Source organism: Harmonia axyridis, chromosome 5, assembly GCF_914767665.1.
Source record: "Harmonia axyridis chromosome 5, icHarAxyr1.1, whole genome shotgun sequence".
Taxonomy (NCBI): domain Eukaryota; kingdom Metazoa; phylum Arthropoda; class Insecta; order Coleoptera; family Coccinellidae; genus Harmonia; species Harmonia axyridis.
In genome coordinates, this window is record NC_059505.1 from 2,128,566 (window position 1) to 2,416,923 (window position 288,358).

General features: G+C 35.6%; 23 protein-coding genes, 1 long non-coding RNA gene and 1 other non-coding gene across 38 annotated transcripts; 14 read left to right on the forward strand and 11 right to left on the reverse strand.

The window, feature by feature from the left end:
• The first annotated feature begins 9,522 nt into the window (after positions 1-9,522).
• Positions 9,523-10,191, forward strand: LOC123679695. Its single transcript, XM_045617109.1, has one exon. The coding sequence runs from the start codon at positions 9,630-9,632 to the stop codon at positions 10,128-10,130; it is 501 nt and encodes a 166-aa protein (XP_045473065.1). The 5' UTR covers positions 9,523-9,629; the 3' UTR covers positions 10,131-10,191.
• An 814-nt stretch (positions 10,192-11,005) lies between these two features.
• LOC123679694 (protein RER1) lies at positions 11,006-14,832 on the reverse strand. 2 transcript variants are annotated; one of them, XM_045617107.1, is made up of 6 exons: positions 14,671-14,832; positions 14,500-14,592; positions 14,110-14,214; positions 13,305-13,401; positions 12,941-13,161; positions 11,006-11,549 (listed from the first exon to the last, which is right to left on the reverse strand). In XM_045617107.1, the coding sequence occupies exons 2-6, from the start codon at positions 14,572-14,574 to the stop codon at positions 11,457-11,459; spliced, it is 591 nt and encodes a 196-aa protein (XP_045473063.1). In that variant the 5' UTR covers positions 14,575-14,592; positions 14,671-14,832; the 3' UTR covers positions 11,006-11,456. The 2 variants fall into 2 exon arrangements, with proteins under 2 accessions (XP_045473063.1, XP_045473064.1); XM_045617108.1 differs by lacking the exon at positions 14,110-14,214 and adding an exon at positions 14,243-14,347.
• Positions 14,833-15,074: 242 nt separating this feature from the next.
• LOC123679693 (splicing factor 3B subunit 1) lies at positions 15,075-30,416 on the forward strand. Of its 3 annotated transcripts, XM_045617103.1 has the most exons (12): positions 15,075-15,240; positions 15,295-15,557; positions 15,612-15,738; positions 16,827-16,906; positions 17,924-18,118; positions 18,452-18,750; positions 20,027-20,313; positions 20,791-21,087; positions 22,245-22,643; positions 24,711-24,950; positions 26,008-27,605; positions 29,919-30,416. In XM_045617103.1, exons 1-12 carry the CDS (start codon positions 15,213-15,215, stop codon positions 30,075-30,077), a joined length of 3,972 nt encoding a protein of 1,323 aa, XP_045473059.1. In that variant the 5' UTR covers positions 15,075-15,212; the 3' UTR covers positions 30,078-30,416. The 3 variants fall into 3 exon arrangements, with proteins under 3 accessions (XP_045473059.1, XP_045473062.1, XP_045473060.1); XM_045617106.1 differs by lacking the exon at positions 15,075-15,240 and having other exon boundaries at positions 15,535-15,557; positions 15,612-16,395; XM_045617104.1 differs by lacking the exons at positions 15,075-15,240; positions 15,295-15,557 and having other exon boundaries at positions 15,611-15,738; positions 16,199-16,906.
• Positions 30,417-32,984: 2,568 nt separating this feature from the next.
• Positions 32,985-34,546, reverse strand: LOC123679696 (protein BCCIP homolog). The gene is made up of 3 exons (XM_045617110.1): positions 34,097-34,546; positions 33,520-33,793; positions 32,985-33,462 (listed from the first exon to the last, which is right to left on the reverse strand). The coding sequence occupies exons 1-3, from the start codon at positions 34,436-34,438 to the stop codon at positions 33,272-33,274; spliced, it is 807 nt and encodes a 268-aa protein (XP_045473066.1). The 5' UTR covers positions 34,439-34,546; the 3' UTR covers positions 32,985-33,271.
• A 195-nt stretch (positions 34,547-34,741) lies between these two features.
• On the forward strand, positions 34,742-35,414 carry LOC123679697 (50S ribosomal protein L27). Its single transcript, XM_045617111.1, has 3 exons — positions 34,742-34,900; positions 34,950-35,113; positions 35,171-35,414. Exons 1-3 carry the CDS (start codon positions 34,843-34,845, stop codon positions 35,372-35,374), a joined length of 426 nt encoding a protein of 141 aa, XP_045473067.1. The 5' UTR covers positions 34,742-34,842; the 3' UTR covers positions 35,375-35,414.
• Positions 35,415-36,989: 1,575 nt separating this feature from the next.
• On the reverse strand, positions 36,990-39,957 carry LOC123679698 (nucleolar protein 56). Its single transcript, XM_045617112.1, has 5 exons — positions 39,838-39,957; positions 39,067-39,433; positions 38,604-38,802; positions 38,086-38,543; positions 36,990-37,999 (listed from the first exon to the last, which is right to left on the reverse strand). The coding sequence occupies exons 1-5, from the start codon at positions 39,838-39,840 to the stop codon at positions 37,275-37,277; spliced, it is 1,752 nt and encodes a 583-aa protein (XP_045473068.1). The 5' UTR covers positions 39,841-39,957; the 3' UTR covers positions 36,990-37,274.
• Positions 39,958-41,721: 1,764 nt separating this feature from the next.
• On the reverse strand, positions 41,722-42,945 carry LOC123679700. The gene is made up of 2 exons (XM_045617113.1): positions 42,399-42,945; positions 41,722-42,332 (listed from the first exon to the last, which is right to left on the reverse strand). Exons 1-2 carry the CDS (start codon positions 42,682-42,684, stop codon positions 42,079-42,081), a joined length of 540 nt encoding a protein of 179 aa, XP_045473069.1. The 5' UTR covers positions 42,685-42,945; the 3' UTR covers positions 41,722-42,078.
• Positions 42,946-46,470: 3,525 nt separating this feature from the next.
• LOC123679701 (phospholipase A1 VesT1.02-like) lies at positions 46,471-52,733 on the forward strand. Its single transcript, XM_045617114.1, has 6 exons — positions 46,471-46,909; positions 48,524-48,853; positions 50,230-50,415; positions 50,476-50,712; positions 52,337-52,505; positions 52,565-52,733. The coding sequence occupies exons 1-6, from the start codon at positions 46,849-46,851 to the stop codon at positions 52,728-52,730; spliced, it is 1,149 nt and encodes a 382-aa protein (XP_045473070.1). The 5' UTR covers positions 46,471-46,848; the 3' UTR covers positions 52,731-52,733.
• A 2,787-nt stretch (positions 52,734-55,520) lies between these two features.
• On the forward strand, positions 55,521-65,092 carry LOC123679702 (phospholipase A1-like). Its single transcript, XM_045617115.1, has 6 exons — positions 55,521-55,938; positions 60,995-61,282; positions 62,515-62,736; positions 62,797-62,982; positions 64,745-64,910; positions 64,990-65,092. Exons 1-6 carry the CDS (start codon positions 55,908-55,910, stop codon positions 65,075-65,077), a joined length of 981 nt encoding a protein of 326 aa, XP_045473071.1. The 5' UTR covers positions 55,521-55,907; the 3' UTR covers positions 65,078-65,092.
• A 4,547-nt stretch (positions 65,093-69,639) lies between these two features.
• Positions 69,640-78,354, forward strand: LOC123679707 (lipase member H-A-like). The gene is made up of 6 exons (XM_045617123.1): positions 69,640-69,963; positions 71,728-71,857; positions 72,305-72,504; positions 74,685-74,864; positions 76,064-76,312; positions 77,760-78,354. The coding sequence occupies exons 1-6, from the start codon at positions 69,924-69,926 to the stop codon at positions 78,179-78,181; spliced, it is 1,221 nt and encodes a 406-aa protein (XP_045473079.1). The 5' UTR covers positions 69,640-69,923; the 3' UTR covers positions 78,182-78,354.
• A 1,870-nt stretch (positions 78,355-80,224) lies between these two features.
• Positions 80,225-90,639, reverse strand: LOC123679706 (UDP-glycosyltransferase UGT5-like). Its single transcript, XM_045617122.1, has 5 exons — positions 90,201-90,639; positions 86,993-87,787; positions 84,936-85,155; positions 84,627-84,883; positions 80,225-80,850 (listed from the first exon to the last, which is right to left on the reverse strand). Exons 1-5 carry the CDS (start codon positions 90,436-90,438, stop codon positions 80,672-80,674), a joined length of 1,689 nt encoding a protein of 562 aa, XP_045473078.1. The 5' UTR covers positions 90,439-90,639; the 3' UTR covers positions 80,225-80,671.
• LOC123679709 (lipoprotein lipase-like) lies at positions 82,043-96,649 on the forward strand. The gene is made up of 4 exons (XM_045617126.1): positions 82,043-82,572; positions 82,627-83,018; positions 93,329-93,513; positions 96,354-96,649. Exons 1-4 carry the CDS (start codon positions 82,403-82,405, stop codon positions 96,576-96,578), a joined length of 972 nt encoding a protein of 323 aa, XP_045473082.1. The 5' UTR covers positions 82,043-82,402; the 3' UTR covers positions 96,579-96,649.
• A 1,272-nt stretch (positions 96,650-97,921) lies between these two features.
• On the forward strand, positions 97,922-109,331 carry LOC123680192. The gene is made up of 8 exons (XM_045617975.1): positions 97,922-98,108; positions 98,166-98,325; positions 99,349-99,746; positions 101,277-101,464; positions 103,766-104,078; positions 105,139-105,531; positions 106,733-107,002; positions 108,819-109,331. The coding sequence occupies exons 1-8, from the start codon at positions 98,036-98,038 to the stop codon at positions 109,061-109,063; spliced, it is 2,040 nt and encodes a 679-aa protein (XP_045473931.1). The 5' UTR covers positions 97,922-98,035; the 3' UTR covers positions 109,064-109,331.
• LOC123679708 (pancreatic lipase-related protein 2-like) lies at positions 109,243-114,524 on the forward strand. Its single transcript, XM_045617125.1, has 4 exons — positions 109,243-109,367; positions 110,917-111,270; positions 112,860-113,234; positions 114,302-114,524. Exons 1-4 carry the CDS (start codon positions 109,289-109,291, stop codon positions 114,514-114,516), a joined length of 1,023 nt encoding a protein of 340 aa, XP_045473081.1. The 5' UTR covers positions 109,243-109,288; the 3' UTR covers positions 114,517-114,524.
• A 226-nt stretch (positions 114,525-114,750) lies between these two features.
• LOC123679710 (serine/threonine-protein phosphatase 6 regulatory ankyrin repeat subunit A) lies at positions 114,751-160,855 on the reverse strand. Its single transcript, XM_045617127.1, has 17 exons — positions 160,349-160,855; positions 158,253-158,506; positions 146,746-146,847; positions 139,276-139,377; positions 133,983-134,099; positions 130,833-130,988; positions 130,422-130,769; positions 129,096-129,194; positions 128,944-129,037; positions 128,649-128,857; positions 127,172-128,596; positions 126,956-127,121; positions 126,225-126,802; positions 125,441-126,131; positions 117,764-117,990; positions 115,794-115,929; positions 114,751-115,246 (listed from the first exon to the last, which is right to left on the reverse strand). The coding sequence occupies exons 1-17, from the start codon at positions 160,425-160,427 to the stop codon at positions 114,885-114,887; spliced, it is 5,145 nt and encodes a 1,714-aa protein (XP_045473083.1). The 5' UTR covers positions 160,428-160,855; the 3' UTR covers positions 114,751-114,884.
• Positions 153,022-153,690, reverse strand: LOC123679711. Its single transcript, XR_006747422.1, has 2 exons — positions 153,310-153,690; positions 153,022-153,243 (listed from the first exon to the last, which is right to left on the reverse strand). It is a non-coding gene; the product is annotated as an uncharacterized LOC123679711 (long non-coding RNA).
• An 8,682-nt stretch (positions 160,856-169,537) lies between the features above and the next one.
• Positions 169,538-190,548, forward strand: LOC123679704 (luciferin 4-monooxygenase-like). 2 transcript variants are annotated; one of them, XM_045617120.1, is made up of 8 exons: positions 169,538-170,170; positions 170,449-170,573; positions 172,844-173,370; positions 174,735-174,894; positions 175,342-175,638; positions 177,221-177,512; positions 178,393-178,614; positions 190,477-190,548. In XM_045617120.1, the coding sequence occupies exons 1-8, from the start codon at positions 169,606-169,608 to the stop codon at positions 190,488-190,490; spliced, it is 2,202 nt and encodes a 733-aa protein (XP_045473076.1). In that variant the 5' UTR covers positions 169,538-169,605; the 3' UTR covers positions 190,491-190,548. The 2 variants fall into 2 exon arrangements, with proteins under 2 accessions (XP_045473076.1, XP_045473075.1); XM_045617119.1 differs by lacking the exon at positions 190,477-190,548 and having other exon boundaries at positions 178,393-178,736.
• Positions 178,740-190,548, forward strand: LOC123679705 (luciferin 4-monooxygenase-like). The gene is made up of 8 exons (XM_045617121.1): positions 178,740-178,855; positions 181,178-181,747; positions 181,898-182,022; positions 184,998-185,524; positions 185,592-185,751; positions 187,906-188,202; positions 188,259-188,550; positions 190,255-190,548. Exons 2-8 carry the CDS (start codon positions 181,183-181,185, stop codon positions 190,488-190,490), a joined length of 2,202 nt encoding a protein of 733 aa, XP_045473077.1. The 5' UTR covers positions 178,740-178,855; positions 181,178-181,182; the 3' UTR covers positions 190,491-190,548.
• Positions 190,549-190,656: 108 nt separating this feature from the next.
• LOC123679703 (serine/threonine-protein phosphatase 6 regulatory ankyrin repeat subunit A-like) lies at positions 190,657-215,748 on the reverse strand. 3 transcript variants are annotated; one of them, XM_045617117.1, is made up of 16 exons: positions 215,480-215,748; positions 213,934-214,035; positions 205,894-205,995; positions 205,718-205,834; positions 199,760-199,915; positions 198,450-198,797; positions 198,021-198,119; positions 197,716-197,809; positions 197,453-197,661; positions 195,967-197,391; positions 195,740-195,905; positions 195,034-195,611; positions 194,270-194,963; positions 193,114-193,343; positions 191,193-191,328; positions 190,657-191,134 (listed from the first exon to the last, which is right to left on the reverse strand). In XM_045617117.1, exons 2-16 carry the CDS (start codon positions 214,024-214,026, stop codon positions 190,782-190,784), a joined length of 4,800 nt encoding a protein of 1,599 aa, XP_045473073.1. In that variant the 5' UTR covers positions 214,027-214,035; positions 215,480-215,748; the 3' UTR covers positions 190,657-190,781. The 3 variants fall into 3 exon arrangements, 2 of the variants coding, with proteins under 2 accessions (XP_045473073.1, XP_045473074.1); XM_045617118.1 differs by lacking the exon at positions 193,114-193,343 and adding an exon at positions 193,371-193,591; XR_006747421.1 differs by lacking the exon at positions 193,114-193,343 and having other exon boundaries at positions 191,123-191,134; positions 215,480-215,609.
• On the reverse strand, positions 200,030-200,109 carry Trnal-uag. Its single transcript has one exon. It is a non-coding gene; the product is annotated as a tRNA-Leu (tRNA).
• Positions 215,749-228,455: 12,707 nt separating the features above from the next.
• Positions 228,456-239,005, forward strand: LOC123679713 (medium-chain acyl-CoA ligase ACSF2, mitochondrial). 2 transcript variants are annotated; one of them, XM_045617133.1, is made up of 10 exons: positions 228,553-228,569; positions 228,820-229,000; positions 231,105-231,396; positions 231,453-231,673; positions 233,522-233,639; positions 233,695-233,939; positions 235,386-235,551; positions 237,082-237,338; positions 238,478-238,619; positions 238,674-239,005. In XM_045617133.1, the coding sequence occupies exons 2-10, from the start codon at positions 228,963-228,965 to the stop codon at positions 238,890-238,892; spliced, it is 1,698 nt and encodes a 565-aa protein (XP_045473089.1). In that variant the 5' UTR covers positions 228,553-228,569; positions 228,820-228,962; the 3' UTR covers positions 238,893-239,005. The 2 variants fall into 2 exon arrangements, with proteins under 2 accessions (XP_045473088.1, XP_045473089.1); XM_045617132.1 differs by having other exon boundaries at positions 228,456-229,000.
• Positions 239,006-241,921: 2,916 nt separating this feature from the next.
• LOC123679712 (phosphoglucomutase-2) lies at positions 241,922-261,471 on the reverse strand. Of its 4 annotated transcripts, none has more exons than XM_045617129.1 (9): positions 261,328-261,471; positions 249,282-249,605; positions 247,785-247,953; positions 246,729-247,081; positions 246,491-246,619; positions 244,509-244,720; positions 244,066-244,364; positions 242,354-242,580; positions 241,922-242,270 (listed from the first exon to the last, which is right to left on the reverse strand). In XM_045617129.1, the coding sequence occupies exons 2-9, from the start codon at positions 249,593-249,595 to the stop codon at positions 242,168-242,170; spliced, it is 1,806 nt and encodes a 601-aa protein (XP_045473085.1). In that variant the 5' UTR covers positions 249,596-249,605; positions 261,328-261,471; the 3' UTR covers positions 241,922-242,167. The 4 variants fall into 4 exon arrangements, with proteins under 4 accessions (XP_045473085.1, XP_045473086.1, XP_045473084.1 ...); XM_045617130.1 differs by lacking the exon at positions 261,328-261,471 and adding an exon at positions 253,803-253,942; XM_045617128.1 differs by lacking the exon at positions 261,328-261,471 and adding an exon at positions 253,606-253,738.
• On the forward strand, positions 251,112-267,145 carry LOC123679715 (START domain-containing protein 10-like). Of its 4 annotated transcripts, none has more exons than XM_045617134.1 (7): positions 251,112-251,153; positions 261,335-261,451; positions 263,472-263,664; positions 263,836-263,968; positions 264,790-265,060; positions 266,686-266,767; positions 266,866-267,145. In XM_045617134.1, the coding sequence occupies exons 1-6, from the start codon at positions 251,127-251,129 to the stop codon at positions 266,749-266,751; spliced, it is 807 nt and encodes a 268-aa protein (XP_045473090.1). In that variant the 5' UTR covers positions 251,112-251,126; the 3' UTR covers positions 266,752-266,767; positions 266,866-267,145. The 4 variants fall into 4 exon arrangements, with proteins under 4 accessions (XP_045473090.1, XP_045473092.1, XP_045473094.1 ...); XM_045617138.1 differs by lacking the exon at positions 251,112-251,153 and adding an exon at positions 253,908-254,044; XM_045617136.1 differs by lacking the exon at positions 266,686-266,767.
• Positions 267,146-273,241: 6,096 nt separating this feature from the next.
• On the reverse strand, positions 273,242-277,497 carry LOC123679716. Its single transcript, XM_045617139.1, has 2 exons — positions 276,917-277,497; positions 273,242-274,146 (listed from the first exon to the last, which is right to left on the reverse strand). Exons 1-2 carry the CDS (start codon positions 277,031-277,033, stop codon positions 273,322-273,324), a joined length of 942 nt encoding a protein of 313 aa, XP_045473095.1. The 5' UTR covers positions 277,034-277,497; the 3' UTR covers positions 273,242-273,321.
• A 3,472-nt stretch (positions 277,498-280,969) lies between these two features.
• On the forward strand, positions 280,970-286,029 carry LOC123679717. The gene is made up of 4 exons (XM_045617140.1): positions 280,970-281,934; positions 282,248-282,400; positions 283,583-283,766; positions 285,517-286,029. The coding sequence occupies exons 1-4, from the start codon at positions 281,368-281,370 to the stop codon at positions 285,822-285,824; spliced, it is 1,212 nt and encodes a 403-aa protein (XP_045473096.1). The 5' UTR covers positions 280,970-281,367; the 3' UTR covers positions 285,825-286,029.
• The last annotated feature ends 2,329 nt before the right edge of the window (positions 286,030-288,358 follow it).

Sequence of the window (288,358 nt, forward strand, 5' to 3'; positions counted from 1 at the left end):
CCTCAAAATACAAAATATTGACAGCGCCAATAAATACAACGGAAATCGACACTACAGAAAAAATTGATAACAAGGTAGATTTGAAAACTAACGGAATACGAAAAATATCAATAATAACGACAAGACCGATCAACCACTGCAAGTCAGATAGAATAGACTCTTAGGCCCCACGTTGGGCGCCAATTTGTGACGTGTCGACCTTGAGTAAGCCGGTCACAAGGCTAAATTCGGCTCGCGACTACACTCAGTGAAGATGGGAGTGAGTTCTTCAAAATTAGATGGAAGGTTATAATGGGCGCCAGGTAGAGATATGCCTGTCTTAAGAATAAATTGCGTACTCCTCTACCAGAGTAGCAGTAAAACAAATCACTCAAGTCAAACGTTTAATAAAATTAAAATTTATGCAGTGGTTGATAATAAAAAAAAATAATGAAAAAGAAATCTCTTAGTTACCAAAAGCTAGAAGAGCTTCCCAAAAACTTAACCTAACACTAAATAAATGCCAGAAGGGCTTCCTATAAATTATAACAACAAATGCCAGAAGGGCTTCCTACAACCTATAATGCCTAAACTAATCCTGTAAACAGAATCCTTATATCAGCCTACACTCGGCTTAGGCTTAACCTCAAACTTCAGTACCGAAACTGAAAAATAAACAGAGTTCGACAAACTCCAACTATACAAGATAATAAACCAGACAAATAACCAAATCAAACAAAAAGATTAACTTCAACCACAGATCCTGAAGGAATATACAAATACAGTGGTTGTAATAACTGGCTGGTATAAAATAGCCGGTTGAATAAAGTAATAATAAATTCCAGTCACAAATCCTGAAGGGATAGACAAGTATTATAGTTGTTAAAATAAATGGCCAGTTAGTGAAGTGCACCTCACCGCAAACTGTTTACAATTTCAACAGTATATAATAAGCAACAAACAACCTTTATTCAATATATTTAAATATAACTGTCAATGGACAGAAAATTAATAATATAACCGTTAACTCCTATTCCAATGACTGATTTACCATCAGTACACTAAATCGTTACTTCTAAAACTAAATCTCAATACAATACCCAGTGCAAGCACCGGTTACCTGATACAAAGTCAATATTGAAGGTTGACAGCAAATCTAACGGTGAGATCTCTATACGTAGAATGCCATCTACTCGAGCTACACCATATGCCAGAAATATACCATTCACTTGAACTGTACCATACATCAGAATGTACCATGTAACAGAACTGCACCAGAAATTTATCACCATCTACCAGAAAATAAGTACCATAAACTCCAACCGTACTATATACCAGACTCCAGAACTCTTGAACGTAATCAGTCACTAGGACTCTTCAAATCCAACCAGACTCTTACCAGACACTAGGATTCTCCAAAATACCCAGGCACTAGGATTCCAAACAATTATCCAGGCACTAGGATTCTTAGACTCAACCCAGGCACTAGGACCCTAATAAAAGACAATAAGATATTGTTCACAAAATGAAACGGAATTTATACCTCTCAGTTGTTGTTCGAGGGAAAAGGATCTTCTTGATATTCTTCGTGTAAGTTCAACAGGTGTTCGAACTTATCGGCGGGAAGCGAATCCTAATAAAATAGAAATCTCAGATAATGACACAAGATATAGGAATTATATCATACCTCTCAGATCTTCAGAGTAAAATTCAATACCAGAGATGGGCCTTGTGGAAGAAAATGTTATAATCACGTATAAAACGTATTTCCCAGAAATATTCACAATACCATAAACCAAACAGGGAATTATCCAAACTGAAGAAATAATCGCCTATAATAAGGATGATTCTAGATCATATATTCTTCAATCAGGCAAATTTTCTTTCCAAAAAAACTCTCTCTCAAAAAACTATCTCAAATCGCCGATAACCTCCATTTTGACAATCCATAACCACAGAATCTACCAGTTGTCAAACGAAACTTCCCACACAGAAGAAAACAAACAAGAAATCCAGAAACTATAAAATATTTCCCAACGGTAATGATATTCGACCTCATTTATCCGGAAATAAGTGTTCCATAATAAATTGAAATTTAACTTAATACGGAATATTCCGAGTTGAATTCACAATCAACTTCCAGAGGGCGCAGTAACAACCGAAATCTCAAATGGTGTAAAATATAACCGTTACACTGTTCCCAAAATTATCCAATCCGAAACCTTCGAGCAATTTGAACGCTTTGGCGAACATTTTAATTTAAAAGTTTGGGGGGACGGGTCTGAAACTTCGTTTCACTACAGAATGGGATGAAACAATTGTGAATATTCCGTGTATCTTTTTTTTGTTTTCATGCCTTTCATTCGAGAGAATATGAGGAAGCTGTGGCTTCCCTTTGGAGGATATTAGAATGTGGTCCGTTTCAGGACTGGATTTTTCAAGCCAGTTTCGTACATGGGAAGGATGGAAAAAAACTCATAAGCTTCCGGCCGGAATGCGTAGAGTTATTCATAAACGCTGTTGTATCGGCAAATACCCACTTTTTTTTGGGTTCGAAGATAGACATTTTTGATTTTGATGAGAAATTTCATTCTGATATCAAAAAAAATTTATATTATAAGACAAATCAATGGATGTTCATTTCTTTGGAAAGAGGAAGTTGCCATTCACGATGGAAAACGATATCAGCCAAATGGCTGTCATAGCTAGATTGCAACACCATATTCTTTCCATAAAATTTTCCTTGATCAATTTGCACATTTGAGGCTGTATGTCCTCGATAACTTCTCGAATTCCATCTTTAAGGTCTTGAATCGATTGTTAAGGATTGGAATATACCTCATATTTCACGTGGCACCAAAACAAAATTTCGGGAGCCTATCGTAATCACTTCTAGGGATTCATCAAGCCAAGTAGCTCTACATTCTAACGAACTACTCGACTTGAAAATCAAGCTCGTGGAAAATTACATATTTGAGTTTGACTTGACTTGATTTTAGATATTTATTGCTTGATTTGATTTCAAGCTACTTGATAATACTTGAGCTTGATATTCACGCGTCGCACGGCATATTTTTCTGCAATCTCGTGCGCGCTTAGACAAAATAAGGGGATTCTTTGAGCGCCGAGAGACTGAAGCATTCGCAAGTGTGACTTTATAGCAGTTTTCTCACAGTTCTATGAAATCTATTGGTAGATTTTGGTAGTTTCAGAAATATCTTTCCAAACTTGGCCAAAATGACCAAGGATTTTCATCAACGCCAGCATCTTCAGCTCCTATTGAAAGACAATTTCCCAGAGATGCTCTTACAGTTACAAAAACCCACAATAGGTTATAAAATCTATAAGATGCCTCGTGTGTCTTAGATCCTGTATGGAAAATTATGAAATCAAACAAATCCTGGAGGTCTCTCAATAATAAGAAACTTCATTTTCATTTTGTTATGATTTATAATGATTCAATTCATGTTTCTATCTCAAAAAAGTTGATATTTTCGGTTCTTCCAGTTTCATTATTGCCGACCGAATTATTTTTGTTTTATCATTCACTTCTGAGTAAATTCCTTTGATTTTTCTTCGTGATCAAATCGTAAGTAACTGTTGCATTTCGTTTAATATTGAAAGTTAATCAAGTCAGAACTTATTTCACTTCAGGGAAAAAATAACGTTCTCTGTCCAAACTTAAGGAATTGTTCACTATATGATGTATAAATTTATAGTGGCTCTTTGCTAGTCCAGCAAAGTTACCCATTACACGCTGAAATTGAAAGCTCACGTTAGAATTCTGAAGACAAGGTGCGCCGGGAGCGATCATGACTTGGGTAGGTGACCACCTAAGAGTGATCTCAGGATGAAACAAAGCAACTCCCTGGAAAATTTGCTCGGGTTAAGTACTTCTCGCCAAACATTGTATTTGGAATATTCAGAATAGACCCGAATAATTCATACGTGTTTATTACTTTTTATGTGCTATAATCAAATATATAAAACAATTGTGGTTTGAGAATTTACCAATATTTTCAATTTATTTTGACCAGCCAGTATATTTGATTGATATTTGGAACGCACAATTCACTCCATTAGGTCCTTCGATAGATTTTCAAACTAATTGCAAAAATCAGATCCGTATCAAAAAAATATGGGGGTTCAATAGTGGAAATTCGGTAACTTCTCTGAAAGATCGTACATTGAGATCCAATTGGAAAATTTTACAAATATTCAATTAGCGGAACAAATAAATTTCTCTTAACGTCCGAAATTTTACTACTCTGTACGTCAATTTTTTGCCAAAAGTGGTCCAAAAATCGCTCCTTTAATACACCCTGTATAGTTATCACAGAAAAACGTACCCTCCTTCTGATATTCCACCAACAACTGGGCTTCAATTCGAGCTGAAATACGATTTCATGACATAGGAATACTGTCTGCTGTGGAACTGTTCCCCGAGTTGAATTAACCTCATTTATCAGTTGCCCACAGGGAGAAGCCCATCCTCCCTTGTCTTCCAGCCGATTGTCCAGCAGTTAACTCGCTGATTAACCCATTCAATACACATAAAACTCAGGAAATCTGATAAGAAAAATCACTGACCCAATTCCATTAGAAGATACGGACAAGCGAACTGATCTTTCATTTCAATGGTGAGACACTGGAATCTCTTCTAATAATGAACAATGATGAGAGTTTGATTGAATTTTGCTACCTGAAATTTGATTATGAATTGTTGGATTGTTTTTGCGAGCTTGTTCCATGGAAACAGCGGAATATCATTCTGGCCAAATGTTTCTAATTATCGAATTTGGTTAAGATTCAATTTTGTAAGTCTGGCTGACCGTCTACTGCTTAGAACATTACTAAGAGAACGGAAATCGCCTTGTTACTGATGCATTTGTTTTGATGTCCACATTCGTCACTCCTGGTCTGACGGGACACTATAGCAGTAGCGTAACATAATTCGATTAATTTCGAAATGATCAATTCATGCTCAAAAATACATAGTTTACAATGTGATTTATTAATGAAAATTATTTCGTATTTCAAAAGGGTCAATGTTTTGTTCAGTTCAATGATTTAGCTATTGTAAAGTTATGAAAAAAGTATTCCTTATAAAGCATTCAACAATCAAATCAGGATTCTCCACGTCTATGGCTCGCACACTCAATCGGCTAGCTCGATTGTGCAAGCGCGGTCCCAGGGGGGATCGAGGGGGAGAATATTATACTTTGCGCATCCCAGAATACTGATGCCATAACCTTGTCAGCTGACTATTGGGTTTTTTCTTGCTTTGGATTCGGTTCATCGTGTGCAGTCCACTCAGCTGACTGTCGATTGGGCTTCGGAATAAAATGATGGAGCCATGTTTCATCCATCGTCACATATCGACGCAAAAATTCAGGTTTATTGCACTTAAACAGCTTCAAACACTGCTCAGAATCATTAACACGTTGTTGCTTTTGATCGATTGTGAGCTTGCGCGGCTCCCATTTTGCACACAGCTTTCCCATGTACAAATATTCGTGAATGATATAATGTACACGTTCAGATGATATCTTCACAATGTCTGCTATCTCAATCAACTTCACTTCACGGTCATTCAAATTATTTTGTGAACTTTTTTAATTTTTCGTCGGTGACAGCCTCTTTTGGGCGTCCACTGTGTTCACCGTCTTCGGTGCTCATTTCACCACGTTTAAACTCAGCATACCAATTAATGATGATTGATTTTCCTGGTGCAGACCCCGGATATTTTTCATCAAGTCAAGATTTTGCTTCAACTATATTTTTTCGGTTTCAAAAAGCAATTTTTAATCAGCACCCGAAATTCATTTTTTCTATCTTTTTCTCAAATAACAAAAGTAGCTACACTCACAACGCAATATTTCACAAACTAATGGTCGGACTGCTGTCAAATTTTGACACATATCGTTTGAAGGTTGGTACTAACTAAAAATCATATGGATTCAATACTAGCACCGCCATCTGTGCATCAGACCGGGGACTTCTCAATTGGCCTAATATAATCTGATGTAAATTTACAAAGCAATGCTAATTTCAAACCCATTCTGAGATACCTACTGCCTAGATAAGAGTATAGCGGAAAAATGACAATCCCTCAAATATTCATCAAGTCTTCCCTAAGTCGAGTGTTTCCCGTCGTTCCCGAATTGGAACAATCATGGTAATCCCCATGAAAAATATTACCCATTCTTCCCAGTGGGATCCAGCTACCCTCATTCTCGTTTTTCGTCATCAGATATTCCTTTGAAGATTTCGTCAATGCTATCCCAGATTAAGGATCCGAGAAAACGTCTTTTTATGTGGGAAATTACAGCCATTCCATTTTTAGTGCCTTCCAAAGGCAATGGACAGTAATTCGAGGGTAAGGTGAGCCTTTTCGACCCCCTCGTAAAACTGAGTATTCGCTATATACTAACGGTCTTTTTTATGGTGATTACAGGGCATTAAAGACAAAGTTTCATATTTTAATGCCGGACATGTTCTCGGCTGACGACTGATTCGAAGGAAAAGCGGTGAAAAATCGAGAAAAAGAATAAATTCCAGTAATAACCGAGTCCCTCGTTTATGATCGAGGGTCTTATTCTTTTGTAAATCTGAGTGGAACTGGATAAAAGTGAATTATATCCAACGTAATCGAGTTGATGTTGTTATAGTTTGGACCTTTCGGTTTACTACTTGCAATAAGTAACAGTTGGATTAGTTTGGGAAAGATATTAGGTTAGGAAAAAGTGATTTTGTATTTTGCGACATTAAACCATATTTTGCTTGAAGATTTAGGTCTTAAGGCTTCTAAAATTATGTTAACACAAGAACTCAAGCCGATCGATTATGCAATGTTTTATTCACTGATTGGGTCCTTGAAAGGCATCAAAATGATTCAGATTTTCATCTTCAGTGATGAGGTCCATTTGCACCTCACAAGTCAGAGGCTGCCTAAGCAAAAATGTTGCAATTGGGGCTTGGAAAATCCAAAAATGATTGTTGAAAAGCCTCCGCGTCCTCAATATATCACTGTTTTGGGCTGGGGGTGTGATTGGACCTTACTTATTTGAAAATGAGACTTTTTTTCAACAAATGGCTTTATGAAGAAACTTTATCTAATATATAAACCAAATCGAATATTCATTTATGGTTCATACAGCTGATTAAAGTCCACTAAAAAGAAAAGTGATTCCTGCACGTGCAAAATATATGCAGAGTGATTCTGCGCTTGGTATTATCGTAATGAAGCCATTTTTCGGCACCAGTCACAATGTAATAATGAAATCCCTTCTGTCTTTGCCTTGCAAGCAGCTGTTCCCTAACAAACAAACGCCGTTAACCTCTCTTAGCTTCAACTCGTAAGGTACCCAATTTCCTTGTTTCTGAATCATTTCCATGACTTTCAGGCGTTTTGAATTGGCTTGTTGCGTCACTCCCAATAAACCTGCCAATTCTTGTTGCGTTTGACACGAGTCTTCAGCAAGTAATGACTCCAATTCTGCATCTTCGATAACCTTGTCTTTTCCACCGCCATTCTGGTCGTCGACGTCACAATCACGAGCATTCGATGAGCCTCAGCCTCAGATTTTCCCATATTAAAGCAGAAAAATAAAACCTCCCGTAAATGACGAGAATTTGGCTCGTTAGCTGACTTGTTTAATCGAGAATAACTTCATGATGCAGACACAAATCTTATTGTAGGACATCTACCATTTATTTATTTCGACTACCACTTACCGCTACAGTCATCTACTGCAAAACGTCGGAAACAAAGTTGTACGCCTAATACATAATGAGGTCATTTTCTGCATTAAATGATTTCTAGAAAATAAGCAATTTAATATGAATTTCGAATTTGAATGAACTATTTTAGAAATTAGGAACAGCTTTGCTTCCTTGAACGATAAATCTTTACTACCTAGTTCAGAATATGCTCACTGCTCAGGTGCGAAATTTCCATATTGTTCTTTTTTTTTAAATCTCAGAAAACAAGAAGAGCAAAAAAACTTAAACACCTAAATAATGACTCATCTGAAACGGATACAGAAGTTTGGAGAACGCAATGTACAGTGTACTCATTCATATTATCCTACACTGAAAATTTCATCAAAATTGAATGACACATACCAAAGACTGAAAGTCAAATCATCTGCCTTGACTAGTGTAAACTTCCCCCAAAATCTGACGGTCTCCTCCAGAATCACCCTGTATTAATTTCCATCGAGAAAATATTCCAGTTGATATCATCACCCAAAAATGTCAGATATATTTTGAAGCTTCCTATAACAATTTTTCAAATTATAATGTACCTAACTGACAAAAAGCAGGATCGAAACTACCGATGCGTTCAACAAAGATTAAAAACAAATAAAAAAAAAGTTGTTGCGATGCAAATGGAAGCGTTCATTGAAAAGCGATAAAAAAGCGCCTAGATTGGAGAGCAAAATGGTTTCGAAGCGTTCAACCTATCTCTCTCCCTTAAAAAACCTCACAAAGTAGTTGAAATTCAACGGAAAATAACATTCGATGGATGCATTAAAATATCGACACCTGCGTCGGAGAAGAGCCATTACGCCCTCTCACACCCTCCAAAATGGGGTAAATGCTTGCATTAATAGCAAAGTAATCCACCTCATTGTATTCCACTCAAAATACTTATTGGTCTCTGCAGCAATCTTCCTCAGGGCAAAGTTTTCGTCAAGAATTCGTGGGCTGTACCAGAAACATCTGTATATAAACGACATTTGCTCAGTCTTAGTACTCTGAATTAATTACTCTCCATAGATTGAAGAAGCAGATAGTTTGTGAGCCAAAATTTGTTAAATGTCAGTAACTGGGAGGTCAATTTAATATTTTTTTTTATGATTGTCACGATTCAGATCTCTGAAAATACTGATACGTCCACTGATTAGATCAATTGTCACTACTTCTCTTTTCTTCCGTATAGGTGGCTTCTATCAAAGAAGCCTGGTCCCTTCAAAAATCGCCAGTTTCACCTCATAATCTTTCAAGAGTCAGAAAGCTCACTAGACATTTTAGACACTATCAAATCCTTCCTGTGCATAATTCCAGTATATTTTTAAATCCATGCCTATGGCATAGATTTCAGATTAAAATCAACTTCAGTAAAAATCTTCGTAAAAAATTAATTTAAAGGGAATTTACATGCAAAGTGTAGTTGTACCATTTTATATAGTTCGCGAAATGATTCTCAAACCAGATGACGCCACCGTCGAATTATACTCGCGAAATTAGATTATTATTATGCAGGCTCGGTATGAGGAATTTTGTTTCCTAATCCAACTAGAAGTGTTAAACACGTAGATTGCAGGTGGCAATACAGAACCATCCTTCTTCCATAATCAAAATCGAGTATTCATATCTACCTATAATAATATAATGATATTTTCTTTTGTAGAGCTCGTTCTCCAAATTGATCAATCATCATTTCATCAATCGTAAACAAATCGGTTGAGGAAATCTACCAAAAAGCAGAATGATCACAACTCTGTGATCAAGAGATCTCTGTGACACTTGCTGAAAATAATAAGGTTAACAAAATGTCAATATTGTCTCTTTGAATCAGAGACGAGACAATTATATAATTATTTTACTTTTGGTTTTCCAAAGTTTCCATATATTTCGGAAAAATGGTGAAAGCTTCTTCAACAGGAGGCGTAAAGCCAATGACCATTCAAGGTCGCCTTGTCAGGGAACGTGAAAGATTAGTTGGAATGACTGATGAAGAGAGAGCATTTCGAGCCAAATTCCTTAAAGCCCAAATCTTATCACCTAATGAACCTCGGGTAGTGCCCGAGTTATACGCAGAATACAATAACCCTATAAGGAGATTCTACAAATATCCATTAAATCAAGTGCAAAAATACCTAGAACCCAAAGTAGGTCCTAGTGTAGCATTACATCTTCGGTATTTCGCTGGCAAAGCACTTTTGGGACTAGGCATAATATATTATACAGCCTACTATTTCAAATATAACGGCCACGATTGGACAAAAAAAGGAGGATGGAAAGTAACAACTTCAAGGGAAGCTGTTTTACCTGGGGATCCAAGATATCCTATGGTGTCTGATAAAACGAAACCTTCAGATTATGCCACTAAAGGATTCGAAAAAGTAACATTGAATCTATGAATGAAATAATGTTATCGATGTAAACATTGTAACGAATTATAAATAGTAGTATAATTTAGAATATTTAATTCATTCAGTTATTCCCTAATATTTGAATATATTAAACTTGCTCACTAACTATATAGAATGGAATTTATTTCTCTTTTTGATAATTATTATAATCTCAATTTTCTAGGACACTAGGAGTAGAAAATTTTAAATGTAAACTTTTAGAGAAATATTAATCATTTGAAATTGAAACATATTTGACGCATTAGGCTATTAATCTAGTATAAAAATAACCTAGAGTAGAATATCAGATTTATTTTTTCAACACTCCGTGGCAAAACAATTATTATTTATTTCATTACTAACATTTTTTGATGGAATCCTTAGAGACAAGCATGTTTGTTTTTCATATTTAAATACTTAATCCGTTTATTGAATGGACCTATTTCATGTTTATATTTGAAGATGAAAAATGCAGATAAAATTGCTTTCTTTAAATGGAAATATTTGGTAGTGGAGGGAAAATGCTCTTCCACTCTTGATTGAACCATTGCTTTGTGCCTAAATTTTTCGACTCCAATAATTTTGCTATTTTTAATTGAAAATTAAGAATTGCAAATATACATCTAAAATTGCTTTTATTGAGAAGTGAAATGATTTGGTAGTGTTTATCATGTTCCTCAACTTGGGATATAAATTTTCAAACTTCAGTGTGCCATTCCGTTACTTCTCTGTCAGTGGAAAAATTATCAACACTATGATGGGAAATAGTAACAAACGATTCACTTACAATCCATCTGGTAGGTCTACATTGGACGTCATCTTGAATTTCAGATATTTCATTAACAAAAAATCAAAAATTCATTTGATCAACAAAAAAAAGCATATAAGGAACAACGATTTATTTGGAAATAAAAAACATACAAGTGGTAAATTAGAAAAAAACAAATAATTACCTATCTGATGATGTTATAAGGAAATAATTTTTTTTAGACTTGAATTAGATATTTTCTACATATAAACATATACACAAGATTTGCAGCTAATTGAAAATGTATGATGCAAAAATTTATGACAAAATATTTGAGTTTTCTGGCTGGCTCGTTGTTGCCACTCTATTTTGTTTACAGGTTAAAACTATGAACATTAACGGTATGACATAACTCAAATATCTGGTATATTCATCTTTATCTACACCCTTCAAAAAGTACATTTTCATAACATCAACATTATAGAGAAGAAAAGTTAGATACATTATTCAAGGCATGTCATAAGTAGATGTTTCATAAGTTATTTCATTTAAAAAAATTGTCAAATACTTTAGAGCACTGCTTGCTCTCACTTCGAAATAATGACTTTGCCTTGGTCTTCATGGCCTTGATACTTTGGTTTCCCATGAGTGAATGGTAAGTATCTATACTTGATCATATGCTGTAGAAAGAAAAATAAATATTAATGATGATCATAGTCATATTCGAAGGATTTCATCTCATTTGTTTATATTATTGTAACGGGTGTCCCAAATTTGTTGTCAAGTGAGGGGATCTCAGAATCCTTTTGGGCTAGAAAATACTCAAAGGAACATTTTTGCGCTCGATTTTTGAGATAATTAATTTGGTAAAAATCGCAACCTCATAAATTTCTGTTTTCAAGCTATAGGGTGTTTTTTTTCAAGGTATATAACTTTAAGTTGGTATTACTGTTCAAGATGGCGACCGATTTAACAGCTATCAAGTGATTTATTCTCAGTTTGGTTTGGAAATTCATCATGAATAGACTCACGCCTCAACAACGCTTGCAAATAGTGCAATTTTATTTCGAAAATAATGGTTCTGTGCGGAATACGTATCGCGCACTACGTCCATTTTATCTTGTTTAGCGATGAAGCGCACTTCTGGTTGAATGGCTACGTCAACAAACAAAACTGCCGCATTTGGAGTGAAGCTAATCCTCAAGTGTATGTCGAAACACCGTTACATCCAGAAAAACTGACTGTTTGGTGCGCTTTATGGGCTGGTGGAATCATTGGTCCGTACTTCTTCAAAAACGATGATGGCCAGAACGTTACAGTCGATGGTGATCGATATAGAGCCATGATTACTAACTTTTTCATTCCTGAAGAATTGAACAACCATGATGCCCAGGAGCTGTGGTTCAAACAAGACGGCGCAACATGTCACACAACTCGTGCCACAATCCATTTATTGAAAGACACATTTGGTGACCGCCTAATTTCACGTCTTGGACCTTTGAATTGGCCTCCAAGATCTTGTGATTTAACACCGCTAGACTACTTTCTGTGGGGCTATGTAAAGTCATTGGACTATGCGGATAAGCCGCAAACCTTTGACCATTTGGAAGACAACATTCGCAGTGTTATTGCCGATATACGGCCACAAATGTTGGAGAAAGTCATCGAAAATTGGACGTCCAGATTGGACTACATCCGAGCCAGCCGTGGCGGTCATATGCCAGAAATCATATTTGAAATGTAATGCCACAAGATTATCTTGCGGATAAATGAAATTCATGTCAATCGAATAATCCATTGTTGTTTTATTGCAATTTAAAGTTCTATAGCTCTAAAAATAACACCTTTATAAGAGAAAATTGGAAAATGGCGTGAAATAAAAAGTATTCATAACTTCTTTATTACTGGTGCTAAAAACATGAAACAAAACCTTTAGTGTACCTGATACAAAATTAAGTTTTCGGTACGAAATTTTTAAATGCATTTCAAAAAGTCAAAACAATGAAAATTGCAGCAAGTTTGGAAAATACCTACACAATAAATTTAGAGCTAAATTTGTTGAATTACTAACCTTTATTTGCCTCTTCATAGTTATACAAAACAGGGTAATGAAGTACATTACTAATATCGGCCAAAATACTGGAATGTTGAAACATTCAAAGAAGGTACAAATAAATCCTATGACCGTACTTCTTGTTACAGAGTACCAGAACTTAAACTCCGGCAACCTTCTTATGAACGGTCTGAATTCCTCATTTGCTCTAGTTGGTAATTCTGGACCATTATCTTCAGCTGAAATCGCCAAAGATCAGAAACAGTGATTACATTAAAATTATGTGGAAATTAGGCAAATTTTTACAAGTACTTCGTAACTTCAAAAATATTTTTATAGCAACTACAATTACTCTCCAATAAAAAAATAGATAAAGCCTCACCATCAAAATCCATGGCTGGATCGATTTTTGGTGTTAGAAATGCTATGAACAAATTCAAATGATAGATTCCAAGGGCATATGTGACAATATACCATCCCTAAAATCATAAATTATTTATTACATCACAATCAATTCTTTATTTGATGAATAGAAAAGATATTTATAGATAAAATATTATGCTTGTTTGTTGTGTTTATGCATAATTATCAGAGTAAATTTAAGCATGAAAATTTTATATAATGAAAAACACTACAAATATTATTGATTGAATATCAATGTTATGTAATAGATCCTATGCGTCATGTGACTAGAAGAAATGTACAACTGAAGCAATACAAATTATTAACTTCCGATTCATTGAATTTTAAAGTGTTAGAAATTCAGACATGCAAAAATTTCCAATCGTTTTTCTACATTTACAAAACCAAATACTCACTTAATTTAGTTCAAAAAACACTGGGAGTGGTGGAAAGGATGTTGTCATTTAGACTACATAATTCAATTATTATGAACGCAAAGATGAGTCCCAACACTACCTCAATTGAATGTTCTTTGCAAAACTAATTATTGAATAGTAAAACGAGTTCCTATTCGTTTGACAAAAAACATTCAAAATCAATAATTGTAGTTAACATCGACTGGGAACATAATTCACAATGTTCAATTCGTTCTTTAACTATTTCAAAAATGATAGTACAGTCAAAAAAATGAAACAGCTTGCAGTGAATGAAACATGTTGAATGAATGTTCCTCTTTAAAACGACAATGGAAGCAGCCCTTCCCTGATTTTAATAAAAAGATATACCTGAGCGAAAACAACTCTAGCCAAGAATCCGAGAATAAGAAAAAATGCGGCCAACCATCGGCCCTTTTGCCAGGGAACTGTCCTGTCCACCACTCCTTGGTACCACTACAACACATAAAGACATTAAGTGTACCTGTTTCCTGAGTATTTGTAGACCAAACAGAATCAAGAGAAGTAAGGTACCTCCCCATCTTAATCGAGTATGGGGTGTCCAAGAGTCCAAGGTTGATTGATATATCTGAGTTGATGAAATAAAATCTAATAAGAATTATTTGAGACGGACAGAGTCCTAATAATCCAATGTTATAAAAATTACTGCAATTTCCTCATAATTACTTCAGAATTCATTGGTAACCAGATACTAAAATTCGGGTTATATTATTTTTTTACCTGGGATAATCTAGTCCATGCTTGAGACACAGCTCCTTTATTTTTAGTTCCAGAGTTTGATAAATCTTCATCCATTGCTGACTCAATAACAACCTGAAACTCCAGAGTAATATTTATGGAACTCCAAAATAAAAATACACCTAATTATATTTTATTTATTTAAGTTTTCACCTTTGGTGTACAAGTTCCTAAAACTATACAAAATATTATTATAAAATGAATTTCCCAATTGATTTAACCCTCAGTCATTTTGGACACGTATTTCCATACTTCAATTCATTACAACTAACTAGTTAATCAAATTATCAACTAAGACCAAATACGAGAGGAAAGACGAAGAGTAATGTCACTCTGTAGATGAATTGATAGTTGTTTAATGTTCTGTGGTTTTTAATTTGGAACTATGAATCATTGGAAATGCAAAATACTTAACAAATGATTAGTGGAAAAAGTATGCAATTTTAAATTCAGGGAAATTCTTATCTCAAATTAAAATTTACTAATCTTTATCGTGTTTGAAGGAGATGAAACAGAAAAATTACCAAAACACATGTATTCTGTAATAAAACCATAGAATTGAATTGTCAGTTGTCAGATTTGTTCGCATGAAAAATAAAAAGCAAAGTGAAGTGAAGCATTTAGATAAAATATCAATCATAAATATTGTTTGACAATATATTTTCCATTATAAATCACGCATTAGATCACAAAAAATGGATAATATACCTAGGACACACGAAGGTAACTAAACCAATTTTAAAATATTGGAAACATCTCTCATATACAATTTTACAGATATTGAAGCCCAGATTCGGGAAATTCAATCCAAAAAGAAAGAAATCCCTGTAGAAGATCCGGATAAAGGTGCAAAATTAGGAGAGAGTGGATACTTCGATAGTGAAATTTATGATAATGGAATGGGCAAGGGAAAATATGAAGGATATGTCACATCAATAGCGGCTAATGATGAGGTCGATGATGATGAGGAGGATGTTGGGTTTTCACAAAAAAGAACGGGTTTGGGGGCTCCAGCAGCACTTCTCAATGATGTTGCTAGGGTAAATAAAATAATAATTATTATAATTCAAGAAATAACCTTACATCTTTTTTAGAGTGAAAAAGATTATGATCCATTTGCTGATCGTCGAAGACCTACAATTGCAGATAGGGAAGATGAATATAGGCAAAAAAGAAGAAAAATGATCATCTCCCCAGAACGTGTAGATCCATTTGCTGATGGTGAGTAACATTTCTCTCTTTATTGTTATTATGCACAATTGAAATGTATTCTGATTTGGAGGTTGAAAACCCTTTATGTAAGAAGATAATAATGTTTGTTTTTCAAGCTGTCAATGAATTCTGGAATAAAGATCAATTCTATGAAAATTTAAACTATTTTGAAAATAGTGTAATACTCATATTCTCGATAAAACATTCAATATAGATTGGTACCTCAATATATGTATTTGTTCACGATTTTTGAAGGTTGTTCCCTTGAAAAATAAACAAATATTATATTAAAATGGTTGAATTTCAATCTTCAAAGTAAATATTTTATTGGGGGTATAAAATGATTATGAAAGAAATCACTAGAGCGAATGTTGGATGAGTGAGGCTTTGAGAAAAGTAGAATAAAATAAAAGAGTATAAAATCAAACTAATGATAGTCATTTTCTTCTGGATGGATAAATTCCTACAGGTCATCTTATTCAAGAGGTTTGTTGACTACTTAAAGACAACGGATCGACTCGTAAAAAGTATGAAGGTGATAAATTCTGCTCAGTGCGAAAGTGTGTGTGAGTTGTATAGAAAATTATTAATTACCCCAGGCTATTTCTAGGTTCGATTCTCCAGTTGTTTTTTGAAGGAACTGCCAATGTGGTTGGATCAAATCATGTACGTATTATGATTTGTTCGTCTTATTCAGTCGAGCCATCATAAAGTTCAATTGAAAACCATCTTGAATTTTATTAGCGAAAAGTTAACATGTATGGAACGTTCCATATTTCAAACATTTCGCAACATCCTTTCAAAGTCTGTTGAATAATCATTGAATAGAAAAAAAATTGTATCTCTTTTTTAAATAGCTTACATTTCCATGGAAAAATCAATAATTATACGTGAAAATGATGTTTACATTAGGAAAGTAAATTTTTTCCCATGGACCTGTTTTGTGACAAATGCTCATGAATAAGACATTCAGATCAACCTAATAAAAATCCAAGGACACACTGTACCTCTTCACCCATCTGGTGAAGAATTAATTTTTAAAATACAAGTGCTTCCTTTTACTAATATGCGTTTTTCAACGCATCTTATGTTTACAGGAGGAAAAACGCCAGATCTGAATGCACGTGGATACTCTCAGATTATGAAAGAGCAGATTCTCAAAGGAGAAGAAAACGAAGTAAGTATTTAGAACAATCTCTTGAACTTTGCTTAATAAACATACTTTCTCTATTTCAGTATCGTAATGAGTCCATAACAGTACTAAAAACAGTGCGGTAATGAACTCATTACAGCATTGTTTTCAGTTATACTTTTTGTTTTGTGGTTGTCTACACTGACTTCCGATTCTATCAAATATCAACACATGTCAATTGTCAATATAATATAATTTGGATTTAGTGGAATTATTTGCAACATTATTCGCATTTCTCTTAATTCTGGTTATGTTAAATCGATTTCGTCAGACATAATTCACGAATTTAATGCTTAGTTATAAATTATTTCAAAATTCCGAAGTACGATTTAAATTTCGTAATCTGTCAATTTTTGTAACAGTCACACCAACTTCCAAGATACAATACAAAAGTCACTAGAATGCATGATCTGAATTTTTCACTGGATTTCAATAATATTTCACAAAACATGACTGAAATAGAGAAAATATTGTCTAATACTCGTTGCAGAAGGCAATTCCAACACTCATGCGTTCCAAAACTCGCTCGTTTTCGAATTTCGCATTCGTGTTGGAATAGGAGCCCATTCTGCAACTTGTTTTAGAATATACTATTCTCTATTTCAGTATCGTAATGAGTTCAATACAGTACTACAAACAGTGCTGTAATGAACTCATTACAGCATTGTTTTCAGTTATACTTTTTGTTTTGTGAAACGTAGGTATGATACAAATTTCTTAATCTGTCAATTTTTGTAACAGTCACACCAACTGCCAAGATACAATACAAAAGTCACTAGAATGTATAATCTGAATTTTTCATTGGATTTCGATAATATTTCACAAAACATGACTGAAATAGAGAAAATATCGTCTAATACTCGTTGCAGAAGGCAATTTCAACACTCATATGTTCAAAAACTCGCTCGTTTTCGAATTTCGCATTCGTGTTGGAATAGGAACCCATTCTGCAATTTGTTTCAGAATATACTATTACAACATCTCTTTAATTTCTTTCTTCAGATACGGAAAAAAATTCTAGACAAAGCGAAGGATGGTTCACTTAAGGTTATTAACGGAGAATCAAAAGGACCTAAGAAGAGGGGGCGTTGGGATCAAACCATTGATGAAGTTTTTGTTCCGAGTAAGAAGAAAATACTGTCTGTTTCTACACCAAGCGGCGCAGAAGCTGCAACACCCGTATGGGGAGACGCAGATGTAAGTAGACTCAAATTCTCAAAAAAAATCTAATGAAACATACTGCTGGCTTCCAATTAAAATTAAATGTTTTCATTTGGTTGGGTTATGTGATACTGATGAGTTCTACAAAGAGCAAAACTGGTTTATCGCTAGTTAGCCTGTTGGTTAACTCTTAAACTAAATTTCTGTTAGTCTTATTATTATTTGTGTTCAAATATTTTCAGTTTTGCTTTATTTTCATCTTTTTTAATCATAAAGAAGTTGTATAAAGTTTTCAGTTTTATTTTAAAGCCTACCATTACTAAGTAGTCTACAAAGGGGTTTGAAATATATAAAAAAATATTTTCGCAGAAAACCCCAGCGGATCATCGTTGGGATGAAACTCCAGGCCACAAGGGCAGCGAAACACCAGGGGCGACTCCGGGTCAATCGACAAGACAGTGGGACGCAACACCTGGAGCTGCCACACCGGGTCGTGAAACTCCTGGACACGATAAGAGCGTCTCGAGAAGAAATCGTTGGGACGAAACCCCCAAGACTGAGAGAGAAACTCCTGGCCATTCGAGCGGTTGGGCTGAGACCCCCAGAACGGACAGAACTGGCGCTGACTTGATTCAAGACACTCCAACTCCGGGAGCATCTAAAAGAAGGTAAGAAGCTAGTTACAGGCCAATTGAAAAGTCCCCGGCAAAATTCGATTTTTTTATTCAACATAGATGCCTTCGAGGGCGATACAGCGATTATAGTGATCTTCCAACTTTTCGATATCATTTTTTTAGTACGATTTATCTTTCGCTTCAAAATAGGCCTCAGTTTTGGCGATTGGCGCTGAATTTCTTTCCAGCGAGCATACTTTTGAGGTTTGAGAACAGGAAAAAGTCGCTGGGGACCAGATCTGGCAAATACGGTGGATGCAGAAACAATTTGAAGCCCAATTTATGCAATTTTGCCATTGTTTTGATTGATTTGTGACACGGCGCATTGTCTTGCTGAAACAGTACCTTTTTTTTCTTCAAATGCGTCGTTTTTTTAAGGATTTCATCATTTGAACGATCCAATAATCCTATATAATATTTGCTGCTGATGGGCTGGCCCTATTGGAGGTAATCAATGAATATTATACCTTGCGAATCCCAGAATACTGATGCCATAACCTTGCCAGCTCAGTGTTGTGTTTTTCCTCACTTTGGATTCGGTTCATTGTATGCAGTCCACTCAGCACTGTCAATGGGACTCCAGAGTGAAATGATGCAGCCATGTTCCATCCATTGTCACATATCGACGCAAAAATTCAGGTTTATTGCACTTAAACAGCTACAAACATTGCTCAGAATCATTAACACGTTGTTGCTTTTGATCGATTGTGAGCTCGCGCGGCACCCATTTTGCACACAGCTTTCTCATGTACAAATATTCGTGATTGATGTGATGTACACGTTCAGATGATATCTTCACAATGTCTGCTATCTCGATCAACTTCACTTTACGGTCGTACAAAATTTTTTTTTTAACTTTTTTGATTTCTTCGTCGGTGACAGCCTCTTTTGGGCGTCCACTGCGTTCGCCGTCTTTGGTGCTCATTTCACCACTTTCAAACTTAGAATACCAATCAATGATGGTTGATTTTCCTGGTGCAGACCCCAGAAACTCTTCTTCAAGCCAAGATTTTGCTTCAACTGTATTTTTTCCTTCAAAGGCCTTATTTTATCACCACACCAAATTCTTTTTTTTCCATCTTTTTTCAAATAGCAATAGTAGCTTCACTCACAACGCAATATCTCACAAACTAATGGTCGGACTGCTGTCAAATTTTGACACGTATCGTTTGAAGGTTAGGATGAGGGTTATAAGTAGGACTTGTCGAAATAATTCCTCTTTACAATTTGAAATAGTTCTAAACATTAAATCAGAATGTAATTATTACAGATCACGATGGGATGAAACACCCTCTGCGGCAACGCCTTCTCAAACGATGACTCCTGGGGCCATGACACCCCAAACTCCTCACGGAACCCCAGGACATGCCACACCTCTGATGACACCGGGAGGTTCTACACCTGTTGGCGTTAAAGCCATGGCCATGGCCACACCGACTCCAGGCCATTTGGCATCCATGACGCCAGAGCAGCTTCAAGCCTACCGATGGGAAAGAGAGATCGATGAGAGAAACAGACCTTACACAGACGATGAATTAGATTCTATGTTTCCACCAGGTTAGTGCCGAAATGAGAGCAATAATTCAATAATTATAATTCCAATTAAAGATTACAACAGTAGTTTTGTTAGATTTTCAAACTAGATTTTTGCAATAACAAATCTTTATTTTTATAATCTGCAATCTGCACCGAGAAGAATCCAAAATTGTTTTTCTGAACTTAACTTCAATTTCAATTTGGAATTAGCATCAAATTATCCGCCCAAAGTTTCAAAAGAAATGAATTTTAATCGTGAAAGAAAAATATTTTCAAAGTTAAAAAATTAGCACGATATTAAATAAACAAGTGTTATCTTTTAATGGCGAAGTGGGGATAGTCACACTGTGGTTTTGTAGTCGCTATTGGATATAAGTCAATTTTATTCCATTGTATGCGAGGAATTTATTTGCGACAATGAATGACACAAACAATCTCCTCTTTAATGTGTACCACAGTTATAAATATAACGGAAAACAATTTTCTTTTTTTTTTCAGGTTATAAAATCTTGCCTCCACCTGCTGGTTATATTCCGATAAGAACACCAGCTCGTAAACTTACCGCAACTCCCACACCCTTGATTGGAGGTACCCCAACCGGCTTCTTCATTCAGCAAGAGGACAGGAGTGCCAAATATCTAGATAATCAGCCGAAAGGACAAAATTTACCCTTCATGAAACCGGAAGACGCACAATACTTCGACAAGTTGTTGGTGGACGTTGACGAAGATGCTCTCAGTCCTGAAGAACAAAAAGAGAGGAAAATCATGAAGTTGCTGCTCAAAATTAAGAATGGTGAGTAGCTTTTTACTGCAATAAACTGTCTTATCATGGTGTTTTCCAATGAGAGGTTTTTTTTTATTTATTCATTCATTCCCGTCTACCAAAAAACAAAATCTGCTGATATCGGGGACTAAGTTCACATTATAGTTTTTAAACAACAATAATTCAATTTCAGCAAAAAAAAGTCCTTTATTGTCTACCCAATTACTAGACAATATGTTGTTATAATAATAATTTTTGTCAATTACAAATTTTTCAACAAAATTATAAAGATTAACAAAAATTAATGAGAAATAGAAACTTAGTTACCCAATACAATTTTGAAATATTTTTTTTATGAATCATAAAGATTAACAAAAATAATGATTGTCCGACACAATTTTGAAATAACGTTTTTTACTAAATCATAAAGTTGAAAAAAAATAATGAGAAAAATAACACAAACAATTCTTAATACACAATACACTATTGAAGTTCAAAAAATAACAAGTATATTTTAAGAGAAATGGGTGGATGTTTATTTCTTTGTAGAGATGAAAGTATTCCATTAACTATGGAAAACGACATCAACCAAATGACCGTCATGGATACGGTTGCAGCACCATATCCTTTTAATGACATTTTCCATGACCAATTTGCACATTTGCGACTGTGTGTCCTTGATAACTTCACGAATTTCATCTTTAAGGTATTGAATCGTTTGCATAGACCTTACTTCTTCGTGGCCCCAAAGAAAAAAGTCTGAAGATGTTGAATCACAAAATCTCCATGGCCAATTTTGATCACCTCTTCGAGAAATAATACAGCCAGAAAACTTTTCTTGCAAAATGGCGATTGTTTCGTTTCCACCAGTTTCACTATTTCCGACCGAGAAAATGCTTCACAAAGACCCAAAAGTGATTTAGCTTTGCGAACTGTGACTACAAAATTTTCACCCTTTTTGTAGTAAATTTTAACCCTTTCAGTGCATTATTGAAGCGTGTATCGTTCCATTTTTAGTAATGGCATAGTTCTTACTTGTCAAATGTCAAAATATGACAGTTTCCAAAATGACAGCTGTCTAGATAGCTGGTTATTCAGAATGAAACCTCCTATTGGAAAATCGTTCATTTAATTCTACACCGTATCGAAAATGTTGATTATAATGTGCATTCGCGTTTTTTTTTTAGGAACTCCACCGATGAGAAAAGCGGCCCTGAGGCAGATCACCGATAAGGCTCGCGAATTCGGGGCCGGGCCACTTTTCAACCAGATCTTGCCCCTTTTGATGAGTCCCACTCTCGAAGATCAAGAACGTCATCTTTTAGTCAAGGTCATAGACAGAATTTTGTACAAACTCGACGATCTGGTGAGACCGTACGTCCACAAGATTCTCGTCGTCATCGAACCCTTGCTCATTGATGAAGACTACTATGCCAGAGTGGAGGGTAGGGAGATTATCTCGAATCTCGCCAAAGCTGCGGGTCTAGCAACTATGATTTCCACGATGAGACCGGATATCGATAATATAGATGAATACGTGAGAAACACCACCGCCAGGGCGTTTGCCGTTGTGGCTTCAGCGCTCGGTAAGTTTAATTTGATATTATAAATCATTAAGGTCAGATGAGTCTACTTGACGAAGGCAATCTGATATAAATATCAAAATTATGACGATATTGGGCCAAAATCTTCTCATCTGATCTAAATCTTTGTTAAGAATAGTTATTTTTCTATTCCGGTATCGTAATGAGTTCATTACAGTACTAAAAACAGTGCTGTAATGAACTCATTACAGCATTGTTTTCAGTTATATTTTTCTTATTGTGGTTGTCAACACTGACTCCCGATCCTGTCAAATTTCAACACACGTCAATTGTCAATATAACATAATTTGGACATAGCTAAGTGATTGCAACATTATTCGCAATTTCTCTTAGTTCTGATGGTGTTAAATCGATTTCGTCAGACATAATTCATGAATTTAATGCGTAATCATAATTTATTTCAAAATTCGAAACGTAGGTATGATTCAAATTCTGTAATCTGTCAATTTTCGTAACAGTCACACCAACTTCCAAGATGCAATACAAAAGTCACTAGGATGTATAATTTGAATTTTTAATTGGATTTTGACAATATTTTACAATGCTTGACTGAAATAGAGAAAATATCGTCTAATACTCGTTGCAGAAGGCAATTCCAACACTCTTCCATTCGAAAACTCGCTCCTTCGTCGCTTGTTTTCGAATTTCGCATTCGTGTTGGAATAGGAGCCCATTCTGCAACTTGTTTTAGAATATACTATTCTCTCTTTCAGTATCGTAATGAGTTCATTACAGTACCAAAAATAGTGCTGTAATGAACTCATTACAGCATTCTTTTCAGTTATATTTTTCTTATTGTGGTTGTCAATACTGACTCCCGATCCTGTCAAATTTCAGCACACGTCAATTGTCAATATAATATAATTTGGATTTAATGGAATGATTTGCAACATTATTCGCAGTTTCTCTTAGTTCTGATGGTGTTAAATCGATTTCGTCAGACATAATTCATGAATTTAATGCGTAATCATAAATTATTTCAATATTCGAAACGTAGGTATGATTCAAATTCTGTCATCTGTCAATTTTTGTAACAGTAATACCAACTGCCAAGATACAATACAAAAGTCACTAGGATATATAATCTAAATTTTTCATTGAATTTCGACAATATTTCACAAAACTTGACTGAAATAGAGAAAATATCGTCTAATACCCGTTGCAGAAGGCAATTGCAACACTCATGCGATTGTAAACTCACTCTTATATTTCTCATTGTCAAATTTCGCGTTTTTGTTCGAATAGGATCCCATTCTGCAACTTGTTTTAGAACATTATACGAACTACAAAGTGGAGCGTTTTTGAATGAACAAGTGTTAGAATACGCCTAATGTACAAGTATTATACATTATTTTCTCTTATTCCTGTGGTTATTCCGTTCATTCTTCCACATCTTGTAGAACAAAATCGTGCGAGAATATATCAGAAACGCACAGTTTTCATGGTTATATTTTATTATTCTATGTTGGTACCTCGAACTTTCCGCCACGGCTTTATCTGTCAATTCATCAATTTGCCTTAAAGAAATCAGTTATGCCAACCAACATTTTTCAATGCAAAAATCACTAAACGATATTTATGGAAATATTTCATTAATTTCGATAAATATGCAATGAATTACAGAAAATAATGTATAATACTCGTACAGAAGGCTCATTCTACCACTCGTTCATTCAAAAACTCGCCACTTCGTGGCTCGTTTTTGAATTTTGAACTCGTGGAAGAATATCAATGCCTTCTGCACTTGTATTATAAATAACTATTCTCAAATTCGCTGTATTTTTATTGAAATTGATGTAAAACGTTCATAAATATCGTTTAGTAATTTTTGCATTTAAACGCTGGTTGGCAGAACTGTTTTTTATATCACAAATTTGACAGATAATAAATGAATCTGTGACAGGAGAATTCCAAATACCAACATATAACAATGAAACCTATACGAAACTGAAATATCAAATAGTGAAGGTTTTGGCACAATGATGTCTCAATTTTGATATTTATATTCGATTTAAAAGATGTTTTACTGATGTTCTTTGTTTTTTTCAGGAATCCCCTCGCTTTTGCCCTTCTTGAAAGCCGTGTGCAGGTCCAAAAAATCATGGCAAGCTAGACATACCGGTATTAAAATCGTTCAGCAGATAGCCATCTTGATGGGTTGTGCCATTCTACCTCACTTGAAGTCGTTAGTAGAAATCATCGAGCACGGTCTAGTAGACGAACAACAGAAAGTTAGGACCATCACTGCTTTAGGTATAGCTGCCCTGGCTGAAGCTGCAACACCCTACGGTAAATATTGATCATATCAAATTTTAACGGGTGTTTTTTTTCGAGGTATATAACTTTAAGTTGGCATTACTGTTCAAGATGGCGACCGATTTAACAGCTGTTAAGTGATTTATTTTCAGTTTGGTTTAGCAATTCATCATGAATAGACTCACGCCTGAACAACGCTTGCATATAGTGCAATTTTATTTCGAAAATAATGGTTCTGTGCGGAATACGTATCGCGCACTACGTCCATTTTATTTTGTTTAGCGATGAAGCGCACTTCTTGTTGAATGGCTACGTCAACGAACAAAACTGCCGCATTTGGAGTGAAGCTAATCCTCAAGTGTACGTCGAAACATCGTTACATCCAGAAAAACTGACTGTTTGGTGCGCTTTATGGGCTGGTGGAATCATTGGTCCGTACTTCTTCAAAAACGATGAAGGCCAGAACGTTACAGTCACCGGTATAGAGCCATGATTACTAACTTTTTCATTCCTGAATTGAACAACCATGATGTCCAGGAGCTGTGGTTCGAACAAGACGGCGCAACATGTCACACAGCTCGTGCCACAATCGATTTATTGAAAGATACGTTTGGTGACCGCCTAATTTCACGTTTTGGACCCGCGAATTGGCCTCCAAGATCTTGTGATTTAACACCGCTAGACTACTTTCTGTGGGGCTATGTAAAGTAATTGGTCTATGAGGATAAGCCACAAACCCTTGACCATTTGGAAGACAACATTCGCCGTGTTGTTGCCGATATACGGCCACAAAAAATGTTGGAAAAAGTCATCGAAAATTGGACGTCCAGATTGGACTACATCCGAGCCAGCCGTGGCGGTCATATGCCAAAAATCATATTTGAAATGTAATGCCACAAGATTATCTTGCGGATAAATAAACTTCATGTCGATCGAATAATTCATCGTTGTTTTATTGCAATTTAAAGTTCTATAGCTCTAAAAAAAAAACACCCTTTATTATCATTTTTGGTTCTCTGAACCAGCGAAAGCTGACTTCACGTCTGGCATTTTCTGCAATTTACAAATACTCTATCCCAATTATTTGCAGGTATCGAAAGTTTCGACTCCGTACTGAAACCTCTGTGGAGAGGTATAAGAACGCACAGAGGAAAAGGTCTAGCCGCTTTCCTCAAAGCCATTGGATATCTGATACCCCTCATGGACGCCGAATACGCCAATTACTACACCAGAGAAGTGATGCTGATTTTGATCCGAGAGTTCCAGTCTCCAGACGAAGAAATGAAGAAGATCGTCCTGAAGGTGGTGAAGCAATGTTGTTCGACGGACGGTGTGGAATCTCAGTACATCAAAGACGAGATCCTACCGCAGTTCTTCAAACACTTCTGGAATCACAGGATGGCCTTGGACAGAAGAAACTACAGGCAATTGGTGGATACGACCGTGGAGATCGCCAATAAAGTAGGAGCTTCGGAAATTATCAACCGAATCGTTGATGATCTCAAAGACGAAAACGAACAATACAGAAAGATGGTAATGGAGAGCATCGAAAAGATAATGGGCAATTTGGGTGCGGCAGACATCGATTCGCGATTGGAAGAACAGCTCATCGACGGCATTCTGTACGCGTTCCAAGAACAGACCACCGAAGACGTTGTAATGTTGAACGGTTTCGGAACGATTGTGAACCAGTTGGGAAAGAGGGTCAAGCCTTACCTGCCTCAAATATGCGGTACGATCCTTTGGAGGTTGAACAACAAATCCGCGAAGGTACGTCAGCAAGCCGCCGATCTCATTTCGCGCATCGCCATCGTTATGAAAACGTGTCAAGAAGAGAAACTGATGGGTCACTTGGGCGTGGTACTTTACGAATGTCTGGGAGAAGAATACCCCGAAGTCCTAGGTTCCATATTGGGGGCGTTGAAGGCCATCGTTAACGTGATTGGTATGACGAAGATGACTCCGCCCATTAAGGATCTGCTGCCACGCCTCACGCCCATCCTGAAGAATCGTCACGAGAAAGTGCAGGAGAACTGCATCGATTTGGTTGGAAGGATCGCCGATAGGGGTCCCGAATACGTGTCCGCCAGAGAGTGGATGAGGATCTGTTTCGAACTTTTGGAATTGCTGAAGGCCCACAAGAAGGCCATTCGTCGAGCCACCGTGAACACCTTCGGCTACATAGCCAAGGCTATAGGTCCCCACGACGTGTTGGCGACCCTTCTGAACAACTTGAAGGTTCAAGAGAGACAGAACAGGGTTTGTACGACGGTGGCCATCGCTATAGTGGCGGAAACTTGTTCCCCCTTCACCGTGCTGCCAGCCCTGATGAACGAGTATCGAGTGCCCGAGCTGAACGTACAGAACGGTGTCCTGAAATCGCTCTCTTTCCTCTTCGAGTACATCGGAGAGATGGGCAAAGATTACATTTACGCCGTGGCCCCCCTTCTCGAGGACGCGTTGATGGACAGGGATCTGGTTCACAGGCAGACGGCCTGCGCCGCCATCAAACACATGGCTTTGGGAGTTTACGGTTTCGGATGCGAGGATGCCCTGATCCATCTGCTGAACTACGTCTGGCCCAATATTTTCGAAACTTCGCCCCATCTTGTGCAGGCGTTTATGGACGCTATAGAAGGGATGAGAGTCGCCCTGGGGCCGATTAAAATTCTACAGTACTCGTTACAGGTAAGAATATTTCGCATGATTGACAAATTTTTCAAATCCTCTCAAATAATTTAGTGGTGTTTATTTGATCACAAAAAAAGTGGATATTTTCAATTTGTATAAATGTGAAATTTGAAGGGACCCCCAAAATGCAACATGGCGTTAGTGACGTCACTTGGATATGTGAAAATTCAAGTGTTGTAATACTAAAGCATTTGATTTTGTCCGTTGGTTTATGGTGGATTTATGCACCTTACCTAAGGACTAAGAACTAAACCTAGGAATTCAGTGGCGTTTATGCACTCTCTTGTTAGTTCTTAGTTAAGGCATGCGCACATGCTCGAACTACTTTCTATTTGTTCTATACTTTGATGTTTGATATTGATATTTAGTGTGAAAAAAATACATTTAATTTTTTCAAATGCACCTAATACTTTTCATCGATAAACACAAATAAAGAACATAAAATGATAGAAATTAGTACTTGTTAATATTGAAATTCTATGCAGCGCACTTCTATATTTTACCTGACCCCTCAGTTCTTAGTTAATAGTTGGCCTGCTAGTGTTAGTTCTTAGGAAACGTGCATAAACGCCCTACTTGATTTGTTAGTGTTCAATTTTTAGTTCTTAGGTTTAGTCTTAGTTCTTAAGACTGGTGCATAAATCCACCATTAGTGTCATTTAGTGACAGAACTGTCATTCGGAGCGTTTAATTGAAGGTTAGCCTTTTAACAATGTTAGTCGTTTATCTACTGCTGAACATGTGAAAATTTTGAAAACTTAACAGGCCAATTGAAAAGTCCTTGGTCTACCATAGTGAAACACATTTTCATGGCAAAATTCGATTTTATATTCAACATAGTTGCCTTCGAGGGCGATACAGCGATTATAGCTATTTTCTAACTTTTCGATACCATTTTTGTGGTACAATTTGTCTTTCGCTTCAAAATAGGCCTCAGTTTCAGCGATTATTTCTTCATTGGCGCTGAATTTCTTCTTAGCGAGCATTCTTTTGAGGTCTGAGAACAGGAAAAAGTAGCTGGGGGCCAGATCTGGCGAATACGGTGGATGCAGAAGCAATTTGAAGCCCAATTCATGCAATTTTGCCATTGATTTTATTGATTTGTGACACGGCGCATTGTCTTGATGAATCAGTGCCTTTTTTCTTCAAATGGAGCCATTTTTTAACGATTTCATCCTTTAAACAATCCAATAACGCTATATATTAATCGCTGTTGGTGATCTGGCCCTTTTGGAGGTAACCAATGAATATTATACCTTGCGCATCCCAGAATACTAATGCCATAACCTTGCCAGCTGACTTTTTTTTTTCTTGCTTTCGATTCGTTTAATCGTGTGCAGTCAACTCAGCTGACTGTCAATTGGACTCCGGAGCGAAATAATAGAGTCATGTTTGATACATTGTCAAATATCGACGCAAAAATTCAGGTTTATTGCACTTAAACAGCTTCAAACACATCTAAGAATCATTACCACGTTGTTGTTTTTGATCGATTGTGAACTCGCGCGGCATCCATTTTGCACACAGCTTTCTCATGTACAAATAATCATGAATGATATGATGTAGACGTTCAGATGATATCTTCACAATGTCTGCTATCTCAATCAACTTCACTTTACGGTCATTCAAAATTATTTTGTAAACTTTTTTGATTTTTTCGTCGGTGACAGCCTCTTTTGGGCGTCCACTGTGTTCGCAGTTTTCGGTGCTCATTTCACCACGTTTAAACTCAGCATACCAATGAATGATGGTGCCTGGTGCAGACTCTGGAAACTCTTCATCAAGCCAAGATTTGGCTTCAACTGTATTTTTTCCCTTCAAAAACAAATTTTATCAGCACACTTCTTTTTTTTTCCATCTTTTTTCAAATAACAAAAGTAGCTACACTCACAACGCAATATCTCAGAAACTAATGGTTGGACTTTTGACACGTATCCTTTGAAGGTTGGTACTAACTAAAAATCATATGAATTTAATACTAGCACCGCTATCTGTGCATCAGACCGGGGACTTTTCAATTGGCTTAATACTACAAAAATAATGATTCTGTAGTGGTTCAGTTGACACAAGAAGTAAACCCAGCTGACCGTGGAATTTCAATCAGAATTCATGAATTCTGATGGTGATTGATATTTTTAGATAGACTTTTCAGTGTTTTTTTTTTCTTGTGTTCGTACTCTGTTGTTTTTATCCATTTAGTAATTCTTGACTGTGATATATCACAATTCCATGTTTAGGACAAGGTTTTCATCTTAAATATGAAACCGATAACATTTATTCCTTTTAAAATCTTTTTTTTTTTTTTTTCAGGGTCTGTTTCATCCTGCCAGAAAAGTAAGAGATGTTTATTGGAAAATATACAACTCGCTTTATATTGGGGGGCAAGATTCATTAGTAGCTGGATATCCAAGAATAACAAATGATCCTAAAAACCAGTACATCCGATATGAACTAGATTATGTTCTTTAAAATGATGATTGCTTTTTTATTCTTTTGTATCAAACTCTGTATTGACATTGAAGTTATCGTATTTTCAGTTCGTATGTAACTTTTCAGAAAAGATTCACCTCTTTATTCATTTAGCGTGATCAGTTTTTCATATTTCAACTTGAACTTGTGGTAATTTCTTCAATATGCTCAGATGTTGCTTGATGAAAGAATATGTGTTCTTGTACAGAATATTTGACATCTGTAGTTGTAACTAAGTAGGCAAAGCTGAAATTTAGGGGAGGAAGATTAGTAACTATGTTCCTCCTCAACACTTGTTTGTAAAATAGAAATCTATGTAATAAAGAAAATTATAAAGAATGCATTTTTCTTATTTTACCTCCAGTAAATGTCTTCAGCACTCAAGAAATGCGAAGTTAGAGCTTTTATTTCCAACCTTTTAAAATTATGAATAAAAACAATAATTAACTTCTGCTATTGTCATTTCTACGACATTTGTTATCGGAAACCAACACTCAGATTGGTGATACTGATTCAAGTTAAAAAAGATATATAGATTAGTTTATTAGTTAACATATCCAGGATTGGAGATTCTTTGAAGTATCAGATTTTGAATCTGATCGAAAACTCGTTTCGTAAAGTATTACCAAATATACCATACTGCTCTCGGGCGGGTACGCTTAAATTTAGCGCATCCACCAGATTTTTTTCTAAAATTCGCCTACATAGCGACATCTAGATAGAATAGCTCGCACCAAAATATGATATTAACCTATTCGTTACAGGATTCTACTGCTGGTTGGCTCCGACTAGAATTAGTTCAATTAATTGTGTATAGATGGCCTCTTGGCTAATTCTTTCAAACTTGAATTTTTTGAATTGTAAAGAGAAACTAACAAATTCATGTACCATCACTTTTTTATTTGGTCTGAGTGCATACACCTATTCAAACTGATAATTTATTTTTCTAGACCATAGGTATTGATGTTCAACGTTAAAAATATTCTTCAATCAAACCCCTTTGAAAAACTCAATTCTAGAGGCTTCTAGAGAGAAACTGGTGGAAAATAAGAATTCAGCATGAAAACTTAATCATAACGTCAAATTTTGAAGTGTGTTTGAAGTAAAAATCGACTAATCGAATTCAAACATTTTATAGTAATTTCAATTTAATTTCAGTTTGTTTCGAGGTCGAAGATTCCGAATTTAGCATAGATTCTTACTAGGAAACTTTCTCTGCACATTTAAAGCACAGTTTTTACACAACTGGAAAGTCTCAGTTGTGGGCATGTTTTACCATTTTACAAGACTCCGATATTGGCCACCAGAGGGCAGACTAATCACTTTCAAATTTTTTCCACAAAAAAGGGAATAACTCAATTTTGGGAGCTTCTAGATAAGAATTAATTGCAGAAACGGATTCAGAATCAAAAATTCATTATGAAATCAAATTTTGAAGTCGATCTGAAACAAAAACTTTTTTTGGCGAAAAAATAACCAAGGTTATAGTCTTAGTTTTTCCGAAAAAATCGACCGATCGAATTCGAACATTTTTTGATTGTTTTAGAGGGATTCGAGGTCGTAGATTCCGAATTTGGCATCTATTTTCACCAGAAAAATTTTTCTACGCCTCAAAAGACCAATTTACACACAACTGTAATGTCTTAGTTTCGGGGCATGTATACCCATTTTGCAAGCCTCAGATTTTGTCCACCAGAGGGCGGGTCAAACCCCCTCGAATTCCTCTAACAAAAATCGATGTAACTCAATTTTGGGGGCTTCTAAGGAGGAACTAATTGTGAATAGGAATTGTGATGGAATTCAAACATTTTATAATAGTTTTCAGGGGTTTCGAAAATTTTTTCTACAAAATTTGAAATATCTCTTGTTTGGTTCATGTAAATAAGAAACGCACTGCAGGTAAATATTCAACATGAAAATTTGTTGATATCTAATTTTGACAACGATACGATCCTTTTTTTTTCGTAAATTCTCACAAAATACAAGATATAACAGCTCCAAGAACTTTCAGGAATCATCTAATACCAGACATGTTTTCAGAATTGAAAATGATTTGTAGTGTCAAATTTTAAAGCCGATCTGTTGAGAAACTTTTTCCTCAAAGCATTCCCAAATATACTATACGCTTTTTGGGCTCATCCGCCAAATTTTTTTCAAGATTCTAGACAGTGACATCTAGCAAAAGTAGCTCTAACCGAGAGTTAATAGTTACAGGATTCTACCCTTCTAGGCTCCGGCAAGTATTAGTTTAGTAATTTGTGTATAGATGGATTACAGGCAAATTCTCCACAAAATTGATTTTTTGTAATTTTAAACAAAAAGTGACATACTTTATGTGCCATTAGTTCTGAATGCATACGCCTATTCAAACATATAATTTATTTCTTCTGTTCCGTAAAGATTAAGGTTCATCAGTTAAAATATTCTCCAATCAAGTCCTCTTTAAAATTTTCCCACAAAACTCGAAATTAAGACCTTTTAGAAACAAACTGATTACAGGGTTTCATTCAACGTGATAAAATACTTCTTCTGTCGAATTTTCATACCAAAAAATGTTTTTCTCGAAATGTATCCAAAGTTTGAGCAGGTTTACATGACAAACGCTCAGCGCGCGTTTACAAGTCATGCATTTTATTCGCAGCATATTGATTGAAAAAAAATTTCACCTGTCCCTTAAATTTCCAAGAATGTAATTAAAGAATACGAAATGAAAAATGTTTAATTTTTATTTGTACATGAAATGGTTGCTGTACCGCTCTGATTTTTCTAGTTTGAGAATCTGATTTATAAATATCATCCTTCAAAGATTCTAAAAGTACTACTTATCTACTACTACTATCTGGAGGAATTAGCCTTCGTAGGTAATGGGTAATTATTAGGTAAAACAATTGAAAAACACATCTTTAGTATTTTTTAACATCCTTTATAGTTGATTGCGATAAAAATAAATTTATTTACAAAATATTTTATAAAGACTTCCAACAGAAATACACTTCCTACACCTATGAAAAAAATTTTCTCACTTCAAAGCAAGTTATTAGGGATTTAATATTAGTTGTTGGTCCAATTCATACGTCCAACTATGAACTGGTTTCAGTGGTCGAAAAATTTTTCACGAGTGTTGATTGAAATTTGTTCTTTTACTTTCATAGTGAGTATAATAATGCACAACACCATGAAGAATATTGACAAAATTATGTTTGAACAAATGTAGTTATCTGAGTTATTATATCAGATAACTTATCGGCCGAAATTAATAAAACTTTTTGGAAAGATGAAATATTTTCTTCATCTCCCGAATTATCTTTTGCAACTTGAAATTCAAAATTACACTCTGCATTCGCTGAAAATAACATCTCCTCTTCGTTAACGAAAGATGATTCACCTGAAAAAATCAAATAATTAATTTAAAATCTAATATTTGAGAATCCAAAGCACTAACCTTTTTTATCTTTATAGATTTTGCATATTAAAATGAATTTCTGAAAATTGTATGTAGGATCCTTTTTCTTCCTTCTATTGATCTCGTCTTGTAAAGAGGAAAGCATAGGTGCAGCAATGGTAGAAGGAATATTTACAAATCTTATGTTAATCAACAGTCCCAGCTTTTCATTTTTATTAAGAACGTTATTAAAAGTATTAAATGTTGCTTCACTTGCATGCGTCTTTGCTTTCTTCTTCAAATAGTCAATAATTTGTACGACACATGGAGTTTCCTAAAAATTAATATTTATTATGAAAAGTTGCATTAGAATAGATTATAACTGAAAATACATTGATTCGATTATATAAAATAGGTCTGTTTGATGCTACTACTCTAACTTGCTCATACATTGAGTGTAATATGCTTTCTGTTCTATAATTTTCATTATTATACTCGTTCTACACTCTGTTCATTGTAAAATCATGTGGCAATGACAAATTCAAAATTATTTATCGCCATCCATTAATCTACACTACTACAAATTCTATTTGGATACATTGACCAGACCTTATATTTGTTTATCTATACTACTTACTCGATGAGAGGACAAATTTAATACAGTTGTTAATCCATATACATCATTTGCGTCATCAGGATCTTCTTCCTCATCTTCGTCTTCAGGAGCCTGCTTAAGAACAGATCCGATACCTTGTTGATTGATTAACATATCTGTTATTTGTGAGAGATCAATAGGTGCTTTAGCAAATGCCTGTAAAAGGAGCTGTTTTATCCCATGATAATCGAACTCTTCAAGGTTTCGTCCCTCAAACATAGCATTGAATTCTTCATTCACGACTTCCATTGATTCATCTTCTTCAGAAGAACTATGGTCACTCTCGACGGGTTCCTCGATTTTGGCTTTCTTATTTTTCCCCATTATTCAGTACTATTTAACAATCAAAATTATATCAGAATATACAAATTCTAGGTGAATGTAAAATTGAAGTCAAATATGTTTTGGTTATGTCTGGTTGTTTAAGGTTATATCAAAGAATATCATCAACATAGAAATATATCCTATTGTTTTTCTGCATAGCTTTTTATCGGAATCAATGAATTTACTTTTTCGAATTCTCGATTTTGATATTCTACAATTACAAATTATCATGAATGTGTTACAATGCATATAATACTTGTATCTTGCTTTGTATATTTCATCTGAATTCGACAAGATTAGAAAATATTTTATTGAAATGTCTCTTGAAAACCTTAACCTTAAATTCATGATATGTTCCTCTGAAAAATCTTCTAAAATACAACTATTTTTAAATATTTCTAAACATGAATGTTTTAAGTCAGGTATCTAAGTTTTTGACTACTTCAGGAACACCACTTCAAGGTATTCAATTAATTCCATTAGTACACTCTAATTCAATCCAATTATTTAGTTGCTATTAGGAATGCATCCAAAAAAACTGGTGGTAGTACAAAAAATTCTAGTCCAAAAGTAAGACCGAAACATAGAGGATGGAAGAGGCAAGATGGTCATGAGGTGCAAGCAGGAACAATATTGGTACTTCAGAGAACTTTGCGATTTCATCCAGGTTTGAATGTGGGTGAAGATTTTCAATAATACCTTTTTTGATACTTAATTTCAAACTATCTCTAGGTTGGCTTTGGTAGAAATGGCACTCTCTTTGCTATCACACCGGGTAAAGTGATGGTAACATGTGAGAAAGTCAACTTGAATTGGGATCACACTTGGGTTCAGCGTTGCCATGGTACGAGAAAAGGAATTGATTTTTATAAGAAATACTTTAATGTGATACCAAAAGAACAACACAATAATTTCAAACTGATCGATCAGATATGAATGAATATATGTAAATAGTTAATAAAGATGTGAAGTTCAATAAGGTTTTTGAATTCTGATGATTAAATCCTATTTTAAAAATTCTGTGTTTACATTACACTGATAAGTTCACTTGCAGGGATGGCTATGATAAGTTTAAGCTAGCTATAAAAAAAACTGTGTCACTTATGTGATACAATTTCAATTTTTTTTAAAATTAGAATCTCTATATTGAATAATGGCTATAAATCACATTTCTTGAAGTTGACTCCAAAAATAAATGAGTTTTTCAGAAAATCTCGATTTTCAGTTTTTTCGAGATATCTCAGGAATCAATGGAGATATTTCGGATCTGTTCACATCAACACACTCATCCCTAAATAACGCAATTTTTTTTGTAATTTAAGTACCCTGCATTTTTAACAGTTTTCGATATCCCTGTAATGTCCCTCTAAATAGTTCTTACCCTGTATGCATAATATTTTTTTTATTTATTGCTGACCCCCTAATATAAAAGGAAATATGTGTGATAGTCATCTGCAAAGTATTATTATTTGAGCTTGTTTTAATGTCTGGCACAACTGAGGGTCTAAAAATGTTTATTTTCCAGCTTCAAATTTAGGTCTTTAATATTTTCTAGCGTACTTTCATTATAGTGTGAAAATTTGGAGTATTTACAAGATATTTAACATAAATATCTGAATTTAAAGTTTTCATCATGTTTACTCTGAATACAAACCCATAAGGTGAGATTTTTTCTCGAAAAGTGCCCACTTCTTTCTTCCAGAACTCTTTTTTGATGGATCACTGGCAGTTAAAAAAAATATAAAAAGAAATTTTGGTCTAGTACTACACTTTTTGGTATTTCCATAACTGTTACCGATTTCGAGAAAAAATGCTATAGTAATTCTCAGAAAAATCCAAATTGTTTTAAAGATCCAGTTAGTGAGTTGTTATGAATAAAATACTTATAAGTGAAGAAAAATAAGTACAATATCCAATAGAGTAATGATATCATACGATATTAACTATTTATCTGGCTAATGTATCAGCAATAGGAAACTGCCATCAACATAACCATTGTCAGACAGAAGGTCTCCACGCTATTACGTAGGAATCATAATCAAAAGCAACCCAAGGAGAATGCGTGTCATCAAGGGAGAATAGCGATATATTATATCGCTGTGTAGTAGTGTATATCGCTATTCTCCCTTGATGACACGCATTCTCTTTGGGTTGCTTTCGATTATGATTCCTACGTGGTGGCGTGGAGACCTTCTGTCTGACAATAGTTATGTTGATGGCAGTTTCCTATTGCTGATACATTAGCAAGATAAATAGTTAATATCGTATGATATCATTACTCTATTGGAAATTGTACTAAATATTGTACTCAATTTCTTTTCATCAATTATTTCCAAGTATCAGCCGTTTTATTTGTTATTTTACTTTTAAGTTTTGATATTTATTTAATATGTATTTTATTTTGAGTAATTTGATTCAAACTGGGTCATTAAACTTTTTTTTTCTCACATTACAGATATAAGTAAACCTCGTCATCAAAAAATTTTTTTTTTGATTCATATCATCTTCTATCCAACGTGGGGAAAAGGGTAAAAAAAATTAAAAACATGAGTCAAAATTGAATTTGTATTGGTTGTTTTTGCATATAATATGTACAATTCATCTTTTCTGTATGCTGTCTATTCTTTGAAAAAATTTAAGTAAACACCAAATATCGGAAGTAACTATTATTAATTTATATAAAGGTACATAATACATTTTTCACCTCTTCATTCATATTTATAATTTATCCATTAGAGTGTCAGACTTAAAAACATTAAGTTTTCACCCAAATGAATTATAATAAGCCAAATATTCCTAACATTATAAAATATTCAGAGTTTTATCAAAACCATTTTTACATTTCTTCAGCTTCAGATTTCTTGCTCTTCTTCTTCTTTTTCTTAGTTGACCCCTCTTGTTCAACAGCAGGTTCAGCTTCCACAATGCTATTCTCCTCAACATCTCCATTTTCCTTCTTATTCTTCTTCTTTTTTTTCTTGGGCGTTTCTTCTACAACACTCTCGTTTACATCTTCATTATCTCCGTTAGTTTCAGTTTCACTAGACTTCTTCTTCTTTTTCTTGGGCGTTTCTTCTGCAACACTCTCATTCACATCCTCGGCTTCAAGAGCTTCACTTTTCCTCTTCTTCTTTTTCTTGGGCGGTTCTTCGACAACACTCTCATTTACATTTTCATTATTTTCATTTTCGAGAGCCTCACGCTTCCTCTTCTTTTTCTTCTTCTTAGAACCATCATCGGCATGATTAGTTTCTTCTTGATCGCCATTAAGTTGACTTTCATTCTTCATAGATTTATTCAGTACGACTTCGTTCATAGCTTCTTCCATAACTTCTATATTCTTTTTGGGAATGTCACCGGTTTCATAAAACTTAAGCCTGTCCTCCACCTGTTGTCTCAGCTTTTCGCCGAAAACTAAACTTGGATCATCTGAGAAGCAATCTATTCTTGAAGCTATCGCGCATTTGTTCGCCAAGTAACGCGATATCCGGCCTTTGTTTGTGGTTCCAGCTCGACCAATGTAAGTAGAATGGAACAAGAGCCCGTATTTTGGAGTATGACCTGTGAAAATATTTCAAGCATTATAATAATTTGAAAACATAACGGAATTTAATGAATATTATTTTGACGAATATTAAAATACTCACTTTTGGTTTTAAGAGCTCTGAACAAAGCTTTTTCTGCACCCAAAATTTGAACTGTTGAAGCTGGACACTTAGCTAATTTTGTCAATGATCCTGCATGTGCTATAAGTCTTGCACCTACTTGATCACCGATTAAAGCTTGTAAATTAGGAGCTACATCAGTCATTCGGGCACTTAGATATTCGGCAAGCTGTTTCCTATACTCGTTTGATGAAATAACTCTGTCAGCTAACATTTCAATTTCGATCAAGTCAACTGGGCTGACATCCATACCCATACTCGACTTTGAAGCATCCAAAATAGCTTGAGCTTTTCCGGAATCCATAGTGATTTTTTCCAATTCTTCAAGAGAGTCCTCAGTCAATTCTTTACGATTTTTAATGAGTTTAGTCAATTTTGCGAACATATAATTTTCAGGAACAATTTTGACGAGTTCTGGGAAATTATATGAGAACCATTCTCTGAAATAACAATATTCAAGTTAAAAATTATACTTCTAAAAATATGAATTTTCGGCTTACCTGAGTCTCATAGTTATGGTGTTAATATTCTTGTCCATTTGATCCAAGATAGCAATTGACTGGATAACATTATTGTCCACCCTATGAACATTGAACTTTATTTTTCCTCTTGAATAAGCATGACCCAAACCTAATTGGGCAATACCTGAACTTTTGAGAGTGAATCCTTTAATCAAATTATGAAAATGGAAACGAATACCTGCAAAGAAAAAAACATGATAAAATTTATGAAATATTAGTATATAATACAAAATATTATTATAAAGCTAGAGACTAAGGTGATATTTTTAATCCCGAAGGATGAAGTTTGCAGCCTAAGTGTAGTTATGCTTTTATTCAAAATATCATATCAAATGTATATAAGACCTGTTAAAAATAATGCCTTCAATAACAACTAATCAATTTGTCATAAACTTGTTAGATTTGAATTACCATTATAAAACTATTTCTATAGAATAATTACCTCTAAGTATTTCTGGTACTGCTCCTATATGCTCGAATGCAATTTCTAAAGCTTCAGAGATCGCAGCTCCAAGCTTGGGGTCAGAAACTCCTAATAAAACTTTTTTCCTTTTAGCAGGCAAAGTTATATCTAGAAAATGTTTCAAATCCTCAGTAACAATTCCTTCGGAAATGGCATTACTATTTTCCAAAGCAGTAACTGCTGTTTTGAATGGAGAAAAACTCTCTAGATGAACGATGCTATTGAATCGGCCCAAATCGTGGACAGCTGATTCCAACTGGGGTAACAACGCACCAATCTCCTCAAATTCTTTCACTTTGAATACAGCATACCCTGCTGCGTGTTCAGCTAACACGTACAGTTTAGACTGAAAAATAACATATTTAATTATTTATTTGTTGCACAAAAATATACAATTATAACATATATATATATATATATGGAAGTTATGAACATTTTAGGTTCAACTGCTTATTTTAAGCACCTAAGTGTACAAAAATTAGTTACCTAAATTAATGAAGAAATAACCCCGGTATAAGTCGAATATGAGGTTATGTGTGTTTGTTCCATGTATTAATCATAATTATATTGAAAGTAATTTGTAAGTGGAAATAGTAGAATCAATCTAAATAAACTAAACTAAATTTCTAAACACAACAAAATACAAGAGTTCATACATAAACTCAAATGTGCTTCATAACAATGATTCGAACTTATTGTAATTTGTAGAGATATTAAGTACTCATATCAATAAAAGCCAATTATACATACCATTTTTGTAACTTTAGTTCACTTTTATGCACATGTGATTATTTTGTACACACCTCACAACTCAACAACACTTCTAGTTCGACAACTAAAACTAACCTCTACGCTTGCTAGGCACATGTTGAATATTCGATTGAAGTCATAGAATAAAAATGAATATTTGTTCTTTTTCTTTCTGACTAGATCTTGTCACACTTTAAATGAAATATCATAGACCTATAATAATATATATAATATATATATATTATAGGTCAATGTGAAATATAAATGAATTGTATATATACAAAATATAAAAAAATATTTGAAAGATGTTTCAACAAAAACGTAACCCTGTTGCTGAAATTAGTTCAAAACATAGAAATATAATATTATATTTATAGACCAAATATCACATTCGATATTAGGTCTATGATTATATTATATTTCTATGGTTCAAAAGTATACAAAAACCACAGATTAATTTTAGCTAATTTTAATTAAAAATCTGCGATTATAAGACGAAAGTGAAAGGGATTCAAATTTTTATTTTATATTACCTTGATTGATAATTTAAATCAATACTTCATTAACATGAACATAGGAGCAATTCCCAAAACAAAAAATGTATTGAAAACTTCCTAAAATGCGAAGAAAGAAGGGTATGGAAATGAACAACAATATGGGGAATATAACCTCCCGTATTAATGATCCTTCATGTAGTAACTTATGTAAAAATGGGTTTTCAAGGACTATGGAAAATACTTTAGTCATTGTTGATATCGGAAGAAGGTTGAAGGATTTCGAAAATGCTGAACCCAGAGTTAATTTACTAAACCAAGAAAACCTTAACAAGGAATCAGATTCCAGTTCTAATCTATGATTCAAATTCAATATTATGTACCCCTAGGCTTATGATATCATAGGATACAATTCGACTGACTGAGGACGAATTCCTGATCAAATTTAATTCTGTCCACATAATATCCTCGAACAGTTAAACCTAGAAATTTTCAGGGTAGGTTTGGATCTTCAATGCTACGCTTGTTAATGGCAATATCCGAATAAGGATGCCATAAATATATTTGATATTTTATTTTCCTGATGAATTCAAAACTAAGAGTCTAATGGTGGGTTTCATGAAACTTCATAAATATATTTGATTTGAAATTTTATTTTCCTGATAAATTCAAAACTAAGAGTCTAATGGCGGCTTTCATGAAACTTTTATCGTGGCAATTTGCTTGATTAAATCATTTCTGTGTTCAATTTGAGTTTATTTATGACTCTTTCATAGATTTCAAAATGCAATCAATGATTTGGTCCGTCTAAGTTTTAAGAAACTTGTCGTTAATGTTTCAGTTTCTTTATGGTATAATTGTGCTGAAATAATAATTAATAGTATATTGAGCAACAAGTGGAGAAAGTCCAACTTTTTTGGCGAGTGTGGAAGGAGCCTGAAAGGCGAGTGCCATAAACACACAAGCGAGAAAAGGACTTTCTCCACATGTTGCACACTATACTTTTCCTAAACTGCACAAATTTCAATAATTCAAGTGATGAACTTGATTCAAATCAAATTGGCCTTCGTTGACAGTATGTGCTAATTTATTGTGTTTCCAAAGAAACAACTCAAAAGCTCAATTTCATTGGTCTACCAAGAGAGGTGTCGGCAAAGTGCCGTGAGAAATAATATTTCCCACAGTATGAGCAATACATAGTTTTGAAAATGAGTAAGTTATGAAGAATACGCTACTTTTCATAGCAGTTGTAGGGAAATGTGATTCATCACACAGACTTTTGAATTCACAAGTTTTGATTTATTTATTTATTTATTTAATATAATTATAAAATCATTAAATGATTAACATTCAAGTCGCAAGTCCTAAAAAAATTTTAATTTCATTTTGCACAAAAATGGGTGATTTAAATTAAAAAAATACACAATCAATTGATAAATTATTTATTTGTTAAAATGTCTTCTAAACACAATTATTATTTTTATATAATAAAAGGTTAAAAATTGTCAGCAGATAACATGGGGATGATAAATTGATGTTTCCACAAACTATGGTGATGATTCCTTTCAGATTGAAAACAAGTATCCATCCAAGTTTTCCTCATATGTAATAATTCGAAAATTATTAATCCTTTCCTTTGTTATGTCTGACCATTACCAACTTTTTCATGTTCCTTGTCCATTGTAAATGTTGGCTATCATTGCAATTTCAATTTTGATTGCCACATTTCAGAATAATTGGACTTATCTCATTCCAAACCACTGGGATAAATTTCGGAGCCACCAGATAGCAGAAGTAAGCCTTCTAAAGCTATCAGTTCATCATCTGTTAGTACAGTAGAAAGATAATTTCTATATTCCGATAGCCCTATTTCTTCTTGATATTTTCCACTTGACGAAGGCTCAGATGTTGATTTGGATGCTGATACAGTTGGGGTTCGTGGAAGTTTCTGGGATGGAACTGCTGATCTCTTTAATATTCTACGATGGTCAGAAGTAACACCTGTAAAAATTTAATAGACACATCAGTTGACAATGGAAAAATCTCGAATGATTGAAAATGACTTACCTCTTGGGAAATAGTCCCTATCAGTAAAATGCAAGGAGCATACTTTCATATATTTCGAAACGGGCTTCAGTATTCTTAATTTGACAATCCAAGCCTTTCTGCGGTCCATCAGTTCCGAACGTTGCTGTGTATGAATAAGTACTTTCCTTTCATTTGCACGGGGAAATATAAAAAAACTTAAATCCGGGTTTTTCTTTGACCAAGATGTGCATTGTGGTACACAGCAATAATCATTTCTTTTTTTCATAGACAAAAAAGGAGTATTACAAATAGTTTTAGCACTCATTTTTAATAAACAACAAAAACTTGACTTTCCCGAATCTTTAACAACTTAATCAAATCGTCAAAATAATTCAATAAAGCCACGTGCTTTCAAAATTACTAGCTGACTATGGTTCGTAAAATTGTCGCTAGGTTGCGTATTTTCAGCGCGCAGAAATCTGTCTCATGTCGTCTTGTCTGTAGCATTGATCCGTCTACAATCAGGTAACATGATAACAAGACTCTACCATAGATCATATCATAGATAAAATTTGATAAGAGCCATAGAGAAATGAATTTCTTGATATTAGCCCTATGGCCTCCAGCTGTTTTAACCAGTGTTACCATTGCTACCAATATCAATTTAACATTATTTGCAATATGGTTTCGCTGGGGCTGCCATCTAGCGTTAATATTTAACGAAATGGTTTGCCTGCAATACATGTAGGTGGATTGTGAGTTACAGGATTTTGGATCTAGAAGATCAATAGCGAAGGCGCAATATTCGAAAAGATAATGAATTATTGGAATTCTTATCCTAAACAGACATTAGAAAAAAAACTATAAGACATATAATTCCAACAGTTTATTACAATAAAAACAAAATATTTTTAGGATTTTTCCTTTTGAAGAGTTGAAAGAATGCAATATGGCTCAGAGCCTAATGTCTAAGTGTGTAACTTATGATAACTCATATTTGAAGAAATCCCTATCTTTCAAACCGGCTTGACATATATTGCCTCAATCAGTGAATCGAAAAAATCCGATATTTTAAAATCCGAAAAAAAACTGTCAGGCCCTAAAAATCCGCAAATTGTCCACTGTTTCAGAGGCAGTAAAAAATGAAATATTCCTATTTTCTTGTTTACAGCATAAAAAAAAGATATAGAAATCATGTAGCTTTTAAATCCAAGAAAGAGCATACCAGTATTTCTAGACATCTTATTCTGGATTTGAATGTAACCAGTGTATAGTGGGTATTTTTAAACATATTAATGTGTTGCAAACGACCTCAAATATTTTTTCGTCTCTAAAAAAAAACGTTACATTTGACATATAAGACTGGAAGCGCGACCTGGTGGCTACATTACCAATCTACTAAATTGGTACTGTATCCTGTACTGTAGTTGTTCTAGGGCTACTTATTATGATATTTTAATTTTATTTCACATTCGTGAAGTATATTTTTAAAAATTTTTATTCTCTACATGAAACAGCGTCATTCAGTTAAATTACTGTTCACGAATTTATGAAAATTTTGGTTACATAATATCTTTTTTAGTTGAAGTTTCTAGTGTAAGGTTCACTGGTGATTTAGAATTATAATTTCGATATGATCAAGAAGAGGAATCTTCGTATTTCAAGGTACTGAGATGTAGGTAATTAACAAATTACTAGTACTAGGAAAACTAGTTTACAATTGATGAGTATCTAATTACTCTTCAAAGAAAGTTAAAAATGGAGATATACATTTTCATAAATTTCCTCCACAGGCCACTGTCACTAAGCATCGACTTTAAAGAGCGCTTAGCGCAAAAGCTCAAATTATTTTTGATTCTACTGGCTGGTCTGAAAGTAACACGTTACCATACTGTTTTTTTTGAGTTAAAATGAGAATGCCCAATTTGTAAATCATACTCATAATCTCCATGAAATTCTGATTTCGAAATACCCTACTTGTCATATTTATCTGTGGTACTTTTGACGTAAGCCAATTTTTTTCGACAAATTTAATGGATACAAAGGTTTGAACTGAAGATTATATCTTGAAAACCGTTCGAGATAATTGTATGATTATTGTCTATTCAATTCCTGAAAAGGTTTCAAGTCTTCTCCGGTTATACCGGAAACAGACTATTAATTCCTTATTTCAAATGACACACCCAGTATATTATTCCATCATTAAATAGCTTTTATGATGACAATTTCGGCAATACCCCATACCTTTGGTAGAAACTCAATGGTTCATGAGTTAATGGGATTTTCATGATAAAAATGGTGGCGATGTGGACTCGCATTTTTTTTTAATATTTAGGCAGAAAGAGCTTTTTTCGTGAAAATTTTTTTCTTTTTCGATTCTTTAGGGTGTTTTTTTCGAGGTATATAACTTTAAGTAGGCATTACTGTTCAACATGGCAACCGATTTAACAGCTGTCAAGTGATTTATTCTCAGTTTGGTTTGGCAATTCATCATGAATAGACTCACGCCTGAACAACGCTTGCAAATAGTGCAATTTTATTTCGAAAATAATGGTTCTGTGCGGAATACGTATCGCGCACTACGTCCATTTTATTTTGTTTAGCGATGTAGCGCACTTCTGGTTGAATGGCTACGTCAACAAACAAAACTGCCGCATTTGGAGTGAAGCTAATCTTCAAGTGTATGTCGAAACACCGTTACATCCAGAAAAATTGCCACAAGATTATCTTGCGGATAAATAAAATACATGTCAATTGAATAATCCATCGTTGTTTCATTGCAATTTAAAGTTCTATAGCTCTAAAAAAAACACCCTTTACAAATACGCAGTATTATAAGACTGTTCGCGATTTGGGCCAAAAATGTACAGGGTGTTTATAAGATGATCATGAACTTGGAAAACTCAAATTCATCAAAACTCAAGGTTTTCAAATTTGAACCTATATTTTTCATTATTTCAGTCGATACTACGTACAAAAATAGTGGGGGTTACTCAAGCAAACCCTATACCTGAAGAGAATATTGTAAAAGTTTTCGAGAAAGAGCTTTAAATGAGGAAAAACCGCATTTTCCAACTGTTTGGAGTAGTCTGTGACTTCCGGAAAACACATAAAGAAATTAAAATTCAATATTTCCCTAACTGAATCCGACATTTCAAGAATTGTAATGAATTATTCGTAATTGAAAATTGTATTGGTTTATGGATTTTCCAAAAATCCTGACGAAAATTTAATTATATTTCATGAAATGTAAAATTAAGTTACCCAAATATCGAATTTTAGTTTCTTTCTGTGTTTTCCGGAAGTCACAGACTACTCCACACAGTGAGAAATTGCGGTTTTTCCTCATTTAAAGTTCTTCCTCGATAACTCTTGAAGTATTCATTTTAGGTATGAGGTTTGCTTAAGTAACCACCCTATTTTTGTAAGTAGAATCCACTGAAATGATAAAAAATATATGTTCGAATTCGAAAATTCAAAAAAAATTTGATGAATTTGAGTTGTCCAAGTTCATGATCTTCTGATAAACACCCTGTACATTTTTGGTCCAAACCGTAAACAGTCTTATAATACTACGTATTTCCAGAATCGAGAAAAGAAAAAAAAATCCGAAAAAAGCTATTACTTCCGAAATATTCAAAAAAATGTGAGTCCTCATCGCCACTATTTTTTTCATAAGAATCTCATTAACTCATGAACCATTGAGTTTCACCAAAGAATGGCATATTGCCGAAATTGTCATCAAAAAAGCTATCTGATGATGCAATAATATACTGAGTGTGCCATTTAAAATAAGGAAGTAGCAGTCTGTTTCCGGTATAACCGGATGTTGTAGAGATCTGAAAATATTTTAGGGAGGAAGATCCTTATCTCAAACCCCAATATTCAAACTTTCAGCTCAAAATTATGATTAGTTTGCCATAAACGTTTAATAGGCCAACCTGGTGAATCACCCTGTATATCCTAAAGATACTGCGACAAAAAAACAAAAATTTCAGCGCTTAACCGTAACAGAGCGTAGCTTCAATGGTTGAACATCCTGCATATCCATACCGATATGTCACGTATTTACTCTACATCAGAGATACATAAAAAAAATGCACAGTGCCGCCAACAGTTAAGTGTAAGCGTGACCGAATTTTCGTTTTGAGACACCGATTTCCTCAACATATATTGCTCCCAATTACGAATTCAAAACAACTATGTAAATATCAGTACGTTCCTCTTTAATATGCCGATCACTTTCTTCTGTTAACAGTAAATACTGTACCAGCTTCAGTATTAACGATGAAACAAGAAGAAATTATCAGTGTTTGCCAATAATAAGAAGCTACATGCCGCACTACTCACGACCGCATCATAATATCCTTCTTCGCCAAATAAAGTTTCTATAATTTTCCCAATTTGCAAATGTGTTCGCTGATTTAGTGATCAGTTTCTCTTAACTTTCTTCTAGTCAACAGAATTTTATGATATTCTTCCATAAGTTATGAAGAGGTTGTCGTTGTTCGATATGAATATTGGGTTGACTTTATCCTTATTATTTGTGGGTGAGTTTTTTATTTTGTTATTTCGTGAACGTATTTAGGCACCATACTTTTGTCAGTATGGATCATTTGGAAATATTTTAGTTGTTAATGGGCATATCCTTATTATAAAACTGGAAGTGTTTTTATATTTATCTTATACTAAGTAGGTAATTAAATGTTCAATATTTGATGCGAAGACTCTTGCATGTATTACATTACAAACTATACAAACCGGTAAAATTGGGGAGAAAAACAAAATCTCCACGAAGTTTGTAGGTCATATTTTCTTGAGTTTGATCTATTTTAGCATTTTTTTTTAATTGCAGTGATTTTTAATTGTAATGATTCATAGAGGAGACAACTGTTCAGTTACTTAATTTATTTGTTATGCAGGGTGATTCACTGTGATGACCTATTAGGAGTTTATGGAAAACTAATCACAATTTTGTGCTGTAAATTTGCATGTTGTAGTTTGAGACAATCATCTTTTTTTATATAATAGAATATTTTCAGATCTCTACAACTTCCGATTATACCGGAAACATACTACAACTTCCTTATTTCAAATGGCACACTCACTATATTATTGCATCATTAGATAGTTCATGAGTTAATGGGATTTTTATGAAAACAATGGTGGTGACGAGGATTCACATTTTTCTGAATATTTCTGCAGAAAAAGTTTTTTTCGAAAAAACATTTTTCATTTTCGACTATGCAAATGCGTAGTATTAAAAACTGTTCGCGGTTTGGCCGAAAAATGTACAGTGTGTTTATCAGAAGATCATGGACCTGGACAACTGAAATTCGTCAAAACTCAAGATTTTAAAACAAGAACTTATATTTTCATAAAATCAGTCGATTATAAGTAAAAAAAGAGTGGGGGTTACTTGAGCAAATCCTATGAATACTTCAAGAGTTTTTTCGAAAAAAAAAATTCCTCCAGAAATATTCAAAAAATGTGAGCCCGCGTCGCCACCATTTTTTTCATAAGAATTCCATTAACTCATGGACCGAGGGATTTTTACCCAAGGTATGACATATCTCTGAAATTGTCATTAAAAGAGCTATCTAATGATGCCATTTGAAATAAGGAAATAGTAGTCTATTTGCGGTATAACCGGAAGTTGTAAAGATCTGGAAATATTTTAGACAGAAAGATCATTTTCTCAAACCCCAATATGGAAATTTTCAGCACAAAATAATGATTAGTTTTCCATAAAAGTCTGTATACAGGGGTGAACAAAAATAATGAAAAGTAAGCTTTTATTCGGAACACACTGTAGACTTGTAGATTGAATCGATGACAGGCTATAATGTCTACGAACATATTTTCTGAACATTTCCTCCTTTTAGTAATGACGATATCTTAATTTTGAAAGAAATAACAGCACATTCAAAGGTTTCAAAGGTATACCAAAAAAAATTGTTGATTGTATTAAAGAATGGCAATTAATAACTTGATTTACCGTTAATTTTTCATTCACAAAGGGACCATATAGACTGCTGAAAATGATCTAAATTTAATTTCCAGACTTTAACTTTTTGTTAAGAAATTTTGACACGCAAATTTGATACTAACGAAAAATAATCAGATGATTTTTCAGAAACTGACATTGTTTACATATTTTCCAGGATTTCCTTTTCTTGGTATATCTCTGATAAACTCCCAGTACACCTTACCAAATGAACCTATTAAAGATGCACTGTACTTGCACAACACGTCGATATCCAATCTAACCCTCAGAGATTGCAGTTTTCGACCTTCCAATAACCCAAACGTTTGCCCAGATCAAGACATCCGTTTTATCCTTTACACACCAGGAGGCAAAAGACAAATCTTCGACTATCAACAACACGATTGGTTGAGGCAAAGTGATTGGGATCCAGACAAAGAAAATATATTACTGTTTCATGGCTATGCTGGAGGAGATGAAACTTTGCCCATGGTGGTACTCAAAGATGGTAAGACCAATAGTACAGGATAGTTTTTCCAAAAATTCATATGTTGATTGAAGCAACTATACCTATATAGTTACATTCGTTTAACGGCGTTTTGACAACGATGTTGGGATCATCACGAACTAAAAGTCAACGGCAATAAATATTAGTTCTTGATTATGACAACATCGTTGTTAGAACGGCGTTAAATGTGTATAAAGATTCTGTAGTGTAGTGTAGTGAAGTTGCTTCAAACTCGGCGGGAGGAAAGTTGTACACCTATGTACTTGACTTGTACTTCAAATCTTAATTGAAATAATTTGGAAGCTTTAGATTACCACAGCGTGTTAATTTTTTATGAATTATTATTTCATCAGGCTTTTTGTTCTCTGATTATCCATTCGATATACACTGCGCAAAAGAATTAACGCACATTATGAAAATCTCAAATTTATTCTACAACTGAAGGTGTTCTCAATGATAATTTTTTTTATCAGAATTATGCATGCATCATATGTTATCCACTTTCAACGTTTTTCTTCAATACAGATGTTTTTTCCCAGCAGGAATAAAAAAAGGTGAGATTATCAGATTTTGAATGTATTGGCTCCATTCTGAAATCAGATGTTCTCGATCAATTCTAGTGATCAATAGTTTTTCTTCCGTTTGATTTTCTACACTCGATCGCTATGCAATGCGAAACACGCAATTTGATCCAATACGAATGTGCCCAAGCGGTAGTTTTGCGAGAAGAAGGATGGACATACACAAGAATTGCAGAAAGGTTTGGAGTTTCCCATACAAGTGTGTCCAGAATGTTGCAGCGATTCAGGGAGACAGGTATGAATGTCCGAAGACCAGGACAGGGTAGACCACGGGTAACAACTGCCATTCAAGAACGTTACTTGAGAGTTTCTTCGTTGAGACAAAGTTTTGCAACCGCTCGCCTCCTTCAAAATCAGCTTGAGCAAACTCATGGGGTGCAAATTAGCACTCAGACAATAAGAAATCGCCTCAGAGACTATGATTTAAAGCCTCGTGTCGCGGCAAGAGGCTCAGCTCTTAGCCTAGCCCATCGAAGGGCGCGTTTAGATTTTGCGAGAGAGCATATCCATTGGGGAGAGGCTGATTGGGAAAGAGTGCACTGAGCATATCTTTCATGTGGACGTCTGTATACAAGGGAACGTCGATCACAATGGTAGAGGCAGAATCTAGACTCATCTGTGAAGAGAACTCTTTCCCAATCAGCCTCTTCCCAATGGATATGCTCTCTCGCAAAATCCAAACGCGCCCTTCGATGGGATGGGGTAAGAGCTTCAGTTGTAGAATAAATTTGAGATTTTCATAATGTGCGTTAATTCTTTTGCGCAGTGTAGTTGTTCAAAGAAAAAAAATTTTAGCCTACATCAGAAATGGTTCCTACAACGTCTGGTTTGTGGATTGGGGAGTTCTATGTCAACCACCATGCTACAGAGCTGCAGTTCACAACACCAAAGCTGTAGCTATGTGTACTGGTCATCTGCTAACTCAATTGAGGAAAGATGGTTTGGACACTGATAGAGTTACTTGTGTTGGACATTCTTTAGGTAAGTTTTCGCTCAGTATTTCTGACAAAGACATTGGTTAAGGCGATCTTATTTTTTTAGGTGCTCATATTTGCGGTCAAATTTCAAAATTCGTAGTATTCAGAATGCATAGAATTGTTGGTTTGGATCCTGCAAGACCTTTGATAACTAACAATATCAAACTGAACAGCGGAAGTGCAGGTGCTGTACATGTCTTACATACAAATGCTGGACATTATGGTGAAGGAGGTAGATCAGGCCATGTTGACTTCTGTATAAATGGTGGAAAGGTACAACCTTTCTGCGAAAATGTTGGATGTAAGTTTACCCTCTCAGAGTAATAAACATAGATAAAGGGGGCTCATGTCATTTTCAGTAAGCAAATTTTGTCCCCAACATGAACTATTAAATTTGGCATGAAGCGCTCGGAAGTGAAAACAAACAGTGATACGATATTTCGATCAATTTGCTAGTTTCTCTACAAAGAACTCAATTCTTATGTCTCATAGTGAATCAACTCAAAATACACTGCGCTAAAAAATTAACGCACATTATGGAAATCTCAAATTTATTCTACAACTGAAATTGTTCTCAATGATAATTATTTTTATCAGAATTATGCATGCATATGTTATCCACTTTCAACGTTTTTCTTCAATACAGATGTTTTTTCCCAGCAGGAATAAAAAAAGATGAGATTATCAGATTTTGAATGTATTGGCTCCATTCTGAAATCAGTTGTTCTCGATCAATTTTAGTGATCAATAGTTTTTATTCTGTTTAATTTTCTACACTCGCTCGCTATGCAACGCGAAACACGCAATTTGACCCAAGAGGAATGTGCCCAAGCGGTAGTTTTGCGAGAAGAAGGGTGGACATACACAAGAATTGTAGAAAGTTTCCCAACCAGCCTCTTCCCAATGTATATGCTCTCACGCAAAATCCAAACGCGCCCTTCGATGGGCTGGGGTAAGAGCTGGGCCTCTTGCCGCGACACGAGGCCTTAAATCATATTCTCTGAGGCGATTTCTTATTGTCTGAGTGCAAATTTGCACCCCATGAGTTTGCTCAAGCTGATTTTGAAGGAGGCGAGCGGTTGCAAACCGTTGTCTCAACAAAGAAACTCTCAAGTAACGTTCTTGAATGGCAGTTGTTACCCGTGGTCTACCCTGTCCTGGTCTTCGGACATTCAAACCTGTCTCCCTGAATCGCTGCAACATTCTGGACACACTTGTATGGGAAACTCCAAACCTTTCTGCAATGAAACGAAAGAAAAACAATTGATCACTAGAATTGATCGAGAACAACTGATTTCAGAATGGAGCCAATACAATCAAAACCTGATAATCTCTTCTTTTTTTATTCCTGCTGGGAAAAAACATCTGTATTGAAGAAAAACGTTGAAAGTGGATAACATATACATGCATAATTCTGATAAGAATAATTATCATTGAGAACACCTTCAGTTGTAGAATAAATTTGAGATTTCCATGAGGTGCGTTAATTTTTTGGCGCAGTGTATATTGAATATATCAGAAATTCAGAAAACAAACTCCAAGCGCACCAAACGACGTAAAACAACGATGACACTAGAAGAGCATAAGTAGCCAAACCTTGGATTTCAGCAGGTAGATGCAGAAAATTATAAATATTCTGCATACTATAAATTCGACAATAAGGAAATATATCGGATTCCAAATATACAAATTTGAATATTTAATTGAGAATCACTCAAATAAATATATTTCATTCAATATAATATACATTCATAACGATTTAGTGAAATTGTGTATTTGAAAATATATCACAATCCGACAACGTAATCTAACCATGTTGGGGACATGTAAAAATTGCCTAAACTCCCTCTATCTTTGTTTATTACTCAATGGTTTATACCCAAATGCCCTCCATGAAAGTTATCCATTATTTTCCTAATTTACAGTCGACGATCAGCTTTGCAGTCATGTTTGGGCTGTTTGCTACATGGCTGAGAGCATTTTTCCCAACTTGGCGAAAAAGGCAGAGCCATGTTCTAGAAGGTGTCCCTCAGGGCCCCGTCCTGGGCACCGCATTGGTATACCGATTTTTATGGGACAGCAAACACCCTTATCGTGAGTTTCAGCTATTATCGGAATCATAGAATGTTGTATTAATGCAGATACTTTTTTAGTGCTTCTGGATCGTACTGTATAAGAGATAAATCACCTCCATATTGTCCTACCGAAGTTGGCGGCTTTGGAGATCCTAGGTGCTGTTTGAAGGCACCAGATTACAAACCACCATCTACAACACCTATGAATGATGTCGATACTATAAAAAATAAAATAATTTATTGAAAATTGTGTTTATTTATTAAGATGGATATCTACTTTGCTCGAAGGAATTTGCAATTTGATAAGGTTTGAATTATCGACAAAAAACCAAGAATATTATGTCAGTTGATTCTTGATTAATTATCTTTTTTGCGTTAGAATGAAATGACATTAGGACAATGTTGAAGTCATTAATCATAATTGATGTTAGTTATCTTATGGCTTCAAACTGTGTAATTGTTTTGGTTGCGAAATAACTTGAAGAATTGCACAGATGATTCTATATGGTTCTGTACTTGACACACAAATCGATTTTCTAATAATTTTGTTATTCAATATTAAAGGTGCTAATTGCAAAACTTCACTCGGGATAAGTACTTCAAGGATTTTTGTTCATTACAGGTCATTGCATTTCAATCATCTATGCATACCCTTTAACATAAAGGTCACATGAGAAGACACAGTTTTAAGATTGATGGGGTCAGAATATTATAGTTTATATATTAAATATTATAGTTTATAGTTTGAAATAAATTAGTTCTCAATGATAAGATTTTCATAAGAAATTAAATGATAACTTTTCGATATCATTTTTGTAGTACGATTCGTCTTTCGCTTCAAAATAGGCCTCAGTTTCGGCGATTACTTCTTCATTGCCTCTAAATTTCTTTCTAGCCAGCATTCTTTTGAGGTCTGAGAACAGGAAAAAGTCGCTGGGGGCCAGATCTGGCGAATACGGTGGATGCAGAAGTAATTCGAAGCCAATTCATGCAATTTTGCCATTGTTTTCATTGATTTGTGACACGGCGCATTGTCTTGATGAAACAGCACCTGTTTTTCTTCAAATGAAGCCGTTTTTCAACGATTTCATCCTTTAAACGATCCAATAACGCTATATAATAATCGCTTTTGATGGTCTAGCCGATTTGAAGGTAATCAATAAATATTATACCTTGCGCATCCTAGAATACTAATGCCATAACCTTGCCAGCTGACTGTTGTGTTTTTCCTCGCTATGGATTAGGTTCATCGTGTGCAGTCCACTCAGCTGACTTTCGATTGGACTCCGGAGTGAAATGATGGTGCCATGTTTCATTCATTGTCACATATCGACGCAAAAATTCAGGTTTTTTGCACTTAAATAGCTTCAAACACTGCTCAGAACCCTTAACACGTTATTGCTTTTCATCGATTGTGAGCTCACGCGGCACCCATTTTGCACACAAGTTTCTCATGTACAAATATTCGTGAATGATATGAAGTACACGTTCAGATGATATCTTCGCAATATCTGCTATCTCGATCAACTTCACTTTACATTCATTCAAAATTCTTTTGTGAACTTTTTTGATTTTTTCATCGGTCACAGACTCTTTTGGGCGTCCACTAGGTTCGCCGTATTCGGTGCTCATTTCACCACGTTTAAACTTAGCATACCAATCGATTATGGTTGATTTTCCTGGTGAAGACCTCAAAAACTCTTCATCAAGCCAAGATTTTGCTTCAACTATATTTTTTCCCTTCAAAAAGCAATATTTCAAACAGCACACAAAATACTTTTTTCCATCTTTTTTCAAATAACAAAAGTAGCTACACTCACAACGCAATATCTCACAAACTAATGGTCGGACTGCTGTCAAATTTCGACGTATTGTTTGAAGGTTGGTACTGACTAAAAAACATATGGATTTAATACTAGCACCGCCATCTGTGCATCAGACCGGGGACTTCTCAATTTTTCAATTGGGCTAATGTGGATTTTGATTTTTAGGATTGCCAATTAGACTCTAATTTAGTATTACTAATTGAGTCCGCTATAGTTGCACTAAATTGTATCTAGTTAATCGTCTAACTATTCATGGGAATCTGAAAATCCACATGCTAAGAAACACATTCTCATCATGAACTTATGGTTAACATTTGGTGTGAAGTAATATGTGAATGTTCAATAAGTCTTTTCAAACTGCCAATCAATTTGAATGGCCCTTTTTTTTAATGCTAAATTGGAGTACAAATTGGAAATCCTCATGCAAAAAAATCTTAAAGGTGCCAATTTTCTAATCGAAATTGTAAAAACAAAAAAATTATAACAAAATTAAATGCATTTACAAACTTTACCCAGTTTCTAAAACTAGGAAAATTAATTTGTATGAGGCATATTGGATGAATCATCATATTTCATGAACTAAAAGCTATTTTCAAGAAATAAGACCATCATTTTCTAAAGTGTGATTCAATGTCAAAAGAATAAAGATTCTCCCAATTGATTGCATAGAATATTAATTCCATTAGATAGGTATGTTTATATATTTGAATTCATGAAACTTCTCACCCTAATTTTACTCTTTGTATTGAGCAACAATAATAACTTTCCTACCAATTAGTTTCATTCAATTCACTAATGCTTTCGAGAATAATTCCAAATGGACATTAGGTAGGTAGTTAAAATCCCTTTTTCATTTCGTTTTGAATTCTGCCCTCTTCGGAAATAGTTATTAGGAATGATTCATTTTTTCTTGAACTGTCACAAATGTTGTACCTAAATCAAAATGAAGAAACCCAAACTTTGTTAATGCTTTCAGACAATCCATTGAGATATTGTAATTTTCGAAGAAAGGTTTCCATTGATGAAATACAGGGTGCGTATTAAGAAAAAGTTTTACCTGTATTTGTTTCTGTCATTGAGAGAAAATACATATGCAAAGATCTGGAACAATGCATCTCTTCGAATTTTACTGAAACTTATCAATAATTCAAAAGGAGGTAGGTTCTATTTAATAATTTTATTCATCATTGAGTCTTTGCTCTGTCACTGTTTGTTCTTATGTAAGCAATGCGATTTGTAAAATTGCACAATTCGGACGAGACTTCAATGGACAACAATTATTTCGATTTCGTCCTTTGAATACTTATTCAAAAGTTGCCTAAAAATCGCTTTCTATCGATATGAACAGTATTATTGCATGAACTTCAATCATTTCCAATACTAGTTCAAATGAATTCGTACGCATCAATCTTCTGGCCTTGCATAGGTGTATTTTTCTAGTAGAATCTTAGTCTTCATCTTCTTTTTAATCGACGTTTAAAAATGTGTGATCCGTTATGATAGCGCTTCATCGAACAGGTTCACGGTTTTTCAAATTAGATCTTGACGTTATGGTTTCGATATTGCAGAGACGGCGATGATTTTTAGTGACCATTATGTGTGTACGCGTCTTCTATATTCTTATTGGTGAGTTTGTTACCGTACCCTATTATTTCTATGAGTAACATAGACATGCATGATCACATAGATCTGAATTCCTACAATTTTCTAGTTTTTGTGAATTGTTTGAGTTACTTGAATCACTTGCGAATACACTAGAGAACATGTTTAATTTACCGGTGTTTTCAATTTAAAATTTTTTAGGATATTTTTCGAATCGAATGTCGAAAGTTTCAATGAATAAAGATCTATTTTAGAATTAAAATGCCAATGAATATTATTATTTCCGAGATGTAAGACAGTTAGTGTTCTTGGTTTTAAATTCTTCATTTCATTCAAAATTGTGGAGAGGCTCCTATCTATGAAATTACTTGATTTGTTTAGTATGTTATGGTATAAAAACTTGAAAGTTGAGCTTTCCATATTTTCACGTGAAATGGTTTGAACTACGGAAATACTTCAATACCAATTTTTATTTCGAAATGAGGAAGTTCAAGGAAATAGACCAATGTCCGTAAATATTGATATTAAATAAGAAAAAACACCCAGTATAAACGTGAATTTTTTTGAAACTTTACTACATTTTTTAAAGAATTCATCTTCAGATTTGTCTGGGTTAAAAGTTCACGTATTTGAATTCATATTTTTTCTTAATTGAGAGTTTTTGTCAAATGTACATCATAACCTTTTATATCATAAAGCTCAAGCCGCTATGAATTATTGGACAAAGTATGTTTGAACTTCTTTCAATAAACTAGAAAACATTCAAAATTAAAGGAAAAAAATTCAGACGATATTGAAATTCTTCGTCGATTTCAAATATCACCACAGATGAATATATTCTTGTTTCAGGTAGTTTCACCTTTCTAGATTCACAAATTTACCTAGATGGCAATCTTCAAAATGAATTTGTATTGTGTATTATTTCAAATGACACACCCAGTATATTACCGCATCATTAGTTATAGCTCTTTTGATGACAATTTCAGGTCGTATCTTGTGTAAAAACCCAACGATTTATGAGGTAATGGGTTTTTTCGTCGATTTCAAATATTGAATATTAAGGGACAAAATGACAATAGATGAATATATTCAGGTTTGAGGTAGTTTCACTTTTCTAGATTTACAAATTTACCTAGATGGCATTCTTAAAAATAAATTTGTATTGTGTATTATTTCAAATGACACACCCAGTATATTACTGCATCATTAGTTAGCTCTTTTGATAACAATTTCAGGTCATACCTTGGGTTAAAATTCAACGGTTCATGAGTTAATGGTATTCTTATGCAAAAAATGGGAATCGAATTTTAGATTCTTTCTGTGTTTTCCGGAAGTCACAGACTAGTTAGGAATTGCGGTTTTTTCTCATTTAAAGTTCTTCCTCGATTACTCCTGAAGTATTTATTTTAGGTATAGGGTTTTCTTGAGTAACCCCACTACTTTCAAATAATGAAAAATATTGGTTCTAATTTGAAAGTCTTGAGTTTTAATGAATTTGAGTTGTCCAAGTTCATGATCTTCTTATAAACACCCTGATGTACATTTTTAGTTCAAACTTCGAACAGGTTTGAAATACTACGTAGTTGCAGAATCGAAAGTAAAAAATGTTTTTTCGAAAAAAACTTTTTCTGCAGAAATAATCAATAAACGGTGGGTCCTGGTCACCACCACTTTTTTTATAAGAATAAAATTAACTCATGAACAGTTGAGTTTCTACCAAGGTATGGCATATTGCTGAAATTGTCATAAAAAAGCTATTTAATGATGCAATGATACTCTGGGTGTGCCATTTGAAATAAAGAAGTAGTAGTCTGTACTTTGTTTCCGGTGTAACCGGAAGTTGTAGAGATCTGAAAATATTTTAGGGAGCAAGATCATTGACCCAATCCCCAATATGCAAATTTTCAGCTCAAGATTATGATTAGTTTCCCAAAAACGTCTAATAGGCCATTCCGGTGATTCATTAATTCATAATGAATATCAAGAATTGTCCAACATTTCCTCTCTTACTGCTTTAAAGCCTTCTAAAATTCATGAATTGGATTATTGAATCGATAGAGCATCCGATTTTTGTTGGCATTGAAATGTTATGTTTTTTTTCGATATTCTGCTTGAATTTTCTATGCAGGTTACGCTATCATCATGAAATTTTGCACAAGGGTCAAAATTGTCATTTTACATTCAAAAATGAATTTTCATCTCTATGTAATCTGCAGTTTTATAATTAACAGGGAAACAACTTTTCAAATGGAACCTCTAGTCAGATTTTGCCTATTAACTTACTCAAGTGATACATTCGATATCCGAATATACCCTAAAAATTTCAAGTTTGAAAGTTATCGTGTATACGGCCAGATGGACGGACAGATTCGAACTTGAGTACAGATTTGTCATCAGCATAGAGTAATAAACATAGATAGAGGGAGTATACGCAATTTTACATGTCCCTAACATGGTTAGCTTACGTTGTTGGATTGTGATATATTTTCAAATGCACAATTTTACTATATTGTTATGAATGTATATTATATTGAATGAAATATATTTATATGAGTGAGTCCCGATTAAATATGCAAATTTGGAATCCGATATTTTTCCTTATTGTCAAATATCAAGCAGAATATTTCCTATTTTCTGTATCTACCTGAAATCCAAGGTTTGGCAACTTTTGCCTCCTAGTGTCATCGGTTGTTTCATATCGTTTGGCGCGCTTGAAGTTTGTTTTCTGAATTTCTGATATATTTAGGTATTCATTTCAATATATTTTGAGTTAATATAAAACGTTGATTCACCATGGGACATAAGAAGTGCGTTCTTTGTGGAGAAACTCGCGAATTTAGTGAAATATCATATCACTGATATGTTTTCATTACCGCGCGCTTCATGTCAAAGGACCCCGCACGTTTAGTACGGAAAATGGCTTTCCGTGAATTTGGCTGAATTTTTGATATGTTGTAGTTCTTGATGAACTGATCAGAAAAGTCCTTAGCCACAAAGCTCAAAAATGGACAGTTTTCGAGATATGGAGCTTTGAAAATGGATTTTTTGCAATTTTTGGGGTTTTTGCTCATCAATCGGGGAGCTCTCATTTCTGGTTCTGATGGAATTTGGATGTTCGGCGGCCAGAACCCGACTGAGAAATGATCTACCTTGGTTATATTAGGCACCGCCATCGATAATTTTTTATACACTGCTCCACATTGGCTATGAAATGAGATACAAAATCCAAGATCTTCCATACATCTTTTCATGCCACAAGATGACGCCAGAATAATTAACATGACCGAGAAATGACATATTGTGAAATTTTTTTAAGAGAGACCATAATATCGAATCCTCATATATCTGATGTCCAATAATATCAAATATGTTAGCCGAAATGTTCATAACCAGGCATCGCGAGCTGTAATGGGGGAAAATGGGAAAATCATAATCATATTTCCTCGGGGATAACAATTGTGATCACTATTGATCTCATTTACATATGATATGTGATTTGTTTCTCACAAATCCCGATAATCTGACAATGGGGTGCCAAGACATTTTCCTTGGAATGTCTCGAAATTGATGATAGCATCTCACAGACAAACGAATCCGTGAAAATGTCTGCAGTTTCGATGCAATATAGTACTATACGGGTAGAATATAGAAGTCCAAGTGTTGGAAGCTAACTATGAATGGAACATCCGATATTAACCCACGAATTCTTGAAAATAATTTTTTTTTCTATGAACTTTTTGAACTTCACACATACGAATGAATACTATCTAATAATATGATCGTTGGCTAAATGAATGAGTAGATCAATCAAAAACAATATAATAATGAGAGTGACATTCATAATAAAAATAACAATAATGATAATAAACAAAAAACAATTTGAAATTATATTAGCAATCGCAAGAAATCATTTAGAATATTATGAATCGAATCGAGGGCAAAATTATCATTATTGTTATTATTATTATGAATGTTATTCTCATTATTATATTGTTTTTGATTGATATACTCATTCATTTTGCCAACGATCATATTATTAGATAATTTTCATTCGTATGTGTGAAGTTCTTAAAGTTCATAGAAAAAAAAAATTATTTTCAAGAATTCGTGGGTTAATATCGGAAGTTCCATTCATAGTTAGCTTCCAACACTTGGACTTCTATATTCTACCCAGATAGTACTGTATTGTATCAAAACTGCAGACATTTTCACGGATTCGTTTGTCTGTGAGATGCTATCATCAATTTCGAGACATTCTGAGGAAAATGTCTTGGCACCCCATTGTCAGATTATCGAGATTTGTGAGAAACAAATCACATATCATATGTAAATGACATCAATAGTGATCACAATTGTTATCCCTGAGGATATATGATTATGATTTTCCCATTTTCCCCCATTACAGCTAGCGGTGCCTGGTTATGAACATTTTGGCTAACATATTTGATATTATTGGACATCAGATATATGATGATTCAGTTATTATGGTCTCTCTTAAAAAAATCTCACAATATGTCGTTTCTCGGTCATGTGAATTATTCTGTGTGGCATGAAAAGATGTATGGAAGATCTTGGATTTTGTATCTCATTTCATAGCCAATGTGGAGCAGTGTATAAAAAATTATCGATGGCGGTGCCTAATATAACCAAGGTAGATCATTTCTCAGTCGGGTTCTGGCCGCCGAACATCCAAATTCCATCAAAACCATAAATGAGAGCTCCCCGATTGATGAGCAAAAACCCCAAAAATTGCAAAAAATCCATTTTCAAAGCTCCATATCTCGAAAACTGTCCATTTTTGAGCTTTGTGGCTACGGACTTTTCTGATCAGTTCATCAAGAACTACAACATATCAAAAATTCAGCCAAATTCACGGAAAGCCATTTCCCGTACTAAACGTGCGGGGTCCTTTGATAGTTCAAGTTGGGGACAAAATTTGCTTACTGAAAATGACATATGCTCCCTCTATCTATGTTTATTACTCTGAGGTCATCAAGGATTCAAAATTTAACATTTCTTTTCATTCTCGGTTCATAATTCACACAATTCTTTTAATTTTTTGTGTTATTTTCATCAACAGCGAACTGGATTATCGAAGTCAACACATGGCAAATAGATTTCGGCGATTGCCCTCTCATATTCAAGGAGCCCTGCAATACAAAGTATATAAATTTCAAACTTTCCTATACCAGAAATGGAGAACTTCATCGTCAATCACTTGATAATTTTCATCCAAAGCTGCCAAGTGATTTTGGAGTAGGAACTGAAATTAAAATTGTAATCCATGGTTATGGAGGTTTGAAGTTGGATACAGGAACAACTAATGTCACAGCTGCCTATGAAGAGAAGAAGTATAATGTCATTGCAGGTGATATTCTTTGATCAATAATAGATATTAAAAAATTAATTAAAAAGATAATAAATGTTTATTGAGTTTGTGGTTCGAGTTTGTCAGAAGTAAATTCTTTCAATTTTTGTTTCTATCGGGTGTTTTTTTTTCGAGGTATATAACTTTAAGTTGGCATTACTGTTCAAGATGGCGACCGATTTAACAGCTGTCAAGTGATTTATTCTCAGTTTGGTTTGGCAATTTATCATAAATAGACTCACGCCTGAACAACGCTTGCAAATAGTGCAATTTTATTTCGAAAATAATGGTTCTGTGCGGAATGCGTATCGCGCACTACGTCCATTTTATTTTGTTTAGCGATGAAGCGCACTTCTGGTTGAATGGCTACGTCAACAAACAAAACTGCCGCATTTGGAGTGAAGCTAATCCTCAAGTGTATGTCGAAACACCGTTACATCCAGAAAAGCTGACTGTTTGGTGCGCTTTATGGGCTGGTGGAATCATTGGTCCCTACTTCTTCAAAAACGATGATGGCCAGAACGTTACAGTCAATGGTGATCGGTATAGAGCCATGATTACTAACTTTTTCATTCCTGAATTGAACAACCATGATGTTCAGGAGCTGTGGTTCCAACAAGACGGCGCAACATGTCACACAGCTCGTGCCACTATCGTTTTATTGAAAGATACGTTTGGTGACCGCCTAATTTCACGTTTTGGACCTGTGAATTGGCCTCCAAGATCTTGTCATTTAACACCGTTAGACTACTTTCTGTGGGGCTATGTAAAGTCATTGGTCTATGCGGATAAGCCACAAACCCTTGGCCATTTGGAAGACAACATTCGCCGTGTTATTGCCGATATACGGCCACAAATGTTGGAAAAAGTCATCGAAAATTGGACGTCCAGATTGGACTACATCCGAGCCAGCCGTGGCGGTCATATGCCAGAAATCATATTTAAAATGTAATGCCACAAGATTATCTTGCGGATAAATAAAATTCATGTCAATCGAATAATCCATCGTTGTTTTATTGCAATTTAAAGTTCTATAGCTCTAAAAAAAACACCCTTTAGTTTGAATCTTGTTTATTTAGTTTGTGGTTCAAATTTGTCAGAAGTGAATTCTTTCAATTTTTGTTTCTACTACCTAAGAAAATTTATTGAACCATCATCAGTTTATTGTGGAATGAGAATTTCATAAAGGATTGTATTAAAAAAAAGAGATAATATCTAAAATATCTTTCCAGTCGATTGGGGTCTCCTGGCCAATATTCCTTGCTACCCTACTGCATTCTTGAATACATGGCACGTAGCACAGTGCACTTCAATACTAATCATCGGCTTGATAGCTAATGGGATATCCTTGAAGAAAATCCATGTTGTGGGATTCAGTTTGGGAGCTCACATTGCTGGATTCACTGGTACTCAACTCAAGGAGACTGCAGGACTTAAACTTAGCAGGATAACAGGTAACTACCAAAATGAATCAATGAAAACTAGTTGCAATCTCTACTGATATGTTTTTCAAGGATTGGATCCTGCTCTACCATTCTTTGCCACCTTGGACAAGCACTGGAAACTTGATCCTGGAGACGCAGATTTTGTTGATGTGGTTCATACTAGTGCATTGGCATTCGGTAAATTTGAGGCTAGTGGTCACATAGATTTTTATATGAATGGAGGGTCAAAACAGCCATTCTGTAAGGATAGACCCTGTGAGTATTATTTACTTATTTACAATATTTTCAGATTATACGGTTGTTATACTAGTTTATTAACACATGATAACATCCAAATGGCTGCCATGGCTACTGCTAACCCTGTAAAGCTAGCAGAACTACTTTCGAATTTTTGATTTTTTTAGGCTCATTTTAGGCTAATTCATTACCCTATTCAAAAAATTTTTGTTCCTAAATTGTCGGAGTGATCGCAAGTTCTCCTAGCTTAACGTTAAGATAGCAGAACCACCAAGCTGACTGATATCTTATGGATAATCTCACCATAATTTTAGGCTCTTTTAAGGGTCACGTTTGAACTCATTTCAGACTTATTTATTACCCTATTCAAAATTTTTTTGCTCCTAAATTGTTGGAGTAATCGCGGGTTCTGCTAGCTTAACGTTAAGCTAGCAGAACGTTAAGCTAGCAGAACCACCAAGCTGATCAATATCTTATGGATAATCTGATTACACCATAATTTTAGGCTCTTTTGAGGCTCACGTTTGAACTCATTACCGAATTTCTGAATTCACGTTTTTTTAAAAAAAAACTTGGGTTCTACTAGCTTTACGGTTAAGCTAGCAGAACCCAATTGTTTATAAACTACACAGACTAATTAAACTTAAATAACAGTTTTAGGCAAAATCAGGCTAATTTATTACCATATTACGAAATTTTTGCACCTCAGGTTAAGGAGATATCCTGGGTACTACTACATTCTTCCCATACCGGCAGTAGGTACGTGAAACATGCAAATCGAATATGAATATGGAAAAAATGATTATGCCATAAATTTAGGCTCTATTCAAACAAATTTATTACCCTATTATTTGCATTTTTCACGTACCTACTGCCAGAATGGGTTGAATGTAGTAGAAGTACTCATGAGCTCTCGGTAATCCGAGGAGTAAGAAATTCCGTAATAGGGTAATAAATTAGTTTGAATAGAGCCTAAAATTATGGCGAAATCATTTTTTTCATATTCATATTCGCTTTGAGGTGCCTAGCGTAATAAATTAGCATGAATTGAGCCTTAAATTATTATCTAAGTTGAATTATCTGGGGAGTTTATTTACGATTGGATTCTGCTAGCTTAACCGTAAAGCTAGGAGAACCCAGGTTTTTTTTTAAAAAAAACGTAAATTCAGAAATTTGGTAATGAGTTCAAACGTGAGCCTAAAAAGAGCCTAAAATTATGGTGTAATCAGATTATCCATAAGATATCGATCAGCTTGGTGGTTCTGCTAGCTTAACGTTAAGCTAGCAGAACCCGCGATTACTCCGACAATTTAGGAGCCAACAATTTTTGAATGGTATAATAAATTAGCCTAAAATGAGCCTAACATTATGGCCTAAAAAAAATTAAAAATTCGAAAGTGATTCTGCTAGCTTGACAGGTATCGTTTTCATGAAATTTCAAGAACCCAATCAGCGAAGATATGACGTTGCTGGTGCTCCACCTGCCTTAGTTCTTGTGTTGACTGAACTTTAAAAGCCCCTAGACCTAAGTCATGCCTTATTTCCAAAATCGACAAAGAATCGACAAACCTGAGTTTTCGCCAACACTACGGGCTACAGTAGAAATATTCTCAGTGTACTTGAGCGACACACACAGTTTCTACTATTCACATTACTAACTTGTCTCAACAGCTCAAATTTTTGAAGCCTATTTTTGGAAGACCCTCTACCTATACTTGCCAAAGCTCAAATTAATAATTTTCAATTTGTAATGGCAATCTGATGAAATTTTGTGTTTCAGATCCACCATTATGCAGTCATATTTTGGCTGGTTTATATTTCGCAGAATCAATCTTGCGAGATCAAAAATTTGTTGGAACCAAATGTGATTTCCTCTCACCAAATTTCATCTTAGGCTTTTGTACATCGAATGCAACTGCTATTATGGGAGAACATGTAAATAGAAAGTGAGTAATTCTGAGATTCTAATATGAAGAAGTTGTACAATTTTCAATCGAATGTAATCTTATTACTTTTTCATTTCAGTTCAAGAGGCATATATTATGTAGAAACAGCGGAAAAACCTCCATTTGCATTAGGCGATGTAAATTATAATTATTTATTGTATAAATAGAAAAATTCATGTAGATCTGTGTATTCGCCTGTCATGGACTACTGTCAAAGTGATTTGTAGTTTCTCACATTTTTGAGCAGATGTGAGTAAGTGAAGCCTCATTTCCTTACTTAATTTCCTTGGATCATTCTTTTCTGAAGAAAAGAGATCTACTAAAGAAGGAAATATGCAAAAGAGAATCCAAGAAGTCTATCCCATTTCTACACAGAAGCAGATTAAATGGGAATAGATGCTGATAATTGTTCTATGGGTTTTCGGACTGATTATATATTGAGTTTTCATTGATTGTTATGGTCTTTTTATACAATCCGCTACAATTTGATAGTTTTTTTTTTGAATAGGTAGCGCAGAAAGAAAAGTACAAAGTGACTAACAATAGAATGACTCTTAATATGAAAAAAAACACTGCAAATTTCATACTATGGTTTGTTATTTCCTATATACCGTAGCTTCAAATCATTGAAACAAAATGATTTATGAAATCAAATAAAAGTTTACTCCTTGAGGACTCTAATGACTGATCTGTCAATGGGTGTAGCATTATTATATATAGTCCTTCGGTCCTAAGAAACTGCATTATATTTACTCTATGTTTATCTTTCCCTCAATCCCAAATATGTAGACGATCGAAGAAGAAATATTAAACATTTCCATCAGTTTAAAAAAATGTTTATCGGACAAGTTAAAGACTTCCAATAAGAGGATAAAGGAGAAAAAAAGTTTAAAGGTGTTAAATCACAAGAATTCGGTGGCCCTTCGGGAGATACCATGGCCAGAACACTTTTCTTGCAAAATTGCGATTTTTTAGTTGCTTGTGTGGCAGGTAGTGCCTTCTTGTTAAAAACAAATATACTCACATCAATATAACTGCAAAATGTTCAAATCGCAGATAAAAATGTAAGATTCCTCTACATTTGATTCAGACAGAATCAAAATACATTCTTGGGGTAATTTAGACTTACCAAAGTGCTATCTATCAGGTCTTAACCTGATATAGGTGATCTGTTTTGATCAGCTTTGTACGAGGCAATAAAAAATTTATGTGAATAAAACATACATAAAATATAATAGAATCAAATAATCTTTCTATCATAGTTGTAGTATATCCAAACACGAAGAACAGTTTGAAAGTTCCTTAAAGGTAGGTTTGATTATCATATTTAATAGCTTTTTCGAATATATTTACATGTTTTTCCAAATTATTGAGATTGAAAAATTATGGACACTTTTAGTTGTCTATTTATTACTTCATATTTACATAACTTTTAAACATGAGAATTCGTTTTAAATTGAAATGAAAAATTTTATTGTCCATTTTTATCATAATTTTTAGTTTTTATTCCAATCCTGAAATTCTTCCGAATAACTGGTTTAACAGAAACAAGATGTTTATAAGATATTTTATTACATTGTTAAAATATAAATATATCCAGTGATTTAGTACAGTTTTTCGTTTTTAGAATTTGTTTTTGTTCTGAATAAGAACGCATAGAATGTAAAAAATTATCATTAAAACTCATCCTTACTATAAATAGCCTAATTGAATTGAGTTGGATTTAAATTGAACGCAAAATATTTTGAAATTGTCAATTGCTAATTGATTAAATTTTTATTTTGAACGAAAACACCTGAGAGTATCAAAATATTTTTATACGAGCACTCAAAAATATACAAACAATAATATTTTATGAAAGGATGCACATAGAAATCTAGGGTTATTGTCACCGCATTATTTTCAAGTGTTTGAAAATAAGCCTACACGTGTTTAGTGATTTTTATCGTTAGATCTTCGATCAGATCGGTGAACTTGAGATATCAAAAAAAATATAGACCCTAGGTTATGGTTTTATCGATACAATAAAGGTTCTGTTTTCAACATTGGTTTATCGAATGAACAGGAAATTTCAATGAATGATAAGATAGACAAACGAATGAATAATTATTTTATTTTGAAGAACACATGAAAATATTATTTTTGAGCGGTCATTCCCCAAACAAATTGCACTGTCATTTTGTAACGATGTTTGTAATTTTTGAATTTTGACCAAGAAATGGTCTCAAACTATATAGGACCTAGAAACGTGAAATTTTCAGGGTACGTTCAGATCTTTTCTATTTTCAAAATGACCTACAACATTTTTCAATTAGATGTGAAATATCAATTTCAAGTTTCATACTAAATTCCATGATGATTGCGTCACTAGAACCAGAGGAAATTCAAGAAGAATTTAAAAAAATTAGCCAATTCTTCTGCAAGAACAGATCAGAATAAGTTGAATTTTAATTTGTAGGTACGGTGATAATTGCTAGAATGTTGAAGCCAAATTTTACGGAGATGATCGTGTCATGAAAACCCCTCATCTAGATAAACTAGCCGACAAAAATGTTATCATGATAGGTAAATCATAAATCATATTTTATAAATATTTTGGTATAAAGTTCTTTGGACTCCAAAGCCCTAATAGACGCAAGCATAACGAGGGCTCAAAGCTCCTTAGTCCTTTTTTCAGTGGAAAGGTGGTCGAAGTTATATTTATCAGAAAAAAAAAGATTATTTTTTTGTATACAAATGAATTTTAATAGATTTTGAAATTATTTTACTGTATTTGTGAATTGAAATACTGAACATAGATCTGGTTTCTACATATATCTCAACTCCGACCAATAAATAAAAACATTCAATTTAAAAATTTCCCAAGTAAATGGATAATAATCTATATAATAAAAATAACTAATGTGTAATCACTATATTCTTTCTATTGTTGATTCGAATTACTCCTTCAAAAATAATGAATGAAATAATTGTATTCTTTGAGTGATAACAAATTTTAAATAAATCTTTTAATTTCATATTGAATCAAACAGTTTCACTGTAATATAAAATATCAAACGGAAGACCGAGTCTTCAAATCGGAAAAAGCAATCGAGTAAGGAAGTTAAAATGGCTCAGTAGGTCATCATCAAGTTCAATGTCGAAGAAGGTTCTAACAGATCGTAATTCTGATAAATCATGACACCTGCTTAAGTTTTAAAATTGTGGATACTACTATGTTGTGACTCGTCTAGCAGGTTCTTCAACATTAACATTGAAATGCAATGGATGTTGTAATAGATATCATCACTATGCTTCAACCATTTACAGCTTTACAGTTAAAATGGTTTATATACCTACACTCCAAGCAAAAAGCTTGGAACTCAATCAATTGGTATTTTTGGATTAATAAGTGTATTCCTTTGAACTTTGTAAAGAATTTTTGAGATCGTCTGTAATTATTAAAAATATACAATTTGAATGAAATATGTTGAACGATCTAGGTATGACCATTTTTTATAGTATCGATATATTAATAGAATATCTTATGATTTTTTCCCAAATTTCTGCAATTTTCGAGTATTAAGGCGAAAGCGGTCTCAAAACGTTGAAGAATTAGAGGTTACCTAACATTTATTCTGTCCTGCAGACCTTTAATGATTCTGAACAGTGTTTGAAGCTGTTTAAATGCAATAAACCTGAATTTTTGCGTCGAAAAGTGACAATGGATGGAACATGGCTCCATCATTTCACTCCGAAGTCCAATCGACAGACAGCTGAGTGGACTGCATACGATGAACCGAATCCAAAGCGAGGAAAAACACAACTGCCAGCTGGCAAGCTTCTGGCATCAGTATTTTGGGATGCGGAAGGTATAATATTCATTGACTACCTCCAAAAGAGCCAGACCATCAACAGCGATTATTATATAGCGTTATTGAATCGTTTGAAGGATGAAATCGTTAAAAAACGGCCTCATTTGAAGAAAAAACAGGTGCTGTTTCATCAAGACAATGCGCCGTGTCACAAATCAATGAAAACAATTGCAAATTGAATGAATTGGTCTTCGAATTGCTTCTGCATCCACCGTATTCGCCATATCTGGCCCCCAGCGACTTTTTCCTGTTCTCAGAACTCAAAAGAATGCTCGCTGGAAAGAAATTTAGCGCCAATGAAGAAGTAATCGCCGAAACTGAGGCCTATTTTGGAGTGAAAGACAAATCGTACTACAAAAATGTTATCGAAAAGTTGGAAGATCGCTATAATCGCTGTATCGCCCTCGAAGGCAACTATGTTGAATAATAAAATCGAATTTTGCCAAAAAAATTTGTTTTACTATGCTAGACTGGGGACTTTTCAATTGGCCCATTATTTGTTAATAAAAAGTTTTCCTATAAAAATGAAAAAACAATGTGTATTAGAGTGAGTCTATTAACTGAATAATGAAGGCCATACATTTTTCTTGAATTTCTTTCAATATTCACAAATGAGCACTGATTTTGAAAACAATTCGATCATTTTCTAAACGCTATTGAAGCGCATGATTGAAATGGAATAACCTGTTGAGCACAAATGACATAATAAATGTCGAAAATAATACACAGCGTTGGCATTATAACCATAACAAATTGGTTTCCTACCAGCCAACTTGTTACCATTAAATTGTTGGCTAGTATACGTTAATTTATCTACCACATCTCCAGCTTTCTTCCACAAGTCTAGTTTATTCGATTCATATCAAATAATTCAAGCCACTAGTGGAGAAAATCAGCCTCATCTATAGATATTCCTTCTAGATTATAGAATCTGCCCAATTCGACTCGTTCAATCTGTATAAATATACGGAAATAACATGAGCAGCATTAGAATCTGATATAAGTGGTTCATTACGTGAAAACACTAACAATAACTGCGTCAAAAATGTGCACTCAGTATTCAGACCATCATCAATGAACAATGATCTACTTAGCAGTTTTGTCAAACGACTCGTAGATTTTATTTTGACAGTGACTATGTGATGTGAATTGTGCGAAAATGGAAAAATTCCTTGCAGTTGTTATTCTGTTGTGGCAGCGTAAGTAGAAATATCTCAGTCATAGGGTAAACACTCATTCAATATCAGAATGGTAATCGTTAGAAATGTTAGAAGTAAATTCAACGAATGGACAAACTTGTTCATTTCCTACAAAATTTCTGCTTCTGTACTTAATTTTTATTCAATTCTGGTACACTTATTTGGTGAGATATACTATCGGAGTTATACAATTATTTGAATTTTTTTATGAATTTGTCTAGCCACAATTTATTAAAAAATACTTCAACGGAAAATCCAACATTCTGAGTGAACACACTGCGATAATATTATAAGGAAAATTTGAATCGGTAACATAATAAACAGTTGTGATGCAGATAAACTATTCATTCATTCAAACTAAATGGAGATGTACAATAATTATAATTTCCGATAAGATCAAGGTTGAATAGACAATACTGGATTCTTTATATTGTCTTCAATATTTATGACCATTAGGAATACTATGATTATTCACGAAAAAAATTTTTTTATCGTCTAATAATTCTGGTAAAATTATGCTGAGATCCCGGGATTTTGTACCTCTATGGTTATTATTGAAGTGAAACAAATTTTTGATATGTTTGACTCTTTACAACTACTCTTCCTAACGTTTTTCGATATTTTGTTTCGATTTCACTTCACCATTCTTAGTTTATAATATTAATATTGTATGTCTTCTTAAATATAATATTAACAGTTTTAAAAATACACAATTAATATTTTTAATAATCTTGAGATACATAATTGCACTAAGCTCGATGAATTTGTTGATTTTTCGATTTGAGAATATATTTGAGATTGAAATGCTATGGTAGTTTTATAGAATTAAATACCTACATAGAATAAATTGATTACTCGAATTGCTCGGTCCTTGAGATCAATTAAAAGGTTCATTTATTTTGGTGGTTATGATATAAGAGTAATTGAGACAATAGAAAGTGGTCATGTTTTGTGGCTCAATCAAAGATCATATTGATAGGCACTGTTTTTCCTCAGAAGAAATTGAGAAAATTTTATAATTGTTCTCTTTTAGATTTGAGAGCAAGTATGGAATTCCATTATGGAATTCCGAATGGACCGAATGTCCAAAATACTTATAATTACAGTTTCAATTAGGTTTGAACTCATTTCATGCTCTTATTATTCAATTATCTAATATGGAAAGTGAAAGTGAATTTATTAATTTTATTTCGAAGAAGGGCTGATTTATAATCATATCTTTTTCAATTCTCTGGTAATCTCAGAGTGTTTTGGATTTAAAATTGTTTTTTATTGATATTTTATTCATTTCATTCTTATTGATTGCAGTTCTCAGAAATGTTTCATCCAATAATTATATTGGTTGTACTGAACATTACTCAATAAGGATTAGACACTTACTTGATGAAAAAATAATTTGATTTTTGAAAACTTTGCTGTATGCTGATGATTTGATATTCATATAGCTTTACTGAGAAGAATTAATTTATTTTTATTCTTTGAACGATAGTGATAATTATTTTTTGAGAGCCTAATTTAACGAAGCAACAAAGAGCTACTGAGATAATATTGACCACTGAAATTATTTTGGGGATAAAAAATATTTTCAGAATTTCGTCTCCTATTTAAAGTCTTCGATTTATTATTATTTATTTATTATTCATGTTATGTTATGTTTATTCAAAAACATTTGTTAAGTGCAATTTAATGAGACAATTATAAAGTCACAATCGAAGAAAGTTGTTTGTCATATATCGATATAACTAATTGATCTTTTTTTTTTAGACGTGAACTGTCAGGCAACACCTATTAGTATTTATGTGCCAAATCATATGGTTCCTCTACCTGAAGGCATCAACAATAATTTAAGAAACGAAGGACTTATTTTAGGCAATTGTAAAGTAGTTATCAACGAGTAAGTTTACGAGCGAATGTTTTAGCATAACTTATTGGAAGACTGGAATTTGAAAGCTTCTTAGCCCATTCTTCTTCGATTGGGAATTCTCATTAAAACAATACTGAAGTTTTTTTGAATTATAATCTTTGCTTACAAAATGAATTCATTTTTAATCCTCATCCAGAAAAAAAAATTGCAATACTTTAAATAGAAATTGGTTTTATTTCTATTTCACTATTTGGCAATATAAATTTGAGAATCTAAGAGCCAAATGATTAGATTATCTTCTTTCAGCCAACTAGGTGTAGATGCTTATTTGTGTAATTTGAAATTTAAAACACCATATTTGCATAGAAATGAAACAATCATTGTGATAAGGCCAAAATTTAGGATAATTCCCAATTCTTTCTTGAATTTTTTCTACCATATTATTGAAATAGATATTTATCGATAAATGGTTTTCAGCATTTGTCCTGATCCAGATATAAAATTCTTCCTGTATACAAAGAGCAATCCCAAAGTTCCTGAAGGAGTTAGAATAGGTTCAGATCCTCATGTTTCCAATTTAACATCAACTTCGTTCAATCCCAAAAATCCGGTGAAAATAATAATACATGGATATAACTCGGATATGTATCTGAATGTTCTAGTAGAAATAAAAGATCGTAAGTACATATCAATTTTCATAGAAACATTGTTAGTGTTCATAAAATTTTGAGGATGTGAAAAAGGTTATCTCAAATGTTTTTTGGGAGGAAATGAACCTAATAAGATTAAGATTTAATTAAGGAGGTTCCGTTTCACTGCGACCTTGTGGTTTTTTGTGCTCCCCTATCAGAGCTAATCTCTCCATAACGTGATTTTCAGCTAGCCTTCCTGTTCCTGAGTTCTAATGAACTCCAATGAACTCCAATATCTGGGATGGCTTCAAGGAGGCTAATTCCTTACTTCTACAAGTTTCGTGTCCAAAGCAGGTTTTGCGTTGGCTAGCGATGGCAGGCATTCCGTCACCAGGTGATCCGGAGTTTCTTCATCCTCCCCACAGAATCTGCACTCGTCATTTTCTTTCGGACCCATTCTCATGAGATGTTTCCTAAGGCGACAATGCCCTGTGAGGAATCCAGTGAGGAGGTGTAGCATATTTTTACTAAGATCCAGATACTTTCTCTCTAGTAGAGTCAATGTTTCGAAGAAACTTTTTGGAGTGATCCAAACCAGGAAGATTCCGCCAGAGTATTTCTCTTTCGGTTTCTTGCTTCTCCTGAAACTTTTTCTTGTAGGTACATTTGTCTACGCCACAGAAAGGTTCCGGGCCGATGAAAGGAGTTTATGCTCCTTTTCTGGCAAGTGTGTTGGCCTCCTCATTCCTTCGAATTCCCGAGTGGCCGGGAACCCAGCTGAAAAAGACCTTTTTATTCTTGCCTATTTCATTGAGTTTTCTTCAGCATTCCAATACCATCTTAAAATCAATGATATGTGAGCTCAGTGCTTTGATTACAGCCTGACTATCAGAATGTATCGCTAAATCACATTTCTGATAGTTTCTTGCTGGGTTAATTTCTACACATCTTTCTTTTGCTAGTATCTTTGATTGGAAGACACTTAGACAATGGCCTAGCGATATTGAGCATTTGGTACCAGTCCCGAATACTGCAGTGCCAGTCCCTGTCGTGGTTTTGGAACCACTTGTGTACCATTTGATGGTATTTTTTTTATGAATTGGGATTGTGGACTTCTCTTCCCAATCCAATCTACTTAGTATCGTAGTGAAGGTTTTTTCGATGCTGATTTTCTTTATCATTCCGTCACTGGGAAGATTATCCGCAAGATAATCTTGTGGCATTACATTTTAAATATGATTTCTGGCATATGACCGCCACGGCTAGCTCGGATGTAGTCCAATCTGGACGTCCAATTTTCGATGATTTTTTCCAACATTTGTGGCCGTATATCGGCAATAACACGGCGAATGTTGTCTTCCAAATGGTCAAAGGTTTGTGTCTTATCCGCATAGACCAATGACTTTACATAGCCCCACAGAAAGTAGTCTAGCGGTGTTGAATCACAAGATCTTGGAGGCCAATTCACAGGTCCAAAACGAGAAATTAGGCGGTCACCAAACGTGTCTTTCAATAAATCGATTGTGGCACGAGCTGTGTGAGATGTTGCGCCGTCTTGTTGGAACCACTCCTCCTGGACATCATGGTTGTTCAATTCAGGAATGAAAAAGTTAGTAATCAGGGCTCTATACCGATCACCATTGATTGTAACGTTCTGGCCATCATCGTTTCTGAATAAGTACGGACCAATGATTCCACCAGCACATAAAGCGCACCAAACAGTCAGTTTTTCTGGATGTAACGGTGTTTCGACATACACTTGGGGATTAGCTTCACTCCAAATGCGGCAGTTTTGTTTTTTGACGTAGCCATTCAACCAGAAGTGCGCTTCATCGCTAAACAAAATAAAATGGACGTAGTGCGCGATACGTATTCCGCACAGAACCATTATTTTCGAAAAAAATTGCACTATTTGCAAGCATTGTTCAGGTGTGAGTCTATTTATAATAAATTGCCAAACCAAACTGAGAATAAATCACTTGACAGCTGTTAAATCGGTCGCCACCTTGAACAGTAATGCCAACTTAAAGTTATATACCTCGAAAAAAAACACCCGTTACTTTCTTATTTTAAATGAATTTTGAATTGTGTTTTGATGTGTTGATGAGTCATGTACCAATATCTTGAGAACATTCTAACAAATCTACTATACTAAACTGTACTATAAACTGGAACTATTTTCCTTATTTGATAATGGAGGTGATGATTATGAACTTGTGTTGCAGAATACCTGAAAACTAACGATTATAATATTTTTGCTATCGATTGGTCACCCTTATGCCAATCTCCTTGCTATATTGCTGCTCTGTGGAATTTGAAGCATGTTGGAGCTTGTGCTAGCCAGTTAGTGGAGAGAATCAGGGAATTTGGAGTTGAGGATATTCACGTTATTGGGTTCAGTTTAGGTGAGTTCTTTTGTGAATGGGTGAAAATGCGTTTTTTTTTCTGAGAAAATAAATTGTTGGTAAATCTAACGACATTCTTAGTAGCTTAGGATATCACCTCTTATTAGTTTGATGAATTTTCATCAGGTAAGGACAGAATCATCAAATAGAAAAAAATAATGAATTGAATTTTTGGAGCTGAAGTTCATAAGGATATTTGTTACTATTTCTCCATCAGAATCAACAATTTTTAGGAAGGGTTTCTTTCAGAATAGATTTCTAATAATTGATATACCTTATTACCATTTATGTAATGAATTTTAACAATTTCATTGCGTTTTTGAAGTGTACATCGTTTCATTTTTAGTAATGACTTAGTGTTCACATGTCGAATGTCAAAAAATGACAACTTTGGAAGTAACAGCTATCCAGGTAGCGGGCTACTCAAAATGAAACCTCTTATAGGAAAATCCTTTACTACTAAAATCAACTTATAATTTGAATTCTATTCTTTTCCTTAGCAAACACCATAGAGTAATAAACATAGATAGGGGAAATATACGTAATTTTTACATGTCCCCAACATGGTTAGATTACGTTGTCGGATTGTGATATATCTTCAAATCCACAATTTTACTATATCGTTATGAATGTATATTAAATTGAATGAAATATATTTATTTGAGTGATTTCCGATTAAATATGCAATTTTGAAATTTTGGAATCCGATATTTTTCCTAATTGTCGAATTTATAATAAGCAGAATATTTATCATTTTCTGTATCTACCTGCTGATATCCAAGGTTTGGCAACTTTTGCTCTCCTAGTGTCATCGGTTGTTTCACGTCGTTTGGCGCGCTTGAAGTTTGGTTTTTGAATTTCTGATATATTTAGGTATTAATTTCAATATATTCTGAGTTAATATGAAACGTTGATTCACCATGGGACATAAGAAGTGCGTTCTTTGTGGAAAAACTTGCGAATTGAGTGAAATATCGTATCACTGATGTTTTCATTCCCTCGCGCTTCATTTCAAACGTGATAGTTCATATTGTGGACAAAATTTGCCTACTGAAAATGACATATGCTCCCTCTTTCTATGTTTATTACTCTGAGGCAAACATGCATATGCCGACATTTTTGTCTTCTGAGATCAATATATGTTTAGCCAAATGTTTGTTTGAATATTCAAAATGAACGAAACCAATTTGTCTTTTTAGGAGCTCACGTTCCATCTCATCTGGCCAACGCTCTTCTACCTTACAAGCTGCCGAGGGTAACCGGTTTAGACCCAGCTGGTCCAGGTTTCATAACAGCAAGCAAGGAGAACAAGCTGGATAAAGAGGATGCGAAGTTCGTAGATGTCATCCACACCAACTGTTTTATACAGGGCCTTGTTGAAGAGCTTGGTCACGTGGATTTCTATCTTAACGGTGGCATTATACAGCCTGGTTGTTGGGCTGAATCAAGTAAGGAATTACGTTACATTTTGCTTCCAAGTCTACTGAAGATAGTCAGATCATTGGGATCACTTTTGGGGTGAAAACTCCAACTCCCCAATTCTTGGAATATGTATTGAATAATCTTCTTAATCATATTCTTCGAATATTAAATCCTGAACAACTTTGGTTTCGTATCGTGTTTCATTTTAAAAAGTGATCATAAAGCTTACTCTACATTAGGTAGATTCGGAAGCATATTACATTTTTTTCAATACTACAAAGGAGTACAAGTTTCCCCCATTTTTTTCCGAAATTCGGGGCTTTAATATGAAAAACTGGTAATTCATTCAAAATCTACAATATTGTCCATTATTGCCCATTACTTTTTCCTATCTATCGGGAAGCGTACGAATCTTGCGTTGAAAAAACTGGACATCTTTTGATGCGGGGTAGGACTTCTCATTTCCAAGTATGTCTTGACCACTTTCGAAAACATAGTGTCGAGCATCGTCATGCTGTAAAATTACTTTATCATGTCTCTCGTTGTATTGTGGCGTTTGTCTTTCAATGCTTGTCTCAAACGCATTAATTGCGTTCGATAATGATCGTCTGCGATTGTTTCAGTCGATTTCAACAACTCATAATACACTACGCCGAGCTGGTCCCACCAAATACTGAACATGATCTTGGAACTGTAAATATTCGGTTTGGCCGTCGACGTGGAAGCATGGCCAGGATCCCCATGATTTTCTGCTCTTGGGATTATCGTAATGAACCCATTTTTCGTCTCCTGTCACAATGCGATGCATAAATCCCTTCCGTATTTGCCTTGCAAGCAGCTGTTCACTAGCAAACAAACGCCGTTCAATATCTCTCGGCTTCAACTCGTACGGCACCCAATTCCCATGTTTCTGAATCATTTCAATGACTTTCAGGCTATTTGAAATGAAATGTTGCGTCACTCCCAATAATCCTGCTAATTCTTGTTGTGTTTGGCACGAGTCTTGATCAAGTAATGCCTTCAATTCTACATCTTCGAAAACCTTCTCTCTTCCACCGCCATGCTGGTCTTCGACGTCAAAATCACCGTTCTGGAAGTGTTGAAACTACTCTTGGCTTGTTCTTTCACTTAAAGCGGCCTCACCATGGGTATTCTAGAGCATTCGATGAGCCTCAGCCGCAGATGTCTTTATATCAAAGAGAAAATTGAAACCTCCCTCAAATGAAGAGAATTTAGCTCGTAGGCTGACATGTTTAATCAAGAATAACTTTATGATGCAGAAACAAATTGACTAATATTTCGATGTGTTTACAAATACCTAAGCTTTTTGTATGACATATACGATCTATTTATTTCGACTACCACTGACTTCTACAGCCATCTAATGCAAAACGGCGGAAGCAAAGTTGTACACCTAATAAAATTGAACAGCAACATTGATCCTCGAGTTAACAACCTTTTTCTCTTTTCCAGGATTCTTTGCCTGTAATCACCATAGAGCACCCTTATACTTCGCCGAATCCATCAATACCCAACTTGGATTTTGGGGCTGGCCTTGTCCTTCCTATTTCCAGTACATCCTTGGCAACTGCCCACCGAAGGATCCTCAGATCATAATGGGTGAACATGTTAACGCTACATCAACAGGAGTTCATCTAGTGATCACTGAATCTGTTGCTCCTTTCGCCATTGGAAAATACACCGGCCCTGCCATAGAGATTTACCTGAGAGCCAATGCTCAGCGCAAGGATGTTTTGAAGAAGTACAAACGGACCATCGAAGATTTTCTGCAGGAGGAATCTTATTCACCTATCGTTTACAATAGGACTTATTTGAAGGAGCAGTTGTATGAGAAGTTTGCTGATGAGATTATGCCAGAAGTGTTTATGCTTTGATGTTTGGTGCACGTAAACGAATAGAGTGCTAGAACTATGAGTGAAAAATGAAGTTAAACTTTTTCGGAATGATAGATAGAGATGCCCCATTATGTAAATATTTCTTATAATTTATGAACTACGTGTCAGATATATTGAGTATTACAATATATTTTTTTTATTGTTGGAAGTTATGATTGCCTTTTACATCTAACAGGCTAATTGAAAAGTCCCCGGTCTACCATAGTGAAACACATTTTTTTGGCAAAATTCGATTTTATTATTCAACATAGTTGTCTTCGAGGGCGATACAGCGATTATAGCGATCTTCCAACTTTTCGATACCATTTTTGTAGTACGATTCGACTTTCGCTTCAAAATAGGTCTCAGTCTTGGCGGTTACTCCTTTATTGGCGCTAAATTTCTTTCCAGCGAGCATTCTTTTGAGGTCTGAGAATAGGAAAAAGTCACTGGGAGCCAGATCTGGCGAATATGGTGGATGCAGAAGCAATTCGAAGCCCAATTCATGTAATTTTGCCATTGTTTTCATTGATTTGTGACACGGCGCATTGTCTTGATAAAAGAACATCTTTCCTTCTTCAAATCGGGCTGTTTTTTAACGATTTCATCCTTCAAACGATCCAATAACGCTATATAATAATCGCTGTTGATGGTCTGGACTTTTTTGAGGTAATCAATGAATATAATACCTTCCGCATCCCAGAAACCTTGCAAGCTGACTGTGTGTTTTTCCTCGCTTTGGATTCGGTTCATCGTGTGCAGTACACTCAGTCGATTGGACTCCGGATTGAAATGATGGAGCCATGTTTCACCCATTATCACATATCGACGCAAAAATTCAGGTTTATTGCACTTTAACGGATTCAAACACTGCTCAGAATCATTAACACGTTGTTGGTTTTCAGCGATTGTGAGATCGCGCGGCACCCATTTATCACACAGCTTTCTCATCTACAAATATTCGTGAATTGTATAATGTACACGTTCAGATGATATCTTCACAATTTCAGCTATCTTCATCAACTTCACTTTACGGTCATTTTGTGAATTTTTTTGATTTTTTCGTCGGTGACAGCCTCCTTTGGGGCGTCCACTGCGTTCGCCTTCTTCGGTGCTCATTTCAACACGTTTAAACTTAGCATACCAATCAATGATGGTTGATTTTCCTGGTGCAGACCCCGGAAACTCTTCATCAAGCCAAGATTTTGCTCCAACTGCATTTTTTCCTTCAAAAAGCAATATTTTATCAGCATACGACATCCTTTTTTTTTCATCTTTTTTCAAATAACAAAAGTAGCTACACTCACAACGTAATATCTCACAAACTAATGGTCGGACTGATGTCAAATTTTGACACGTATCGTTTGAAGGTTGGTACTAACTAAAAATCATATGGATTTAATACTAACACCTCCTTCTGTACATCACACCAGGGACTTTTCAATTGGCCTAATAAGTATATTACCCTAAATTTATCGAAAATTCGTGCGCCCCTTGTATCAAAAAAATAAGCGACCACATAATTATACAGGTAGCATCTAAATTAAATATTTGTCGCGAAACTATGTTGAAACATGTATAATTCAAAGACAATTAGAAAAGTTAATAATTCAAGGGGAAAATTGTGATACTTGCATAAATGTAAAAACTTCAAGATATTTTTGGATGAATTATTTACGAAGTACTGCTTTCTTTTGATAACGAGGTTATATTTATATTTCACTGAAATTGGGATTAGTGGATTACTTTAAACAGAAAGGGAAGTAGTGGAAATGGAAAAATTTCTTATCGTAACATTTTTTTTGAATTTGTTGAATAGAGGTGAGTTTTACTGAATTTTTATTGTGGGTATATGAGTATTTGTATTTGGCGTTTGTAACAAGACATAATTCATTGAATATCCTGCGGTTTCTTTACAATTTAAGTACCTATCAATTATCGTTATTTTGTTGATTTTGGAAACTTTTCCAGATTACTGAAATAAGGAAGAATATGTGGGAATATCACTGACAAATGCACAAATAATATATTGAAAAGTACTGGTTAAGTTCACATATTACAGAATTAAAAAAGAATTCTGTGAATTTTATTTCGGAGATCAATGTTACAATGTAAGACAAAACTTAACGAACAAATGAATAGATACTAAATTTTCAGATAGATTTCTTGGCTACGTTGATTATCTCGAAATTTCAAACTAGAACTGAATTTATTAGAATAAATTTGGTTTTCCATATATTCAAATATTCAAATTATTTCGTTTAAATAGAATAAAAATGAAGATAACTGATTTATGTTCATTTATAGTGATAGTCTTTGCTGAAGCTTCTCTCATATAGATGCTTGATATAACATATACACATAGTTTCCATCCAATTGATCATATCTCTGGGAAATGTATGACCGTAAACTTCTTTTGTCATTTTCTTCTGTGAAGATTATGGAAAAAAATTTAAGGTGTGAAAGTAAATAGGGAAATTCCCCTCAAATTTACAGATCTGACTCCAATGGCATGACCCTCTGATTTTTACTCATGTCCTTCTTATCTTCGAGCAGTTGGTTTCCTTCTTCATTGGGTGTTTCGTTGTTTTTATCGAATTTCAATAAATTCTTGCAACGAGAATTTATATTTTTCACTATATTCCTCGTTGAAACACATTCATCACCACCTGTCGAAATATTTCATTATTTTGTCATACTACAATAAAATTTCCTTTTTATATTTCTCAATCAAAATTTTATCGGAACGATTTTTCCACTATCATTCGAACGTGAAAAACCGCAAAATGATAATTTTGACAGGAAAACCATACATTACTACATTGAATAAAAAAACTAGATAAAAGAAATAAGCATTTAGAAATAGAAATTCGTGATTTGTTAATAGTTAGTCATACATGTGATTAGTAATGATAGGAGTTAAAATAATGCAATTAGGTCATTCTAACTATGCACCCAATGCTTGAAATTAACACAAAATTATTCCTATGTTACTTCATTCTATCTATTTTTAGAATTCATACTCAGTGATTTAGAAGGAATAATCTCTTCAACTTGATCCTTCAGCAAAAGAATGTAGAAAAACTTTTATCGATAGGAATGAATATAATTTAAAATGAAAATATGTCTGCTTAAGCATTCTCACCTGCAGTAAGATGTTATGGCATGCAAAATAATATCGCTAACAGAAATTGTCCTATTGTTAATATCTAACATTTTCTGAATTTTCTCATGACTCAAAACACCATTTCTTGCGAGGGAAGTTGACTTTGGAGTCCACTAGGATTTCTATTCTGCGATCCTTTGGTCTACTTCTAGATTAACATTTTTTCATTTACATTTTAACATGAAACAATCTATGTGGCGTCTCATTCAACCACTCAGTAAGCAAAACAAAACATTTAATTTATCGATTTTTTCATGTGATCTACCATTTTATTTTTCATCGAATATTATTTTGCGATTCATTCTTGTGCCCCCAGTATTTTTTCAGAATTTCACCTCAATATAGTGCTGGCAACATTTAATGCCTTGAAAACTAGAGTTTTCCTTACACTGCGACCTTATGGTCTATTTGGTCCCCATGAGAGCTGATCTCTCCATAAGTCATTGTAGTTTACAGCTCGTCATCCAGTTCCAAAGTTCTAATGAACTCCAGTATCTGGGATGACTTCAAGGAAGGTACTCCCTCACTTTAATAAGTCTCTTGTCCAAAGCATTTCGGGTGCTTGCTAGTGTTGGCGAGGCATTCTGTCACCAGAATCTCCACTATTCATTTTCTGCAAGATTCAATCCTACGAGATGCTTCCTGAAGTTGCGGTACCCTGTAAGCAATCCAGTGAGCAGGTGCAGCATATTCATGCTTATTTTCAGATTCTTCTTAGATCTCGCAGTATCAAAGTTTCCATTAAACTTTTTGGAATGATCCAAGCCAAGAGGATTCCACCAAAGTGGTTCTCTTCCAGTTTTTTCTTCTCCTGAAACTCTTTAGTATCTTGTAGGTACATTAACCTATACCACAGAAAGGTTCTAGGGTCAATGAAAGGAGTTCTTGGTCCTTTTCTGGCGAGTGTGTTGATCTCCATTTCTTTCGATTCCAAAGTGACCAGGAACCCAGACCAAACAGAGTTTTTGGCTATTTCCTTGATTATTTGACCACGGTTTCATATCAGTTCGAAACCATTTCCGTTACAAATTTTAAAAAATGTTTCAGATGGGATCATGGCACAAAACAGCACGATCTTGTTTCCATTTTTGAACAGAACGTCGATTACGATGCTTGACGAAAATAACGAGCCAGTGAAAGCTCTTTTCATGCGTCCTGAGGCAGGTCGATCAGCAGCAGATATGAACTATATGATGAGCACCATTGAATTCACTCTGTTCACAACGTAAATTGAATTCACAAAACTAAGAATTTTATAGTATATTACATATTTTTACAGAAAGAGGCCAGAAGGTATAGTTGTAAAGAATGCTGAACATCTAAAAGCATCTACGTTTGACCCTAAAAAGACAGTCAAGTTCATAACTCACGGTTGGTTGTCTAGTGGAACGTCAGACACATGTGTTACCATTAAGGATGGTTATTTAAATAATTTTGGTGCTAATGTCATCATTATGAATTGGCATGAAATCGCTAAGGACTATTGTTATTTCACCCCAATGGATTTTGTTCCAAAAGTAGCACACCACTATGCAGCTTTCATCAATGATATGATTCGTAATTTGGCTGTAGATCCAAAAAAAGTCCATCTAATCGGTCATAGTCTAGGAGCCCACGTATCTGGTTTAGTATGGAAAGATATGGAAGGAAGAAAACCAGGAAGAGTTACTGGTAAGAATGAAAAGAAAATATACTAACTGACAAAGAAACACCTAGAAGGAGCTGTGGTGAAACATAGATAGTTTGGCAAGAAGTAAATGATTGAATTTGGAGAAAAAAATCGTGAAGGTATTTTCGTGTGAACAATTGTTTTACTTAAATATTGTAGCCATTTTTTGCAAGATTTTTAAAAGAAAAACGCCGTGAAGGTTTTTTCGTGTGAACAATTATTATTAGGTACTTAAATATTGTAGTAGTTTTTTGTAAGTTTTTTGAATTTCGCAACAAATCAGCTGTTCGAGGAGATCCAAAGTCGATGTTTAGTTGTTGTTAAAATGCCTAGAGCTCGTGTACGCGGAATTTATCGCCAGCTAAGTGAATTTGAATGAGGTCGAATTATTGGTCTACGGAAAGCGGGGTTGTCATTTCGAGAAATCGCTAACCGTACGAACAGATATCTAACTACTGTTATGAGATGTTGTCAAACGTGGTTTACTAATGCCCAAAATCGAAGAAGAGTAGGTACCGGACGTCGAAAGGGCACAAAATAATTTCAAGATCGACGTCTTAGACTTGTGGCCATTAGAGACCGATTTGCTACAACTCGATCTTTGGCTGATGAGTGGTTAGGAGAACAAGGCCATCCTGTAACTGTCCGAACGGTTTACCGCCGGATAAGGTCTTTTGGACTGTAGTATTATCGACCTCATCTTGTGTTACCTCTGACGGTTGAGCATTGCCGGCAACGATTACAGTGGTGCAGAGAATGTCAACATTGGAATGTGGAATAGCATCAGGTCGTCTTTTCTAATGAATCTTGATTCTCCTTGGGTGTACATGATGGCCAAAGAAGGGTTAGACGACGTTGGAGAGAACGACGTGAAACTCAGTTTGATGTTGAGCGTCATGTACACTGGACAGTAGGCGTTATGGTATGGAGTGCTATTGCACATGTAAGTAGGTCACCTTTAGTCTTTATTCGAGATAACATGACAGCGCTGCGTTACCTTCAAGAAATAGTGGAGCCATATGTTCTCCCTTACCTTAACCGGCTCGGGAATCCAATATTTCAGCAAGGTAATGCCCGACCTCATGTTGCCAGAGTTTGTTTAAGATTTTTCGATGCGACCCATATGAATCTTTTGCCATGGCCGTCCAGATCGCCCGATCTTTCGCCCATAGAACATGTTTGGGACATCATGGGTAGAAGGCTTGGAAATTTACCTCAGTCCTCACGGAATTTGGCGGCTCTGAGACATGAAGTACAGGTAGCTTGTGATGTTATCCTTCAAGAAGATGTCTTCCTCAAGAAGAAATAGACCATCTTATTGCATCAATGCCGAGACGTGTTGGTGAGAGTATAGATAATCGCGGTGGACAAACACATTATAAACATATTCATTGAAAAAAATTGGACACCCTTCGCTTTTTCTCCAAATTTCAATCATTTACTCCTTGCTATAATATCTATGTTTTACCAAAAAACAAATTAAAATTTAAACAGCACCTTCTGGGTGTTGCAGTTTCTTTGTCAGTTAGTTCACCTTGTTTAGTATGGTTAATTTTCTATTATAACACCAGATTCCATTCATTTCATCCGTTTATTCATGAGATACTTACAGAGTTTAATACTGAGTTTTACGCAGTAAACCACCAGCACAATAAAACCAATGAGTACAATAACAGGTGGTAGAATTATAATGGGCAAAACATCGAGAAGCACGAATTGACACCACGGAACGTCCAATGATGATGCTCTCAAATAAGGTGCACCGTGATTTTCAATCACGTATTCAGTCCAAAAGATTATTGTGTCTCTTGGCGATATCGGTTTCAATTTCATGACGATCGCTCGTTTTTCTGCGTTAAGTTTGTACCTGCAAACAGATCACTTACCATTTGTAGAGATAATTCGATTTGAATGCTAACCTTGAGTCCTTGAGTAATTCTTGTATGGCTGAAGATAGTGTCGATTCTGTTATATCAAGAAAGTCGATGGATTTTGCATAGCCACCTGATACTCCTCGGGCAGAATTCAGAAACTGGTCGGCTTTCATGGGTATCGTGAGCATAGGTACACTATTATTGATAGATTCCATCATGCTGAAGAGACCACCGTGGGTTATGAAGAGTACAACGTTACCATGTCCTAGAATGGTATAAAAATGATGGAATGTTGATCGAAAATGATACTGTGAGGCAAATTGAGATTCTTATCGGTTTTTTACGTCCCTATTGTCAGTGGGTATTCCTTGAATTAAATGGTGTTTGATGCAAGTTAGGATTTACACTGCGCAAAAAAATTAACGCACATTCTGAAAATCTCAATTTTAATGAAAGTTAACTCTACATTGACTTTAAAACTTATTTTTTATCTTCTCTCGGGAAATTTTTGAATGAAACAAGACACATTCAATGGAAGAAAAATTCAGGATTTCACCGAATCTTATGTGAAAGAAGAGAAATAAACAATTTTCAAAATACTGGAATGCTGATAAGTGATTTAATACTTGGTATTTCCACCCCTTGCGTTAATTAAAGTTCGGCAACGACGGTTCATACTCAAAATGAGTGATCTTAAAATGTTCTGATCTAATCCTTCCCAGATTTCTCTGAGTTGGATACCTAAGTCATTAAGAGTAGCTGGATGATTTTCTGAACTTCTCAGCCTTCTATTGAGGTTGTCCCAAACCTGCTCAATCGGATTGAGATATGGACTTCTTGCTGGCCATCCCATTCGAGAGACTTCAACCTCTTCAAGGTACTCCTGAACGATGCGCGCACGATGGGGTCTGGCATTATCGTCCATAAAAATGAAATTTTCACCAATGAATGGGGCAAATGGCACTACATGATCTTTAAGAATGTTCCTCATATACCTATCAGCATTCATAGCTCCATTATCAACGACCATTGTCTGTGCGAGCAGTCAAAGATATTCCACCCCATACCATAATCGATCCTCCCCCGAAACCAGTAGTATTCAGGAAATTGCACTGAGCATATCTTTCATGTGGACGTCTGTATACAAGGGAACGTCGATCACAATGGTAGAGGCAGAATCTAGACTCATCTGTGAAGAGAACTCTTTCCCAATCAGCCTCTCCCCAATGGATATGCTCTCTCGCAAAATCCAAACGCGCCCTTCGATGGGCTGGGGTAAGAGCTGGGCCTCTTGCCGCGACACGAGGCCTTAAATCATATTCTCTGAGGCGATTTCTTATTGTGTGAGTGCTAATTTGCACCCCATGAGTTTGCTCAAGCTGATTTTGAAGGAGGCGAGCGGTTGCAAACCGTTGTCTCAACGAAGAAACTCTCAAGTAACGTTCTTGAATGGCAGTTGTTACCCATGGTCTACACTGTCCTGTTCTTCGGACATTCATACCTGTCTCCCTGAATCGCTGCAACATTCTGGACACACTTGTATGGGAAACTCCAAACCTTTCTGCAATTCTTCTTCTCGCAAAAATAACCGCTTGGGCACATTCCTCTTGGGTCAAATTGCGTGTTTCGCTTTGAATAGCGATCGAGTGTAGAAAATGAAACGAAAGAAAAACTATTGATCACTAGAATTGATCGAGAACAACTGATTTCAGAATGGAGCCAAAACATTCAAAATCTGATAATCTCATCTTTTTTTATTCCTGCTGGGAAAAAACATCTGTTTTGAGGAAAAACATTGAAAGTGGATAACATATGCATGCATAATTCTGATAAAAATAATTATCATTGAGAACACCTTCAGTGTAGAATAAATTTTAGATTTCCATAATGTGCGTTAATTTTTTTGGGCAGTGTAGAAAGCGAGCTGTAGATCACTTTATGGAGAGAATAGCTCTGATGGGGGGCACAATAGACTATTAGGTAACAGTGAAATGCAACCTCCTTAATTAAATCGCAAATCTTATCTCTATCAACTACGAAGCTAGCTGATTATACTTTATATCACATAAATCGAAATTTTCAAAATATATGTATATACCTACTCAGTACATCCTGTTGTGGAAACCATTTTCTCGTAACAACATTATCGATCTCTCTGGGTAAGCTCTCGTTTTCCCATTTCCACAAAACAGTTTGGTCCAATTTCGAAAACACCTCCATAAAAGCATTTAACTTCTCCTCAGGCATATCCTTGCTTCTCATAGCAGAGCCCATACTGAAATATATGATTCCATCCTCAGCTTTATCCATTATTTTCTGGAGATCGTTCGGCAGAGCTTTGGGGGGATTTATATGAAAACCTCCAATGTCTATCATGCTAGGAACCTTGGGTATGGGAGTATGAAAACTAGGATCAGCATTGAGAAATGTTATGGCTGTCTCATACATGAATTCTTTTAGAGCAGGTGCTTTGGGGAAATTCTGCTTCAGAATTTTTTCCTGAGCTGGAACCCTTTGAGTGTAGAACAGTATTTCGTTCAGGATGTAAATGATTGTGTTTTGTATTCGTTGTCCATAACTCATCTTGTCGAAATGTAGAAGTACGTCTGGTATGAAACTAGGAAAAGTTGGGTTTCCCACGTATCTGTTAGTCCACTGACTTGCATCTAGAGTGCTGAAGCCAATCAAGGGAGCATTGAAGTGGCGTCCAAGATAGAAAAGAGCCTCACAGGCAAACTGTTCCACGATTACCAAGTCGAATGTTCGATTTCCGTTGATCAAATGTTGGAATTTTTGATGAGACATAAATTTTTCGAGGAACGGAGCTGATAATTTGTTTGCCATCAAAGTCAGAAGAAAAGGACTTTGTCTTTTTCTGTAGAGACTTGCTGCTCGACCTGAAAACAGAGCATGGTATAGTTAGGGATGATTTGAGCAGGGTGTAAACATTTTTCCCAAAAACTGACTATTTATTGCTTTCAATTTTTTGAAGAAAAAATTAATTGATCGTTCAATTTTTGATAAAACATTCTTTTCGTACGAGGCGCCGTTTTTATGCAAAAAAACTGGATATCTTAACTTGAATAATTTGCAAAGAACTATACAGGGTGTTCCACCACTGATACGATGTTCTATTACAGTTAAGGGCTGATATTTTCGAATTTTTTTTCGTCACAGTATGATTAGGCTCCATTAGAGCTACTTTTTCAAATTGTTCGGAAATTCACAGGGTGTACCAGAAAAGTGTGAATGAACGAACATATGTTTTTTCTTATGGAACACCGGTTTTTTATTGAATTTTCAGGTTGTATCGAATAAATGACATACAGTTACATATGTTTAATGACTTCGAAATGAATGAATTTATATAAATGAGATTTTGAGATTGAATCCTAGAAAATGAAGGTAAGTAGCTACTGACTTTTGATACTCATTGAGAAGTCTACTAAGTGTTCAAAATGGGACAATTCATTGATGACTCATTCGAACGTTAATATCAGGTTCATTCAAAATGGCACCCCCTGCATTTTATTTTTCATTAGGTGACAAATTTTATTATTTTCAAATATAATTAGGCTCCGTTATAGCTACATTCTCAATTTTTTCTTAAATACATAGGGTGAACCAAGTGTTTATTACCGAAAAATTATCTACCAACTGAGAAACTAAAATGGAATGAGTCCAATTTTTACGTTTAAATGAGTCATCTATGATTCGTCTCATTTGGAACACTTCGTTGAGTTCTCAATGATCAAAAATCCAGTACTTACTTTTGTCCTTCTAGTATTCACTATTAGAATATTATTCACATTAATTCATTTATTTCGAGCTATTAAAGAGCCTCCGATTTAAAATAAAAATCGTAATATCTCAAAAATGGTAAGTTTCAAGCATATGTAACTTTGAACATTCATTTATTTCATAAAATCTGAAAATTCAATAAAAAAAAGGTTGTCCCAAAAGAAAAAACATATGTTCGGCCATTTACACTTTTTTGGTAGGTACACCCAGTGTATTTCCAAACAATTTGAGAATGTAGTCCTAATGGAGTCTAACGATATTGTGTCGAAAAAAATTGAAAATTTCAGCCCTCAACTGTAATATAGCGCCTCGTCAATGGTGGAACAACCTGTATATGTCATAATATACTGAATATTAATAAATCATTTAAAACAACTTGGAAACAACTCCAAAAAACACTATAAATTCACTATGAAATGAATAAAATTGTTCTAATAATAGTTATTTGTGGAACTGAATGGAAAAAGCACAATTTTTCGTATAGAGCGTTTTTTTGCTCAACGATCGAGTAACGAAAACAAATGTTTCCCAACCTATTTCACCTAATATTTTTCAATTCTGATGAAACTGTAACGGTTTGAATTCAAAGTACTAAAAATGTCCCAACGAATATCTTTCCTAGATTACTTTTAAATCGCCTAGTCAACTCAGATAATTCATTTGTTACGTCGTTGCTATGGAAACAAGTGTTTCATGATGTTGATATTCAAAAGAAGTGGAAACTGCTCGTAAATAATTCATTAAATTTCTTCAAAGTAGAAGAATATGTATACTTACTGTAATGTACAATTTAGATAACAACATAACAGAGTAACATTAAGGAAGCAGCTCAATATCCGATATCTACAATTATTCCTAAGAAGTAGAGGAGTAAGTATAACGTTTGTAAAATGCCAAATTTACGTAGTTCATTCTATATTTTTCACAAGTAATGGCAAACTATTTTTTTCATCAATAATTGCCAAAAATTTTACTTTACGTATCTACTTACGAGATGTAGGTAAAACTTTCTCGAAAATCAATGAGCTTTAAGAAGTGTCAAAATTAAAGAAAAATATTTTTCGAGAATTCTCACTTCTTTGCAATTATTCATATTGTTTGTACACACCATGACTTTTCAAATTCACGAATAATTAGCAGGTACTGGGCAAACTAGAAGATAAACAAGAGTTGGAATAGCCAGTTCAAGTTATGTAATTAGAATTTTTAGTCTCTTTGAACGTGAAGTACAATATGTTTTTTATTGATTTTTCAGTAAATTATCCAATGATATCAATTCGAAGATTTTATTCTCGACATGTGAATGGAATTTCTGAACTGCAATTAAGAAGAATTGAATGTAAGAAACACAACTTAAGACCGTACTGAGTTAAATGCTCACCTAAACAAGTCATGAAAGAAGAGTAGTTGTGAAAATTATTCCAATAAAGAATTCTCGAAAATATTTAACGAAATACCCCTTCATCTCATTGAATAATATCAAAACACTCGAGTAAAGAAAAAACTCACTCCATGATTTATTGAAGAGACCATCCAAATATATTTCTTCGTAGTTCTCCAATTCGGCATTTCTTGAGAACGGACTCACAACAGTAACATTATGACCTCTCTCCGCTAAAATGTTCATAAGCGTACTTCCAGCAATGAAATGACTGAACCCAGGCGAGTAAAACACCCCTAAAATTCTCGCACAATCCACCACACAAAGAGTCACAACAACAGCTAAACATCTACGAAGAAATAGCATATCAAAATCGTTCTATCAACCGAATTCAACTCTGAGACAATGTTCGTTATCCAGAGTCGTACTCGCTGTTATAGTAGAGAATGATTTTCCTCTTTTCCTCAACGATAAGCGATGGTGGTTATCGAGGCACAGTTTTTGTTGACCATTTTCGCATTCCTTGGAAAATGAGTAATATGGTGGTGAGATTTCTCATCATGTTTATTGTCATGCGTACGTCAGTAATTATTATTCGAGCAATATTAATGTTAATGAGGATTTGAAGTATGTGTGATCTCATTTGCAATGTTTCCGTCCTTTATATTCAGATATGGGTTCGATGCACCGATCAATACATTTCTGATGAGGTAATCATTTAAGCATGTACCTATGGGTTCCTTCTAAAGCCTTAGCCTTGTGTTTTGCTGTTTTGTTTGGCCATCTCTTCTTAAAAGGATTGGCGAAGGTGAGATGACGTCAAGAGATAACGCAGTTTTTGCGAAATTTATTCTGACAGCAGACGTAGGGTATGGGGATCCCCAAGGGATCTTCAGAGGACCTAATAATATAGCAGACGTCTGCAAAGAGGGATTCTCCATTCACCACTGCTCTATAGCAATTCATTTGACGCTCTATTACGATTAATTTGAAAAATTGTTGAAATTTTCGAATTTTTTTCTCGACACAGTATCATTGGGTTCCTTTAGAGCTACATTCTTCAATTATTTGGGAAGAGACAGGAAGAAGGTAGCAAAACAGTGTAAACCACCAAACGTATGTTTCTTCTCATAGAAAATCCTGTTTTTTGTTGAATTTTTAGATATCATTTGACGCTCGATTATGATTAAGTTTTGAAATTTTCGAATTTTTTCTCGACAGTATCATCGGGCTCCATTCTTCAATTATTTGGGAATATTCAGATATAGGTACCAAAAAAGTGTAAATGACCGAACATATGTATTTTCTCATGAATCATCCTGTTTTTTGTTGAATTTTCAGATCTCATGAAATGAATGAACCTGTTTATTCGAAATTTCATATGCTTAAATACCGTCTTTGAGAAATTTCAATTTTTCACAAATTGATGGGTCTTTGAAAAGAACTTATAACTTCGAAATGATTGAATATGTTCGGATGAGATTCGAAAGTGAATACAGAAGAACAGAGTTAAGTACTGACTTTTTGATAATCATTGAAAACTCTACTGGGTGTTCAAAATGAGAGTCAATTCGTTGATGACTTATTCAAACGTTAATATCTCTCAATCTTATTCTTATTTTGAATGACACTGTCTTGTTGTATTTTATTTTGTTATTAGGCATCAAATTTTATATCTTCGAAGTGTTTTCTACCAAATGAGAGAATGAATACAGAATGTGCCATTTGAAATAAACACAATATTAACGTTTTTTATGAGTCATCAAAGATACGTCTCATTTCGAACACCCAGTAGAGTTTTCTATGGTTACCAAAAGTCAGTACTTATTTTTCTATTCATTCAGTCTTTGCTTTCAAAATCTCATTCAAATAATTCCATTCATTTCCAAGTTATTAGGTTTTTTCAAAGACCTTCTCTCGAAAACGGTAAGTTTGAAACTTTGAACAAACTCGGGTTCATTTATTCCATTTGATATGAAAGTTTAATAAGAGCAAGTTGTTACATAAAAAAATATGTTCGTTCATTAACACTTTTTTGGTACACCCTGTATATTTCAAAACACTTTGAGAATGTAGTTCTGATGAAGCCTAATGATATTCAAAATCAGCAGTAACATTTTTTCAAATAAATCTAAGAAAGAACGAAATATCCATTGGAAAGTCTTGCATTGAATCACTATCATAAGAAACAAGAAACCTTTTCAAGTTTCTTGCTCAGTTTCAAAATGATTACGCCATCAGAACCATGGAGAATTCAAGATGGATATTGAAAAAAGAAATATGCAATGATTCTGTTACAACATATTAGATCTAGATGAGTTGAGATAAAGTTGAAAATAATTTCAAGATTTATGGAAAATTTGGCAGAAAATTCAAGCAGAATATCGAAAAAGAAAAATAGGAAAATACTGACGGGACGTCAATAATCTTTAATATTAATGCGCCCTTGAAGAGCACACAGATTAAGTAGGTACATTAATGATTAGCGAGTATATAGGTGACTTTGGCAGTAAACGAATGAACATTTTCAATTTTTGTATATCTGAATCATAATGAAATCATTATTATTAAATTGAGTACTATAAATTGGCATTACCCAATAATTAAAATAAATTGTATCTATCTATCCTTGGGGATATTCATTTTAAAATTCAAATTCCATTGAAAGTTGTATGCAAACTTATGAGTGCATCAAATGGTTCAAAAACTCTTGACCATACTGTACATAAGTAAATTCTCTCCTGCATAGGTAGAGGTCACAAGGTGAATACATTATGGCTAGAGCTCGAGGAAGTGTTAATGTCTTCTCAAATAGTTGAAATAAACTTCTACATAAAATAGTCATATTTTTCTCAAACAACAATATTCTAAGACGACATTCCAAGAGTAGCTCCTTAGATTAATAGGAAAAATCATAAAAGCGTTAGATTGCAAGCCATTATTGTATAAATATTGATTTCAGTTGACGTGGAGAACAACATGATAAGATGGAACAACAGCGTGTTCATTGATGAACATAATCACTAAAATAATTACTATTGAATTTTGTCAGTCTGATGGTAGGATACATTCAAATCTTGTTATGATTAATATTGCGAATTTATCAGTAGTGGTGAAATTGTTGGCAAATTTGGAAATACACAAAACTATCTGAACTATCTTCAAGATAAAAACAACGTGGCAAATTCGTGCAAAGAAAACACCACTCATTGAACAGAATCGAATGTCGATCTAAAGAATGAATTTTCTTTTCAAGGACTGGATCCTGCTTTCCCAGGGTTCGACCACATAATTATGTTCAATGACAGAATTTCCAAAGAAAGTGCAGACTTTGTTGACATCATTCATAGTTGTGGAGGTTTACTTGGGATTTTGGATCCATTGGGACATGCAGATTTTTATCCCAATGGTGGCGTAGCTACTCAACCAGGATGCTCTGATGTGAGTATTATACTTTGTAGAAAAGGAAAACCATTTTTGAATACTAAAATTGTCTTTCCTCGTAGAATCCAAAGCAAGTCTTATGAGAAAATAGGGTTCTAATTCGAAAAACGAGTGTCGAATTGTGTTTTCAATTTTAGACACAATAATGAACCACTGTGATATTATATTTCCTTTATTCAGAAGTTTCTCGACATTTCTGAATTCATCTACTTCGAAAATATGAAGAAGGTTCACGTTTATGATGATAAAAATACCGCCTCGAATAAAAAATTAAGGACAGTAGAAAATATCGAATATTATAATCTGAATTTTCAGAATTTAAAAAGACTCAACTTGTCAGAAACGTCTTATTGGTTTTTGGGACACTTCATAATTCGGATCTGCAACTTGTTTTCATCGGCTGACACCTTCTTGGAAGAGTAGTAAAAACAAGAAGCTATATAAATAACGGGTTTTCCAATAGCAATTATACACTTCAAAAATAATGAAAAATATAAATTATTCAGTGACATAATATTTTTTTTATTTGAAAGGTTTTATTATACCATTATGCATGCAAAATAAGATAACTTACTGCATTCTGTCAATCCAATTTTTCATTGCTTTTCACATAAATGTTGCCATATTTCATAAACAGTTGATTTTTAATTGCTCAGTTGTTGTATCATCACCATAAACTTTTAACTTAACACAATGCGTAACATCACTGGGAGAATAATTTACTGCATCATTTCTTCACATAATTTCATCACCAAATCGTCTTGTTGAAACCACATATCCTCTAGATTATTATCAAAAACAGCAGGAAAAAATTCCTTCAACATTGTTCTGTATCGTTCTCCATTGACTGTTAATCTTCGACCATTTTCTTCAAAGAAATATGCACTATTCCAGCATGGATTGCACACCACACATCAACTTTATCTGAATGCAGTGGTGTTTCGTGTGCATTTTCATCACTTCAAATTCTGAGAATCTGTTTGTTTGAACAACAATTCATGAATTCAACCAATTCTGAGCACTGATTTTAATGAAACAATTCAAAAATTTCCGGCGTTGTAGAAGCGTGTATCTTTCCACAATTGAATGTGATAACCTATTAAATACAAACGACATAAGGAATTAGGAACAATAATACACAGTGTTGTCATTATACAGGGTGTCTCATTTGAAAGTGTCCACCCTCAATAACTCAACAACGAATCAGAATTTTGAAAAACACTCAGACAGGCTAATATGTATGAACCTGCAGTTTGCGTTCCATAAACTGAATATTCACAAAGTTACAGGGTGTTTTTTTTTATGGAATTAACTGACCAATTGAAAAGTCCTCGGTCTACCATAGTAAAACACATTTTTTTGGCAAAATTCGATTTTATTATTCAACATAGTTGCCTTCGATGGCGATACAGCGATTATAGCGATCTTCCAACTTATCGATACCATTTTTGTAGTACGATTTGTCTTTCGCTTCAGAATAGGCTTCAGTTTCGGCGATTACTTCTTCATTGGAGCTAAATTTCTTTCCAGCGAGCATTCTTTTGAGGTCTGAGAACAGGAAAAAGTCGCTGGGGGCCAGATCTGGCGAATACGGTGGATGTAGAAGCAATTCGGAGCTCAATTCATGCAATTTTGCCATTGTTTACATTGATTTGTGACAAGTGGCCGTTTTTTAACGATTTCATCCTTTGAACTATCCAATAACGCTATATAATAATCGCTGTTGATGGTCTGATGCATCTTTCCACGCTTTGGAGTAGGTTGATCGTGTGCAGTACACTCAGCTGACTGTCGATTGGACTCCGGAGTGAAATGATGGAGCCATGTTTCATCCATTGCCACATATCGAGGCAAAAATTCAGGTTTATTGCACTCAAACAGCTTCAAGTACTGCTCAGAATTATTAACACGTTGTTGCTTTTGATCGATTGTGAGCTCGCGCGGCACCCATTTTGCACACAGCTTTCTCATGTACAAATATTCGTGAATGATATGATGTACACATTCAGATGATATCTTCACAAATCACAATATCTGATATCCCGATCAACATCATCTAACGGTCATTCAAAATTATTTTGTGAACTTTTTTGTTTTTTGCATCGGTGACAGCCTATTTGGGCGTCCACTGCGTTCGCCGTCTTCGGTGCTCATTTCACCACGTTTTAACTTAACATGCCAATCAATGATGGTTGATTTTCTTGGTACAGACCCCAGAAACTCTTCATCAAGCGCAGATTATGCTTCAACTGTATTTTTTCCTTCAAAAAGCAATATTTCATCAGTACACAAAATTCTTTTTTTCAATCTTTTCTCAAATAACAAAAGTAGCTACACCCACAACGCAATATCTCACGAACTAATGGTCGGACTGCTGGTAAATTTTGACACGTATCGTTTGAAGGTTGGTACTAACTAAAAATCATATGGATTTAAGCCTAGCAATCGTACTACAAAAATGGTATCGAAAATCGCTATAATCGCTGTATCGCCCTCGAAGGCAACTATGTTGAATAATAAAATCGAATTGTGCCAAAAAAATGTGTTTTACTATAGTATAGACCGGGGACTTTTAAATTGGACTGTTATCTATGATCTGCATTCTGATTGACTGAAGTCGTTGAAGATTTTTTTCTATAGTTCTTGAAATGCTTTTAGTGAGCATCGAATTTGGGACAACCTGTACTTGATCAAATGATTTTGATATTGCAGTGTAATGAAAACTTTGGCAAGCAGTTCCATTTTCAAGTATCCATCTTTTTTATCACTTATTATTGAAGTATTCAATATTCTTGATGTATATTGAAACAAAAAAAATTTCAATGATGATGCTTTAGTTCCAGGAAGCTTGTAGCCATGGAAGGAGTTGGAATTATTTTGCAGATAGTGTGCTGTATCCAGACAGAAAATTCCGAACCATGAGATGTGACAGTTGGGATGAATTCTTGTACCAAAAATGCAATAAGAGCGAAAACGTGATGATGGGAGAAGAAGTGTCACATACAGCACGAGGAAAATATTTTCTTAGGACTAATAAGAAACGCCCATTTGCCATTCGTTGATTCTAATTAGATTTTTGTATTTTGTTAATTATTTCTGCATAAAATTTATATTGTGAATTGAAAGGACTCGATCTACAAAAGTGAATTCTTAATTCTTATTTACCTATCTCATCCTAAATTGCTGAAATGAGCAGGATCTATCGGTTTTTTATATCCTAAAAATTAAATTCATTTTCCTGGGAATTCCACCAAGTCTTCAGCAACTGTGATTACTTGGAAAGGAACATCCCTATAGCCAAAAACAGAAACGTGCAGGTATGTTTCCTAAACTTAAAACAATCTTGGAACTTCACCTTGAAATGGCCAATTCTAAATTTACATAAATGAATTAATATTAAAAAAAAAAATAGGAAGACAATAAGGATGCATCACGGCTAGTTCCCACATTTCAAAGATCTCTTATCTAACGTTCAATGTGCATTCTGACAATCAGACTGCAGTCAATGCATTGAATGCAATAAAATAGGCAAGAATATCAAGGTCTGTTTAGTTTGGGTTTCCGGTCACTTGGGAATTAAAGTAAATGAATAGGCCAACATACTTGCCAGAAAAGGAGCACAAACTCCTTTTGTTGGCTCAGTACCTTCCAGTGGTTTAGGTGATTTTAGCTACAAGAAGAATTCCCGGAGAAGAAAAAAACTGAAAGAAGGGGAATCTACCAAGTCGGATCATTCCAAAAAGTTTCTTCGAAACGTTGATACTGCAAGATCTAAGAAATATCTGTGATCTTAGTATAAGCTGCTTACTGGCTTCCTCACGAGGCATTGTTGCCTCAGGAAGCACCCCATGAGAAAGGGTCCAGCAAAAAACATCAAGTGCAGATTCTGCAGGGAGGAGGAAGAAACTCTGGGTAACCTGATGACAGAATGCCTAGCCATCGCTAGCCAACGCTAACAATGCATTAGACAAGAGACTTGTAGAGTTGTTTCCCCTCAATTCGTCTGTAATGAAGAAGTGATAGCCGAGATTGAAGTCTTTTTCTATAACAAAGACGAATCTTTCTACAGAAGAGGTATTGAAGAGTTAGAGGAGCATTGAAATACCTGTATCACTCTTGAGGATGACTATGTCATCAACTAAAGTTGAATTAATGAAACAGACATTGTTTTCACAAGTTTGATCGGATAATTTAATTTTAAAATGGGAAAAACTATAAATTCTTTCCAAAAGTAATAAGTCGAACTTAATTTCACATCGATTTAAACTTTCTTATCAATGGCAGAAAAGTAACAGGAAATGGAAAAAAATATTCTCTAGAACTTGTAATTTCATCATTATTATAATTCATATAACAGGCGATAACATTCAACCTCTTGACGTTCAACTGTATTGTTCACTAAAACAAGTACATTCGGAACCAATAGAAACAATTTAAAATATACCATCACAAATGGAGTCGGCCACGATAAACAATGCTATTCGAGCATGTCACAAAGTATCAATAACGATTTGAAAACATGCGAATTTGGTATTCGATATTTTGCTTGATCTATAACTTGATAGTCAATGTACTGTGTAATAAGATAGCAGGTAAGATCGAGATTCAAAGAATTGATTTACGATAAAGATTAAATTTCAATTTTGAAGACCATAGGGCCGAAGAACCAATATTTTCCAAAACAATATCGAAATTTATTTCTTCGCTATCCGTCTTGGTTGATAAGGAACATATGGACGAGGAAGAACTTTGGAACGACACGATCATAGAGAAAATTGAAGAGAAAGTAAAATTTCAACTTTTCAATGAGTAAGTAGAGAAAAGAGCTGAACAGTTCCATTCAGTATATCCTCAAGAAATTTTTTCTATAGGGTGTTTTTTTTCGAGGTATATAACTTTAAGTTGGCATTACTGTTCAAGATGGCGACCGATTCAACAGCTGTCGAGTGATTTATTCTCAGTTTTGTTTGGCAATTCATCATGAATAGACTCACGCCTGAACAACGCTTGCAAATAGTGCAATTTTATTTTGAAAATAATGGTTCTGTGCGGAATACGTATCGCGCACTACGTCCATTTTATTTTGTTTAGCGATGAAGCGCACTTCTGGTTGAATCGCTACGTCAACAAACAAAACTGCCGCATTTGAAGTGAAGCTGATCCTCAAGTGTATGTCGAAACACCGTTACATCCAGTAAAACTGACTGGTGCGATTTATGGGCTGGTGGAATCATTGGTCCGTACTTTTTCAAAAACGATGATGGCCAGAACGTTACAGTCAATGGTGATCGGTATAGAGCCATGATTATTAACTTTTTCATTCCTGAATTGAACAACCATGATGTCCAGGAGCTGTGGTTCCAACAAGACGGCGCAACATGTCACACATCGTGCCACAATCGATTTATTGAAAGACACGTTTGGTGACCGCCTAATTTCACGTTTTGGACCTGTGAATTGGCCTCCAAGATCTTGTGTTTTAACACCGCTAGACTACTTTCTGTGGGGCTATGTGAAGTCATTGGTGTATGCAGATAAGCCACAAACCTTTGACCATTTGGAAGACAACATTCGCCGTGTTATTGCCGATAAACTGCCACAAAAGTTGGAAAAAGTCATCGAAAATTGGACGTCCAGATTGGACTACATCCGAGCCAGCCGTGGCGGTCATATGCCAGAAATCATATTTAAAATGTAATGCCACAAGATAATCTTGCGGATAAATAAAATTCATGTCAATCGAATGATCCATTATTGTTTTATTGTAATTTAAAGTTCTATAGCTCTAAAAAAAACACCCTTTATTTCAACACAGTTCATTATTTTTGGCAGGCTATATCCTGAGGGGAAGTATATCAATACTACTGAAGATATAAAAAGCAGTGATATCACTAAAGACCAACCAGTTATATTCATAACCCATGGATGGTTATCTGGAGGACGTGAAGATATGTGTACAACAATAAAAGATCGATATTTGAGCCTTAGAAAAGTGAATGTCTTTATCGTCCATTGGGATGTAATTGCTTTGAGCTACCTATATATGTTAGTGGTGAAGAAACTACAGCTCATAGCAGACTATTATGCCGATTTCTTGATGAAAGTTATTGCTTTGAACAGCTTAGATCCACAAAATATTCATTTGATAGGACACAGTCTCGGTGCCCACTTATCTGGACTGGTTGGAAAAAAATTGGCATCCAACGGAATGAAGGTTGGAAGGATTACAGGTTAGTAAGTACAGAGGGCAGCATAATCAGAAGGTTTTTAAAAAATAATAAATACACTGCGCAAAAAAATTAACGCACATTCTGAAAATCTCAATTTTAATGAAAGTTAACTATACATTGACTTCATAACTTATTTTTTATTATTTCTCGGGAAGGTCTTGAACCTAACAAGACACATTGAATGGAAGAAAAATTCAGGATTTCACCGAATCGTATGTGAAAGAAAATAAATAAACAATTTTTAAAATACTGGAATGCTGATAAGTGATTTAATACTTGGTATTTCCACCCCTTGCGTTAATTACAGCTCGGCAACGACGGTTCATACTCAAAATGAGTGATCTTGAAATGTTCTGATCTAATCCTTCCCAGATTTCTCTGAGTTGGATTCCTAAGTGATTTAGAGTAGCTGGATGATTTTCTGAACTTCTCAGCCTTCTATTGAGGTTGTCCCAAACCTGCTCAATCGGATTGAGATCTGGACTTCTTGCTGGCCATTCCATTATCGCCCATAAAAATGAAATTTTCACCAATGTATGGGGCAAATGGCACTACATGCTCTTCAAGAATGTTCCTTATATACCTATCAGCATTCATAGCTCCATTATCAACGACCACTAGGTCTGTGCGAGCAGTCAGAGATATTCCACCCCATACCATAAACGATCCTCCCCCGAAACCAGTAGTATTCAGGAAATTGCACTGAGCATATCTTTCATGTGGACGTCTGTATACAAGGGAACGTCGATCACAATGGTAGAGGCAGAATCTAGACTCATCTGTGAAGAAAACTCTTTCCCAATCAGCCTCTTCCCAATGGATATGGCGATTTCTTATTGTCTGAGTGCTAATTTGCACCCCATGAGTTTGCTCAAGCTGATTTTGAAGGAGGCGAGCGGTTGCAAACCGTTGTCTCAACGAAGAAACTCTCAAGTAACGTTCTTGAATGGCAGTTGTTACCCGTGGTCTACCCTGTCCTGGTCTTCGGAGATTCATACCTGTCTCCCTGAATCGCTGCAACATTCTGGACACACTTGTATGGGAAACTCCAAACCTTTCTGCAATTCTTGTGTATGTCCACCCTTCTTCTCGCAAAACTACCGCTTGGGCACATTCCTCTTGGGTCAAATTGCGTGTTTCGCGTTGCATAGCGATCCAGTGTAGAAAATCAAACGAAAGAAAAACTATTGATCACTAGAATTGATCGAGAACAACTGATTTCAGAATGGAGCCAATACATTCAAAATCTGATAATCTCATCTTTTTTTATTCCTGCTGGGAAAAAACATCTGTATTGAAGAAAAACGTTGAAAGTGGATAACATATGCATGCATAATTCTGATAAAAATAATTATCATTGAGAACACCTTCAGTTGTAGAATAAATTTGAGATTTCCATAATGTGCGTTAATTTTTTTGCGCAGTGTAGTTCATTTTTTTTACACAAGTACTATTGGTTTTTCAACAAGAGTAAAGAAAAGATAAGTGAAAGCCTTTATGTTATCCATCATTATCTCGGTGCTATTTCAGGTTTAGATCCGGCTCTCCCAGGTTATCAGGATTATTTTGGTTTTGAGAAATTAGCTAAATGGGATGCTAAATTTGTAGATATCATACATACATGTGGAGGTAGTTTAGGAATGATGGAGCCTCTTGGACATGTAGACTTTTATCCAAATGGTGGGTCTTTTCCGATGCCAGGATGCGAAGGATTTTGGGTAATGTCCTTTTATGAGACAATTATGCAGATCATAAGGATCTTATTGAATATATATTATATTTGTTTTGATATCCATTTGAACTTTTTTAAATCCATTTTTATTGGATTATATATTCTAGTGGAATTTGTGAATCCAAAAAAACTTTTGTTCTTAACCCTACCTATTCATACAAACCCAGGGAGGCCGTCGATGCTGTTAACGAAACCGACGACATCCTTAGGAGCCTTGGCTATTACTTTGTGAGTATCCAGAACTGACTTTCTTAGGCCAGTCAGTCCCGGATATTGGCAAACTATATGTTCGACTATTTCTACTGCCTTTCCACAGAGCTTGCAAATCTCATCTGCTGACTTAGCCTTGCGGTACATAAGGTATTAGCACCAACAGTGTCCTGTCAGCAGACCTACTATTACTCGAAGCTCCGCTTGTGGTAGCTTCAGGAGCTTCATGGTATAGATCGGTAGAAGCACCACAAATTTCTTTGGCTGAGCAAGACCCGGAGTGTTTCTCCAGGGGGGTTTTTCTATTGTCCCTCTCCCATTGTTGGACCATTGCCTTATATTGGTCTTTTCTAAGCCCACAGAAGGACTCAGGATCAACAAGTGTTAACCTTGATGCCCTTTTTGCAAGTTCATCCTTCACATTCACAAAGCCCTGGTATCCATTGTAGAGTTACTTCATTTCCTCTGGACAGTTGCTTTATGGTATTACGCCACTCCCATGTTAGTAGAGACCTCTGACAATATGATTCCAGGGATCCCAGAGTGGTCTGGCTGTCCATAGTGATGTAAATACGCGCCCCTTTGAGGTTTGTTTTCAGACTCTCTTGGGCACAAGTACAGACAGCTTGTGTCTCGGTTTGCAATATAGAGGGCTCACTTCCCAGGGATGTAGAGATCCTCATTTCAGGTCCATATACCCAAATACCTGTGCCTCTTTCTGATTTTGATCCATCGGTAAACCATATGGAGGACTTTTTGTCCAAACAATTTCATTGCACTGATATGATCATCAATGACCGTTTCAAAATGTACTTCGATATCGAATATTGTTGGCATCATATCTGGGGTTTTGCCAAGAGGTTGAATTTAATTGATTCAATATCCTCATATGTCTAATCCTGTATCCCGGACGGAGATTTCTACTGCGGAATATTCTTATTACTTCCAGCAAGCCACAATTCCTCGCATGTAAGTGTGAGGGAGGTAAATCAAGTAAAGGGTGTTTTTTTAGAGCTATAGAACTTTGAAATGCAATAAACAACGATGGGTTATTCGATTGACATGAATTTTATTTATCCGCAGGATAATCTTGTGGCATTACATTTTAAATATGATTTCTGGCATATGACCGCCACGGCTGGCTCAGATGTAGTCCAATCTGGACGTCCAATTTTCGATGACATTTTTCAACATTTGTGGCCGTATATCGGCAATAACACGGCGAATGTTGTCTTCCAAATGGTCAAGGGTTTGTGGCTTATCCGTATAGACCAATGACATTACATAGCCCCACAGAAAGTAGTCTAGCGGTGTTAAATCACAAGATCTTGGAGGCCAATTCACAGGTCCAAAACGTGAAATTAGGCGGTCACCAAACGTGTCTTTCAATAAATCGATTGTGGCACGAGCTGTGTGACATGCTGCGAGTCTTGTTGGAACCACAGCTCCTGGACGTCATGGTTGTTCAATTCAGGAATGAAAAAGTTAGTAATAATGGCTCTAGACCGATCACCATTGACTGTAACGTTCTGACCATCATCGTTTTTGAAGTAGTAATGATTCCACCAACCCATAAAGCGCACCAAACAGTCAGTTTTTCTGGATGTAACGGTGTTTCGACATACACTTGAGGATTAGCTTCACTCCAAATGCGGCAGTTTTGTTTGTTGACGTAGCCATTCAACCAGAAGTGCGCTTCATCGCTAAACAAAATAAAATGGACGTATAGTGCGCGATACGTATACCGAACAGAACCATTATTTTCGAAATGAAATTGCACTATTTGCAAGCGTTGTTCAGGCGTGAGTCTATTCATGATGAATTGCCAAACCAAACTCAGAATAAATCACTTGACAGCTGTTAAAGCGGTCGCCATCTTGAACAGTAATGCCAACTTAAAGTTGTATACCTCGAAAAAAACACCCTTCACAACCTCAAGCGCTGCTGTGGATGTTGTGTGTATAGCTCCCGTATGCATTGATTTTAAATCTTGCAATGAATTGAATCTTATTTGGCAATATCAGTTGATTTATCACATCAATTATTGAAGCTGCTCAATGAAATCAATACTTTTCAGTCACAAAAACAATGTAGTCACAGTAGGAGCTGGCAATATTTCGCAGAAAGCATAAATCACCCTTTTGTAGCTGTTAAATGCGTATCCTTCGATGCATTTCAAACTGGAAGGTGTTCACAGGATTACATTGAATTGGGAAATAATATTTCAACGAAAGCTCGAGGTTCTTTCTACTTCAGTACAAGTAATGTTTCTCCATATACGATGGGAAAAAATGGAACTCTGTATTCAACTAAAAAAATAGTAGAGGAAACTGCATCAGAATCGGCATCTAATGATCTCTTTTCTTGTCAATTATCGTGTAAAAAGCAATAAAGAACTGAAAGATTTCGTTTATTTTTATTACTTCACATAATAGGGCTGAAAATTTGACCTGAGTCTTATGATTACTCTTTGAATTATATGCTAATGATGTATTTATGACGACTTCTTTTAATTGTGTATGAGATTGAGTGTAATTAGTATAATATGATGACGTTTGATGTTAATTTTTTGTTCGGAAATGATAAACTGACATATTTGATTCAGTTTTACACCTCTGATTGAGAATCATCATTGCTGTTACGATGGATACATGTGAGTAAAGAAACTATTTATTTCTATTGGTACAAGTATTTTCAACTACTTATTCAAATATTACTCAGTTGCGATGTGGAGGGTTTTTCAATAAGGGGTTTGATTTTGATATAAAAAAACAGTACATTTTAAGAGCAATCAATAGATGTTTATTCAATCATCTTTTCATGATCAATTCGTACATTTTCAGCTGTATGTCCTCGATAACTTCATGAATTACATCGCACACGGTTTCGATTCTTCACATCACTAACTAGTCCCAAAAGCTCAAACTTTTTCATCATTTTCACCATTGCCGGCCGAGAAGGTGCTTCACGACAACCCAAAAGTGCTTTAATTTTGCGAATTTTTATTGATTTCAATGCGTTTTAGAAACTTGTATTGTTCCATTTTTAGTATTGGCGTAGTTTTTACTTGTCAAATGTTAAAATATCACAGCTGAAAAAAAGACAGCTGTCCAGAAAGCGGGATATTCAAAATAAAACCTCTTATTGAAAATCCCTATTCTAGGCCAATTGAAATGTCCCCGGTCTGATGCACAGATGGCGGTGCTAATATTAAATCCATATGATTTTCAGTTAGTACCAACCTTCAAACGATACGTGTCAAAATTTGATCGCTGTATAGCCCTCGAAGGCAACTATGTTGAATGATAAAATCGAATTTTGCCGAAAAAATGTGTTTTACTATGGTAGACCGGAGACTTTTCAATTGGCCTGTTAGGTATCTAATAACTCAAGATGCCATAAAATTCATATCTGATTGAAATATATTATGCATTTTATCTTTTCTTTTAGTTTTCACAAAAAAATATCTACAGAACCTCCCTCCCATAAATTTCTCCCTAGCAGACGTTTCTAAGTCTGATGTTGATTATAAGCTCCACCAAAGAGAAGACAATGTAGGAATACCTGTAACGGAGCAAAATATTGCCAGTTCGATTACTGATGTCGATATTCCTACCATCGTATTGATTCACGGGTGGTCCAGTTACAACAAAAATGCATGGTACGAAAATTTCATACAGAGATATTTTCAACTGAAACGATGTAATATTATTTGTGTATATTGGTCACCTGCTTCAACCAAACCTTATTTGACTTCATCCGCTAGTACCAAGATGGTTGGAACTTTTGTTGCTGACTTATTGGCTGCTTCTATGATCTCCACAAGCAACATTCATATTATAGGTGAGTATTTACCTCTTTTTCCTGATTCCTCAAACAGTTCACAAGTACAGATTAGAATGGAAAATAACAAATTTCAAGCATCTTCCATTATTATTAGGTGTACAACTTTGCTTCTGTCGTTTTGCAATAGATGGCTGTAGAAGTAAGTGGTAGACGGAATAAATAACGGGTGTTTTTTTTCGAGGTATATAACTTTAAGTTGGCATTACTGTTCAAGATGGCGACCGATTTAACAGCTGTCAAGTGATTTATTTTCAGTTTGGTTTGGCAATTCATCATGAATAGACTCACGCCTGAACAACGCTTGCAAATAGTGCAATTTTATTTCGAAAATAATGGTTCTGTGCGGAATACGTATCGCGCACTACGTCCATTTTATTTTGTTTAGCGATGAAACGCACTTCTGGTTGAATGGCTACGTCAACAAACAAAACTGCCGCATTTGGAGTGAAGCTAATCCTCAAGTGTCGAAACACCGTTACATCCAGAAAAACTGACTGTTTGGTGCGCTTTATGGGCCGGTGGAATCATTGGTCCGTACTTCTTCAAAAACGATGATGGCCAGAACGTTACAGTCAATGGTGATCGGTATAGAGCCATGATTACTAACTTTTTCATTCCTGAATTGAACAACCATGATGTCCAGAAGCTGTGGTTCCAACAAGACGGCGCAAAATGTCACACAGCTCGTGCCACAATCGATCTATTGAAAGACACGTTTGGTGACCGCCTAATTTCACGTTTTGGACCTGTGAATTGGCCTCCAAGATCTTGTGATTTAACACCGCTAGACTACTTTCTGTGGGGCTATGTAAAGTCATTGATCTATGCGGATAAGTCACAAACCCTTGACCATTTGGAAGAACATTCGCCGTGTTATTGCCGAGATACGGCCACAAATGTTGGAAAAAGTAATCGAAAATTGGACGTCCACATAGGACTACATCCGAGCCAGCCGTGGCGGTCATATGCCAGATTTTATATTTAAAATGTAATGCCACAAGATTATCCTGCGGATAAATAGAATTGATGTAAATCGAATAATCCATCGTTGTTTTATTGCAATTTAAAGTTCTATAGCTTAAAAATAAACACCCTTGATAAGAGAAAATTCAAAAATGAAATCGAAAAAAAAACAGTTTTTGATTCAAAACTTTTCTGGTTTATGGTGATTTATTGTATGAGTTTTATTCGTCTTTAGGTCACTCTTTAGGAGCTCACGTGGCTGGTTTTGCCAGCAAAGTATTGATGAAAAAGGGAAAAGGACAGTTGAGGAGGATAACAGCTTTTGATCCTGCTGCACCTGCTTTCGAACATAAATATGTTTCGGATGCCTTCAGATTATCTTCAGGAGATGCTGCTTTCGTTGATGTTTATCATACCGATGCAGGTTGTTTTGGATACATTAAACCCATTGGTCATGTTGACTTTTATCCCAATAATGGAAGAAATCAACCCGATGAAAATGATGGTACAGTTATAATTTTGACCAATATTAAAGACTCATTCTGACTGCAGAATGTCCAAGAGTAGTTCAGAAAATCAAAGATCAATTTCAGAAAGGGCAATATGTATTTCAGAATAGGAAGAATGTTTGGGAATAGTAAATTTAATTTCAGAAAAACGAAATTGAAATTCAGAATGGAATGTTGAAATTCAGACACAGCAAATTATATTTCAGAAAAGGAAAATTGTATTTCAATTTATGTATATGTAATTGATTCTGGTTTACAATTTCTGAATTCCAAATTAGCGAATCCCAATTTATATTTTCTGAAATCAATTTTTCCTTTTCTGAATTACATATTGCTATTCTGAAATACAAATGACAGTTTTCAAATTGCAGGCCAATTGAAATGTCCCCGGTCTACCATAAACACATTTTTTTGGCAAAATTCGATTTTATTATTCAACATAGTTGCCTTCGAGGGCTATACAGCGATTATAGCGATCTTCCAACTTTTCGATACCATTTTTGTAGTACGATTTGTCTTTCGCTTCAAAATAGGCCTTAGTTTCGGCGATTAGTTTTTTACTGGCGCTAAATTTCTTTCCAGCGAGCATTCTTTTGAGGTCTGAGAACAGGCAAAAGTCGCTGGGGGCCAGATCTGGCCAATATGGTGGATGCAGAAGCAATTCGAAGCCCAATTCATGCAATTTTGCCATTGTTTTCATTGATTTGCGTCACGGCGCATTGTCTTGGTGAAACAGGCTTTTTTTTCTTCAAATGGGGCCGTTTTTTAACGATTTCATCCTTCAAACGATCTAATAACGCCATATAATAATCGCTGTTGATGGTCTGGCTCTTTTGGAGGTAATCAATGAAGATTAAACTTTGCGCATTCCAGAATACTGATGCCATAAACTTGCCAGCCCACTGTTGTGCTTTCCCTCGCTTTGGATTCGGTTCATCGTGTGCAGTCCACTCAGCTGACTGTCGATTGGACTCCGGAGTGAAATGATGGAGCTATGTTTCATCCATTGTCACATATCGACGCAAAAATTCAAGTTATTGCACTTAAGTAGCTTCAAACACTGCTCAGAATTATCAACACGTTGTTGCTTTTGATCGATTGTGAGCTCCCACGGCAACCATTTTGCACACAGCTTTCTCATGTACAAATATTCGTGAATGATATGATGTACACGTTCAGATGACATCTTCACAATATCTGCTATATCGATCAACTTCACTTTACGCTCATTCAAAATTATTTTGTGAACTTTTTCAATTTTTTCGTCGTCGACAGCCTCTTTTGGGCTTCCACTGCCTTCGCCGTCTTCGGTGCTCATTTCACCACGTTTAAACTTAGCATACCAAGCAATGATTGTTTATTTTTCTGGTGCAGACACCGGAAACTCTTCATCAAGCCCAGATTCTGCTTCGAATGTATTTTTCCCTTCAAAAAGCAATATTTTATCAGCACACGAATATATCTCACAAACTAATAGCTCGACTGCTGTCAAATTTTGACAAGTATCGTTTGAAGGTTGGTACTAACTAAAAATCATATGGATTTAATACTAGCACCGCCATCTGTGCATCAGATCGGGGACTTTTCAATTGGCCTTATATAAAGTTCCCTCTCAAGTTCAAATTCCTTATTCTTCCCTGATCCCATGATAAGGGATTACTCACCATAGTTCAATCACACTTTGGTGTAATATGGATTCACACTTTCGGGAAGCACTGACATCAAAATAGAATCTTGTGTTCTTAGACCATTTCAATACAATCTTCTCTTCGCCTATTGAGTGCCAATTTCTCATTTCAGTGTTGATTTCAGAAATATATGCTTCGACCAGAACCAATAGTCATAACCGTGCAATAAGCTATTTTGAGGAAACCATAAACTGTCAAGAATTCTATGCTTTTCCGGCTACTATAACTGTGAATGAATTTGAATATAAGCTGGATGTGAATTTCCAAGGAGAAAAAGTAGTTATCGGAGAACATATTCCACCTAGCACAAGAGGAGTGTTCTACTTCAAAACCAACTCCATATCTCCATATCTACTCAAAAATAATTGAATCTGTTCTACATGAATTTAGGAAACATTTTGATTATTAATGATGATGTTCTGCCGAATGAAAACACGAAACACACAAATTAAAGTTGGTTCACAAATGATTGTTTTCAATGTGAACATTTACGGTCTGCTGATTGGTGCATAATATTAGATACGTTTCAGAGTTCATTGTTGTAAAACAGGATATTAAAATTGGAGGGAAGATTTATTTAATTAATAAAAACCAATGTGTATTTGTATTGACGTAATGAAATATTGTTCAGATTTCATCATGTTGTTTATGCTTTCCTTCATTATCATGGCAGGTGAGGTTTTACCTATATTTTATCACCAATTTAAAAAAAATAGTTTTCTACCGAGGAAAAATAGGTGATTCAATGAATTTGTGATAATTGTGGTGATGAGTTCAATTGGTGAAAAAATAGGTGATTCAATGAATTTGTGATTATTGTAGTGATGAGTTCAGGCCATAAAAAATAGGTGATTCAATGAATTATTAATATTTGTAGTGATGAGTTCAGTGGATCTGAACGATTTTTGGAATAATATGATATTTGCAGGACTCTATACAATATTGGTTTTCAAAAATAACCCTGGGAATTAATTTTCTATTGAAAGGAAAAGCAGGTATAATAATTAATACTAGTCAAAAGGAAGTATGTAATATGAATTGATCACTCAAAAGTACTTTTGAAGCTATTTCGAAATTGGAACATCTGCCTCTATACCACCTCTGTCCTCTATAATACACTGTGTCCGTAAAGTATGGAACAAATTCATTTTTAGATAAACAGGTCATTTTAAGAAATAATGCTGAAACACGTCGATTTTTCATTTTAATTTACCGTATTTTAAAATAATAATCTAATATACAGGGTGAATTACTTTTGAGTAATGACGTCATCGTCATTTTTTTTAAATGAAACACCTCCATTCTGTCTCAATTTTCTGATTACTCTAGCTGAGCTGTACAAATGTATCACATGTTGATTCCAATTGGTACAGGGTGAACAAAAATACCATAGTTTTGTGTGTGCTTATAAAGTAACACGTAACATTCTTTATTAGTTAAATTAACAATTTTATCAAAAATACTTATTGTCTAACGGCAATTGGTTTGAATGTAACATCCTGTAATTTGTTACATTTTTAGATTAATAAAAATATATAAAAATAAGAAATAATTTCTTTCATATTCTGTCTGCTAGACCACAAGTACCAAACATGTTTGGAAACAGCTCATTTTTATTAATCTAAAAATTTAACAAACTACAGGGTGTTACATTCTAACCAATTGCCGCTAGACAATAAGTATTTTTGAAAATATTGTCAATTTAACTAATAATGAATGTAACGCGGTACTTTATGAGCACACACAAAATTATAATATTTTTGTCCACCCTGTACCAATTGGAATCAACATGTGATACATTTTTGGAATCAGCTCAGCTAAAAGTAATCGGAAAATGCATACAAAATAGGGGTGTTTCATTTGAAAAAATTGAACAGCATTATACAAGGATCCAAATTTGATATCAATGAAGAAACAGGAACAAAAAGCTACTATCACTACATTGCACAATCACAAACAACAAAATGAGAAAAAGAAACAGAGAGAAGATATCAAAATAAAGGAAATTCAGATTACTATTTCTATAATCCCCAAATCAGTTCAACTCAGTGAGTAATATGCCCCAAAGGAAATTTTTCTATCCTACAGTAATTGACTGACGTCGAAAAATAATATTTTAAATGATAATAGGGTAAAGATGAATAAAAGCATTATTGTTTTGTTATTCGAAATTTTTTTTATTTAGGAAACTTCTTATACACATTTTTTTATTTTCATTCTAGTTGTTTCACAAGAGATTTACAATTTGTCAAACTTAGAGTTCGTTCAACTCTTAGAAAGAATGGTTTACGAAGGAGAAATCGATCTGAAAGAAAATGATATAAAATTTTTTTTATTGACGAGAAAAAAATCGGGATTCCCTGAACAGATCACTAGTGACAAGATTAATGCTTTCGATATTAGCAAGCCGACAAAATTTATCATACATGGATGGATCGAAAACTACAAAGTTGGCTGGTATACAGAGATGAAAGATGAATTTTTGAAATATGAAGATGTGAACGTAGTTTATGTTGATTGGGAAAAAGTAGCTAAGACGTTTTATATTTTATCAGCGAAAAATTCCAAACAAGTTGGTGAGTCCTAAACTCAGAGTAATAAACATAGTTAGAGGGAGCATCTGTCATTTTCAGTAGGCAAATTTTGTCCCCAACATGAACTATCAAATTTGACATGGAGCGCGCGGAAATGAAAACATCAGTGATATGATATTTCACTCAATTTGAGAGTTTCTCCAAAAAGAATGCACTTCATTAGTCCCATAGTTAACCAAAGTTTCATCTTAACTCAAAATATATTGAAATATACCTGAATAAAGAAAGTTTTTTTTAGAACTATAGAACTTTAAATTGCAATAAAACAAATTATTCGATTGACATGAATTTTATTTATCCGCAAGATAATCTTGTGGCATTACATTTTAAATATGATTTCTGGCATATGACCGCCACGGCTGGCTCGGATGTAGTCCAATCTCGACGTCCAATTTTCGATGACTTTTTCCAACATTTGTGGCCGTATATCGGCAATAACACGGCGAATGTTGTCTTCCAAATGGTCAAGGGTTTGTGGCTTATCCGCATAGACCAATGACTTTACATAGCCCCACAGAAAGTAGTCTAGCGGTGTTAAATCACAAGATCTTGGAGGCCAATTCACAGGTCCAAAGGTGAAATTAGGCGGTCACCAAACGGGTCTTTTAATAAATCGATTGTGGCACGAGCTGTGTGACATGTTGCGCCGTCTTGTGGAATCACAGCTCCTGGAGATCATGGTTGTTCAATTCAGGAATGAAAATGTTAGTAATCATGGCTCTATACCGATCACCATTGACTGTAACGTTTTGGCCATCATCGTTTTTGAAGAAGTACGGACCAATGATTCCACCAGCCCATAAAGCGCACCAAACAGTCAGTTTTTCCGGATGTAACGGTGTTTCGACATACATTTGAGGATTAGCTTCATTCCAAATGCGGCAGTTTTGTTTGTTGACGTAGCCATTCAACCAGAAGTGCGCTTCATCGCTAAACAAAATAAAATGGACGTAGTGCGCGATACGTATTCCGCACAGAACCATGATATTCGAAATAAAATTGCACTATTTGCAAGCGTTGTTCAGGCGCGAGTCTATTCATGATGAATTGCCAAACCAAACTGAGAATGAATCACTTGACAGCTGTTAAATCGGTAGCCATCTTGAACAGTAATGCCAACTTAAAGTTATACACCTCGAAAAAAAAACCCCCGTTATATCAGAAAATCAGAGAACAAACTTTTCAAGCACGCCAAACTACGTGAAACAACCGATGACATTAGGAGAGCAAAAGTTGCCAAACCTTGGATTTCAGATAGTAGATACAGAAAAAAATTAATATTCTGCTCATTATAAATTCGACAATAGAGAAAAATTGTGGATTCCAAATATTCAAATTTGCATATTTAATCGGAAATCACTCGAATAAATATATATATTTCATTCAATATAATAAACATTCATTACGATGTAGTAAAATTGTAGATTTGAACATTTATCACAATCCGAAAACGTAATCTAACCATGTTGGGGACATGTAAAAATTGCTTATACTCCCTCTATTTATGTTCATTACTCTTTAGACCTAGAAGAATAAATCGAACTACTGATTTCTGAAGTGAAACATTGCAGGTGAAATGATAGGCCGGTTCATAGTGAAAAATAAACTGCCCACTAAAAACTTGCATCTTATCGGACATTCTTTGGGAGCACACATTGCAGCTTTTGCCTCAAAATTCATCAAAAAAACAACAGGTAGGACAGTTTGGAGAATAAGCGCCTTGGACCCGGCTGGACCTTATTTTAGACTTCCTGATAAGACTGAGAATGACAAATTAGACAGAAAAGATGCTGAAATAGTAGATGTCATCCACACAGATGCCAAAATTTTTGGAATGGATGGATTGGTAGGAACTCTTGATATTTATGTTAATGGTGGTACTAGAAGACAACCCGGATGTGACGATGGAAGATTGTCACTCGACTTGCAGGTATCTCTGAAAAATAGTGAGTTCATTTTATGGCTATTTTTTCGGAAACCATGGTTTTCAGATGCACAAATCGTCAAAAGTCTTGGCCCCCTAGGTTTCTCAAGAAATAAACAATCTATGTTCTGATAATGATTTTCATTTAAGTGATAAGATACACACACAAACAATGGACTAGTTTTCATTTTTTTGTTAAGGATTCATTTTAAAAATTTAAGTAAAATGAAACAACTGAAATAACTTACTATATTTACATCTCAACTATTCTTTTGTTATCTATGTAAAACATTTTTTTGGTGAATAAACTTATTATTATTATTATTATTATTATATACATACATATAAATTACTTTTTTCTCTTTTTACTCCTCACATAAATATGTTTTGCCATTGATAGACTTCAACAACCAGTACTCAACTACAAACTGTTTATCAAACGTTTTTTAAATAAATCATCGTTATAAGTTGAACCATGATGAAGCAAACTCAAAAGTAGATACTTACTTGAAAAGTTTAACTCCTTTCATTTCAGCACTGACATTAGATGGATTTGAAGAAAAAAACTCCATCACTGCGAATATATCTATTTTAGGCAAATTGTCACTATGTCCTTTCACGAAGCCTTCTTCCATTATGGTGACATAAAAACAAAACTCGAGTTAAAACTACACTGAACAACTACAAACGGCGCGAGAGCCTTGGCGCGGCTAAGTATTTAAACGTAATATATGGTGTAGCGATCACAGGCAAGTGCCGTGACGTCACAGACCAAAGACGTTCAGCGCTAAAATACGTAAATTTAAATAATCTATTTCTCAGTCATTTATTGATGGATTTTCAAAATTTTTTCAATGATTTATCAGTTTTGCTCTATATTTTAATTCTATCGTGTCAAATATAGTATTATCAACATCACTAAACTAGTCCATTGTCCTGTTACATTCAACAAGTTGAAAGTTGATGGCGGGGCTAAAACTTTTGACAATGTGTGTATATTGTTCTGATATCGTCTTCTTTAAAGGTCATTTTTTTAGTATCATTTACTCATTCCATGTATTCAAATGAATACGAATTTTTATTTTTCAGGTCTATGTAGCCATGCGAGAAGCCATGCATATTTCATCCAGTCAATAAATAACGCAGATATTGTTTGTAAGAAATGCCACTCTTATGAAGACCTTGTAATTGATAACTGTAGTAGCAGAGACGTATACAGGATCACACATCAAAATATAACTAAAGACATGAAAGGATTATGTTCAGTGTCTACAACTTCTTATCCTCCTTATTTTGTAAACTGAGTTTTTCTTTATGTTATCGAATTTGTGGAAAAGACTTTTTAATAAAAAAATTTTCTCCAAAAAATATATTGATTATCTAGTAATATCAGTCTATAATCGTCAATCTACAAAGTTATTGTTTTGCTATTAAAATGTACAAAATTGTTATCTAAATAAATTACAGCAATTTTTATTATTTTCCAAAAAACCAACTGCTTATGACAAACTTTTCATTCTTGATTGCTTCAGTCACTCCAGGTTTTGTATATAAATTCAATCAAAGAAAGACACTATTGGAGCTCTCTGAAATACAATTCATTCACTTAAATACGAATTATTATTGAGTATAAAGAATTCGCTTTTTCTTTGCACCATCGACATCTAGATTTTCACGTTGGGGGACCAACATTATTTGGTATAATAACTTCATTGTCGCTGTCTTCTTCATCTTCATTTTCGGGCGTGTGCTCCTTGACTTCATCTATATGGCCCACTAGAGCTCTGTATCTTTTGGCAATAGCTTCCCAATCAGTGACATGCTCAATACGTGTCGTGGTAACGTTCAAACTCAGTTGGGAACCGAAGGGACTCATGTGAGCAACAGAAAGAGCCACTGATTCTTTCGGAGCAACTTGACCTTTTTTGACCTTCGACAGCCATTTGGCACCAGCTTTGGATCTCGGACTCATGTGTTGGGGCTTCTTGAACGAGTCCATCAAGTGTACAAGACTTTGGCGTTTCTTTCTCCTCACTGAAATTATAAAGCAACTATCATTTAGGAACCCTAATGTTGAAAAAACATTGAAGAGTTTCATGGTATTAACCAGATGTGCATAATATCAATTGAGACCTAACTTAGAAGTAGACAAATCATCTGTGAGCAGTCAAATAATGTGTTAAAATTGTTAACCTCTATCTGCTACAATAGTAACAAACCATCTCCTACCAGTATGTTCTTCCAGTAAACATCGCTAGCTTTTCATAGTTTTTCTAGATATTATTGGTCAAGTCTGAAAGTTATTAGAATTTATCTTTTCTTTCAATCAATAAAGAAATATGAACAGTTGTATCATTGGGGAGTTGCTTGTACTGAACAACAATTTTGTGAATGTTTGAAGTGTTCTATCTTTCAAACCAACATCTGAGTGATCATCATTAAGAAATACAGTCCACTTTATTGAAGGTTGATAGATCATGTAATTGGTCTGTTGAAGAAACATATTGAATATTGCAAATATAATGAGCAATAGGTAACAACATGTACATGTCCTGTGTTTTAACTAAATATAACAACTTACTTCGCTGCTTGCAAATATCCACAAGGTAGAACAGCCATGTAGTTATGAGGTTTATAGGACTTGGTGCTGTAGTCGTTCTATGCATCGATCGAATCAACTTACTGAGTCCAAATTTCCACTCGATATCAGATTGGGCCTATGGAGAATTAAACATATATGAAAAATGAAAGAGTTGATATTGAAAGATGACCCACAACACTTTTCAACAGTTAAGTTCCCTACAACATCAACTACAAGATACTGTGGTTCATGCATATACTGATATTTCATTAAATGTGCTTTATTTACTGTGCTTTATGGAAAGAGAATTTCATCATCGATTTCTGAAACTCTTATGAACTTCTTGGAAACGATGTATTCTTCTGTCCAACTCTGAAAAAGTTTAAGCAGGCTGTTTCGAGGAAGTCTCATTTTGAGTTGATGGAATGCAATCGCTTATTGAAAAATGATGTCAATGAAAAACTTGAATATATTGGCCATTTGCATCACAGCAATGAACATTTTTTCACCTTGTTGTTTCAGTCTCATTTTCGTCAATAACCTGAAGGCTGTTTCCTTTCAATAATTCTTGATACATGAAACAACAATTGTTTGGTCACACTATGGAAGTATACAGATACTGTAATGATAATATAGGGTGTTTTTTTAGAGCTATAGAACTTTAAATTGCAATAAAACAACGATGGATTATTCGATTGCCATTAATTTTATTTATGCACAAGATAATCTTGAGGCATTACATTTTAAATATGATTTCTGGCATATGACCACCGCGGCTGGCTCGGATGTAGTCCAATCTGGACGTCCAATTTTCGTTGACTTTTTCCAACATTTGTGGCCGTATATCGGCAATCACACGGCGACTGTTGTCTTCCAAATGGTCAAGGGTTTGTGGCTTATCCGCATGGACCAATGACTTTACATAGCCCCACAGAAAGTAGTCTAGCGGTGTTATCACAAGATCTTGGAGGCCAATTCACAGGTCCAAAACGTGAAATTAGGCGGTCACCAAACGTGTCTTTCAATAAATCTATTGTGGCACGAGCTGTATGACATGTTGCGCCGTCTTGTTGGAACCACAGCTCCTGAACATCATGGTTGTTCAATTCAGGAATGAAAAAGTTGTTAATCATGGCTCTATACCGATCACCATTGACTGTAACGTTCTGGCCATCATCGTTTTTGAAGAAGTACGGACCAATGATTCCACCAGCCCATAAAGCGCACCAAACAGTCAGTTTTTCTGGATGTAACGGTGTTTCGACATACACTTGAGGATTAGCTTCACTCCAAATGCAGCAGTTTTGTTTGTTGACGTAGCCATTCAACCAGAAGTGCGCTTCATCGCTAAACAAAATAAAATGGACGTAGTGCGCGATACGTATTCCGCACAGAACCATTATTTTCGAAATAAAATTACACTATTTGCAAGCGTTGTTCAGGCGTGAGTCTATCCATGATAAATTGCCAAACCAAACTGAGAATAAATCATTTGAGAGCTGTTAAATCGGTCGCCGTCTTGAACAGTAATGCTATCTTAAAGTTATATACATCGAAAAAAAAACACCCGTTAGAATATATGAAGGTATTAAAAAAATATCAATTGTGTTGAGGATAAGAAAGTCAATATGTTGAATATCTTCAGATATCATCAATATCTGATGAGAAGTTGGTGTATGTTTATTTCAAATACGTACTCGGGATTTGATAAAGCTACAGTGTGACGAAAAAATTGTTTCATACATTGAAAATTATGGTAATTGAAGTTTATGATTCATTTATATAATGTGAAGGTTACAGTAATTTCACTATTGTATCAATAATAGTCGATGAAAATTTTCATCAATTTACAAAGGGAAATAGAATAATAGGTTTTCATGGTGGAACTAATTTTCTAGTGTCTGCTTTCAGTCTGCACACAATAACCAGCTAATTATAAAGCCAACTGGTCTAATGGACCCGCTATTTACCTGAATCCTCTGATAAGTATCTGACATCATGGCTATCAGGAGATTTATCAGCACTACCACTGATACCAACATGTAGATCCCAAATACAATTTTGAAAAGATTATCGGTCCACAGAGGTCTGTAGGGTGCAACGTTAGGTGGAGCTCTTCTTATTAGCTCGTCGTATGTTGTTTGGCCAAAGACAGCAAAAAATAACCGTTCGAAGACGAGAAGTGGGTTCATTATCACTGAGAATGTTCAATTGATGTCAAGTAAACGACAAAGAAATTTCTCGTGTAGAAAAACGAAAATCTCTGTTATGTTTTTGTTATTGATATCAGATATTATTCTTTATACATCAACAATCTGAGCAAGTTTACTGAAAAATCATAACAGAAATGTATTCTGGAGACGAAACAGTTGATATTTTGACTCATCCCGACTTTGATCTATTTTATATTCCAAAACTAATTAGATATTTTATTGTCAGTGACATTGAAAGTGTTACTCCCAAAATAAATAATCTCTTCTAATTGATATACGATGCTTCGGACTCTGGTCTGCGAACCTGACATTCCAGGGATCTTCATTCCATCACCATTTTATTGATCCCATTGGAAAATACAATATATTCAGTATATGGCAAAAAAACACCTATTCAGCGTTTGATGAAGTACATTGTATGGCATGAAGGATCACTATAAGAATTGCTTGGCCTCTACCCTGCATTCTCGCAAGTTTAGAGCCAAAGTTAATAGAGTACTGTCTTCCTAGAGGACACTTTCAGATGGAGTCCCGCAAGGATCTCTAATGTTACCGTTATTGTTCATATTATATGTATCTGACATTCCATGGCACTTTATGCTGACCAAAATTCTTGGTGTTTCAAAATGGCCACGAAGTACCAGCAAAAAGCCAAGGATTGAATGTCAAAACGAGGCCAAGTATCTGGAAGTGATACTTGATAAGAAGCTCACTTGGAAACAACTCTTCACATCAGATGTGACAAAGATAGACATTTGTCGGCCAAAATATCGAGTCAAAGGAAGCATTATTTTAGGATTTAACACTTCTTATGTCCACTGCCTAATTATAACATCTTGATTCGTATTATATACAATTTTTTGAGAAAAAACTGTTAGCTTGTCTTGCATTATTTCTAGTAATTTCATGTTTCGAAGGAATATAGAGATTTTGATTTCGTTAGCTTGTTCAGTTTTGTGTTATTCATCATGTTAGGAAATCTATATCAGATGGAATGAGTCAAAATATGAAGAAGTAACGATAGGAAGTTACATAACCGTTATAAATGGTGAGTCTATTCGATTGCCCAAACTTATCGAGTCGATTCACACACTATATCGGTTAAGGTAAGTACACAGGCCAGCAAACTTTGGTGTCACGAATCCAACAACTGATTTTGAATGTTTTTAATGTAACATCACCAGATTCTGTCTATTAGGTCTAGTTTTTGTGATACGTTATATTACTTTAGCAGTCGAAATATTTTTCTTGGTCTCCGAAGTAAAAATCACCGTTCTTGAAGCGTTGGAACCACTATCGGCACGTTCTTTCACTAATAGCGGTCTCACCATAGATATTTGAGAGCATTCGATGAGCCTCAGCCACGAATCCATGTGTTTCTGTCAATAAATACTTAAACCCATGGTGTTTGGTACTGTTACTACTAAAAATTATTTCATGAGATATACAAAAGTGGAAAATGAAAATTCTAGAGGTAAAATATCTCAAAACATAGATCTGATAGATAAAATCTGGGAGTTATTTGGGATTGAGTTGAAAATTCGCTATCACCAAATATCTGTTGGGCTATGCTTATCATTGTCTCATCTTCCAGATCTGTTTTCAAATTATCGTTATAGATTAGACGTAATCAACACACAGAAGCTCTCAATCGGTCTGCGAATGCTGACAAAGGACATAGAGACAAGTCACAAGAAACACAGAAAAGACGGACAAGTTTAGCACACGTCAGACTCACTGTCTGCATCACCACCTTCTGTAGAAGGGCGTTTTTTACGTAGAGCAGCTTTGCTTCTTAGAAAAGTCCTTGGTGTGGTGAAATTTATCCACTCAGTGTCTGGCGCATGGTCCAAAGCTGTTTTGAATCAAATTCAACGTGAAGGAAGTTATTTCTATGTTTGGGACATGGTCTATTTATAGTTTGTGGAAATATGAAGTGGATTTCCAATTGAGTTTTTTTGGGAATGAATAAATGTAAAATTCGTCTGATAATTTTGATAATAAAAATTGCCAGAAGAAAAGAGTTGATTGTTCAGTGCACTTCAGAATTAAAATATATTTTTAAATATTTTTATAGTGGGCTTATCATGATTTGTTTCTTTTTGTTTTGATAGTATAATTATTGTTTAATTTCATAAGATAGTTTAATTATGTACACCTGTAAATACCAACAAAAAAAAAATTAAAATTCGAACAGCTCCTTCTGGGTGTTGCAATTATATCATTTCATACTTTGAAAAAGTTTTCCAGGTTTTTTTTATGGATAACAGTTGCAAAATAATTTTCTTTCTCTTTTGGTATCATGTTTTTCTCATTTCAAAACAGCAAAAGTCAAGTTATTGCATAAGAGCTATAGAAATCAGAAGTAAAATACATACTTATAACTGGGTTAAATTCAATAATGAATAATAATCAAGTCTTGTGTGCATTTTTTGACACAAGATCACTCATCGATTATTCATTGGGTTTCTCAGCATCGATTGTTAATAAAGATTACCTGTGATAGCCACATTTACAAACATCAATTTTTCAATTCACAACAAACACAACTTTTGTGATATTCTGCCAAGCAGTGGTGCTCCGCACAGTGAAGCCTACTTGATTTCTATTCTAGGTTTTGCCATATTCCAGCCCAAGAGAACTGGTGCAACGCGGTAGCAGTAGCGTGAAGATACATTTCAAATTTCAAAACCCTCGGACACTCTTCTTTATGTGTGATATCAGATTTTTGGGAAAAACACCCAGTATTGTGCATATTTCAATAATTTTGTTCCTATATATTTCATCTGCTTGTGAATGGAAAAGAGCATAATGTCTCGCCATCGCTAGCCAACGGATGCTATGGATAAGAGACTTGTAGAAGTGAAGAAGCACCCTTCTTGAAGCCATCCTAAATACCAGGGTTCATTTTGAAGTATTATTAGACAATAAATTCACTGGTCCCAAAGGAATTTCTGCAAACTTGGACAACCCTGGTATATTGAGAACCTAGTACCGTAGCATTGTGGTATTGAAGGAAACTAAAAAGTAGATTAATTACAAAAAAAAGAATCAAGGTTTACTCCTGTTGGCCCTGAGCTTTTCTGTGGGCTTGGAGAAGATCAACATACATAAAGCAGCGGTCCAAAAATGGGAGTTAGACCATAGAATAACCCTCTGGAGGAACACTCCAGGTTTTACTCAGATAAAGACATTTGTGGTGCTTTCACCTATACCCTATACCAGGAAACTTTTGAAGCTAACATGAGCTGAGGGCTTATTATTATTATTATTATTATTTGAACTGGGGTCGTTTTGGTTCGGTAAGCCTTCCGGGAACTGCGACCATGCAGATCTTTTGTTCTCTACCCTACTCATTCATAGAAACCCAGGTCGTCAATGACGTTAATAAAATTGACAACCTCCTTAGGGGCCTTGGCCTCTGGTATCCAGGACCGGCTTACCCATATGAATGGTTCTTGGGCCAGCCAGCTCCGGACACTTTCATACCAAGTGTTCGGCTGTTTCTGTTTCCGATCCACAGAACCTGCAAATCTCGTCTGCTGACTTTCCCATACGGTACAAATGATGTTTGTACCGACAGTGCCCCGTCAGCAGTCCCACGAGTACCCGAAGCTGGGCACGCGACAGCTTCAGGAGCTTTTTGGCATAGGTAGGTGAAATCTTCACGAATTTCTTTGCCTGAATAAGTCTAGGAGTGTTAGTCCAGTGGATCCTGCTGTTCAACTCCCATAGCTGGACCGCAACTTTATATTGATCTTTTCCTATTCCACAGAAAGGTTCAGGTCCAGCACTTTTTGCAAGTTCATCAGCTCTTTCATTTCCTTCGACCCCACAGTGCCCTGGTACCCATAGTGGAGTCACCTTATTTCCTCTGGCCACTTGCTTTATGGTGTCATGGCACTCCCAAGTCAGCAGAGACCCCTGATAACACGATTCCAGGGATCTCAGCGTGGTTTGGCTGTCCGTGGTGATGTAGATATGCGCTCCCTTGAGGTTCATTTTGAGACACTCCTGGGCGCATACATAAACAGCCATTATCTCGGTCTGTAGAATCGAGGGCTCACTTCCCAGGGCTTTAGAGATCCTCAGTTTAGGTCGATATATCCCAATGCCGATGCCCTTCTCTGTTTTTGATCCATCTGTGAACCATATGGATGACTTTTTGTCCAGACGATTTACGAGACTTATTGCACTAGGACGGTCATTTATAACCGTTTCAAAATCATAGGTGTTTGGCATAACATCCGATGGTTTTGCGAGGAGGTTTGAATCTAATTGATTCAGTAGCCTCATATGTCCAACCCAGTTTCCAGGAGGAGCTTTCCATTAAGGGAAATTCTTATTGCTTCGAGCAGGCTACCTTTCTTCACATGTAGGTGTAAAGGAGGCAAGTCTAGTATGACCTCCGAGCTGAGGGCTTAGGGTAATGATGGGACTGCTGACAGGACACTGTTAGTACAAATATCTTTTGTACCGCAAGCCAGGAGATGAGATCTACAGACTCTGCGTAAAGGAGGTAGAAACAGCCGAAGACAAGGTGTGCAAGGTGAAATTTTCGTAAATTTAGTTTATTCATTTCGCTTGAAATTACTTAATGTGAAAAACGCATTTGTACAGGTCAGGTATCGTCACTAATTTATTTTATTCCCCTATTATGGTCAAAATTATTGAAATACTTCAATACTAACTGGGTTTGTCACTCGGAATCTTGAATTCGAATAACTATCAACGTTAATAACCCTTTGAAATTTCAGTTTTATTGTTGAGTGTCCTCGAGGTTGTTGTCTTTACTTTACCTGTATTCGTTGATAGGTATCAGTCATCATGGCAATGAGGAGTTTGATGAGAACAACTACAGATACCAGCAGATAAGCTCCAAATGCCGCCTTGAACAGAAACTCAGTCCAATAGGGCTGATTGTTATGATTCGTGTAAAAATCGTACTCCGCGATTTTCAAATCCTCAATGCGAGCTTGGCCGAAAATTGCAAAGCACAAATGTTCGAACGATTTGATCGGGTTCTTTTGGACTGGAATCAGAAATAAGCAGGAATTACCTGGATGCGCTGATAGGTATCTGACATCATGGCAATAAGGAGATTGATCAGTACAACCACGGACACCAACATGTAGATGCCGAATACGATTTTGAAGAGATTGTCGGTCCATAAGGGCCTAAGAGGAGGCTGAACGTTTGGTCTTCCCCTTACAATCAGTTCATCGTATTGGGTCTGGCCGAAAACGGCAAAAAAAAGCTTCTCGAACACAAGCAGAGGGTTTATTATCACTGGGGAGATGAAGCATTATTATGAGAGGCCTCTGAATCGGGAATGAGTGAAAAATTTGGATGAATCTTATTGGTGATTTATTTCCTCCAGGATTCAAAGCTATACAATATGCTCTATTTGTGTGACGTCACACGCCGCCATTTTTGGTTCTCCTGTCAGTGTTCGGAATCCAAACAAATAAATTGTCATTCAAATTAATCGGTGTCGTTGAAAGAATTGGCTTATTTTTATAAATAAAAGTATTTGAGGAACGATTTCAGTATTAATTGATAGGCAGAAGGAACGAGGTTAATACCAGTAAGTTTGAATCCAGTATCATTCCCCAGATTTTATATAAAGCCGTGTTTATTAGTTGAACTTCAAGTTCGAACTTACTGGCATTAATCTCGTTCCTTCTGTCTATTAATTAATAGTAAAATCGTTCCCTAAATAATCTTATTTATCAAAATAAACCAATTTATTCAACGACAACGTACTAATTTGAATGACAGTTTGTTTGTTTGGATTCCGAACACTGACAGGAGAACTAAAATGGCAGTGTGTGACGTCATCACTAATAAAGCGTATTGTTGACTTATTGATTTCTCTTTCACAGGTTGCTTCTACTAAAATTTCCTCATTTCAAAAATTACTATCCGGTAACTGAAGGTCTTGAAGAGGTGTGGTTTGACTTATTTTAATTGAGAAATGTAGTTACTATAAAGTAGTGTCGAGCCTATCGAGCTTTCCTTGTCATTACCAAAGCTTTTAAAATGAATCTTCCCTATTAGTTCTGGTTTGAACATTACGATATTTTATTAACAAACAATTTGAGATCACGTCATCAATTTTGTTTCTGGTTTTAAAAGCACGATAGGGAATCAGAACTGAGATATAGCGATATATTCTACAGTCAGGCTGCAATATTAGCATATAATCCACATATCATCGATTCTAAGATGGTATTAGAGTGCTGAAGGAAACTCAAGGTAAGAATAACAAGGTATGTTAAGACTAGATTTCCAGTCACTCGAGAATTAAAAGAAATGAAGAAGGCAACACACCTGTCAGAAAAGGAGCACAAACTTTTTTCATTGGCCATGAATCTTTCTGTTGGCAAATATTCCTACAAGAAAGAGTTTCAGCAGAAGAAAAAAACAAAAGAGAAACATGCTGGCGGAAGCTGCTCGGGTTGGATGTTTCCAAAAGTTTCTTTGGAACTTTTGATACTGCAAGATCTAAGAAGTGTCTGGATCTTAGCCTGAATTGGCTACGCCTCCTCACTGGATTCCTCACAGGGCATTGCCGCCTTAGGAAGCACCTCATGAGAATGAGTCCAAAAGAAAACGACAAATACAGATTCTGTGGGAAAGAGTAAGAAACTCCTCATCAGCTGGTGATGGAATGCTTCGCCATCGCTAGCCAACACAAAAAATGTTTTGTACAGGAGACTTGTAGAAGTGAGAAAGTAACTTCCTTGAAAGCATTTCAGATACAGGAGTTCATTAGAACTCTGGAACTGGAGGGCAAGCTGTAGAGAACAGCTTTGATGGTGAGGCACAATAGACCATAAGGTCGCGGTGCAATAGATATCTACATTCTGAAGTCTGCAATGAGCTTTGCTTTGAAGTGTTCAATATTTCTGGAATAGGAAATAATTTTGGACCTAAATTCCTAGGTATCTTTGTTGATCAAGTCTTTGAAATGTAAGACTTATTCATCCATTATCCAGCATTAGGTTGAAAACAAGAAAATTAATTAAAGTTTCCTATTCATTGGCTATTTGAAGAAAATCCGCTTTCGATTTGAAAATTTCATTTATGGGCATTCTTTGTCTCAAGAAATTCGATTTCATGAGGATCTTGATGTTGAGAGACATTTTTGATCTTTTAGAGCATTCAACGATATATGAAAAAGAGTTATATATTTCTGATTTGATAACAGTATCACGCAAATGTATGACATTCGTACTGCAATTTGTACTGATACGATACAATACCTCACTTTGATATATTCGTTTTTCACTGTTGAGTTGAGAGTACACTCAACTCTTTGAAGGAAGTAATGAACAATGAACAATTTTGCATTAAAAAATGCACACTAGACATGTTAATATTCAACACAAACGTAATACAAATATCCTTAAAGAATATTATAATACTCACCATCACTGAATAAGGCTATCCTCCTAGGTCTAGCAAGGCTCCTCACTTGATTTGGATTCAAATTATTGAAAGACTGATTCAAAGCAACAAACTGCATGGAAAATCCGAAAACGAAAATAGCTAAAACAGCTAGAAATCTGGCCAAATCCTTCATTAGATTTCCAATGATTATGGCCCAGGGTCCGAAAAGATGATGGAATGAGAGGAAGTCAAGTATCTGTACACATGCTAAAACGAATGATAAAGCAAACAGCTGATTTCTACAGTACATTAGAGTAGGCCAGTTAGCTTTTTCTACGAAGAGTATGCCAATGAGATGTGTTGCTACACCGAATATGCTGAGGAGAAGAACAGACAGCTTGATCCAGCCTAATCCTGATTTATCGCTAGGGTTGGTTAATTCGAATAGAAGGAGGCCACTTAGCCAAACAAGAAGAAGCCACTCATACCAATAAGGTATCAAGTTATTTCGCACAACAGGGTAGGGTGGAAGAATAGCAACTATGAGAAGTAGAAACATGAGATGTATATGTGATGTTAGGTATGACATAAACTTGATTATTGGTACTTTATTATATTTGTGACCCAGGGGAAGGGTGAAGGCTATCCAGACTGGTGGGCAGAATATAAAAACTACAAAGAGTAGCAAAGTCCTCCAAGCTCTCCAGTTGAGCGCACCTCTCCACAGTTCCTGTAAGAAATATTCAGTGAGTATATAGCTTCAAAACGTTTCCACAAAATCCTATTTCCATACTACTGATGTTCACATAAAACACGATCTCACCTGCAAATATCTCTGCACTACAGTATGAGCAATAACCTCCTTCTGTTCATTTTCTATTAGTACGTCTAGAAATTCAATATTTCTTCTATCCGTTGATGTCAATATCTTTCCAGCTGAATCAGCACCTGCAGCTAAAGCAAGAAGTTCCGTTGCCATATATTCACAAAACTTCCCAGCTGCAATGAGATCTTTAGCTCTCTCTTTTTCTTTGTTCGATAAAACGATAAGAATATTTGACAGTTTCGCCGCTGTATCGACTGGTGCTGGCGAAACAAGAATGAATTCTTCTATTGGCTTATTATTATGGTTTTTCGAGCAGACCATCAGGTTGTACACAAATTTCTTATCATCCATTAAAATGTAGGTGTCGTGTTCTTTAGTCATGAGATATTCTAAGACATCGTGATGCCCTTCTGATGCTGCAAACCAAATAGGTACTGCGCCTTGATTTGTTTCAGATTTTGGAGATGCTCCTGATTCCGTTAGCAACACAACGACATCTGTACAACCAGCCTTGGAAGCACAATGCAATGGAGTCCAGCCATTTTTATCTGAAGCGTTGATGTCTGCACCTTGGCCTGAAAATTTTCATGGATAAGTATATTCCCAAGATAAGATTTTCAATTGTAAATGATTGGAATAGAAAAATGTTTTTTCCATCTTTCCAAAACCAACAAATAAACAAACCATCGAGTGTTGTAAGCTACATACAAATATAATCTGAAACTCACCAAGTAACACCTCCACCATCTGATAATGTCCCTGAGTAGCTGCAATATGTAATCCCGTTTTGCCATGTTTATCTACACTTTGAAGTAATTCAGCAGATCTACTAAGAAGAAGACCAACAACTGTGACGTGGCCACCATAACAAGCAAGATGCATTGGGTTGTATCCCTAGAAACTTAAGTTAGTTGAACAATTCAAAGAGGTTATGTTTTTCTTACATTTTCACGACTTGCTGCATCAACTTGGACTCCTGCAGAATTCAATAACAGTCGAACAACATTTTCATTTCCAGAGAAAGCAGCTAAATGTAAAGGTGTCATTCCTGATTCGTTCCCTAGAATTGAAACCAACGATGAACCACTTGGAACTTCAGACTTGACAGTACCAGGTACGTGTGTGAGTAGTTCTCTCACAGTATCAGCTTGACCGAAGTAAGCCGCAACGTGTAATGGCGTCACTCCCAGTTTTTTGCTAGTGATTTTTAGTGTGTTAGAAGAACGAAGTACTTCCAATACTTGTCCATGTCCATTCCTGGCAGCCAAGTGAGCAGCAGTGAAACCTGCTTTGTTCTCGTCATTTACTGAAGCGTTTGCTCTCACCAAAGCTTTAACAACTTCCGCATGACCACCTTCTGCGGCTATCTGAAGAGGAGTAGCATCAGTCAGTTTATTCCTAGCATTTATAACTCCTTGTCTATCAAATTTCATCAACTCCTCAATAACTGTTACACTCCCCTGGGCAGCTGCAATATGAGCACAGGTATTTCCATCTTTCGTCATGGCCATAACTAAACTGGGATGTTGCTGAAGGAACAACTTAGCAACTTCTGAATGGTTATTTCGGCAGGCTGCATGGATTGGCTTTTGTCCCTGTTCGTCAGTAGCGTCAATATCAGCTCCTAGTTCCAGTAAAAGCTTGCATACTTCTATTTGGCCAGCAGCTGCACCTAAGTGAAGAGGTGTCTGTTTCTTCAACGTTAAAATGTCGATCACGGCATGGTGATCTTTGATGAGGAACTTCACAAGATGTACATGGCCATTCATGGCAGCCAGGTGAAGAGCAGTTCTCCCATTTCTAGACTTGCTATTGATGAAAGCCTTGTGAGTTAATAGGGAGTCGCATATAGGAAGAAATCCACGTTCAGCAGCTAGATGCAGTGCCGATCTACCTTCGATATCGAATACATCAACTCTGGCGTGGTTCGCCAACAGGTTATTCACCATTTGGTCATGACCTTTGTGAGAAGCTATCAACAATGGTGTCCACCCACTAACGTCTTGTTTATTCAAGGCTTTCTGTATATCTGTATTTGACATATGCCCAATCATTTCCATGACCACGTTGTTATTTCCAGCAGTTGCAACGTAATGAAAAGCAGTCTCTTGGTGGGGAGTTTCGAGATTCACATCAGCACCGCTTTGTAAAAGAGCCATACATGTTTTTCTATCTGTGTCTGGTATTTCTACTTCTTCAGACATAACTGTTGATACGTAATGTAGAGCACTTTCAGACTTCTCGTTTACTTCGTTCACGTAATCGGTTGCAACCTCATCTCCTTTATTGTTTTTTACATACTGGATTAAGTGTTCAACTACATCTGAGCGGCAGCCTCTTGCTGCATGATGAAGTGGGGTCTCTCCTAGCTGAAAGAAAATGTTGAGTTTCTACATTAATGGGTTTTTGGAGGCAACTGACCTTGTTTTTGAATTGGGGGTCTCCACCATCTTCTAGAAGAAGGAGTAGGGTTTGTAAGTTTCCATACTGGGCTGCAACGTGAACAGGTGTTTGGCCATCATCTGTAACGATATTTGGCCCAGCTCCAGATTTTAGTAACATCAAGGCACATCGTTCACCATCTTTGACCCTTGCAGCAATATGGAGAGCAGTCTCTCTTAGTTTACCTCCTGAAAATTTTGATTTCGGAAGTATGAGAAATATGATTTCTTTTTCTGGCGAAAAAGTTGAGAAGTTAACCTATCTCTATACAAACCTCTTATATGAACGTCAGCTCCATATCCAAGTAGGGTTTCCACAACTATAGGTTTACAGGATTCAACAGCTATGTGTAGTGCTGTATAGTTTTCCTAAAAGTCTTTTTGTCAATTCATATAATTATTCGAAATTATTTTCGAAAGTACCAACCTTTGTTGTAACGTCAACTTTTTCTCCTTTTTGTAGAAGGGTATTGATTATTCCAACATGGCCATACCTAGCAGCAGTATGGATACTCCTAGCTCCGTCCTAGAAAATAAAATGAAGTGATAAAGTTCCAAAGAAAACTAAGTAAGTGAGAGCTTTTTTACTCAACAACCAATTGACCTTATATGGCTTAGATATAATATATTATTTTCAAATGCTTGATATTCCTTATTAACACATCTTTGATTCGATGCGATGTATGGAATGTGAATGAAAATATTTATTATCTAGCTAATCCATTCTATCACTGCTGAAAATTCAAAGCAAACTATAACTGTGAACTAATTTGTTTTAAGTTTGATTCACTTCTCTACCGTATTTTATAAATGAGGCTACGAAGTCTTCATTATGCAAGACAATTTCCGAGTCTAGACATGCGAATTTCATGTAAACAACCTTCATTATTAAACATCAAAATCTTGGAAGATCTTCAGATAGTGGACTGACCTCTATCTAATTCACATTCATTCTCCCTCATTTAAAATGCATATGCCCACTTCTTATAACCTTGCTGAAACTAATTTTCCCTGCTCTAGCATATCATGCGATAAGAATGTAAATGTAACAGCTTCAAAATGGTAATTCGATGCGATTATTCCCAGGATGGAACTCTGAAAATACTCCAGGCGTATTTATTTCATCTTCTTGGAAAAATGGACGTTGCTGAAAGGAGGCGACAGCCTGAGGAATATCAGTAGTGCCTCATTTGAATAGAGAAAATAAATTGGTATTCTTTGAGGAGAAATATCCGGACTCATTTACATATTTTTTTATTGAATTGGAGTTAGCGCTGAGAATTTGATGGATTGCAAGCAGTTTGAATAATGGAAGTCGTGAAAAGAATCCAAACACCTTTTGCAATTGAATTCCTATTCATAACACTTTTTTATAAAAAGAAAAAGCTGCATACTACTGACTTCTTTTTGCTATGTTCTTTGTGGAAATCCCATTTTCCATAAGGAATTGAAATAAACTATGACTATTCTGAAATTCACCATCATCATAGGTTTAGGTTAGGCTGAAATAATATCCTAATCTGAATGTTTTCCAAGATTAGTAGAAGTACTTCATGCAGCATAGAATATGATTGAGCATTGAAAAGAAAAAGAAAGAAGGTCATCGAGATCTGCTTGACTGAGGTGAATTCATGGTAATGGTTGGGATCGTTTTTTTCATACACAAATACTAAGAGATAATACCAAAAACTCTGAGACAAAATAGCTAAATCAGTATAGTTGTAGCAAAAACAGATAGCTATTCGGTTCTCACCTTGTTTGGCATATGTAAAAAAACGCCTTTCTTGAAGAGCATCATGGCGCAATCTGCATGTCCGTTCAGAGATGCTATGTGCATCAACGTTGATCCATCTTTGGTCCTCTCCAGAATACTGGCTTTGAACTTATCAGCCAGTAGTTCTATAATGTTAGCGTGTCCATATTCAGCAGCCAAATGCATAGGGGTCCTGTCTTGGTTGTCGGTTATGCTTGCTGAGGCTCTCACCCCGTAAAAATACTTCACCATTATCTCGTCACCTTCAGCTGCTGCTATGTGGAGTGGAGTTTGACCTTCACCATTTCTTATGTCGACTGAAGTACCGTAGTCTACCAGAATTCGAACCTGGAAGTGAAATAAGCAAAGTTACAAACACAGAAGGTTATAATTGTGTTTTCAGATAATTACCATGTCGATATCTTTCTTTCTGACTGCCAAGTGCAAAGCAGTGTCGCCATTGGCAGATGTAGCCTTCAACTGATCTGAAGTTTGGGCGCTAAGTAACTCACGACACATTGATTGGTTTCCAGCTTCAACTGCTAGTAACAGAGGGATTTTTCCTTTCTGAAATTGGTTTTTCATCAAGAAAACTGGTATATACTTCTACGAGCATAATCATTGATTGGAGTTATGTGGAATAATTTTCATTTCAGAATTTTTGAATTCTATGAATTTGAATTGTTTGGCTATGCAGAAGATTCTTCAGATTTTACATTTTTAGGAAATAAATTACATAATTGTCATTTAATTCCGATTAAAAATAATTTCATCGAGTGAAGAACGATTCAATTCAATACAATAGTTATTGTTTGATTTATTAGGTGTGCAACTTTGCTTCTGCCGTTTTAAAATATATATGGCTGTAGTAATAAGTGGTAGTCGAAATAAATAGATCGTAGATATCATACAATAAGCTTAACTATTTGTAAACATAATGTCATCGAAATATTAGTCGATTTGTGTCTGCATCATAAAGTTATTCTCGATTAAAGATGTCAGCTTACGAGCCAAACTCTCGTCATTTGCGGGAAGTTTTAATTGTCGGCTTTAATATAAAGTAATCTGTCGCTGAGTCTCATCGAATGCTCTCAAATACCTTTGGTGAGGCCGCTGTTAGTGAAAGAACCTGCCGAGAGTAGCTTCAAGGCTTCAAGGACGGTGGTTTTGACGTCGAAGACCAGTATGGCGGTGGAAGAGAGAAGGTTTTCAAGATATATAATTGGAGGCAATACTTGAATGAGACTCGTGTCAAATGTAACAAAAATTGGCAGGATCCTTAGTTTGGTGACGCAACAAGCCATTTTAAAACGCCTGAAAGTTATGGGAATGATTCAGAAACAAGGATATTTGGTGCCGTATGACTTGAAGCTGAGATAAGTTGAACGGCGTTTGTTTGCTTGTGAACAGCTGCTTGCAAGGTGAATACGGAAGGAATTTCTGCATCGCATTGTGACTGGAGATGAAAAATGTGTTCATTACGATAATCACAAGCACAGAAAATAATGGGGATATCCCGGCCACATTTCACGTCGACAGCCAAACCGAATATTCATGGTTCCAAGGTCATGCTCAGTATCTGGTGGGACTGTGTTCAATTTCAGTTCATTTTTGACATTTCAATAGATTTCAAACTACAATCAACGAGTTGATCGGCCAATCAAAGTTTTATGAAGCCGGTTGTTAGTCTTGTATTCAGTTTTCACTACCTTGTTCAGGTTTTCACTTACTTATTCAATATGTACCAATTAAATTCAACAAATTATCGAAAACTGTTTTCGGTTAATTAAGAAATTTTATTCCATGGTCACGTATCGTTTTTTTCATTAATATAATTCAGTGATTATTTGCTATAGTGTTCATAGACCTTTTCGTCCATTTTACGAATTTAATCAGCCTAGTGAGCAAGCAATTCAAGGATCGTTTTCGCCCTAATTTTACTCTTCTCCATTCAAAACCAAACCAACAAATATGCGTACCAAAAAGAATATTGCTTCTGTAGCGCGAAATATTGAAGAAGACGTCGAAATGTCGATACGTCGCCATTCTCAACTTGTTGGTCTTTGTCCTTCGACTACGTGGTTCAAGAGTAATGCCAACTGAAAGTTTTCGATAAAATATTTAAAGCAGCCTGTATCTGGGACCTATTTCGAACTCTGATTCAGACTACCCTAAATTTCCTGTATCTACACTGACAGCCTGTACAGTTATTCGTGAAACATCCTGTATATTCTTGAGGAACATATTTCATTCAAACCCGCCCTCTAATATCTTCGGTCGATACTAAACCAGGAAAAATGTTAATCCAAGATATGAAAAAGAACAGGTGAAACCAACCCTCTTGAAATCGAACACACCATTAGCGAATTATTTTCATCATTTGCATCCAAATTTGTGGTCATTTTGGGTGGGGTTGGATTTTTAGTTGCGTGTGAATATCCCCGGAGACTGGTACCGAACATCACAATTCGGTTGAGCTGGGACATCAAATCATAAAAAATGAATAACAAATCGAATCGTCTGAATCCATAGATTTCACTGCACGTCGTCCGGTATTGGTCCATATATTTAAGGTGAAATTGAAAGGAAATTTTCCGAAAATCAACTTTTTTTAGTATCAATATTCCTACTTTTCATAACAATCTAAAAACTCAAGGTGAATGAAGTTCTGTTCACAATATTTTTAATTCAACGAATATCAAGGAAAAAATATAGAAAAAGATGAAAACAAAATATTTCAGAGGCTTAATCAATATTAATTAGTAGCTTATATTTTCAGATGATTCTAATATCGATAATAATGATGTTAATCTCTTTCTTTATTTTCTATGAATATTTTCTCAATTCACTGGTCAGATTATCCCATAGAGTAATAAACGTAGATAGAGGAAGTATATGCAACTTTTACATGTCCCCAACATTGTTAGATTACGTTGTCGGATTGTGGTTTATTTTCAATTGCACAATTTTACTATATCGTTATGAATGTATTTTATATTGAATGAAATATATCTATATTATATTTATTAGAGTGATTCTCTATTGAATATGCAAATTTGAATATTTGGAATCCGATATTTTTCATAATTGTCGAATTTATAATGAGCAGAATATTTATTATTTTCTGTATCTACCTGCTGAAATCCAAGGTTTGGCAACTTTTGCTCTCCTAGTGTCATCAGTTGTTTCACGATTTTTGGAGCGCTTGAAGTTTGTTTTCTGAATTTCAGATATATTTAGGTATTCATCTCAATATATTTTGAGTTAATATGAAACGTTGATTCACTATGTGACATAAGAATTGTGTTCTTTGTGGAGAAACTCGCGAATTGAGTGAAATTCGTATCACTGATATGTTTTCATTTCCGCGCACCTTATGTCAAATTTGATAGTTCATGTTGGGGATAAAATTTGCTTACTGAAAATGACATATGCTCCCTCTATCTTTGTTTATTATTCTGAGGTTGGAGACCATGTCCAGTTCAAAAATCTGAAATTGCACACATCCTGACGAAATGATAAAGTTCTGGAAGGAGCCCTCAAAAATAGTCATATACTTACTCCGTCAGCCTTCAACCTGATATCCTTTCCTGCTGTTGTTAAAAGAGCCCTCAAAATAGCGGTGGCAGTTCCAGTTTGTCTAGATGCAACCAAGTGAACAGCAGTCTGATTCCGACTCTGGAAAAAAAAGTTAAAGATGAGTGTGTTGTTCCCATGCAAATGTTGGCATGCATGTCGAAGTTTTGAAACTCACGGAACGCGCTTACTGGAATTCAGCTCCCCCTTGTATTTTACTCCGCAATAAAAATCAGTAATAATTTTAGCAGAAATCGATACCTATAATTCGACCGAATTCGAAAGTTCTATGATAAATTTAGGAAAATGTTCAGTTTAGTAACGATATGTTTTGTTGCTATAGTGATACTTGCTGTTCAATGGAGATAGCTTAAGATAAACCAACAGACACCAAGAAAGAGCTGCTTAAATTTAAAATTTTTTTTGTGAAACATAGGTAGTATAGCAAGGAGTGAGTGATTGAATTTGTAGTAAAGAACGAAGGGTTTACAATTTTTTTTTAATGAATTTGTTAATAATGTGTTTGTCCACCGCGATTATCTATACTCTGCCCAACACGTTTCGGCATTGATGCAATAAGATGGTCTATTTCTATCCCAAGCTACCTCTACTTCATGTCTCAGAGTCGCCAAAGTCCGTGAGGGCTGGGGCTAAATTTCCAAGCCTTCTACCCATGATGTCCCAAACATGCTCTATGGGCGAAAGATCGGGGAATCTGGGCGGCCATATCAAAAAATTCACATGGGTCGCTTCAAAAAAGTTTAATCTTACTCTGGCAACATAAGGTCGGGCATTATCTTGCGGAAATATTGGATTCTCAAGCCGGTCAAGGTAAGGAAGAACATATGGCTCCACTATTTCTTTAAGGTAACGCAGCACTGTCATGTTACCTCGAATGAAGGCTTAAGGTGACCTACTTGCATGTGCAATAGCACCCCATACCATAACGCCTACTGTCCGGTGTACATGACGCTTAACATCAAACTGAGGTTCACGTCTTTCTCCTCGTCGTCGTCTAACCCTTCTTTGGCCAACCTTATTTATATGTAATAAAAATAATATTTCAATTCAGTAATGGTTAACGTATTTCATGGATGATTTTTTTGGTTGTTTCTATTATTCGATTGTTTGGGTCTGAGAAGAACCGTTTGCCAAACTAGGTAATTTTTTAGAGTTCATATTGAGGGTATCCGGGTTTGAACCCCAGTCATCTTCATCGCATCTGTTCCCTCTAACCACTGTTCTGCCACCATCACTAATAACTAAGCAGGTACAAACGATCTAAACCCAAAATTCAGTACAGATGTGCTAAGCGGTGTTCAATAAGCCCATAGTATTAGTAACACAGATTTTATGTTTGAAAAGGAAATTCAAATCAAAGGAAAAGTTCAAGGACAGATCCTTCAAGGAGATGCGCTTCTCTTTGAGGGATGTGTCCTTAAACTTAACCATAGATTGGATCGCTAGAATTATGTTAGTTTGTTAATTATTAATAAATCCAATATTCTGAGTGAATAAATTATTGAATTCTTGTAAGAGTTTATTCATAAATAGCAAATGTTCGTTAACTTCCAGTTGACAATTTGTTGATAATGAATTTATGTTATTTGTGGAGATAATGTTAGTTCATATAAATTATTTATAACCGAAATATATTAAATATTATCAAATACCTCGTAAAAAAATATTTTATTCACTATTAATAAACTTTTTTGAATGCATAATTTAACTATTAATGAAGATATTAAATATAAATCTGCTGTGATAGTTGTGAATAAATAACCTCCAAATAAGAGCTTTATCAATTAAAAAATATGGATTTCTCTCAGTGGAAAGTGGGAAACTTCTAGTTTGAACGATATCGAATATTTTCTTGTCAAACCGTGAATTCCTTGTAGTTTTCATGGCCTACTGGAATTCCACGATTCAATACTACAACATTATATTCAGATTAGCATCAATTTTTTTTTCTCGAAGCTGTGCTAATTTCCGGAGATATTTCGACATGCAATCTAGACGCGAATGTCATGATCGTTCTTATTTATTTTCAACGGGAATTGCAGTCCTTTCTCAGGACAATGGGAGTTTGAACACTGAAATGAGTGGCGAACAGGCGATAATGTAATAAAATGGAGGAAATTAAGCACCAGAAGCTATTGCAGATAAACTGTGGGAATATTTCACTTCATCGACAAGTTTTGATGAGGGATTCTAGTGATTTTCTATTTCACTCAAGGGATTTTTTCTAAATTATAGCGGTTTACATATTTTATATGCTGTCGATGCTTTCAAATTTATCTACATACGGGGTGATTCAAAATTCGAGTCAGTCGGTATGGTCTGGTGATATGTGTCCTGCGAGATCACCTGACTTGAATCGTTTGGATTATTTTGTATGGGGTTATTTGAAATAACTAGTCTTCGCAGTGGAAATTAATATTCAAGAATAATTTATGTCGTAATGATCTCTTTTTCGAAAAAAATGATACGCCACTGAGATATTTCAAACTAAAAATCATTTCTGAATTTCCCGTTTGATTTAAATAGAAGAAATTCTTATACATTCTTTGAATAAGGCAAAGAATAAACCATCTTAACCATTCTTAACGCTTATTTTTCATTTCTTCAATAAATTATCTATTATTATATAGCTCTTGATGAATAAAATTTAAGATGAATTATTGTTTCTGCACATAAAAACTGCACCTGATACGAAAGAAATTCTAGACATTTTACTCAAATCTATGGCGGTCTAGCAATCTAGTTACAGAAATCATGATTTCATGTGTATTTGATAATTGTGTTATTCGATGACATATAGCAGAGAATTTCAACCACAGATTCATATGTTTTACAAGTGTTTCAATTTTAACTATTGATCATAGATTGAACCCCGCCTACAAATCGATGATTATTGGCAGATTGAATTATTATAAGAAGTCTATGAAACTGACTTGCAAAAGTACGTGAATATTTACGTGAATCAATGCATTCTTCTAAGGTATTTTATGAATATTCTCCATACAAGTTACGTTTGATATTATCATTTATTTTATCAAATGGTGATACTGAATATGTTGTTTGTTATAGATTTATGATGTCTCATTAGTCAATTCAACTAGCAGTAATGGAGAAAATAAAAAGCGAAGAAGTTTTGGGAAAAGATTGAATCGAAGTTCCTAATGAAGAAAAGCTGTTTCACATTAAGAAATAGAGCCATCTGTGAGTACTTATAACAATTAATATAGGTAGTACGTATATTCAAAGAACACCACTTCTTCCAAATTCTGACTATCTCTAACGTTGATGATTTCAATCATAGGAAAAGGCAACTGCAAAATCCATTCGCTTCTATTTTTTTTTGTATGAAATCTGGAATTGTCCAACATTTTTGAATTGGCAATATCTTGAGAATTTTTGTTTACATCCTACAGTTATAACTGAACGGGTTGGGGCAAAAAATAAAACATCTTAATGTGTGTTTTTCATTTCTTCAAAAAACTGTCTATTATTTGGATAGTTCTTGATAACGTATATAAAAGTTAAGATGATTTATTATTTCTGCATAAAAACGGTACCCTATACGAACAAAATTCTAGACATTTGATCAAATCTATGTAGATTTAGCAATCCAGTTACTGTAAATATGATTTTCCTCTTCGATTTGATAATCATGTCATTCGATGATATAGCATAGTTATTCAACCATAGATTCATATATTTTTCAGTTACTCTCGATCATAGATCGAAGGAATGCCAAAACTCCGCCTACAAATCGATGATTATTAGCAGACTGAATTATTATAAGTAGTCTGTGAGGCTGACTTGCAAAAATACGTTAATATTTACGTGAATCAATGCATTCTTCCCCAGATAGTTATTTCTAAGGTATTTTATGTATATTCTTCATACAAGTTACGTTTGATATTATCATTTATTTTATCAAATGGAATTGATGATATTGAATGTGTTTGATTGTTATAGATTTATGATGTCTCATTAGTCAATTCTACTAGCAGTAATGAAGGAAATAAAAAGCAAAGAAGTTTCGAGAAAATATTGAACCGAAGTTTATAATGACGAAAAGCTGTTTCACATTAAGAAATAGAGCCATCGGTGAGTACTTATAACAATTATTATAGGTAGTAAGTATATTCAAAGAACACCACTTCTTTCAAATTCTGACTACCTATAACGTTGATGATTTCAATCATAGGAAAAGGCAACTGCAAAATCCATTCGCTTCTACTTTTTTTTGTATGAAATCTGGAATTGTCCAACATTTTTGAATTGGTAATATTTTGAGAATTTTTTTTACATCCTACAGTTAAAACTGAACTGGTTGGGGGCAAAAAATAGAACATCTTAATGTGTGTTTTTCATTTCTCCAAAAAACTGTCTATTATTTAGATAGTTCTTGATAACGTATATAAAAGTTAAGATGATTTATGGTTTAGCATAAAAACGGCAATTATTATAGTTAGTTAGTTTATTTAACGAAAACAAATTCAATTCCGCTTATCAGTCCGTCCGTAAACACGATATCTCTCGAACATAATAAACTAGAAATTTTCATGTTAGGTTCAGATCTCGAATTTAAATGACGGGTTATAATTAGGGAATCCAATCCCGCACCAAAATATCGATCTCATAAAGTACCGCGTAATATTCTTTATTAGTTGAATTAACAATATATCAAAAATACTTATTGTCTAGCGGCAATAAACAGATAATGACATTTCATGAAATACTAGATGACTATGTTTTTTAAATTGATAAGAAATAATTTCTTTCATATTCTGTCTGTTTGACCACAAGTACCAAATATTTCTGGAAACAGATCATTTTTATTAATCTAAAAATGTAACAAACTACAGGGTGTTACTTTCAAACCAATTTCAAACGAATGTATTTTTATCCACCCTGTATCAATTGGAATCAACATGTGATACATTTTTGGAATCAGCTTAGCTAGAGTAATCGGAAAATTGGGACAAAATGGGGGAGTTCCATTTGAAAAAAATGACGGTGACGTCATTACTCGAAAGTAATTCACCCTGTATATACGGTAAATTAAAATAAAAAATCGACGTGTTTCAGGATTATTTCTTAAAATGGTCTGTTCAGCTAAAAATGAATTTTTGCAATATTTTACGGACACAGTGTATAATAATAGGATACATTCCTGAGTACTTACTTCTTCTTTCGAAAATGAAAAAAAGGTTGACAATGCTATGAACTATTATTGAATTGAATTATAAAATTGGAAATTACTCACCCCTCCAGTAGAATATGGATCGACACCTTTTTTGGTCAAAAGTAATTTGACAACATCTTCTCGGGAATGCATTGATGCTATGTGAAGTACATTATAATTATCCTGAAAAAAAAACCTTTTTAAATATTTCACGATAGCTTTCTATGATGAAATGAATAGATTTTTAAGAATAGTTCGTTCATCCTGAAATATTTTCCAGGAAGGGGATAATCGAAGTTTGCAAGCATGCATTTATTTTTTTGAAAACTTTCGTTCACTCAAGAAAATTATTCCAAAAAAGTAATGAATGACATTTCGTTGAAAGTGAAGCGTTTTCCAATGGAATGATTCATGTATGAGTATTTTAAGGGGAATCGATGAATGTTCATCTCATTTTTGAGAATGTATGCCATTAACGATGGAACACGATATCTGCCGAATGGTCACCATGGCTACTGTTGCAGCACCATATTCTTCAGGAAATTTTCAATGACTGTGGAGCATTGGCACAGACCTTATTTTTAACGTGGTTCCAAAAAAAAAGTCTAAAGGTGTTAAATCTCAAGATCTCGGTGGCCAATTGTGATCATCTCATAGCGAAATAACACGACCAGGAGACTTTTTTTTGCAAAATTCCGATTGTTTCATTGCTTGTGTGGAAGGTAGCGTCTTATTGAAAATAAAGCTCCCTCCACATCAATTTATTCCAATTTCGGTCATGAAAATAGTAATAGTAATAGTGTTTATTCATTCCAAAAAATTACAGAATTGTGAAGATGGAATAAGTCAAATAAAAAATATACATCACTTTTTACAAAATTCTTTGAATTCAAGAATACTGTAAGGCTCACAATTCAAAATTAGGACATATAAAGCTTTTCTGAATTTTTTGTGACATGAAATAACGGGTGTTTTTTTTCGAGGTATATAACTTTAAGTTGGCATTACTGTTCGAGATGGCGACCGATTTAACAGTTGTCTAGTGATTTATTCACAGTTTGGTTTGGCAATTTCTTATGAATAGACTCATGCCTGAACAACGCTTGCAAATAGTGCAATTTTATTTCGAAAATAATGGTTCTGTGCGGAATACGTATCGCGCACTACGTCCATTTTATTTTGTTTAGCGATGAAGCGCACTTCTGGTTGAATGGCTACGTCAACAAACAAAACTGCCGCATTTGGAGAGAAGCTAATCCTCAAGTGTATGTCGAAACACCGTTACATCCAGAAAAACTGACTGTTTGGTGCGCTTTATGGGCTGGTGGAATCATTGGTCCGTACTTCTTCAAAAACGATGATGGCCAGAACGTTACAGTCAATGGTGATCGGTATAGAGCCATGATTACTTACTTTTTCTTTGCTGAATTGAACAACCATGATGTCCAGGAGCTGTGGTTCCAACAAGACGGCGCAACATGTCACAAAGCTCGTGCCACAATCGATTTATTGAAAGACACGTTTGGTGACCGCCTAATTTCACGTTTTGGACCTGGGAATTGGCCACCAAGATCTAGTGATTTAACACCGCTAGACTACTTTCAGTTTTTGAAATTTTAACAATTTCAAAGCATTGTTGAAGAGTGTATCGCTGCAATTTTTAGTAATGGAGAGTTTTTACTTATCTAATGTCGAAAGATGATAGCTTCAAAAGTTACAAGTGCCCAGATAGAAGGCTATTCAAAATGACAACTCTTATTAGAAAATCTTTTATAATTCTATTATATGGCATGTCTGCGAGCAGTTCAATTGAGCAATTTTATTCTTTACCTGCGCAATTTCATTTAAAATTGAATAGCGAGGTATTTGCTCGCTATACAATTCTTGACTTCACTTCAAAGATTTTATCTTTTTTCGAAACGATTCGATATAGTGAAACTTTTGAAGAGTCATTACCTATTACGTAAGTAAAATTACAATTCTCTAATTCATTCTCCATGAATTGAACTTTTTGAAATGAAACATGTGAGTTTTTATACGCGTAGTAGAGTATAAATTTGATTCCAGATAGGACAGAAGTTCGCGTCAAGGGTGATTTAGAAAAATTCCCATTCGCATAATCACTGTAATTTCCTGCTTGGAGGATATTTCAGAGTCGTTACAGATTTTATCGCGAAAACTCGCTTTTTCATCGTGAAAATGCGAAACTCCAATATTGTTCGAAATCAACTCATAAGACACAAGGGTTAGGAATTAGAATAAATAGTAAGCGGTGTTTTTTTCGAGATATATAACTTTAAGTTGGCATTACTGTTCAAGATGGCAACCGATTTGACAGCTGTCAAATGATTTATTCTCAGTTTGGTTTGGCAATTCAGTACGAATAGACAAACGATCATCAAGTCGAATGGGCCCAAAATGAGATTGCCGTTGTTCCCGATTTTCATAAGCGAATTTTGTTTAGCGATGAAGCGCACTTCTGGTTGAATGGCTACGTCAACAACAAAACTGCGACATTTGGAGTGAAGCTAATCCTCAAGTGTATGTCGAAACACAGTTACATCCAGAAAAACTGACTGTTTGGTGCGCTTTATGGGCTGGTGGAATCATTGATCCGTAATTCTTCAAAAACGATGATGGCCAGAACGTTACAGTCAATGATGATCGGTATAGAGCCATGATTACTAACTTTTTCATTCCTGAATTGAAAAACCATGATGTCCAGGAGCTGTGGGTCCAACAAGACGGCGCACCATGTCACACCTCTCGTGCCACAATCGATTTATTGAAAGACACGTTTGGTGACCGCCTAATTTCCCGTTTTGGACCTGTGAATTGGCCTCCAAGATCTTGTGATTCAACACCGCTAGACTACTTTTTGTGGGGCTATGTAAAGTAATTGGTCTATGCGGATAAGCCACAAACCCTTGACCATTTGGAAGACAACATTCGCCGTGTTATTGCCGATATACGGCCACAAATGTTGGAAACAGTCATCGAAAATTGGACGTCCAGATTAGACTACATCCGAGCCAGCCGTGGCGGTCATATGACAGAAATCATATTCAAAATGTAATGCCACAAGATTATCTTGCGGATAAATAAAATTCATGTCAATCGAATAATCCATCGTGGTTTTATTGCAATTTGAAGTTCTATAGCTCTAAAAAAAACACCCTTCAGTATAATGACCACTTTTAAGTCAGCCTGAGGTGCACACCTAAGAGCCGTAGTTTTCACGATCTCAATTCAAGTGTTACGTGAATGTGGAAAATGAGATTATCGAGTGATAAAAATGCACTTTTTAATCCTCAGCGCCAATGTCAAGTTGCAAAGAGTTATAAACACGCAAATCGTGAAAGATCTTCAGGCTTAGAGTTATATTTACTGTCGACCTTATGGAATAATGGAGTTCCATAATCATTGCATTATGAATTTTTACGCTTTTCACGGCCGTATGAAGGATATTCATTTCGAAGAAAGATTAAATTCATTTCAAACCTTTTGATGTGATGACATGAATGGACATGAAAAAATTTACTTCTAATATAGGGTGTTTTTTTTTTTCGAAGTATATAACTTTAAGTTGGCATTAATGTTCAAGATGGCAACCGATTTAACAGCTGTCAAGTGATTTATTCTCAGTTTGGTTTGGCCATTCATCATGAATAGACTCACGCCTGAACAACGCTTGCAAATAGTGCAATTTTATTTCGAAAATAATGGTTCTGTGCGGAATACGTATCGCGCACTACGTCCATTTTATCGTCGACAAAATCGTCCATCATAGCAATTAATTCGATTAACCATGGAACGTTTTCGCACCACGTTTACTCTTATTGATAACTCGCATCCCCAGAGACGCCGTACGGTGCGTACAGAAGAAGCTATTGCTGCTGTAGAGCGTAGCATTGAGGAAGACCCGAATGAGTCTATCCGCCATCGAGCACAGGAATAGGATCTGTGTCCATCCACTTTATGGAAGATTTTGCGGAAGTATCTTGGTTTGCGTGCTTACAAAATCCCACTCGTGCAAGAATTGAAGCCAAACGATCATCAAGTGAGGCGTAGATTCGTCGAATGGGCCCAAAATGAGATTGCCGTTGTTCCCGATTTTCATAAGCGAATTTTGTTTAGCGATGAAGCGAACTTCTGGTTGAATGGCTACGTCAACAAACAAAACTTCAGCATTTGGAGTGAAGCTAATCCTCGAGTGTATGTCGAAACAGCGTTACATCCAGAAAAACTGACTGTTTGGTGCGCTTTATGGGCTGGTGGAAGCATTGGTCCGTACTTCTTCAAAAACGATGATGGCCAGAACGTTACAGTCAATGGTGATCGGTATAGAGCCATGATTACTAACTTTTCCATTCCTGAATTGAACAACCACGATGTCCAGGAGCTGTGGTTCCAACAAGACGGCGCAACATGTCACACAGCTCGTGCCACAATCGATTTATTGAAAGACACGTTTGGTGACCGCCTAATTTCACGTTTTGGACCTGTGAATTGGCCTCCAAGATCTTGTGATATAATACCGCTAGACTACTTTCTGTGGTGCTAAGCAAAGTCATTGGTCTATGAGGATAAGCCACAAACCCTTGACCATTCGGAAGACAACATTCGCCGTGTTATTGCCGATATACGGCCACAAATGTTGGAAAAAGTCATCGAAAATTGGACGTCCAGATTGGACTACATCCGAGCCAGCCGTGGCGGTCATATGCCAGAAATCATATTTAAAATGTAATGCCACAAGATTATCTTGCGGATAAATAAAATTCATGTCAATCGAATAATCCATCGTTGTTTTATTGCAATTTAAAGTTCTATAGCTCTAAAAAAAAAACACCCTTTGCATTCCTAAAAATATTTGTGAATCAAAAATCGAGTCAACAATTGTTTTCACGCCATCGTTCACCTGTAACCCCTAAAAAACATTAACTCAGAATTATCTTCAATAATATCCGATAAATTCCAGTTATCATGTTTATGACCGATATTTATGTATTCCATAGATCTCGACTTCCGTCCAATTTCCATAAAATTCCCATTCCCAAGAAGAATACCTACCGAATATAAAACGGAATCGGTATGGGATGTGTATAAAGTCGTACAATACCTCATGTTTGTAGATATTTATGATCGACTCAGATTTATGCGAAACGCTTAATAGGAAAATGGCTAGCACAAAAATGCACGACCATCAGGGGCTGGATGAATTAGTCACAATAGGTGAAGGCATGTTTGCGTGACGCATTGTCCTAGATTTTCTTGGAAAATCTCGAACGCTCGTCAATCTAACGCCGGCACACGCATCAGGGTGTTTAACTATAAGCATCATTATGGAAAATTACGATATTCCGTAGTTATATTGTTCTTTAGTGTGATTGAAGATTAAGTTTTCATGTTTTAACAACGAAATTTTAATAATAACAATTAATATTATTTCATGGTTTGTTCTCAAACGGATACGAGATTTTATGATGATTCTTCGCTTTGCACGCCGAGTTACGGGGTGTTGAAATTTTTCTTGAGAACAGATTATTTATTCATTGCTCTCGGTTTTTTGAGAAAAAATGGTACGCCCCTGAGATATACTAACTGACAAAGAAACTGCAACACCCAGAAGGGGCACAAATGAAGTTCAAGATCGAGGTCTAAGACTTAAGGCCATTAGAGACAGATTTACAACTGATATTTGGCTGATGAGTGGTTAGGAGAACAAGGCCATCCTGTCCGAACGGAGAAGGTCTTTTAGACTGCAGCATTATCGACCTCATCTTGTGTTACCTCTGACGGTTGAGCATCGCCGGCAACGATTACGGTGGTGCAGAGAACGTCAACATTGGAATGTGGAATGGCATCAGGCAGCCTTTTCTGATGAATCTCAATTCTCTTTGGGTGCATATGATGGCCGAAGGAGGTTGAGACGACGTCGGGGAGAAAGACGTGAACCTCAGTTTGATGTTGAGCGTCATGTACATCGGACAGTAGACGTTATGGTATGGGTACTATTGCACATGCAAGCATGTTACCTTTAGTCCTCATTCGAGGTAACACGATAGTGCTGCCTTACTTTCAAGAAATACTGGAGCCATATGTTCTCGCTTACCTTAAACGGCTCGAGAATCTAATAATTCAGCAAGATAATGCCCGACTTCATGTTGCCAAAGTTAGTTGAATTTTTTCGAAACGACCCATGTGAATCTTTTGCCTTGGCCGCCCAGATCCCCCGATCTTTCGCCCATAGAGCATGTATGGAACATCATGGGTAGAAGACTTGGAAATTCACCCTAGCCCCTTCGAACTCTGGCGGCTGTGAGATATGAAGTACAGGTAGCTTGGGATAGTATTCCACAAGAAGAAATAGACCATCATATTGCATCAATGCCAAGATGTGTTGGGGAGTATATAGATAATCGCGGTAGACAAACACATTATTATCAAATTTATCAAAAAAACTTGTAAAACCTTCGTTTTTTTGAATTTCTCGACCGATTTCAGAACAAAGGTCATTATTTTTCAGGCAAAATTCATTCACATTCTGTATAATCTCATGCTCTAATGAAGGACGAAATTTTATAATGAAAATTTCATGAAATTTTTTTATTTGATGAAAATTCCAAGTTAAAAACAGTTATGGCCGCCATGAACAGAAACATGTTGAATCTCGAACGGAAAAACGAAATTTGTGTTTTACTATGGATTTCATGAAAAATTTCGAGAAAAAAATTCGAAACAAGTATATGAAACAAATTGAAAACAAACAATCTCAATATTCTCAATATTTCAATCAGATGTGATTCAGTTGAAATTCCGCATGTAGCTTAATATGAAGTAATTGGTTCAAATTTCGTTCCAAAATTCATAGAGATTGCTTTTTTCAACCATAACAAATTCAAGTAGAATGTAAAAAAAAAACTATAACCTCAGTGATAACAAATCTATCCAGTTTGAAATTTTGTCCGAGATATGAAACAACAATTTCAAGTCTTATACGAAATGAATAGGGTTTTTCAAAAACAGGTTTTATTTTGATATTTAACGATGTAAAATGAAATCAGCCAAATATGTCACCACGGAGACAGTTGTAGCTATCTTGCAGCACTCTTTTTTCATCAACAATCCACCAGACGACCCCAGAGTGCTTCAGTTTGGTGAACTGTGACTACCACCATTTTTGTTGTGAATTCTAAAAATTTCAATGCGCTGTTTTGGTATTGACATAGTTCTTACTCATCAAATTTCAAAAGATAACAGCATGAAAAGTGGAAGCTATTCAAAATGAAACCAAAGTCACAAAAATGTAGGAAAATATCAGAATCAATTTACCCTTCAACTAAACCAGCTTTAAGCAAAATACTTTTGTACTAGTTTAGTATATTTCGAAGGCATTTTCATAAACATCTAAACTAATATGCACGAACACAATAGTTGCATGTATCCCACAACTTTATGAATCTGAAACAAGTTTTGTCGAACGACTGTCAGTCAATGAAAAGGGGGCGAAATAAAAATAATAATGGCCAATAAAAAGGCAAAACTCACGTTGTTCCTGGCGCCGACATCCGATCCTAATTCGATCATCCTGTCTACCAGGGAGGTCCTGTTGTCCTTTACGGCATACATCAAAGGTGTCATGCCCGTTACCTGGAAACAAATCATTTCAGTGTTTGCTCAATAGTCCTAGAAATGTTTTGTCATTCTAATGCGGGACAATTTGTCTCTGTTCGAAGGATTTCTTGTTGCTGGTCGTGAAATCGCTGTCACGACAAGGATATAGCGGAGATTTCTGTATTCTGTATTTTTTTCAAAACCAGTCTTTTTGTTTCAATGCGTTAATACTTTATATGCAATTTGAATTTACCATCTTCGAATAAAATTTCCGATGATAGTTCCTTGATTCTCAAAAATTATAAAAATGTTATTATTTTATTATTATTATTATTATATTATAAGCATAGTTCAGTGAACTATAAAACTTTTAATAAACAAAAAAAAAAAACTTGAATAAAACCTTAATGAGAAAAATAACACCAAAACAGTTTGAGAACAACAAAAAATACTGAAATGTCCAACATATGAAAATATTCGTATAATTAATTGTATTCAAGAACTTGTGTTATGCAAATGTCGAACCTATTCTTGAATACATTCATCCATACGGTTCCAACAACATCATGCGTAATTTAATTCCAACAGGCGAAAACTCGGTTCCTCAGAAAATTCTCACTGGATCTCGTATGGAATCTTTTCAGCGCTAATTTCAAGTGATGTCCTCTTAGAAGATTGGCGTTCAACTCAAAGAGATGCGATAGATTGGAAGAAGAAACCATTCAATGCTCTAAACGTCACAATCATGTCTCCACGATGCTTACGATCCGCAAACATCTCAAGACACATGATATTCAAGCGATCTTGGTAAGTAGGTCTTTGCACCCTGCATGGCAACCGTGTGACACGCCGCTGCAGATACTTGAGCATTTGAGCATCCCTTTGAAGCTATGGATGTCAGACAGCACCAGCAAACACCAATGTATGTCTTGTAAAGTGCAGCTATATCTGGATGGCCTCCTCTAGAGCCTTTCTGGATGATATGAAGACGTTGTTTTGCTTTATTACAAAAATTAAGAATGTAAGAGATAAGTTACATCCAGATCAACGTGGCTCAGGCATTCATCCAAGGCAACACTTTGGGGTAACCCCCAGGGGGTCTGTTGATGATAGATACGGGTGTGGCAAGCCTGGGGCCCCAGCTGGTTACTTCACCTAAAGAAGCGTGTGGTCCCTGCGATAAAGGGACAAAAATGAGGATCTATGTCGCAGGGGATAGCCTCGGAAACCTCGTTGGTCAGTCGAGGTAAAACAGACTCTATGGGAAGTTGCGGTGCTGGGCAACCCATAGTAGAGCCTCAGCAACCCCGGGTAAGTGGTGGAAATGGCAGCGCCACCCCCGGTACAGCTACTGCTGGGAAAGGGATGAACCAGATGACGGTGGGGAGCCCCCGGTATCTGGTCATCAAGAGAAAAGATGGTACTGACTTCTCAGGAGTCAGTCCATTCAAAATTGAAAAAATATTATATGGTTTAGCTGGCGAAGTTAATAGTGTTAGGAAAATAAATATGGGACTTTTAATAGAGACTATTTCCAAAAAACAATCGTTATTGTTATCGAAAATTGAGAAATTTGGAGAATTCGATGTTGAAGTTACTCCACACACCCAGTTAAATCAAAGTAAAGGTGTTATATACTGCCGCGATCTACTCAACTGTACAATAGAAGAAATAAAAGAAGGCCTGGAAAATCAAGGAGTTATTGATATCAGAAGACTCAAAACGAAAAAGAACGGAATATTAGTTGATACTCCCGGACATATTCTGACTTTCAATTCACCGAATCTTCCGAAGAAAATAGACATTGCTATTTATAAAAGAGTCGAAGTACGTCCATATATCCCCCCACCTATGAAGTGTTTCAGATGTCAAAAGTTTGGCCATGTAGCTTCGAAATGTACAAACATCGAAATTTGTATATGTGGTAAACCGAAACACCCAGAAATAATAGTTTGTAGTAAACCGTTCAAGTGCCCTAATTGCGAAGGGGAACATTTGAGTACTGACAAGAGATGCCCAACTTACACTTTCGAAAAGTCCATACAAGAGATAAAAACCCTCGAGAATATACCATACTTCGAAGCCCGAAAGAAAGCTACAGCTAGAACCCCTATCACAGGAGTCTCTTATGCTCAAATGACCCAGACCAAATATCTAAAAGAAAATGATCTCTCATCAAAAATTATACCTGAATTGATTAATACAGTGAAATCTATTGTTGAACGCTATCTCAAACCTCTCAATATCGCGCAAAGTGAAGAATCATCAGAAAAAATTGATGAGGATATTATAATTCAATCAGAAAAACCTAATGAACCACTTCGGCAATTACGATCCATGCTACCACCGCTAACTCCACTCAAGATAGATACATCGAAACAATACAGCAAACGGAAAGGAGATCAGAGATCACCTTTAGGAGACGATGCTGATGAATCTGACTCGAGTCAGCTTTCACAAAAATCAGAGAGGAAATTGAAAAAAAGTAAACTTCTGCCAAAAGGCAGACAACGAAAGAATCAGCCACCTGACAAGGTGGAAATTACAGGAATAGGAAATGAAACAATTTGATCTATTTTTAACTAAAATTATATTTTGATAATATTATACACTTTTACTGACATTTTATACATTTATATATACGTTATTTACTCTAATTTTATTTATACTAATTTATTCATTTTAATATGTAATCATTTATTCATTTTAATATGTAATTGTTCATTTATTTATTTATTTATTTATCTATTTATTTATTTATTCATTCATTTATCGGTTTATTTATACATGTACTCATTGATACTCTATTATTATTACTATCTTGCAAGATGTACACAAACAATAACATAATCCAATGGAATTGTAGAGGCTGTATCAAAAGATACTGTGATATCAAGATTCTTATTCAAGAGTACAACCCTATGTGCATTTGCCTTCAAGAAACACATCTGAAACCAGCTCAGTCATACTCCCTGAAAAATTACAATATTGAAAGGAATGATTTTACCTCAAACCAAAATGCATCTGGGGGCGTAGCTATATTTCTGAGAAATGATATCCACTACAATGTACTAAATATTGACACTGAACTACAGGCCGTTGCGGTGGAAATCCTTGTCCCATACAAAATAACAGTATGCAGCATATATCTACCGGATGGAAGTTGGACAATTGGAGAAATTGATGAGCTGCTTGAGCAGTTACCCTCCCCAAAGATGATTATGGGAGACTTCAATGCACACAACATACTGTGGGGATCCATTAAAACCGATCGGAGAGGCAGAATCATTGAGAACTGGTTAGATAGAGATGATCTAACCCTGCTTAATACAGGTAAACAAACACACATGAACACAATCAGCAATACTTTTTCGGCAATAGACCTAACAATTGCATCGAGCACCCTAGCCACCAGAGTAACTTGGACTGTAGATGATGATCTATACAACAGTGATCATTTTCCGATAATTGTGGAAACCGATAAAGCACAGAGAATTCGATCTTCTCCACGAAGATGGATTCATGAGAAAGCCAATTGGCAAAAATTTAGAAATACATTGACACCTCCGGAAAGTATTAATGTAGCATCTGTAACGAAAGCACTAAAACATGCAGCTGAGATGAGTATACCGAGAACCAAAGATATACCATTGAAACATATAGTACCGTGGTGGAATCGCGAGGTGAGCGCTGCGATAAAACAAAAGAAGTCTGCTCTAAATCGTTTCAGAAAGCACCCCACAACAGAAAATTTAATATTTTTCAAGAAAGCACGAGCCGAATCTAAAAGAAAAATCCTCGAAAGTAAGAGACATAGCTGGAACCAATACGTGTCATCCATAACATCAGATGAAACCGTAGGGAATGTGTGGAAGAAAATAAAGTCTATATCTGGAAAAAATAGGTCCAACCCATTGACATGCTTGAAAGTACAAGGGGATATGTTTCAAGAACCCACTGAAATAGCAGATATTCTAGCCGATCATTTCGAAAATACTAGTAGTTCAAGCAACTATAACACCACCTTCCTTGAAAATAGGTTGGAAATGGAGCTGCCCCTTGATTTCGAAACAACGGAATTGCTAGAATATAATCAGCCATTCTCTATGATGGAGTTAGAACAGTCATTGAGTTCCTTGAAAAAGACTGCACCCGGATTTGATGAGATTTCCAATGAGATGCTGAAGAATGTGAATCCTGCAATGAAAGAAATATTATTGGAACTATATAACAAACTATGGAATAACTGTTCTTACCCTAATGAATGGAAGGAAGCGGTGATTGTCCCCATCCTGAAGGCTGGAAAAGACCCATTGAGTCCCTCGAGCTACAGACCTGTAAGCCTTACTAGTTGTTTGGGAAAACTGCTCGAGAAACTGATACATGGCCGTCTTCAGTGGTATATGGAAAAGAGAGAACTTCTATCACCTTACCAAGCCGGTTTCAGAAAGAACCGATCCACGATTGATCATCTTGTAATGCTCGAAAATGAAATTCAAAACGCGTTCATAAGGCGAGAACACACTGTTGCTGTCTTCTTCGACATAAAAGGAGCTTTTGACATGACATGGCGATATAAAATATTGCAGAAGATGTTCGATTCTGGATTCAAAGGCATACTTCCGAAGTTTGTCCGGTCATTCTTGGAAGATAGGAGGTTCACAGTGAGAGTAAGTGGCTCGTTTTCCAGCTCAAGGAGTCTGGACAATGGAGTACCACAGGGCTCTACCCTCAGCTGCACACTGTTCAACATGGTTATCGAAAAAATCATTGAGAATGTAAACCCTACAATAATTAGATGTCTGTATGTGGACGATCTGGTTATCTTGCTCTCTGGAAGGTCAATTGAAAAAATAGCCCACCAAATACAAGGGGCTATAAATACTATTATAAATAATGGAGTAAATATAGGATATGATTTCACTTGGGAGAAGACATATTGTGTGCATTTCTGCCGTTTGAGGAAACCCCATCTTGATCCTATACTGTATGCGAAGGATAAAAGAATAAAATGTCTGAATAGTGTGAAATTTTTGGGGTTGACTCTTGATTCAAAACTAACTTGGAAAAACCACATTGAAGATCTCAGACGAGTATGTAAAAATACTCTTAACTTATTCAAGGTTTTAGGGAATACAAAATGGGGCGCAGAAACTTGTAGTCTACTAAAAATATATCGTGCACTGATTCTATCCCGAATAGATTACGGTAGTGTGGCTTACTCTTCAGCACGTAAATCGAGACTCAAAATGATCGACCCTGTACATAATTTGGGATTAAGATACTGCTTGGGAGCATTTCATACAAGCCCAAGCCATAGTCTGTATGTTGAGTCTGGATTGGAACCTTTGAGTGTAAGAAGAAAGAGAATATTAGTGAGGTACATGTTGGGCCTACAATCGAATCCAAGAAATCCCAACTTTAAACTTCTGAAGCAGGATACAGAAAAATTCAGTAGAAGACCAACAGCAACTCGACCGGCTGTAATTCGCTTCAAGGAATATTTACTCCAGAAAAATATAACCTTTCCCCAAGTGATGCAGATGAATTTCGAAGAAATACCTCCGTGGATTATCCCTGAAGTAAAAATTAGACTTGATCTCACCAGAGAGGATAAAAATTTGATCAATCCAGAATCCATTAGAAAACTTTTCCTCCATATAAAAAATGAATATGGACCAGCCATGTTCATATATACTGATGGTTCAAAAACAGCTGAAGGTACTGGATGTGCCATGGTCACAGAATATGAAAAACACTACTGGAAACTTCACCCGCTATCCTCTGTATATTTTGCTGAGCAGTATGCAGTATTGCAAGCTCTAATGTGCTGCTATATCCGGGAACAACCTCAAGAAGTTGTTATTGTCACTGACTGCCTGAGTTTGTTACAGGCATTAAGAAAAACTTTCACGGAAGATCCAGTAATTAAAATCATCAAGTCGATTTTATATCATTTAATGAGAAGAGGCTTTGACATGCAATTCATTTGGGTTCCAAGTCACGTAGGCATACAAGGGAATGAGGAAGCTGACATAAAAGCGCGCGAGGCGACAAATTCTGATTCACAAGATGTGAATTTTCTGAAAGTATCTGACGTGAAAAATTTCATTTCAGTAAGGTGTATGCAAGAATGGCAGGAATTATGGACTGTGAAAACTACCCAACTCAGACAAGTACAACCCGATGTCAGATCTTTTTACACTGCTATCAATCTTTCCAGAGAGCAGATGACCAAAATACACCGTCTTCGTATTGGTCACACTCAACTCACACATGGATATCTTCTGAGAAGGGAAAGTCAACCACAATGTGAGCACTGTGGTGAAATGTTAACAATAACTCACCTTATATGTGAATGTCCCGAATATTCCTTAATTAGAGAAAACTTCAACATCAGATTAACACTGAAAGATAATCTGTCTCAAGAGGCTGAAATGAAAAATACACTCGAATTCTGCAAAGAAATAAATATATACGAATGGCTATAATACTCACCATTCCATTTGTGTTGACTAGGCTTTTCTCTTTCAACTGAACATTTGTAACTCATTGCATATGGAATATATTGTACATATTGTTTATATTTTATAATTTTATTTATATATTTATTTATTTTATATATACTTCCATCTAAATTATTTTACCAGAGTTATCCCTATATTGTATATGTTGTAAATATTGTTTATATTTTACTATTTATGTATATATTTATTTATTTTATATCTACACGTTCATGTCTTATTATGTTAGTCGAAATGAAATATTTACTTTTGCCCATATACAGCAGAAGAAGAAAGTGATCTCACATTGAGCTTTAATTCACACGGCTAATGGCCCTGGTAGTCGAAGCCGTAGAACTTAAAACTTAACTTAACTTAACTTTGGGGTAGTCTTTGATTATTGTTGCCTATATATAGTACACGAAACTTGGATACATTCAATGGAAGCAACCAGTCAAGGTACCACGTTACCAGGGAACCTAGCTCCCTCCGAAGAGATCGAATGTTAACCATAAATCTCAAAAAAGAGGATATCAATATCATTTGAGAATTGAGAGGAGCATAATCTTCATCTGAAATTAAGCATTGTTTTTGAAGTTTATCATGGGGGTCTACTAATAATATTTGATACACATGTAAAGGGTTTTATTTTGATATTAGAGATTCACGGCTTGGTTTGATATTCAAGCTAATTGACTCAAGCTCTAACCAAGTAGCTTGAGCTTGACTTGAAATCAACTCAAGTTCAAGTCGAGTAGGAGTTTTTCAATGTTTAGTCATGCTTCTTAATAAATAAAAACTTGACTCAACATTGAAAAACTACTATTTGCCTTAAACTTGAGTTGATTTCAAGCTACTTGGCTTGATCTTGAGTCAAGTAGCTTGAATATTGAGCCAAGCTATAAACCCCTTTTTCGTGAAATCAATGGACGTTTATTCAATTGTAAAGAGGCAGGTATGCCATTACCGATATCAGCCAAATAGCTGCATCGCTACGATTACACCACCATATCCTTTTCATGTAATTTTCCATGACTAATTCGCACATATGCGGTTGTATGTCCTCGAAAACTTCACGAATTCCATCTTGAAGGTCTTGAATTGATTGTGAAGCATTATTATATAGCTTATCTTTCACGTGGTCCCAAAGAAAAAAGTCTAAAAGTTGAAAATCACAAGATCTCACTAGACAATTTTGATCACCTCTTTAAAAATTATATGGCCAGGAAATTTTTCTTGCAAAATTGCAATTGGTTTTTGCTTTTGTGGCACGTTAAGAATGAACGCCATCCACATCAATATCACCAATTCCTGTCCTCAATATTAATATTATCATTCATAATTACAAATTAATACAAACCCAAGGAGGCTTTTGATACTGTTAAAGAAACCGGCAACATATTTAGGAGTCTTGGCTGTTTTTTCTAAGTATACAGAACTGACTTTCCCAGGTGAGTGTTTCTTAGGTCAGTCAACCGCGGACATTTGTACACCATATGCTCTGATTTGCCTACCTCTGTTCCACAGAGCCTGCAAATCTCATCTGTTGACTTATATATGCTGTACAAAAGATATCTATACCTACAGTGTCTTGTCAGCAGTCCAACCATTACCCGAAGTTCCGCTCTAGACAGCTTCAAGAGCTTCCTGGTATACCAAATGTCTTTGACTGAGCAAGACCAAGAGTGTTCATCCAGAGGAACTCCCATTGTTGGTCCGCTGCCTTATTTTGGCTGTCCACATCAATAACTTCGAATTATAGACATAGAAAATCAATTATTATAGCTCCATAGCGCAATCCATTCACCGCTACATCTGCACCAGCCTTGTTTTCGAATAAGTAAGGATCAATCACACAACCACCCCAAAAACCGCAACAAACAGTGACATGTTGAGGATGAAGAGGGTTTTCTACAATCATGTTTGGATATTCGGAGCCCCAAATGTGACCTATCAACATAGCCTTCGATGTGAAAATGATCACTGAAAATGTGTTTTCGATGAAAATCTGGGTAATTTTTATGCATTTCATGCAATCTGCGAAGATGTGATATTGCTGGTGATTGACCTGCTTGAGATCTTGTATTAACTGACCTTTAAAAGCTTCAAGACATGCAAAAAACCGTGCAATGTATGCCTAATCAATGAAGAATCTATAAATATAAATATGGAGGTCTAGACATTCTATCAGATTAGAATTATTTGGATTTAAAGTAGCAGTAGTAAAACTATTTAATTTAAATTATTTCCATTAGTGTTTTGACATACCATAAAATCTTCAGGAGATATAAATAAAATTTCTACAAATTTAAAACTTGGTATTTAAACCATCTGATAGTTTTTTCTTTTCAATAATTTCCATAAATATTATGCTGATATGCTGAAGAAATGGAAATGCAAACGTTTTCATAAGTTTCCATAACAATTTGAATAATTATCACGAATCGTAATTCTCTCTTTATTTAGAAATGAAACGTACAAATTACTGCCATCCAAACGTTTAATAGCCATCTGAAGTCACCTATATGACTTTCCGAGAATGGTTGCTGGTTTAGCTTATTTACGACAATTGCTCTAATTAACCTTTCCTAGTTTTATGCTTCCATAAAACGAAGAGCCCTTATACAATGGAGAAGAAGTAAAGCTAAAGGTTATTTTTATATCATATCAATCAAACCTTCTTATTTATGAAAGCAATGATCATTCAAGAACTATTCAAAGACATTCAATTTTTGAAAATAAGCTCAAGTAGTTTGAGCTTGACTTGAAATCAACTCAAGTTCAAGTCAAGTAGTAGTTTTTCAATGTCAAGTCAAGCATTTATTTATTGAGTACTTGACCAAGATTCAAAAACTACTACTTGACTCGAACTTGAGTTGGTTTCAAGTCAAGCTCAAGCTACTTGAGTTTGTTCTCCAGATCTGGCCCCAAGTGGTTACTGACTGTTTTTGCTCCAGGAAAGAAATTTGATTTTAATGAAGAAGTGAATACTGAAGTTGAAGCCTATTTCGAAAGCTATGATGGATCTCAATACAGAAATTTCATTTGAAAAGATAGAGAAGCGGGTATACCTAAGTATCAGTCTTGAAACTGACAATGTTGACGAATCAAGTCGATTTTTTGAATAAAAGAGAGTTTTTACTGGTTGAGTCTGGGACTTATTGGGTGAAATGTTGAACGTACATTTGTTTCTCGACGAGCAAAAATCAATAACAAATCCTTTAGCCACCCGCAATAAGTTACTATTTTGCTCGAATCTACAAAAATCAAATTCGGAATTATGTATTATTTTTATGTAAATTCTGTGCACTGTTGATGTTATTGTGCAAATGTACTCCATCATTTATCACTCAATTTTAATGGAAGAAATGTCAGAATTATGTGTAATTTATGTGCGGAACCAATTTTGATGAGAATTATGCTACCATGACGGCCAAGCTTGCAAAATACTTGATTACTTTCTTATTTGTCACCCTCTTTTGATTGAAGAGATTAAAAGTAAATTATATGTTATTTATGAGCGAAGCAGGTTTTTATTGTACGATTATCGTTATTTTTAGAAGAATTCCGTTTGAGTATTCATATGAAAAGATTTATGAACACATATTTAATATCTTTCAATAGTTATTAAGTATATCAGCATTGATCCAATGAAGTTTGAGTGATTTTATGGCAGTAATGTTTTCACAGCAACATTATTATAAGAAAACTTCAGAAAAACACAGATATTTATTCTTTAAAAACAGTGATTCTGGATTTAAGGTTATAATATATTTTGAAACGAGCATGCTCGAAACTTTCCAATAATGTCAATGCTATGTCAGTTAAAGCAACCTTTACTGTCATAATATCACATCAAATCAAATACTCTTCTGCAAAATTAGTCTTCATTAAGCCATACTCCTTCAAAAGAACTAACAAGAACACTACCTAATCAATTTTCAAAATGTCAAAATTGTTTTTTTTGGTATGACTATTATGACCAATTTTTATTATTATTAATTTTGAGCCTTGTTCCATATTTTGACTTCTAGAATCGCGTCCTGACAAAGAGAATGTTCCTAAACTGAAGGTACTAACCAAAATGAGAGATTCCTCTGATAATTTCAAGAAAAAAATTGTTATAAACATGGGCCCACAAACGCTTTGTTTTCAGGATAAAGGGTGTTGAAGTTTGATTTTTTCTTGACTTTTCCTCTCGTAGAACCTTCCCTTCACAAGAATTCAAACTTAAATTTGGGACAGATATTCCAATTTGAAGTTTTCATCATGTTATATGCTTATTTTGAATCCGAATCTACAGGGTGATATTTTTTCTGGAACAGTGCCCGCTTCTTCCTCCGGAATTATTTTTTTGTGGAGTACTGGCAATTAAGAAAAATGTAAAAAGAAACTTTGGTTTATTATTACACTTTTTGATTTCTTGAATTTTGTCGTATCTTCTAACAATTTCCAGAAAAAAATTAAACATTTCTCTAGTATTCCCCAGGAAAATCGAAATTATTATAGAGATCCAGTTAGTAGGCTGTGATGAATAAATTGCTTATAAGTTTAGGTACTTATTTAATTAATCTGTCGCGAAGGTTGATAAATATTCGGTGAATTGGTATAAGCATCACAAGAAAGTAGGACTACAATAAAACACCCTGTATCTCGAAAAAAAAGCATTTGTCGGCCTATGTTTTTAGGATTTTTTTCTTGCAATCACCCAAGAAATATCTCATTTTTCTTTGTACCTCTAATTCAGGAACACCCTGTATATTAACGCAACATATGAGCGCTCCATACAATGAAATTTGATCTCAATTTTCGCCCTACTATATTCATGTGTAGTTTCATTTTTTTTTTAACTTTAGGTAATACCTAATTTCAATATGTACTTCAGAAATATAATTCTTGAATTCACTAAAATTAATTTTATTATGATTTTTATCTCACCAAGTCGATAACGCCAAGAAGTGGAAGGCTGATAACGTCCTCTCCTGCATTTGCAAGGGCCTTCTCCATCGATTTGAGCACTTGCTCCACCGGACCCCATTCTGCTTTCTGACAGAGATTGAGCACTTTTTGAGCAGCATCTCGAACACTCGCTCCAGCACTTTGAGGTTTAGGAGCTGGTACGTCTTCTGCCTCGACAGGTGAGTTGCTGACAACATCTTCTCTTTCTTTTTCCTTTGGGTCTTTATTGCTTCCTAGAAAATATCGTACCAGATCAATATAAGGAAATGTTTCGTCAAAATTGTTATTGGTTACCATAAACATTGCAAATATAATAACTCTTGGAAAGGAAACCTTTGAATTTATTGAATAACCTCAAGGCATTTTCATTTGCGATTACCGCCATTTTAACAACAATGTTGTCATCTTCAGAAACTATGGAGATCACTAATTGCACTTTTTAATACATAAATGAAAACTTTTAGGCAACTATTAACTTGAGCATATTCCTATTGTGTCACACTTGTCTGGTTTGGTTTTCCATTGTATACTTTATATTGAAATTATACCGGCATTATCTGCATAAAAAATATCTCATACTACAATTAAATTCAGCAGAAATGTATGTATCCCAGAGTAATGAACATAGATAGAGGGAGCATATGTCATTTGCAGTAAACAAATTTCATCCCCAACATGATCTACCAAATTTGACATGAAGCGCGGAAATGAAAATATATAAGTGATACGATATTTCACTCAATTCGCGAGTTTCTCCACAAAGAACGCACTTAATACGGGAATCAACGTTTCATATTAAGTCAAAGTATATTGAGATTAATATCTGAATATATCAGAAATTCAGAAAACAAACTTCAAGAGCGCCAAACGACGTAAAATAACGGATGAAACTAGGAGAACAATAGTGTCAAACCTTGGATTTCAGCAGGTAGATATATAAAATAATAAATATTCTGCTTATTATAAATTCAACAATTAGGAAAATTATCGCATTCCAAATATTCGAATCTCTATCTCTATCTACGTTTATTACTCTATGGTATGTATATATATTTATTCCCCGTTCTTCTGGTCAATATGTTATCCCCAAAAATTATTTTTCAATTAGATTTTATTTCAAATATCCAAAAAAAAACCTTCACTCTTTCCAACAATTAAAACATGCAATGTGTTTAAAGGCCGATATTTCTGACCGAATGCTAAAAATATATTCTATTTGATTAACTACAAACAATAAAACAAAAATTTCGGCCAAAATAATCATATTCAAATGAGAAGCGTCTGAAATAAGAATACATTGAAAAAAACTACGAAAACAATTTATCATTAGAGCTAGAACTTCTTTTGGCATGCAATCTTGATTGCAAAATAATTGAAGAGTAATTCTTGACGTCATTACAACATGGGGGTTCATATACTATTGCAAATTTCTAATACAGGAAAGAATAGGAATTCTTAGGTGAAATATGAAGAAATTTTTCAAGTTCATCTCAATAATAATCATGAGTTTATTCAACAATATGATATCCCAAGTTTAATAAATTTCAAATTCTAATAACATGCAAATAGTCTTGAATATTTGATGGTTTCTGCTCTTACTTGATGGAGGAAATTCATTATAAAATGAAATAAAACAAAATGATTTCCTCAAATATTCTTTTGTAAACTCATTCTCATTATTCAATATCTTCAGATAGTTTGCAAATCCCAGGCGACAAATATCCAATGTATACCTGTGAAGTTTATTAGATGTTTTCTTGTGCTAATCAAATTTCGTTGTCTATCTATTGTGTTTTTTATTAGTCTTATGTTAAATTAACCTAAAGAAGACAGTGTAAGCTAAACAATTGTTGTTAACATTAAAATATTTGAGGAAATTATTTTCTTTTATTTTATTGAATAGTTGTTACTTCTCCCAACTTTTGTTTATTTTGCTCCTACTAAACTTCACGACTTGTGGAAAAAAAGAGACTGAGCTTTCTTATTCGCAATAATAATTCGCAACTTGAAAAATTAATAATGAGTGCTCGATACAACACTTTTTATAATTTTTTTTAACTCGTAAATTCCCGTACCTGTATCATTAGAATCCTTTTTATCGTTGCCGATTCTAGGGGGTCCCTTCCCCCCTTTTTTGCCACCTGTAGAAGCCATCGTTCAAGTTATTTCATCGAACATTTATTCGAAAAAAAATATTTTCAAAAAACACTCGAAAAAATTTTATAGTATCAAAACGAAAAATCAAAGTCCGACCACTGAAAAGTTCATCGCAGTTTCCGAAGAAGTAGAGGTACAGTCTACGAGGTCGGCCGGAGACTTCAGCGCACAAACTCGCTTTTCAGACTGACTATTCCAGCGATTCTCTGCCGCTTCAGGATTTCATAGTTACCATAGAGCCCCGTCTTAACCCCAATAGGTTGTCGTGTAATTTGATTCAAAGAAGCTGAAATTCTCGATGTGACAAATGACGTAGGAACGTCACGCAAATTCATAATCTCATTCTATGGTTCTGAATCAATTTTACCGTTTAACTCCCGTGATTTTTTTATGTTAATACTTAATCACAGTTTCCGATTGGTAGCTATTATTGTTCCACTTTCATCGGCCTTTTTTTTCCTTGATGAGATTTTGAGATTGCCAACTGAGTGTGGGTTTTGTGTTTATAGCGGATTTTACGAGGCGAATTGAATCATTAATTTGAAAATGTGTTGTTTTTTCTGGATATTTTACGGCCATCTAGATCATCGATAACTTATAAATAACTTTCAGGCAATGCCCTATTGTAATAAGGTTTAGAAAGCTCATAGATTTAAGGGGCTGACAGATCTAAAGAGTTTTCCAATAAAATATTTTCTCTATTTCAGTATCGTGATGAGTTCATTACAGTTTTAAAAACAGTGCTGTAATGAACTCATTACAGTTTTAAAAACAGTGCTGTAATGAACTCATTACAGCACTGTTTTCAGTTATATTTTTCGTTTTGTTGTTGTCTACACCTACATAGACTTCCAATTCTGTCAAATTTCAACACACATCAATTGACAATATGATATAATTTGGATCAAGAGACATGATTCGCGACATTATTCGCAATTTCTCTTAAATCTGTTGGTTCACGAATTCAATGCACAATTATAAATTACTTCAAAATTCGAAACGTACGATTCAAATTCATATTCCGTAATCTGTCAATGTTCGTAACAGTCACACCAACTTCCAAGATACAATACAAATGTCACTAGGATGTATAATTTGAATTTTTCATTGAATTTCGACAATATTTCATAAAACTTGACTGAAATTTTGTCTAATACTCGTTGCAGAAGGCAATTCCAACACTCATGCGTTCGAAAACTCGTTCCTTCGTCGCTCGTTTTCGAATTTCACATTCGTATTGGAATAGGAGCCCATTCTGCAACTTGTCCTAGAATATACAATTATTTTGATATTGAGAAAAAAGATTATATTTTAGGATGAATCAATGGTTGTTTGTTTCATTGAAGAGAAGAAGGTAGTAGATAGAAGAGAAAAATCTAAGGGTGTTAGATCACAAGATCGAGGTGGCTAATTGTGTTCACGGAGAAGATACTTTTCTGCAAGATTACGATTTTTATTGCCTGTGTGACGCCATGTCGTTTGAAATAAACGTCGTCCACATAAATATACTTCATTTTCGGCCATTACAGTGCAGGCTACATCAGCATTCAGCAATATTCTCAGTTGTTCTTGAACGACGCACATAGTTTTGATTCTTCACTCCTCTAACTCATACCAACAGCTCAAATTTCTCCACTAGTTCCACCATTGCCAGCCCAGAAAGGTGCTTCACGACACCCAGTTTTTACTTGTCAAATGTGAAATGACAGCTTAAAAAATTACATCTGCCCAGATAGGGGGCTATTCAAAATGAAACCCCTTATTGGAATATCCTTTATATTCTGGGACAAGTAGTATACTTACTAAGTTCTGAAACATTGTTGTTTTGGCCTGCGGTATCTGCAAATTCTGTTTTTGTCTTGTGTAGTGAATATGTGCATTTGTGATTTTTATCATCTCATTCTGGTATATAAATTTCAAATTATTGAATATATGCAATTACTGCATGTACCGGGTTTTTCACCATAATTTGACCCCCCCTTTAACTTTGTTACTAAAAGAGGTACAAAAAAATGTTTTTCACAAGAGTTTCACGAAATCGACTAGTGTTTTTTAAAATGATTTCACAAAACGAATTATATACAGAGTGGGCAACATATTGATTGCAACTTCATTTTTTCAAATGGAACACCCTGTATACTTTTCTATATTTGACTAGTTCTTTTTTCCCTGACTTCGAATATAAAACATATGTTTGGTCTATCTCTTTTATTCTGAGTACCACAGATTTTCAAATTTCAAGAACCACCTGGTTTGCTCTGTAATCAGTTTTCAAGTGGTAGGCTGTGATAACTCAAATGACCTTTTTTGAGTTATCTCGTTGGCAACGATATGACATACATTTTTCAATATAAATTGGAATTGGGGGATTTGAATGCAACTCCATATATTCTCTCCATGTAGCTTTCTTATTTTTATTGATCTCCACATATAATGAGAATATTTCAAATTTTTCCGCCGCTGTGTAGTGCATATTCGATGAATAGTTTCATTCAATGACAAACGTATGACATATATCGTTACCAACGAGAAAACTCAAAAAAGGGCATTTTGAATAATCGCAGCCTTCCACTTGAAAACTGATTACTTAGCTTGCCAGGTGGTTCTTAAAATTTGAAACTCTGTGGTACTCAGAATAAGAGAGATAGGCCAAACATATGTTATATATTCGAATTCAGGGAAAAAAGAGCTGATCAAATATAGAAAAATATACAAGGTGTCCCGTTTGAAAAAATGAAGTTGCAATCAATATGTTGCCCACTCTGTATATATTTCGTTTTGTGAAATCATGTTGAAAAATACTAGTCGATTTCGTGAAACTTTTGTAGAAAACATTTTTCTGTACCTCTTTTAGTAACACAGTTAAAGGGGTGGTCAAATTATGGTGAAAAACCCGGTCATTATCCAAATGTTAGAAAAGAGCTGACCTGTTGGATATCACTTTGGTTTAGCGATCAACACTTTCAGATTCCACTTTTGTATTTAACGATGTGTGTTGAACAAGGTTTATATTCGATTATTGTAAGAACCTCCCCAAACAAATATCCCGTAGGAGAAAAAAGATTCGACCAAAGTTCATTTTTACTATTTCTATTGCAAGGAATTTCCTTGTATTGTTAAGTACTGTGTATAATCGTGCCATATCAATGTGTTCTTCATAAATAATCCTAGGTATTTTATATTATCAGTTTTGCCTATGTATCTTTCGCAAAAAAAATTAATAAATAAATAAGTTTATTGAATAAATACATAAATAAATAAATTTATTGAATTATGAATTTATTGAATTTATTGATCGTACTATATCATTTAAATGAGAAACAGTTGAGGGCTTAGTGTTGTTCCATGCAGTTACCATATTTAAGTTGTTGAGAGTCTTCAAGTAGTCTGCATATAATTCCTTCATGAATACCCAAGTAAATCCAGTGTAATATTGTACTACTATCTGATGGGATTATCTGAAAACCTTGTTGTTGCGAGATCGAAAGATTTCATTATTTGCATAATGAATATGTATATTATCAAGGAAAACATAAAAAACTGACGTCCTAGGAATGAATTAATCATTTCAGACTGAACTTGATTCGATTAACTGAACATAATGAAATATGAAAACAATGTAGGCAAAGCTTCCTCAACATACAAAACCTCTATGGAATCAATTTCATCACATTAATTTTATCGATTAAAACTTTGGTTTTTAATATCTATGTTATTATTCAAAACAACGTGTGATCGATAATTCAGTTTCTTGAAAAGGTCCCAACTTCTATTCCATTCTCTGTGATTACAGTATTATAAGTAGGCATCCAAAGAGCTTTTTTTACTTGTGTCTGTAGTATTAGGCCAAATGAAAAGTCCCCGGTCTGATGCACAGATGGCGGTGCTAGTATTGAATCTATATGATTTTCAGTTAGTACCAACCTTCAAACGATACGTGTCAAAATTTGAAAGCAGTCCGACCATTAGTTTGTGAGATATTGTGTTGTGAGTGTAGCTACATTTGTTATTTGAAAACAGTAAAAATTGAATTTCTATACAAAAATCGTTATATATCCAGAAATATTCGTCACAGACCCATCGAATGAGCCTTTTTTCGGAGATCGAGCTCTCTTCTACAACATAATGAGGATTCAAGTCCGTATCATGCGTCCAGAACCCAGAAGAAGTGGCAGCGTCTAGAAATTCATCAATTTTATTTTTGAAAATTTTTGAATGGGCTAATTTACGAGCTGCAAGCGTTTTCGAGATTCACGTAATCGAATTAATCGAAGAAGAGGTACAAACAATTCATGGAGAGACTTTTTTTCATTACGTTGTCGTGTATCGTTCCATTTTTAGTAATGGCATAGTTTTCACTTGTCAAATGTTAAAAGTTGTCAGCTTCAAAGCTGACTCCATAGAGTAATAAACATAGATAGAGGGTGTATGCGGAATTTTTACATGTCGCCAACATGGTAAGATTACGTTGACAAATCCACAATTTTACTATATCGTTATGAATGTATATATTATTGAATGATATATATTTATTTGAGTGATTCCCGATTAAATCTGCAAATTTGAATATCTGGAATCCGATATTTTTCCTAATTGTCGAATTTATAGTAAGCCGAATATTTATTATTTTCTGTAGCTACCTGCTGAAATCCAAGTTTTGGCAACTTTTGCTCTCCTAGTGTCATTGGTTGTTTCACGTCGTTTGGCGAGCTTAAAGTTTATTTTTTGAATTTCTGATATATTTAGGTATTCATCTCAATATATTTTGAGTTGATATGAAACGTTGACTAACTATGGGATTGGGACATAAGAAGTGCGTTCTTCGTGGAGAAACTCGCGAATTGAGTGAAATATCGTATCACTGATATGTTTTCATTTCCGCGCGCCTCTTGTCAAATTTGATGGTTCATGTTGGAGACAAAATGTGCTTACTAAAAATGGCAAATGCTCGCTCTATCTATGTTTATTACTCAGAGGGATATTCATATGAAAACTCCTATACGCTCTATTAGTGATGACGTCACACATTTTAGTTCTCCAGTCAGTGTTCGGAATCCAAACAAACAAATTGTCATTCTAATTAGTACGTTGTCGTTGAAGAAATTGGCTTATTTTGATAAATAAGATTATTTAAGGAATGATTTTATTATTAATTGATAGGCAGAAGGAACGATAATAATGCCAGTAAGTTCGATCTTGAAGTTCTACTAATAAACACGGCTTTTTACAAAATCTGGGGAATGATACAGGATTCAAACTTACTGGTATTAACCTCGTTCCTTCTGTCTATCAATTAATACTGAAATCGTTCCTCAAATACTCTTATTTATGAAAATAAGCCAATTCCTTCAACGACACCGTACTTATTTGAATGACAATTTATTTGTTTGGATTCCGAACACTGACAGGACAACCAAAAATGGCGGTGTGTGACGTAACACTAATAGAGCGTATTGCAAACCTCTTTACCTAGTTATTATCTTATCGAAACTTCTCCTCATCGATCTTTATCTTTTAAAACTAAGTTTTATCATCATCAAACCAGAAAAAGTTGTGAAGTCTCGCCCGGAGAATTAGTAGGTTTCCAGGTATCGAAGTAAATCAGGACGGCCGAGGCCGTGATACGGGACCGGATGTGCCAAAACGGATGTGGCGTGTTTTGTTCGGACACGCAGTCTCTCCGCTTACTAAAATCGGCGCCTTTATTTACATCAAGTCACTCTTGATTGAATACCTACCTTAATAGCATCTGAGGCGATGGTTGATCATGCACTGGAAAATGAATAGGTAGTGACCGAAAAATAACATTCGGCCGATAAGGTCGAGTCCTTCAACTTTACTTTTTTGTTGTTTTCGTGAAAACGAAATTCGCTGGCCTTTGATTGGTGGTAAGGGCTGTGATATGTTTTTCCTACAACAGCTATGAAAAGTAGTGTATTCTTCATAGCTTACTCAATTTCAAAACTATGTATTGCTCATACTGTGGCAAATATTATTTCTCACGGCACTTTTCCCACTTTTCCAACTTTTCTCGCGAACACACGAACGAGAAAAGGACTTTTCCTACAACTGCTACGGGAAGTAGCGTATTCTTCACAGCTTACTCAATTTCAAAACTATGTATTGCTCATACTGTGGAAAATATTATTTCTCACGGCACTTTTCCCACTTTTCCAACTTTTCTCGCGAACACACGAACGAGAAAAGGACTTTTCCTACAACTGCTACGGGAAGTAGCGTATTCTTCACAGCTTACTCAATTTCAAAACTATGTATTGCTCATACTGTGGAAAATATTATTTCTCACGGCACTTTTCCCACTTTTCCAACTTTTCTCGCGAACACACGAACGAGAAAAGGACTTTTCCTACAACTGCTACGGGAAGTAGCGTATTCTTCACAGCTTACTCAATTTCAAAACTATGTATTGCTCATACTGTGGAAAATATTATTTCTCACGGCACTTTTCCAACTTTTCTCGCGAACACACGAACGAGAAAAGGACTTTTCCTACAACTGCTACGGGAAGTAGCGTATTCTTCACAGCTTACTCAATTTCAAAACTATGTATTGCTCATACTGTGGGAAATATTATTCCCCACGGCACTTTTCCCACACCACACCTCGCTTGGTAGACCAATGAAATTGGACTTTTGAGTCGTTTCTATGGAAACGCAATAAATTAGCACATACTGTCAACGAAGGTCATTTTGATTTGAATCAAGTCCATTACTTGAATTATTGAAATTTGTGCAGTTGTAGGAAAAGTATAGTGTGCAACATGTGGAGTAAGTCCTTTTCTCACTCCTGTGTTTGCGGCACTCGCCTTTCAGGCTCGTGCCACAAACTTCCACACTCGCGAGAAAAGTTGGACTTTCCCCACTTGTTGCACAATATAGTATTTTCTCCGATTGATTGCAAATTTTAATTTTGCAGACACATATCAATCAGCAAAGTAACGACTTTTCTGCATAGGCAGCAAAATGATTATTGTCAATGTGAATAAAACATTCGACATTTTCTGACAATCAATATTTTTTACCACCTTCCTTATTTCTGGAGGAGTAAGTACTTCTAAGTCGCTCGCTATTACTGTCACTATCACTGCTGAAAAGTTATCTTACGGATAGAACACAGAAAACTTGTTTAGACGAGAAAAGTTCATCCTGGTTAAAAATAGACAACGGTGTCCCTCAAGGGACAATACTGGGTCCCATCTTGTTTGTAATATACATCAATGACTTGCCAGAAAATGTAACAGCTGATCAGTCAATTCTCTTTACCGATGATACCTCATTCTTGAATTGCGGAATGGAAGATCAGGAATTGCGGCAAAAGATGAGAAAACAATGGCGGATGCAAAGTCAAACATCTTGGTGTCATATTGATGCCCAACCTGAGCTTCTCACTTCATGTTGATATGCTGATTCCGAGACTATCTAGAGCAACTTATGCTATAAGGAGAATCAGGCAGCTCACGGGACCCGAAGCTGCAAGATTGACTTATTTTGCACACTTCCATAGTGCTCTCAATTTTTGCGTGCTCTTTTGGGGCGATTCCTCTGAGAGTGCCAGGTTATTCAGAAAGCAGAAGATCGCTTTGAGGGTGCTGTGCGGGGTGCATGGGCGACAAAGCTGTAGGGAATTGTTCTCGAGAGAAGGTTTTCTTACCTTGCTGAGTATTTTTATACTTGCCTGCATACTGTACCATCAAGAAATAATAGAGACGAACAACTGTCATCATGAAATAAAACACGAAATCGTGATAATTTCAAAATACCATATCACAGAGTGAAAGCTGCTCAAGTGAACGTAAATTACTTAGCTATTGAATTATATAATAAGCTACCTTCCAACCTAAAAACGCTTAAGAGGGGACAGATGAGGAGAAGACTCAGAGGGATGTTGATGGAGAAAGCCTGTTATAGTGCCAAATAATTTCTCGGTGATGACCTGGTCTGAATTCCATTCGATGTGTAGTTGTTTTTCAACGCGTGTTTGTAAACAATGTAGCAATTTGTGTTATACATATTTTTGTATGATTCTAGTGATTCCCCATGTAAGTTTGATGGGTCAAAAAATCTTATTTACCACAGTTTTTATGTAGATAAGTGAATAAATAAATAATATATATCTAAATATATCTGATATTTTCAAAAAACTTTCAGATATTTCATAAGTTGTCAAACTATAATTATTATAAACATATACATTTCCATAGCAACCATTCATTCCAAGAATTGCGATTTCTATCAAATTTCGTTTTAATTTATCACCACAGGAGGAATAAAAAGATTGTGGAATTGTTAGAATTTGCGAATAGAATATCCTAGATGTATCATTAAAAACAATCGAAGAAAAAATTATACGTTTAACTCGGCAGCACAGTAGATTGACTGCTTTGGCTGAACTATTAGCCGCGGCAGTCAAGCTACTACTCAGCTGCTTGGTAAAACAAATAGGTAACTATTGTTTTGATTTCGATCGAATAATAATAGTTTTGTTGGAAGATGCCCAAAAACGTTTAAATTGAATCAAACTTGGAAACATGTGATTGATTTCTATGGTATATTGAGACCAACAATATCTATCTAGCCACAAAAAGTGCTTTTCTCCGAATGAAATATGCTATCTAAAATGATACTAGTAGCAATATCACAATATCTATCTAGACACAAAAGGAGCTTTTCTCCGAATAGAATATGTTATCCAAAATGATACTAGTAGCAATACCACAAGTGATTGCATTTTCTCGATGAAACAGTCTACTTATTTCATAACGAAATATGGTGCGGTTCGAAGGAATGAAGATATGATGTCTGACAAACCACGTAGACATGATGAGTGAGAGAAAATGAGCTAAGGATCAAAAGCCTAGCTCGAAAAGACCTCTTGGTAAATCACCTAAAAGATGGTATTAAAGCTAAACATCAGCTCCACAACTAAGACTGAACACATAAAGAAGGCTCAAAAGCAGTTATAAACAAGACTATGTCTTATAAAAAAGAGAAAGAAGAAGAGGCAGAAAAATATCTCGCATTTTTGAAAGAAAAACAGGAATATATATATTCTATAACCTCGATTCATCTCATTGGTGTGTATCTGATACATGTCAAAGTCAATATGAAATTCTGATAAGATTCAACAAAAACCCAACCTAAAATTTTCAGTATAAATGAATTGCTGTAAGGAAAGCAATGAGCCATCTACTCAAAGTATACCTTTTCCTGTATCATCTGAATCGAAGCAATGGCTGATTATGATGAAATATATGCTTGAATGTGCCGAAAAATCTATGGAATTCTTAGATACTGTGAAAAATCATCTGGATTTCAACGACGAAGACCTGGAAAGATTTAGTATATTATGCATAGCTCTTGAACAAGCACGTCATCAGATGGCTCTGTTAGGAAAAAAGTTTTTCGAAGATTCGTCAACTGATCTTCTCGAAAATCTCTCAATACTCAGCGAACCTAAGGAATCGAAAACAAATGATTACACACAAACTGGTTATGAGGGCGATAACATACCAATAAAAGAACCTAAACCTATTACTGAAAAGAAGGAACCTACTAAAAAAGATGCCTGTCTATGCGGCGCATTCAAACAAAGACTGGTGAAAAAAAGTAAACATGAGAAAATAGTTGTATGCTCCCCACTAAAGAGGTCTACATTTGTGAATGAGAAGTGTCTCAAAGATGGTACCCCAAGTACTAAAAAGAAGGTTTTAGGGCCTGAAGGTAGGTTAGTTTTGGTACTATCGAGTGCTTGAGAAAAAAAATAGGGATCTGGTTACCAGCTATGTATTGAAATATACTTTAGAATTATTGAATAATTTTCTACTTTCTCATCGTTAAAACTAAAATAACACAGATCAAAAAGTTACTTACTCTCTCACTGTTTTTGGAAGAAAAAGGAAAAAGCAATTTGTTTTGATCGCTGTTCCTTCACTACCATACTGCAATTATCAGTTCATAATGATTTTAGATATTTTGTATTTGTCTAATGAAAATTTCAGATTATCCAAATGATGACAACAATCCATACATACTCAAAGATTCAGGGAGAGTTGATCTGCCAGAGACAGGTTTCGGATATGAATTGTTCTATGCAATGCAAAGACATAGAAATAAAATTGCGCAGGTGAGTTACTTGATAATCTTTGCTTAAAATTGATTTCATCTTGAGCAAGTACCTGTGAGTGTGTAAAATGAGGAGTGTCATTACTTAAATTGTTTCTCACCCTTGCCAGATCATTATTATTATCTAGAAAGAATGTGCAATCAGAGTAATCATTTCTGATTTGAATAATTGGATAAATTTTCCTGTGTGTTGTCAATTAAAATCGGATCTTGTATGAACCAACTTTAGGTCTGAAATTGCTTTTGTGAATTTATTATCGTTATTCCAAAAAGAGTAGGAAAACAAGATATGCCAATATGGCTTTGCCATAAGAAAGATTTTTTCACTGACTGTCATAATGAAAAATGGATTCATGGACTACTAGCCACTATAAGTTTTCATTGTTTGTCCTTAGTGCATTGGGTGAGGCAATAAAGTAACTCTACTAAGGGCACCAGGACATTGTGGTATTGAAAGACACGAAAGCCGCGAAAAGAGCATCAAGGTTAACACCTGTTGGTGCTGAGCTTTTTTGTAGACTTGCAAAATACGAATATACGGATATAGGTAGTGGGACAATAGAATTACCCTCTGGAGGAACACTCTTGGACTTGCCCAGGCAAAGAAATCTGTGGTGCTTTCACCGTTTTATTCCAGAAAGCTCTTGAAGCTACCACGAGCTGAGGTCCGTGTGATGGTGAGGCTGATGACAAGACACCGTTGATGCAAATACCTTTTGCAGCGCATGTGAAAGTTAGCAGATGAGATTTGCAGGCTATGTGGAAAGGAAAGTTGAAACAGCCGAACACATAGTGTGCGAATGTCCAGATTTGACTGGCCTAAGATCCACTCATATGGGAAAGTCAGTTCTGGATTATTTTTATTCAAACTGGGGTCGCTTTGGTTCGGTAAGCCTTCCGGGAACTGCGACCATGCAGATCTTTTGTTCTCTACCCTACTCATTCATATAAACCCAGGGAGGTCGTCAACGACGTTAATAAAATTGACAACCTCCTTAGGGGCCTTGGCCGTTACCTCTCTGGTATCCAGGACCAGCTTACCTATGTGAATGGTTCTTAGGCCAGCCAGCTCCGGACACTTGCATACCAAGTGTTCAACTGTTTCTGCTTCCGATCCACAGAGCCTGCAAATCTCGTCTACTGACTTTCCCATACGGTACAAATGATGTTTGTACCGACAGTGCCCCGTCAGCAGTCCCACCATCACCCGAAGCTCGGCTCGCGACAGCTTCAGGAGCTTTTTGGCGTAGGTAGGTGAAATTGTCAAGAATTTCTTTGCCTGAACAAGTCTAGGAGTGTTAGTCCAGTGGATTGTCCTGCTGCTCAACTCCCAAAGCTGGACCGCAGCTTTCTATTGTTCTTCTCTTAGCCCACAGAAAGGCTCAGGTGCAGCAGGTGTTAACCTTGATGCACTTTTTGCAAGTTCATCAGCTTTTTCATTTCCTTCAACCCCACAGTGCCCTGGTACCCATAGTAGAGTCACCTTATTTCCTCTGGTCAGTTGCTTTATGGTGTTACGGTACTCCCAAGTCAGCAGAGACCCCTGGCAATACGATTACAGGGATCTCATCGTGGTTTGGCTGTCCGAGGTGATGTAGATATGAGCCCCCTTGAGGTTCATTTTGAGACACTCCTGAGCGCATACATAAACAGCCATTATCTCGGTCTGTAGAGTAGAGGGCTCACTTCCCAGGGCTTTAGAGATCATCAGTTCAGGTCCATATATCCCCTTCTCTGTTTTTGATCCATCTGTGAACCATATGGATGACTTTTTGTCCAGACGATTTACGAGACTTATTGCACTAGGACGGTCATTTATAATCATTTCAAAGGGCGTTCCAAAATCGTAGGTGGTTGGCATAACATCCGATGGTTTTGCGAGGAGGTTTGAATCTAATTGATTCAGTATCCTCATCTGTTCAATCCAGTTTCGAGGAAGTAGCTTTCTATTAAGGGAAATTCTTATTGCTTCGAGCAGGCTACATTTCCTCACTTGTACATGTAAGGTAGGCAATCAGTTCTGAATACTCACGAAGTAGCAGCCAAGGCTCCTAGAATGTCTTCGGCTTCGTTAACAGTATCGACGACCTCCTTGGGTTTGTATGAAAAGGAAGGGTTAAGAACAAAAGAACAATTTGATCTCATTACTCGGAAAGCTATCAGAGCCGTAACGACTCTGATTTAGTGATAATAATAGTGCTCTGGGATTTACAATCTTTCGTATTTTTTTTTGTAAAAAACACAAAATCTCATATTTTCTCTTCTCTCCAGATCGTGGAAACAACAGACGAAAGTCAAACCTACGAAGAACTACTCAGGGATACAATCAGTTGTGCCTTGAATATGAAAAACAAGGGAATGGATGAAGACTGTTTGGTCAGCCTACTACTCACGAACAACAAATACACCTGTATGCCATATTTGGCCGGCCTATTCCTAGGTTGTAAAATGAACGGTATCGATATATCATTCGGTAAAGCTGACATAGCTTTCCTTCTCAAACTTGCCACTCCCGATTTGTTGTTTATTCAGATGGAAAAGGTTTCAATTGTGGCTGAGGCTCTGGCGGAAGTCGAGTTAGAAATTCCCATAGTTGTGATTGGCGGCGATGTGGAAGGATATGAAAGTTTTCAAGATTATTTGATAGCCCCAGACGAGGACATTAAAGCGTTCAGACCTTACAAAGTGGATTCTATGACAAGAATCACTATTATTCTCTTCAGCAGTGGCACTTCGGGGTTACCCAAGGGTATTTGTTTGAACCATGCTAATATGCTAGGGCAGGTGTTCTTTTCTGCGTGAGTTTATACGTACATAACAGGCCAATTGAAAAGTCCCTGGTCTATCAAAGTTTTTTTTTTTTGTTGCAAAATTCGATTTTATTATTCAACATAGTTGCCTTCGAGGGCGATACAGCGATTATAGCGATCTTCCAACTTTTCGATACCACTTTTGTTGTACGATTTGTCTTTTGCGTCAAAATAGGCCTCAGTTTCGGCGATTACTTCTTTATTGGCGCTGAATTTCTTTCCAGTGAGCATTTTTTTTAGGTCTGAGAATAGAATAAAGTCGCTGGGGGCCAGATCTGGCGAATACGATGGCTGCAGAAACAATTCGAAGCCTAATTCATGCAATTTTGCCATTGTTTTCATTGATTGTGACATTTTCTTGATTAAACAGCACCTTTTTTCTCCAAATGGGGTCGTTTTTCAATGATTTCATCCTTTAAACGATCCAATAACGCTATATAATAATCGTTGTTGATGGTCTGGCCCTTTTCGAGGGAATTAATGAATATTTTACCTTGCGCATCTCAGAATACTGATGACATAACCTTGCCAACTGTTGGGTTTTCTTAGCTTTGAATTCGGTTCATCGTGTGCGGTCCACTCAGCTGACTGTTGATTAGACTCTGGAGTGAAATGATGGAGTAATGTTTCATCCATTGTCACATATCGACGCAAAAATTCAGGTTTGTTGCGCTTAAACAGCTTCAAACACTGCTCAGAATCATTAACACGTTGTTGCTTTCGATCGATTGTGAGCTCTCGCGGCACCCATTTTGCACACAGCTTTCTCATGTACAAAGATTCGTGAATGTTATGATGTATACATTCAGATGATTTCTTCACAATGTCTGCTATCTCGATCAACTTCACTTTACGGTCATTCAAAATTGTTTTATGAACTTTTATGATTTTTTCATCGGTGACAGCTTCTTTTGGGCGTCCACTGCGTTCGCCACTTCGGTGCTCATTTCACCACGTTCAACCTTAGCATACCAATCAATTATGATTGATTTTTCTGGTGCAGGCCCCAGAAACTCTTCATTAAGCCAAGATTTTGCTTCAACTGTATTTTTTCCTTTCAAAAAGCGATATTTTATCAGCACACGAAATTCCCTTTATTCCATCTTTTTTCAAATAACAAAAGTAGCTACACTCACAACGCAATATCTCACAAACTAATGGTCGGATTGCTGTCAAATTTTGAAACGTATCATTTGAAGGTTGGTACTAACTAAAAATCATATGGATTCAATACAAGCACCGCCATCTGTGCGTCAGACCAGGGACTTTTCAATTGTCCTAATACATTTTTCACTATTTCTTTTCTGGTGGTACGAAATTACTTTTCTTCATAATATATTCTTTTTTCTTAGGATAACTGACTGTCTCTTCAGTGTGTTTTTGAGTTTCACATCGTACTACTGGATTTCTGCTGTTATTTTACTGGGTTATACTACCTGCGCTGGCCTCACAAGGATAGTGTCAGAACCATTTCATCCTATTAGATTCTTTCAACTCATCGATAGATATAAAGTAAGTGAAACAAATATTTTAAATTCACATTATTATCGATTGTTTATCATGTAAACTGAAGAAAAATAAGAATATACCGTAGAGCAGTGGGACTTCGGACCACTTTTTATAGTTTTCTTGGTGTAACTTTTTCGTTTTTTTTTGTGAAATGAGTCCTGGGCAAAGTATGTTTAATTTGAACATTTTAGTTGTCGGCTGCTGTGGTTAGAATCAGATGAAAAGGTTGCACACTTCTTTTTTTTTCCACCGAGGAAGCTGAAAATTCTCCGCAATTCAGCTACCTCGTTGGCTTAGTGGTAAGAGCATCGGATTAGTTATTCGGAGGTTGCGGGTTCAAGACCCACTCGAGGAGGTACTTTTTCAGAATTGAAAAATTGTGCGAATTCCGTGAAAATCATTTCATATATTATGTCAACTTTGAACTGGAAAACCTTATATGCTTCACAGATCGAGGCTACGTTTCTGGGTCCTTTTGAATGCATAATGGTGATGAGGACTCCTAAACCACCAGATGTCGACACCTCCACTCTGAAATTGCTGGGTACAGGAGGAGCAGCATTGAGAGAAATTGTGTTTATTGCTTTGCGACAAATATTCCCCAACTGCTTGGTCTTTCAAGGCTATGGACAAACTGAGGTTGGGGGATTGTTGGTGAAATGGGCAACGAAAGATCCTGAAGATTTGGCTCTACTGCACGTCAAACCTAGTTCATGTGGTAGGACGTATGGAGGATTTTGGTATAAGGTGAGATACATTCGATTAGGAAAGATCTTTTAGAAGACCACTGTTCCCTAACAATTGTTCCAATAGAATTATGGGCGTATTCAGCAGAAAGATCGGTAGCGTAAGTAGCTCCGCTACTGATAGGTATCAGTTTGATAACGATAGTATTCTCTGCTGGACGGGTTGCTTCTTCTCTTGACAGCAATATGTTCTGTGAGCCCCTCTTGAAGCTTGTGTTATAACGATTGACGAGAGGCAATTTTCTATTATAAAATGGATTTTTATTCCAAAGTTTGCTTTCGGTGTTTCGGGTGTTTTTTTCGAGGTATATAACTTTAAGTTGGCATTACTGTTCAAGATGGGTACCGATTTAACAGCTGTCAAGTGATTTATTCTCAGTTTGGTTTGGCAATTCATCATGAATAGACTCACGCCTGAACAACGCTTGCAAATAGTGCAATTTTATTTCGAAAATAATGGTTCTGTGCGGAATACGTATCGCGCACTACGTCCATTTTATTTTGTTTAGCGATGAAGCGCACTTCTGGTTGAATGGCTACGTCAACAAACAAAACTGCCGCATTTGGAGTGGAGCTTATCCTCAAGTGTATGTCGAAACACCGTTACATCCAGAAAAACTGACTGTTTGGTGCGCTTAATGGGCTGGTGGAATCATTGGTCCGTACTTCTTCAAAAACGATGATGGCCAGAACGTTACAGTCAATGGTGATCGGTATAGAGCCATGATTACTAACTTTTTCATTCCTGAATTGAACAACCATGATGTCCAGGAGCTGTGGTTCCAACAAGACGGCGCAACATGTCACACAGCTCGTGCCACAATCGATTCATTGAAAGACACGTTTGGTGACCGCCTAATTTCACGTTTTGGACCTGTGAATTGGCCTCCAAGAACTTGTGATTTAACACCGCTAGACTACTTTCTGTGGGGCAATGTAAAGTCATTGGTCTATGCGGATAAGCCACAAACCCTTGACCATTTGGAAGACAACATTCGCCGTGTTATTGCCGATATACGGCCACAAATGTTGGAAAAAGTCATCGAAAATTGGACGTCCAGATTGGACTACATCCTAGCCAGCCGTGGCGGTCATATGCCAGAAATCATATTTAAAATGTAATGCCAAAAGATTGTCTTGCGGATAAATAAAATTCATTTCAATCGAATAATCCATCGTTGTTTTATTGCAAATTTAAGTTCTATAGCTCTAAAAAAAACACCTTTTATTTCATACTTCAATATATGGGAAATTTATTCAGAGTAACATTTCAGAATGTTAATAAACGTATATGTTTCAATTTCCATTATTGCTATATTTTAAATTTAAATTTCGTCTCAAAATCACTGTCACAACTGCCACTAATGTTACCAAAAAATAACATAAAATAAACTCGCTACCAAAGATGGTGGCAACTGTTCCAAAACTGTTGATTCTGGTGAACGCGCCCAATGACTGTTCTCTGTTATTAAGAACAGTTCCATTTCGAGAAGCAAAAAAACTGTTTCAACTTTGGCACTGGTGATTTGCTAGTGACGGTTACTTCTATAAAAAAATTGACGTCAATTTTTTTGACCTCGCAGTTTGTCGACGAGGAAAATGATAGAATCCTTGGACCATTCCAACTGGGAGAACTATGTGTGAAGTCGGATATTCTGATGATGAATGGCTATTATAAGAGGGACTCTTCGGAATGCTTCGATAGAACTGGCTGGCTCAAGACTGGCGACTTGGCCTACTATGACGATTACCACTGTATATACGTAGTGGATAGAGTGAAAGAACTGATTAAATATAGAGGATGGCATGTGCCACCGATTATTCCAGAGAATGCATTGATGGCGCATCCAGCGGTTGCTAGAGCTGTTGTTGTTGGTAAGATATATTCGATTGTATACATAAAGATCTTTTGATGAGGTCCTCAACTCTTTTAAATGCGCTAATAAAGCCTTATAGTCATTCACAGTAATTTTGTATGTTTTGCATTATTTTAATTATTTTTAAAAAATGTTACAATCAATACAACTTCATAATGCCCCTTCCATCGAAACTTTTGTTACTTTTTGCAAAACCAATTTGGATAACTATTTAGAGGTTCTCTATTGAGGCTAAATTTGTTCCTTCAAGCTTGGTGTTAGGTCCGGCCGATAGGAAGGTAGCATTAGAACTTCCCAATAGTGCTTCTGGAGATTGTGGCATTTTGTTGCCCTGATGAAACACGATTCTTCTCCTAATCTCCAAGGCTGACCGTATTTGTTCTATCGCCAGCTTGAAAAAGTCAAGTTGTTTAAAGTACAAAGCAAAATTGAGAGTTTGATCATAAGAAAGCAGTTCATAGTAGAATATTCTCTGTTAATCCCAACAAACACACAAAAACACCTTCCTGGCTGTCAATCTTGGCTTTTTCACTGTCTGGACTACTTCGTTGGCCTTTGACCAATATCTCTTTCGCTTGACATTGTCATAAGTTACCCATTCTTCATCTCCAGTCTCCATCAGCTTCAGAAATGGGTAGATTTTGTTGCGATTTAGTAGCAATGCACAAATGGAAATTCTTTCGATGAGGTGTTCTGCGTCACCCATACATCGAGCCATTTCTTCAAGTAAGTCTTCTTCTGCAAAACGGTTTTATGATCGATCTTCAGCTCCTGGGGGCTGCTAGGACAAATTATTCTATCCCCAACCTAATATCTACGATATATTACTCGAGAAGGATGAAATTGGTTCCTCTAAATGAATGAACTGAATGTTTCAGGTATCCCCCATTCTGAAGATGGTGAGCACCCAATGGGACTCATAATACTCAAAGATGGAGTAGATCCCGAATCAGTCGATTTAGAAGAAGTGGCTGAATTTGCGAACAGTAAATTGAATGAAAGGCAATATTTGAGGGCTGGGGTTAGAATAATTCATTCTATACCTTTGACAGCTACTGGAAAAGTTAGAAGGAGGTCACTCAGAGACTCAGTTTTGCAAGGTCATCAATTGTGAAAAACTGCATCACCTTCGTTCTGATTACGGCAAGAACTAGTTTTTCAAAAGTGTCTACATATGCTATGTATCCCAAGTATCTGCATTAATATATACTGTATATCATCATAATGTATATAAAAAAGATTCTGTTGTTCACTACATTCTTTCTGAAGACACACACGACGAATGGATGGCAGTTTGAGAATGTTAAAATTTGGCTGATGTTCAAGTTTGAAAAATGAGAGGTTTGTGTTATCAAGGGAGAGTAGCGATATACCGGTTTCACCCTTATTAGGGATCATCAGTACCGCATAACTCAACCCAATATGACGAACAAACGAAATAGCAGGCACCTTATTGAACGCTGGCAGGCGCAACGCAGTATGATTACTGAAACCGGTATATCGCTACTCTCCCTTGATAACATGCATTCTCCTTGGTTTACTTTCGATTATGATTCCTATGAAATAGCGTGGAAATCTTCTGTTTGACAATGGTTATGTTGATGGTATTTAAGTTGATACATTATCCATATAGATAATTAATATCGTATGATATTACACACTTGGAAATCGTACTTCTTTTTCTTTCTTTTTGTATTTTCTTCATTCATTAACAAGTGCAGGTGATAGCCAATTTTATATTATTTATTCGATTTCTTATTGGAGCATTGGATTTGGTCATCAACAATTTTGATGAAGTCACCTGAAGTTTTCCTTTGAAAAAAATTACTAATTCTATGATTCTTTGAAAACTGTCTTACCGTTTTTTTGTATCACGTCTTATATAAATAACTAATTTTCTTCAGTTTCCCAAAAATTTCAGATATGTTACTTTCTTGCATACTCTGCTTAATTTCTTGAAAGGTCAGCAGAATAATCGAAGCATATTGTATGAAAAAAAAAGATTGAAAGAGTATTTACAGTTGGCCAAAGAAAACATATTAGAATATTTTAACTCCATCAAATTATTCCTCATTAATATAATGATCCATTTCCTCACAATAATCAAATCAGTGAAGTACCTTGCAGGCACGTTGATAATATGATAGCATTTCATAACAAAAAGAATAATCATGAACCTCTCAAGGCTTTGTCAGGATAATGTGGACATTTTTTTTAATAATTTTTCCACAATATGCATTACCGAATAGAAATCAAAATATCTATTCAAAATGAGATTTCCTTGACTTTTTTTCTGCTTGCATGTTCCAGAGGATTTTTTTGCCAAATGTTTATAATCTTTGAATATTGGTAAATGAATGGGTTCAATAGTTATTACTCTGAGGATACTTTCAATAGTAATCCTATGCAGGGCCGCTGCCAGTATCGGCGAATCGGACATTTTGCCGGGGCGCCAAAATTTAGAGGCGCAGTCAGTCAATAATAATAATAATAATAATAATAATAGTGCTTTATTTCAGATCAAATTAAATATGTACATGTACATGAAAAATGAAATGAAATAGTGTCATAAGTCATAACTTGAATAGATTTACTTGATATAATCTGATATACTGTATGGCTCTAAGTTCAACAAATATACAAATAATTTCTTTTTGAAGCATTTAGTGTCTTCGATCCAACCAATAAAACAAGGCATACTTTTTATGTTTTTTTCTTTATGAAGAGCTAATTGTTTTAAAATCGAATAGGTGCATCTATAGTTATTATGATAATAAAATAGGTAATAAAATGCACCTTTCAGAGCTATGTCTTTTCACTACAGATTTATTTTTGTAGCGTCGTACTTTTAAACAATGCAAGGCATTTTCTGATGAAATCGACAAAACGTCATTCGATAAATTTCAGAAGGTGATTTTAAGTAGGTAAAAAAACGATTTATATGAAATTGAAGAGATGCCTAAGAGGAATAACAGAGGTCCCTTCAAAGATAATTCAGATAAATTAGGCAAATCAGGGCGGCGAAATTTTATTTTGCCGGGGCGCCAAAATGTTTGACAGCGGCCCTAATTCTATGATTTTATGACATGTCACATATCAGAATTTGTGGTCGGAACACTGAGTCAAGGTTCCTGCGTAATTTAGTGAGAAAAATTATAAGAATACAAATTTCAACATTTTCATTCCTTCATAAGTATTTCTCTTTCGAAGCTGATGATCTGTTATGTCGATAACATCTGAATTGATTTAGTTTGTGGATTTCACTTTATTTTTGAACATTCTCTATTAATGGGTCTATGCTTCCTCGTATTTTGCTTCAAACAAATTTTTCCTGTAAAGGATTCTTCTTTTTCAACCACGACAGTGGCTATTATGCCGGAAAAGATCTAATTTATGCTACTCACATCGTAGAACCAAAAAAGCTGAAACTCGTATGGAATATTTACTGTCCCAACCTGAATACCCAAAATTTAATCAAAATCAGAGTTGATTCCCTTTGTGAGGAATGTTTGGTTGACAAGTGTTGACTATATTTAAATACAGAAGAATAGGAATAGAATGCTCTATAATCTCAAATCATCCAATTGATATGAACCTGATATATGTCAAAGTAAAAATGACATTCAGATAAGATTTAACAAAAACCCAACCTAAAATTTTCAGTATAAATGAATTGCTGTAAGGAGAGCGATGAGCCATCTTCTCAAAGTATACCTTTTCCTGTATCATCTGAATCGAAGCAATGGCTGATCATGATGAAATACATGCTTGAATGTGCCGAAAAATCTATGGAATTCCTAGACACTGTGAAAAATCATCTGGATTTCAATGACGAAGACCTGGAAAGATTCAGTATATTATGCATAGCTCTTGAGCAAGCACGTCATCAGATGGCTCTGTTAGGAAAAAAGTTTTTCGAAGATTCGGCAACTGATCTTCTCGAAAATCTCTCGATACTCAGCGAACCTAAGGAATCGAAAACAAATGATTACACACAAACTGGTTATGAGGGCGATAACATACCAATAAAAGAACCTAAACCTATTATTGAAAAGAAGGAACCTACTAAAAAAGATGCCTGTCTATGCGGTGCATTCAAACAAAGACTGGTGAAAAAAAGTAAACATGAGAAAATAGTTGTATGCTCCCCACTAAAGAGGTCTACATTTGTGAATGAGAAGTGTCTCAAAGATGGTACCCCAAGTACTAAAAAGAAGGTTTTAGGGCCTGAAGGTAGGTTAAGAACGTACCATCAAGTATACAAGAAAAGTCTCAGAAAAATTTGAAATGGTATAAGAGAGAAGACATAGCCTAATTATGTCTAACTGCTATATAAGAGCATAATTTCTTTGTAATTCTTTACTCAGGGTTTGGAAATTTCAGATTACCCAAATGATGATGAAAATCCCTTCATACTAAAAGATACAGGAGGTCTCGAACTCCCAAACACTGGTTTTGGATATGAATTGTTCTATGCAATGCAAAGACACAGAAATAAAATCGCACAGGTGAGTAATTTACCATTCATCATTAGGTATATAGGTATTATCCCAGAGAGATAAGAGGCTCAACTTTGAAATTTCAATGTTCCGCCTCTTATCTCGTATAAGACCCTTTTGCACCCAAAATCTGACGGGCTCAATTGATTCAACGAGAAAAATTACTAAGGACCTTAGTATAAGAATATGAATTTTTGCATCCTGATCTGAATAAACGCCCCCGGACTTTTGAATAAAAAATGCTGCATAGGGCCAAAAAAAAGGACAAAAAAATTTTGGTTTCAACCAATTCGGATAAAAAATTTCCTTTCAAATCAAATCAAATAATTTATTCCCAAATCAATGTACAATACATGAAGAAGAACATGTCATAATAACAAAAAATAGAATACAAGTTAATATAAATCAGCTATACGAATCCTTTACACTTACAGTGATCTAAATATTCTTGAACATTATAAGGTTCAGTTTCAATTAGAAAGTTTGATATTTCTCTTTTAAAATTTTTGAAATTATCGATTTGTTGAATCTTTCTTGGTAAAGAGTTATACAATTTCAGGCACATATATTTGACATTCTTCTCAGTCAAAGTTAAAGAGTGTTGGGGAAAATGAAAGGGAATCATTTTCCTTGTACTATTAGTATTTCTGAATTTTTCGAAATAAGAACTTTGCTGCCGGAAGAAGAGTAGGCACTTTTTCACGTATAGCCCCGTCAATGTTAGTATTCCATTCCTCCGAAAAACACCACGGCAGGAATCTCTGTATTTCATGTTATTCTTAATACGTATTGCCGATTTCTGTACAATAAATATATCAGATGCATCAGAAGCATTACCCCATATCATTAAGCCGTATTGTAGGAGAGACTGAAAGTTGGCAAAATAGACCACCCTGAGAAAGGAAGAATCTACTCTCCTCGACAATACTCTCATTGTATATATTACCGAGTTCAATCTTTTTCTCACGTTTAACACCTGAGAGCTCCAGCTTATATGGCTATCAAGGATTACACCGAGAAAGTTGGTTGAAGACTGGAACATCTTTCCGCCACCTTCCAGGGATATTCTATCAGGAAACGTCAGTTTGGAATTATGTGTCGTAAATGAAACACACTCTGTCTTCTCCGAGTTTACTATTATTTGGTTATTCTCACACCATTTCAAAAAATTTTTATATTCAGCTTTGATGTCATCAACTGCGTCATCTAACAGTTTTCTAGATACTATGATGTTTGTGTCATCCACAAACATCAGAAGCAGACAGTTTTGGACACAATCAGGAAGGTCATTTATGTATAGAAGAAATAGTAGGGGACCAAGAATACTTCCTTGGGGTACCCCCATCTCCACAATCCGATCAGCCGAGAAATAGTCTTCCCCATTCATCTCAATTTTAACCTTCTGAATCCTGCCTCTCAGAAAGCTCCGGATCAGTTCCAGTTGATTGTCTCTGATCCCACAGTGAAACAGCTTCTCCAGCAGCAAGTCATGGCTAACGCAAATGCCTTACTGAGATCCAAGAACAGACCAATTGAAGGATTTCCATTCTCTAATTTCGAAATTATTTCATCAACCATTTCAAATATTGCGGTCTCTGTGTTCTTCCCTTTCAAAAAACCGTGTTGATTACTCGCAAAGATATTATATTTGCGAAGAAACTTAATTAATCTCACTGATAGTATTTTCTCGAATATTTTTGAGAATGCGCTCAGAAGACTGATAGGTCTGTAATTTCCAATATTGTTGACATCTCCTTTCTTATAAACAGGTTTCACTATTGAAGTCTTCAAAGACTCTGGAAATATTCCCTGCGTGAAACAAGCATATATAATTTCAGACAGTGGTTTGGCTATCAAATGAATTGACCTTTTGATAACTGTCATGGGTATCTCATCATAGCCAAATGAAGTTTTATTTTTCATTCTTTTGACAGTATTAATAACTTCATCATCAGTTACATTAAATACGAAAAACGATTTAACGTTTCCTCTGTTTTCAGAGGGTTGAAATTTTTTCTTAGTTTGGGAATTTTGAATTAATTTTTTGGCTACATTGATGAAGTAATCGTTGAAATCTTCAGCTAGATGCTGAGGATTTTTTGTTGTTATTTGATTGTGGTTTTTATTATCCCTACCGGTCATGTTATTGACTATTTCCCATACTTTCTTTGGTTTGTTATGCGAGTTATTTAAAATTTTGTGAAAATGTTCTTGTTTCAGTTTTTTTAAGAGTGTTTCATATTTAGTTTTTGTTATTTTGTAAAGATCCATATATTCACTTTTATGATGAGAAATAGTGTAAAGAATGTCCAGATGGTTTTTCAATTCCCTCAATTCATCAGATTCTGCATTTAAATTTCTCGACTTACCTTCACTTCTTCTGGACCAAAATACCGGAAAAGCTTGCTCAAAATGAGCTCTATAAGCCGCGAAAAACTGATCCCACTGTCGATCAGCAGAAATGCCCGGATCTATTACATCACACCAATCTATAGTTGCTAACGATGTCAGGAAATCAGCGACTGTTTGGTCATTTATCAGTCGCATACGTTTCTTTCCCCTGACCACTCTCTCAGATGAGCAACGAAAAGAGAACTTCTGAGCAGTGTGATCAGAAAGATGGGATGGAATTATAGTTGTTTCTCCGCTTTCCAGGTTAGTTATTATGTTGTCAATACAAGTGGATTTCGAATCCGAATCTGCAATAAAAAAAGGTTTGCATCTGAAATTTTGGAGTTGGGCCTCATATCTCTTATAAGGCCTTTTTGGGTGCAAAATCTGATAGGTCCATTTGATTCATCGGGCGAAATTACTAAAGACCCCAGCATCAAAATACTAATTTTCAGACTTTTGAACCACCCGGTATATTGTTCACTCTTGATGAAGTTAATTTTTACACCATCCTCGAATAGAAAATGATTCAGCAAGCTACTAGGAATTTTAGATAAACGAACATATACCTATTATCTTCTTCATCACTTCAGATCGTTGAAACCACAGATGACAGCCAAACCTTCGAGGAATTACTGAGAGATGCAATAAGCACCGCTTTGAATTTGAAGACCAAAGGACTAGACGAAGACAGTTTGATAAGCCTCTGTGTCACGAACAATAAATACTCATGCATGCCTTATCTAGCCGGCCTATTCCTAGGCTGCAAAATGAACGGTATCGACGTATCATTCGGAAAAGAAGACCTAGCTTTTCTCCTCAAACTTGCCACTCCCGATCTGCTGTTTGTACAGAAGGAAAAGGTGCCAATCATGGCAGAGACTCTGGCGGAAATCGAGTTAGAAATTCCCATCGTCGTAATTGGCGGTGAAGTGGAAGGATATGAAAATTTTCAAGATTATTTGATATCCTCGAATGAGGATATCAGAGCCTTTCGACCCTACAAATCGGATTCTATGAGAAGAAACTGTGTAATTCTTTTCAGCAGTGGAACTTCTGGGATGCCTAAGGGTATTTGTTTGAACCATGGTAATTTGCTGGGACAAGTCTTCTTCGCTACGTAAGTATTTTTTTTCTTGACTGGTGCACCATATTTGTTTTTCCTCTTCTACTATTGTTTTTGTTAGGATCACAGATAATCTCCATCGTGTGTTCATAAGTTTCACATCTTACTACTGGATTTCTGCTGTTATTTTACTTGGTTACACGACCCTTGCTGGAGTAACAAGGATAGTACCACAGCCATTTGAACCTAATAGGTTCTTTCAACTCATCGATAGATATAAGGTAAGTGAAAATTATCAATCTCAACTTACTATTGACTAAGAAGGTTATCTAAAATACTTAATGAACTTAGAAGTATTACACCATGACATCATTGAAAAGAATTAACTTCATACACGTCTTATCATAAAAAAGAGGAGGTCTAATGTCTTATGTCTGATTATGGTACCCACCTCCAAGCAACTTGGACTAGAGGAGAGGAACTCTGTTTAGTCTATGGGAGTAGGTTGAACTGTTAATATGTCCCGCATGTTCGATATGTTGAATATAGTGAACTGAGTGAATATTGAAAAACATCTAATTTTGATTCTTGAAGAGTACACAGTGTAGATCCTAACGTGCAGCCACCTTAATGCTTCAAATGAGGACATCAATATCCTGACGTGGCCACCCAGATCTTCTGACCTTTTACCTTTAGAAAATCTGTGGGACATGATGGGTAGAAGACTTAAGAAAATAGTAAATCCTACACAAACATTTCATGATGTCCTGTATGAATCAAAGATTGTAAGGGATGCAAAAACTTAGGAGCAAATATATGACCTGGTGAAATCCATACCAATTAAAAATATTATTGAATTTATTTGACATTCTGATCAATCACTACCTTTGATAAGCTAAATATTTCTGCTGAGTTTGGTCAAAAAACTTCGAAGCCTTCTTGGCGCTGAAATTTTCATGATACAGTGTATGATTATTCTTCTCAGTTCTCATAAACTGGCCAATGTTTTATTTCATTTTTATTTAAATCAGGCAGGCTCCCACAGCAGCGCTGGAGGTCATACTTGACTTGCCTCCCTTACATCTACATGTGAGGAAATGTAGCCTGTTGGAAGCAATAAGAATTTCCCTCAATGAAATGCTCCTACCTGGAAACTGGGTTAGACATATATGGATATTGAATCAACTAGATTCAAACCTCTTGGCAAAACCATCGGATGTTATGCCAACCACCTTCGATTTTGAAACTCACTTTGAAACGGTCATAACTGACCATCCTATTGTAATGAGTTTCGTAAATCGTTTGGACAAAAAGTCATCCATATGGTTCACCGATTGATCAAAATCAGAGAGAGGTACTGGCATTAGGGTATATGGACCTAAACTGAGGATCCCTAAAGCCCTGGGAAGTGAGCCCTCTATTTTACAGAACGAGAGACTGGCTGTTTACGTATGCGCTCCGAAATGTCTCAAAATGAACCTCAAGGGGGTGCATGTCTACTTCACCACGGACAGCCAAGCCACGGTGAGGTCCCTGGAATGATACTGCAAGGGGTCTCTGTTGACCTGGGATTGCCGTAACACCATAAAGCAACTGGCCAGAGTCAATAAAGTGACATTACTATAGGTACCAGGGCATTTTGGTGTTGAAGGAAACGAAAAAGCCGATTAACCTGCAAGAAGTGCATCAAGGTTATTACCTGCTATACCTGAGCCTTTCTGTGGGCTAGGAAAAGACCGACAAAAGGCAACAGTTCAGCAATGGGAGTTGAATAACAGGATAACCCACTAGACAAACACTCCTGGACTTACTCAGGCCAAGAAATTCGTGATGATTGCACCTACCTATGCCAGAAAGCTCTTGAAGCTGTTACGAGCTGAGCTTCGAGTGATGGTGGCACTGCTGACGGGGCACTGTCGGTACAAACAGCCTTTGTACCGTACGGGAAAGTCAGTAGATGAGATTTTCAGGCTCTGTGGATCAGAAGCAGAAACAGTAACATGGTATGCAAGACACAGAGCTGGCTGGCCCAAGAACCATTCATATGGGGAAGTCGGTCCTTGATACCCTAGAGGTAACGGCCAAGGCCCCTTAGGAGGTTATCAGTTTTATCAACGCCATTGACGACCTCCTTGGTTTTCAATGAATGGGTAGGGTAGAGAACAAAAGATCTGGATGATCGCAGTTCCGGGAAGGCTGACCGATGCACAACGACCCCAGTTTAAATAATAATAATATTACATCTGGCAAATAAACGAATATTTTATCATTATCATTCCAAAAAACTTATAGCATGACTTGAATAATGTAATATTGTTTCAAAAAAATCTGGTGGAAGTAATTATTCCTTTTATGTGTAAATCTTCTAATGTCATTGAGAAGATTCGACCTAAAACGTAATGCGAATGTATACATCCAAATAAAATGCATTTCAGATCGAGTCTGCTTTTCTCGGACCCTTCGAATGCATCACAGTGATTAGGACCCCTAAATCTCCAGAATACGATACCTCCAGTTTGAAAACTTTGTGCACAGGAGGTGCAGCGGTGCGAGAAATTGTTTTTATTGCTCTGCGAAGAGTTTTTCCAGGCTGTTTAGTCTTTCAAACCTATGGGCAAACCGAGGTAGGAGGCTTGCTGGTAAAATGGGCAACAAAGAATCCTGAAGATCTATCGCTGCTGTATGCCAAACCAGGTTCATGTGGTAGAACATTCGGAGGGTTTTGGTATAAGGTAGGAAATCCTCCTATCGTAACATAGTTGTGAAGAATAAATTTCTCTTCTCTTAGTTCGTCGATGAGGAAAATGATAGAATCCTTGGACCATTTCAACCAGGTGAATTATTAGTGAGATCAGATACCCTGATGATGAATGGTTATTATAAGAGGGACTCTTCGGAATGCTTCGATAGAACCGGTTGGCTCAAGACTGGCGACTTGGCCTACTATGACGATTACCACTGTATATACGTAGTGGATAGAGTGAAAGAACTGATCAAATACAGATTATGGCATGTGCCACCAATTATTTTAGAAAATGTACTGATGGCACATCCTGTGGTAGCAAGAGCTGTTGTTGTAGGTAAGAAGATATACACTGCGCAAAAGAATTAACGCACATTCTGAAAATCTCAATTTTAATGCAAGTTAACTCTACATTGACTTTATAACTTATTTTTTATGTTCTATCGGGAAGGTTTTGAACGAAACAAGACACATTAAATGGAAGAAAAATTCAGGATTTCACCGAATCTTATGTGAAAGAAGAGAAATAAACAATTTTCAAAATACTGGAATGCTGATAAGTGATTTAATACTTGGTATTTCCACCCCTTGCGTTAATTACAGCTCGGCAACGACGGTTCATACTCAAAATGAGTGATCTTAAAATGTTCTGATCTAATCCTTCCCAGATTTCTCTGAGTTGGATTCCTAAGTCATTAAGGATGATTTTCTCAACTTCTCAGCCTTCTATTGAGGTAGTCCCAAACCTGCTCAATCGGATTGCGATCTGGACATGCTGGCCATTCCATTCGAGAGACTTCAACCTCTTCAAGGTACTCCTGAACGATGCGCACACGATGGGGTCTGGCATTATCATCCATAAAAATGGAATTTTCACCAATGTATGGGGCAAATGGCACTACATGCTCTTCAAGAATGTTCCTTATATACCTATCAGCATTCATAGCTCCATTATCAAGGACCACTAGGTCTGTGCGAGCAGTCAAAGATATTCCACTCCATACCATAATCGATCCCCCCCGAAACCAGTAGTATTCAGGAAATTGCACTGAGCATATCATTCTTTCATGTAGACGTCTGTATACAAGGGAACGTCGATCATAATGGTAGAGGCAGAATATAGACTCATCTGTGAAGAGAACTCTTTCCCAATCAGCCTATTCCCAATGGATATGCTCTCTCGCAAAATCCAAACGCACCCTTCGATGGGCTGGGGTAAGAGCTGGGCCTCTTGCTGCGACACGAGGCCTCAAAGCATATTCTCTGAGGCGATTTCTTACTGTCTGAATGCTAATTTACACCCCATGAGTTTGCTCAAGCTGATTTTGAGTGAGGCGAGCGGTTGCAAACCGTTGTCACAACGAAGAAACTCTCAAGTAACGTTCTTGAATGGCAGTTGTTACCCGTGGTCTACCCTGTCCTGGTCCTCGGACATTCATACCTGTCTCCCTAAATCGCTGCAACATTCTGGACACACTTGTATGGGAAACTCCGAACCTTTCTGCAATTCTTGTGTATGTCCACCCTTCTTCTCGCAAAACTACCGCTTGGGCACATTCCTCTTGGGTCAAATTGCGTGTTTCGCGTTGCATAGCGATCCAGTGTAGAAAATCAAACGAAAGAAAAACTATTGATCACTAGAATTGATCGAGAACAACTGATTTCAGAATGGAGCCAATACATTCAAAATCTGATAATCTCATCTTTTTTTATTCCTGCTGTGAAAAAACATCTGTATTGAAGAAAAACGTTGAAAGTGGATAACATATGCATGCATAATTCTGATAAAAATAATTATCATTGAGAACACCTTCAGTTGTAGAATAAATTTGAGATTTCCATAATGTGCGTTAATTTTTTTGCGGAGTGTATTTTGTTATATACATAGATGTAGATTTGGAGGGAGTTTCATCTCACCAAACGTAATGGTCTATTGTGCCCCTCATGCGATAGCAGGTGATCTGGAGTTTCTTCCTCTATCCCACAGAATCTGCACTCTGCAGTGCAGAATGTAGAGTACAAAATGAACTGCATGTTTCAGGTATCCCTCACTCTGACGATGGTGAACATCCAATGGGACTCATTATACTTAAAGAAGGAATAGATCCCGAAACAGTAGATTTGGAAGAAGTTGCTGAATTTGCGAACAGTAAATTGAATGAAAAGCAATATTTGAGGGCTGGGGTTAGAATAATTCATTCTATACCTTTGACAGCTACTGGAAAAGTTAGAAGGAGGTCACTCAGAGACTCAGTGTTGCAAGGTCATCAATTGTAAAAGACCATGAAATGTACGATAAGTATCAACAAGATCTTCTGTCCTTGTTTCGTTTTAATTGAGGTAGCACTTATTTGTAATAACACCTTGTAATATACCTTGTTAAAAATTCTGAACTTACGAGGAGGTTCAACACACTAGCGGATATGTAGAAAATTTGTTTCAATTTACTTTTGGTATAAGAATATTTATTTTCAGATAACATCTCAATTTTCATAGAATATTAGAATTGAAACTACTGTCTAACGTTGGAAAAATGGAAGATTTGTGGTAAAGATAATGTGATTCAATTCAACCAGCTTGGTTTTCAACTTGGTCATTGTCTTCATCGTCGTTTTCATCGTCATTCTCTGCACTGGTCTCTTTCACTTCGTCCATGTGACCAATCAGGGCCCTGTATCTCTTTGCGATTATTTCCCAATCAGCTACAGTTTCGATTCTTGTCGTGGTTAAGCTGAAGCTCAACTGCGACCCAATACTAGCTCTGCCATGTGATATTGTTAAGGATCGCTTTGGTACCACCTGAGCCTTTTTGATTTTGGACAACCATTTTTGACCAGCTTTCGACCTCGGACTCAATTTGGGCTCTGGCAGTCTGAAACTTTGAGCGAAATGTGCCATACTTTGTTTCTTCTTCTTCTTGACTGGAATGCAAACGTTTTATCACATTTATATACTCTTTTGTGTTTTTATTATACTCACCCCTCGCCTTGCATAGGTCTACTATATAGAACAACCATGTGGTTATCAAATTTATAGGACTTGGTGCTGTGGTTGTCCTATGCATTGATCGAATCAATTTACTGAGACCAAATTTCCACTCAATATCAGATTGAGCCTAAAAACGTGTGAAATATTAATATTTATTTTATGGTGATGGCAGTCATGTTGAACACCTGAAAATGAACTTCAGTTCATTTTCGAATAGTTCATTTTCAAGATCATGAGTTGAAAAAACTAGCAAAAATCGATCTACAAAAATTCCACACAAATAGTCAAAATTCAAACCATGCTCGTAAAAATCTCAAAAATCGTGAAAAATGTGTAAAAATGTAAAAAAAAAACACCTCTGCTCAAAAATATTCGGAGAGAGTTCTGTATTATCATGTTGTTGGGAAAAATTTCATACGCTATGCAGAAAAAGCATCTAGGTGGTATCCTCGCCATAAGCTTGCTTCTAGGTCTATATTGAACCATCCAGTCCAAAGGAACGTGAGCATGTTAGCCATAGCTCTGTGCGTTGGTAGCCCTGGGACATAGTTGAACATGCTTCTAAAACCTGCCTTCACTTTTCGATAGTACTTCTTCGAGTAAAAATATTAAAAAAAAAAAACTTCTACTTCTCAGTTCATTCTGATTTTTGTCTAAGATCTTCACTGAATCATTATTGGAAATTATAATACCGTTTAACACAATAAATTTCAATCTTTTCGGCATCAGAGGTCTAGTAATTTTATCACCTGACATTTGATATAGAACTTGGGTGATTTCTGTTGAAACCTACTGATAGTACAAAGGGGTACAATCTTGCATCCACCGTTTTTTTTTCAAAATTCGGGGGTTTATTGTGAAAAACTGGTTATACATTATGCCCCATCTTTCGGGCAGCGTACGAATCCCGCTTGAAAATACTGGTCATCTTTTGCTATCCACGAATCGATCCAATTTTTTACTTTTACATAAGTGCTGGTCAGCTAGTCCGTGTGCCATTGATCGAAACAAGTGATAGTCCGAGGCAGCAACGTCTGGAGAATACAGCGGGTGGAGTAGGACTTCCCATCTAAACGTTTCCAAGTATGTCTTGACCACTCTCGCATCATGGGGTCGAGCATTGTCATGCTATAAAATCATTTTATCATGTCTCTTGTTGTTTTGCGGCCGTTTGTCTTTCAATGCTGGGCTCAAACGCATTAATTGCGTTCGATAACGATTGGCTGTATTTGTTTCGGTCGGTTTTGATCACTCATAATTCACTACGCCGAGCTGGTCCCACCAAATACTGAGCATGAACTTGGAACCGTGAATATTCAGTTTGGCCTTTGAGGTGGAAGTATAACAGGGATATCCCCATGATTTCCTGCACTTGGGTTTATCGTAATGAACTCATTTTTCGTCTCCAGTCACAATGCGAAGCAGAAATCCTTTTCGTCTTTGCCTTGCAAGCAGCTGTTCACAAGTAAAAAAACGCTGTTCAACATATCTCGGCTTCAACTAGTATGACACCCAATTTCTATCACTATTACATTACAATTGCATTTGCTACCCATTTAAGGGATTCTCCAAAAAGGATTTGAATCTTTACACAAACAATAAGTGAAATGCTGAGATGTGAGTTCCAACAATTTCTATGACTCTGCTTATTGCATTTAATATGATTGATTATTCATTATTTTACGTTTCATTAACAGTTTCTAACTTTGTTGTTTCCTAAAATCTCATTGATTCGGAGATTATAACGGTTAAAAATGAATCAGATGCTTTAGAATTCCTTCAATATCTACTTTTCTAATATTATCAACAAGTAATGAACGAATGAAAAACAACTCTTCCAGATTTCGATAGATTGATTCGTTATGTTCTATGGTTTTCGTCCCAGGGCTAAGACGCAAGAAAAAAATGTTACCTGGATACGTTGGTATGTATCTGTCATCATAGCTATTAGAAGGTTAATCAGAACAACTACCGAAACCAACATATAGATACCAAAAACACACTTGAACAGATTCTCCGCCCATATCGGCTGAAAGTTGTGGTTGGCTGCAGTGAAACCATCGATTTTAAGGTGGGTTATGCTAGTCTGCCCAAAAACGGCGAAAAACAGCTTTTCGAAAGCGGAAATCGGGTTCTTTTGGACTGGAAGTACAGAATTGCATTAATTACCTGAATACGCTGATACGTGTCGGACATCATAGCAATGAGAAGATTGATCAAGACGACCACTGACACCAACATATAAATCCCAAATACGATTTTGAACAGATTTTCTGTCCACTCGGGTCGAGGCGGTGATGTTCTCGACCTCACTATCACGTCTTCCCACGTTGTCTGTCCGAACACAGCGAAAAATAACCTTTCGAAGGCCAGAAGAGGACTCATTACCACTGAAGATACATACAGTTTTGAAAGATACCAATTAGTGAGATCTTGAGACAAAATTTTTGATATGTGTGTGTTTATTGTGGTTTCTATGTGAAATTCAGACACCCCCAGTTTATATATTTAACTGACACCGTGAACATAGCTGTCAACAGCAAGCTGACCTGAATATAAGGTAATGCAGGTAGCTAATTCCCGTTATTAGTGACATTAAGTGTGAGGTCAGAGGATTTTATTCTTGGAAATACAAAAATAAATTATGTTATGGTTCATCCAGAATTCAGCCTAATAGCTTTCTCACGTGAAAATAAAATGATTTTATTACCCACACCAGGCAACGTTAGGGAGGTCAGTATCTGTAGCAGATTTTAAAAAAATGTAATTTGCTTTACATTCATGACCTCAGTAACCGAAACTATATGAAGAGTCTGCAGTAGTCTCCACTTAATTATATTGAAGACATCATTGCTTTTGATCAATTTTTTCAGCAGAAAGCTAGCCACCAATTGGTCAAAATCAATTATGTCGAACGGAATGTGCTTGTGTATGTTCAGGGACCAAATTTTTACTTTGAATTCGTTCATGGGCAAAATCCATTTGATGGTTCCGAAGTTGATACAAGATATACATGTATATTTTCCACTCAAGCAAAAAGATAAAAATTTCATGACGAATTTACCCACCTTCGTCAAAATAATGAATTTTCTTCTTCCTGCTAAGCCTGAGGATCTCTTCTTCTGTCAGCTTCTCTTGAAACTTCTGATTCAAGGCCACGAATTGCATCGAAAAACCAAAAACGAAAATGGCCAACACAGCTAAGAATCTCGCCAAATCTTTCATCAAATTGCCAATGATTATCGCCCAAGGACCAAAGAGATGATGGAAGGAGAGGAAGTCCAAAATTTGAACACAAGCAGCAACAAAAGATAGGGCAAATAATTGGTTCCTGCAGTACATAAGGGTGGGCCAGTGTGCTTTTTGAACGAACAGTATTCCAAAGAGGTGAACTGATACTGCAAATATACTCAGGAGGAGTACAGACAATTTTATCCAGCCCAAACCCGACTTATCACTTGGATTGGTCAATTCGAAAAGAAGAAGGCCACTAAGCCAAATGAGAAGAATCCATTCATACCAATATGGTAGCAAATTATTTCTTACAATAGGATAAGGTGGTATTATAGCTACAAGAAGTAAAAATATCAAAAGATATACATGGGAAGTTAGATAGGACATGAACTTTATTATTGGAACTTTGTAGTACTTATGACCTAGGGGTAGAGTGAAAGCTATCCACACTGGTGGACATATTATGAAAAGGAGGAAAAGAAGGAGGGTTCTCCATGCTGCCCAATTGTGGCCTCCTTTCCAGAGTTCCTGAAAACGAATTAATTGCATTGAATCTTCGATCTCTTTCTTTATTTACTAGATATCAATCATCAATTACCTGTAAGTACCTTTGGACTACTGTGTGCGCAATCACTTCTTTTTGTTCATTCTCAATGAGCACATCTAAGAATTCTACACTTCTTCTGTCTACCGAAGTCAAAATCTTGCCAGCGGAGTCTGCCCCAGCAGCTAGTGCAAGCAGTTCAGTAGCCATATACTCACAATACTTCCCAGCAGCGATAAGATCTTTAGCCCTTTCTTTTTCTTTGTTGGATAAAACGATCAAGATATTCGAAAGCTTAGCTGCAGTATCTACTGGTGCTGGTGACACCAAAACGAATTCCTCCAATGGTTTGTTATCGTGATTCTTGGAGCAAACCATTAGATTATACACGAATCTCCTGTCCTCCATCAGATCATAAGTGTCGTGTTCTTTCGTCATGAGGTACTCTAAAACATCGTGATGGCCCTCAGAGGCGGCGAACCAAATTGGTACTGCTCCAAGATTGGTTTCAGATTTTGGAGAAGCGCCTGATTCCGTTAGAAGTTTGACCACCTCGAAACAACCAGCTTTGGAAGCACAATGGAGTGGAGTCCAGCTATTTTTATCGGGTGAGTTGATTTCAGCGCCTTGACCTTTTAAAAACGTTAAAGTCAGTCACATTTTAACATTTTATCAGTAAAAAAAGGATAATTCCACATGAATCTACATATGGTGAGTTTTTGAATTGAAAACTCTATTGAAAGACAAAAAAAATACCCACCAAGTAAAACTTCCACCATTTGATAATGCCCCTGTGTTGCAGCGATATGCAGACCTGTCTTTCCATGCTTATCCTGACTCTGAAGCAAATCTGCTTGCCTACTCAACAAGAGTCCAACAACAGTCACATGACCTCCGAAGCAAGCTAGATGCATTGGATTATACCCCTAGAATATTCAAGTGAAATAAATATTTCATTATTATGATTATCAAAATACAAAAACTCACATTTTCTAGTGTTTGAGCTTCCACTTGAACTCCGGCAGAGTTCAAGAGAAGTCTTACAACGTTCTCATTGCCAGAGAAAGAAGCTAGATGCAATGGTGTCATACCAGATTCATTACCAAGAATTGGCACCAGTGTACCACCGTTTGGTGGTTCTGACTTCACTGTTCCCGGACTGTGAGACAATAACTCTCTTACAGTATCAGCTTGACCATAATAAGCTGCAACATGTAACGGCGTGACACCTAACTTTTTGCTTACAATTCTCAAAGTATTGGAAGGTCTGAATACTTCCAAGACACTCCCATGGCCATTTTGAGCTGCCAAATGAACAGCAGTAAAACCTGCCTTATTTTCATCTGTTATGTTTGCTCCAGCCCTCACCAAGGCCTTAACAACTTCAGCATGGCCTCCTTCAGCTGCAATTTGCAAGGGCGTTGCATCAGTCATTTTGTTTCTTGAATTGATAACGCCTTGTTTATCGAATTTCATGAGTTCTTCTATTACAGTAACACTTCCTTGGGCAGCAGCTATATGAGCGCAAGTATTTCCATCTTTCGTCATTGCCATGACTAATCCCGGATGTTCCTGAAGGAATAACTTTGCTACTTCTGAATGATTATTGCTACATGCCGCATGGATTGGTTTTTGTCCCAGTTCATCAGTAGCATCTATGTCAGCTCCAAGTTCTAGCAGTAATTTACATACTTCGATCTGACCAGCTGCAGCAGCTAAATGAAGAGGTGTTTGTTTCTTCAGGGTAAGGATATCAACGACAGCATTATGTTCCTTTATCAGAAACCTCACCAAATGAATGAACCCGTATTTTGCAGCCAAATGTAAAGCAGTCTGTCCGTTTCTCGACTTTGAATTGATGAATGCTTTGTGTTCCAAGAGGGATCCACAAACTTGGAGGTAACCATGTTCGGCACCAAGATGCAATGCTGACCTGCCGTCACTATCGAAAACATCCACTCTGGCGGAATGTGTAAGTAAATTGTTAACCATTTTTGTATGTCCTTTGTTGGATGCTATCATCAAGGGCGTCCACTGATTAGAGTTCTGTCTATTCAAAGCTTTCTGGGCATCTTGTGGATCCATATGCGATATCATTTCCATTAGGACGCTGTTATTTCCAACTGTTGCCACGTAATGAAATACTGATTCATGTTGCTTAGCTTGTAGTTTAACGTCTGCTCCATTCTCTAGTAATAGCTTCACCACTTCTTTATCAGCGTTAGGTGTTGGAACTTTATCACTTGAAACCGAGCAAACACAATGGAGTGCTGTTTCATCGTTTTCATTTGTAGCATTAACGTAATGGGTGGCTTTGTCATCGCCTTTCTTATCTTTCACATATTTGATAAGTTGCATGACTACTTCAGGTTGACACCCTTTAGATGCAAGGTGGAGAGGTGTTTCACCGTGCTACGTGAAGAGTTGAGTTAGTTTATGATTCGAAAAATACTGAATATTATTGTGAACAAACCTTGTTTTTGAATTCTGGATCACCTCCATCTTCAAGTAGTAAAAGAAGGGTTTGAAGGTTGCCATATTTTGCAGCTATATGTACTGGCGTTTGGCCACCTTCGTCCAGCAAGTTTGGTCCTGCTCCTGATTTAAGTAACATTAAGGCACAACGTTCACCATCTTTAACTCTAGCTGCTATATGGAGAGCCGTTTCTCTCAATCTTCCTCCTATCGTTTTGAAGAAAAGTAATGTTAGGTGTTATGACAGAAATGAGTTATTACCTCGTATATGAACATCTGCTCCATAACCTAGTAGAGTTTCCACCACTATGGGTTTGCAAGACTCGACTGCTATATGAAGAGCTGTGAAATTTTCCTGCAAGTTAAGAATGTGAACTATATTGACAATTAAGTTTCTTTTCTCTTTCTTGGTATTAGTAAATTTAAATAATAATGATAAACTAAGAGTGTCATACAATTTTAAGGCTTGGAGATTTGGTTCTCTATGTGAATGAAATACCTGTTTGATTACAATCACAATGCTCTGATTTCATTAGATTCATTCGAATTCATAACGTTCTACTCACATTCGTAGTGACGTCAACTTTTTCTCCTCTTTGTAGTAGTGTGTTGATTATTCCTACATGACCATATCTAGCAGCTGTATGGATACTTCTTGCTCCATCCTAAAATCAATGCTAGTTAAATAATACAATGGTAAGCTCATTATGCAGGTTATTAATAGTTGTATTGAGATGTTTTGACCGACTAGATACCAGATTATAGGTTAGACTGGTTAGAACATACCAATGGTTATTTTATAATTATTATATGAACATTTCAGATTTTTCTGAACATTTCAAATAGGTTTGTTTTTTGATTGAGCATTCTGAGAGAAACATTGGTCTTCTACAGAGTAAACATCAATTGTACCTTTTGAGATTATTTAACAAAACCAACTATTCATGGGTGTTCCTATTTTGCTTTCTTCATCGAACAGTAAGGAAATAACCTACCTTATTTGGCATATGTACGTACACTCCTTTCTTGAAAAGCATCATCGCACAATCTGCATGACCGTTTAGAGATGCAATATGCATCAAAGTCGAACCATCTTTGGTCCTCTCCAATATACTAGCCTTGAATTTATCACAGAGTAGTTCTATAATATTTGCATGTCCGTTTTCTGCTGCCAAATGCATTGGAGTTCGGTCCTGGTTGTCGGATATGTTTGCAGAAGCTCGTACTCCATAGAAGTACTTCACAAGTACCTCGTCACCTTCAGCTGCAGCTATGTGGAGTGGAGTTTGTCCCTCGACATTTTGGATATCTACCGGAGTGCCGTAATCCACCAGAATTCTAACCTATAAAATTAGTTTTGGCGAAAATTAAATTTACTCTGACATCATCAAATACATCTTAAACTTCATGATACATTCATATAAGTACATTATGGTTACAATTAGGGATTCATCAAGCCAAGTAGCTTGACATTTTCACCAACTACTTGACTTGAAAATCAAGCTCGTGAAAAATTACATACTTGAGCATATATTTCTGCAATCTCGTGCGCGCTTAGGCTAAATAAGGGGATTCCTCGAGCGCCGAGAGACTGAAGCATTCGCCAGTGTGACTTTATTAGTAGTTTTCTCACATTTCTACGAAATTTATTGGTAGATTTTGGTAATTTCAGAAATATCTCTCCAAACTTGGCCAAAATGGCCAAGAATTTTTTTGCAACCCCAGCATCTTCAGCTTCTGTTGAAAGACAATTTTCCAGAGCTGCTCTTACAGTTGCAAAAATCCGCAATAGGTTAGGCGTCAAATCTATAAGATGCCTCATGTGTCTTAGATTCTGAATGGAAAATTATGATATCAAACAAAACTTGGAGGTTTCTCATTATTGAGAAACTTAATTTTTTTTATTATTTTTTATTTTGTTATGATTTATACTGATTTAATTTATGTTTCTATTTCAAAGAAGTTGATATTTTCAGTTCATTTATGCAATAAGTTCAATAAATAAAAGTGTTTTTTGCAAGGTTCCTTCTCATTTCATCATTTTTTATGGGTGTGACTACATAATAAAAGTGCTTAAAATCAAGTAGCTTGATATGATTCAAGTTTTTATGAATAAATACTCGAATTGAGATTGAAAAACTAGTACTACTTGAATTGAAATCAAGTCAAGCTCAAACCAAGTAGATTGAAGAGCCATGGATCCCTAGTTACCGTGAAGAATTCAATATAGAGAAATATCTTGACAAAAAATTCAGAGAAATGAAGGGAAAGATTATTAAGTGACTTGATATGAATATCTCCTCACCATGTCTATGTCCTTCTTTCTCACAGCAATGTGTAAAGCTGCGTCTCCATTTGAAGACAAAGCTCTCAGCTGTTCAAGAGGCATAACATGAAGAAGTTCTCTGACCATCGACTGATTTCCAGCAGCAACTGCCAATAGTAGAGGTATTTTTCCTTTCTGTTGAGAATTCAAATTGATGTAAATGTAAATGATGATTGTTATAGTTATTTTGGCGTATCAGTATATTTCCACGACGGTTTTTAAAAATTTAGCCGATATGAAAAAAATAAGTGACAGCGGTGGGATTCGAACCCACGCCCTTTCGGACTGGTGCCTAAAACCAGCGCCTTAGACCGCTCGGCCACGCTGCCTGTGAGAAATAGAGTGACAACATGCAGTATAGTTTTGACAGGATGCTCATACTATTCTCAAAATAGAAGCAATTTTCATATAACGCACCTCAATCTTAATCTTTTATGGATTTCCTTCCTCAAGATAATATTTCAATTGCTCGTTAACAATAATTGACAGTAAAATGATAACTTTCCATTGAAAATAAAAATAATCGTCATTTATATCCTCAATATCAATGAAAATGATAATTACTTTGCGTATAATATCCATAAAATTAAATTTTTTAATTTATTTGATATCATATAACGCGGATTTTTTGAAATTAACTTCTTCAAGTTCAATACACATTTATATCCTTGAATCCGAATCTTATATGATTATTTTGTTTATGTTAACTTGAGAGGAAAATTTTCATTTCCATTTTGCCTTGGGCTGGTTAACTTCAAGTTTCATATTTGAGTTTGATAAAACTCGATGATTTATTGATTTTCACTAAATTATGACATTCCAAATTTTCCTTGGAGCTTTGGATTTGTTTCAGTTTTGCACCCTAATGCAAAACAAATTGCCATTTTATCTGCAGATCTTTCTGACTTATCGGCATGCAAATTTCTAATTTTCCAGGACTGAACATTTATTTCAGAGGAAATAAAAAAAGGTCCGCGTATAACAGTCAAAGCATTAGTTTTCCTAATAGGAATATGATTTGATGTGGTCACTTTGCATAATTCGCCGAATTGAGCTTTCAGAGGTCGAATCAATAGGTAGATATGCCTGGTAAGAAAACCACAACTATACCTTTAGGTGATTTGAACTTTAGTCATAGATCATTTCCTTGGAATTTTTGAAATAACAGGAACAATTAGAAAAGCACCAACGCGTGAAGTTACTAGGTTCTACCATTCGAAAAATGTATATGGACAGGCAGAATTGAATTTAAGGACAAATGGGTCATCAGTGAGACCATTATCTGCTCGAAATTTGAAAATTACAGATTAAAGAGCTTCTGGTTCGAAGATTGGATTAGATTCGTCGTAGTCTACAGCTCGTTCTCCACTTCCATTGTTCTAAAGTACAGTCCATTCAGGAATTATTGACATCGAAGTAGGCGATGAACGTCTAGTCGCGGCTTTATTTCTGGTTACAAAAATATCACTAAAAATTGCTATGGTTCATCATAGAAATAACCAGTTTAAATTATTTTCATCATTTTGTATCCGAAAGATTCTGAATTTTCGAAATTACGATTATTACGAAGGGACGTATACAGTCATGATTCCATAAATTGAAATTCAGATTATATAACGTAAAAATATAGTGAAATGCTATATCATTTCAAGGAAATCCAATGAAGAGATATCTATTCATTTAAGAGTCGCCCATGAAAGATCCCATTGAAAATCATTAAAATATGCATATTCCTTTTCACCAAAGGCTCTTCAAAAATTGTTGCATAACTGATGGACACTGGATACCAACCTGCTTGCAAAATTCTTATCAAATAACTCTTATGGATCATTTTAACTGTGGTGTCTCAACTGGTGAAGAAAACAAAAAACTGGTTGATAAATTTAAATAGTGTAGCTTAGTGAATGGAAGAGCCATATCATAATAAGACAGAAATAAAATTCAAAGAATCCATTTAGTATATGAAAAACTTTGACATCACAGTTGTACTGTAACTTTCAAAATTGGAACCAATTTATCAGCCGATGTGTAAATTACTTTCTAAAGTCACTATTTATCGAAACTGTTCATAACATGAATGATTGATTAAACTTGTATGAGAAATATAGGTACTATTTGTACTCAAGTTTTCTGTTTTTTATTGAAATGCTTTTATACCAGTTTCTGTTAAATTACATAAATTATTTTGCCCATAACAGCTTTAACTCACTCACTAAAAGCATTTTTGCATGAAATCATTTTTAATTTGTGAATTTCAAAATTTTATTGCATTCTATTATTATCTTCAAGTGGGTAAGAGGTGAAGAAATTCTTGGAAGTTACTCTTCTGAATATATTTTTTGATTAAATACTCAGTAAAAATTCAATAATTGGAATTTATTAGATTTTTGGATTACTCATTGAAGAACAAAAAACAGATATAACAATGCTTAATTTCAATATAGAATATAAATAAACTATAGATGCAATGCCAAGACTTTGTTTAGCAATCCAATTATAAAATAATTCTCTCTTCATAGATTTATATAATCCTCATAATCACCACTGTCAAAACAAAACATCCAGGTAAAAATCTAAATATCCAGCATTCAAAATAGTGCTCCTTCTACTTTTACCCTTGAATATACTTGAAAAACATTCTGTTTTCTTTCTAGAGTCCACTGTTGAATAATGTTGGCATTTTCAAATAACCAAGTTTCGGTAATTCTTTACTTTAACGCCCCCTCGTATTTTTCAGTTTTTTGTTATTTTTCATTGAAAATGTGCATTTTACAATGATTCTTGATGTTTATCAATAAGAATTTTCCTTTTATTAACTGTTTGAACTTGTCACCAATTAAGTTTATGTAATGTTGTCTTTGATTGATTAAAATCCAGATGCTTTTTGGTCAAATTTCATCCAGGCTGATATATTGGTTGCTTTTGGCTCGGCTTCTGGTAACAATAAAATCATTCAATGATTCTTTGAAGGTGAAATCGTATTGCACAGGTTTTCTTCCACTAATAATCCAGGTTGTAATGACTTGCCTTTTTCTTTTTTCAAACAGTACTCTGAGAAATACTCAAATAAACTACTCAATGTGTGTTTGAAATTGATACAACTTTTAAGTTTCGAAATTTCTTCGATCAAAACCATTAACACAAACAAACTGAAATCTAACCTCCTGTCAATGACATTTCCAATGCCAACCCGAAATCTGCAATTCGAAATGTTACTGAATGAGCCAGTACCAACTTAATTTCGATTTTCCAAAGCCACCCGGGATGTCAATAATTCCTGAATGGACTGTAGATATCCACTTTCTGGAATGGCTTCAAGGATGTTACTTCCTCACTTCCACAAGTCTCTTGTCCAAAGCATTTTTTGCATTGTTTACCGATGGCTAGATATTCCGTCATCAGGTTCTTGCTAAGATCCAGATCTCGTATTTTCAATGTTTCTGAGAAATATTTTGGAATGATTCAACCCAGGTAGGTTCCTACAGAGTGTTTCCCTTTTGTTTTTCCTTCTCCTGAAATTCTTGTGGGTTACCTATATCCCAGAAAGGATCTGGGCGAATGAAAGTAGTTTGTGCTTTTTTTTTCTGAAAACTTTGTTGGCCTATTCATTTCCTTTAATTCCCTAGTGACCAGGAATCCAGACTTAACAGACCTTGTTATTCTTGCCCATTTCGTTGAGTTCCCTTGGGCACTCAATGCTTTGATTGCAGCCTGACTGTCAGAATGCATCGCTATTTCACATTTCTGGTATTTTATATATTCTATACATAAGCGTACAACTTTGCTTGTGAGCCATTGATCGAAACGAATGATAGTCAAAGGGAGTCTGGAGAATACGGCGGGTGGAGTAGGACTTCCCATTACAACGTTTTTAAGTATGTCTTGACCACTTTCGCAACATGGCGTCGAACATTGTCATGCTGTGAAATCCTTTTATCATGTCTCTCGTTGTATGACGGCCGTTTGTCTTTCAATGCTCGGCTCAAACGCATTAATTCGATAACGATCGCCTGCTTGTTTCAGTCGATTTTAACAACCCATAATACACTACGCCGAGCTGGTCCCACCAAACACAGCATGACACAGCGATCGTTTTCGAACGCAATCAATGCGTTTGAGCCGAGCATTGAAAGACAAATGGCCGCAATACAACGAGAGACATGATGAAGTGTTTTTACAGCATGACATTGCTTGCCTCCATATTGCGAAAGTGTTCAAGACATGTTGGAAACGTTGTAATGAGAATTCCTACCCCACCCGTCGTATTCTTCAGGCTTCCTCGAGCTATCACTTGTTTTGATCGATGGCACACGGATTGGCTGACCAGCACTTCCGGTCTAATGAAAAGGTAAAAAAATGAATCGATTCGTGGATCGCTTCAAAAGATGACCAGTTTTTTCAACGCGGGATTCGTACGATGCCCGAAAGATGGGAGAAAGTAGTGGCCAGCGATGGACAATACTTTTATTCATAAATGTATAATAAGTTTTTTACAATAAAGCCTCGAGTTTTGGAATGAACGGCGAAAGCAAAGTTGTGCGCCTATGTTTAAACAACAACTGTATACAGGGTGTTTTACCGCAATGGCCGGTTTGACGTTTATGGAAAACTAATCATGATTTTTCCTGAAAATTTGCATATTTGATTTGAGATATTAATCTTTTTCTATAAAATTTTTTCAGGCCTCTACAACTTCCTTTTTACCGGAAACAGAATACTACTACTACTAGCGCTCAAAAACTCCTGACTTCACTTTAGTGCTTTTCCATCTTTTCTTTTGGGGTATTCTAAATGGTGTTTTTTTTAGAGCTATAGAACTCAAAAATGCAATAAAACAACGATGGATTATTCGATTGACATGAATTTTATTTATCCGCAAGATAATCTTGTGGCATTACATTTTAAATATGATTTCTGGCATATGACCGCCACGGCTGGCTCGGATGTAGTCCAATCTGGACGTCCAATTTTCGATGACTTTTTCCAATATTTGTGGCCGTATATAGGCAATGACACGGCGAATGTTGTCTTCCAAATGGTCAAGGGTTTGTGGCTTATTCGCATAGACCAATGACTTTACATAGCCCCACAGAAAGTAGTCTAGCGGTGTTAAATCACAAGATCTTGGAGGCCAATTCACAGGTCCAAAACGTGAAATTAGGCAGTCACCAAACGTGTCTTTCAATAAATCGATTGTGGCACGGGCTGTGTGACATGTTGCGCTGTCTTGTTGGAACCACAGCTCCTGGACATCATGGTTGTTCAATTCAGGAATGAAAAAGTTAGTAATCATGGCTCTATACCGATCACCATTGGCTGTAACGTTCTGGCCATCATCGTTTTTGAAGAAGTACGGACCAATGATTCCACCAGCCCATAAAGCGCACCAAACAGTCAGTTTTTCTGGATGTAACGGTGTTTCGACATACACTTGAGGATTAGCTTCAGTCCAAATGCGGCAGTTTTGTTTGTTGACGTAGCCATCAAATCAGAAGTGCGCTTCATCGCTAAACAAAATAAAATGGACGTAGTGCGCGATACGTATTCCGCACAGAACCATTATTTTTCGAAATAAAATTCACTATTTGCAAGTGTTGTTCAGGCGTGAGTCTATTCATGATGAATTGCCAAACCAAACTGAGAATAAATCACCTGACAGCTGTTAAATCGGTCGCCCTCTTGAACAGTAATGCCAACTTAAAGTTATATACCTCGAAAAAAAACACCCGTTATAAATTAGTCCATTAAAACGTTATGAAAAAATATCCGTCGAACCATTTTTTCCTGGGAAATGGGAACGCGACAAAAACCGACGCAAGTGACGCAATGTAATTGCCTTGAGAATTGGTCAATTTAGTTCCTCGGAATCCGCTTGTAATGCAAATGCTTTATTGACCAAATAACGTCGGGGGTGACTAATATTTTTGCGCCACTTACCCCGTCCGTTTTCAATCTGATTTCTTTTCCTGCGGTGTTCAATAGAGCTCGTAAAATGGCTGTTGCAGTTCCTGTTTGTCTTGAGGCGACAATGTGGACGGCTGTTTGGTTTTTAATCTGAAAAAAAAAGATTCATTTTATGCGGGTGTTTTTTGAAATTTTTGGTATGGACTTACACCACCGGTTGAATATGGATCGCATCCTTTTTTGGCCAAAAGCAGCTTCACGATGTCTTCTCTAGAGTGCATGGCTGCCAAATGAAGAACGTTGAAATTTTCCTACAGTTAAGAAAAAATCAGAATTATAAAACTTCACTGCCTTTATTTATACAGGGTTTTTCCAAATTGTGGGGCAAAACTTCAGGAAGTGATAGTAGATACTCATCAGAATAAAAAAAAACTTCCTACAAACATATGTCCGAAAATGCTTACTCTTTGAATGACATCCATCCATTAGATCCAATACATTGATTCATTCATTTTAATCATACATTTTCTTCGATCAGGTTCGAACGCTTGGATTGATTTCAATGGAAATTTGATCATTGGCACAACTTTGCACGACAAATATTATGCTGGCTCTAGTTTCTTCACGAAAGAAGTTGTAGGGGTAGTTTTCCCAACAAAATTAAGGGGATAAACATAAAACTCCCGTTTACTATTTTTTCTGTCACCCGAGAAAACTTTATACAAAATTATTCAAGAACGGTGATTTTGACGTCGAAGAGAGAAGGTTTTCGAAGATGAAGAATTGGAGGCATTATTTGATCAAGACTCGTGTCAAACGCAACAAAAATTGGCAGGATCATTGGGGGTGACCAAACAAGCCATTTTATAACGCCCGAAAATCATTCTCATAATTCAGAAACAAGAAAATTGGGTACCGTACGAGTTGAAGTTGAGAAATTTTGAAAAGCGTTTGTATGCTTGTGAACAGCTGCTCGCAAGGCAAACTCGGAAAAAAATTCTGCATTGCATTGTGACTGGAGGTGAAAAATGGATTTATTACGATAATCCCAAGCGCAGAAAATCATGGGGATATCTTGGCCATGCTTCCATGTCGACGGCCAAACCGAATATCATGGTTCCAAGTCGTGCTCAGTGTTTTGTGGTACCAGCTCAGCGTAGTGTATTATAAGTTGTTAAAACGGACTGAAACAATTACAGACGATCGTTATCGAACGCAATTAATGCGTTTAAGCCGAGCATTGAAAGACAAACGGCCGCAATAGAACGAGAGACATGATAAAGTAGTGTTATAGCATGACAACGCTCGTCCCCGTGTTACTAAAGTGGTCAAGACATACTTGGAAATGTTGAAATGGGGAGTCCTACCCCATCCACCGTATTCTGCAGACGTTGCTCTCTCGGACTATAACTTGTTTCGATCAATGGCACATGACCTGGCTTACCAGCACTTCCGGTCTTATGAAGAAATGAAAAATTGTATCGATTCGTGGATCGCTTCAAAAGGTGACCAGTTTTGTCAACGCGAGGTTTCTACGTTGCCTGAAAGATGGGAGAAACTAGTGGCCAACGATGGACAATACTTTGCATCATAATGTTTTTTTACAATAAACCCCCGAATTTTGGAAAAAAACGGTGGATGCAAGATTGTACCACCTTGTACTATCAGTAGGTTTTAACAGAAATTACCCAAGTTCTATATCAAATGTCAGGTGATAAAATTACTACACCTCTGATGCCGAAAAGTTTGAAATTTATTGTGTTAAACGGTATTGAAATTTCCAATAATTATTCAGTGAAGATCTTAGACAAAAATCAGAATGAATCATAAATGTTTTTCACAATAAAGCCTCAAATTTCGAAAAGAAAACGGCGAAAGCAAAGTTGTATGCCTATGTAAGAATTAATTTATTTTGACAAATCCTAGGAGAAGCCTTAAACTAAGTATGAAATATTTTAGGATACCGATAAAACATCAAGGAAATTGAACACATATTAGCCCACACAATGAAAGCTCATTTTTCAATATGCCAGCAAAATTAATAAATCAGATGATGATTCCGAATTATTGGAGAGCTTTTAAGGCTATTAGATTTTATAGGGAGCGCCTTCCAGAATGAATGGACGGGATGTAATACATCATCGAAACCTAATTTGATTTGCTCCACAATCCTCCAAAGTGACCCGCATTTCCCTGATTACCTTGAAAAACCATACAAACACCGTAAAAAACCGAGCCACACTTTTTAATTCAGTCTGAAGGATAAGAATTCAATGCCAAATATCGGGTGAAATCGTGCAGTTTTTTTTAATTCACGACATTCTTGAAGCGGTCCCACTTTTCTGACACGCAAAATCTGACCTATTCGGAGTAGATGGTTATCAATTATACACGAAGACTTGTGGTCTTCGATATCTCAAAAATCGGCAAATTGGGAGTGACTCATGGCGGGTATCGTTTGAGATATCAGCAAAGCTAATCTGCACGTCAATTTGTTATTACTTATAACAATGTTGCACTTCACTCAATAAGTTACGGGCCCAACCAGTAAAAAAATGACACTGACTGACAGCAAATATTGATTTTGCACATTTCAATCAGCAAAGTATTACTTTTCCTGCTTTGGCAGCGAAGTAACTACTTTCTTGCCTAGGCAGCGAAGTGATTTTTCTCAATACGAATTAAATTTTCTGACAATCAATATTTTTTGCCATCTTCCTCATTTATAGAGGAGTAAGTACTTCTAAATCGCTATCACTGTCCATAATATAAAGGGTGTTTTTTTTTAGAGCTATAGAACTTTAAATTGCAATAAAACAACTATGGATTATTCGATTGACATGAATTTTATTTATCCGCAAGATAATCTTGTGGCATTACATTTCAAATATGATTTATGGCATATGACCGCCACGACTGGCTCGGATGTAGTCCAATCTGGACCTCCAATTTTCGATGACTTTCTCCAACATTTGTGGCCGTATATCAGCAATAACACGGCGAATGTTGTCTTCCAAATGGTCAAGGGTTTGTGGCTTATCCGCATAGACCAATGACTTTACATAGCCCCACAGAAAGTAGTCTAGCGGTGTTAAATCACAAGATCTTGGAGGCCAATTCACTGATCCAAAACGTGAAATTAGGTGGTCACCAAACGTGTCTTTCAATAAATCGATTGTGGCACGAGCTGTGTGACATGTTGCGCCGTCTTGTTGGAACCACAGCTCATGGACATCATGGTTGTTCAATTCAGGAATGAAAAAATTAGTAATCATGGCTCTATACCGATCACCATTGACTGTAACGTTCTGGCCATCATCGTTTTTGAAGAAGTACGGACCAATGATTCCACCAGCCCATAAAGCGCACCAAACAGGCAGTTTTTCTGGATGTAACGGTGTTTCGACATACACTTGAGGATTAGCTTCACTCCAAATGCGGCAGTTTTGTTTGTTGACGTAGCCATTCAACCAGAAGTGCGCTTCATCGCTAAACACAATAAAATGGACGTAGTGCGCGATACGTATTCCGCACAGAACCATTATTTTCGAAATAAAATTGCACTATTTGCAAGCGTGAGTCTATTCATGATGAATTGCCAAACCAAACTGAGAATAAATCACTGGACAGCTGTTAAATCGGTCGCCATCTTGAACAGTAATGCCAACTTAAAGTTATATACCTCGAAAACCCCCCCCCCCCGTTATTTTCTTAAAAGTTCAACTTTATTCATCAACAGAGTCACCTTCAAACAGTTAAAAACGCAATTCGTTAAATTTGACCATTAACCATTGTTTTCACCTTTTTGTGGCAAGAAAAATTGTCTTGGTGGGAGATAATTTTTTATTCTATCATACATATCGTGACGTTTTCTTTATTTTTTCACTCAATCGATCAATTGACGTTAAGTTATATTCACTGTGGATATTTTCAGCTTTTTCAAGAACAAGTGATGGAATGGAATTCAGTCAAAAAGCTAACGGAACCAGGTGTTGCAGTATTATGAAAACATATGGAATACTAACTTGTTGTGATCAAATTCGAAAAGAGAAGTGCTATACTCTGTAGATTCGTGGAGAAAAGCTTCGAGATGCTCGAAATGAGTAAGTGCCTACTTTAATTTTCGATCGCAATTTATATTCACCTAGAATGGTTATTTTTACCCAAACACTTTCTCAAAATGTGACTGATTCCCCGTTTTACCGGTGTAATATTTCTTGCAGTCACATAACAGCTCTCTCAAAATAGAACCGTTAATTATTTCTCAGCAATATAGCGGTTAATAACTATGTAAATATATTCCATTCATCATTATTAAGAACATGTAATAACCCCAGAAGTATGGATTATTTCATGGAACTTGACGAATTGGTCACACGAACTCCCTGATATGGATCCCTTATTTTTCGGTACATTTTTGTGTTTAACTGTTGCTACAGTCGAAAATTTTTGAGCAGTAAAGATTTTACAAATTCATTAAAAACTTATAAATTTTGGTTTTTCAATAATGGAAGTAGATCATGAGAAATAGAAATCGTGAATTGAAATCTTCGAAGCCCCTCTTATAAAAATATATTTTTATGTTTTGGTCCCAAAGGCGGCAATTATGTTTGATTACTATGGAAAAAGTATTATTTATATGTAAACTTTGTCGATTTTTCTTATGAAGGTCAAATCAACCGAAAGATAAAATTAAATTCTGTGAAATTGTTATTCCAATTGTAAATTCATTATTTGTTTATCCATTTCACATAATAAGAAGAAAGTAGATGGATACCTAGGTAAAGGGTGCTTTTTTTAGAACTATAGAACTTTAAATTGCAATAAAACAACGATGGATTATTCGATTGACATGAATTTTATTTATCCGCAAGATAATCTTGTGGCATTACATTTTAAATATGATTTCTGGCATATGACCGCCACGGCTGGCTCGGATGTAGTCCAATCTGGACGTCCAATTTTCGATGACTTTTTCCAACATTTGTTGCCGTATATCGGCAATAACACGGCGAATGTTGTCTTTCAAATGATCAAGGGTTTGTGGCTTATCCGCATAGATCAATGACTTTACATTTCCCCACAGAAAGTAGTCTAGCGGTGTTAAATCACAAGATCTTGGAGGCCAATTCACAGGTCCAAAACGTGAAACTAGGCGGTTACCAAACGTGTCTTTCAATGAATCGATTGTGGCTCGGCTGTGTGACATTTTGCGCCGTCATGTTGGAACCACTGCTCCTGGACATCATAGTTGTTCAATTCAGGAATGAAAAAGTTAGTAATCATGGCTCTATATCGATCACCATTGACTGTAACGTTCTGGCCATCATCGTTTTTGAAGAAGTACGGAACAATGATTCCACCAGCCGATGAAGCGCACCAAACAGTCAGTTTTTCTGGATGTAACGGTGTTTCGACATACACTTGAGGATTAGCTTCACTCCAAATGCGGCACTTTTGTTTGTTGACGTAGCTATTCAACCAGAAGTGCGCTTCATCGCTAAACAAAATTCGCTTATGAAAATCGAGAACGTATTCCGCACAGAACCATTATTTTTGAAATGAAATTGCACTATTTGCAAGCGTTGTTCAGGCGTGAGTCTATTCATGATCAATTGCCAATCCAAACTGAGAATAAATCACTTGACAGCTGTTAAATCGGTCATCATCTTGAACAGTAATGCTAATTTAAAGTTATATACCTCGAAAAAAACACCCGTTATATCCATTCCACAGAATAGTAAGAAAGTAGATCGCTACCTATATAAACTTTGCCAAGGTAGCAATCTTTCTAATTAGCTTACGGTGTTTCAACTTGGTAAAATTAACATACAAGTTTAAGTTTAAGATCTTTCCAAAAGACTGTTGAGAGGTTATTTGGGTAGTTCTATACATTGTTCATGAGCATTGTTTCATTTATTTCTGATTTTTTAGCATTTTTTTTTTATTTAATTAGTGGGAGTTTCTTTTGGGTTTTCATACCTGTTAGCGTTCTTCTATGTAAAGTAAAAAAAAAGTAAAGTAAAAAAAAGTTTGTAAATTCAGTAAGTTTTCGAACGGTGAGGCACACTGATGTCGTAAAATTGTATAAAAAAATACAAAAATTCCGAAACGCACGTTTGAAGTCTTCAGAGAATATGAGGCAACATCTGAGTGTTCGTAAACATTCTCGTAGGTTAACGATTGACCCTACAGGTCTTCTGAATAGAACTTGTTTTCCATTATTTTTGTTCAACCCTGTATGTAACAAACACGAAAATAAATGAGGACGGCATGTTAACAGTAATGTTCCCAAGAATCAAGCTACAATTCCAAAAAAATAATTGCTGAAATGGGGTTCAAAAAAAAATTAACTACAAACTCTATATTTATAGTTTATAGTATAGTTTATAGTTTTTTTTTTTCCTATTCAGTATACCATTACATTTATCTTTACACTTTTGTTATACTATGTTGGCCGAATGATTTGAGAGTTTTTGAGCCTTTTATATAATTGAAATTGATTTTGAAACCATCAACAAAATTAAAAAAATTACTTTTGCGGCAATTATTCAATAAGACTACCACTACATTCCATAAAATAAAAATTTCATAATCCAGTCCAATCCTAATCCTAATGGTTTTCACTCCACATTCACCTCTAATGTTTTATGGTTGTAATTGGAAATGTAAACACCATAAATGTTTTGATGTGTTAACTCAGGTGTGGCTAGAAAATTCATTAGGAAATGCCTATCACGTTGATTTAGGGACAATAAAGATTGTATTTGTAAAATATAATTTCCACGGCAAATTTGCACAATGATATCATCACATTCTCTTTCTGTAAGTTTTATGAAGCATTACCACGATTATAAAGCTTCAGAATATTTCGCTTCACTAGACATGAACATGGAATGTTGGATAGCTAAAATGTTAGTTGCTCCAGAACATCACAAAATTGTATAATAGAAAAGATGCCTATGAAAAACGTTTACGCAATCGATTCGAAAGAGTTTAAACTAACTCTGGCAATATGAGGTCGGGCATTATCTTGCTGAAATATTTGATTCTCGAGCCGTTTGAGGTAAGGGAGAACATATGGCTCGACTATTTCTTGAAGGTAACGCAACGCTGTCATGTTACCTCGAATGAAGGCTTAAGGTGACCTACTTGCATGTGCAATAGCACCCCATACCATAACGCCTACTGTCCGGTGTTCATGACGCTCAACATCAAACTGAAGTTCATGTCTTTCTCCCCGACGTCGTCTAACCCTTCTTCGGCCATCATGTGCACCCAAGGAGAATCGAGATTCATCAGAAAAGACGACCTGATGCCATTCCACATTCCAATGTTGAAGTTCTCTGCACCACTGTAATCGTTGCCGGTAATGCTCAACCATCAGAGGTAACACTAGAGGGGGTCGAAAATGCTGCAGTCCAAAAGACCTTATCCGGCGGTAAACCTTTCGGACAGTTACAGGATGGCCTTGTTCTCCTAACTACTCATCAGCCAAAGATCGAATTGTCGCAAATTGGTCTCTAATGGCCATAAGTCTTAGACGTCGATCTAGAACTTCATTCGTGCCCCTTCGACGTCCCTTGCCTACTCTTCTTCGTTTTTGGGTATTATCAAACCACGCTTGACGACATCTTATAACAGTAGTTGAATTTCTGTTCATACGGTTAGCGATTTCTCGAAATGACAACCCTGTCTCCCATAGACCAATGAATCGAGGTCTTTCAAATTCACTTAGCTGGCGATAAATTCCGCGTAGACGTGCTCTAGGCATTTTGACAACAACTAAACATCGACTTTGGATCTCCTCGAACAGCTGGTTTGTTGTAAATTTCAAAAAACTAGCAAAAATCGACTACAATATTTAAGTAACAAAAGTTGTTCACATGAAAAAGCTTTCACGATTTTTTTCTCCAAATTCAATCATTTAATCCTTGCTATACCGTCTGTTTCACAAAAAAAATTTTAATAGCTCCTTCTGGATGGTGCAGTTTGTCGTCAGTTAGTTTATTACATATAAAATAATAATAACATGTTGCGATCGAAATAAGAGAAGCTACATATATTCTATAGTTGTCGTGAAGAAGATTTTTTCTTTCTCATTATGAAATATCTGAGAGTATATTTGGGGGCTATCAAAACTCATTGGATTATTCCACAGAGAATTATATGATAGGGATGAGTGAAATACAACTATAGATAACACCATCGATGTTGTTTGTCAACAGATAAAAATAATAAATACTCACATTGTTTCTTGCAGTTACATCAGATCCAAGTTCAAGCATCCTCTCTACTAGGGAAGTTCTGTTATCTTTAACTGCATACATGAGTGGAGTCATTCCAGTCGTCTGGAAACGTAAATAAAAAGAGAATGAAGTAAATATTTTCAATTATTTCGGTCTTTACTCGATCAAAGTTCATTTTGAAGTTATGAATGAAAACAATATTTTGCTTCTGATATTTTTAAATCTACAATTGTTATACCATGACTTATTCATGCTACCTATTACTGGAGAATTACTGGATAATAGTGAGTATTACTGGATACTGGATAATACAGTATCCAGTAATACTCAACTGAAGAAGTTATGGTATGACGAAACAATTGTCATGGACATAAAAATAGAGAAAGTAAAATATTTTTTAACTTCAAATATTCAACTGAAAAAATCACTCAATATTACCATATCCTCGATACCGACAATGTTGAGATTTTGATAGATTATATGAAATATTAATATCGAGCTCCTTGCAAAATTTCAATCTGATCATATCATCAAACCATACAAAATTCTAGAAGAATTTTGGAAAAAAAAATACCTTAAATACCCAATCAATAGTCACTATAGGAGAGGATTTAACGCCAAAAAAATGGTGTATATATTGAAAGAAAACTAAGACTTTCTTATGTGTTTAGTCTCAGTCTTAGTTCACCATAAGTGATCGAAATCAATTTGGTTGTAATTCATTCAAATTCAAAAGACATTTATGATCCACATTTCTCTCCTTCTGACATAAATATGCAATGAAAGTGCTTTTGGACACTAACAGTGTTGGATATAAGTTTCTTTCTTGGGTTTATAAGCGTTGTTAAAAATTACTTAGCTTAAAAACATGTGGGTAACTCACAGAGTAATAACCTTAGATAGATGAAGTATACGCAATTTATAAAGGTCTCCAACATGGTTAGATTACGTTGTCGGATTGTGATATATTTTCAAATCCACAAGTTTACTATATCGTTATGAATGTATATTATATTGAATGAAACATATTTATTTGAGTGATTCCCTATGAAATATGCAAATTTGAATATTTGGAATCGGATATTTTTTCTAATTGTCGAATTTATAATGAGCAGAATATTTATTATTTTCTGTATCTACCTGCTGAAATCCAAGGTTTGGCAACTGTTGCTCTCCAAGTGTCATCGGTTGTTTCATGTCGTTTGGCGCGCCTTAAGTTTGTTTGCTGAATTTCTAATATATTTAGGTATTAATTTCGATATATTTTGAGTTAATATGAAACTTCGATTCACTATGGGACATAAGAAGTGCGTTCTTTGTGGAGAAACTCGCGAATTGAGTGAAATATCGTATCAATAATATGTTTTCATTTCCGCGCGCTTCATGTCAAATTTGAAAGTTCATGTTGGGGACATAATTTGCTTACTGAAAATGACATATGCTCCCTCTATCTATGTCTATTACTCTGAGGGGCAACTCAACGCGACTTACTGTTGATAGTAGGTTAATTCAATATCCAATATGAAATTTCAATTTATGTTCTTACCGTATCCAGCACCCCTGCTAAAGGTGCCACATGGACATCCTCTGCAGCTCCAGCAACACTTCGTTCTATAGATTTCAACACTTGATCCACAGGAGCCCATTCTCCTTTCTGGCATAAGATGAGAATCCTATTTGCAGCGTCTCTCACATTTGAACCAGCGCTATGGGGCTTTGATGGTGTTGTGTGTACATCCTCAGCTTCCGTTGTCAATTCATCTGTTTCTGTTGGCAAGGCTTCTTTCTGGTCCCCTTCTTCCTTGATTGGTTCTTTTCCATCTGAAGAAGTGAAAATCATTTTCAGTTTGAACTAATATTTCATTGTATGTACAGGGTGTCCCAAATTCGATGCTCACTGAAAGCATCTTAAGATTTTTTTCGAAATAATAATATATTAGAAAGCAGAGCACTGATATCTTGATTCATTATCGAGCTACAAGGTGTTTCTGAAAAATGACTGTTTCCTATATTACGCTATATATTTAGGTTTCTGTTCGAGATATTCGAAAAATTCTAAAACGTTGTTTGCAGTAGTTTTTAAAGGGTGTTAGAAGCTATAGAAATTTGAATTGCAATAAAACAACGATGGATTATTCGATTGACATGAATTTCATTCATCCGCAAGATAATCTTGTGGCATTACATTTTAAATATGATTTCTGGCTTATGACCGCCACGGCTGGCTCGGATGTAGTCCAATCTGGACGTCCAATTTTCGATTACTTTTTCCAACATTTGTGGCTGTATATCGGCAATAACAAGGCGAATGTTGTCTTCCAAATGGTCAAGGGTTTGTGGCTTATCCGCATAGACCAATGACTTCACATAGCCACACAGAAAGTAGTCTAGCGGTGTTAAATCACAAGATCTTGGAGGCCAATTCACAGGTCCGAAACGTGAAATTAGGCGGTCACCAAATGTGTCTTTCAATAAATCGATTGTGGCACGAGCTGTGTGACATGTTGCGCTGTCTTGTTGGAACCACAGCTCCTGGACATCATGGTTGTTCAATACAGGAATGAAAAAGTTAGTAATTATGGCTCTATACCGATCACCATCGACTGTAACATTCTGGCCATCATCGTTTTTGAAGAAGTACGGACCAATGATTCCACCAGCCCATAAAGCGCACCAAACGGTCAGTTTTTCTGGATGTAACGGTGTTTCGACATACACTTGAGGATTAGCTTCACTCCAAATGCGCTTGATCGCTAAACAAAATAAAATGGACGTAGTGCGCGTTAGGTATTCCGCACAGAACCATTATTTTCGAAATAAAATTGCACTATTTGCAAGCGTTGTTCAGGCGTGAGTCTATTCATGAGTCTATTTGCCAAACCAAACTGAGAATAAATTACTTGACAGCTGTTAAATCGGTCGCCATCTTAAACAGTAATGCCAACTTAAAGTTATATACCTCGAAAAAAAACACCCGTTATATATAGTTCATTTGATACTCATAAAATATTATTGAAATCAATTAACTACTCAGAAATATAGAAGAGAGTTGGTATTTCTCAAATGGGACATATTATAGTTCTCGAGATGCATCGAATTTTTTCCCGAAAATGCTTTCTAAAAACCATGGAGTTCATAAATGAAAAAAAGTTTCGAATAATATTTCAATTATTCTTCTTACTGATAGTTTGATCTACTGGTAGGAACATTAATATAAAGGCAGGCTAGCTACAAAACGTCAGGTGAAATTCGACTGGCCTTCTAGTCTTGATTTCTATATATTTTATTGATACTATCGTACACCCAAAGAAAATCAACCTAAATTAACTTATCGCGTTTTCACCACTACACAGACTCCAATCAAAGTTAGAGATTGAAATTTCAGTTCAATTGAGGGATATTATCCTCTGACATGAATTCAATTGGAACTTTCAAGTTTTGTTCGGCTATTACAAATGCATCAATGTGACCATGACCATCAAAATAATGGAGCCATTGAAGAATTGAATTTTATGACCATTTCCTGAGTAGGTACAATATTTTTTTTAAATTCTCATATTATAACCAAATGACAGCAGTATCGATAAACGAGTGGTATTTAAAATTATGCTTAAATGAGCCATATCGTCGAAAAATGTTGAACATCCAACTGTCGACTGTCGAGATATAAAATTTACCTGAAGAAATCGCATTGTTGTATAGGGTGTTTTTTTTTCGAGGTATATAACTTGAAGTTGGTATTACTGTTCAAGATGGCGACCGATTCAACAGCTGTCAAGTGATTTATCCTCAGTTAGGTTTGGCAATTCATCATGAATAGACTCACGTCTGAATAACGCTTGCAAATAGTTAAACTTTTATTTCGAAAATAATGGTTCTGTGCGGAATACGCATCGCGCACTACGTCCATTTTATTTTGTTTAGCGATGAAGCGCACTTCTGGTTGAATGGCTACGTCAACAAACAAAACTGCCGCATTTAGAGTGAAGCTAATCCTCAAGTGTATATCTAAACACCGTTACATCCAGAAAAACTGACTGTTTGGTGCGCTTTATGGGCTGGTGGAATCATTGGTCCGTACTTCTTCAAAAACGATGATGGCCAGTACGTTACAGTCAATGATGATCGGTATAGAGCCATGATTACTAACTTTTTCATTCCTGAATTGAACAACCATGATGTCCAGGAGCTGTGGTTCCAACAAAACGGCGCAACATGCCACACAGCTCGTGCCACAATCGATTTATTGAAAGACACGTTAGGTGTCTTGTGATTTAACACCATTAGACTACTTTCTGTGGGGCTATGTAAAGTCATTGGTCTATGCGGATAAGCCGAAGACAACATTCGCCGTGTTATTGCCGATATACGGCCACTGGCCACAAATGTTGGAAAAAGTCATCGAAAATTGGACGTCCAGATTGGACTACATCCGAGCCAGCCGTGGCGGTCATATGCCAGAAATCATATTAAAAATGTGATGCCACAAGATTATCTTGCGGATAAATAAAATTCATGTCAATCGAATAATCCATCGTTGTTTTATTGCCCTTCAAAGTTCTATAGCTCTAAAAAAACACCCTTTATTTCGAAATTATCATTGTCTCATTGAGTCCTAAAGCCTAGTTTGAAAATTGCAGTTACAGGATCTTGTCTTTCAAATATAGTCATTACCGTTTAAAAGAAGAACATACTCATAATTCAACATGACGCATTAACAATATAATTCGTGATGTACCAAATATATACGCAACGCGGATGAACACTGAAATTGTCGAATTTTCTTTATAAATTCATAGGGTGTACCAAAAAAGTTTAAAGGGCCAAACATGTTTTTTCTTATGAAATATCCTGTTTTTCTATGAATTTTCAGATTGCATGGAATGAATCCAAGTTCGACCAAAAATTCATATGCCCTCATCGTTTCTGAGATATTTAGATATTTCATAAATTGAAGGGTTTTTGGAAGAATCTTAAGACTTCGAAATGGGTGGATTTATTTGATTGAGATTTTGAATGTGAACCCTAGAAGAATAGAGTTTAGTACTGACTTTTTGATAATCATTGAGAACTCTATTGGTTTTCAAAATGAGACAATGATGACTCATTCAAACATAAATATCGGGCTCATTGCAAATGGCATACCCTGTATTTTATTTTTTATTAGGTGTCAAATTTTATTATACCTGAAAATGCTTTACCGAATGAGAAAATGAAATATAAGGTGTGCCATTTGAAATAAGACCGATATTAACGTGTGAATAAGTAATCAACGAGGTCATCAATGAATCATCTCATTTTGAACATCCAGCAGAGTTGTCAATAAAAAAAATAAAAAAACGAAATATCTTAACAACGGTAAGTTTTAAGGATATGAAACTTGAACTCAATGCAATTCAATGAATGTTTCATAAGAAAAACATATGTTCGATTTACACTCTCTCGGTACACCCTGTGTATTTCCAACAATTCGAGAATGTTTTTTTATGAAGCCTAAAGATACTGTACCGAAAAAAATTCCAAAAATTCAGCGTTAAACTGTAAGCGTCGCGAGAATATTGAAACATCCTGTATATAAAAAAAAACTGGTAAATAAATACACATAAATGAGAATATGAATGGAACTACAAGCGGAATTGTATTTTCAAATAATTCCGAATTATTTCATATAAGGTAATATCGAATTATCGAAACTATACCTTTTCAAATTCAAATTGGGAATAATTAAATTCAAATTTGGAAAAATCAAATTCAAATTGGGAGAACAATCATTTCGGTGTGAATTCTTCATTTTTTTTGTATCTGTAAACAACATTCAATAATGTAATTTTGAAAATATTCTGGATCTTAAATTTTTATATTAGAGCATGTTTTCGAGTTGAACTTTGGTATAGATTCGTTCAGTACTCCCTTTTGACATACAAAGATGCTCGAATGTTATAGAAAATATTAAATTGAATGGGAAAAAATGTCGTCTCAATTTGAAATTTATTATTCCCAATTTGAATCTGATTATTCCCAATTTAATTTTGTTGCAGTCTCAATTCAAATTTGAAAAGGTGTAGTTTTCATGATCCCAGAATTAACAAAACCTTAATCAACACTCACATAAAATGTTGAGCCTATAAGATAAAAAACAACATAAACAATAAACCTGAATAAAATTACTTTTGGCAGGATCCTTATCCTTCTCCTCATTCTTCTTCATCGGAGTACCTTTACCACCTTTCTTTCCACCACCACCGCCACTTTGTTGACTCATTTTTTCAACCCTAAAAAATCACAACTACCTCATACAAGTTATTTTCCAACAAATCCCAGCTTCGTAAAAAAAACAGCCACAAAAACACCCCTCACAAATTTCGCATGTTCACCATCAGCAGCAGAGGCAACAACCGAACACACTGAAGCGGCGAAGAACTTGCGGTAAGTAAACAATCTTGGTGGTGGTTTCCCAGAGGAAAGAGAACGTGGGGTGGTCTGCAGCACGTCTCCCTTCTGCGGAAAGTTTCGAATCAACGCTATATAGGTGAACCTGGCGACACGTTGAACGGAGGTCACGCAACAGATTTTCTTAACTTTTCAGAACAATGTGTTGAAAGCGACTTGTTGATTTTCTCTCAATGGGGACGATGATATGGAGTTTTTGAGCGAGGGATCTCCGCTCTCTATAGCTCCATAGCTACCGTGTTGGATACGACCAAAGCATTTGAAATAATGTCATTCATAAACTTTTGAATAACAAGCATATGGGACAAGTAACTTAAACTGATTTAGAACTAACGTTAAAGCAGAAAACAAAGAGTCTTTGGAAACCATGAGTACCTGTCTTCGGAGAGTCTCATCAATTTAGGTGTGCCACAGGGGAGTATTTTGGGACCACTGCTCTTTATTATTTCCATTGATGACTTCCTTAACTTCGTCTCGATCTAAATTAAATGACATTTATTCTGTTACAAATTTTTTTCATTCTATAAATTACAATTATTTCGCTTTACAATATTGTCGTTACAAAGAAGCTTCTTCAGGTGAACCAATAATGGATTGACATGACTTACCACACTAAATATAGGGATTCACGGCTTGGCTTGATTTTCGAGCAACTTGGCTTGAGCTTGACTTGATTTCAAGTCAAGCAGTAGTTTTTCAATCTCAAGTCAAGCATTTATTCATCAAGTACACATATCGTGCTACCTCACAAATCTAATTGAAAAAGTAAATCCATTTGAAAACCTATATAAATTTATAATAATAGAAAAAAAATTGTTTTTTCATCTTGACATGTCTGGCTGCTTCTATAAAATATTTTAACATATATTAAAGGGAGTTTTTTTTAGAGCTATAGAACTTCAAATTGCAATAAAACAACGATGGATTATTCCATTGACATGAATTGTATTTATCCGCAAGATAATCTTATGGCATTACATTTTAAATATGATTTCTGGCATATGACCGCCACGGCTGGCTCGGATGTAGTCCAATCTGGACGTCCAATTTCCGATGACTTTTTCCAACATTTGTGAACGTATATCGGCAATAACATGGCGAATGTTGTCTTCCAAGTGGTCAAGGGTTTGTGGCTTATCCGCATAGACCAATGACTTTACATAGCCCCACAGAAAGTAGTCTAGCGGTGTTAAATCACAAGATCTTGGAGGCCAATTCAAAGGTCCAAAACGTGAAATTATGCGGTCACCAAACGTGTCTTTCGATAAATCGATTGTGGCACGAGCTGTGTGACATGTTGCGCCGTCTTGTTGAAACCACAGCTCCTGGACATCATGGTTGTTCAATTCAGGAATGAAAGAGTTAGTAATCATGACTCTATACCGATCACCATTGACTGTCATGTTCTGGCCATCATCGTTTTTGAAGAAGTACGAACCAATGATTCCACCAGCCCATAAAGCGCACCAAACAATCAGTTTTTCTGGATGTAAAGGTGTTTCGACATACAGTTGAGGATTAGCTTCACTCCTAATACTCCAGTTTTGTTTGTTGACGTAGCCATTCAACCAGAAGCGCGCTTCATCGCTAAAAAAAATAAAGTGGACGTTGTGCGCGATACGTATTCCGCACAGAAGCATTATTTTCGAAATAAAATTGCACTATTTGCAAGCGTTGTTCAGGGGTGAGTCTAATCATGATAAATTGCCAAACCAAACTGAGAATAAATCACTTGACAGCTGTTAAATCGGTTGCCATCTTGAACAGTAATGCCAACTCAAAGTTATATACCTCGAATAAATACACCTGTTACAATGAATTAATATTACTTAAACAATTGATCAAAATGAAATGAACATAAAAACTTCAATTGAAGACTTTCATCGATGAAAAATTCAAGAAACTCAAAAAAAAGCTTAATGAAAGTTCGACCCATCCTCGATGCAATATTCTCTATCCTGTTGATCGAGTATTCACCTGATGAAAACCTCAATAACCAACAACGAAAAATCCTGAAGGCTCATTATCTCCTAATTTAGGAACAAACCCATCCAACTTAATTTAAAGCTGAAACTTCCGCATTGAAAATACCTTCGTGAGAAACCGTCTTAAGCATTCTCGTTTTCGAACGCCTCCTTCGTTACAAAGTAGAGTATGCGGCAACTTCGTTCTCGATTAGATCTATATTTCTAGTGAAAGTAGGTGGTCATAGTGAACTGGTATAAATCCCGACGTCCAGTACAACAGGCCGGATGTATCAAGGGAAATAGCGTGCCCTTACCGGACACGCAGAAGGAAATTCGAAGACGCTATTGGCCAGGAAAATCGGAATTTCGATCAGATCTGAGTTGGCCGTAGATTCGAAGGCCAGAGTCGTATTGGGAAATTTTGAACTTGGGTCGTTGCAGCATCATAAACAAAACTTCTAGAAAAATTGGTACCGAATTGTCATTGATGACTTATTTGTCGTAAGTTAGTTTATTCAGATGAAAGGTATGATCGTCTTAAAATTTTGCATGCGTGGTTATCTTACATTCATGCTTGCTTCCACCATTTTTTTCCGAAATTCGAGGCTTTATTGTAAAAAACTTGTGATACATTTATGACTCGAAGTTTTTCCATTGCTGGCCACTACTTTCTTCCATCTTTCAGGCAGCGTACGAATCCCGCGTTGAAAAAATTGGTCATCTCTTGAAGCGATCCACGAATCGATCCAAATTTTTTACTTCTTCATAAGAAATACATCGAAACAAGTGAGTCCAATGGAGCAACGTCTGGAGAATACGGCGTGTGGGGTAGAACTTCCCATTTCAACGTTTCCAAGTATGTCTTGACCACTTTCGCAACATGGGGTCGAGCATTTTAATGCTGTAAAATCATTTCATCATGTCTCTCGTTGTATTGCAGCCGTTTGTCTCTCAATGCACGGCTCAAACGCAGTATTTGCGTTGGATAACGACAACTCATAATACACAACGCCCAGCTGGTCCCACCAAATACTGAGCATGACCTTGGAACCATGAATATTCTGTTTGGCCGTCGACGTGGAGCATGGCTGGGATATACCCATTCATTTTCTTCGCTTGGGTTTATCGTAATGAACCCTTTTTTCGTCTCCAGTCACAATGCGATGCAGAAATCCCTTCCGTCTTTCAGCTGTTCACAGTAAACAAACGCTGTTCGAGAATTCTCGGCTTCAACTCGTACAGCACCCAATTTCCTTTTTTCTGAATCAGTCTCATGAAATTCTGGCGTTTTGAAATGGCTTTTTGCGTTACTCCCAATGATCATGCCAATTCTTGTTGCGTTTGACACGAGTCTTGATCTAGCAATGCCTCCAATTCTGCCTTTTCGAAACCTTCTCTTTTTCACCGCCATGTTGATCATCAACGACAAAATCACCGTTCTTGAAGCGTTGAAACCACTCTCGGCACATTTGAGATAACTGTACGAATTCCATCTTCAAGGTTTTAAATCGATTGAAGAGCATTGACATAGTCCTTATCTTTCACGTGTTCCACAAAAAAATCTGAAGCTGCTAAATCACAAGATCTCGGTGACCAATTGTCACTTCTAGAAATAACAAGCTATGAAATTTTTCGTGCAAAATTGTGATTGTTTCGTTGCTTATGTGGCGGTCTTGTTGAAAATAAACATTATCCACATCAATATCTCCCAATTCCGGCCATAAAAAATCATTAATTATAGCTCGGTAGCGCAATCCATTAACCGTAACAATTGCACTAGCCTTTCAAATTAGTGAAAACCAATCACACCACTAACCCAAAAACCGCACAAACAGTGACAAGTTGGGTATGGAGAGGCTTTTCAAATATCATTCTTAGATTTTACTAGCACATAATGCGACGAAACTGTTTATTGACGTAGTCTGCGAGAAAATTTGCTTCATACCTGAAGATGACTTTTCGATTTGATGCATTTCAAGGGCCCAATCAGCGAAGATACGACGTTGCTGGTGATCGACCGGCTTGAGTTCTTGTATTATCTGAACTTTAAAAGCCTAAGACACAAGTCTCATGCAAAATACGGTGTAATGTCAAATGTGGAATGCCTTATTCTAAATGAGGAATCGACAAATCTGGGTTTAACAGTTCCAATGCGTTGTTGAAGCGTGTATCGTTCCATTTTTATTAATGACGCAATTTTACTTGTTAAATATAGTGGACTATTAAAAATGAAACATCTTATTGGAAAATTCTATACATCAACATGCGAAGTTTCAACTCATTTGTTTATCACTGAAAATTGAGGGTTTTTTTTTCTTCTTGAATTTCGAACAGCAATATTTGAACGAAACTCTTCTTTTTGGATTTTATATGGTTTTAACGATTTCATCAGCTTGAAATTGCTATTTCCTATTAAAATCCACAATTCAACAGCGTTGGAAATTTTTATTGATATTCTTTTGGAATATCTGTTACTACTTCGGTAAGCTATTCAAAGTTCTTATATCCTGCATTCTATTAACTGCTGAATATGCTTACCATAGTAGTAAAGTAATCGAAACATTGAGTGAAAATCCAACTAGATCAATGCTAAATATATTGGAATTTTACAATTCTGTTGAACAATTTGGCCAGGTCTTATATGTTGAGCACTGATTTATTCATATGGAATACCTATCACTTTCATACCAAAACCAATGATTTATTTCCAGGATGTTCAGATAAATTTCACATGAAAAATCCAGAAGAATCATAATTATAACTTAATTGCACATTATCATTAGATGCTTCAATTTTGTTGACGCTCTCGAACTATTTAGTTTGATCTTATTGATACGTTATCTGTTCGATAACGTGAATTGCCTATAGGACTTGTTTATATTTATTTAGATATGTGGTGTAATTTTAAATTATCAGTCGTTTTATTGCCGAATTCAATTTAACTCTTGAAATTTATCTTTGGAAATTTTGAGTACCTAAATTAGAATTATTGGTATCAAAAATAATTAAAACCAGAATTAGAAATTATTATATGTGTTGTTTATTATCAGTTATTGAAAATAATTCCATTTCTCGAAATGAAATTAATAATAAATACTCCATGCAACGGTTTGCTATTCCAATGCTTAAAATTTTAGTGTTTCATTTCTCCCTAAACTAGAAGAATAACATTATGATTATAAAATAATTCATGACATATCACAAGGGTATACAGATCTGAAGTCTTCTATGGACCAATAGCGCTCAAATGCTCCTGACGAAAAGCCATCAGTGCTTCATTGGAATTTTTTTATAATAAAGCGGTTCTTAATGTAGATAGTTCAAAAAAAATGTGGCCATTTCAACCCAGATGTTAACATTCATGTCAATTTCGGCTTATTACATTTGAAAACAACATATTTAATAAATTGTTGCAGATCCTTGATGTAAGATCCCAATTTTTCATTCGGTTCCTTATACTTCTACAATAATTCTTTACCTACGTCCATGATTTGAAATACTTAAATAATTTATTGGTTATTTACAAATAGATAATAATATATCTATTCAAATGTTGTTTAGGTCGAGTTAGGCAACTGTGGGTGATATTCCTATTAGATTATAAAACTCATTAACTAATATGATAAGTATCGGCAAGTCTGATTTAGCATTTCATTTGGACTATTTGGATTCTCCTAATATTGTTCTTACGCATTAAAATGAATTCAAAATTCATCATTACTACATATATTACGTGTTTGGTGGTTTGGCTTTAACATATAATCAATTTGCAAAAATAGGGACATATATTATACTTCATCATAGTTCTTTTTAAGCGCTCTTTTGTCTTTAAGCGGTAAAAAGTTGCTTCAACGTTTTAAACTAATATTTATAACGTTGATGAAGCTTTACAAAGTATTGAAAGCAATTAGATGGAACAAAAATAAATATTGATAGATATTTGTTACCTTTACCTGAAATCATCCTGGAGATTCCTGAGCTTGTAATCAAGTTGAAAGTTATAGAATAGAGTAGAATAAAAAGCATCTTCATTTCTAGTTCTTTCAATTACAAAAAGAAGAATAGTGTCAAAAAAGCAAAATTTTAAATTATTTATAAAATTCATACTGGTGTAAAGTTATTATCGTTTCGTTTATTGCTATTTAATTTTTCTTTATAATTGTTTTACTTTCGAAGTACACATTTTCAGACTACAATAGTAGAAACTTTTCTCAGTTATTATGGAATGATGCTTAGGATATACAGGGTGATTCATCGCGATGACCTATTAGAAGTTTATGAAAAACTAATCATAATTTTGTGCTGAAAATCTGGATATTGGAGTTTGAGACAATGATCTTTCTACCCGAAATATTTCCTGACCTCTACAATTTCCGGTTATACCGGAAACATACTACTACTTCCTTATTTCAAATAGCTATTAAGTGAAGGGTTATTTTTTTTAGAGCTATAGAACTTTAAATTACAATAAAACAACGATGGATTATTCGATTGACATGAATTTTATTTATCCGCAAGATAATCTTGTGGCATTACATTTTAAATATGATTTCTGGCATATGACCGCCACGGCTGGCTCGGATGTAGTCCAATCTGGACGTCCAATTTTCGATGACTTTTTTCAACATTTGTGGCCGTATATCGGCAATAACACGGCCAATGTTGTCTTCCAAATGGTAAAGGGTTTGTGGCTTATCCGCATAGACCAATGACTTTACATAGCCCCACAGAAAGTAGTCTAGCGGTGTTGAATCACAAGATTTTGGAGGCCAATTCACAGGTCCAAAACGTGAAATTAGGCGGTGACCATACGTGTCTTTCAATAAATCGATTGTGGCACGAGCTGTGTGACATGTTGCGCCGTCTTGTTGGAACCACAGTTCCTGGACATCAAGGTTGTTCAATTCAGGAATGAAAAAGTTAGTAATCATGGCTCTTTACCGATCACCATTGACTGTAACGTTCTGGCCATCATCGTTTCTGAAGAAGTACGGACCAATGATTCCACCAGCCCATAAAGCGCACCAAACAGTCAGTTTTTCTAGATGTAACGGTGTTTCAACATACACTTGAGGATTAGCTTCACTCCAAATGCGACAGTTTTGTTTGTTGACGTAGCCATTCAAACAGAAGTGCGCTTCATCGCTAAACAAAATAAAATGGACGTAGTGCGCGATACGTATTCCGTATTATTTTCGAAATAAAATTGCACTATTTGCAAGCGTTGTTCAGTCGTGAGTCTATTCACGATGAATTGCCAAACCAAACTGAGAAGAAATCACTTGACAGCTGTTAAATCGGTCGCCATCTTGAACAGTAATGCCAACTTAAAGTTATATACCTCGAAAAAAAACACCTGTTATATTATTGCATCAGTAGATAGCTTTTTTTGATGTCAATTTCAGCAATATCCCATACCTTGAATAAAAACTCAACGGTTCATGAGTTCATGGGATTTTTATAAAAAAAATGAAAAATGGTGGCGACATGAACTCACCTTCTTTTGAATATTTCTGCAGACATTTTTTTTTCGAAAATATCTTTTTCATTTTCGATTCTGCAAATATGTAGCATAATGAGACTGTTTGCAGTTCGGATCAAATTAGAGTCTATATTTTTTTATTATCTCAGTCGATTCTACGTATAAAAATAGAGGGGTTACTTAAGCAAACCCTATACCTGAAATGAATACTTAAAGAGATATCGAGGATGAACTTTAAATGAGGAAAATCGCAATTCCTAACTGTGTGAAGTAGTCTATGATTTCCGGAAAAAAAAAGAGAGAAACTAAAATTCGATGTTTATATAACTAAATTTTACATATCAGGAATTCTTGGATGTATACTGTATAGACAGTGAGAATGTTATTCTCTCTGAATAAACTGCTACAAAATTTTAGAGTCCAAAAATAACTCTCGAACCTTTTTTGTGGGTACCAAAGATGTTATTAATATTTCCAATATGACACAAAAAAAATTATTCCATATTCTTGATTTGAAATAAGCATAAACAAACTAAGAAGAACGAATAAACTTTTCTATGACAGAACGTAGATATCTACTATTAGATTAATCCCACTCAGACATCTGGCAAGTATGTATATCCAGTATGTTACGAGATTCGCAAATGCAAATATAACAATCTGAAGGTCAAATGAAAATTCAATCGTCGTGGCGAAAAAAAGCATGATCACATAATAAAAACAAATTGAACCAGAAAGTGAGTACCTCCTTTATCAGATGTTATCAGGAATAAAGACCGGAACAATTTATCTTCTTCACTTATCATATATCAATGAATTGATTCATAAATCGGATGAAAATTCCATAAATCCTCCGAAAATATAATTAGTTATTAGACCCCTCGTGTTTACCAATCCAAATTATTGTTTGAGTTCAAATCCTCCTCCGTGTTGATATATAATTTAAGAGTATTCATTAAAACCGTCAGTAATGATTATTATTGAAAGAAAACAACGTCATTCGCCACCACATCAGTGATAAAATAGATGATGAGTGTAGTATCAATTTCATCGAAGTTTCCTGAGAACTCAATACGAAAGTGAATTAGTATAACCTTGATTTTCGAGAGATCTGCAAAGCAATAACCACGATGTTTGGACCCAAAATAGTCAGAGTTCTTGGAACAAGGTGAGCCTTTTATTAGCTCTCTTCGATTCATCTCTCAGAATCATTTTTGTTTTATTAATGAGAAATAGGATAAATTGAATTGACCCTGATTTTGAAAATTCTTAGTTTTCAATATTTTTCACGGAAATTTACAAAATATTTCACTGCGAATAAAATAATTTATATTATACATATAAGAAATTTTAACTTATGTGTCTTAATCATAATGAATTCAATACCATATCGATAAGCACGAATTATTTTTAGCAATTTATAGTCCTCGCATATTATAGTAGCTACCCGAGTGATTCTAAACACTTATGAGTTATGCAAGCTAGTTATTATATTTATGACTGTTTCTAGTTTCTAACAAACATTGAAGAATCAAAAAAATACCTTTCTTTCAAATTGTCGATTTTTTTTCTAGTTCATATAAAATCCAATAAAACTGGAATGAAAATTATTTTTCCAAAATTCCTTAATTTCTTCCTTAGTTCCTTAATTTTAAGAAAAAATTCCATATGAACCTAAACATGCTAACTTCTGAGATACAGGGTGGAAAGTTTCCAGAAAAAAATCTTTTTTTTCAAAGACGCAATAATGCTATTGCAGATATTTCTATAAGATTGGTACACGTTTTCATGGCATCAAGATACATACAATTTTATTATTTTTATCAGTGGTGTCTGTATGGGATTTTCATTGACGACACTGCTTTTTCCCGCAGTAAATGTTATTTTTGAAATTCTCGTTCATTTATGAACGAAATTAATTCATTGATTTTACTTTCTCGGGTGAATAGTTTTCGTTTAAAAAAATGAAAAGGAAAAATAATGAAATTGTTTGTACATCAGAAAATGTATCTTGATGGACTGAAAAATTGTATCAAATTCCATAGAAATATCTGCAATAGAATCTTTATAGTTATAAGAAATAAATGATTGAATCTCAGAAGTAAGGACATTTGGAAAAAAGCTTTTTTCGGAAAATTTTTTTTCTTCTTCGATTGTGCCAATACGTACCTAATATCATAAGACTGTTTGCGGTTTGGATCAAAAATGTACAGGGTGTTTATAAGATCATGAACTTGGAAAACTCAAATTCACCAAATCTCAAGATTTTCAAATTAGAACCTATATTTTTATTATTTCAATCGATTCTACGTACAAAAATAGTGGGGGTTACTTGAGCAAACCCTATACCTAAAATGAAGACTGCAAGAGTTATCGAGGATGAACTTTAAATGCAAAATTTAGTTATCCAAACATCGAATTTCAGTTGCTTTCTGTGTTTTCCGGAAGTCACAGTCTACAGACTACTCCACACAGTGAGGAATTGCGGTTTAAAGTTCTTACTCAATAACTCTTGAAGTTATTTTAGGTATAGAGTTTGCTTAAGTAACCCCACTATTTTTGTATGTAGAATCGACTGAAATAATAAAAAATATAGGTTCTGATTTGAAAATCTTGAGCTTTGATGAAAATGAGTTGCCAAGTTCATGATCTTTTTATAAACACCCTGTACATTTTTGATCTAAACCGCAAACAGTCTCATAATACTACGTATTTGCAAAATCGAAAAATAACAAATGTTTTCGAAGGAAGCTTTTTCTGCCGAAATACTCGAAAAAATGTGAGTCCTCATCGTCACAATTTTTTTATAAGAATCCCATTAACTCATGAACCGTTGAGTTTATACCTAAGGTATGGCACATTGCCGAAATTGTCATCAAAAAAGCTATCCAATGATGCAAAAATATACTAGGTATGGTTACTTGAAATAAGGAAATGGTAGTCTGTTTCCGGCATAACCGGAAGTTGTAGAGATCTGAAAATATTTCGGTGAGAAAGATCATTGTCTCAAACCCCAACATGCAAATTTTCACAATTAAATTATGATAATATGCCATCCTGGTGAATACCCCTGTATAGAAGTATGAAATTTTGTTTCGCCTTAAACTGAACCCTGACTGAGCCCATGACTGCTAGAAATTTAGGAATTGAACTCAGTTGAGTCTTTTTTTCAATGTATGTCAAGAAAAAATATTTGAACCAATAAATAAATAGTCTAATACATTTGTTATTCCCAAAAAATATATAAAATTGAATTTTTTTTTCATTTGCAGCGCAAGATGCTACAGCTACCTTCATCAAGTGGGGCCGGAACCCCTTCAATATATTACAATAGGTCAGCTTCTAGAGAAGTCGGCAAAAAGTTATGGAGATCGGGACTTTATAAAATCCCTGCACCAAAACAAGAAATTCACATATGCAGAAGCCTTAGAAGAATGTGATCGTTTTGCAGCTGGGTTATTAAAGATTGGCTTGAAGAAAGGAGACAGGGTAGGACTTTGGTGTCCGAGTATTATCGAATGGCCTACAGTAAAGTTCGCTTGTGCCAGGGCCGGATTAATCCTAGTAAGAAATAAATACCAAAATATATTTATAATTCTAATTCCCAATTTCCTCTTTAGGTAGCTTTGAATCCTAGTTATCAAGTACCTGAAATGGAGTATTCGATAAATAAAGTGGGTGTCAAATGCCTTATATGTCCGGACAAAGTCAAGAAAATGAACTATTACGAAATGCTCAACACCTTGATTCCTGAACTTGAAAACAGTGAGGCTGGTCAGTTGAATTCCAGTAGAGTACCATCATTGAAAAGTTTGATAACTATTTCAGAAGATAATTTCAAGTGAGTTGTTGAATTATTGAATGTCTAGTGATAATTTTCGATTATTTTAATTACCCAACGTTGACTTAACCATGTGTTATTCTTGCCCTTTTAGTCGTTACTGGGGTTTTAAAGTCATCAATATTCAATGCAGCATTTTGAAATATTTTGGTTTATTATATCTAATGAGGATCCTATAACGACATGTCATAAGACAAGCAGTTGCCCTAAAATTCGGCTTCTGCAATCCCAGAACTAGGTTTTTTTTCAAATCCTGCTCAAGGGGTCCAAATACATAAGAAAGTTAAAAAAGTTTGAAGAAGTGAACTTCATTAGGTAGATACAATCTAAAATATAGTCATATGTTATACCACAGACCAGTATAGATAAAATTTCACCTTCTTACATTTCATCCCAAAAGACATGACTTTTCACGAGAAAATTAGTTGAAAATTAATTATTTATGTTTTTTTATGGCTTGAGGACTGGAATTTTTTTTTAGAATTTAGGACGTTTCCATCACAAGTTTGGACCCTTAACATTTATTAGTGTATAAATATCAACTCTGACACAAACATTGCAAACAATACAGGGTAAGAATTATTTAGAGGGGCACTACAGTGATATCGAAAACCGTAAGAGATACAGGGTGGCTTGAATTAGAAAAAAGTTACGTTATTCAGGGATCAGTGTGTTGGTGTTAACATATCCAGAATATCTCCAATGGTTCTCGAGATATTTTGGAAAAACTGAAAACCTAATTTTTTTTTGTCCTGTATAACTCATTTGTTTCTGGAGATAACTTCACGAAATTCAGTTTGTAGAGATTCTAATGGGGTCGTCAGATTTTTTTCATTGTTTCAGAGACGCGATAGTCAATTTTTTCCTCATATGTTCAAGAACTTTCGACAGCAATATAAAATACAGTACTTAAACATATTTACTTGATATCGAGAACAAACAATTTTCACCATAGAAGTAACCAGATATGTCAGGAATAAAAATTATTAAAAATTGGTCGGTTCTTAAAGTGTATTTACATTTTCAAATCGATATCTGAGGTAGTATACTATACCCACAAGTAATTTTATGAAAAAATATTTGCTGTCGTAAAATTTGTATAAACCAGAAAACAGAACTTTACTCTAACCAAAAAAAAATAATGGAATGATCTCGACGAATTGGCATATGAAAGGTACATCATCCAGTAGATTATTAAATTATTACTTCAACCATCCCACGTCTAAAAATGTAGCTACCATAAAAAATCTTTTGTTGAGAAATCATAACATCCAATTGATTCATCGGTAAAAAAAGAAAGGAAAAAGTCAAAATAATGAAAAGTTGATAACAAGATGATTATCAACCAATGTGTTCCATTCGTTACATCTCATTGTTTAAATTCTGGTTTTCAAGAGTGATGACTGTTTTGTGGTTTATATGACAGGCTGACAGCAATTAGTTTTATACGAAATGACCTTAGTGTTCATTTTTCACAGCGTACTTCTTCTAGAATATCCATGGTGAATATCTTAATGTTTGATCCCGATGGCAATTGAATATGCTGTATTGCATGTTTTACTGCCGGAAAAAATTTCTCTACGCATGAAAAATAATTCCGAATAGCACTCGAGGTGAAATTAAGCCGATAAATTTCATCTCTAGTGGTAGGTATAACATATGACTATATTTTCAATTGTATCTACATAAGAAAGTACAGGTATTTCAAAACTTGTTTGATTTTTTTTATGCGATTTACAATTGACTTTTTCACAAAGTTTCATTTCCTGAGTTATTTTTAATTTGAGAACTGAAAAAACTAATTTCAAATAAAATTATTTTACTCAAATCAAAATTCTTCATTTTCAGAGGAAGCTATAATTACCATGACATCACCCGCTGTTCAGATACAAGTCTAGTCAATAGTATAAAAAAAAATCAGAGCTCAATATCCCCTGATGCTCCCTTTTCGATTTTATTCAGTTCCGTAAGTTTGTATTTTTTATTGGTAATTTCTTGATTTTATTTTAGACTTTTTATAGGGCACAACTGGAAAACCAAAGGCAGCTGTAGTTTCGCATTTTTCACATGTGAATAACGCTATAGTTATTGGGAGAAGAATGGAACTGGACCAAAAACAGCATAAAATATGCATGATGGTTCCCTTCTTCCATTCGTTCGGCATCAATATCAGTGTGAATTCTTGCGTAACTTATGGCTCTACAATAGTTTTGCCTACAACCACCTACGACCCTGCAGCCAATCTGACAGCTCTCAGTAATGAAAAGTGAGTATAAATTTTTATTTTTTCCACATCTACATTGCCCTGAATGCCCTACAAAAAAACGGTTTCTGGATGTATTATTCCTTCAGATATTAGTACTATTGGATTTCCTAAAGCTAAAATACAGTAGTTATGCCTTCGAACGAAGACATTGGAAGTCTTGCAGTTCAATTTACAGGCTTAGGATTATTGAAATCAGGTGCCCAAGCCAACTTTTCGTCTATATTTAGGCTTCAACAAGAAGGCTACAGAGAAAAACAAACAAAATACCTATAAGTAGAAGTGACATATACAGGGTGTTCCCAACGTGGAAAATGTGAGATTCCTTAGATAATTTTAAGAAAAAAGTCTTACCTGGGCTCGCAAAAGCATTGTTTCGAGATACAGGGTGTTTCTTGTATTCTATTCATTTATGGAGATTATACAAGTTTATCGAATCTTTATAAATCTTCGCTACAAATTGGGTAAATAGTACCAAAACTTATACTTAATCAATTTAGCTTATTAACTGGATCTGCATAATAATTAAGATTTTCTTGAGGTAGCAGATACGTCAAAACTACAAGAAACCAAAAAGTGTAATACTGTACCAAAGTTTCTTTTAACATTTATCTGAATTACCAGTGGTCCACCAAATTGAAGTTCTAGAGAAAACAAGCGAGAACTGCCCCAGAAAAAATATAAACCCAATAAATTTTCATTCAGAATTTGCATATCACATGATGACATCTTTAAATTGGAATATCTATGCCAAATTCATGGTGTATATTTTGTGAAAAGAAGGTGCTATGAGGAAAAACTTGAGAAAAAAATAAAACATTAACAAAACAAAGCGGATGCGAGCCATGTTTAGGTATAGTCATTTTCATTTGTACCTTCAGTTTTGGAACACCCTGTATGTAACAATAAAAAGTAACAGAATCGAGGTTTGGAATATTTGCTCACAAGTTTAGTCGAATAAAATGATCAGTTAGAGTACAGAGAATATTGAAAATTAACAAAAACACTTTGTTGAAGTAATAAAAACTAAGAAATAACGAAATACACATTAAAAAGACTATTATGAACTTGCAATCACTGTCAGAACAAACCGTTGACTTCGACTTTCCTTTATAAATATTTGTCACTTCCACATATACGTATTTTGTTTTTCTATGTAGCCTTGATAAAGTCTAAATATATGGACAATACGTTGGCTTTGTTCAAATTGGTTGCCTAATTTCAATGGACCTTATCCTTCACAACTGAAGTCACAATTGAATACTTTATAGTTGAAACACCATCCGATCTGTTAAGATGTAATGAATGAATCAAAATGGCTTTCAGACTAGTTTAAGTGTGAAATATCTTTGTTTTTATGTACCTATCTCCAGGAGGATATACAGAATTTTCCTTTTAAATTGGCCTATTGAAAATATTTGTATAATATAGTGAAAACATTCTTTCAAGGTGCACTGTTATCCATGGAACCCCCACAATGCACTTGGATCTCATTACCGAGCAAAGAAAGAGGAATGAAGACATCTCACCGGAAATAGCGATCACTGGTGGGGCTCCAGTTTCACCTCATCAATTCACCACCATGTTGGACGTGCTGAAGTTAAAGTCAGTTAAGGTGAGGTTTGGTCAGATTATAAAGGGTTATCCATTTTGTGAGCTAGCTTCAGTTCTTGTGTCAACTGAACCTTAGAAAGATGTGGATGCAAATCCAGGTTCAAAATAAGCCATAGCTGGTCGTAAGAGAGGCTCAAATGTTGTGCGCGCCGAGAATTAGATAAATTTGGATATTCTTCAGCACTTAGGGTAGTTATATTTTCGGTCGAGCGTGCATCTCGATGATATATGGGCTTGAAGACATCAGTAACAGATCTAGTTTTCGAATTTTTATCTGTCTTACCAATTTAATGATCATATAGACGATTATGTCAACTAAAGGGTGTTTTTTAGAGCTATAGAACTTTAAATTACAATAAAACAACGATAGATTATTCGATTGACATGAATTTTATTTATCCGCAAGATAATCTTATGGCATTACATTTTAAATATGATTTCTGGCATATGACCGCTACGGCTGGCTCGGATGTATTCCAATCTGGACGTCCAATTTTCGATGACTTTTTCCAACATTTGTGGGCGTATATCGGTAATAACACGGCGAATGTTGTCTTCCAAATGGTCAAGGGTTTGTGGCTTATCCGCATAGACCAATGACTTTACAAAGCCCCACAGAAAGTAGTCTGGCTGTGTTAAATCACAAGATCTTGGAGGCCAATTCATAGGTCCGAAACGTGAAATTAGGCGGTCGCCAAACGTGTCTTTCAATAAATCGATTGTGGCATGAGCTGTGTGACATTTGCGCCGTCTTGTTGGAACCAAAGCTCCTGGACATCATGGTTGTTCAATTCAGGAATGAAAAAGTTAGTAATCATGGCTCTATACCGATCACCATTGACTGTAACGTTCTGGCCATCATCGTTTCTGAAGAAGTACGGACCAATGATTCCACCAGCCCATAAAGCGCACCAAACAGTCAGTTTTTCTGGATGTAACGGTGTTTCGACATACACTTGAGGATTAGCTTCATTCCAAATGCGGCAGTTTTGTTTGTTAACGTAGACATTCAACCAGAAGTGCGCTTCATCGCTAAACAAAATACGTTTATGAAAATCGCGATACGTATTCCGCACAGAACCATTATTTTCGAAATAAAATTGCACTATTTGCAAGCGTTGTTCAGGCGTGAGTCTATTCATGATGAATAACCAAACCAAACTGAGAATAAATCACTTGACAGCTGTTAAAGCGGCCGCCATCTTGAACAGTAATGCCAACTTAAAGTTATATACCTCGAAAAAAAACACCCTTTATAATCTCCCCTTAATGCAGGAAATGTACTTACTACAGAATCATTATTTATGTAGTAAGTTTCCACAGTTTTCACACGTTCGCCAGTAGATAAACAATCCATGTTGTTAAATAGCTAACCTTCAACTAACACGGTTCACGGTTCTCTTAGACATAAACTATTGAAATAGGACTTTGAAATCCAGAACACGACATGGATAATCCAGTATACTTTCCTATACTCTCTTTATTGTCTTATAATATTCAACTTTAATTTTTAAAATCTTATTTATTTCAGAGCATTTATGGATTGACCGAAACAACATGTATGGTCTTCACATCCAATCCAGGAGACGATTTGGAGAAATCCACAGCTACAGTTGGTTTGCTTGGTGACCACACTGAAGTTAAGGTTGTGGACACCGATGGAAATGTGGTACCATTTGGAACACCTGGAGAGCTGTGGGTCAGAGGCTACATGATAATGAAAGAATATTGGGGTGAGAAGGAGAAAACAGAGTCCACACTGGATAAGGATGGTTGGCTGAAGACGGGGTAAGTTGTTTAGTCGAATGAACTAGATTCAAACCTCTTGGCAAAACCATCGGATGTTATGCCAACAATTTTACATTTTGAAACGCCCTTTGAAACGGTCATAACTGACTGTCCTAGTGAAATAAGTTTCGTAAATCGTTTGGACAAAAAGTCATCTATATGATTCACCGATGGATCCAAATCAGAGAGAGGTACTGGTTTTTGGATATATGGACCTAAACTGAGGATCTCTAAAGCCCTGGGAAGTGAGCCCTCGATTCTACAGACCGAGATAATGGCTGTTTATGTATGCGCTCAGGAGTGTCTTAAAATGAACCTAAAGGGGGCGCATATCTACATCACCACGGACAGCCAGACCACGCTGAGATCCCTGGAATGGTACTGCCAGGGGTCTCTGTTGATCTGGGATTGCCGTAACATCATAAGGTAACTAGCCAGAGGCAATAAAGTGACTCTACTATGAGTACCAGGGCACGAGGTGTTGAAGTAAATGAAAAAGCCGATGAACTTGAAAAAAGTGCATCAAGGTTAACACCTGCTGGACCTGAGCCTTTCTGTGGGCTAGGAAAAGACCAATATAAGGCTGCGGTCCAGCAATAAGAGTTGAATAACAGGATAACCCACTGGACTAACACTCCTGGACTTACTCAGGCCAAGAAATTCGTAATAATTTCACCTACCTACGCCAAAAAGCTCTTGAAGCTGTCACGAGCTGATCTTCGGGTGATGGTGGGACTGCTGACGGGGCGTACTCGGTACAAACATCATTTGTACCGTATATGAAAGTCAGCAGACGAGATTTGCAGGCTCTGTGGATCGGAAGCAGAAACAGCTGAACACATGGTATGCAAGTGTCCAGAGCTGGCTGTCCTAAGAACCATTCATTAGGGGAAGCCGGTCCTGGATACCAGAGAGGTAACGACCAAGGTCCCTAAGGAGGTTGTCAGTTTTATCAACGCCATTTACGACCTCCTTGGGTATCCATGGATGAGTAGGGTAGAGAACAAAAGATATACATGGTCGCAGTTCCCGGAAGGCTTACCGAGCTACAACGACCCCAGTTCAAATAATATCATAATAATAAGTTCTTCAGTCGAAAGAACAAATGTGATATCGTCATTATTTTTTTTTCATTTCAGTGATCAGTTCGTTATTGGAGAAGACGGCTATGGGAGAATAGTAGGAAGACTCAAAGATATGATTATTAGAGGAGGCGAAAACATATTCCCTAAAGAAATTGAGGATGTCCTGATCAAACATCCGGATATCATAGAAGTCCATGTAGGTTTCCCTCTTTCACTCCTCATGAACATAACTAATAACTTTCAATTTTAGGTGATAGGTTTGCCACATGAAAGGCTAGGAGAAGAAGTGGGTGCATGCATAAGGCTGAAAGACAACTCCGAAGTATCTTCCAAAGAAATAATAGAATTCTGCAAAGGCAAAATGGCGCATTTTAAAATACCGAAACACATAAAATTCGTTGAACAATTCCCCAAGACTGAATCTGGCAAAGTTCAAAAATTTTTATTAGTTAAACAGTATTCCCAATGATAATAATAATGAGGTATAAAGGGTGATCGATCAAAAAATGGAGGATATTTCACTTGTTGTCTAAGGGTAATATAAAGGCTTTTTTCTACATTCATGCAAAAAGCAAAACTTTATTGAACTATATGTAGTGGAAAAAGAAGTTCTTTATTGCACTAGTGCAATAAAGTTGTTATTGAATCAAACTGAACCACACTTCAGAATTAATTCTGAATTCTATCCAAATATTCTACCACGTACTCAGCCAAATGTTGCTATCTTCTTGCTTCCTTCTCAGCCCCTTGTGTCTTGTTCTACTAGACTTGTCAATAATTTCCACCTACCTTTATGACCTCTATCTGGTCGGCTGCTCTAATTCTCTTCTCGTGTTGCTCGTTCTTTTGAAACCTGTCGCTTGGAAGGGCAGAGATTAGATGATGTTCTTAGGAGTAGGAGAGGTATTGGCAGGACTGTTGTGTTTGGGAGAACATGGAATTATTGCAGTATGGGGAATGTAGCAGGCTGGTATAAGCCACACCACATTTTTTCAGTCAGTCTTATTATTATTATTATTTGAACTGGGGTCGTTTTGCTTCGGTAAGCCTTCCGGGAACTGCGACCATGCAGATCTTTTGTTCACTACCCTACTCATTCATAGAAACCCAGGGAGGTCGTCAACAACGTTAATAAAATTGACAACCTCCCTAGGGGCCTTGGCCATTACCTCTCTGGTATCCAGGACCGGCTTGCCCATGTGAATGGTTCTCAGGACAGCCAGCTCTGGACACTTGCATATCAAGTGTTCAGCCGTTTCTACTTCCGATCCACAGAGTCTGCAAATCTCGTCTGCTGACTTACCCATACGGTACAAATGATGTTTGTACCGACAGTGCCCCGTCAGCAGTCCCACCATCACCCGAAGCTTCGCTCGTGAAAGCTTCAGGAGTTTTCTGGTGTAAGTAGGTGAAATCTTCACGAATTTCTTTGCCTGAGCAAGTCTAGGAGTGTTAGTCCAGTGGATTGTCCTACTGTTCAACTTCGATAGCTGGACCGCAGCTTTTTATTGGTCTTTTCCTTTCCCACAGAAAGGCTCAGGTCCAGCAGGTCTTAACCTTGATGCACTTTTTGCAAGCTCGTCCGCTCTCTCATTACCTTCAACCCCACAGTGCCCTGGTACCCATAGTAGAGTCACCTTATTTCCTCTGGCCAGTTGCTTTATGGTGTTACGGTACTCCCAAGTCAGCAGAGACCCCTGACAGCACGATTCCAGGGATCTCAGCGTGGTTTGGCTCTCCGTGGTGATGTAGATATGTTCAGTCAATCTTAGTTTCGCTGTCTACTTTACAGCAGGCAGTTACTACAAGCGCTCCCACTACGACAAGATGCTGACCTCGGAAGAGAACCTAACCTAACCTAACGTCGAACAATTTAATTATATCCGTCTAATCTCTAACGTCGAATACCACCCTCGTTAATCTGTATCCAACTCTCAAGTCTTAAGTTCTTTCTTTCCTCGCACAGGCTGATCAATTCGAAATAATAAAGTTCTTCATTATTCAGGAAAAAGGAAAGTTCTGACAACAATGTAAATACCACCATAATATCGGCAATATCGCAAGATCCTTCGAAACCTATAAAAATTGCTGGATCCGAACCTGAAACTCACTCTGAATATCATATTATTATTATTATTAGACATACAGGAGACTTCAGACTGATCTCTGCTAGAAGTCCTGAACCTCTCCTTTGCCAGTTTAAAGTCCTTCACGGGTAGACGGGAATTGGAATTGAGATGAAAGAGTTGGGCCATTGTACATGCCTTGCAGTGCTCTGTAAATACTTCTTAAGTCACCTTTCAGACGGTGATTAGCACCTTTCAGACGCGTTGTAGCAATCCTCTCCTCGTAGTTTCTTATGCCATATGGAAGTCTAGTGGCTAGTCAGATCAACAGTTATTGAGTCACCTCTCCTCATAGCTTGGTCTTCTCATTCCGTATGTGATTCTAGTGGCTCTTCCCTGGATGGATTCTAGTTAATTAAATCCACAATAGGCCAACATATGGTCCGAAATGTGGTGTAAAGAACCATGCAGGTGTGAACATCGAACTGTCCAAAGTAATAACATTATCTTTGCTTTGTTGACAAAAGCTAACATATTCTGACCAAGACAAGTCCATTATTTTGATTACTTCAAGATCCCAGTGGGATGTGGCTGGTTCCTCCATGTAGTGGCCCAAAAGGTAGGACTATCTAGTATTGTTCTTTCTTATAGATAGAGAACTTTGCATTTATCAAGGTTAAGAGGAAGCAGTCAAGAGATGGACCAACGCAAAGTAGCGTCGAGATCATATTGTAGATCCTTATATCCCTTTTGTAAATATGTATCATATGTAAAAAAATTTAAATATATTATAACATTAGGAAGATGATGTAAATAAATAAATTTTTCAATAAAACATTAATTTTGTACGGTTGATCCCAATCAATTTGTATCAACACTGTGAGCGTGATGACAGTCACCTCTAAAATCTTAAATAGCAAGGGGAGGGCGTAGAGTGACATTTTGTTTCAAAGGTAGTTTGATTGCCTTCTCGAAAATGCCATACACTTGACCTTTTTTGTTAGTATTTCTGAAAAATAAAAAAAAAACAGGGTAAAATAGTTACAGATCATTTCCAAGTGAAATGGATTGGTTGAAGAGGGGCGGTTGAATGGACACCATGGTCCCCAAACTTGACACCTTCAGATTCTTTCCTGTGGTGACAGTCAAAGTCGGTTGTGTATAAAACACAAAATCAAGATGTAAAAGAATTGAAGGTAAAAATACACGCAGCACAAATTGAAGTTTTCCGAAACGTAATGGCCAAATATTAGAATAGGTAATGTTTTTGTCTATAAAATAATGGACAACATTTTGAAAATCTTTTATAATAAAACATTTTCAATATTGTCAGAAATTATATCTCTACAGCTATTCGGCATTGATGAATATAATAATTTGCAGTTACACAATAATTGAAAAGTGAAGGTTATCAGGGAAATTGGAGAGCATATCAAAATTAAATTTTTATTTGTTGAATTCAATATACAATTTTAATTCGATTCCATTTTTTCTCGGGAACAACAAAAATTTTATAATATCAAGAAAAATATCAATATGATCTTAAACATCCTCATTTTGCATAATGCAGTAATATCTATTCAACTCGAATATGTATTATAGATATACATATACTTATACGGAATGATTTATCACAACTTCAATGGAGTATCAATACTTCTAAAAATCTTCAAACTGCTCACGAACTTCTTCGAATCAAATTCCTTTTCTCAGGTTCCAGAAATTCTCTAATTACTGCTTCTACTTGCTCTGTCATAGTAGCAACTATTTTCTCCCTATCCCTGAAATACATAATTTTCATTGAATATACCATTAGAGATATTCAAAATATTATAGTTATCAATGCAATTTTCATTTTACTCACGTCTGTTCAGGTGGTGCACACATTTCTGTGTAATATTTAATCTTTGGCTCAGTACCACTGGTCCTAAGTGTAACAACCAAACCATTGGTGAAGTAAAACGTTATCATTTGACTAGATGGGTCCACGGGAAGGATTGCTTTCTTATCTGCCTGTGCATCATCGTACCCTGTAGTTAAATCCCTTATATTTTTGATTGTATATTCGCCATTCTTAACACTTTTGGGATACTATAATGAGAATGGATAATATGTTTATTTAATGAATACTTTACAGGAATATGAAAAGGAAAATTTAACATCGAACAGATCGGAAATATCCAGCGCCAAGTCTATGAACTAGAAGCCTCTGAAGATGCTTATCAGAGTTGTAAGCGAAATGTCAGGGTCGTCAGATGAAAAACCGACAAAACCAAAATCCCGAAAACAGTGAGCTTAGAATCATAATCTGTGTTTTAGTATTCTCAGAAGATATACTGACATTATAATAAGGAATAGTTTATTCAGAAGCTGACAATAGTACATAGAGGGTTTTAAAGACGGAATTCAACAAATGAAAACCAAAACCTACGGTCGCCAAGATTGGATTAGATTCAAATTAAACCATAAACCTTATGGTCTATTGTTCCCCATCAGAGCTCTTCCTGCCATTGGCCATCGTAGTCTACAGCTAGACCCTCCAGTTATAATGTTCTAAGGAACTCCAGTATCTGGGATGGCTTTCACAAGTCTCTTGTCCAAAGCATTTTTTGCGTTGGCTAGCGATGGCGAGGCATTCCATCACCAGATGATCCGGAGTTTTTTCCTCCTCCCTACAGAATCTGCACTCGTCGTTTTCTGCTAAACTCATTCTCATGAGGTGCTTCCTGAGAGACAATGCCCTGTAAGGAATCCAGTCAGGACGTGTAAGCATATTCTTGTTAAGATCCGGACACTTCTAGAATCTCGCAGTTTCAAAGAAACTCTTTGGAATATCCAACCCAGGAAGATTCCACCAGAGTGTTTCTCTTTTGGTCCTACTCCTGAAACTTTTTCTGAAAGGTACTTTGACCTATACCAAGGAAGGTTCTGGACCAATGAAAAGAGTTTGTGCTTCTTTTTAGGACTTAACTGGCCCTGTTAATCTTGCCTATTCCTTTAAGTTTTCTTCGACAACAATATACCAATTTGCAAAAAAAAATCCAATTGCTTGACCACATCGTCCATGTAAGAAAAGCTAGGTGAAGTTCTGAATTCAAAAGAAACACTTTTTTCCTTTACTATTTTTTGCGATTCGATTTTGTTTCTCACTTATTATAGCAGGTATTCTGGAGTTGACCGTACTTTGATGAAATTTTATTTTCATTTTTTCCGCTTCCATTCCATTTCTGAGATATAACTAAAATTTACATTTTTGTATGGATTTTCAACAGCCTGTATCTTTCAACCGAGCCGAATCGGAAAAATGGTGAAGGTGAAAAGTGTTTCCTTTGACCTCAGAAATCTTCGGTTGAAATATATGTAGAAGTCAAAGACTCACTCTGTATAATATAATTCATAGAAATTCCGATTGGTTCTGAAACGAATCGGACAAAATGGCCAATGAAAAAAGTGAGAGGAATCTATAGTAGAATTTAATGTCACCCTGTATAATATCACCACTTATTACTAGCTTTTTGTGATAGAAAAATGATAGTTTTCTAGTAGAAGAGAAAGATTCTATATGTAAATACTTACCATCTTAGGTCCTGTATAATTCCTTATTCTGTCAAATATAGATTGAATCACATGAGAATAATAACATATATAGTACGAATTCAATGACACGTGATATCCATATGTGCTATAAATTTCATCTAGTTTATCCTGAAGCGTCTTCTTCTGGCTCTTCAAGAAGTTTCCGAAAGTGGTCATGTGACATGCAGCGCTAACTCCGTCTTTGTCGATGACTTGCAGACCACACATGTATCCTATGGCTTCTTCGAATCCGAATATGACGTATTTTCCTTGTTTCGTCAGTTCTAAGGCCTTATTTCCTGTGAAAATAATTTGAAAATTCAACACAGGAAGAAATAATATTAAATATACCATTGAATAAACATTTGGATTAATCCAAATGAGTGTAACCAGATATAAATATGTTTCAAGGCTATTCAAAATAATTCGCTAATTGTACTGACCTATCCATTTGAAACCAGTGAGAGTATCAACAAAATTGAAGCCTTCTTTGGCTGCCATCGTTTTCAAAATCATCGAACTCACAGTACTCGATACCATATAAACATCATTCATGGGAACTTTAGGGTTATTTGATTTGAAGCACTGAAGTAACCACCAGCCAAGTAGAGCCCCAAGCTCATTGCCAGTGAAAATTTTCCATTTCCCGGTTTTACTGAAAAATTAATGGTAATTGAACAATTTTTGAATGAGGATGTCTAGCAACGAATTTTCTTCGGGGGAAAAGCTCATTTTTAACTCTGTGACTATGTAAACAAGTGAAATTGTCGAATATGGGACAGTGAAAAATCTCATTAAACTGCTGAGGGATCATTACATCCTTAAAACGTCACCGTATGAACCTTTCTGTGGGATAAGCAAATGTACATACAAGAAATAGTTCCAGGAGAAGTAAAAAACCGGAAGAGAAACACTCTGGCGGAATCTTCCAGGGTTGGATCATTCCAAAAAGTTTCTTCGAAACCTTGACACTGCGAGATCCAAAAAGTATCTGGATCTTAGTTAAAATAATAACCACCACGGCTGGCTCGGATGTAGTCCAATCTGGACGTCCAATTTTCGATGACTGTTTCCAACATTTGTGGCCGTATATCGGCAATAACACGGCGAATGTTGTCTTCCAAATGGTCAAGGGTTTGTGGCTTATCCGCATAGACCGATGACTTTACATAGCCCCACAGAAAGTAGTCTAGCGGTGTTAAATCACAAGATCTTGGAGGCCGATTCACAGGTCCAAAACGTGAAATTAGGCGGTCACCAAACGTGTCTTTCAATAAATCGATTGTGGCACGAGCTGATGTGTGACATGTTGCGCCGTCTTGTTGGAACCACAGCTCCTGGACATCATGGTTGTTCAATTCAGGAATGAAAAAGTTAGTAATCATGGCTCTATACCGATCACCATTGACTGTAACGTTCTGACCATAATCCTTTTTGAAGAAGTACGGACCAATGATTCCACCAGCCCATAAAGCGCACCAAACAGTCAGTTTTTCTGGTTGTAACGGTGTTTCGACATACACTTGAGGATTAGCTTCACTCCAAATGCGGCAGTTTTGTTTGTTGACGTAGCCATTCAACCAGAAGTGCGCTTTATCGCTAAATAAAATGGACGTAGTGCGACAAGTGTTAAATCGGTCGCCATCTTGAACAGTAATGCCAACTCAAAGTTATATACCTCGAAAAAAAAACACCCTATACTTGCTGGAAGACCATTACATCCACAAAAAGTCACTGTATGGAGTGCAATTTGATCTGGTGTAGTGATTGGCTCATAATTATTTGAAAGTGAAGAAGGAGTCACTCAAACCGACGATTTTCATCGCTATAGCTGAATGATAATCGATGTTTTTGGCCTGAAATACGTGATATGGAATAGGAAGAAATGTGGTTCCAGCAAGATGGTGCAACAAGCCACACAATAGAACGCATCTTGGCTTTATCGCAAAAAAAGTCCCAAGACGCGTGAGTTCTCGTTTGTGAATTGGCCACCAAGATCTTGTCATTTATCGCCTTTAGATTTTTTTGTGGGATTATGCGAAGGATCACGTTTATGCCTATTGATGATCTGGAAACCAACATCCGTTAAGTTATTGGTGAGATAATGCCCGAAATGAGCCAGAGTGTCATCGAAAATTGCCGCACGAGGATCAAGGCAAAGTCCAAGCATTATATTCGAATAAAAATCTGATAGATATTCTAAATGAAAGTGTGTTTTATTTACGTCTACTTCCGGAACCACAAAATAAATAACCCTTCATTCAACTGCTAGTCTAGTGACTTTGGAAAGGTTTTAAGAAAGCCTGCACAGAACACAACAGGTTTTCTTAACTCTCACTAAGCTTCTGAGAGGTTTCACAGAAGACCTAGAAGAGTCAGGAGAGAACCACTGAACAAATCCCTCAAGGTATATCGTTCTACAAACCTATCTTTTTCTGCACATGCCATTCTATCCGCGTCCGGGTCATTAGCTATTATTATTGTGCTGCCAATTTTTTCTGCAAGTTTGAAAGAGAGATCAAGACAACTGGCTCCTTCCTCTGGATTTGGATATCTGAAACAAACAAAAAAGTTGTAGTCTGACTACTCACGAGAAACCCAACTATATTAGAACACCAAAATATAAAACTCAATCTTTGAGAAACTTCAAAGAACTCACTTACACCACTGTCGGAAAGTCAGGATGAGGATCTTTCTGCTCCGGTGTTGCCTTAAATCTGATATTGATTGCATCTAGAGCTCGTTTAACATAATTGTAACCAACACCATGCATCGGAGTATACGTGTACATATGACTAAATTTCTTATTCAATTCTAGATGTTCAGGGAGTATGCTGGCTTTTACGCGCTGCGTGTAGTCCTGCGCCACTTCTTCAAGAGGATCTATGATCAGCTCGTTATTCTGGATGATATGGGTTTCCCAGGAATTCGGCCAAGGTTCTAAATGCCCCTTGATGTGTTCTTGGATGTATTTATCGTTGGGGCTCAGTATTTGAGCGCCGTTAGAAGCATACACCTGAAAGATCATAGAATTGAAAAATAGGATAATAGAATATAAGACAAGGAAACAAAGTTCTTGTGAAAGATCTTCTGACTTAAATATTCTGAATTAATGATAGCTTTGATAGCTCTGTCTTTTCAGACAGAGCAATTCTTCTTCGGATAAAATAATCTCCTCGAAGCCATTCCAGATACTGGAGTTCGTTAGAACTGGAGAGCGAGCTGTAGACTACGATGTCCAATGGAAAGAACAGCTCTGATGGTGTACAATAGACTAATAGTCGCTATATGTTGACAACGTGAGAGAAAAGGTAAATAGAATCGTGATGATCACTGATTCTGAATGAGTTCCTTTCCAACATCTTCAACCTTTCCAAAACCATTGTGAACTATATGCTTTGTGAGGTATACAATACTACTAACATTTGATTCTGGGAGAAGTGGTTCCTCGAGTGCGGTTGGAACTTTCAACTTCTTCGGTAGCTCAGTTGATGGAGCGCTGGACTAGTGATTCGGAGGTTGCAGGTTCGAGTCCGGAATTGGAATATTGTCTGCATGCCGTTATATTATTTTCCTTTCAAACTATAAGGACACGATGCAATGAAACCCCCTTCAAAACTACAATCTGCAAGCTCTGACAATCTATCTACATTGAGGAGAGTTTTTCTAAGAGAATATTAAACCGAAAATTGTAATATTGGTTTTTCTTTCGTACCTACCTTGTAACCGTTGTCTTCTTTGGGATTATGGGATGCTGTTATCATGATCCCTATGGCACAGTTGTATTTTCTAACAGAAAATGGGACGTAAGGTGTTGGAACTAGATTGCCGAATAGCCTGGCTCTGTATCCTGCTTGTACGAATATAGTTGCTGTTATTTCTGCCCATCTGTAAAGAAAGAGCGAAATCAAATTTTTATATATAGAGAAAGGGTTGTAAAAGCAGTATTATCTCTGTGTGGTAACTGTTTATTAGTATTATTGGTTTTTTTACTATTCTTGCATAATTGCGATCGTTTCATTGAGAGTGTGATACCTAGCGCCGTGTTATTGAAAATGATCGTCGTCCACATCAACATCTTTCAATTTTTGCTATACAAATTATTAATCATAGCTAGGTAGAGCAATACATTTACCGTTAAAGTTGCACAAGCCTTAACTTGGATGAAGAGACTTTTCAACAATCATTCTTGGATTTCCAAGCCCCAAATTCTTCTTATTAACGTAGCCTCCAATGGAAAATGAGCCTCATCACATCACTGATGATTTTTCGATGAAAATCCAGATCATTTTGATGAATTTCAAGAACCCAATCAGCGAAGATATGACATTGCTGGTGATCGACCGACTTGAGTTCTTTTGTCAAATGAACTTTAAAAGCCTTAAGTCTTTATGCAAAATACTGTGTTATGTAGTTCATGGAATGACTAATTCCCAAGATTGATGAGGAATCGATAAACCTGAATCTATGTCAACACTACAGACTACAGAAGACATATTCTCAGATGTTCTTTAGTAATGCGGCTGAGAAGATGCTTTTCAGCTTATTTCCACAATTTTTTTAGTGAATTTTGAAAGTTTCAATGCGTTCTATTTTTAGTAGGTTATGGTGTAGTTTTTACTCACAAATGTCAAAAGATAGGTCTATTAAAAATGAAACCCCTGATTGGAATACCTTCATTTAGAATAATGATTTCAAGTTTCGTGCAAAATGTTTTCTTCATCGTGTCATCATAACCATAAAAACTTCTAAAGGAATATCGAAAAAAAGCCTACTAAGAAACTCATCCAATCTGCTACTGATGGAGTGAAAGTGTCAATTTTTTCCATTTCCAAAAGTTTATTCCCAGATAAAATGAACAATTCAAAATAAATACGTTTTTTTCCGCTACCGACATATCACAAGAATAATGTTTTCATAATGTGGGAAACTCAATTTAACACGTTCATGTCACCTTGGTCTAAAAACATCAGTTATCTTATGCCATTGCTAAATCAACTACTCCACTTTTCTGAATAGATAAGAAATACCCCATATTGGTAGTAGCATCGCGATAAAATACTAATTGTTTCCGTTTTTACACGAAATATCAATATAGTAAGTTTCCTTATCGCTAAATCGTCCTATTAAGTACAGTCTACGCCTTATCTGAATTAACCAACCTAACCAAATTTGCGTGACACAAATCCTACATACGTTAAAAAAATTACTCATACCTTTTACTGTTGTGTCTTCCATCATAACCTATAACGATTCCGTTTGTTTCCAGCAGGCTTTTCTCGCTCTTCTCCAAATGCTTCAACAAGCCTTGACCTGTTTGTATAATGACCAGATCGTTCATACCTGCATAACCTGCCTGCATCTTTCCTCTGAGACCTGCTGTCCCAAATTTCAGCCTGTTCAACAGCAAGTTCGACAACTTTTCGTGATCATTCTCGGAAATCATATTTTTAATCTCTTCTAGAGTATTTTCGTTCTTGTCCCAGAGCAGCCATTCCGCGATTTTGATTTTGAGGTCTGGATTATCCATGATTTTCTGTCTGGAATAGAATTGGATAACTCGTGAATGTCAAAATTGCACACACACTTTTCAATCGTATAAATTCGAGTGTACTCAGAGTATTGATATTGTGACCTCACTAGGTTATTATTGAGTTAGAATCGTCGTGATGATAATCAGAGTATTATGAAACTTTAATCAGTTTAGAGATGTTCTCGAGTGTTAGGAAATGTTGGCTTACATACGTATCAAATGACAAAATTAAATTCCATATAAACATACACAAAAAGGTTGATTGTTCTTTTGAAGTTACGCCGATGTCCAAAAAAACATCGATTACAACAAATAACGCATTATTAAAATTCGATTTCTTATTATGATATGATGAAATAGTAATTTATAATACAAGTTTAAAAGGCGTTAATATTATTCCATGAGTTTTTGAATGTACGAGTATTATAAAATATTTTCTCCAATTCATTGAATTTTTGTTGAAATTAATGAAATATTTCCATAAATATCGTTTAGTGATTTTTGTATTGAAAAATGTTGGTTGGTTGAACTGTTTTCTGTATCACAAATTTGACAGGTAATAGACAAAAAAGTGACAGGAGAGTTTCGAGTACCAACATATACTGATGAAATATAACCATGAAATCTGTGTGTAACTGAGATATTCCCGTACAAATATATTTGCCACAAAATTAGAGAAATTAAATTTCTAAATCAAAAGCACCAATTCAAAACGAAAAATCCTAATGGTCACGAAATCGTTCTTTGGTTTTGAGTGAAAAATTTTCAAAAATTTTTTTCTGCCTCAATAATAACTCAACTTACAGAAAAAATCAAAAATAAATAAAGTACCTCGTTGTTCAATTCGGGCCTATTAGATTTCCGAAAATTCAAACCTTCTGAACCATCAGAAAGAAATAAGCTGTGCAAGATATTCAACTGAAAATAGTTGTAATATTTTAAATCTCATCTGAGACTATAGTGCACTGATTCATATCATTCAAAGGAAATTAAATTTCGAGATTAATTCCTAAAATTCAACATTATGGAAAATTAAACAAATCTCGGTTGAATCATATAAACCAGGTAGATATTTTTGACGTAAGTTTCTAACTTCGAATGTTTCGGTGTTATGAATTTTTGAGCGCTCGTTCTCCAAAATGATCGCTTCATCATTTAAATAAAATAAAATAAAGTAATTCCACAAATGTGAATCTCCACTAACATGATGCAATGTTTTTCATTCTCAGGGTTTCACTTTCTATGATCTATTCTCAGAACTTTGGAAGATATACAGTTCATAAACATTCATATCATCAAACGTTGTACCCAATATTCGCACGGTTTTGTGAAAACCAAAATATAAACAGTCACTAGTTTTCTTGGTACAATAAATCTTCTACACTTTTTGTTTATTTCATCATAAGTGGAAATAAACATTACTTGATTGTTTGCAATAACAATTTCATAGACGTCATTAATAGTACACCAGTTGAATCGAAAACAAAAGCAATTCGGGAATTATTGAGAGAATATCCATCATTTCCACATGTTTCAACTATCATTAGGAATACAGGTTATTATTATATATTCTAGAAATTTGATTATATTGTTTAAGTGATGATTTAAAATTCCCACATATAAGAACGAATGATTTTTTTGTCGAATTCAATCAACATTTTACATTCCATCATTGACGATGCTCTATTATGGCGACTCCATTAAAGCTGCATTTTCAAATTGTTTGGAAATACACAGGCTGTATCAAAAAAGTTTTTCTTATGGAACACTCTGTTTTTATTGAATTTTCAGATTGTATGGAATAAATTAACCCCAGTTTGCTCAAAGTTCCATATGCTTAAAATCGTTTTTGAGATGTTTCGATTTTTGATAAATTGTCTACTACCTTCGAAATGAATGAATTCATTCAAATGAGATTTTAAGTGGGAATACCAGAAGGACTGAGGTAAGTACTGACATTTTGATGATCATGGAGAACTCTACGAGGTTAATATCAGTTTTATTCCAAATGGCACAGTCATTATTTTAACAGGCCAAGTAAAAAGTCCCCGGTCTACCAGACACATTTTATTGGCAAAATTCAGTTGCCTTCGAGGACGATACAGCGATTATAGCGATCTTACAACTTTTCGATACCGTTTGTGTAGGAAGATCTGTCCTTCGCTTCAAAAAGGCCTCAATTTCGGCGATAACTTCTTCATTGGCACTGAATTTTTTTCCAGCGAGCATTCTTGACGTCTGAGAACAGGAAAAAATGGCAGGGGGCCAGATCTGGGGAATACGGTGGATGCAGAAGCAATTCGAAGCCCAATTCATTCAATTTTGCCATTGTTTTCATTGGTTTGGTGACACGGCGCATTGTCTTGATGAAACAGTACTTTTTTTTCTCCAAATGGGGCCGTTTTTAACGATGTAATCCTTCAAACGATTAAATAAAGCAATATAATAATCGCTGTTGATGGTCTGGCCTTTTGGAGGTAATCATTGAATATTATTCCTTGCGCATCCCAGAATACTGATGCCATAACCTTGCCAGCTGACTGTTGTGTTTTTCCTAGCTTTGGATTCGGTTCATCGTGTGCAGTCCATTCAGCTGATTGTCGATTGGACTCCGGAGTGAAATGATGGAGCCATGTTTCATTCATTATCATATATCGACGCAAAAATTCAGGTTTATTGCTCATAAACAGCTTCATACACTGCTCAGAAGTATTAACACGTTGCTTCTAATCGATTGTGAGCTCGCGCGGCAACCATTTTGCACACATCTTTCTCATGTACAAATATATTCGTGAATGATATGATTTACACTTTCAGATTATATCTTCACAATGTCTGCTATCTCGATCAACTTCACTTTACGGTCATTCAAAATTATTTTTGAACCTTTTCAATTTTCACCACGTTCAAGCTTAGCATACCAATCATGCTTCGATTGTATTTTTTCCCTTCAAAGAGCAATATTTTATAAGCACACGAAATTCTTTTTTTCCATATTTTTTCAAATAACAAAAATAGTTACACTCACAACGCAATATCTCACGAACTATTGGTCGAACTGCTGTCAAATTTTGACACGTATCGATTGAAGGTTAGTACTAACTATATGGATTTGATACTAGCACCGCCATCTGTGCATCAGACTGGGGACTTTTCAATTGGCATAATATTTTCATCTCAGGTAGAGGACTTTTCGAAGATAATAGAGTGCTACTTAATAACAAAATGTAATACAGGGTGTACCATTTTGAATAAGACCGATATAAACATTTGAATAAGCATCGTCTCATTTTGAACACACAGTAAAGTCTGAATGAATATCGAAAAGTCAGTACTCACCTCCGTTTTTCTAACATTCACTTTCAAAATCTCATTCGAATGAATAAATTCATTTCGAAGTTATTAGGATTTTCCAAAAATCCTTCAATTTATGAAGAATCGGAAATTTCTCAAATACGCTAAGTTTAAAGCATTAGAACAAACTTTGGTTCTTTTATTCCATGCCATCTGAAAATTCAATAAAAAACAGGGTGTTCTATAAGAAAAAGCATGAGTTTGGACATTTACACCTCCAGTGTGTTTCCAAACAATTTATAATGTAGCTCAAATAAATAAATAAAATTTCAGCGCTTAACCATAATAGAGCAATGGTAGAACACCCTGTATCACACAAATAGTGCAATTATCTTCATTTTGTTCGAAACATTCGTACTATTAGTTATTTCTCACCCACAAGTCAACAAACCATTAAAACAATAAATATAGCTTCATTTCACGTAGAGGAATGATTGGAGGGATTTCCATACATCCAAAAATATAATTAATATACCAAATCCATTTTCTTAATTACCGATACCACAAATTCCAGTTATTAATCAACACATCAAGCAAATATACCTGCTCTGTTGTTCTGGCTTATTCGAATACAGTTCTTATCAGAAGCAATAGAACTAATGACGTCCACCTACAGATAAGGAGAAGTAATTTCAACATAAGCTAAGTCTCACCTCTGTCCATCTAACCAATACTTTATAGACCTCCCTAATTCAGAATTTAGATATAGGACAGCGGTCTTATAAAACGACATTATCACTTCAGATTTGTTGATGTCCAATCGACAAATTGTCAATCGGATCGAGGTCAATAATATTGATCTGTCAATTGAGTTTGGAACGTCATTTTCAATTCGTAAAAGTTCACTTACAGCAGTCGGTCTGGTGGTGCTCTTCGGTGTGTTCAGGTGAAATGGGTGATGGACAACGTTCGAATGTATTGCTACGAGCGGCCAGACAGAGTTTAATCTTATCGCATTTTTTTTAATCTGATTTTATGCGCGAAACTTTTTTGAGAGTTCGTCGGCGAAAAGTGAACAAGTTTGGAAATATCGAGAAAAAAAGTTTGAAGGAATTTCGTTTTTGATTTATTTGGACTAATACTTAGGCACATGTGAGTATTTTCAGATTTTACATTTTGAGTAACTGCAGAACTTTTAAAACGAAATATAGATATATGGTGGTAGATACGTGTTATTAACAAGGGATATTAGAAATTTCAACAATTCATGATAAACAGAAAGATATTTGAAAGCGGCGAATTTCCACAATTTTTTTTGTTACCTATTTATTTCTGGAGCTTCTAGGAATGTTAAACCATAACATTAATTTTCGATATTTATAATTTCGAAATCATGGTTGAACGTTTGTTCTATTACTTATCAGCGATTGGAATATTGAGAATTATTCTTGCTGCCAAAGAAACTTTTTAGAAGTTCTTCAATTTTAATTTGAAAAAATCTTTCTGTTTGTTCAATATTAACTCTTTGGCAATTATTACAGGTTAACTTATATACTCCTGATTTATCATCCTTTGATTCAGTATCTTCGTTGTTATTTATTGAATTTGTTCAAAAAGGAATTCGTAAATTATATTTTTGTTCGAGATGTTCCGCTGTTTTTTCAGAAACATCATGAAGTGGAGATATTCATCTAATTTCGATTGAAATGATCGAAATTTAAAATCACATACGTATAGATACCTATCTATAAAAACAATATTATCGATAGTAGAGCATTTTCCTGCTTTTTATGGCGTCTATAAACTTATCTATCCAACATAAAGTCTACAAAATACCTCACAATAAAACCTATCTGAACTAAACCTTTTAAGAAAATGCGGAATTTGAAATGAGCTATATTCGAATATTTATGATTGAAGTCATATAAAAGTAGATTCCGATCGAGTGCAACATTTCAACTTGTTTCATATTGACGGAAATCCATTCAAGCAAGGAGAAATATCTCAATCAGAAAAAAAAACCCAATGTACAGGGTGTCCCAAATTCACTGAAAGCATCTCGAGAACTCTCATCTCTTTTTTCCAAATAATGAGATATCAGAAAGTAGATCCTAAATATCTAGCTCCGTTCTTGAGTTACAGGGAGTTTCTGAAAAATTGCTATTTCAAATATTTCCCCATATTTTGGTTTTCGTTAGAGATTTTCGAAAAACTTAAAAACGTTTTTTTCAGTAATTTTTATGGTTTATATGATACTCATTGTAGATTATAGAAATCAATTATCAGCGTTTTAGAGATATAGGTAGAGAGTTGGTGTTTTTAAATGGAACACCCTTTATTTTTCAACGGTTTTTTAAAAACGTCATCCATTTCAAAGATATTGAGTTTTCGACTTCATTCTTTTGATTCTTCTTCTTGCAATGCATCTCCTATCGGAGGTTAGCTATCATCACAGCAATCCGGACCCTGTTGACTGCAGCCCTGAACAATTGAACACTACTACAGTTAAACCAGTCCCTCAGGTTCTTAAGCCAGGACATACGGGGTCTACCAATGTTCCTTCGTCCACTGATTTTTCCCTGGACTTCTTTTGATGGGACACCCTATATATGAATATTTTTCATGTATTTGGAAATTTAATTCATTTTGTGCCTATTGTATAATTGTAATCGAGTCTTATATGGGATGTCCCATTCAAACTCTCATCTATATCTCTGAAACGGTAAAACTTTATGAGTATCATATTAACGCGGCAAATGTTTTGTTTTCGAGATACAGGGTGTTTCTTGTAGTCCTACTTTTTTGTGATGATAATACCAATTTATCGTATCTTCATTGATCTTCGCTACAGATTCGGGTAATAAGTACTAAAACTTATAATTATTTTATTCATCACGGCTCACTAACTGGATTTTCATAATAATTTGGATTTTCCTAAGGATTACTAGAGAATTATTCGAATTTTTTTCTCGAAATCGGTAGTAGATATGACAAAAATACCAACCAAAAAGAGTAGTAGAAGACGATAGTTTCTCTTTACATTTTTTTAAACTACCACTGTTCCAGAAAAAATACCACCCTATATAGATTTGCATTCAAAATTGGCATATCACATAATGAAAACTCATTATAAACTTATTATATTATAAATTTTTTCATCTATGCCAGATGTGAGTTGAATATCTCGAAGAGGGGGAGGAGCTATGAAAAAAAAAACATGAATAAATAAAACTTCAACACCCTGTATCTTGAAAACAAAGCGTTGGTGGGCCCATGTATATAGAACTTTTTGTTATTAAAATTCTCCGAGAAATCAGTAATTTTCGTTTGTACCTTTAATTTAGGAAAAACCCTGTATAAAAAATTATTCACGACTTCTCTGAATAAAGACTTCAGTGTGAATGAAACTTCAAAGTTAATATTCATACATTGGCTTGATTTTTTTGGCCCCAAACGTTGAAGAAGAAATATTTCCAAAAATTCCTAGAGTAAAGAGTATTACATTGTGTGGTATAAAAATCAGTAGATCGGATATAAAACAATGATGAAGCGTTCTGATTTTTTTGAATTAATAACACGATACGATGCGTTTTTCGATAATTCAACCAGATTGTCTGCTGAAATAGAAGGTACTCTCGCTATCTAGCCAGACCATGTCTAATTGAAAAAAATAATAACTTTAGGCTCTAATGAAATGATTACCCACGTAATGAAAATAAAGTTCTCCAACGTATTCAAGAACTGCAGGTAAAAGACTTAATTTTCTGTAAGCAACAATAGAATAATCAATGTTATTATAACTTATTAAGATCTCTATCAACACAGAAATATTTGCTTGATTAAAATCGTAAATTCGTTCTGTTCCAATTCGATAAAGGGAAAATAACATATTGTAGTTATGGATATTAAACAACTCGTTCAATAGAAAAATTAAAATTCTTATACTTCGCGATTTCAATTTACATGTTGAATCATCTGTCTGTTTCGCTTGGCCACCCAAGTGATACCATTTGAAATAACTCTAGATATAATAATTCTAGGGTTAATGGCTCCTGTTGATATACACATATGTTTAGGGAACGTTGGATACATCTCACGTGGAATTTTTCGAACGAAATTTCAACTGAAGATAAAATTACCGATCGACAAATCCACCTTTGCAGTCCATATAACTGTAAATGAGTAAATATGTGGTCTCCAAGAGCACAGTTGACATATGAATGATTAAGCGCTCAAGAGCCCTGATTTCACATTAGTGCCTTAGTGTTTTTTGTTGATATTGTGCATACATTGTTATTTTATATAGGGTTTTCCAATAGGAGGTTTCATTATGATATTGAAAAAACGATTAGGTTTGTTTCTAGACAAATCAATGAAAATTCATTTCATTGTGCAGAGGAAGGTATGCTATTATGATGGAAAACGATATCAGCCAAATGGCAAACACAGCTACGGTTGTAGCACTATATTATCCTTTGCATGGAATTTTCATTGACCAATTCGCACATTTGAGGCTGTAACAGGCCAATTGAAAAATCCCCGGACTACCATAATAAAACACATTTTTTTGGCACAATTCGATTTTATTATTCAACATAGTTTCCTTCGAGGGCGATACAGCGATTATAGCGATCTTCCAACTTCTCGATACCATTTTCGTAGTACGATTTGTTTTTCGCTTAGAAATAAGCCTCAGTTTCGGCGATTACTTCTTCATTTTTTGTCCAGCGAGCATCCTTTTGAGGTCTGAGAACAGAAAAAAGTCGCTGGGGGCCAGATCTGGCGAATACGGTGGATGTAGAAGCAATTCGAAGCCCAATTCATGCAATGTTGCCATTGTTTTTATTGATTTGTGACACAGCGCATGGTCTGTATGAAACAGCACCTTTTTTTTCTTCAAATTTCATCCTTTAAACGATCCAATAACGCTATATAATAATCGCTGTTGATGGTCTGGCCCTTTTAGAGGTAATCGATGAATATTATACCTCAGAATACTGATGCCATAACCTTGCCAGCTGACTGTTGACGACGTGCTCATTTCACGACATTTAAACTTAGCATACCAATCAATGATGGTTGATTTTCTTGGTGCAGACCCCGAAAACTTTTCATCAAGCCAAGATTTTGCTTCAACATCAAATGCAACAATTCTGCATATTAACGTGGATGAAAACCATTTGACTCAATCAAAGAAACAATCAGCGAAGACACGACGTTATCTGCTGGTAATCCACCGGTTTTAGTTCTTCTGTTAAATGAACTTCAAAATCTTCAATCAATAACAAGGTACAAAATTCTCATGACGGAATTTTAAATTTTTCGTAGAACAAAATTTTTCAAGGTATGGATAATTCTAGCATAATTTATCGATATAAAATTTACAGCGTTACATTTTATGTAACACTGAACCTGAAAAGCCCGTGAAACAGTAACAAAACCTACAAAGATTTCTTAGAACATAACTAAACAACCGAGAAGACTACAAAATGTTTGAGTCTTGGAATTGATAGAAAACTAAATGAATATGACTGCAATAAAAGATAATGTATTCAGTTTGATATTACCTATTGATATTTTTAATAGCATGTTAATGACAGAACAAATGTAAGTAATGTAACAGTGATATTAATGTACCTGCACTCAACTTACAATTAGTAACGATTGAATAAAATCAATACATGCCATATTCTATAGGTACTTCTGGAGACATTCTTATTCATTCGAATTTTTCATTTCATTCAATCAGTGACTGAATTCCTGTTGAAATTTGAGCAACAACTGAAAAGATTGCTGCTGTGCCTGTATAGTGTTGACGAAAACACAGGTTTGTTGATTCTTCGTCGATCTTAGAAATTAAAACTTCCATAAAATACATTACACCGTCTTTTGCATGAAGACTAAGATCTTAAGGCTTTTACATTTCAGTTAACACAAGAACTCGAGTAGGTCGATCACCAGCAACGTTGTATTTTCACTGATTGGGTCCTTGAAATTTATCAAAACGAGCCAAATTTTCATGAAAAATCATCTTCAGTAATGAGGTCCATTTTCATCTCGGGGTCTACGTTAATAAGCAGAATTGTCGCATTAAAGACTCTGAATATCCAAAACTGATTGTTGAAAAGCCTATCCATCTTTAACTTGTCACTGTTTGGTGCAGTTTTTGGGCTGGCAGGTGATTGGACCTTACTCGAAAATGAGGCGAGTGTTACTTTTACGATGAATGAATTGCGCTACCTAGCTTTGATTAATGATTTTTTTATGGCCGGAATTGGAAGATATTGATGTGAACGATATTTATTTTCAACAAGACGATCCCCTTACGTGCCACACAAGCGATTAAACAGACCCAATTATACAATAAAGGTTTTCTGGCTGTGGTCTTTTTCTAAGAGATGATCAAAATTGGCCACCGAGTTCTTGGGATTCAACATCTTTTTTTGTTGGGACCACGTGAAAGATGAGGTCTATGCAAATGATCCACAATCGATTCAAAACCTTAAAGATGTCGTTCATAAAGTTATCGAGGACATATTAGGCCAATTGGAAAGTCCTCGGTCTGATGCACAGATGACGGTGCTAGTATTAAATCCATATGATTTTTAGTTAGTACCAACCTTCAAACGATACGTGTCAAAATTTGACAGCAGTCCGACCATTAGTTTGTGAGATATTGCGTTGTGAGTGTAGCTACTTTTATTATTTGAAAAAAGATGAAAAAAAATGAATATCGTGTGCTGATACAATATTGCTTCTGAAGGAAAAAAAACAGTTGAAGCAAAATCTTGGCTCGATGAAGAGTTTCCGAAGTCTGCAACGGGAAAAACAACCATCATTGATTGGCATGCTAAGGGTAAACGTGGTAAAATGAGCACCGAAGACGGAGAACGCAGTGGACGACCCAAAGAGGCTGTCACCGACGATAAAATCAGAAAAGTTCACAAAATAATTTTGAATGACCGTAAAGTGAAGTTGATTCGAGATAGCAGACATTGTGAAGATATCATCTGAACGTGTACATCATATCATTCACGAATATTTGTACATGAGAAAGCTGTGTGCAAAATGGGTGCCGCGCGAGCTCACAATCGATTAAAAGCAACGTGTTTATAATTGTGAGCAGTATATGAAGCTGTTTAAGTGCAATAAACTTGAATTTTTGCGTCGATATGTGACAATGGATGAAACATGGCTCCATCTTTTCACCCCGGAATCCAATCGAGAGTCTGTTAAGGTGGACTGCACACGATAAACCGAATCCAAAGCGAAGAAAAACACAACATTCAGCTGACAAGGTTATAGCATCAGTTTTCTGGGATGCGCAAGGTATAATATTCATTGATTACCTCCAAAAGGGCCAGACCATCAACAGCGATTATTTTATAGCGTTATTGAATCGTTTAAATGATGGAATCGTTGAAAAACGGCCCCATTTGAAGAAAAAAAGGTGTTGATCCATCAAGACAATGCGCCGTGTCACAAATCAATGAAAACAATGGCAAAATGGCATCTGACGACTTTTTCCTGTTCTCGAATATCAAAAGAATGTTCGCTCAATAGAAATTTAGGGCCATTGAAGAAGTAATCGCCGAAACTAAGGCCTATTTTGAAGCGAAATACAAATCGTACTACAAAAATGGTATCGAAATGTTGGAAGATCAATATAATCGCTGTATCGTCCTCGAAGGCAACTATAAATAAAATCGAATTTTGCCAAAAAAAAATGTGTTTTATTATGGTAAACCGGGGACTTTTCAATTGGCCTGTTAGAGTCGCAAATGTGCGAAATGTTCATAGAAAATTCATGACAAGGATATCGTTTTCCATCGTTACAATGAAATGAACATCCATTGATTTCACATAAAATATACTCGTTTTCTCTTCAATATCAAATTGAAACCTCTTATTGGAAAATCCTTCAGAAGAACTGACGTGAGCGCAAATGGAGACCACATAATACCTACATGTCAATATCATACAATCTCTAAGAGTGCAACTGGCGCATGAACGAACAAGCGCTCAAAAGCGCCCGACTTCACTTCCTCATTTTTTTTCAAACGAATAGGTATCCTATTATAACTGCATTTCCTGCTCGAGAAGAAGACAAACAAAACGAGGAAATGTCACGGCGCACCAAAAACGCGTAAGATGACGTTTCTTATCGCTTCCCCCCACGTGCACGTCTACCCCAGTGACGTGCACCGCCTCCGTCCCAACTCCCAACAAAAATCAATAGTAGTTATGTCTGGACGCGATATAAACACAACTACGACGATGTGTCGCATCGAAGTGACCTTTTCTGAATAAATAACCATGCTCGTCTAGTGCCCTATGAGCGAAATATGAGGGATAATCCCCCGGCCCCCTTCAGTCTCACCCCGTTCCCCGTCATAACCTCCTCGGCTAGTATTTACCATGAATTCTTATCATACCTTTCAGGAAATGAAGATCGGGGAGGTGAAGATTGCAGAGGATAGCGACTTCCTGATCTTGAAGAGTCTAATCGACGACCATTCGAACTGGAAACTGGCTTACGAGAAGGCGAATCACACTAAGGTAGGTACCTACTGCTTGCTTTTTGTTTGTAATTGTTTTTGATGAGCGAAAATGTTAGGTTAGGTTGGGGAAGATCGAACGGAATCGCTCGGCTGGTTTCGGGTGTGGCAGCGCCGATCTCGTGTTGAGGTTAGGAGTCATCGATTCGTGTATGTATATGCGGTGTGTAAGACATGGACGTAGGTTGCGTTTGGGATTTGAAAATTTTATGTCTCAAGTTGGTCATATTGCGCTTTTCATAGGCGCGGACCACATTGAAAGCAATGTAATTGTCAAAGAACTCTTAATGCATATTCTACTACTAAATTTAGAAACAGTGACGTCGTTAGAGGGTGGCCAAGGGGGTCCCAGGCTCCCTTGAATTATTACTGCACCCTCTCCCCTGAAATATTGCATGAGCAAAAAATACAATATCAATTTAACATAAACTAGATGGACCTGTGATTCTTGGCCACCCTATTCTTGAGAGGTGGCGTCGCCACTGTTTAGGAATCAATTATATCAGAACCAGTATATTCCAAGAGACTAAGGTAATAATATGTACCACCTATATTTGACTCAGACAAATTTCAACTAGGTCTTGTTATCACGATTTTGTGCTATAATAGAGTTTCAACAATACTCCTTGAAAATGGAAAGATTGTAGTCCAATTTAAATCTTTCCATATATTGAAATATTGAAATGAAATGAAGGGTGTTTGTTTTCGAGGTATATAATTTTAAGTTGGCATTACTGTTCGAGATGGCGACCGATTTAAAAGCTGTCAAGTGATTTATTCTCAGTTTGGTTTGGCAATTCATTGTGAATAGACTCACGCCTGAACAACGTTTGCAAATAGTGCAATTTTATTTCGAAAATAATGGTTCTGTGCGGAATACGTATCGCGCACTACGTCCATTAGCGATGAAGCGCAATTCTGGTTGAATGGCTACGTCAACAAACAAAACTGCCGCATTTGGAGTGAAGCTAATCCTCAAGTGTATGTCGAAACACCGTTACATCCAGAAAAACCGACTGTTTGGTGCCCTTTATGGGCTGGTGGAACCATTGGTCCGTACTTCTTCAAAAACGATGATGGCCAGAACATTATAGTCAATGGTGATCGGTATAGAGCCATGATTACTAACTTTTTCATTCCTCAATTGAACAACCATGATGTCCAGGAGTTGTGGTTCCAACAAGACAGCGCAACATGTCACACAGATCGTGCCACAATCGATGTATTGAAAGACACGTTTGGTGACCGCCTAATTTCACCTTTTGGACCTGTGAATTGGCCTCCAAGATCTTGTGATTTAACACCGCTAGACTACTTTCTGTGGGGCTATGTAAAGTCATTGGTCTATGCGGATAAGCCACAAACCCTTGACCATTTGGAAGACAACATTCGCCGTGTTATTGCCGATAAACGGCCACAAATGTTGGAAAAAGTCATCGAAAATTGGACGTACAGATTGGACTACATCCGAGCCAGCCGTGGCGGTCATATGCCAGAAATCATATTTAGAATGTAATGCCACAAGATTATCTTGCGGATAAATAAAATTCATGTCAATCGAATAATTCATCGTTGTTTTATTGCAATTTAAAGTTCTACAGCTCTAAAAAAACACCCTATATAAAAAAATATAAAATTGTGTTACAACCACTCAAATTTTTCCAATAATTTGACTATTAGTTGCCGAACGATGAGCTACTTTAGAAAGACCCACAGTTGCTTTAGTTTCGCGAACTGTGACTGCAAAGTTTCCACCATTTAGTAGAGGATTTCAACAATTTCAATGCGTTGTTGAAGAGTGTATCTTTGCATTATAGTCATGACATATATAGTTCTCAATTTTCAATAGTCGAATGACAGCTACAAAAGTGACAGCTGCCCAGAAAACGGGATACGCTAGAAAACCCTTTAGAAATAATAGTTTTCGAAAGACTCGAAAAATGAGAATTGAACCAAAAATAACATGAAATTTCATTGTTAATTGATCCTTGTTTTGAAGATTATGTGTTGTCATTTCACAGGTATGGACTCAACAGACGGAAAATTGCAACTTCAAAATGGTTAAAATTCACACAATCTTCGAACACATTTCCGCCAACACAATGTACGATGTACTTCACGATCCAGATTACAGAAAAGAATGGGACGAACACATGATATCTTCTGAAGAAATCGGCTACCTCAATCCAAACAACGATGTGGGATACTACGCATGTGAGTATTAAGTTCAAAATTGCAATTTTCGAATAAAAAAATCCAAGATAGCTCAGACGCGAATCCTAACGGTCACCCATCCAGATATTAAAACTACCCAATACGCCTGATTGAAGGAGCTATCTATTAATATCCATGAAGACAAAATTTTCAATCTATTGTATTTTCTAGTATCCTGTCCAACGCCTTTGAAAAACAGGGATTTCGTTCTTCAGAGGTCCTGGTTAGATATGGGCGACGAAAAACTCATGTTCAACCATTCAGTAGAACACAAAGATTTTCCTCCTAAAAAAGGATTTATCAGGTATATGGTTCCAATTAGAATTTTTATGATGTTGACGTTGTATACTAGAGTTATTTATGTATGTACCTACAATTAGCAATTAATATTGAATTGAGTTGTTGCAATAACCGTAAACTAAACGTTTTTGAGTGATTGGTATCATTGATTATTTCGGGAGAATAAAGAAATACAAATTGTAGGTAGTTACACAAGGAAATACATTTAAAAAATACGTAAAGCACTAGCGTGAATCAGGATGTTCAGCGCACTGGTTCAAATAAATTGGTATCAATTTTCCCATAAAATTTTCGTACTCGATTCAGTCTTTTAAACTCAAATCTGAAGTCAAAACTTCCTAGTCTGTAGTTAACATTAAAAACAGTGCTCATTTTTCAATACTGAGATGAATTTAAGAAGAATTCATGGACGACATTATTCAGTCAATCCACTCATTATTCGAAGCCTAATTTGAAAGTTATACTGGTATACATAAACATACAACTTTGCTTCCGGCGTTTTTTCCGAAATTCGAGACTTTATTGTAGAAAACTGGTTATAAAAAAGTATTGTCCATCTCTGGCCAGTTCTTTTTTCCATCATTCGGGCACAGTACGAATCCCGAGTTGAAAAAAGTGGTCGTCTTTTGAAGCGATCTACGAATCGATCCAATTTTTTACTTCCTCATAAGACCGGAAGTGCTGGTCATCCAGGCCGTGTGCCATTGATCGAAACAAGTGATTGTCCGAGGGAGCAACTTCTGGTGAATACGGCTGGTGGGGTAGAACTTCCCATTCCAACGTTTCCAAGTATGTCTTGATTGTAATTTTTTTTAATGTTTCCAGAGCTACCTCACATTTGACTGGTTTCGTTGTAAGGACCTTGGACAATGGCTGCTCCTTCGGTTACGTCACACAAACAGACCCCCGAGGCAAGTTACCCCCTTGGTTAGTCGACAAAATTACGAAGAAATTTGCACCGAAAATCATTACGAAATTGAAGAAGGCTGCTGAAAATTACGAACAATGGAAACTAAATCAGAAAAATCCAAATTTCAAACCATGGGTGTACCCAGAATTGACTCTTGAATGTAAAAAGAGAGTACAAGTAGAAGATGTAAGTTGATGCTCCATTCTAAAAGATTGGTTTGTGCACTAGAATATCTCATTTTTTTCTGCGTGAAATGAGAACATCAACTCTATAAGAATCCATTCGAGTCAACAATCTACTAATTTGGGAAACCAATATTCTCCTTCATTCTCTTCTGAGACTTGATTTTCTTTTCGAACCGTTTTACCAATTGCATCTGACGTTATCTCAAATTATATTCGGTAACTGTAAGAGCTCAAGGTTTGCGAACGGTGGCTGCAAAAATTTCACCATAAAAATAGTGAATTTTAAAAATTTCAATGAGTTTTGAATTGCTTGTCAATTGTCAAAAGATGACAGTTCCAAAAGTAACAGCTGCCCAGATAGCAGGTCATTCAAAATGAAACCCCTTATTGGAAAATCCTTAATTGAAGGAAGAGCCGAAATTTGAATGGGACCATCTACAGCCCATACCTATCACTAGCACTAGAAGCTGAGGCTTTTGCGGACAAGCAGAGAAACAAAACCAAAATGCAAATCACAAAATTTCCTTATAAAGGGTGTTTTTTTTAGAGCTATAGAACTTTGAATTGCAATAAAACAACGATGGATTATTCGATTGACATGAATTTTATTTATCCGCAAGATAATCTTGTGGCATTACATTTTGAATATGATTTCTGGCATATGACCGCCACGGCTGGCTCGGATGTAGTCCAATCTGGACGTCCAATTTTCGATGACTTTTTCCAACATTTGTGGCCGTATATCGGCAATAACACGGCGAATGTTGTCTTCCAAATGGTCAAGGGTTTGTGGCTTATCCGCATAGACCAATGACTTTACATAGCCCCACAGAAAGTAGTCTAGCGGTGTTAAATCACAAGATCTTGGAGGCCAATTCACAGGTCAAAAACGTGAAATTAGGCGGTCGCCAAACGTGTCTTTCAATAAATCGATTGTGGCACGAGCTGTGTGACATGTTGCGCCGTCTTGTTGGAACCACAGCTCCTGGACATCATGGTTGTTCAATTCAGGAATGAAAAAGTTAGTTATCATGACTCTATACCGATCACCATTCACTGTTACGTTCTGGCCATCATCGTTTTTGAAGAAGTACGGACCAATAATTCCACCAGTCCATAAAGCGCACCAAACAGTCAGTTTTCTGGATGTAAAGGTGTTTCGGCATACACTTGAGGATTAGCTTCACTCCAAATTCGGCAGTTTTGTTTGTTGACGTAGCCATTCCACCAGAAGTGCGATTCATCGCTAAACAAAATAAAATGGACGTATTCCGCACAGAACCATTATTTTCGAAATAAAATTGCACTATTTGCAAGCGTTGTTCAGGCGTGAGTCTATTCATGATAAATTGCCAAACCAAACTGAGAATAAATCACTTGACAGCTGTTAAATCGGTCGCCATCTTGAACAGTAATGACGACTTCAAGTTATATACCTCGAAAAAAAACACCCGTTATCTTCTTTACACTGGGAAACAATCGAAAAAATCCCAACCTATATTTTATTAGGTTAAATACGTTAATGGTATCATTTTACTTGAAAAATATCATTAGGAAAATGGAACCATTGGGAATATAAGGGCCATTGTATTCATTGTCAACTCACATAATTTTCTCCATTTCTAGAAGTCATTAAAGAGAAAAAAGGTATATACGTTCATTGATTCAGAAGTGTTCCTGTTTCAAAATTGAAACTTCCCTGTTTTACGTAAGTAACGAAATCATTGAAGAAAACTCATCTCCCCAAAAACTCTCGTTCCTGTTCCTCCCTGTAATCTAAAGATCTGAAATGAATTGTTTTTCCAGTGCCATTTGGAATGCAATCAAATAATCAATGAAGATCCTGGAGAAGACTGAATACTACCTACTTGAGGAGTCCATACGAAAAATCTGGGTGTCTTCGATAGTCCGAGACAGATCTTCTGGAATTGAGAACTTCAACGTATTTTCTAGTATTCAAATTTGTGGGACGAATACTTCTCAAAGTCTTATTGCTATTTTTAAAGTATAATTACGTGAAAGTATTATAAGAGATCGATTTTTGTGAAAATCTTTCGAATTCAAGAAAAAAAATGATTGAATGCTCTGCTGTCTTGAAATTTTTCAACTCGATTTTTTTCAATCCATTGATACCCTCCGCATTCAATTGCTTCATTGAAATAGTAAAGGAAATACTCAAAATGATGATGGAGAAGCTAATAAAAAATGTCAGAAGGAACATTTTTTGAACTGATCTGTTTTTGAATTATATCAATCCTCTAGATTCAATGAAACTGATTCTCAAATATAAAAAAAATTAAATAAGCATTAACTTGATGCCAGGAGGTTTTGAGCGCTTGTCTATTCAGCCACATATTGGAGACCACAAAACTGTTGTTTTTTCAAAAGAAATATTTTTTCTTTATGATGTGACTGTAACTGTTATTGGTTGTTTTATGTAAATGTGGAGTTCTAAATAAGTGAACACAAAATTTCAACATATTTATGGAGCTCCTATAGAATTTTACCCATTAACGAACTTAACAGCAGCATTCGAAATTCACACACGTGAAGAAATTATATATCGCTGTGTTCAGGGGACGAGCGCACAGAAAGAGGTATTCGCTGAAATCTAATTTCAAGGCATCTTTGAAATATAATGCATATTTAGCCTTTCTTCAAAGTACTTGAATTGAATAATAGTGTAGGAATAATATTTTTACGATAAAACTCAAAATTTATAGATTTTACTGAATTTTATTAAATATTTAATATATGGTCCATTATTTTGTGGGCAACCAAAGCTTGCTTTCACATTTTTCCCCAAATTTCATACAAATGCAACTGCTGTATAAGAGCAATATTATTGCTCTCTGCATTATTAGTCTTCCATAGTTTAACTCTGTCCTACACAATATAAATTAGAATACCTTATATGCTTCACTGAATTAAAGTTCAAAAAATATATAACGGAAATTAAAGCATTTTGAAAGTTTGTAGACATTATTTCAGAAATATTACAAAATGAAACATTCAGAATCAATGATTTCATAACACTGAATTCATCAATAATACAGTATATAATTTTTAATTATTCCTTGGATATAAAAATCTGTTTTCAGTGAACAACAGTTATACTTCCACTTCTACAAAAGAGAACGATAAGTATGTATTTATGTAATTAAAGATTATTGGCATTGCCTTCAAGTTTTTGTTTTCTGCTCGTTAGATGGCAATATAAAGTAAGTCGCCATCTACCGAACAGGAAACTAATTCTCAAAACCGGTAACCATTGTCTAAAGAATTATACTTTACTCTTTACACAGTAGATATCTGTTGAATTCTGATGTATAGAAGAATTCTTTGGCAAACCTTTAGGGTTTTATAGGTATCTTGAGTAATCAGGAATCTTACTGATTCAACATCAGTGAATTAGTCTGTAATTTTTCGAGTTTGAGTAGAAAATGATCTCAAACGATTAGTTTGCTTTGCTCATATACTCGATAACTTTTGAATAGTTTGTGATACAGACATGAAATTTTTAGGGTAGGTTCAGGATCAGTATAGTCCTCCCAAACCAATAAGTTGCTATCAGCGGAACATCCCATCGACAAGATGATAAAGAAAACGCATTCAGAAAACCTTTACTAAGTAGAAAACAAGTTTGGAAAATCCACAATCCCAGCTCTCGAAAAGAATACCATCAAATGGTATACAGATGGTCCTAAAACTACGAGGGCACTGACGGTGAAGTATTCGTAGCTGGTTCCAAATTCGTACTGTCCTTAGACTGCTATCCAAGTGTCTTTAAGGCAGAGATACTGTTAATCGAAAGATGTGTGGAAATGCACCAAGTAAGAAAATATCAGAAAGATGATATAGCGATTCATTCTAATAGTCAAGCTGCACTCTAACTCAATGATTTAGGCAAAGATAGCAAGGTCTTTTTAGGGGTTCCGATCACACAGGGATTGAAGGAAATGAAGAGGCCAGAAAAGGAGCATGAACTCCTTTCATTGGCCCAGAACCATTCTTCAAACAAATGGTAATTGTATCGAATGTTAGCTAGAAATAAAGAAAACTGGACTGCAAGATCTCCTGATCTTACATGCTTGGATTATTTCATGTGGAAACACTTGAAATGAAGTCTGTTATGAAGAAACTACTTGAGTAAACATGCAAGCAGCATGTGATTTATGAATTTCAATCAATTTTCAGTTTTTTAGGTAACTTTTCTTTTTTCCATTCGTTTAAAATAAATTTCAACTTTTTTCCTTTCTTCGCAAGTAGTTAATAAATTGTTCCAAATTTTTTGTGAATGAAAGATTTATAAGTATCTGCTCAGACCTTGCGATTTAACCTAGCAATTGGTCTTTTTTATGGAAAACACTTTAAACTTAAGTTATCAAATGCTATATTCATTTGCAATTCACATTTGAATCAATAATTTTCAGATTATTCATTGGGTACAAAACTGTTGAAAAAAAATAATCTTCACATTTCACATTAAAATGTGAGTATGTCATAAACGAATACAAAAAAACCAGGAACAATTTCCAACACTCATTCAGACTAAAGAAATTGTCCTGCATTGCACTGGCAACATGTTTAATTTCTCTTGAAACACCCTGTATAATTTGTCAGGCGCCACCAGTTTTTGTATCTTAAAACCTATACATTGACTTCCATTTCATATTTTAAAGAAAAACATTACATTGTATATTGATTAACCTTATCCTTGATAGTTTAGGTGATTTCTAGCACGCGAGATCATCTTAAAAAAAATTCCCGTGCAAAAAACCCTCAAGGCTGCATGTGTTTGAGGAATACAACATCTCACGAAGAACATGCTTTTCGATACAATTAGAGTACAAAGGAAATATAACTACAGTTAATTTGCGAATCAAGTAGCATTTTGTGATGTACTGAAGTATTCATATAATTCTATTCATTCATGTGAACATATGATTATCTAACAAGGTTGAACTATTATCTAATTTTGGAGTAATTGAGTGATGGAATCTACAGAATCCGAGATAAACTGTCAACATGTTTCCTTTCCTTGTACAGGAACTGGGAAGAAGATAACAAGGCTTTGTTTTATACGTATTTACCACCTGATGATGACAATTTTTTCCATCAAGTGTTAACCAAAATAAGATAATTATATTCATTATCATTCAAGAGATTATTTCGAACCTTTAAAAAAAATTTCACAATGATTAATCATTCTATAGAATCTTTCATCATTGAAAAATCAGCTCACAAATCAAAAAAAAAATGTTTGGTATCTTTGAGATTTGACCCTGAGACTTCTTGACTGCAAACCACGTAACATGTCCATGATGAACCTACAGCTACTGAATGTTTGGGATAAACTAACTGACAAAGAAACTGAAACATCCAGGACGATCTGTTTAAATTTTAATTTTTTTCGGTAAAATATAGGTTTAAATTTTTTTGAATAAATTTGTTAATAATGTGTTTGTCCACCGCGTTTATCTATACACTTCTTTAACGTCTCGACATTGATGCAATAAGATGGTCTTTTTCTTCTTTAGGGATACTATCTCAAGCTACCTGTACTTAATGTCTCAGAGCCACGAAAGTCCATGGAGGCTGGGGCAAATTTCCGAGCCTTCTACCCATGAGGCGAAAGGTCAGGGGATCTGGGCATCCATAGCAAAATATTCACATGGGTCGCTTTGAAAAAGTTCAAACTGACCCTGACAACATGAGGTCGGGCATTATCTTGCTGAAATATTGGATTCTCGAGCCGGTTAAGGTAAGGGGGAACACTATTTCTTGGAAGGTAACGCAGCGCTGTCATGTAACCTCGACTAAAGACTAAATTTGACCACTTGCATGTGCAATAGCACCCCATACCATACCGCCTTCTGTCCGGTGACGCTGAACATCAAACTGAGGTTTACGTCTTTCTCCCCGACATCGTCTAACCCTTCTTCGACCATCATGTTCACCCAAGGAGAATCGAGAGTCATCAGAAAAGACGACCTGATGCCATTCCACATTCCAATGTTGTTGTTTTCTGCACCACTGTAATCATTACCGACGATGCTCAACCGTCAGAGGTAATTCAAGATGGGGTCGACAATGCTGCAGTCCAAAAGACTTTATTCGGCGGTAAACCATTCGGACAATTACAGGATGGCCTTGTTCTCCTAACCACTCATCAGCCAATGATCGAGTTGTCGCAAATCGGTCTCTAATGGCCATAAGTCTTAGACGTCGATCTTGAACTTCATATCTATATTACCTGTATGCTCGAAGGTCTTGGAAAAAATCTGCGCAATAAGAATCAGAGAACATTTAAGACGGTACAATATTTTACCAGAGAGACAGTCTGGATTTAGAAAGTGTCATAGTTGTTGCACGGCTCTTCTGGATGTTGTGGATAACATATTATCCTGCATAGATGGGGGAGAGACGTGTGCGTTGATTTTGTTAGATTATTCCAAGGCTTTTGACACTATCAACCATGAAATATTATTGGCAATTTTGCGGCACATTGGATTTTCTGCCGTGGCTGTTTCATTCATTGGGAGTTATCTGGAGGGTCGTCAGCAGTATGTAGAAACAGATCGAGGCACGTCTGGGGTGGGAAATGTGGATTGTGGCGTCCCGCAAGGTTCTGTGTTGGGGCCTCTTCTGTTTTGTATCTATACAATTCACATAACATGTGATATGAAATTCTGTAGAGAATTCAGGTATGCTGATGACACGCAGATTTTGCATTCATTTCTTTCCAGCTTGGTACGTGATGCTAATAATAAAATAAACCATGATCTTGACTCCTTGGTACAGGTGTCAAGAAGGCATCAACTCACATTGAATCCACTTAAAACTAAAATCATGATTTTTGGGAAGAATAGGGATGCTGTGTCTGAAGATATGCAGATTATTTTAAATGGTGAGCGGATTCAATGTGTAGATGAGTGTATTGATTTGGGTGTCCTTATAGACAAGGAGCTTCGATTCAGTGGTCATGTTCAGTCTTGTATTCAAAAGGCTTATGCTAGTCTGAGGATGCTTTATCCTCATAGGCACTCTCTCTCGACAAAACTTAAAATTTTGCTCACGGATGCTTTGGTCTTGAGCCACTTCAATTACTGTGACGCAGTTTACGGGCCATGTTTAACTAGAGTAGATTGTGACAGGATACAGAGAGTACAGAGATCTTGCCTTCGATTCATTTATGGTATAAGGAAATATGATCCTGTTATACATAAACTTAAGACATGTAAATGGCTTGATATGGAGTCTAGGCGTGAACTGCATGCTGCTGTGTTGTTCCATTCGGTTCTTATAAATAAGTGTCCACCGTATCTATATAATAAGGTTCGTTTTCGTACTGATGTCCATTCTCTGAACTTAAGATTTAGGGGACTTCTTTCTCCACCACAGCATTCTACAGCTTCATTCACTCGTTCCTTCTCATACAGAATTTATCTGCTTTATAACCGAATGCCAGTTAACTTCAAGTCTTTGCGTCTTGCCAGTTTCAGGCGGAATTATATGGAATGGCTGCGCGGACGTCTGTATTAGTCAGATGTAATTTTTATTTTCATTATTAGAATGGTTTTAATATCGAGAATGTATGACACCTTTGATTTTTGTTTTTTTTTGTTTTTTCTCTTGTACGGAACATTATTTTGTATGTTTTTTTCTCTAAATTGTTTTTTCGGGACTTGATCTTATATCAGTTTTACTGCCTCAAGTTCCTTTCTACATCATTGAAAATGAGCTTATCTCTTGATATAATGTTACTTTACTGTATGTTGTGGATAAATAAAGATTATTATTATTATTATTATTATTATTATTTGTGCCCCTTTGACGTCCGGTGTCTATCATAATTAACAAAGTTTTGAAGAAACTTTTTGGAATGATCCAAATCAGAAAAATTTTGCCACAGTATTTCTTTCTCGGTTTTTTCTTTCTCCAAAAACTATTTTTTGTAGATAGTTTCATTCACCTATATATCAAAGAAAAGTTCTTTACTTACATGGAAACATATTCAATTATGGCCAAATTCAATATGTTGAGAATGCTTAGAATTTTGAGAATAGGACGAGATCAACAAAAAAATTTCATAATAAATTAAAAACTATTTTATTATGAATAAAACAATACAAATTCCATAGCAATTTCGGGAAATGAATTTCACGTAGAAAACCTAAAGTTCAAGCTCAATCATAGTTAATTTAGTTTCAGTCTCATCAAACATTTGTATAGAAAAAAATTCTTTTTTATATTTTTCAATCATTCGAGTCTATCTTGCCTATTGATGGCATTATAAGCTTCCGGAAACAGATTAAACCTAATTATCATGTTACTACTCCTTGCCGCCATCTCACTGTTAGCCATCATCCTGCCAAAAAGGTTAAACTGTCCCTGATATTGAGGATTCGACATCATCATTTTATCCTGATCAGTCATCGGAAATATATTCAAAGTTACAATCAAAGGTTTATTCCTATTTCTTATCATATCCCTTATTTGTGGAGGTTCCGACATATCAGCTTGGTGGTTAGCGTACAGCCTAGGTTTGGATTTGGACTGCATATTTTTCCAAGGTGGCGGTGCAAACCTCACGCTGGCTGTGGCCATAAGATTGATATCACTTGGATCCTGTGGTTTAAAAGCGTAAAACGGATCGTGGTTAGAAGCCAATTGGTTGTAACCGTATTTCTGACCTGACATATGGAACTGATGCTGGGGCGTTGGATATTGTTGATAGTTGGATGGTCCATACTGATTTTGATATGGATTCATTCTGTCGTAACTCTTGGGAGTCAGAATCGGAGCAGTGTATCTCAAAATATCTTGAATATTCCTTGGTTGGTAATTTTGTCTATATCTGGATAATTGAGGATAGCTGATGGTTGTAATTTTTTCTGTGGTCGAGCTCAAACCAAAGGCTGCTGGTACTGGGTCTTTGAAGTCCATACCAAATGGACGAGGAGCTTCTTTTTCTCCCTCTGAGTGAGGTATGGATCTGGTCAGTTTTTCCGGGTGTAGGTTTTCGAATGTTGACTCCCTCAAGCTTGTGTTGTCGGAATATGTGCGAAGTATGCTGAGAAGACTCTGGAAATGTTTCAAAATGGTTAGCAGAAAAAGTGCGTTGAGAACTCAGAGTAATAAACATATAGAAAGGACATATCTATGTCATTTTCAGTAAGCAAAATTTGTCCCCAACATGAACTATCAAATTTGACATGAAGCGTGCCGAGATTAAAACATATCAGTGATAAGATATTTCACTCAATTCGCTAGTTTCTCCACAAAGAACGCAATTCTTATGTCCCATTGTGAATCAACGTTTCATATCAACTCGGAATATATGAGAATACATATCTAAATATATCAGAAATTCAGAAAACAAACTTCAAGCGGATGATACTAGGAGAGCAATAGTTGCCAAACCTTGGATTTCAGAAGGTAGATACAGAAAATTATAAATATTCTGCTTATTATAAATTAGACAATTAGGAAAATATAGGATTCCAAATATTTAAATTTGCATATTTAATCGGCAATCACTCAAATGAATATATTTCATTCAATATAATAAACATTCAAAATAATATAGTTAAATTGTGGATTTGAAAATATATCACAAACCGACAACGTAATCTAACCATGTTGGGGACATGTGAAAATTTAGCATGCATACTCCCTTTATCTATGTTTATTACTTTATGGTTGAGAATGATTTTGATTTTCTAATTCAGGTATATGCGTGATATATGTGTTACTCTCAGAAATAATTATTTTTTCTTAGTAATTTTTTGGTATTTTGATCTTAACATAACATTTGCTCGAATACATGTGATTCCGAATAGCTACTTTTCAATTAGAGGTGCCATTTTGAATAGCCCGCTATCTAGGCAGCTATCACTTATGAAGCTCTAATCTTTTAACAATTACGCCATTACTAAAGATAGACCGATTAACGCTTCAACATTGTAATGGAATTGTTAAAATACGCAACAAAAATGGTGAAAAATTTTTCAGTCACAGTTCGCAAAACAATAGCACTTTTGGGTCGTAGTGGAATACCTTGTAAGCCGTAAGGTTGGTGGAAATATTCGAGCTGTTGAGATTAGTTGGTGATGTGAAAAATCGAAACCGTGTACGTCGCTCCAGAACAACTGGGAATATTGCTGCTGTGGTCCGTAGTGTTGACGAAAACCCAGGTTAGTCGATTCCTGGTCGATCTTGGGAATTAGTCATTTCACAAACTACAATACATAGTATTTTAGATAAAGACTTAGATCTTTCAAAGTTCAAGAACTCAAGCCGGTCGATCTCAAGCAATGTGATTGGGCCCTTGAAATGCATCAAAATGATTCAGATTTTCATCGAAAAATCATCTTCAATGATGAGGCCCATTTTCACTTCGGAGGCTATGTTAATATAGGCAGAAATTGTCTTCGGAACATCAAATATTGATTATTCCTCAATCTATGGCTGTTTGGTACGGTTTCAAGACTTGTGGTGTAATTGGGCCTTACTTAGGGCGAATTCCAACAGTATTCCACACTTAAAAGACAAGATCTTTGAGTGCCTTATCATAGAATAAAAAAGCTAGCACAGAAAGCCACAAATTATTTGGCCATCAAAATATGTATATAACTATCTTCCAGAGGAAGTTAAACTATGCCATTTATATAAAAGACGTCTCAGACTCTTTCTGATTTCTAGATGTTACAACTCTGTTGACGAATTTTTGTCAGATGGGTTCAAGTGGATTTTATATTTATATTTTGATTCATTCTATTCTTATTGACTATTAATTGGTTACCGCTCTTTTTCAAATTTGTGGAATAAATTATTCAAAAATGAGGCTGGTGAAACTGTTACGGTCAATGGATTGCGCTACCGAGCTATGATTATTTTTTTGTATGGTCAAAATTGGAAGATATTGATGTGGACGTTCATTTTCAACAAGACGGCGCCATGTGCCACAGAATCAACGAAACAATCGTAATTGTGTAAGAAAAGTGTTATTTTTAAAAGAGGTAGCCACAATTGCCCTTCGAGATCTTGTGATTTGAAAACTTTAGACATTTATCTTTGGGGCCACGTGAATGGTGACGTTTAGGACAATGTTCCACAATTGATGCAAGATGTTTAAGATGGAATTCGTGAAGTTATACAGTTTCAAATGTGCTAATTGGCCATGATAAATTTCATGGAAAGCATATGGTGCTGCTGGTAGCCTTAGTGGACATTTGGCTGATATTGTTTTCTTTCGTTAATGGCATACCTTCATCTCTACATTAAAATGAAGATCCATTGGTTTCTTTTGAACTATACCCGTTTTTTTTTCAATATCAAAATGACACCACTTATTGGAAAAACCTTCATAGCAAGATTCAAACAAATGAGCAAGTTCGAGTTTTACAAGCCATAGGCGAGTTATCAGTGATAAATAACTGACATAAAGTCAGGAGCGTTTGAGCGCTTGTTCATTCCTATTCAAGTTGCCTTAAAGACCACATAACTGTATAATAGTACCATCGTTCCGAGTTACTTGAGTCCTGAGGGTAATTTGAGCCCAAAAACTAAAAAATGAAGTTTGTTTCTCTCTTAAAGTATTGTTTGCCTACTTAGTGATGTTATCTACCGGCGGAGCACTGAACTAAGTAGTTTTCCTTAGTACATATTAAGAATACCCAGAAAACCAAACGTCATTTTTCAGTTGTTGGGCTCAAGTTAGTCCACAGGGCTCAAGTAACTCGTCACTACAAGAGATCAAAAGCTCTTGACTTCACGTCAGAACTTTCCTAATTTTTTCAGCATCTCTTAAATTATGTTATGAATATAATAAGGATCTTTGAGTGTTACTTACCACAAATAAAAGGACTAGTAATCCACAAGCACCAATCAATTTGAACCATGTCTTCCCTTCGTTTTTTCTCCACACTTCAGCGTACAACCCAAAATCTGAGGAAGTCTTACACGACATCCTTAGGTCGGAGTTCTATCACTCCTCACTTCGAATAATCGTTACAATAATCTACGATGTTTATTCGGAAGAAAGCTGGCACTTTCATGACATGTCGAGCGAAATATACCGTGAACAATTAGCCTTTATGAGCGATTTTAAATTTCGAATAAAGCGTTGACAATTATACCTCATGCGAAGGCTAATCTTTAGTGCATTAAGACGCAGTTAGGCAGGTTGAAAAGTTTTCTTAAATGGCCGTGAAATCTTCATGACATTGTAAGGATAATTAAAACGAGAACTTTCTTTGGTGGATGGTTAAATTCGTAATAATGATCGAGAATAGTTTAGTCAAAATCAACGTAATTTTTTTTTAAAGGTTTGGTTAGACCTTCTTCGATTTCGTCAGTTTATTATAGAGGGTGTTTTCTTGAGAGCTATAGAACTTTAAATTGCAATAAAACAACGATGGATTATTCGATTGACATGAATTTTATTCATCCGCAAGATAATCTTGTGGCATTACATTTTAAATATGATTTCTGGCATATGACCGCCACGGCTGGCTCGGATGTAGTCCAATCTGGACGTCCAATTTTCTATGACTTTTTCCAACATTTGTGGCCGTATATCGGCAATAACAAGGCGAATGTTGTCTTCCAAATGGTCAAGGGTTTGTGGCTTATCCGCATAGACCAATGACTTTCCATAGCCCCACAGAAAGTAGTCTAGCGGTGTTAAATCACAAGATCTTGGAGGCCAATTCACAGGTCCAAAACGTGAAATTAGGCGGTCACGAAACGTGTCTTTCAATAAATCGATTGTGGCACGAGCTGTGTGACATGTTGCGCCGTCTTGTTGAAACCACAGCTCCTGGACATCATGGTTGTTCAATTTAGGAATGAAAAAGTTAGTAATCATGGCTCTATACCGATCACCATTGACTGTAACGTTCTGGCCATCATCGTTTTTGAAGAAGTATGGACCAATGATTCCACCAGCCCATAAAGCGCACCAAACAGTCAGTTTTTCTGGATGCAACTGTGTTTCGACATATACTTGAGGATTAGCTTCACTCCAAATGCAGCAGTTTTGTTTGTTGACGTAGCCATTCAACCAGAAGTGCGCTTCATCGCTAAACAAAATAAAATGGACGTAGTGCGCGATACGTATTCCGCACAGAACCATTATTTTCGAAATAAAATTGCACTATTTGCAAGCATTGTTCAGGCGTGAGTCTATTCATGATAAATTGCCAAACCAAACTGAGAATAAATCTTGAACAGTAATGCCAACTTAAAGTTATATACCTCGAAAAAATCACTCTTTTATTTCAAATGGATCACCCTGTATATTCTTTGCTTCTTGAAATTCTCAAGGAATATATTCAGAAGGCTATGATTGAATAATCTCGTTTAATTTCTAATTTCCTAATTTTTCTACTACTCAAATGTTGACATGTCTCTCACATGGACCAAACATTAAAAAATTATTCAAATTAAATGAGTTTATTCAATCATAGCCAATTAAATGTATTATTTTAACTTCAACGAAGATGAGTAAATGTAGCTATAACAACGAAACTATGACATTTAGAGAATATTACAAAAAAAGTATTCAGTATTTCTTTAAGATTTCAAAACGCAAAATATTTACAGGGGTGTTCCGGAAAAAAAAAGAACTGACAACAATGTAAATAGTATAAATACCACCAAAATATCGGTCCTATATCCTTGCACACCAAAAACTATAAAAATCATGCAATCTGTTTCCGAGACAATTGTGGCGTTCTTATTTGAAACTCACTCTGTATAATGCAATACGAAAATTCTGGATGTGATTTCAGCTGAATGGTTCCACTTGCCTCAGTTCTTGAAACATTTACGGTCTTACATGAGTTCTCTCCTGTTATCTCCTGCTTTAGTTATCAAAATTAACCACCATGCTCTTACCATGTGCCATCTACAAAAGATGTGAGATTATATGATTTTAAAACAAGCCTGCACCAGCAACCACTAAAAGAGGAGGCAGATATTAGAACACAAACACTGGTTGTTAAAATTATTACGTAAAACTCAGTTAAGAAAATAGGTTCATAGAGAATTTTCTTGGTATAACTACTCAAGGATGCACACCCTTAAGAATGATTATCTTATTCTGAAACACCTTGTATGGGCCTAGTTTAAGTATAAAGAGTATTCAAAACCAACTTGTTCAGTTATAGCAGTAGAATGTAAACAAGAATCCTTAAAATGAGAAGGTACTACCAATTTTGGGTATTCCAGATTTCATAGAATGAAATTAAAAACAAATAGATTTTGCAGTTTCCTTTCTCTAAATGTTTGAAATCATCAACGTTATAGTTAGAATTTGGATGAAGTTGTTTTCTTTGAAAGAACTTACTGCCTATAATAATTGTTCTAATTGCTCACCGATGGCTCTATTTCACAATATGAAAGAGCTTCTCGTCATGATAAACTTCGATTCATTCTTTTCCCATAACTTCTTTACCTTCGATTTTCATCATTAGGTACCTACTGCTAGTAGAACTGACTGAGATACATCATAAAACTATAACAAACAACATATTTTGTATCATCAATACCATTTTATAGGATAAATGAAAATTGCCAACTTGAATTGTATGAAAAATGTGCATAAAATACCTTAGAAATAACTTTCTGGAGAATAACACTTTGATTCACTCAAATATTTACGTATTTTTGCAAGTCAGTCTCATAGACTTTTTATAATAATTCTGCCAATAATCATCGATTTGTAGGCGAGGTTTTGGCATTCCTTCAATCTATGATCAAGAGTAACTAAAGCTTGGAAAACATTCGAATCTGTGGATTAATCCTCTGCTATGTCATCGAATGACACAATTATTATCAAATCAAAGTATAAAATTATGTTTTCAGTAATCGAATGGCTAGATCACCATGGATTCGGATGAAATGTCTGGAATTGCTGATGTCCTCTCGACAAAGATCTAAGTGAAGGCTTTTTTAGCGATTGTTGTCTTCCAAATGGTCAAGGGTTTGTGGCTTATCCGCATAGACCAATGACTTTACATAGCCCCACAGAAAGTAGTCTAGCGGTGTCAAATCACAAGATCTTAGAGGCCAATTCATAGGTCCAAAACGTGAAATTAGGCGGTCACCAAACGTGTCTTTCAACAAACCGATTGTGGCTGTGTGACATGTTGCGCCGTCTTGTTGGAACCACAGCTCCTGGACATCATGGTTGTTCAATTCAGGAATGAAAAAGTTAGTAATCATGGCTCTATACCGATCACCATTGACTGTAACGTTCTGGCCATCATGGTTTTTGAAGAAGTACGGACCAATGATTCCACCAGCCCATAAAGCGCAACAAACAGTCAGTTTTTCTGGATTTAACGGTGTTTCGACATACACTTGAGGATTATCTTCACTCCAAATGCGACAGTTTTGTTTGTTGACGTAGCCATTCAACCAGAAGTGCGCCTCATCGCTAAACAAAATAAAATAGAGGTAGTGCGCGATACGTATTCCGCACAGAACCATTATTTTCGAAATAAAATTGCACTATTTGCAAGCGTTGTTCAGGCGTGAGTCTATTCATGATGAATTGCCAAACCGAACTGAGAATAAATCACTTGACAGCTGTTAAATCGGTCGCCATCTTGAACACTAATGCCAAATTTAAGTTATATACCTCGAAAAAAAACACCCGTTATGACTCCAAAAATAGCTCAGAGATTAATATACTGAATTGTTCGCAATGCTTATGAAACACTCTGTATACGGGGTCTGCAAGAATGCAATAGACACAGGAAAGAAACTGACTTCCATACTCTCCACATTTTCAGTTTTTATTAGAATCCACTCTACATAAAATATAAAATTTGCAAGATCTTGACCACTATTTCTGCAAATAGATCTAACTGAATTAATTAAATCAGGGAAATTCTGCATTATTTGATAAGGTATAATCGTTAAATCCACACAACGAATATAGTAATTAACATTCTAATTGCGATTCATTTTTGCAAGAAATCAATCCAGAAAATTTTCCTCACTTCTTCGAAAAATCTTCATCTATCTACGTTGAAGAAGACGATCAGAATTGGAGTAAAACATTCAAGTAAAATAGGTAACTCTTCATCGGCGTGCACCAGGTCCAATTGACAGAGAAGTTCCTATCACGTGGGTTCCCCTCCAAAAGATATTGGGGGAATTAAATAGACCTACCAAATAAACCATATAGTACATAGTAGTGACTCAACCTAAATCATGCAGAAAATCCATTTCAAACAATGTGGAACTCCACCAGAGTTCTCATCTTAACGTTTTGAGCGTTTTTAACCACCGATGGCACAATGTACCCAAAATAACGCGAAGATGAGGGGTAGTGTAGTTGAATCCACACAAGTGTTTCAGGAGAAAGACAAAATGTACGAATTCTTCTTGGCTGTGTTAGATTATCTTTTTTCGGCATTTGTGATCACCCCCTGTGTAGTGGGGTGTTGGAGAAGCCAATGGCAGCTGATGGACATCTATTGTTACCCTGAGGATAAGGTTTTGAGTGCGTCAATATCCACTGCCATCGGATTTTGCGGAAACTTAATGTTAAATTTTATTCAAAAACCTATGGATCAAACTTTTCATCCTGATACAAATCGTGTTTTGTATTATGTTGTGTCGAGAACGTATTCAACGGTTTATGCATTTGTTTGTGTTAACTGGTTCAGAGGAGTTTGGCAACTGCTTGATATCTTCACACCTGGAGATTTGCTGCCTGTGGCTTTAAGTACTGCTGGCGCCATGGTGATTTTAGCTGCGTTCAGGAGTTTGAGGAATATTTCTTCACCACCTCTGGTGGTGGCTACGGATGAAAGACATGGGTATTTTCAAGTGTTGACTATGTTCAGAACATCAGTGAGTATATTTCTTCCTAGCAGTAATTCTCAATGCCTTTCAGATATAACAATTTTGATAAATCATTATTTCCAACGTTTTGAAGTTCATTTTCACAAACAAAAATCTCTATCGAAATTTTTTGAATAATTTCCACTAACGAGATCATCGTCCATTAAAATGTGAACATTAGGAATTTTTTTTTTTATTTTTATACCGAAATAAATTCAGCATAAGTTGATATTTACACTTCTGTATTAGGTTCCTTATTTATTGATGTTACTTCTGCGAATGTATAATCTACAAAAGTATTGATTTTTGTTCTTTTTTCAAGTCAAGTGAGAGAAAGAAGCTCTACATCTTGGATTGCATATTTTCGACTGCTGGTATTGGCACTTTTGTAGTTGCAGCTTGGAGGGGTGGATTTCAGCTGCTTGATCTTCTCATTTTTCCAGACAATAAGCTAATTTCTTACTGGGTCACTTTGGTAAGTATCAATGTGGATATTGAACATTATTCTCATTATCATTTTAATTAGATTGTGAATTTCATTATAACATGCTAAAAAGAATGTCTCTACAAAAGAAAGAAGGAGAGTACTGAACGCTCTTCCACTAGTGTTCGAATTGCACCCTTGGAGACCACATAAATATATTAGCTTCTGATTTAATGTTAGTGTTTTCCTCGTTTTTTGAATATTCTATGGCTTTAATAAAACAAATTTTTGCACAACAACATTTTGCATGAAGCTTGAAATGGTTATTCCATATCACAACCATATCGGATTTATAATAAGAGAAATATTGAGCGTTTCTTCTCCAATATATTTCTTGAATTTTCTATGGTCCTGATGCAGCTATTAACAAGAAATTTCGCACAAAGCTTGAAATAGTTATTTTTAATATAGGTACACGCAAAATTTCAACCTGATCCAATCTGTTATTCCAAAAAAAATACCAGGTATTTGTTCATCAATAATTTTCTTGAATTATAAAATTTCAACTCCGTCGATTTTATAGTCACGGATATACGTTAATATTTTTCGATATCCTTGTATTTTCTATAGTTCTGGTTAAGCGATATTCGAAAAATACATGAGATGTATTGAGTGATCTGTTTGGTGAACGAGCGCTCAAATGAAGTCTATTCTTATTTACTCAAAAGATATTAGGAACATTGAGAATTTAGATACAAGTATGAATACCAAACATCTGCAAGAACAATCAAATATAAATTATATGTTAAAAATCCTTAGGTGCTGTTTTTTCATTATGAGTATTTATAAATATTCAAGATACGATATCACACACCACAATATTTTAGCAATTATCCTCATCGATAGTTTGGGTGATGCGAAAATAATGGATTTTTTATTCCATAATGAATCAAATGAAATTTTTGTTATCAACAATTTGATTGAATACCTATGTTAATAGAACATATCTATGATCAATGCTACAAGATGCTTCGGTTTTCTTGAGGATTATTAAAGGTTCAATGTGAATCCATAATTCCAGGACATATGTTTTTGAGAATGAGATTTTGATCATTTCTCAATTTTTACGCTATCAAATATTGTTTATATTCTTATTCAGTTGATTTTTATGACGAAAAATTTTGTATAGTTGCTCACGAAAAATCTTGTATTAATTTTTTTCATTCTTTCTAGGGATTGGGCTACATAATAGTAACAATAGCATTTTCACTGCAAACTGCTGTTAGATGGATATGCAAACACCTGAAAATCATTCCGAGACTGATATTTGGAGACACATTCATCCTGTTTTCAGCTACTGGAACCATCAATATTTGGCGAGGAATGTGGGATCTATTGGATCATTACTTCTTACCAGGTAGATATCAGAAAATAATAAATTTTGTTAGAACTGATAGAACTAAAAAACAATTACGATTCTTATCAATGCTGAACACTGATATGAAATATGGCCAATTAAATTCTTCTACTAAACACATGAATGAATGGAAAATCATTACAATAAGTAATTATTTCACTATAACAGAACAATTGTTTCTTTTAATTAGCGACTGATTAACGAACTCCTTGCGAAGTTGCATATCACTGATCAACAATGAAATATACAATTTCAATCATACCCATAATCCTCAATTCATTGAAAAACATTAGACGAATATTGCCCTATTAATAAGAATATTTGGAAAGCTCTTGATGATGGGAGTACTGCAAAATTAATAAGAACACGATTACAGATGGGAATAATCAAAACTTCACTCCACTTCGAGCAATTTTTGACAAAAAAATGACTTAGTGTCAGGAGTTTTTGAGCGCTTATGTATTTATGCATTCATTGCACTTTCGAAAACCTCAGAACTGTACCTAACAGGCCAATTGAAAAGTCCACGCTCTACCATTGCGAAATACATTTTTTTTTTTGCAAAATTCGATTTTATTATTCAACATAGTTGCCTTCGAGGGCGACAGCGATTATAGCGATCTTCCTACTTTTCGATACTATTTCTGTAAAACGATTTGTCTTTCGCTTCGAAATAGGCACCAGTTTTGATGATTACTTCTTCATTGGCGCTAAATTTCTTTCCAGCGAGCATTTTTTTGAGGTCTGAAAACATAAAAAAGTCTCTGGGGGCCAGATCTGGCGAATAAGGTGGATGCAGAAGCAATTAGAAGCCCAATTCATGCAATTTTGCCATTGTTTTCATTAATTTGTGACACAGCGTATTGTCTTGATGAAACTGCACCTTTTTTTCTTCAAATGGGGCCGTTTTTTAACGATTTCATCCTTTAAAGGATCCAATAACGCGATATAATAATCGCTGTTGATGGTCTGGCCTTTTTGAAGGTAATCAATGATTATTATACCTTGCGCATCCCAGAATACTGATGCCATAACCTTGCCCGCTGACTGTTGTGTTTTTCCTCGCTTTGGATTCGGTTCATCGTTTGCAATCCACTAAGCTGGCTGTCCATTGGGCTCCGGAGTGAAATAATGGAGCCATGTTTCATCCATTGTCACATATCGACGCAAAAATTCAGGTTTATTGCACTTAAACAGCTCTAAACACTGCTCAGATTCATAACCACGTTGTTGCTTTTGATCGATTGTGAGCTCGCGTGGCACCCATTTTGCACACAGCTTTCTCATGTGCAAATATTCGTGAAAGATATGATGTACACGTTCAGATTAAATCTTCACAATGTCTGCTATCTCGATCAACTTCACTTTACGATCATTCAAAATTATTTTGTGATTTTTTTTTATTTTTTCGGCGGTGACTGCCTCTTTTGGGCGTCCACTGCGTTCGCCGTCTTCGATGCTCATTTCACCATGTTTAAACTCAGCATACCAAGCAATGATGGTTGATTTTTCTGGTGCAGACCCCAGAAACTCTTCATCAAGACAAGATTTTGCTCCAACTGTATTTTTTCCCTTCAAAAAGCAATATTTTATCAGCAAACGAAATTCTTTTTTTCCATTTTTTTTTTCAAATAACAAAAGTAGCAACACTCACAAATCTTAGCCTAATTTCTGAAATCTACGAGGACTCGACAAACCTAGGTTTCACTATTGTTCATTTCAATCAATTGATAATTGCTTATTTTTTCAGATCAGCAAGAACTCAGCTGCTGGTTAGTATACTGGGTGTCTCTAATATTCCTCATAATCTTAGGATGCTCCAATTCATTGCTGGTAAGAGGAGTGTTCATCGATGCCGAAGAACCAGGAGGTGACAGCATGATTTTTCCATGTCATTACATCAGGAATATACTTTCCAAGCAAAGGAATCGAAAGAATTTAGCTGTACTACAACAGGCTGCTGCAAGAGCCAACGCAGAAATTGACGATAAATCGAAAAAGGATAATCATAATTTCAATTATGTTCACAGTGTACAAATGAAAGAATATAGTGCTTAGTGATGGATAAAACTGTTCCAGTGTTTTTACGGATAGAATTCTAGTCATTAGGTATATTACAAAATACGAAAAGGATGTCCCCGAAAACATTTTTTTCCTGATGTTAATTTTGGGTGACACAAGTGCTATATTTATTGAGAATTGTATTTAATAATTGTAATTGAAAATGTATATCAACAGAATAAATTTTCTGAAAAAAACAGGATTGAACGCCAAAGTTACTACTACCCTTATTTTCAATATTTGAATGAATGCACCAAACACAATAAATATGGTTCCATAGAATATATTAGGGTAAGTGCATCCACCATATTGATCTTTGGTTCAATTGGTAATTTATGTGAATCATAAAGAATATAAAAGAAATATCTCAAGCAATGATGAAATTCCGAGATATTTTTCAATTGAGAAAAATTTAACAATACTATCAAAAAGATCACAAAGCACTAGTTTCTACTTCTATCTATCAAATTTCCTGAGTATCTATACCCATATTGAGAATTCGAAGAAAAAAATCGTGAAGGTTTTTTGATGTAAACAATTTTTGTTACTTGAATATTGTAGGCCGTGGGGGCTAGAGTCAATTTCCCAGTCTTCTACGCATGATGTCCCAAACATGATCTATATGCGAAAGATCAGGGGATCTGGGCGGCCATGGCAAAAAATTCATATGGGTTACTTCAAAAAGTTTAAACATACTCTGGTAACCTGAGGTCGGGCATTATCTTGTTGAAATATTGAATTCTCGAGCGAGTTAAGGTAAGGGAGAACATAGGGCTCCGCTATTTCCTGAAGGTAATGTAGCGCTGTCATGTTACCTCGAATAAAGACTAAAGGTGACCTACTTGCATGTGCAATAGCACCCCATACCATAGCGCCTACTGACTCTCTTCTTCGATTTTGGGCATTATCAAACCACGCTTGACAACATCTCATGACAGTAGTTGGATTTCTGTTCGTACGGTTAGCGATTTCTCGAAATGATAACCCCGCCTCCCGTAGACCAGCAATTCGATCTCTTTCAAATTCACTTAGCTGGCGATAAATTCCGCGTACACGTGCTCTAGGCATTTTAACAACAACTAAACATCGATTTTGGATGTCCCCGAACAGCTGGTTTGTTGTAAAATTCAAAAAACTTTACTACAATATTTAAGTCACAAAATTTGTTTACATGAAAACACCTTCACAATTTTTTTTCTTTAAATTCAATCATTTAAGCCTTGCTATAGTATCTATGTTTCACCGAAAAAAAAATTAAAATTGAAACAGCTCCTTGAGGGTGTTGCAGTTTCTTTGTCAGTAAGTATATATAAAATAGCTATTTTGAGCTATTTGTGCAAAATTAATCTTATCATAAGAACCGAGTTGAACCATTTCAAACTTCGCGCAAAATTTCAAGTTGATCACGTAACCAACAGAATCATAAAAATTCAAAAAGAATATCCACACATATTATTTTCGTGAGCACTTAAACAATGAAGTTGAGATTTTGGGTGTTTATATAAAATAATTATTTCAAGCTCTATGCAAAATTTCAAGCAGATCACATCATCAGAACCGTAGGAAAATTAGGAAGAATATGGGAACAGAAATTCCTAATATTTCCGTAACTACAGATCTGATCGGGTAGAGAATTTGGAGCATTTTAAGCAAAATTTTGTGACAATTAGGTAACCCGAACCATAGAAAATTCAAGAAAAATTTCGGAAGGAAATTACCCAATATGTCAATGACCACAAAACCGACAGAATTTGTATATTGGGTAAAGTAATCCCAATTTATATTTCGTCGATGATAAGAGTAGATACCTAGGAACCTATATTCCTGAAAAATTGATGTTACCGAAACCCTTCACGTAAAACTCCCCAAATTAGGGCAGTGTCCTTTGATTTTTTCAATAGTTTTCATATCATCTATTTTATTTTTTATTTCATTCCTACTGTACAACTTTCAAACTATTATTTTCCTTGTTCTACACGGGTTTATCCAAACAAAATTCCTATTTGGAATGATTCAATTCTTCAATAATATTTTCGGTTCAAAAAGTGGTCAAAGCACTATATTTATTGTTTGCTCCCAATGACTAGTAGATACCTGATCATTTTTGCAAAAGTCCAACTAATGCCTTTGAGACACTTGACAGGATAATTTCAAATTCTGGGAATATACACCAATTACAAAATATGAACCTAAAATTAAATGTTTAAATCTTAGTACATACTACATAGTAAAAAAAATCTTCTGTGGAATTCGCTTAAGGATGCAATTCTGTATTGTTCCCATTCAGGTTAAGTTGCCTGAAGCAAACAATGTTTCTTGTTTCAATATTTTTATGTCAAGTTTTTGTGGGGAAAGGCCAAATCCAAAAGAAATACCTTGAGAACGGCTTGAGATTTAGCTAGTGTATGCAGAATGACAATTTCATGTTTTGTTCGAAATTTTTATTTCAAGGAGATTCAAATAGAATATCTTAAAAAAAAATATTCCAGTTCAAATGGATCCGATCCCAATAGATCCGATCAAGTGGAAAT

Coding starts and splice junctions, on each gene's coding strand:
- LOC123679695 (XM_045617109.1), top strand. CDS start 9,630: ATGGTGAAAGCTTCTTCAACAGGAGGCGTAAAGCCAATGACCATTCAA.
- LOC123679694 (XM_045617107.1), bottom strand. CDS start 14,574: ATGGATGAAGATTTATCAAACTCTGGAACTAAAAATAAAGGAGCTGTG. Junction 14,215..14,499: donor CATGGACTAGATTATCCCAG/GTAAAAAAATAA, acceptor TATGTGTTGTAG/TGGTACCAAGGAGTGGTGGA. Junction 13,162..13,304: donor TCCAGCCATGGATTTTGATG/GTGAGGCTTTAT, acceptor TGGCGATTTCAG/CTGAAGATAATGGTCCAGAA.
- LOC123679693 (XM_045617103.1), top strand. CDS start 15,213: ATGGATAATATACCTAGGACACACGAAG. Junction 22,644..24,710: donor CGTTGTGGCTTCAGCGCTCG/GTAAGTTTAATT, acceptor TGTTTTTTTCAG/GAATCCCCTCGCTTTTGCCC. Junction 24,951..26,007: donor TGAAGCTGCAACACCCTACG/GTAAATATTGAT, acceptor AATTATTTGCAG/GTATCGAAAGTTTCGACTCC.
- LOC123679696 (XM_045617110.1), bottom strand. CDS start 34,438: ATGGGGAAAAATAAGAAAGCCAAAATCGAGGAACCCGTCGAGAGTGAC. Junction 33,794..34,096: donor TAAATTTGTCCTCTCATCGA/GTAAGTAGTATA, acceptor ATTAATTTTTAG/GAAACTCCATGTGTCGTACA. Junction 33,463..33,519: donor AATCTATAAAGATAAAAAAG/GTTAGTGCTTTG, acceptor TGATTTTTTCAG/GTGAATCATCTTTCGTTAAC.
- LOC123679697 (XM_045617111.1), top strand. CDS start 34,843: ATGAATGTTTTAAGTCAGGTATCTAAGTTTTTGACTACTTCAGGAACA. Junction 34,901..34,949: donor TTCAGGAACACCACTTCAAG/GTATTCAATTAA, acceptor CCAATTATTTAG/TTGCTATTAGGAATGCATCC. Junction 35,114..35,170: donor GATTTCATCCAGGTTTGAAT/GTGGGTGAAGAT, acceptor AACTATCTCTAG/GTTGGCTTTGGTAGAAATGG.
- LOC123679698 (XM_045617112.1), bottom strand. Junction 38,803..39,066: donor AGTACCAGAAATACTTAGAG/GTAATTATTCTA, acceptor TTTTCTTTGCAG/GTATTCGTTTCCATTTTCAT. Junction 38,544..38,603: donor ACCATAACTATGAGACTCAG/GTAAGCCGAAAA, acceptor TTGTTATTTCAG/AGAATGGTTCTCATATAATT.
- LOC123679700 (XM_045617113.1), bottom strand. CDS start 42,684: ATGAGTGCTAAAACTATTTGTAATACTCCTTTTTTGTCTATGAAAAAA. Junction 42,333..42,398: donor TAGGGACTATTTCCCAAGAG/GTAAGTCATTTT, acceptor AAATTTTTACAG/GTGTTACTTCTGACCATCGT.
- LOC123679701 (XM_045617114.1), top strand. CDS start 46,849: ATGAAGAGGTTGTCGTTGTTCGATATGAATATTGGGTTGACTTTATCC. Junction 50,416..50,475: donor TTGTGTTGGACATTCTTTAG/GTAAGTTTTCGC, acceptor TTATTTTTTTAG/GTGCTCATATTTGCGGTCAA. Junction 50,713..52,336: donor TTTCTGCGAAAATGTTGGAT/GTAAGTTTACCC, acceptor CCTAATTTACAG/TCGACGATCAGCTTTGCAGT.
- LOC123679702 (XM_045617115.1), top strand. CDS start 55,908: ATGTGTGTACGCGTCTTCTATATTCTTATTG. Junction 62,983..64,744: donor ATTCTGTAAGGATAGACCCT/GTGAGTATTATT, acceptor TTTGTGTTTCAG/ATCCACCATTATGCAGTCAT. Junction 64,911..64,989: donor GGAGAACATGTAAATAGAAA/GTGAGTAATTCT, acceptor TTTTCATTTCAG/TTCAAGAGGCATATATTATG.
- LOC123679707 (XM_045617123.1), top strand. CDS start 69,924: ATGGAAAAATTCCTTGCAGTTGTTATTCTGTTGTGGCAGC. Junction 72,505..74,684: donor TCTAGTAGAAATAAAAGATC/GTAAGTACATAT, acceptor CTTGTGTTGCAG/AATACCTGAAAACTAACGAT. Junction 74,865..76,063: donor CGTTATTGGGTTCAGTTTAG/GTGAGTTCTTTT, acceptor TTGTCTTTTTAG/GAGCTCACGTTCCATCTCAT.
- LOC123679709 (XM_045617126.1), top strand. CDS start 82,403: ATGGCACAAAACAGCACGATCTTGTTTCCATTTTTGAACAGAACGTCG. Junction 83,019..93,328: donor AAAACCAGGAAGAGTTACTG/GTAAGAATGAAA, acceptor TTTCTTTTCAAG/GACTGGATCCTGCTTTCCCA. Junction 93,514..96,353: donor CTCAACCAGGATGCTCTGAT/GTGAGTATTATA, acceptor ATGATGCTTTAG/TTCCAGGAAGCTTGTAGCCA.
- LOC123679706 (XM_045617122.1), bottom strand. CDS start 90,438: ATGCTATTTCTTCGTAGATGTTTAGCTGTTGTTGTGACTCTTTGTGTG. Junction 85,156..86,992: donor TCCACAACAGGATGTACTGA/GTAGGTATATAC, acceptor ATACCATTCTAG/GACATGGTAACGTTGTACTC. Junction 80,851..84,626: donor AAAACTCAGTATTAAACTCT/GTAAGTATCTCA, acceptor ATATTTCGACAG/GTGGTGATGAATGTGTTTCA.
- LOC123680192 (XM_045617975.1), top strand. CDS start 98,036: ATGCGAATTTGGTATTCGATATTTTGCTTGATCTATAACTTGATAGTC. Junction 104,079..105,138: donor ATTATCGTGTAAAAAGCAAT/AAAGAACTGAAA, acceptor CTTTTCTTTTAG/TTTTCACAAAAAAATATCTA. Junction 107,003..108,818: donor TCAACCCGATGAAAATGATG/GTACAGTTATAA, acceptor TGTTGATTTCAG/AAATATATGCTTCGACCAGA.
- LOC123679708 (XM_045617125.1), top strand. CDS start 109,289: ATGTGTATTTGTATTGACGTAATGAAATATTGTTCAGATTTCATCATG. Junction 111,271..112,859: donor GAAAAATTCCAAACAAGTTG/GTGAGTCCTAAA, acceptor GAAACATTGCAG/GTGAAATGATAGGCCGGTTC. Junction 113,235..114,301: donor GCAGGTATCTCTGAAAAATA/GTGAGTTCATTT, acceptor TTTATTTTTCAG/GTCTATGTAGCCATGCGAGA.
- LOC123679710 (XM_045617127.1), bottom strand. CDS start 160,427: ATGGCTTCTACAGGTGGCAAAAAAGGGGGGAAGGGACCCCCTAGAATC. Junction 129,038..129,095: donor AAGTTGACGTTACAACAAAG/GTTGGTACTTTC, acceptor AAAGACTTTTAG/GAAAACTATACAGCACTACA. Junction 126,803..126,955: donor GATGGTGGAGGTGTTACTTG/GTGAGTTTCAGA, acceptor GAAAATTTTCAG/GCCAAGGTGCAGACATCAAC.
- LOC123679704 (XM_045617120.1), top strand. CDS start 169,606: ATGAATTGCTGTAAGGAAAGCAATGAGCCATCTACTCAAAGTATACCT. Junction 170,171..170,448: donor GAAGGTTTTAGGGCCTGAAG/GTAGGTTAGTTT, acceptor TGAAAATTTCAG/ATTATCCAAATGATGACAAC. Junction 177,513..178,392: donor TGCTAGAGCTGTTGTTGTTG/GTAAGATATATT, acceptor TGAATGTTTCAG/GTATCCCCCATTCTGAAGAT.
- LOC123679705 (XM_045617121.1), top strand. CDS start 181,183: ATGAATTGCTGTAAGGAGAGCGATGAGCCATCTTCTCAAAGTATACCT. Junction 182,023..184,997: donor ACAGAAATAAAATCGCACAG/GTGAGTAATTTA, acceptor TCATCACTTCAG/ATCGTTGAAACCACAGATGA. Junction 185,752..187,905: donor AACTCATCGATAGATATAAG/GTAAGTGAAAAT, acceptor AATGCATTTCAG/ATCGAGTCTGCTTTTCTCGG.
- LOC123679703 (XM_045617117.1), bottom strand. CDS start 214,026: ATGACTCCACTCATGTATGCAGTTAAAGATAACAGAACTTCCCTAGTA. Junction 198,120..198,449: donor ACGTACATATGCCAAATAAG/GTAGGTTATTTC, acceptor CATTGATTTTAG/GATGGAGCAAGAAGTATCCA. Junction 193,344..194,269: donor AATTCATTATTTTGACGAAG/GTGGGTAAATTC, acceptor CTGTACTTCCAG/TCCAAAAGAACCCGATTTCC.
- LOC123679713 (XM_045617132.1), top strand. CDS start 228,963: ATGTTTGGACCCAAAATAGTCAGAGTTCTTGGAACAAG. Junction 231,397..231,452: donor CCAGGGCCGGATTAATCCTA/GTAAGAAATAAA, acceptor TTTCCTCTTTAG/GTAGCTTTGAATCCTAGTTA. Junction 233,940..235,385: donor ACAGCTCTCAGTAATGAAAA/GTGAGTATAAAT, acceptor CATTCTTTCAAG/GTGCACTGTTATCCATGGAA.
- LOC123679715 (XM_045617134.1), top strand. CDS start 251,127: ATGTTTCAACTATCATTAGGAATACAG. Junction 251,154..261,334: donor AACTATCATTAGGAATACAG/GTTATTATTATA, acceptor CATACCTTTCAG/GAAATGAAGATCGGGGAGGT. Junction 263,665..263,835: donor CGATGTGGGATACTACGCAT/GTGAGTATTAAG, acceptor TGTATTTTCTAG/TATCCTGTCCAACGCCTTTG.
- LOC123679712 (XM_045617128.1), bottom strand. CDS start 253,685: ATGTCGTTTTATAAGACCGCTGTCCTATATCTAAATTCTGAATTAGGG. Junction 247,954..249,281: donor GGAAGACACAACAGTAAAAG/GTATGAGTAATT, acceptor CTTTCTTTACAG/ATGGGCAGAAATAACAGCAA. Junction 242,581..244,065: donor ATTATACAGGACCTAAGATG/GTAAGTATTTAC, acceptor TTCTCATTATAG/TATCCCAAAAGTGTTAAGAA.
- LOC123679716 (XM_045617139.1), bottom strand. CDS start 277,033: ATGTCGTGTAAGACTTCCTCAGATTTTGGGTTGTACGCTGAAGTGTGG. Junction 274,147..276,916: donor TACTAGTCCTTTTATTTGTG/GTAAGTAACACT, acceptor AAACATTTCCAG/AGTCTTCTCAGCATACTTCG.
- LOC123679717 (XM_045617140.1), top strand. CDS start 281,368: ATGGCACAATGTACCCAAAATAACGCGAAGATGAGGGGTAGTGTAGTT. Junction 281,935..282,247: donor TGACTATGTTCAGAACATCA/GTGAGTATATTT, acceptor TCTTTTTTCAAG/TCAAGTGAGAGAAAGAAGCT. Junction 283,767..285,516: donor GGATCATTACTTCTTACCAG/GTAGATATCAGA, acceptor TTATTTTTTCAG/ATCAGCAAGAACTCAGCTGC.